This window comes from Oreochromis niloticus, linkage group LG9, assembly GCF_001858045.2.
Source record: "Oreochromis niloticus isolate F11D_XX linkage group LG9, O_niloticus_UMD_NMBU, whole genome shotgun sequence".
NCBI classification, from domain to species: Eukaryota; Metazoa; Chordata; class Actinopteri; order Cichliformes; family Cichlidae; genus Oreochromis; species Oreochromis niloticus.
Window position 1 is genome coordinate 26180251 of NC_031974.2, and position 288358 is coordinate 26468608.

The 288358-nt window shown below is 41.3% G+C and overlaps 11 protein-coding genes and 3 long non-coding RNA genes across 23 annotated transcripts; 7 read left to right on the top strand and 7 right to left on the bottom strand.

Moving 5' to 3' along the window:
• Nucleotides 1-23355: 23355 nt before the first annotated feature.
• vav3 (vav guanine nucleotide exchange factor 3) lies at nt 23356-116024 on the bottom strand. Of its 2 annotated transcripts, XM_019362926.2 has the most exons (28): nt 115551-116024; nt 97169-97285; nt 75438-75496; nt 75207-75272; nt 72409-72517; nt 71252-71353; nt 70028-70096; nt 69183-69286; nt 68781-68880; nt 68414-68509; nt 66100-66168; nt 64425-64511; nt 64253-64338; nt 62582-62714; nt 56846-56955; nt 50700-50801; nt 48169-48260; nt 46220-46242; nt 45451-45469; nt 42112-42242; nt 40131-40196; nt 39489-39523; nt 39245-39361; nt 36923-37010; nt 36406-36535; nt 30535-30615; nt 29094-29245; nt 23356-27329 (listed from the first exon to the last, which is right to left on the bottom strand). In XM_019362926.2, exons 1-28 carry the CDS (start codon nt 115755-115757, stop codon nt 27285-27287), a joined length of 2595 nt encoding a protein of 864 aa, XP_019218471.1. In that variant the 5' UTR covers nt 115758-116024; the 3' UTR covers nt 23356-27284. The 2 variants fall into 2 exon arrangements, with proteins under 2 accessions (XP_019218471.1, XP_005461441.1); XM_005461384.4 differs by lacking the exon at nt 30535-30615 and having other exon boundaries at nt 115551-116023.
• On the top strand, nt 78881-89711 carry LOC112847742 (uncharacterized). Its single transcript, XR_003221498.1, has 3 exons — nt 78881-83997; nt 84100-84322; nt 87654-89711. It is a non-coding gene; the product is annotated as an uncharacterized LOC112847742 (long non-coding RNA).
• Nucleotides 116025-117550: 1526 nt separating the features above from the next.
• Nucleotides 117551-123082, bottom strand: LOC112847743 (uncharacterized). Its single transcript, XR_003221499.1, has 3 exons — nt 122902-123082; nt 119098-119118; nt 117551-118484 (listed from the first exon to the last, which is right to left on the bottom strand). It is a non-coding gene; the product is annotated as an uncharacterized LOC112847743 (long non-coding RNA).
• On the top strand, nt 121992-128878 carry LOC100709205 (crystallin J1C). 3 transcript variants are annotated; one of them, XM_005461382.3, is made up of 10 exons: nt 121992-122137; nt 122662-122728; nt 123089-123268; nt 123947-124045; nt 124583-124675; nt 124755-124911; nt 124989-125104; nt 126769-126846; nt 127801-127940; nt 128531-128878. In XM_005461382.3, exons 2-10 carry the CDS (start codon nt 122662-122664, stop codon nt 128627-128629), a joined length of 1029 nt encoding a protein of 342 aa, XP_005461439.2. In that variant the 5' UTR covers nt 121992-122137; the 3' UTR covers nt 128630-128878. The 3 variants fall into 3 exon arrangements, with proteins under 3 accessions (XP_005461439.2, XP_013120455.1, XP_013120456.1); XM_013265001.3 differs by having other exon boundaries at nt 122056-122137; nt 122659-122728; XM_013265002.2 differs by having other exon boundaries at nt 122078-122137; nt 122639-122728.
• A 1841-nt stretch (nt 128879-130719) lies between these two features.
• sh3glb1a (SH3-domain GRB2-like endophilin B1a) lies at nt 130720-140576 on the top strand. The gene is made up of 9 exons (XM_005461381.4): nt 130720-130913; nt 131335-131476; nt 132102-132230; nt 133667-133800; nt 134181-134273; nt 137100-137189; nt 138190-138290; nt 138811-139045; nt 139399-140576. Exons 1-9 carry the CDS (start codon nt 130851-130853, stop codon nt 139504-139506), a joined length of 1095 nt encoding a protein of 364 aa, XP_005461438.1. The 5' UTR covers nt 130720-130850; the 3' UTR covers nt 139507-140576.
• A 4694-nt stretch (nt 140577-145270) lies between these two features.
• Nucleotides 145271-150156, bottom strand: nrros (negative regulator of reactive oxygen species). The gene is made up of 3 exons (XM_003456637.5): nt 149950-150156; nt 148482-148596; nt 145271-147313 (listed from the first exon to the last, which is right to left on the bottom strand). The coding sequence occupies exons 2-3, from the start codon at nt 148581-148583 to the stop codon at nt 145358-145360; spliced, it is 2058 nt and encodes a 685-aa protein (XP_003456685.1). The 5' UTR covers nt 148584-148596; nt 149950-150156; the 3' UTR covers nt 145271-145357.
• A 6267-nt stretch (nt 150157-156423) lies between these two features.
• On the bottom strand, nt 156424-159487 carry fbxo45 (F-box protein 45). Its single transcript, XM_003456636.4, has 3 exons — nt 158560-159487; nt 157556-157912; nt 156424-157454 (listed from the first exon to the last, which is right to left on the bottom strand). Exons 1-3 carry the CDS (start codon nt 158884-158886, stop codon nt 157269-157271), a joined length of 870 nt encoding a protein of 289 aa, XP_003456684.1. The 5' UTR covers nt 158887-159487; the 3' UTR covers nt 156424-157268.
• Nucleotides 159488-159620: 133 nt separating this feature from the next.
• Nucleotides 159621-164572, top strand: fam168b (family with sequence similarity 168 member B). The gene is made up of 7 exons (XM_019362964.2): nt 159621-159767; nt 161791-161882; nt 161987-162070; nt 162378-162520; nt 162606-162801; nt 162885-163009; nt 163093-164572. The coding sequence occupies exons 2-6, from the start codon at nt 161813-161815 to the stop codon at nt 162995-162997; spliced, it is 606 nt and encodes a 201-aa protein (XP_019218509.1). The 5' UTR covers nt 159621-159767; nt 161791-161812; the 3' UTR covers nt 162998-163009; nt 163093-164572.
• Nucleotides 164573-165055: 483 nt separating this feature from the next.
• On the top strand, nt 165056-171508 carry rbbp8 (retinoblastoma binding protein 8). Of its 5 annotated transcripts, none has more exons than XM_025910545.1 (19): nt 165056-165197; nt 165661-165787; nt 165899-165941; nt 166038-166133; nt 166454-166545; nt 166763-166835; nt 168064-168245; nt 168330-168425; nt 168515-168591; nt 168712-168779; nt 168887-169172; nt 169288-169453; nt 169569-169657; nt 169834-169933; nt 170031-170174; nt 170292-170334; nt 170444-170531; nt 170614-170755; nt 170909-171508. In XM_025910545.1, exons 1-19 carry the CDS (start codon nt 165195-165197, stop codon nt 171004-171006), a joined length of 2013 nt encoding a protein of 670 aa, XP_025766330.1. In that variant the 5' UTR covers nt 165056-165194; the 3' UTR covers nt 171007-171508. The 5 variants fall into 5 exon arrangements, 4 of the variants coding, with proteins under 4 accessions (XP_025766330.1, XP_019218980.1, XP_013120447.2 ...); XM_019363435.2 differs by having other exon boundaries at nt 165057-165197; nt 168887-169186; nt 169344-169453; nt 169834-169942; XM_013264993.3 differs by having other exon boundaries at nt 165057-165197; nt 169834-169942.
• tmem241 (transmembrane protein 241) lies at nt 171295-175447 on the bottom strand. Of its 3 annotated transcripts, none has more exons than XM_005461379.4 (15): nt 175176-175445; nt 174721-174767; nt 174456-174533; nt 174280-174361; nt 174094-174171; nt 173935-173963; nt 173795-173846; nt 173672-173720; nt 173414-173459; nt 173249-173284; nt 172903-172937; nt 172201-172270; nt 171967-172060; nt 171774-171838; nt 171295-171507 (listed from the first exon to the last, which is right to left on the bottom strand). In XM_005461379.4, the coding sequence occupies exons 1-15, from the start codon at nt 175245-175247 to the stop codon at nt 171444-171446; spliced, it is 897 nt and encodes a 298-aa protein (XP_005461436.1). In that variant the 5' UTR covers nt 175248-175445; the 3' UTR covers nt 171295-171443. The 3 variants fall into 3 exon arrangements, with proteins under 3 accessions (XP_005461436.1, XP_003456696.2, XP_005461437.1); XM_003456648.5 differs by having other exon boundaries at nt 171302-171507; nt 173935-173960; nt 175176-175447; XM_005461380.4 differs by lacking the exon at nt 171774-171838 and having other exon boundaries at nt 171302-171507; nt 175176-175446.
• Nucleotides 175448-176432: 985 nt separating this feature from the next.
• nsmaf (neutral sphingomyelinase (N-SMase) activation associated factor) lies at nt 176433-191331 on the top strand. Its single transcript, XM_005461377.4, has 31 exons — nt 176433-176619; nt 178854-178940; nt 179925-180003; nt 180291-180352; nt 180659-180695; nt 180857-180907; nt 181064-181135; nt 181257-181304; nt 181659-181711; nt 181885-182014; nt 182135-182206; nt 182346-182454; nt 183606-183782; nt 183908-183987; nt 184070-184160; nt 184628-184691; nt 186011-186062; nt 186153-186273; nt 186361-186492; nt 186578-186620; nt 186708-186874; nt 187277-187388; nt 187697-187755; nt 187940-188007; nt 188102-188169; nt 188256-188379; nt 188829-188912; nt 189167-189317; nt 189651-189753; nt 190042-190151; nt 190666-191331. Exons 1-31 carry the CDS (start codon nt 176582-176584, stop codon nt 190758-190760), a joined length of 2739 nt encoding a protein of 912 aa, XP_005461434.1. The 5' UTR covers nt 176433-176581; the 3' UTR covers nt 190761-191331.
• A 1061-nt stretch (nt 191332-192392) lies between these two features.
• On the bottom strand, nt 192393-199827 carry cngb3.1 (cyclic nucleotide gated channel subunit beta 3, tandem duplicate 1). Its single transcript, XM_025910214.1, has 16 exons — nt 199784-199827; nt 198587-198738; nt 198190-198489; nt 197899-198107; nt 197767-197817; nt 196401-196487; nt 196244-196308; nt 196047-196169; nt 194613-194754; nt 194341-194500; nt 193761-193858; nt 193469-193552; nt 193204-193322; nt 192816-192968; nt 192526-192658; nt 192393-192416 (listed from the first exon to the last, which is right to left on the bottom strand). The coding sequence occupies exons 1-16, from the start codon at nt 199825-199827 to the stop codon at nt 192393-192395; spliced, it is 1944 nt and encodes a 647-aa protein (XP_025765999.1).
• A 2979-nt stretch (nt 199828-202806) lies between these two features.
• On the bottom strand, nt 202807-215012 carry LOC102077467 (cyclic nucleotide-gated cation channel beta-3). Its single transcript, XM_005461376.4, has 17 exons — nt 214571-215012; nt 214103-214157; nt 212418-212676; nt 209743-209903; nt 209089-209600; nt 208960-209010; nt 208789-208875; nt 208622-208686; nt 208283-208405; nt 207291-207432; nt 206751-206910; nt 206493-206590; nt 206313-206396; nt 204593-204711; nt 204309-204461; nt 203306-203456; nt 202807-203199 (listed from the first exon to the last, which is right to left on the bottom strand). Exons 1-17 carry the CDS (start codon nt 214679-214681, stop codon nt 203182-203184), a joined length of 2349 nt encoding a protein of 782 aa, XP_005461433.2. The 5' UTR covers nt 214682-215012; the 3' UTR covers nt 202807-203181.
• A 21936-nt stretch (nt 215013-236948) lies between these two features.
• Nucleotides 236949-239397, top strand: LOC112847787 (uncharacterized). Its single transcript, XR_003221577.1, has 3 exons — nt 236949-237065; nt 238837-239051; nt 239132-239397. It is a non-coding gene; the product is annotated as an uncharacterized LOC112847787 (long non-coding RNA).
• Nucleotides 239398-288358: the final 48961 nt, after the last annotated feature.

Here is a 288358-nt window from a genome sequence, read left to right on the forward strand (position 1 = left end):
TATTGTGTAGTTCTGCTTTTTCACAAAAACAGCTCTTCGATTAGAACCTATTCATGCACAAATGCCTTATAATCCAAAAAGATATCATGACAATAGATCATGCCTTTCACTTAAAGCTTTCATGTACTTTATAATGGCTGCTTTTATAATCCATGCATTCACAGTCTCACACAAATCTGCCTTTTTGTAATTTACAAATAAAGTCAAACTTAACCACTAGAAATATGTGTTTATAATGTTCATGAATGCATTCCCATCTTAATTAGAACTGCACACGCAGTATAAAGAGGCACGCAGCTTCTGTTACTTCTTAAAATTGCTGACACTTCAAATAAATTAATATGCGATACGAGAAGCGAAAGCCCCAAAGAAGCAAACCTGACAAAATGATAGCATAAAAGTCTGTATCAGCTTTTGCGATATTTCCGTGCTATTTATCTTGAATTCAATCTGGTAAAGATTTGTTTCAGTGGGCATGCATTGTCGGAGGCACCAAATTAAATATTTACAACTATCGATGTGTCCCGGAGAGCCTGTGTTCAAAGTTTATATAGTGGGTCTTGTCAGACACTCGACAGTTCATCCATAACCTAAAATATTCAAGCCATTGCTCCAGCTTTTTTTTCTGCTTTCCTTTTTTTTTTTCCAAGTTTAACTCAAAGGGAGGAAAAGAACTTAGGGCCATTGATTGTTCTGCTAATGCATCAATAACAAAAACAACAGATTCTTGCTTCCTGGCAAGTTGGCTCGTATATCCCCGATTAATTGATTCCGATTTTGCTCACAGCCACCAACTCACATACAAATCCCAAGAATAAATTCAATTCAGAACCTTTTATTCTGCGAAATGTGGTTTTATCTAGTGAAATGAAAAAGTGAAGCCTTTTATGCCTTTTTTAACTTTTAAGTTCGGGTGCTGGGATTTCTTTGTGAAAATATAATAAAAAGACACTATTTAAGCTGTGATATTTTACTTTTCCAAAGCATAAATTTTTAAAAACACTGAGCTCCTTCCAGACACAGACAAATCTAGCCCAGTTTAACACATTAGAGACAATGACGCTACCATAAGATCGCTATAGATGGCACAATATGTGACAATAAGGAAGACCATTTTAGGGAAATCTGAAAACCTGAAATCAGGCCATATGGACAATTAATACAACTTTCCTAAAACACTTTTGTGACTCCAGGGACGCCCTGATGAATTCAGTCAAAGTCACTTGTTTGTCAAGGTCTCCTACAGCGGCCCTAATTTTAACCATGTGTTCAGCCCAGGTGTCAATGCACCATGCTGCGTGGAGAATTAAAATAGAGTTGATGTCGTTTGGGGAGAGGACTTCATCCCAGATATCTCACCTCCAGCAGCTGTTGCCTGACCCAACCATGAAGCATCGCCGAAATACCTCGAAGCGAGCCATCTACCGCCACTGGATTATCTCCCCCCGTAACGTGCTTTGTGGAAACGACTGGTAAAAAGTGTTTAAAGGGGCCACGGGTGTGTTATTTTTTTTTATTTCTGCCCTGTAGCAAAAACAGCGTGGAATTTATCTGTGGGGAATCTGTGACTCAGCAAAGGCATTTCAGCTGCAACGGCAATAGATGTCTTTGAAAGTGCTGTAATTAGGTAGAATTCTCCTGTCATATAACATCCGCTGGTGTCACTCACAGGCCACCGACGCTCAGGGGGGACGAGCCTTTTTGTCACATTTTTGAAGATAAAAAGGTGAGTGTCAAATCAAAACTTCAAGGACTTTGCAAGGTGTCTCGGTGCAACAAGACAGACTCAAAGAAATCAGGAAACTGGCAGCATCACTCTTTGAGATGGACTGTATTTGGTGATGTCATGTACCTACAGACAATTAAGATTTTATGGATGGTTAATTTTCTCAGGAAACGTTTCTCAAGGCAAAGAAATCAGATATTCTTCAGTGCCTTAGTCTCTGATCTCAACCCAGTAAAGTCAAACCAAATGCAGAGAGAGCCCCACAGAAGCAGCACCTGAAGGTGGAAGTAAAGCCCAGGCCGAACATCTCAAAGATTCTAGATGTACAAAATATTTGAATGTATTAAAAAGGATTTATATATATATATATTTAAAATTACAGAAAGTGTGTCCAAGTACCTTTGAACCTGAACTCTGACTTCTGGCCTTGCAGTCAATGTCGCAGAGTTTTAAACTCATCTGAGATTTTTAGTAGATGCACCTATGGTATCAACTTGAAAATTCTAGGTGACTTCGTCCTCAAGTTATTGCATTCACAAGATTTTCAGAAAACTTGACTTCTGACCTCTGACCTTTACCTTGAGGTGTAAATCACAAAGCTTCAAACTCATCCGAGAGTTTTAGTAAACACCACACCGTTGCATTAATTACATCATAATATACATCAGTTTGAAAATCCGATGTTGTCTTTTCTTTAAAACCTCTGAAAATTGTCCAAATAATTATGCATTTAACTGTATTTCCTGTACAACCATACTACTACTTTTAAAACAATACAGCAAACATTATAAATTTACTGGTTATTATACGGCACTTTTCTACACTACTAGAGCACTCAATGCACTTTATAAAACATGTCTGATTCACCCATGCACTTTTTTATCTAACATTCACACATGTTCGCCCTGCATTGGATGCATCGGAGAGCAACTTGGGGGTTCCTTTGGCATGCAGTTGGAGTAATGAGGAATCAGACTGCCAGCCTCCAAATTAGCAGATAACCCGTGCGACCTCCCGAGCTGCAGCAAGCCATAGCTTGTAGCTTTGAACCTCGATTCATAAAGTAGCATGTGGCCAGAAAAAAATGCTAAGTTTTACTTTGGCTTTTGGCCCACTTCCTCAGGAAAATGCATTAAATGCTAAATGCTTTGCAATGCTTTAAAGCTCGTTGTTAACTTCTCTGCTGTTTTGGAGTTAGCAGTATAAGCAGTACAGCCTACAGTCAGTTTTTAGAGATGTAAAGCTGCAAACTGCAGAGCAGTACGACTGAACAAAACCAAAGCTGAAGGCCGAACCAAGATAATGAGCAAAAAGTGCTCCTCAGGTCTGAGAGAAACATTTGGGTGAGGCGATAAACCTTGTATTCATTCATATTTAGATAATAATCATAGAGACTACTGCACTGTGGATATTTCTCTAGCTAACAGGCTTCTAACAGTGAAAGAAAAAACATTGCATCGTGACATTGTTTAAGATAAAAGAATACTACCTGCAGGCATCAACAGAAACATCACACATGTCAAACTGTTTTCTTTTCAGTGTATTTTAGCATCAGTGTCTGTACTTCAAATGTTCATTGACTGATGCTCGGAGGGCGGGTGAACACAAGCCTAAGTACACTTACATTAGGTCGGGTTGAAAAGAATTTACTTTGCCCCAGCACTATTATTCCCGCTATGGTTGTGATGTGTTTGTTTGCGCGCTGATCAATGCTCTTATCGAACCGCACGCAGCACTTATTGATCAGTGTTTCTTTTTTCTACAGTGTGGGTGCTGAGTGGCCGCTGCTTTTTTTCCATTGCCCGGTTTTCTCCACAGTGAAACCATTAATGGATACTAAGCTGCTTCTCAGCTGGAGGCCTTTGCAGAACGAGACCGAAAATCTTCCATACCCATATTTTCCTATAGAAATAATTCTTTTGAGCAGCTGAAAACTTTTTTTTTCTTTGTCCCACATCTTTTTTTTTATTATTTCTGAATCACACTGGCATTAGCAGGGTAATCTCACTGCTTGGCTGACTAATGAATACTTTCAAGGCTCCATTTTTCAAAGCTACAGATGCCTTTGGAGGCCAGGGCACCTGAGAGTTTCCACGGTGATGTTACCACAGTAATATGTCTCCCTTCTGGTGATTAAGTGTTACACATCTAGGATTTTTAATAGCTGCAGTGTATTAGTGTTGTGTCCATTTTTTTCTTCGGGGAAATGTTTTACTGTCATAATTCCGTTCAATTCAATTCAATTTTATTGATATATCACCAAATCATAACGACAGTTGCCTCGACGTGCTTTATATTGCAAGCTGAAGACCCGGATACAAACAGGCAAAACCCCAACAGTCAACTTACCCCTTTGAGCAAGCGCCTTGGTGACAGTGGGAAGGAAAAACTCCCTTTTAACAGGAAGAAACCTCTGACCAAACCAGGCTTAGGAAGTGGAAGACATCTGCCGCAACCAGTTGGGGGAAGACAGGACAAAGACACACAGTGGAAGAGTGCCAGAGATTGAGAAATGACACATTCAGTGATATTTTTGAACCAGTGCAACCAGCAGTACCAAAAGCTTGGTTTTGAATTAGTGTAGTCTTAGTATCTGTGGTATTGTGCTTTACTGATGATTTTTTATTGCTACAATAGGAAGACAACTAAATCACTTTGCACTTCTAAAAAAAGTGTTATTCACTTCATTGTCTTGTGAATCATATGCAGTCAGTCCACTCAGTTAATTTAGTTTGGGCCCTTCATTGTGAAAGGGACACAGCACATGTTACACAAAGTCACTGAGAAGTGAGATTGCGACTTGCAGTGAGAATGGAGAAAAGCCACCGGGGTTGGAACTTTATCCTATTTTTTCATACTTTTTCCCAGAACTTTAAAATTCTTGACACCCCTGATGTGTTTTCGTGGGGAAGTGTTTGAAATGTAAAGAGTGAATTCCCATTGTGGCTCAACACAGTTGATGGATGTCAAATACGGCTCTAATGGCAGGGAGAGTCAGGAGTGAAGGGGAAGTGACACAAACCACCATCACATGGTTAGAGCAGGTTTGATGCTGCAGTGACAGGCTTCTTCTGCACTGTGAATGGTTGCACCTGGAACTGGAAACCACAGCCAGATATAGCTGGGGATTCCATGAATGGAATTACAATACACCTAAGGAATAATCATCTGTATGCACCCGGATCTGCCGGAAATGCCTCGCTAATGTTATGGCTGCATATACAAATATCAGAGGGCAACACAGAATGCCTGGGGCTAATTTTAAATAAATATTAATGAAGACTGGAGTATTATGGTAAATGCAGTTCAATTTCTGGAAACCAATAATTCTAAAGTACACATACACATTATGTTGAGAGGAGACACAAAAATCCAAATCACAGTAATGTGACATTTTTTCTGCATCTGAATATTTTTCTCCATATAGTGTATCTGTGAGACAGCTGTAATAAGACCATCCTTTATCAAAGGAGAAGAGAAAAGACGTATGATATCCAAGCGTCATTGAAAACAATCAACAAAGGGCATGTGAATATTCATTAATGAGCGTCTCATTTGATGACACAACCTGCTGATATGCTTTGAATCTTCAACAACAGGCTTTGTTAGAGTAAATCCTCAGCTGAGCAGTGAAGATTAGGCTGCTGTGATAAAATCTGCTTTTTGTTAAGGTGTTGGGTTTTGTAAAAACTTAAAAAAAAAAAGATTTAATGATCAAAGTTTAGCATGATTCAGCTTGCAATCATTATGTCTGTCATGGTAGTTTTAGTATTTATTGGTATCATTTCTGCATCCAGGTGTGTGGAGTATTTTTGGCTTTCGTTATTCTGATGCATGGAGTAAAGTAAGTTTCAATACAGCAAATATCCACAGTCACAGTTCACCTTATAAAATCTCTTTCACAACTTTCCTTAAATTAAATACATTTTCCATTCATGTCAAGTTAAAGGAAACTTAGGAAACAGCGGCTTTTCAACTGGACCCACAGCCTTGTTTTTGTTTTGGACACAGGAAGTGCCAGACAGTGCAGGCCATTTTGGACTCCTTTTATAGCTCAGTTCCTGGGGGGATGTACCAAGTGTGGTATGAAGGAGGGGGACTTTTTTACTGATGTTTGGAGAGTGTGCTGATTTTAAACAGTTTGAGATCAAGTTCACCGTCTTTTCTGCTGTTATCGTTGTCTTTGGAGTAAAATATTATGGATTGCTGTAGATCACTTTAGTGCATAATTGTTTTTTCCTGTAGTGTAAGGAGCAACTGACCCTGGGCAGGAGCTGCAGCTCTTTTGAAGCTTCACTGTTTTTCGGGCAACACAATGAAACGCAGGCTATGCTGGCTGTATTGTAGTGTATAGCCCAGTGCAGCGATGTTTCCGCAGATATGAAGGTTAGTTTGATATTCCCAGTTATTTTTCTTATTTTTCACTTTTACCTAGATTATTAGCTTGACTCTTTCTTCAGTTGTGACCACTGTGAATACTGTCCCAACACACTGCAATAAAAGAAAAAAATAAAATAAAACAGATGCTTGGACTGTGAATGTTTTTTTGAAAAAAAAGCCCTTTCATTTCTGCCTTCACCGCTTCAGCCACACTCAGAGAACCAAGCGTCATTATCGCTGTATGTTTTTAGGAGTCGTACAACTCCCCTACAAATACTTACATAAGGCCTTTTTTTTGAGCGCAAAGTCTCACATCCCACTGCACTAAGCTCATTCCTCGTGTCAAAGTCAAAAATAAAGCACATGACTGAATACAGAAGTGCAGAGATTCGACGTAACAGATTGTGTTTGTTTTCTGTGTCATGCTCTTCCCTGCAGTGTGTATAGTATCAACCTGAGTACACACTGGCTGTTTTCCACAGATGTAGTGTGTGCCGTGGACAAACAGCACGCGCGACCACTGCATCAACACTATATACGTATACTGATAGACTGAACAAATGCAGGGTCAAACAGAAAGTCACAAAGCCCACATGCCTGTTTGTATTTTTTTTTATCTTTGTCTCGATAAGTATGAAGAAGAATCGTTGGGTGTAATAGCTAACTAAGTAAATGAATCAGAGCTGTACGTGAAAAGCCATTTGTCATATTACTGTCACTCAGTGTGGGTTTGTTTTGACAGTAATTTGTCAGTGCAACCGGCATTATTCACATGTCTTCTCTTAAAGCCAGTTATGTCAGAGTTCTGTGTTGTCTGTGTCACACTAATAAGACCAGAGACATCTGTCTCGTCAGAAATAGAACTGATTTGGCGCCATGCTCATGGCAAGACACCTGATGTGCAGACACTTTGAGACATGTGAGACTCACAGCTTTGGCTTTAACATCCCACAGTGGGAAAGAGAAAACTGGCTGGGAAAAAGAAAGGAGTGTCGGAACCGGCTATTCGTTTTTGTGGGGGGGGGTTTGTTTGTTTCTTAGTTTGTTTCAATTTGTGAATGAAATTGTCAGTCATGGCTTGATGTTTTCATGCCTTATGTAAGTTCATGCTTGCTCAGTTATCTCCTCTCTGGCACCTGAGAAAAATGAGGCCATGCTTGACAGATCCTGATATTTCTATCTGAAGTTTCTTTCACTTTAAAGAGAAGAGACGGGGGTAGGAGAATTAACATGACTGTAGCATTGTCTGTGAAGGTTCTCACTGTAGCATTGTTCACCTTCAAAGAGGCGGGCTAATTCCAGCTATCTTTGATGTTCCTGCAGGTACACCATGTAGTGGAAGATGGGAGTAAAAAGGTAACGATCTGAGGGAGAGTTTGTTGCCTCATGGAGCTTGATAACCATAAATAAGGGCCAAGATGGTCATCTGTGCCATCATTAGGCAACATTTCTGTATCCTCTTTTTACTGGGAGAGCAAAATAGCATCTCTGAGGCTGTGAATACAGTTTGCTTCACCATCGGCATCCCTGCAGCTTTAATAAGGATGGCATAATCATCTGTATTGTGGTCCAGCATTACAGATGGGAGTATCCATGCAAAGGTTCTGGCAATGAAACAAACAAAATCAGGTTATTGGATGGTAAACACACAAACATAGCTAAAGGTCCCTTGGCCTGGCAACTGGACTGCTGGGCAACCTCCAGGGTTTGGATAGCACAGTGTGTTATTTGGCAGCTCAGCTGCTACAACCAGGGAAAGTAAATGAAAACATCCCTCTCTGCTTCACATCCACAGGAATTAAAGTGCCCTTGAGCAACCTACTAACCTTAGTGGGTCTGCTCTGTGTTCACATGACGGACTAGGCTGTGCAGCTCAAAACAAAGTCAGGACACTTCTGCAAAAATATGAGTTAAATGTTTCCATGAATGCAGGTTGTAGGTGGTGAAAACTGAAAAGTTTAGGCGAGTGACAGAGAAGCACGAATAAGAGGCACACTGTGATCTTTAAAATTCATTTAAAGTTCATTGTAAAAACATCTTACTTGCTTGCTTTTTCTTGCAGTTACCTAAAAGTTGTGTCCAGCCAGCTGAGAATCTTTCCTTTGTCAAGTTTCACTGATGAGCAAATGCACTCAGTAACTGAGATTGTTGCCTAGGAAGAGTTTCATTAGCAAGCAACAGAACATGCCTTTTTCCTGCTTTTTATCCCCAAGGACACAAACATATGAGTGAAATAATGGCACACATGGCAAGTTTGCACTCAAGTCTTCCCTGTTTGGTATGACATCAGTGCCCTGATGAAAAACAAAACAAAACAAATATATATATATATATATGGGTATATATATATATATATATATATGTGTATATGTATATGTATATATACACATACATATATATAGTCAAACTATACCTTATTACGATATAATCAACTAACCCCAACTACTCACCAATCAGGTACCAATGTCATGTTGTCATATGGCACAAGACGGGCTACGCCCTGGATGGGTTGCCAGACCTTTAAACTGCTAACATACTAGCTGTGTTTATCATATTCAGTGCTGGGGTCGTTACCAGAGATGGGCAGTAACACGTCACGTATTACTGCCCATCTCTGGTAACGAGTAAAGTAAGGGATTACTATTGCATAAAAAGTAATTAGATTACTGTTCCTTTCCTGTTAGTACGCTGCGTAGCAGCGTTACGTGATTATGTGATTTTGTTTGTGAGAGTGTCTCATGACAATGACGTACAAGCATGCAATGTCCGTGGTAGCAACAGACGTGTCGATCAACAATGGATAATATGGAGTGAGGGGGAGAGTGCGACCGTGCAGCGTTTAAAGCAGGGGTGGGCAATTCCAGGCCTCAAGGGCCGGTGTCCTGCAGCTTTTAGATGTGTCCTTGATCCAACACAGCTGATTTAAATGGCTAAATTACCTCCTCAACATGTCTTGACGTTCTCCAGAGGCCTGGCAATGAACTAAGCATTTGATTCAGGTGTGTTGAACCAGGGTGATATCTAAAACCTACAGGACACCGGCCCTTGAGGCCTGGAGTTCCCCACCCCTGGTTTAGAGCTTGGAAGTACTGACATTACTTTGAGTTTGAGTCCCTAAAAAGTGACAAAAACATTAGCATCCGCTGTACACTCTGCGTGGGACGAAAACTTGTTTCTATAGTCAAAATTTAAACTTCAAATCTGAGCAAGCACCTATCATGCTTCCATGGGAATATGAAATTCACAGAGAAATTACTTTTCCTAAAAGTAATTCACTATGTTATCATGCTGCCTGTGCAGATGCTTGCAAAGACTTGAAGTCGTGTTAGCAGAGAAATGCAGCTGTTTCTGTCGTGATTGTGCTCTTGTTCTTTTGTGCAGTAAAAATTTAAAAAATAAATAAATAAATAAAAGTAATGTCCATATCTCCCTCCTCTAAAGCTGTATCGCTCCACCATTGTCCTCCTCCCAAACTGGAACTGAAATCAGCTGATTATCAGTGTGTGAAGTGTGGGGAAAAAACATGTTTGTTGGACATTTTTTTCCTTTCTATCCACCCAGCGCACAGTTAACTGAAAAACTTTTGTAACGTCATAATTGCAACTGTAATGTAATTACTGAATTCACTACAGTAATGTGTTACATTACCACATCACTGGAAAATGTAATGTGATTACAGTAATGTGTTACTTTGTTTCTGATAATGCACTTTTCTGGAGTTTCCAGAACTTTAAACTATGCATCTATTTTATTCTGTTTATCCAGTGCAGAGGGCTGCAGCCTATCCCAGCTGTCACAGGGCGAGAGGCGGGCTGGACGGGCTGCCAGGCTGTCGCAGGCATTTAAATTAATTTTACATACTTGCCCACTGTCTTTGTATTTTGGCAATACCAGACATTGATGCCTCCTTACTGACACAGTGGAATAACTTTCTTGATTGCCTTTATATTGTCAAGAAAGTTCTGGTACTGATATTGTTAACAAGCTAATTGATGCCTGTAGCAACTCTAGTCCATACAGGCTTCAGCAAAACTCATACAGAAACTCTGGAGGATTTCAAGCAGCCAGGAGGAGCTACAAGTGCACTGCACATGCACGGAGGGAAAAGGGGAAGGCTCGATTGTTACTGAAAACATGAACTAAAGAAATGTTAGATAATGATCGCCGAGAAAAAGAGCTGACTCTCAAGCAACCATTCAAGTACACGACAATGTAATAATAGAGTATTGACAGCAGCGCTGAGCAGGGATGGGTAATGTTATCCTCCCCACCAGTTGTTACTGTAAACATCAGTTGTGTTGAGATTATGATTCAGTGAGGACATTTTGAACAGAGAGATTGTGTGTCCTTGCATGCTGGGAAGGTCTCAGAGAAGAGATGTGTAACACTTTACTCCGATAAGGCTCTCGGTGCGCTCTAATGATGTAAAACTGTCCCACTCCAAACATAATATTACCTGCAGGACCAACAACAACCTTGAACATAAATACACGCATCCACTCTGGGAAATACAGAGAAAAGAAATGACCGCTTAACGCCGTGGATTAAAAAGAAAGAAAAAAAAGATACAGATGACTCACATTACCACTTGAAAACATTTTAAGACGTGAGAAATAATAAGAGCATTTGCATATGACCTTGCCGAATGTTTTGCTTTGAGAATGAATGGCGCTTCTCCGCGCAGGCATCGAATCAGACAGCTTGATTAAACCCGCGCAGACCCCCCGTTGCACGAGGGCGTTGCGTCTCGCGTGTGCGAGCGTACACTCATTTAAAAATCACTTATCATAGCAAATGAGTGTCAGTCAAGGTCTGAGATCCACTACAAAGTCATCTGTCACAGTGTCTTTACATTAATCCTTCCACAAAAAGACACATTTGCACCAGAAGCTGTTTTTCACAGGATCTCACATGGTGTTATTTTCACTGGTACATTTCTCTGTGTTTTTGTATAGAAAAAAGTCAACTGCTCAGACCCGCACGGTTGAATGGGTCTATAAATATAAAGAGTCGGCTAATGGTGTGAAAGTGTTTCACTGTGCCACTAATGCTATGCTTTGGATGAGCCCACAGTGTACACAGTATCTGCTAATTAACCTCCCTTTCTGGCCTCACTTGAGCTCCCACTCCCTGTCACTCTCTTTTTCCCCACAAACTCTCGCTGGATCCGCCGCTCTTCCTCAGTCCCACCTCTTTTTCTGCTCTCTGTCTTACCGTTTTCCATCTTTGGTAATTTGGCCCAAGTTCTTTCTTGTCACCTAACGGATTTCTCTGCAAAGTGAAAAATGACATTTTGGGTCGGGGACTTCAAGGATGGTCAAGTTAATGAATGGCCACCAGATGGCCCTTATTAGGCTAATGTGTTCCCCCTCTCTGCAGCCCCAGTTCTCGCCTGGGGACCTAACTCGCTGGCAGCCTGCATGCGCGTGTGTGTGTGTGTGTCTGTGTGAGTGTGTGCGCGTCGTTCAGTTAAATCAGGTTAACATGAGAAGATGGAAGGACGAAGCATCTCAGCTGATGGGGTCAACCGTCCACTGCTGTCCCGGTCACTCCAGCGCCCGGCTGACCCCTCGCCCCACCTTGGCCCTCCCCCATCTGACAGCCTGACACCAGGCGCCGCTGCACTCTAGGCTGAAGTTTACATGCAAAAAAAATGAAGGATTCAGAGAATGAGCAGCGAGGCCCTTTCCCCTCAGATCTGACAGCACGTTAATTGCCTCATTTATAATCCCTGCTCATCAAAATGAACAATTGTTATAATGTATACATCTACCACAAAGACCTTTGTTAAACTCCAGAGTTATGCTAAATACGGTAATTAATTGAGTTTAATTTATTAGATTGTCGACAGTGTGTGCTGCCGCTGGGCCTTTGTGTTTCTGTAGGTGAACGCTGTAGCTGCGAGGGATGAGAGCAGAGCTGTCAACCTTTTAAATGAGGGCCGCCGTTAGCTGCTCAACAAGTTACTGGAGGCCTCAACATCTTGTCTCTGTAGCCACCGTGATCCATTATTCAAAGATCCTCATGTCTAGCTGTTTGTGTGCAGAATCTAATCAGTTAAGGAAAATGTCTTCTACTGTGTGAATTTTTAACATATGTGGTTATTTTTTAGGGTGGTGCACCGATTAGCGCTGCTGCCTCATGGCAAAAAGTACCTGGGTTCAAATCTAGCGTGTGCAGCATTTGCATGTGCTTGCATGCATTTTAATTATTTGTTATTATTAATCTCTTGCTCTTCTGGTGACTTCTGGAAGAGTAGTCTTGGTCATGTCTTTGGTCTTACTTCCCTCCCCTCACCCCCAACCCGTCACAGAAGATGGACACCTCTCTGTGATGCTGGAGGGTTCTTCCTGTTAAAAGAAAGTTTTTCCTCCTCCATGTCGCCAAGTGCTTGCTCATAGGGTGCTGTCTGATTGCTGGTGTTTTCTCTGTATTGCTGTAGAGTATTTACCATATTTAAAGTATTGATGCAACTGTTGCTGTGATTTAGCACAATATAGAGGCAATAAAATGTAACTGAATTCTCTCCAGGAACTCTGGGTTCCTCCTTTAATCATAATGAGTTCGGCATGATTGTCTGTATTTCCATCTTAGCCTGCAACAGATTGGTGACCTGTCCAGGTTATACCGTACCATATGACAGGCTCCAGCCCACCTGTGACCCTGACCTGGATAAATAGAAAAGATGGATGGAGGATTGTTGTTTATTAAATGCTAATTTGGGGCGTTCATTGTGATGGACCAAGAGAATTATCATTCAAATCTGCAGCCAAACTTGTGAGCTTCGGCTCTTTAATAGGCTGTTTATGTACAGTTCAACTAAATGTGGCAGCTTGGGCTCGAAACGCTCTGAATCAGGGTTGGGCGTTATGAATGATGGCACGCTCGCCCACTGTTGTGCTTAAGAGGATTTAGTGTAGTGAGGCAAATGCTTGGCAAAAAATAGGGGGTGAAAAAAAAGAAAGAAAATGGTGAGCAAACGACGTATACCATGTGTGGCTACAACAGGCCAAAATTACTTCATAGCCTTGCTCTGTTCCTCTGTGCTTGCTCAGGCTCTGTGGGCACTAGTTATAGGTCATCCTCCTACCTCATGCAGTTGGCAGGTGAATCTGGGATCACGCAGCCTATCACAGACCATCTGAGAGCGTACAAAAGCTGTCGAGCTACAATTACAGACTGCTTTTCCATTTTCTGCTCCCTGCTTACAACAACAATATCTAAATATTAAGATATTTTTAATATTACTGACCAAGCTACTACTTGGGCAGAATTAATCCACAGCTCTTTAGTTTGCCGCATGAGGCTCCGTGTTGGTACACAAAGCAGTGCCTGCTGTCAGATCTTTTAACTGGTGTTTTCTTTAAGTTCTTTGCTTATTATATATTTGTAATTAGGAAGATCGTTTTTCTAATTTAACCTAGAGCCACTTTGTTTTCTTTGTTCTGGTCTGGACTCATTTTTTGCTGCAGTTGTTGTTTTTATTTTTTCTTAACTGGCTTTTCCTCCTATTCTTGCTCCCCTGTTACAATCAGAGCTTGTACAATAAACACATACAATATCAAAGCACATTATATGCTACAATGTGTCTACCCCTAACCTAATCAACATTCTTATTCCTGTAGTAACAAATGAATGCATGTCTCAGTTCAAAAATAAAGAAAGATACTGAATGGGCAGGAATCAATTTAGCTGCCTCACTAAAACAGCTTGTTATTAATTACACCTGTACTATTTTTAACTGAGAAGTCTTCTGCTAAAAACTCTGTAGTGCACAAAACATCTTAAATTATGCACGGACGGTAGCCCTGACGTTTGCATACACCCAGCAGAACCACGTCATTGGTATAAAGCAGAGTTCGGGTCTGCTTTTAAATGCACCGCTGTAGCTAACACATCTGCGAGCAGTGAGCCAGCGCATAAATGAAATGCGACTGAATGAGCAATTCACGCGTGAGCTTGGTTACCACAGCAGACTAAATAGGGCAACAACATCATCATTATCCATCACTCTGAAGATATAAAACTGTAATAAGGGAGTAGGGTGACCTTAGGCGGGGGCTGAAATTTTCCCGTTCTGTTGGTGTGGTACCGTCAGTTGAGGTTGGGGCATAACTGCTGACGCCACCACATTCCCAGGAATGACAAATGGGAGCTGAATACAACTGGAGGTGCTTCAGGGGACACTGGGGAATGGGTGCGCTGCGAATGGCACAATTGCCAGTTGAGGTTTGGAGGGAAAGAGAGAGGCAGAGCGAAGCGTGAGCTAGACTCAAAGACCCCAAAATAGAAGCGCTGCCTCCCACATCTCGTAGGTAGGGGTCTGCATACATATATACTTACCAGATGTAAGTGCATCATATCAACAACTTTGAACCACAGCTTCGTGTCAGACAAGACACATCCTCACCACTTGCATTTAAAAGTTACTTAATCTACATTAAGGATCCTCATACCTTCATGTTTCTTTATGCTACAGTTCAATTTTACATTCCCCTTTGAGCAAGCACTTGGTGACAATGGAAAGGAAAAACTCCCTTTTGACAGGAAAAGGGAGTTTTTCTTTTTCCTGTTCCGGGGTGGCCATCTGTCACAACCAGCTGGGGGTGAAGGGAGGGAGACAGGACAAAATACACTGTGGGAGAGAGAGCCAGAGATTAATAATAACTAATGATTAAATGCAGAGTGGTGTATAAACACCATCCATCCATCTTCTTCCACTTATCCAGGGCCGGGTAGCGGGGGCAGCAGCGATCCGGCCTCCCGGTTATTGCAGCATAACTGAGGGAGGATTCAGAGTCACCTGATCCATGATAGGCTTTATCAAAAAGCTAAGTTTTAGAGCTAATCTTAAAAGTAGAAAAGTAGTCTGTCTCCTGAATCTAAACTGGGAGCTGGTTTCTCAGAAAAGGGGCCTAAAAGCTGAAGACTCAGCCTCCAATTCTACTTTTAAACCCTAGGAACTATGACTATGAGGTGTTTAAGAAAAAAGGTGGTCTGATTACTCAAGCCCTTGTATGTGAGTAGAAGAATTTTAAATTCAATTCTGGATTTAACAGTGAGCCAATAAAAAGAGAAGTCACTATCTGCTGTGTCATATAAGCCAAAATACATTTAGACAAAACTAAGATGTGTATTTAAAGGTTTTTTTTTTCTGTTTTACCAAATTAAAAACTTTATATAAGGGCTTATATGTCTTTTTAATATTTTATTAGCATTGTTGACGCTGCATTCATGAACGTCTAGCAAAGCAAAGAGCTGGGTGTGCAAGCCCAGCAGCCAAATCAAACCAATCCCTTCGTCTCAACAGCAATTCCTGTTTAAACTGACACTAGAAGTAGGCTTTGATTGGCATGATGTCATAAGATGACCTGATGGATTGATGTAAAGCAGCTCTCTAATGTTAGCTGATTAGCTACGTTTGTTTTCAATAAATCATTTTTCTCCTTCTTCCCTGACTTTTGAGTCCTTTCATTATTTGCAGCAGCACAGATGTGAAGCGTTGCTAAAGTAAAGCCCTAACAGGGACTTCTTGTTATCAGAGATTGAACTGGGTGCACCGGCTGCAGTATGAGGATCTCAAGTACGGAAAACTTCTTTTTTGCTCCCATATCACTTTTTTTTCCCATGGTCTTATTTTTAAGTGTTGATTTAAATATCTGTGACTTGAAACAGATGGTTTTATGCTGTGTTTGTGTGTCAAGTGTTAACCAGCATGTTTTTAACAGTGTTTAGCCCTCCAGGGCTCTGTGCTTTTCATATTAAAAAAAACCCCTATAAATAGCTGAATTCATCCTCTTTCTTCTTCCCTGTAATTGAAGAAGTACATTACAGAATTAAGGCATTAGCTAAGTGTAGCAGTAAATTGTGTCTCTGCAGCATCTAAATCATAGGGAGGGAAAAAACCTGAACATTTATTCATGATACTGCCACAACGTCCCCACATTAAAACAGCACACTTGCTCAGAACCAAACATCTCAGTGGAGTAAATGCAATCAAGTGGTTAACATGTCAAATTAGAAATGTGATAGTCATGTAGATAATTGATGTCAGGCAAATGGCATGTCATACTGCCCGTCTGCAGCGTTCATTACAGCGGTGAGGATCCTGTAACTCAAGTTATACGCTGCCGGAAAATCCTTCCAGTCCCACTTCAATATTACAAGGCGTGATGGGCTAATGCAGTTGGAAGACAGGGGCAAATGAAATGTAACCGAGACAGTAGCTTACCACGCAGAGTGAGACCTTCCCTCATCTCCTCTGCCAAATTGGAGTGGATCATTGTGAGCTCCAGCCTCCCGGTACAAATCACAGGGGACGAAAGAATTCCAGGATCTCCCGGAGACCTCTGCTGTGATGAACTTGCACTTGTGCATGAGTCAAAACACTGATTTAAAATTTAAATCGGCTGGAGTGAAAATAAAAGGCTACTTGGAGTTCATTTACACACTTTAAAATTAATGTTCCCAATATTTCTCTTAAATTCGCCCTGAGGTTGCTTCAACCCTTTCTAGCCTGTTAACTAACATCACATATATATTCTGTATCTGCGTGTCCCAGCGGTGCCTTGAAGCAATAGCACATTTATAGTGAGGTAAATATTCCAATCTAAGACACCCGTGTTTTTTTTATGTCAGTGCCACTGCATGAGGCACTGAATTATATTTGCCCTTTAATACACATTTTTATTTGATATTTTTGAAAACTTTTGAAAGCCTAATAAAAGTTTAAATAAAGTTCTGAGGGCTCTTACTCATCTAAATTATATGAAAGTTTTCAGTTTTAGGGGATCTTATATTGTTGTAAGTGAAAGTGCAAAGGTCAAACGATGATCGCATCAGAAAACTCTAAAGTCACGTACAAATAAAAATGAGTCAGTCACTGTAAATATATAATTATAGTAAAGTTTAGTGAATAAAATCCACCCAAACTACAATTATTTCTCAGTTTTTCTGCATACAGGTGTTAGGTTGGACTATATGATTGAAAGAAATGATGTCAGGTTGCAAAGGGCTTCCAAAAACTGCAGGGACACAAATGGCCACTTGAGACTTCCTCCAAAATGAGTCAACCCTTAACCTCCTAGGACCTGGTGTCCACATATGTGGACATCACATTTTGGGATATCTAGACCAAAGTACCAAATTTTTCTCTACAAGGGCCTGATATCCACTTACGAGGACATAATACTGCCACTGCTCTATCAAAATTTAAAACGAATGTCCTCATATGTTGATCTCATTTTTCTCAGAAACAAAAATTAGGTAAAAAAAAAAAAAAAGAAACATCTGGTAATTCTTTGTTATTACATTCATCAGGTCCCAATCAACCCAAATAGCAAAGAAAAATTAAAAATGCATGCCATGAAAGAGTTCAGGTCTCAGGAGGTTAAAGATGCTAAAATACCCAATTCTGATGGTTAAATTCACACGTTTACACCATGGCACAAAAGCATTTCATTTCTCTATAGCTAATTTCTTCTTAAGACACCAAACTGTACTTATTGACTTCCTCTGTGTTACAGCTCATCCAGGAACTTTGTGCTTCCCTTTTTGTGAGAAAAATTTAATCCACTGCTCAAAAAACCCATTAAAACATGACTTGATCATCACAGTTTAGCACAATCAGTGAAACTTCAGGGATATCAGTCAGTCCAGGTGGAAGCATAAACCATTGTGAAATCATATTATCTGCTTCAGTGCTAAATAAAGTGACAGCAGGCCACATAAAGCCTCATAACTGAATGGTTTTGCAGGTGGTGGCCACAGACCATCCTCTCTTCTTGCCCTCAGCCCCAGCCAGTTGCGACAGATTGCTGCCCCTCCCTGAGCCTGATTCTGCTGGACGTTTCTTCCTGTTAAAAAGAAGTTTTTTCTTCTCTTTATTGCCAAGTGCTTCCTCACAGCAGGTCATTTGATTGTCAGGGTTTTCTCTGTATTATTGTGGGGTCTTTACTGTACAGTGGCAAGTGCCTTGAGGCAACTGTTGTTGTGATTTGGTGCTATATAAATACAATTGAATTGAATTGCTCCCTACTTATCCCACCAGACCGATTTTTCTGGAGTTTTGCTTTTTTTTTGCTAGTGTCCTTATTACTACTAATAGCACTAATAACAGTAGGGAAGTAGATGGAGGAATCTCCTCACAGATCTAGATCAGATCATTAGTGAGCTGCTGGACAGACTGTGGTGCTATTAGGGGATGTCAAATGCAGTTATATACAGTGTCCCAGAGGTTCTCAATTGGATTCAGGTCTGAGAACATAAGGGCCGGACATTGGCATCAATGTCTTCTTCTTGCAGGAAGTGTCTACACACTCTGACCACTGACAATAGTCAGCGTACTGTTAGCTAACACATGGGGATGTGATTGTCAAAGGATATGCAGTCAACAGAGCGTCTCCAAACTTTTTCATGACTGTATCTGAATCTGCTCTGATCTGTGGCGAGATCAGTCTGTGGTTGTATTCTGCAAGATTGTGCACTACGAGTACACGTTACACAAATGCATAGTGCATGCATGTATTATTTATTTTTCATTTGTATATTTTTTAAAGCATTGTGCTTTTCTGTGGTAATTTGCTGTCATGTAGCCATGGTAACACACTGGAATGACTTAGTATAACTTTAACTGTAATAATACAGAAGGCCAATATTCAACTGAGTTCAGGTTTGTTTATCAGCATAGGACCAACAATGACAACAGTCACCTCGCGGCGACTATATATAATCATATATAATCTTCTGCCTCAGTATTACAGCACAGACAGTATGAATAGGTCACAGGTGTGATGCATGTGCACATGCAGACACAAACACACAATCGTCCCAGGCTTTTCTTGTTTTCATCTTGTTTTTCTTGCAATGAAAAAGAAATGTTGATGAGACGAACTACAGGGCGTCATCACACTCAAGTATTTACAGTGTGATGACGCATGTATCAGAATATAACGGCATGCATGAGCTTGCCACGCGACCCCTCTTAAGATTCTTATTATCAGGTTCGTATTTGTGTTTCAGTACAGTTACATCCACACTCCCAGCTACGCGGGAAGCTTTCAGGTTGACCTTGAACGTGCATCTGGAAGGACAAACACCTCTACGACTCTAAGGAGGCTCGGGGAAGAAAAGAGCTGAACCTGTTAAATACTGCAAATGTAATGTGGCCAATACATTTTGTAGGGAGCCTCTCAGCTGATGAAAGGATACATTTTTAACCGTTTTGTAACGGCGGTTATTATTGAAGGCAGTATTTCGCTACCATCTGTCACCGCCGTGTGTGTTGGGGGACACGCGTTATAGATTGTTTGTGATTGCGCTTGCATGTGTGAATAACAGCGAAGACTGAGAAGTGAGGCTCTGAAAAGTGCGCTACAGTATGCATGAGTGTATTTCGTGCAGGTGTCAGATGGAATAAATGCAATCGCTTTTGTTTCTGAGCAATGCCGAGCCATGTTAACATGCACACGGGGCTACAGCAGACATATGTTTTCTTGAAAAACGCTGCATACATAACATTTGTAAGAAAATAAGCTACAGGCTACAATAATGTCCTGGCTCCAACCAGTAAGGAAAGCAAGAGTGCGTGTGTTTGTGTGTCTCTGTTTTTTTCTGAATGGACAGGTGTATGTGTGGTTTTATGGTGATGAGCTGTCTGAGTGTGTTCTGTAGACAGCACCTCAATGTTTATGCAGTGCTGATAGTCTCCAGGAAAACATTGGGGAAAGAGTGCTGCTTGATATTTATACACAGCAGCCATACCGTCTGGCAATGATGATGGCTCCCTCATGGCCCCAAAAGACAGCAATAAACCCAGAGAAAGCACGAGCGAGGCAGAGTGAGAAATAGAGCGGGATATATGGAGTGCAGTCGAAGAAGTCAAAACACGGCAGCTCTTATGAAGGATTTGAAAAAAGAAAAGAAAAGAAAACAGGGTAGAAGAGGAGAAAAATGGCTGCAGTGCTAAAGTGAAACCAGTTCAGGTAGTTGAGCAAAGTTTTGAATCGCTGGTCCTCATTGTGTTAACCTAACACAGCAAAAATGATTAATATTATCCATGAGAAGTAGCATTTCTCTATAAAGAATAGGATGGACTTCCACCAAGCAGGCATCTTTGGGTCTTATCTTTGACAGAAATGAGTGCACTCTGTGTTCAGGGGGCCTTTTTCCTGCAGCACATAAAACAAACATTTGCTCATCTTTAAAATCTCATATCAAGCACGACTGCAGCAGTGCAAGAGTTGGGTCTAACATTCTTTCAGAGTGGCGAAGAAGGCTGATGTCACGCAGCCATCTGTCACACTGGTGGTCCAAACCTCAGCTGGAAGTGGACCGGCGTGATCCAGACTGGCACGGCCAAGGCGAAGCCCACCTGGTGGGCATTTAGTACAGCTTCACTCTCCACCCCTGCAGTGCCAAGGGCACTGGCTGCTACAGCCCGCTACTATTGATCCTTTTGGAGACCGAGCCTCGGTCTCGCTTCAGCAGTGGCAGGTAACCAGGCACCAGATGGCCAATGAGACCACCGCCCACACACGGGCACCCACATACGCACGACCAAATAAACAAGACCTGATTCAGATCACTTTTACATAGAAGCCACAGCAAGCATATGGTCTGTGGCTTGTACGCACAACTTTTGTACACATTTTTTTTTGTTTTTGACACCAATACAACTATTCACTGCATGTTTTTGCACAGTCACAGTACTGGTAGTGTTTACCTTTTTTGTATTCATTTATTACTATTTTTAGAAGTGGGGGGTTTAGAAGTCGGTTCATAATTATCAGCATGATCACAGCAACAAGACCCACTGTTTATCCCCACATTCATTCACACTTATTAGCCAATACGCTGGTGAGAAACAGCACCCCACTGGCTGCAGGTTATTTAAGTCCTGTGGAGGAAACGGCAACAAAACGCGTCAGTGACAGCATGGGAGCTGCATTATTTAAGCTCCTAATTTCAGCAAGAAAGTCACTTCCAGGCCGACTGAGCTAACAAAGATGAAACTGACCATAGTGAAGTTCACAGGATGTTTCATGTCCTCATTTATTCATTATTTTGCAAGATTAAAAGAGTTAAACGTGTCAGCTAATGAGCACAGTGTGACCCAGCACGTAGTTAAGCAGTTTTCCACTAATAAAGCCAATATTCACAATTGTAACGTGCACCTTATCCTTGAAGATTTTTTTTCTGGGTCCACTTTATCTGAAAATTCACCAACTCCAAATTATTCATCCAAGTCTTCATTAAAAGTTATATCTATAATTGTGCTTCTTAGGTATGATAAAAATATATTCAAACAACATGATTCACTTTTTTCATTTAATAAATATAACTCATGCAGGTTTTATGTTTGCTCAGCCTTCTTTGGTTTTATTTGCTTGTATGTGGCCATGAGGTTGCCTGTTAATGTACAAATATCACAGTGCAAAAATACAAGAAAGTCTGCCAAAAAAGTCTTCATCAATAGAAGTGGTAATGTACTACTGTTTAGTACAGAAAGTTCTATTTGTATATATTATTTTCGATGAAAATACTTCAGTAAAAATACTTCCATTCCAGTGCAACAGTATGGTTGAGAATCATGTAGGAACTTACAACATTAAACACTTTTTCAACAGGGCTGTGACTTATGTTGCTAAATTAGGCAGACTGCTAAGCAGACTGTGTACAAAGGATGGGCAAAGCTAGTGTGATGTCACCCGTCGCTCTGTGAACTCCTGTGTTGAAGACTTAAGTTTTGCCAGCGTCATGTTGTTTCTTTGGAGCCAAAAAACAGGTGGAGTGCTAAGTTACCAGCTAGTGCTAGCAAGCATAGATATGTGCATCCAGACTGTATGAGTGCATCACACAGATAGTAATAGCTCCTAAATACTATGAATGTACATTCAAGTATACAACACAAAATTCCCCTAAAAGTGGAATTTTAAGCAGGGGTTAAAGTGAGATTTGGCAGGTGGGGTAACCCTCATATCTGGTATTGTAGTGCATGCGTTTTATCGGGAGCACCAAGAAATCTTTCTTTGTTTAAAGGATGTGATTAAACGATCTCTGCTGCTGCTGCTCTGTTACATGAGCTTTCATGGCTGCTTCCAACCATCAGTGAGTGCGAGGCTGCAGTAATATGATGGCTAACGGGGGGAAAAAAAGATATTTTTTCTAATTATACCTAAGTTTACCGCTACTCATGAACACATGAACACCACAGGCTGCTCTACTCCTATCTAACATCACCTGTTACTGTAGGCAGTACTGCCTTCACTAAACTATCCAGTCTTCTAATACTACTTAAATACAAATGACCATAATTTCTTTTTCAAGATTTCTCAAAATGCATTAGCAGATGATTTTAGCAATGCTTCAAGTACAGACCCACTGTGTGATTACAAAAATTCCAACGTGGATTAGTATGTTACATGTAGCTTTAGATTTCCATTTTATCAAATGCCACCTGCTATTTGGTCCTTACCTTTAAAAATAACCTTTAATAACAATAATAACTTCTCCTGTCTCCATTTTTCATGTCTTTCATCTCTGAACTTGTCACATATGAACTTTTTCCCCACTCTAAAAAAGACATACTACAAGTCATCTGTAGCTAGCAGACAGACTGCAATCAAAGCTGCACAGAAACACCTAATGTTTGTAATGTTTGGTTGCACTTGTTAGACTGCATTTTAAATGAGCTACCACTTCAAAACAGGTTATAATGTTCATACCCGCTCCCTGTCTGTAGAGCTAACTAGATCCTGAAGTACTGTAAACACAAATTTATTGACATCCATATACATAAGCTTAGCGAAGCTAGGCTAAGCTAAGCTAAGCTAAGATAGCATTTATCAGTCATACAGTTGGGAAAATGCACAAAATAAAAAGCATGATCAAGAGGTAGCAGCATAGACATCCACCTGTCATGCAAAGAAACCACACCTCACATAATGCATTCTTTAAGGCTTAATTCAAATTAAATATATAGTGACATATATAACAATTCAACCCCTATAAAGCTGTCATGGTGTAAATATGCAATAGATATAAAAATATATATTTTTAATCAGACTTTAAACATCTTTATTTGTGCTGTAAAAATGTGCATTTTAACAGTGGGGATCAATTGGATTTGACTCACTTTTGGAGTCAGCCTCATGTGGACATTTGAGGAACTGCCATTTTTGGCATTTGTGTTGTCAAAATAAAAAAATTAAAAAATTAAAAAACACATGAAATACAAGTGCATCAGAAGAAGCTGTGTACTGTATATCTTTATTATGTGCTATGTACATCATTTACAATATAATACAGCAACAATACAGGGTTATGCTACACACTCAGGATTGCACAGTTTTAGAGTTAGGCCACAGCGGTTGGGTACCGTGGTTATGAGACATAACAGTAAGTACAGCATACATCTTTGGCTTCATTGAAATAACAAAAGCATGAACACCGACAATGCAAACTTTAGTCCACAGGAAGTACTGACCAAAAAAAAAAGAAGGAAAGAAAAAAAATTCATGTTTTCTTCATATTTGAATTATGTTTCAGGTTAATACAACAACACAGCCCTGAATTCAGTCAAAATGCTTTTCCCCACGTGGGATGTGCCTGTGCATACGGACATAATCTGTGTATACACCAAGGGGATCACAATAGCGAGAGCAAATTCTAATTCATTCTCTAACTGGCATCATTTCTCCCAGCCTATTAATTTGCGGTAAAATTAAACTAGTCCTCATTTTGCTGGGCTTGTTTTCCGATTGAGGCCGCCTCTCTGCCTCCTCGCCCAGTAATACAGAATCTCCGATTCTCCTCCCACCAACACACAGCGGCGGTCACAGCCTACAGAGTGTCGGGGTGAGGGACGGAATACAGAGAGAAACAGAGGAGACGGAGATTGGATGAAAGATAGATGGGGAAAGAGAGCAGTAAAGAGCGAGTGGGAGAGAGAGGAGGGGAGTGACACGGTGAGATAGAGCGAGAGAGAGGGGAGCCGACAGAGAGATGGATGCAGCAGGGTCGCTGAGGTGAGGAGATGGTGTAATGATTAGATCACAGATACCCTTGAGCCTTCCTCCCGTCCCTCCTGCCCACAAAAAAAAAAGAAAAGAAAAAATCTGGAGGCACACTTGGAGGAGAGGAAAGCCTGCAGCTGTAAATGGCCCCGCTGTCAGAGTTCATCTGGGTGGAGGAGGGAGAGCGGGAGTGGATTACCAGAGTCTGCGATTAGAGGAGCCCACTCCAGCTCTCCAGTTCTCCCCAGACGGGAGAGAGGTGTGCTCCTTCTGCAGCACACCCCTCTCTCACTCTCCGATTTCTTAAAGATGTTACAAATCTCATGTTTGACTGTTCGGAGACAGCAGTCGCGCTGGAAAGCAGGAGGGGAGAAGTAGTGCGATCCTGAAGGCTCTTACTTGACGAGAAGTTTCTCGAACATCAGAAATGATCAATACACGTCAAAAAAATAAAAAATAAAAGTCATGGTGGTATCAGCCCAAGGAGCAGTTTAAACAACCCTCCTTTTGCACTTTGATACTTTGGGCTTGTCTTTCAGAGCTTCCTCTGTTTCTCACGCTCGCAGCAGCACGTCTGAGCCTGCTGCCAGCTGTTTCCTTTAATATCGTTCACCTCCTAATCAGATGATGTCATGCCCAAACTTTTGCAGAGTGAGAAGTGGCTGCTAGGCTGTGTTTAAAATGCTTCCATCTAGTGGTCACTTAATGACACTGTTGATGAGCAGAGGAAAGTGTGTTGGGTAGACAGGGAGACGGCACAAACATATGATAACGCGATCCTTCGGTCTAGTGCTTTAAGAAAACGTCTGCGTATAAAACACATTTCTCCTACATATTACAAAAGGCATGGAGAGACGACACTGACAGGGAGTTATTAATGACTTTCAACTATAATGGCTCCATTAAGCGTATATAAATGCCTTGCTTCACAATAAATCGTTACTTAAATTCAGAAAATGTGATACTCAGTGGCATCACCGTAGTGCAGACGTGACAGTGGAAGGGCTAGCTCTGACTGGAAGGATCGCCCTGCGGGCTGATTCTCCAGGCAAGACCCACGAGTTAGCTGAAGAGCGATGGTTACTTTGATCTCGTCAAATCAATACAAACTCTGAAAACTCAACGTCTACAAGAGAATTTCACCATAGTTTCCACTTAAGCTGCTTCTTAAGCTTCCCTGCAGTGTGCTCCAATGACAAATGTGATCATATTTTAGCTGAACTGCATGTTTAAAAAAAAAAGAAGGAAAAATGAAGAAATGCAGACAAACAACAACTTACTAGACATTAAAGGACTAGTTCAAAGTAGTGTTTTGACCATCCTTACATAATACATGCGATGTGGACTGCTCCGTGACAGGGTGATTGTGAGGAAAGACATCACCAACCATCGATTAAATAAAAGTTTCAGTATGTACACATTGAAAAATAGAATAAAGACATGATCTGAGGTTACAGCCAACAAATATTTCATTGCTAAACAAAGCTACACAAAGCCAGCTCCTGAGGAGTCCTCCATGTCCAGCCTCCGTGCATGATCACTATGTTGGATCTGTGTCCTCTGGCACCTTGATGTTAACATTAAAAGCGTGCACAGCTTGTGTCCCTTTAAAGGTTTTTATTCCTTCAAATGTGGGAAAATCCGCTTTTACTTTGACTAAGGAGGCATTGTGCACAACCGGGGTGAGGGCGGTGAGGGAAGGCAGATATAAGCGTGACAGAAAGGTTTCTAAAAGATGACGTTAGTCCTTCTGGATCGAAGTCATGATACTTAAAATATGTATTTTTTAAATGCATTTTTCTTTCCAAAGCAAATTTCCAAGCCTTCGAGTGCATTTCTTTCTACAAGACAGGTGTCTGTGTTAGTATAGCCTCTCCTGGTCGACCAGCGCAGCCTCTGGAACGTAATCAGCCGTGTTTATCAAACCTGCACACGATGAAACTGGAACAACAGCTCAAAACATGCTAAGAAACGATGAGACGATAAACTGGGGAAGAACAAAGCAGGGGCTGTGTTTGTGTTTCGTGTGCTTTCACTCTGCCGTTCAGTGCTAAGGTAGCAGGTGGCTTCCAGGTAGCGCGGTTTGCCCCCCCTCTTCCACCGCCACCACCACCCCCGACGAGCCGCTAATGCCTCCAATAAGATAAACCCTTGGCGGATGGGCTCTTGTTGACAGAGCTGCCACCGATAAGAGCGTGGGGATCGCTAACGGCCAAGACAACTAAAAAACATGAGAGGCTGGTCTGGAGATAAAGAATGTAGGAGGTGGAAGGAAAATAGGAACAACAGCGATCAATTGCTGGCACTGTGCAGCGATGCTATCCGACACCATCCCTCTCTTACATCTCCTGGAAGAGTGCGTGTGCAAGTGTGCGGCGATAATAATCTGAAGGGAGAGGAGAGGTGGGTGGCGCGCGCACGTGCGTGTGTGTGTGTATGAATTTGGGTCATCAAGTCATCAATATCCACCTGCATTAGTGGGAAAAAACACAGGCAGGCAAGGTCAAAACTGACTGAAATCCCTTCAGACATGAGGATGAAAGGGGAAAAAAAAGAAAAAACTAAAGTGTCTCCCAACTCTCCGATGACTCTATTCCCACACGGAGCGATAAGGGGGGGGTGTAGATGGATGAATGGATGAGCGGATGAATGGAAGAGCGGCGTTTGAGTATCTGCTTCTGACAGTTCAGGCAACGGCCGACTTGGCAAGCGGAAACAGGTGGGAGTTGTGGCGCTGCGGCTGGCTAGGGCAGGGAGGAAGGAAGTGGAGGATGAATTATGGATGGACGGATGAAGTGAGGGGGAGAGGAGGAGGGCGAGGGGGTGGGGGTTTGGGGGGGTGTCTGGCGAAGACCTGTGCCCCGCTGACAGGCAAGCTGCTAGTCGGTGGAGTCGCTTAGCCACACAGAGTCAAGCAGAAATGACTGTGCATCTCTGCATCTGCAGCCTACTATAGCCCTTTCCTCTCCCAAAGGCTTCTGGGATGGTTTTAGGCAACAGGGCACCGTGGAGGTGAGCGAAGCCGTCTGCTTCACTCTGAAAAGTAACGCGGGAGCAGGCGGGGGTGCAAAAGCTCACTCAGTCACTGTCATGAGATCGGTTTGCTTACTCCACTGCTGCCCTTCTTCTTTTATCGTCCTCTTTTTTCCCTCACGCGGGCCCTTTCACTCCTCGCACTCTTCAACGTATGTGGATGGAAACCAGCCCACCTGAGGGGGGAAAAGAGACTTAGATTAGTAACCAGACAGGGGTTGAATGTCGCCATCAGTCATCATTTTCTCAGTCTGCTTTAGCTGTTGCTACTTTAGACACTTTGCGGATGCAACCAGGACCCAGAAAAGAGCTGCTGCTGCTGCTTTGATGCATTTCTACTGCCCTGTCCAGCTCTCCTCATTTAAAGCCCACCTCCTGGTATCTCCTCCATGCTTTTGAGTGTGTGCTGGAAAGCACAGCAAACATTTTTAACGAAAGCACATATGGATGCGCCATCTTGGAGGAGCTGGACTACCTGTACAACCTGAATGGTTTGCAAGTACCATCAAACGCCGTCAGCAGTTACGAATCTAACAAAAAGCAAAACTAGGGAAAAACAGTCAGAAGGGATAAGGACAAAGCGGCGGTTTGTCGTCACCACTTCCAAAACCGTTCCCTTTTTTGGCCGTTTCCTCTCCAGTGCAGCTGTGCTCACTTGGCTTTGTGTTATACTGAGCGGATCAAGTGTTTCTGTCACGGTCATCCTCGTCTTTAAATGCCACAGGTCTGGGTCTGTGTTTACATCCTCCTGTTTTAGTGCTATTGTGATGGTTTCCTTCATTTTTTGAGAAGTGTAGTTAAACTACGAGTCAACACCCATGACATGCCATAAAACCACACGTGATCATTTTACTGATCATTTTACATATCTGTCTACAGCAGGTCAGTGGCAAAGGGAAAAATAATGGGGTAACTGACTTTAATGAAGCTTTATAGCATATTTATCTGCATTATGCTCTGAAAAATTGTTTAAATCAGCACATACCAGACGAGATACATACCAACACTGATTGGCCAATAACAATGCTGGATTGGATTGCACTATCAACTTGGTAAAATGAACAAAAACAGTTGTATTGCTTTAATGATGTGATATTACTGTACTGATATATTAGAATTTTAAATAGAAAGAGCCAACAAAAGTAATACCAACTGTTTTTACTGGCTGTTTGCCCTAAAGAGAGACTAGCAGCACTTCTCAGACTCTTCTCCCCCTCCGTAGTTTTTCATAAGGGTGGCATCAGTGCACACATCAGGCTTAGTAAAAGTGAAAAGCTCCATTTACTGCAGCTGTTCACTTCACACTCGCAGCACAAACACATTATTTACACACAAGCACGCACTCGGTCCGACGCTCGCCGCCGAGCTAAACTCCAGCGCCCGCGAGTGGGAGTCAAAGCACAGAATTCCTGCCTTTGGAACGCGGATTCTCTCAGAATCGTACGCCTGATTAAAGAGCGCTCCTGGCACTGGGAAAACGTATGCATTTAAGTGATGTAAGAGCAGCAAATGAATCCTTCCAACAGAGGATATGTGGAAACATAAATACTGCACATAACTGACTAATGAAAACATAGACTGAGTCTGAACAGCTCCTTCCAGGTACCCGCAGACAAAAATATCTGCCAAATCTTTCTTCTGCAAAACGCCCGCTTTTACTGCTACCCAAAATTGGATTTAAGAATTTAGCAGCTAGAATCATTTCAGAGTGAAGACTGCTAATACAAACTTCTGTGCCTTGATTAAACACAGTTGAATGTAAGCGCGAATACAATATAAAGACACGTACTTTATATCAAGGTTGATTGTTTTTAAAGGAGAATAATGGCATGCTGCCCACCAACATGGGGATTTTTAGAGAAAGATGATATCCTGGAAGGCAAAACCAAGCACCCCCCCTCCCACAATTTTCCATTGAGCACCTTAAGGTTTCCACTCACCCTGCCGTTGACCTCGCCCCTCCACCAGCCATTAGCTCCCGACTTGGTGTAGATCTTAACCACGTCTCCCTCCTGCAGAGAGAGCTCCCGGGTGTCACGCGAGCTGAAGTCGTACCGCGCTATTGCCACACCGATCACTTTGGGGGTAAACACTGCAGGAAGAGAAAAGAAAATGACGGGGATGCAAAACAGGACAAAAAAGAGAGAATGTGCTCATCCACGGTTTATGCTGACGACGAGTTCAAACACATCGGTTGCAACATGAAGACGCTCATACGGACAGAGAGGTGGAGAAGCCTGGAGTTACACACGTCTAACTTTGACACCTACAGGTTTCTTTTTTAGAGAAACTTTGGTCACCAATTTTATTTTTCTTCCTTTCACACAAAGATAGAAAGGACCTTCACCGCCCCTCCCCCACAGCGTCAATAAAATTCCAGCATCTCTGATCCTTTCATCTGAAGTATTCAAGAAAATAAAGCCACAGAGCAAATATAGTGAAGGAAAAGTTTTAATTACGCAGCCAAATTCAGTCAGCCGTTTTTCATAAAACTAGCTAGAATCTAGTATGAACAAAAGGAACTATTTTATGTACAAAACTGCCAATTTTTGTACATAAAGCTGGAATTTAAGCCAGGTAATCTGACCTCTGGTGACTTTGTACAAACTCACTACTCTGAGTGTAAGAGCTGTGCGTAGTTTTAGAGCCATAGCTTTAGCTTTAGCAGGGTTCTGACAGCAGTCTGTGTTAGACTACATGTCTCCTGTGTAGCAGACAGCGGTGTGAGAGACAGATGTGGAGCAGGCTAGCTAGTTACCGCCGCTCCATCCCACCCTGCCGGCTCTCTTCCCTTTCAGACGCTGACTGGTGGGTCCGACTGGGCAGAGCTGACATGTGGAAATGGAATGTCAGACCTCTACAACCTGGCCGTAGGGATAGAATATCTAATATAGAGGAGCTCTGTGTATTTGGACACTTCCACCTTTACTTTGACAGACAGACCTGGACAAGCACACACAAAACCCAGCCACATACCAACTGTGGAAAACATCTCACACACTCTACTCTTTTTCTTAAAGGTGCATCTCTTACACACACACACACACACACACACACACACACACACACACACACACACACACACACACAAGCAGGCACATGCAAAAATGTGGACACACATTGCACAAACATGCAATTTGGACAATAAGCCCTGTTCTCCGTACAGAATGGCATGTATGTGCGCAAAACTACACAAGAGGTGAGACGGTTCGATGAGAAGCTACATGAAAGATGTAAAAGGCCCAGATTTTCATGCAGTGACACAAACGGACAGCCAGCATTCCCGAGCAGCCATCAACAGGCGAGGTGAAAAGAGAAAGAGACCCAGTGTTAAAGTGACAGGCAAAGACAGGGAGAGAGAGAGAGAAGCAATACCTGTACCTGACCAGAAGGGAGCAGAGGAAGGAGGTACAAAGCTGTAGCCGGCAGGAGTTAGAAGAGAGAAGCCGCAGAGCAATGGGGCTATGGCAGGGCGGAGGCAGTGCAGGCCAGGCAGGGGGGTGGAGAGATGCAAGACGGGGAAGAGGAGGGCAGGAATGGGTAGGGATGGAAGGAGAGAGAAGCATAGGAGAAGGAAAAAAGCATGTTTCGTAAAAGTTTTTTTTGATCTTTCATTTTCAGAGGTATTTAAAAAAAACACAGTCGCAGTTTGATGAAAAATAAATGATGACAGGCACAGGGGGAGAGCCAGTGAGACTTATCTACACAGCCACTGGAAGCAGCTCTTTCACTGATGTTCGGTGGTTAATTAATTTGTGCCCCTGAAAGTATTTACTCTGATTTTGGAACTATAATTATAATTCTAATCGGTTTTTTCCCCAAACTCAAATATGAGATCAAACCATAACATTTATCAAAACTTGCAGCAATTTGTCGATGACTAAAGGTGAGAAAAAAGCCTCTCACGTCAAACATCTTCTACAGTCACTTGACATGGAATAGAAAACACAGTAACAAGTTATCAAACGGCCGTTATGAATGTGCAAAAGCAAGATGAGGGTCTTTATCTAATTGCCATCGCTGAACTAAAGGAAACACTGAAGGTCCTAAAAATGTGCACTGCTCCTAAAATCTTGTTGAGACACTAAGCGATGACATATCTTCCTCCACTTTGCTAAAAGGACGTCCGCCTCGGTAATGGGGGATGACATCTTCGCTTTATTGCATTTAATTGAGAAGAACATGCAGTCTACTCACAATTACAGCACGAAGGGGGATTTTTGCACAGTTGGAGACGTAGCTGTAATATTCCCCCCGACTCGCAGATGCTCAAAAAACACGGTAACTTACCCCCTTTCTTTATTTCACATTCCACTATTACAGGATTTTTCGAGGGTGCTCTAATTGCTTTTGTGCGGGCTGTTTCTGAACCTGAAAATGTCGCAGATTCTTCTTCTTTACAAAGACTAACTGTGCCTTTATCTCGGCGTACAGCTTGAAAAACAACCCACCAGAGAACCACTGCATTTGTATTTCCGTCTGTCTTCCAGTCTGTCTCCTATTGGCAGAGGAGGCAGCTACAGAAACTGATCCTGTTCCAGTAACGTCTGAGAGTTGGCAGTGTCACTGCCTTGCTGTGGGAAATAGAACCTCTAACCCTGACAGTATTAGCACCTTGGTGTTCGTGGGTTATTTTGGAACGTAACTAAAGAAGCAGAGAAAGTTTGGCATGAGAACAGTCAGGGTAAAATGCTAACACTGAAAAGGGTTCTTTTTTTGCTCAGTTGTGTTGCTAAAGTACAGAAACAGACCGCAGAGAATAAATGTAGTCGACTTAAACAGATGCCAGCGATTATTTTAGTCCAGAAAAGTTAAACTGTGGTGAACAAAACAACCAAAAAAGAAAGGATCATACAAAAAGTATTACACATACATATAGTATGCAGAGTGCAGTGTTGCAATTCAACAACATCCAGAACAACCTAAATGATCATACATGAATCCTGAAATGACACAAACCTCGCCTAAATGGAAACGTGTCATACTCTTATGAGCGGGGTGGCTGTAGCTCAGGATTTAGAGCAGGTCTACTAATCGGAAGATTGGTGGTTCAATTCCTGGCTGCCCTTTCTGCATGCCAAATATCCTTGGGTAAGAGACCAACCACCCCAAGTTGCTCTCTGATGCATCCAGAAAGCACTTCTGCACTGAAGCTCTCTATGCACTGTTCTTGAGCTAATCTGAAGGCCTCATGAAGTTTGGAAGTCTGCAGAACGTTGGTGCACCACCGAATCCACTGACCCCACTCTGTGATGCTACATGGCCTACCACTTTCATGGCTGAGTTGTTATAATTTCACTAACAGCTGACTATGGAATATTTAGTAGTGACGAAATATTACGACTGGCCATCCTGGAATTCTCTGAGCTCCTGAGAGACCCACTCTTTCACAAATGTTTGTAGAAGCAGTCTAAATGCCCCGGTGCTTGACTTTATGCATCTGTGTCCATGGAGGTGACTGCAATACCTGAGTTCAATGATTTGGTTGGGGGAGTGAATGCTTTTGGCAATATAGTATATGTCATACAGAAAGTAATTATGACCAATGCACAGTTCATTATTTCTGAAAACAGAACGAGCACTTTGAATTCAAGTCTTCTGCTCATTTTTCAAATCCGCTGCCGTTCTTTTAAAAGCGTGCCCCCAGTCTACCCCTCATTCGGGTTTCTAAAGCCACCTCTGCACAGGAGCCTACATTTCAGCCACTGGGAATAGAAAATCTAATCCCCGCAATGACTGATAAATGCCCAAACTTTATGAAAAATGTGCCGCTCCCAACAATACTGCTGGCAAGTTAACTGGCCTGGGTTATTGATATGCTGTAAGAGGAGCAGGGCTCTAGTGGTTTTTAAAATGAATACTAATCAGCGCACTGAGAGACAGCTCAGCAACCCCTAATGGTGTCTAGGTACGAGCAATATGAAGAGGGATCGCGCTCCACTTCAAACAGCCACCGAAACACCAGCTGCATCTTACATGCTTCATTTTTGCACAATCTGATTTGTGGACCACACCGGAATGCACAATGTGAGCCGGGTGAATAATAGAGGGGAGCAAGACCGACAGCGCGCTCACACACACACATACACGCTGCGGCTTCCCACAAGATGAGGATGAGAGTTAGAAACCTGCACACCACGGATACATTTCAGTTTAACTAAACGCCAGTATTTCTTCCTTTGTAACGACGGGCAAAAAAGGAAATATCAATCAATCAGTTTCTCTAACTACGAAGCAGTCGACAAAAACAAAGCACAAACTTTAATTAGGAGATTTCCAGCAGTGCTTTGGGAAAGTAGAAATCAAAACACGAGTCGTTTAAAAGTGAAAGCGAGAAAAATGAAGTCTGCACACCGGGAGCAGGCTGCCTACAAGACAGAGGGGCACACCACAACAACCCTCCAAAACAAATTTGGATTGGAGCTGTCTCAACTTGTGTCTTGAAGCTGAGTTTGAACAACAGGCCCCGCTTTAGAACAACCAAACAGCTCTGTACAATCTGTTCACATTTCTGCCGCTTGAAACGTGACCGTCTGCAAGCCAGGGACTTCTCCAAAGCACGCAGCGGCATGCAGGCATCAAATGAAATCATCATTTTACCACTGACTGTGATCACTTGGTTGATTTTCCATTTAGCAGTCAATGGGCAGTGGTGCTTTGCCTGGCGTGCTGAGCTTAATATTTCTTTTTCTTCTTGCGTGGAGTAAACATTTATGGTTTCTAAGGCAAGGATCACTCTCTACTTCAGTTTGAAGATTGCAAACAGTTAACTGAGTGGATTTAAACCCCTGATAATGAATTTTCCCCATTTCTAGCCAAGTCAAAGATAAATGGATTTATACATTCCACCTTTTCCCACAACAAAGGTTTGTTTGTTTTTGTTTGACTTTGTCTAAAAACAACTTTCTTCACAGTTACAAACCCCACACCTGCTTGAAGTTTCTTCCTGTTAAAAGGGAGTTTTTCCTTACCACTGTTGCCAAGTGCTTGCTCGTAGGGGGCCATATGATGGGGTTTCTTTCTAATGTTGTGGGATCTTTACCTTACAATATAAATGCACAGTGAATTGGCTCTATATAAATAAAACTGAGTCGAACCGAACTGCTAAATTACAAAGGAGAAAACGTGTTATCGGATACTGCATTCTCCTTTATTCATTCATTATAAATCAAAGCAGCGGCTGCATGCATAAATAATCTTAATCATCATTGTGTTCTTGTACAGCCCCAAACCTATCAGAAGTGTTGCTGTCAACAGCTGCTTTGTCTTGAGATGTCACATGTTTTTTCATTATGACACAGGTAGAAAAAGAAATCCCGCTGCTTAAATCGTCACCCTAATAAACGATAGACGGCGCATCCACAAGTTGTCTTCGGTGAGGATGCTTAAAGGTTTCCGGCTGTCTGACATGTGAAATGATGTGAAATATCCCGCGTTCGATACAATTACTCCCATGTGAAATGCTGTCTTATTATCAGCTTTTTTAAAAATCATTTTTACTCTTAAAATAGAGAATAGATTAGGGTAAAAAATAATAAAAATAAAAGTCCTAATATTATATCGTTAGCCTAAATGTTACATGGATGTCACGCATGTTACATGTTCAAATTGTTTAAAAAAATATACAGAATCACCTACAAAAGTCCTTCGTGGACTAAAATTAGCATCTATACTGAGAACTGTTTTAACTTCTACAACATTTTGAATAATCAGGCCCCGTCATGTCTTGATGACCTCATAGCACCACTTTGCTATCAGACTACAGGCTTAACTTGTGGTTTGTAGAGTTTCCAGAGTTCTTAAAGTAAAAGTAGAGGCAGAGACTTCAGCTTCCTAGTTTGGATTCAGGAGACAGACACTCTCTACTTTTATGATTAGACTTAAAAGTTTCCTTTTTGATAAAGCTTATAGTTAAGGCTGGCTCAGGTGACCCTGAACCCTCTCTTAGTTATGATGCTCAGACTGCTGCAGGACTTCCTTTGATAAACCGAGTCTCTCCTTTCCACTCGCCTCTTTTCACTCCCCAGGTGTTTATTCACCACCGCAGCATGTGATTAAATTTTCTCCTGTAGTTTTTGTTTTGTCCTGTTTCCCTGTGCTCTCCTTTTTCTCTCATCTTTCCCCTCAGATGGCTGCCCCTCCATGAGCCTTGTTCTGCTGCGCGTTCCTTCCCGCTAAAAGGGAGTTTTTCCTTCCCCCCATTGCCAAGTGCTTTCTTATACTGAGGTTATATTTGAGTCTTTACCTTACACCTGTGATTTGGTGCTATATAATCAAAACTGAATTGTACTGAATTTAAATTGTGAAACATACATTTTTTCTTAAATAGACAATCCAAAATAACACAGATAGATTTAAAAAGCGATGACAAATAGATTCAATTTAAACTTAAGTCAGATTAATAGTGCAAACTTGTTTAGAGTTCTAACTGGTTTCCCCCCTTTTCCCCTGGCATTCAAATTGATTTGATCTTCAGCAATCGGCCAGAGACTGTTATCAAATCTAATGACATGCTTAGTAGAGTCGCCAACCACTGTTTGACAGCCGAGTCAAAAACAATTAAAGTCAGGAGACTGGGCTGTTTATAACAGTTGTTAAAGAGCCATCCAGTTCTTTCAGGGCTTAAAAGATCCTCCTGTGTGAATTGAAGCAGTGTGTAACAGAGCTGTGAAGGATGACAGATGAGAAAATAGAAGAGAAAACAAGAGCAGAGATGGCGGGAAATCGGCAGAAACAGCAATAGCAGCGTGTTGCCGGATGAAACAAAAACTTAACAATCAAAGGAATGACTGGCTTCAGTGTGAGTCCACTGATGCTGGTGAGCTGACGGCATGTACTGCCATCAGATGTCTCGGGCTTAAAAAGTCATGGCTGCACATGAAATTACTTAATTGCTAACTATTTTGGTTAACCAACTGTTAAAGTCTGCTTTGACGCAAAAACTAGGCAACCATTGCTTCTCGTTGCCATATTTGTTCTGTTTGCTGTCGTCCCTCAAATGCAAGGAAATTAAAGATCCCTAGACAATCTGCTAATGAAAACATTGGTCATGAGAGTCACTAGGTTCAGACTGACAGTGAGTCTCCACCGGACAAACAAAAGCAAATGACTATCATATTTTTACTTTAGCTCCTCTGTGACTGCGATGGCCTTTAACATGAAGGACGTATTGGGGTCCAGTCGCATTTGAAAAAATGTGGTGTTTTAGTTTATTGCATTATTTCCATTCTAAGTAATTCTCGGCATACTCACTGTTGCCACCGGATCGGTTGAAGCGGTGCATAGCAGCATTCTCCATTTCCCGGTAAGGAAACTGCAGCGTGGTGTCTAGACTCCTAAAACCTTCTCTCAGGGAGTGATGTTTGTAGTACTCAATCAGCTCCTGAACACATTCAAACACATCCAAGTATATTGACATCACATAGACACATTTATGTCTTTAAGACGAATCTTATTTTCCCCCAGTTATAGCAAATAAAAATTGACTTTAACCGTATCCTTCAAAATTTGGTTTTGCAACCAGTATCTTAATATTATATTGAAAACCTCAGTAACTGGCACATAAATGGTAAAGCTTTCCAATATGCTCTGGACTCTATAAGGCTGAAGCCCTCGGGTCAGTATAAACATGGCTCTAATCATGGCTATTTTTGTGCACATTGCTGAAATAAAATTCAGGTTTTTGACACTTCATTAAGTGAACAGGATTATTTATTTATGAACTGCAGTGGTGGAAGTTTAAAAAAAATAAAGACTGAAAAATACTCACTACTATGCTCCTGAACTTTTTGTTCTCTGCAATGTAGAAGGAGCCCTCCTTGGTCAGGATCTTTATGTGCTTCACATCGTTGTTGTACCTGTGGGCCATTGAATAAGTTATGAGTGTAATTTCCCTCTCTGATCACCGCCATCGATCGGTGGCCGGCACCTAGCCCCCGTGGAGAGCCGGGCCGTCGCAGTAATGCATAGGATCCCAAAGGTTTGTGACATGTGAATGATGGGTGGTCAGGAGCGAGTGTGCGCATGTGTGTAACTGAAAGCTGCATGTTTGTGTTTGCATTAACAGGGTGGCTGGGTCTAAGGCTGCAGGAATAAAAAAAACCTTTTCATTTTAAGAGGTGCTTTGACAATAATATCAGGGATTTTTTACTTCTACTCCATTTAACATTTTTGTGCATACATGCATGAAAGCAGATGACGGTTGTTTCAGGTTATGCGATTCTTTCAGTATTTTTAGAATTGTCTTTTTTGGTGCAAAGACAGATGAAACAGCAAAACTTGGGCGTTTCTCTTAAAGAGTGACTTTATTCTATAAACTGATGAAACTGTAGAGAGAGCAATTCCAAATCTTAATAATTAACCTGCTGTATCATCTTTTATTAAAGCTACGCTAACACCAAAGACTTGAAGTTGTGTAGTAACTATTTATGGTGGATTTACTGTATTTACCGCACTTACTGAAGTGTGACACAGCACTGCTACACATCCTATGCTAGCCTGCGCTAAGCTAGGCTAACGTGCTCCTAGCTTTAGCTACATATGTAGCGCGCAGTCGTCAACAATATCGGTCCTCTCATCAACATAACAATTCAATGTCTTTGTCAAACCATGAAAATACAATTGAAATCAAATGAAATCAAACAGTGACACACTACCGATAAACATTTATAATCGTACTAGCTGTTAGTGTTAAAAAATAACCCTGTAACAGTTTGAAAATGCGCTCAGAAATTTTAGAATCAGAAACAGAAAACTTTATTAATCACTGAGGAAATTATTTGGTTATGGATTTTAAGATTTTAGCAATATAATACCAGTTTTTTTATGATTCATATACAGAGCTAAATAAAAACCCAACCCTCTTCTCCGTGGGCAGAACTGTGTGTTATTTTTGGAGAATATAGCAAGGTACAACGCACACAGCGTTGTAACCAAGGCCTCATGGCGATTTGGACAAAATCATCAAAAACAATCCTGTGCCAGCTCTGCTATGACAAACAGGAAATGCAACAGAGGGCATTTTCATTTGAGAGTAATAATTTTCAGTGGTCATTGCCACATAGCCACACGTGTCTCTTTATACCCTGCGTCTCTCCATGGGGAGGTTTTAATGACCTTGAACAGTCTTATTCATTTTCTGTGCTACTCAGAGCTCAGTGTCTGTGTGCATACACGCAATTAAGACTTCAGCATAAAAGAAACATGAAACCCTTTCTTTGAGGGGAAAAAAACTCAAATTAAGTCCAAAGGAGTGTCCACTGCTTACTGAGAAGCATGCTTACTCCTTGTTAAGGAAAGCATTCCAGCTCAGAGGCTCCACAGGAAGACATGACGGGACTCTTTTCACAGCACGGAGATACGTTACAGAGATCAGTACGGTCACCAGCACCCTAAGGCTTTGTTAATTCCTCATTACCAAGATTAAAATGGCTGTATGCTTCTAATTATAAACCGCTGAGGCTGTTTTGTGGGTTTTAGGTCAAACCATAATGAATACTATTACATGTGCCTTAAGCTAGAAGCTGCTCCATGATAGATTTACCAAACCAGATGCCTCACACATATCACTGTGGTTAACCACAGACTCAACCTCAGAGGAAAAGCCCATCGCCCTTACAAAGGACTATAAATCGATCTGTCAACTTATGGAGTAAAGCTGGAGTTCAATTGGTCAATACTGTGGTTTGGCTTAAGGCATCATCAGAGGGCAAGAAACACTGCCATGTAAAACAGAGACAATAAAATCTGACAGGAGTTATATACTACAAAGCTCCCCTCTCAGAAATTGCATAAAAATATGAAGGAATTATTTGTTTCTTTACTTTTGTGGATACGTTTTTAGGAGCTGCTTTCATAAGCGATAACATTTAATACAAAGATGTAAAATCCAAGCAATTAATCAAGGTTTTGGCACTACAGTCATAAAATGTTTTATACCCAGCCGACTTTACATACTCTGATTACACGTAATTTGTTGCACAGAATTTTGAAAAAACTTTTGAGGGCCAAGAATCATGTCTTGACTGCCCTCTGTCACCAATCTGCGTCTGAGGTAGCAACTTTTATGAGTGGCACAAAGTAGCAGACTTACTTTATGCTGATGGCGTACTCTGTGTACTCTCTGCTGCGATGGCGCACCAGGTAGGTGCTGTTGACTCTATTGATGAGCTCCGCCTCTGCCTGCAGCCTCTCCATAGGGCCTGCAAACCTACAGCACAGCAGCCAAACAGGTCCAGTTGTAAAGGCAAAGACAAAAAAAAGACTAAACTCTGACTACATGTGGACAAAAGACGGTGAAAACAGTACAAAGTGGGAGGGCTGTTTGGTGAACCTACCAAGGTTGAGAGGAATAATCGACGGGCTTCGGGACCTGAAGAAAACAAACACCAACACGTGTTTTTGTTATTCTCATGAAGCTGACAGTTATCAGACATCAGCACAACACAGACAAACCCCTCCAATAAAATCTTGGTGGCTATAAAACACAAGCTTTTCCACTGTGCAACCTCAATAACACAGCTTAATGCACTTCTTATCTTTACAACAGTGAGATAAGGTGATAACAGTTTGTTATCTACTGAGGCCTCATGTTCCTGAGGCAGCTGGGACAGAGTCTGATTTTCATTTTATCAAACAGAACACGACAGTCCAGCAAAACAATTCATAATTCCCTGGTATCGATGAAGATGCATGGAATCTTTCCTTCCTTCCTTCCCCGGTTTAGTCTGAACAACATGAAGCATTGCTTGTTTCGTAAAAGATCATTTTGTACTTTTCTTAAATTAAGTGGTGAACTGCTCGTGTCTCATAAAACAACCCGGACTCCTCGTGCTTTAAATATAGAAGCTTGTGGGTTGTTTTTCTACTTTTGCCAGGTAAAATAAGCGTAATTCCCAATTATCTCCACACGCCTGGTGAATAAATGTAGCCAAATGTGAGTTAGAACTACAAGAGGACTGTAAGGAAATGGTACTTACGCAGGGGCAAGGCTTCACAGCATCGCTTGGAAAGAAGCCAACCTCTTTCGTTGACAGGATTTTGCCCTGAAACCACACAGAGATAATTGCGTTACATACATCTGGCTGACTGCGTCTCTATAATTCAGGAACAATTAGCCTTGCAACGCAGCGGTGCAAATTTACAGCAGCAGTTATCTATTGTTTAAATAATTCCTGGCATGAGGAATAAAACAGGATGACTTCCTTATTCCTCCCATGGCGACGACTCTTAAAGCTCGGCGCCTTGATTTACTAACAGTGGGGAGATGCAGTCCACATAAACACGAGTTTTGTGGAAGCCAGAGTGCATCTGTCTCCCTCACACAGCGCACTCGTGACGCCGTGTTTTTGTCTCGACGGCGAGTTGGTTCATTCATGAAAAATTATTATTAGTATTAGTAAGTATGTAAAATGATCGTGCGGGGATTTTTTAATGTGTCTCTTCAATAAACCCAGTGAATATGTGGTTAACTGTAGCGTGAAGGAGTCAAAGGCTTTATTTGTCACATGCTCAGTCAGTGTGTGCAGTGAAATGCAGGGTGGCATTCTCCTGAGGCAGTGCTAAAAAGGCAGGCGTGCAGAAAACAAAACAAAGTGCACACAGCGTTGTCACTTTACTGTGTGTGCGACACAGAGGCTTATAATAATTATACTACCTTGAAGCATTAGTTGATATTTTGCATATCCACCTGCCTATGTAAAGCATAAATGCATGAATTAAGCTCTCTTATGGAGAAGAACGTATTTTATTTATATATTTTCTGTAGACACTGCAGAAGAATAACCAAGCCAGCAGCTTTAGCACCACTAAGCTGTATATCAGCTGCCTCCTGACTGTCACCCCCACCAATCAGAGTTTGATGTTTTAGGGGTGTCCTAGGTGTTAATTAGGTGTCTGAGGCGGCCCACCTTGGAGGCAGACTAGCAGCGAAGCCTATTTTTTTCAATGCTCTGGTCATCGCCTGTCACACTGCTGCCACCTCAGGACGTTGTATCAGCTCTTGCATAAAGCAGTGCTTTCTGCTGCATGGCTGCTAAGAGTTTGATAATGATTAGAGCCGCTAACATTGACAGAGTAAACAGATGGTTGCTATTGAATGAAATGAAATTATAGGGATTGATTCTATTTGTCACACAAGCCCAGAACAGAAATGATTACGGTCTGTTGGCCACAAAGGTGATGGATATTGAATGCATACTGGCTGCGAGGCCGTAGCTGCCTCCAGTAAGGCTTTTTACACACAGTTAATTGAATTCTTTATCTATTTTGTCTGTTTTGTATGAACCGCAGTAAGAGTTGTTGGATTCCAAACTGATTATAATACAATAATAGTTTGCATCAATAAGATGCCCTTTTGAGCGCCTCAGGTAAAAATCTTACACCTTGTATAATTATTATGATGACTTTTATTCAGCTTCTCCCACACATGGACAGAGTAAGTGACTGCTACACGACGCTGCTGCGACTTTTCAGGAAACTGTTTATCTTCCCTCCTCTTGCGAGGCTTAAATCGCATGTGCTGCTTTCGCATAATAATAATTGCTTGCATAAAACAACTGTGTGGGAGTGTCGCTTCCTTATTAGAAGTTCTGCGTTGTGTGAATAATTGCTTGTGGGTGTTTTTGTGTTTCTTAGAGTTTCGCTTTTCCATGAAGCTTGTTAGCAAGAATTCTCCACATACAAACAGCTTGCCTGAGCAAGAAATGGAATTTGCTAAAAGGAAAAGCAAAGCGCAGGTATAACTCATGAAATGTCCACAAACATATATTTGACCGATGAGGAAGTAGATAAACAGGACATAGCTACAAAATCTGACTTATCATATATTATTCTAAAACCATAAGTGGGGATAAAGGTTAGATGGAGCGACAGTAGGGGGGGAAATTGAAGATTTAAATACAACACGTCCAGTTTTTAGTTCTGCAAAATGAGCGATTAAGAGATAGCGTGACCTCTGACCTGCCACCAGGGGCTGTGAATGTCGGCGCAGATTAATTCAATGATGTCACCCGTCTGGATGTGGAGCGCTGGACCTGAAGCAGGGCTTGGCGATCCAAAATAGTTCCTGATTACCAGCATCTTGGGCAGACCTGCAAGATGGACAGCATAAGTGCCACAACTGTCTGAAAAATGTGAACAAACGTGTCTGTCAATATATTTTAGGAATTAGAAGCAGGTCTACAGATTAGTGGTTGGAACCTCAGAGGGCGCGACGGTCATTTCTATGTCTGGTAAATTAGTCTGAAAACCTAAATATTAGCCGTCATGGAAACAAAATACTGATTATACTGACTGATCTATAATTAATCCTGTAGACAGAGGGACAACTGTTTTAAAGTGAGATAATTTTATGAAACTTTTATGTAACACAAACAAATTAATTGATCAAAAGAAATGCCGTGACCTCAAGTCTGAGAGTTTGAACGAGTATTTGTTCTACTAAACTATTCATGGCCCCATCGTAGGTGGTAATGAGAGGAGGATACATTTGTACACACACACACACACACACACAGATGCAGCTCTTGTCAGCAGTGTACTGCCCTTGCAAATCATCTGGACCCATTATTCATTATCATATTCCAGATAAGCAACAGTACACCATGGAGCATGGCAGGCTATCGAGCCCTCAGATAAAAGATAAGCAGCAATGAGCCCTGTTTACTGCTTAATGATGTTTTCTGGTACTTTTCACTGAATTCCAGTCAGACACATCTTGTCGCATTAATGAGATCTGATGAAAAGTAATTTGATGTGACTAATACAGTAACACCCCTCAAAAAAAAAAAAAAAAAAAAACCACTTCCTTTTTTTTCCGACTATATTCAATCATGTAGAGCGCATATTTTTTCCTCAATTAAGCTGCACCAGTCCAGAGAGAAATTGAGATATTTACTCCAATATACAGTAGTAAGGTTTGCTCGTGCACTAAAAAGTGGAGTACATTACAATCAAGCTGGATTTGCTGTCAGCAGGCACTATTTGATTTTAAACAATACCCTATTAATCCTATTATCCACTGAGACTGAATAATTTGTCATTATGAAGCATCCGCCCATGCCAAGCAAACAAATCCCAGGTTCGTATCATTTCCAACACAGTCAAATGAACTGTGCATATATTTCATTGCTTTATCAGGTGATAACGTTCTGGAGTATTATGATACAGCAAAATAAATTAATAATAAAGCGATAGCACGAAGAAAGAGGTAGGGCTACAGGCAAACAGCGGAGAAGTCAACAACATTGTATTGAAAGCTAATACTGTACATCTCTATCTGTTGTGCTTCTCTTTCAGGATCTGTTCCAGTGCTGTAGCACTGTGGCTGGCAGCCTGACATGTGCGATCTTGCCTGAATAGGACTTCTAAAGACACAGGGCCATGGAGAATTGAGTCTCGGGGGCATGAATTGCATTCCTATCCACACAAGGACAGCGTGTTAGTGCACCTTTGAAAATAGACAAAGAGAGGAGCATTGAAATATTATGAAACGCCGAGGGCTGGGGCAATCAAACGCCTATTGATTTTAATGCGTCTTCAGTCAGAAATGATTTTCTACAGCATAATGGATGGAGGGGTGGAAAAATGAGTGTTGAAGCCAGGTTTATAAGAGATTAGAGGCCCTTGGTGCAGTTGTTAGTCATGTTCTTCTGCAGAAAGATTGAGAGACAGAAATCAAAAAGAGGGAGACAGGCATATGTGCAATGGCTACATTTACTGTAGGTGCAGGAGTAACTTTGCTAGCTAAGTTATGCATTCTGGGTTTGGTCTTCTTCAGTTTAACAAGGCTATTTTAGTTATAGATTAAGACTCAGCTGCAATGGCAAAACCACTTAACAGCTGCCTGACGCACCTTCTTCTTTCACTAAGCAAGGTTGCCTCTACTTCAAGGAAAAACACAAGCTGACACCACGCCAGCGGCATTTCACGCAAACCTATTGCCAATCCTGATGAACCACTTAATAATTAAAAAATATTTTCTGGGTGATCTCGTTATGTAAAGTCGGGGGAGAACGCAATCACGAGGAAGCCCAGCACGGACTAAAAATAACCTCACGAGGACACGATCTGGGTTGTTTTTGTTTTTGTCTTTGTTTATATGGCAACTCGGTCGGGACGCTAAAGGAACAAGATGTGAATGACAGTCAGAAATACAATTACACTGAAAGTACAAACGATGCTGGGTTTAAACGTTGATGGAAACATTGGTGAAGATGCAAGAACATTTTCTGCCTTTACGCGTCTTAATCCAGCATGTAGCCTAATAGTTCACATTTTCAGCATGTTTTATTTGAAGCCCGACGGGTTATCTTTTATTTTTAGCGTGGTGTGATGATTGCACGGTTACAAAGTATCCTATTCATCTTGTTTTGATAGATAGCTACTTTGTAAAATCATCCCTCCTCTGATTGGTTAGAGAACATTTACGGGTCAATAACATCTCTTTTCCTGCTACGTTCTGCACAGTTACGTGGTGGACTGGGATGAATATGTTACTTCTGGTGCTCAGATGACTCTGTGTTACCTTATTGAGAAAACAAGTTGTTGTGTCTGGACTCACAGGAACTGAAGTGGCATGGTCATTTTACTCTTACTTGATCTTAGTAAAAGCTGATAACTTGCGTGGTGCTAAAAATAATATTGGGAAAATGCTATTATACTGTGTTATCTGGATATTCTGTGGAATAGCATTATTTTATTTTAATTTTAACTGATCCTGTTTATGTTGTCTGTTCTCCTTTTATCCTCTCTTCAATCTGGTGTCTTTTCACCAAAAAAGTATCTGACGTTGGTTTTGTCACTTCCACACGTACCTTCAAATACATGAAAATGCAACACATTTGTTTTTGTTCTTGGTTTTGTTTTCACAATGCAAAAGTTTGTCTTTCAGGCATTTTTTGTTTTTCCTTGGTTTTGTTCTCTCTTGTACTTTTTCGCCTAATCCATTAATAGGTTTGCTGGAAAAATATCTTCACATCAGTACAAAAGTTTAAAAGATTGTTTTGTGCAGTCCTAAAAGCGCGTAGGACTAGTGTTTTTAAGTTCATCATAGTGTTGACATAGTTTGACAACGATAGCTTGACTGTTGTGACACCCATCAAGTGAAACATTAGTAAACAACAGCATTCTATGCAAACGCTACTCTTGTACAGCCTATACAGCCTACAGTATACAGCAGCCTGACAGACAGTATTAGTGCATCTCAATAGCTGTCTAAGATGAATAATTCCCCTCCTGAGTAAGGACAGATGGCATATGCGAGGTAGTGGGATGTTGGGAGATGTGAAAATTTCTTACCTGGATCTCGATCTTTGCCCTGTAAACATACAGAAACATAGTTAGACTTACAGGGACGGACTAACAACATTTTTTTTTGTGTTCATTAAATGCATTTTGGGTCAAAATTCATCAATTTCTCCATCTCAAGCACCTAAACAAGCAACCTGCATCATTTTGTACACGCTTCAAAAATGAATCAGTTATGAGACTTACTACTTTACACATTAAGTGTAAAGTTTCAATTGAATCTGGCCTGCTAACCCCCACATACAGACCTTATATGGTTAGACTGGCATAGGCTCATGTGTCATGACCCCAGGAGCAAGTTTTAAAGTTGCAGAAATAATTAAGCCTGTGCTTAAGAGCATTTCTGAATCATTTCCAGCAAGTACACTGACGCCAGAAATAAACAATAAACTTCAAAAGTGCACAAAACTCTTACCCACAAAGTACAGTTTCAGCCACAGCCACAGTTGCTGTCATACTACTAAAGTAAAGTGCTGCAAGCACAGTTTAATTTCCTGCTTGGGGTTACTTGTAAGCATTGTAGCAGTAAAGTGCAAAACAGTTTCAGAAGCAGCACACACAACTCGAAAAAAAAAATCTCCCCAAACATTCTAGTTTCTGGCATCAGGCAGGGCTGCAACAACTAAAGTCAATTGGAGTCTCCTTGGCAAATAGCTGCAGGAGAGAGCAGTGTTCAAAGTGCAGTAAAGCTTTGGAGAGGAGACAAACAGCAGACACAGACAGACGCACACACGTATACACACACATAGCAGAAGCTCACCTGAGTTCTGACGGAGCCGGAATCTGAAAGAAGTTTGAGAACAGGCATAGTGAATGACGGGTTAGCGGGTGCACGCAAACACTTGCACACACTCATCGGTACAAGGCAACACTCCCTCATTAGTGGAGAAGGCGGACGCTCATGTCTGACCGCGGTTCACTTTGTTTTGCTGCGCTGCCACTACCTGACAGCCAGGATAAAGGAGGTAACGAAGCAGGGGGTGGGGAGGGAGGGAGCTAGCAAGGAGGTGGGGTGTGGTGGGTGGGGGGTAGACCTGTGGGTTTTGCTCCACCAGTTTCTTTCATTGGCTCCCTCTGGGATAGGTTACACCCCTCTGTGCATGCACACAACCGCATGCCTGTGCACACACACAAACACACTCTGGTACCTGTGCAAACAGAACAATTGCATACCTCCACAGGCACGCGGGCTAACAGGCAGAGAGCCACAAATATACGCTCTGTACCTAAAGCACCTGTGCACATGCAAGCAGGGTTTACACATACGCACGCCTCCCTCGGCAGGCCAATTGTTCCTAAAGTGAACTATAACCTGTTATGCAAAATCACAGCGAGTGAGCTGATAACAGAGACAAATGCGGGTAAACAATGGCTTATCTCTCTCCCTCTTGCACGCACAGACACATACACTCAGGCAGCACAAAAACACACGTTCGTTCACTGTGATTGCATGTTTGCACACGTAGCAAAACCTCTGGTGTATTGATATAAATAAATAAATAGATTAAAGAGCTCGAGCCAAAAGGGTATAAGAAGAAGTGGACCACTTCTTCTTATAGTTATCCTCTGCAAGGAAAGTTCCACATCTCTTGCAATATTATTATTTAAGTGTGCTATGAAATGCTGGTCCACAGCCCTGCATATATTCCCTGCACCGGCAGAGGTTGAATACTGTGTGGAGTAATGAGAGGGCGAATTCAAGCCAACATCCCAGGCACCGGTGTCGCCCCAATCTACTCAGGTACACAGTGTGCCCAGGTGGGCCTGGCAGTGGCGTTATTGCCTCTGCGACCTGATAGCACCGTGACAGATGCCAGGTCCAACAGGAGCTGGCAGCTTGCCACGGGGAATACAAACACACCCTCATGCAATTGCAACAGGCTGTATCAGCGGTACAGTGTGTGCAGGCTGTAAAAGTTCCTTGTAAAAATATTGTGCAGAGTTTTTGTCGTGCGCTCTCCAAACCTGAAAAAGAAAACTTACACAAAGTGATTTTAGTTTTTCGCCCCTTCGCGCTCACTTTGAGACAAACACACACGCATAGACACGCACGCACTCACTCACGCACGCAAAGGACAACATGTTGGGTTTCTGAAGGCCTTTGTTTGATTCCACATGTCTGAAGTTTTCCCTCCATGTCTCTCAGAGCTGTCAGCGCTTCTGCACAGGGAGCTGAGTGACAGATACACAACAGGGGCATAATAACAAAGTCAGGAGTTTCTTAAACTCCTCAGTAAAACTACTATTAGGCTTGGGGAATATGTGCAATGACACACAGTGACATTGCCTTTAAGGTGCTCTGAAGTGTCAAAACCACCCAGGGAAGCGAGGCAGCATCAGAATGAGCGTCTGCAGTAGCGATCGAATACGTGGATGACCTTGGTGCAGAGGCGCAAGGACACGTGTAAAGTAACAAACCCCCCGTCCTGTTTAGAATGCCACAGTGCAGTGCTGTCTTTTTTTTTCAAATCGCACCGCAACAAATCCCGCCCATGCCCATAAGTTGTCACAAGACACTCGTACATCAGGTTTTATGCGCCACTTTGCGTCATCTGTCATCGTGTTAATGCGTCCATAAAGGTGCAGTTCTATTCGTGCAATTAGATTTACTGTCTCCTCTTAAAAACATTTCACTCGGTGACGTGCAGCTGTGAGTCGTGTGGTGCAGAAGTTTTGCAGACTCGATCTGAGGTCGTGCAATAAACTTACCTGTTTTTCCGCAGGAGCCGAAACGGCCCAGGCATTCTTTATGTGCACCTAGACCACACTTGGAGCACAAGTAGCCCTGGTAAAAGACGCCCCTGCAGACACAGGAAAGTTCATCATAAGAATACATGGCAGTCACAAACAGGGGCAGTAATGCCTGTGGAGGAACAAAATAATCGGAGCTGCGTGTTTACAGGCGCTCAAAGGATTCAGTGTCATGTGGAAAAGTTTGCTGCCTTTTTTTCTGTCAGTTTGCAAAGCAACCTGTGCAAATAATTTATACTGACTGACGCTGCAGCGCTGCCTTTCCATTTCATTTAGGGGTGCTGTGAAGTTTGACATTTATGGCAGCTTGATAGTGTAACCCTGAGGACTGTGGCGATCACCTTACTTCCATTTGCACCGACATGACTGTGACATTTGGGGTGTTGAGTGAAATGCCTCATAAACAATTGGGGGGGGGAGTTGCCAGTTTAGTTGAAGGGCAGATTGTTTCAAATTTGTTACAATTACTAACTCCTTCCTCACCTATTTTAAGCGTCTATGGATTGAGGATGCCAATTGCTCAGCAGATGGCTAAGCCACCAGAGGGACATCGAGATATACAGATAAAACAGTCGCTAATACTTCCATGAATCTTTGTGTGGTCACATGGTTGATCTGACATGAAGCATTAACAGTAGACAAGGCCTTGAACGTAAATGTTGCTACAAAGAAGCTACTAAGCTCTATGATACTGTCACCAATTCAGCATTCAACCAACCATGATCACGGTCTCCTCGTGACCATTTTAGACGTAAAATATCATTTTATCTTTTTACAAGTTCCTAAAACATGGTGTAGAATTTTCATGACCACCCTGACCTTTGACCTTTAATCATTAAAATCAAGTGTGTTTATCCTTGAGCTTGAGTCCAAGCTAACGTTTTTCACTGTGTTTCTGCTGCACACTGTTAATGGGAATGGGACGCAAGGACAACTCTAAAAAACATAACGAGATGAAAGCAAAGACTTATTTTCTTATTTGGAGAACGAAGCAGGAAAGCAAATGTAACCTCTTAAGCCCTCCTTCTACCTGAAGAAACATCAGCGACAAGTCTAAGACTAAAATAAACAACCTTGAGCTCTGCGAGTGACAAACATTTAAATTAAATTCTGAAATACAATAAGCCTTCTTATCCTCATCAGTGGACCAAAGAGAAATTTAAAAGCAACTTTGTATTTGGAGAGCAAATAAGAGCAACTCAGCAAACACCAACATTATTTCAACTCTTTTAACACCAAACCCACTTGAATCAAACTAGTGTTTGATGGCCTTTTCACTAAAGGTGACAGCCTTTGACAAATGGTGGCGGGCTACAATAATAACAGGTACACCATGGTCCCAGTACAGGGACATCTGAGCTGTAAAGCATTAAAACACGAGGAGAACACGCTTTGTCTGTCACAGAAAGAAGCCAGAGTGTTACAATAGCTCCCCTGCTCTCACATTAACCTACAGATAAAATTGATGCAAGGTTAAATTCACAGTCATCGAAACTTTAGGCAGCAGAAGAGAAATACTGTCGATCCAAAAATGGACTTTCTTACATCAAAATTTTGTTTCGGCCCTGAGAATTTCTGCCAAATAATCTCTGTATCTCTTCCACAGGCAGAGACAGAATGCAAATGAGCATGTGCAGAGTAAGTGTAATCACTCTGGCTTGTTTCTGCTTTGAGGAATTTGGTGTGTTACAATTACCCACACTCTCCCCTACACAAGGTAAAGTAGATCCAAGTCTTTTTTAAGAAATACTTTAAAGTTTTAGAAAATAATCTTACAGTCACAGGATAAAAGTGACTTCTCAGTGACTCCATTCAAATGCACACATACAGCTACGGATAAATGAAGAGCTCTGGAACAATAGCCGTAACACAATAGTCTAAAGGAAGAATAACTATTAAAGGAAAAATTTGAGGTATGATAAAGGATGCAGTCCAGCGTCCTAAGAAAGAAAAGATACACTTCAGACATTTTTATTATTCTGTTGGTGAATCTGCTGCGAGGTTCTGTATATTCACACTGCAATAATCTTGTCCCCGTTCCCCATCCATTGCCTTGAAGAAGTGCTGAAGTGTGACAGACATTTTTCTTCACCGTCTGTGGAAGGTGAGACCACTCAGTCGTTCCACTGTGAGAGAGACCATGAGCCACAGTCCTTTGGGTGCCGATACCATTCAGTGAATTCAAAAGGAACTTTGTGTAGCCAAGGCACATGTGCAGAGAAGAAGAGGGGCAAAGGCAAAGTGACGAATAGATTGTTAGGGTACACTGGAGAGGAACAGGAAGAGCTGAGGTCTTTCAAAGGAGTCCTGACAGTTGTCTGAAGGGAAAGGGTCCACAGCGCCTCAGTCTTTATGTCTGCCAATAGCCTCAAAGCAGATTTTGTTCTGCTTGTACAGTGTGTGTGTGTGTGTGTGTGTGTGTGTGTGTGTGTGTGTGTGTGTGTGTGTGTGTGTGTGTACGTGTGTTTGTGGGATAAGCAGTTTCTTACCTAAGCAGCATGTGGCAAGAATTGCAGGAGGTGATTCTTTCAAAGGTGTGCATACGAAATTCATGGTGGTTGTTGGTCGCATTCTCTGGCCGAATGTTGGATCTAAAAAAGATACAATGCAGGATAAACTGACCATTCTTACTAACAAATTACAGAAATGAGATGGCATCACTGGTTTTCATCATACATTGAACTGAAACTTACTTCAGAATTCATATTAACAACCTCATCTGCACCCCCTCATACGTGGAGTCCCCCAAGGCTCAATCCTTAAACCCATTCTGTTTTCTTCATAAATGTTACCCTGGGTCAGGACTAACATGTATAAAGGCTGATAGTGTTCAATTATGTGTTTTTTTTTTCTATCTTGGTATGTTTTTACTGTATTGGCAGTGTGTTTGGGATCATTGCTATGCTGGGAGACCTGTAGAGGGTCTACAGATGGTATTGTATTTTATTGGTGGATCAAAATCTGACACTACTGCGTTCATAATTCCATCAATTTTGAAAGACCTCCAACGCCACTGCCTGAAATGCAGCCTCAACCCATGTCAGAGCATCCACCGGATTGCTGTAGACACTCACTATTGTACCTCACTACTGACCTCCTCGATATATTCAATAATTTTAACCAAAGTTTCAAATTAAGACCTTTTGCAAAAATTTTCAGTCATGTTCTTATCAAATTTGGCCTGGTGCAGCATACTTCAGTTTTTTCCACATTTCTAAACATTATTTATATGTTTCTTTAGATACTGTTTGCTACTGAAGTGGAAGACCTAAAAAACTCTGTAGTTTGTTAGGTCTATCTCTACTTTTTTGTTCTCCACTTGTCTAATTTCCTCAACGTTTTTGAGGATACACTGCACACCATGCAGAGATGCCAAGTCTTTGGCTAACAGCTCTTTGGGAATTAGCTTGTTGTTACAAAATTACCGTTTTATGCCTGTCAAACTGTGTAATCTTGGGTATTTTGCATAGATTCAACAAAAAAATGGGAACAAGTTACGTGTAGGATGCTAGTTACAAAGTGCTAAAGATACCATTTAAAATTATTCTTTGCTGAGGTGTCTGTTATGTGTAGACACAACACTGGTTCAGTGTTAAGTGGCTTAACAACCAAAAAACATTCCTCTGAAAATGGTACAAGGTACAAGGACTGGAATGACAATTTAAAAAAAAAAAAATAAGGAAGTGCGACTCCATGGAATTAAAAAAAGAGGGGTAGCTCAAGACTTTTGCACAGTACTGTACGACAGACTTTTGTTTTAAGCCTACAAGTTTTGGATGTAGCTGATTAGCAAAGATCAAACTATAATATACAATGACCACTCTTCAGTCAATTACTGAATGAAAATTAATTCTTGCTTGCTCCCCTATTTGTTACACTTTCCAATCAGCTGCGCTCTTTGATGAAAATGTCAATTTCAAAGAACAAAAAAGTACATTTTTTCCCCCACTTATAATTGCAGCCAACAAACTCCTCCATGACTACAGCAACATTTCCCTGACACGCTTCTTTGAAGTGGGAAGGAGAAAATTGCAAGCACACAGCGAAGGTCTACTAGGAGTGAACACAAGAGGTGTTCTCGGCCCCTTGGGACATGGTTGCATGGGTGGGAATATGGAGGAAAGCAAAAAGGAAACAAGAAAAGAAAGACATGTCTCAGCTTTGTCCGTATATTTATGTTCCAGAGGTCATTTCTTTGTTTTCGGTATTAGTGTTTACATAAGAATTTAGGTTGTTATGTTCAAGTGCTTCATCTCAGACTGAGGTAATGGGCTACGACATGCTCAGTGGAAAACAAGACAAGCAGGGCTGAGACAGAATAAAAGAGCAGAAAGGAGAATTTCAGTGCTGTCTTCTCATCTGTACCCGGATCAACCAAGACATCAGCTTTGAGGTCAACACTGTCACTGGCTAGAAATTGTGTACCACAAGAAGGGGGTCTGCTTGAAAAATACAAAATTTAAAATATATGAAATTTGTAACTGTGTCATTGTAAAAACATTTGCACAGCTTCATTGTGTCTTCGATTTGAAGCTTGTAAAGCTATCCAGTGGAACATTGTGCAGCGTAAACCTGCCTTGAAAGGGAGCCTCGATTTTAAAGACTTATAAACTCACAGTATGACTTCATTTGAATTTATCTTCAAGGACAGAGCCCTTACTGTGTGCTGTTCAAGCAAAGGCTTATGTTGAATTTTCATTTCCTTGCTTTCGGTACGTACACGGTCTGACCACCTCTACCCCTCGTGGCTGCTAAATCTTAGTCAGGCAGTAAATTCTGGGTGGTTTGGAAATAAAGGAAGCGAGTGAGAAAACAACTGTTCACAGATCATCTATTAAGTATCGCCGTGGGAGCGCGTCGCTGTTTGGCAACGCCTCTCAAGTCTCATAGCTCGTTAGCTGAGCCCCAAAAATTAATCAACCAAAGCTCCAGTTTTCTCAGTTTCACATCACACAACACTTCATGTTTTTGATCCTCACTTCCTGATGCCTTCTTGAAGATGTTATTTCACAGATTTTGTCCTATTGTTCTCTTTTTTTTCATTTTTATGTTTTAATTGAGGCAGAGCCTGCATGAGAAGCAGAGTGTTGTCAACTCACTGCTGCTACAGAGAAGTGTAACAACAAACTAATACAATAACAGCTGCCCTATCCCATCGCTCTATAGGAAAATGTAATAATCCACACATTTAATGACACTAATGTTTATTTACTGATAATAAAACTGATACTGCTTCTGTACGAAGGGCCAAGAGTGCCAAAATGAATTAAATTAAAAAAAAAAAAAATCAAAAATCTGTCAATAATTAATTAGAGATAAATAAATATATAATTAATTATTTAGATGTTTTGATGCATGCTCAGTCATCCAGGTAAGCAATTCCCAAAAGGTGATTTACACCTACAGACCAGTGGACACTCTTTCAGTGATAAGGATGTACACATCCTGGACAGGGAGGAACGCTGGTTTGAGCGTGGAGTCAACGAGGCCATTTACATGAAAAGGGAAAGACCATCTCTGAATCGAGGAGGGGGCCTCAGGGTACATCTTTCACCATCTTCTTACAATGCTGTGATTGCAACCATTCCCCAACTCTCTGTGAATGGTACTCGTGGCCATTGATGAGTGGTCATGACGTGTTTGACGGGAGTTATTATTTCACGTCACTACGAGCATTCGGTAACACATGAAAGGAAATCCTGTTCGTGTATTAATCACCAGAGCATGTCGCTTAAAAAGAGATAAAAGAGGCAAAACCATGTGCCATAGTCAGGAGTTAACGTGGGCAGGATTTTTTCTGTTTGTTTGTTTTATTGGCACAACATTGGAACGACTGAAGTGTCCATAAGTTGTTGGCATCTGCCCTACAGAGGAGAAAGTCTGTACTTTTGTCATCTCTGCTACTATTAATTACTATATTAATGAATGAATGACATATTTAATTAATAATTTAATTATATATTTAGTTAATTAATTGTGGCACTTGTGGCCCTCCATACTTCTGAGGGGGTGTTTGACTTTTACACTTTAAAGCCACTTTCAGCTGCTCACTTATTCACAAGGGGTCACCACAGCAGGTAGCGCCGCATGTCTGATTTGGCAGATAAACAATCACATAAAGTCAGCACCACCAACACTGATCAAATACTTCGTATATTTATGTAATATATTTACACATCCGTCAGTTTACTCAGCTGGAGGAAAACCAGTGAAAACAGCTGTATAATCTCCTCTGTGGCTCTGCAGATGTCATATTCATTTCATCAGTGTTGGTGCCCAAAACTTCACTAAATATAACCCTGTACTGCACTGTAATACACTTCCCTGTCTAAGCCTCTGCCGTCAGTGTTTTTCTTTCTCCGTTTTGAAAGAGGGATTCCGGTGCACCTCTTGACGAATAAAATTACTATAATCCTGATTAACAGAATCACAGCTTTATTTCATGTTTGAGTCCCGTGCTGTCACACTGTGCATTATCATTGTGCAGGACCTGCAGGTTTTACATTGTAAGGCACTGGGTAGGCCCTTTTAGCATCATTTTTTAGCGTGCAGGGACTCCAACAGAGTTCATCTGGAGTCCCAAAGGCAACAAAAAAAGGAAAAGTCAGATACAACAGTAAAGGTCAAGTGATACCAAGAAGGTTTCTGCAGGATTTTTCTATTCTATTCTTTCACACAATGAAAATCGGCCCTAAAAAGGCACATCACTGTGCAGGGGTCCTGCTTGTGTTTAAGTATGCTGAGACAGGGTTCTTGGCCAAGAGTCAGTTTGTGAAGTTGTCACTGTAGATTGTCATCATACTTAGGTGACAGACATGCCACAATATATAACAATAACTACCTGTCTTCACCAGCTCCTCTCCTATATGCAGTCCCCCATCTACCTAACAGCAGTGGCACCGCTGATGATCAAAACAATCACAACAACCTCAGTGATTTAAAAAAAATTATGACAGATTGGAATAATAATTGGAATAATTACAGATTTGAACTTTTACTCCATCTCAGCAGAGGTGGGAAGTAACAAAGTACAAATACTTCATTACTGTACTTCAGGAGAATTGTCAGGTGTCTGTACTTTTACTTTCACTCCCTACATTTTGAAACAAATATCTGTACTTCTACTCCTTACATTTTCAAAACGGGCTCGTTACTTTTGGTGTGACACTGGGGGGAGTTATTATTAAACGGATTTGAGCCTAAACTGTTTGTGTATGAATCACTAGATTTACTCATTTTCCTCTTTAGAGATAAAGACATGCTCTACAAAGTACACAACAGAAAATAGAGCTATTTTTGACTCTCTTTCCTTTTCTCTGCTCATTTTCTACTTAACTGATTCAAGCCGAGTACATTTATTAGAATTGAAATTTATCTACTAATATTATTTATTATTACATCAATATACCACAAGGTTCAGTTAGCTTTGCACAAAAACATCAGGTATAAATGTCCTCCAAAGAGCTACTTTTTACTTTCTTACTTTGAGTACAGAGAAAATACTCAAAGTTTTCACTTTTACTTGAGTAAACAAGTTGAATCAGTACTTCAAATTTTAGTGGAGTATTTTCCAATAGTAGCATCTGTACTTCTACTTAAGTACAGAATATCTGTACTTTCGGCACCTCTGCATCTGATATTCTTGTGTCGGGACCGAATCACATCTTCTACTAACAATCTTGGTATTATCGTTTAACAGCATTTGAATTTTAAACAACATCTCTGAATTCATCCAGTCCTGTATCTTACATCTGAGAAACTTTGCAAAAAATCTGAATCAGCCAACTGGAGATTTTATTACACCCACTTTAAAGTCTGAATCACGAAATACTGTAAATGTCATAAAATTCTTTGTTTTTTAAATCTCAACTGTTTATTTAACCTTCTGACAAATGTAAAAGAAAGAAAAATTAAATATTAATTTGCACATGTGGGTTTTAATTGTAAGTTTTAATAATTTTTGCTACATCTGACACTTTGTGCAATTTATTATTTTAAATGTATTGTTCAATTTTTACACTAATGATGCAGAGGTCTACATACAGATTACTGTAACTCTTGTTTCACATGAGCTTCACAGTCCTCCCTAACCATCTTCACTTAGACTGAAGTATGCAGCAGCTAGTGTGCTGGTGTGGCTGTAGTTCAATGATTATAATGAAATATGAAAGTAACCGTGTGTACTGTGTGATGGGATAAGACTCCATATAAAAATAAAGTCTGCTTCTTCATGTAATAAAACACTGCCCTTCCTAGTATATTATCTAATTGTGAGTCAGAGAATACAGCTGGTTGCGTCTTCTTTCTTGGCTCTAAAGTGAAGCACTAGTTTGACTTTCTTGGAACCAGTTTGTCACTTTGGGTAAATATGAATGCATTTCAGGGTGAAGGGTGGTTGATGCGGTTGACACCTGATGTTTTAATGAAACGTATCCAAGTTAAGCTTTCTGAGTATAAAGTTTCGTGTTAGCGCACACTATCGTCTGTTCATCTTTGTGTCACGGTGTCAAGTTCCTCATAAATGGAGATGGAGACAAAGTTCCTCATAAATCAAGTTGCCTAACTTGAATAACAGGACTAGAAGCGCTCGGCATTTTGATGTCGTGACACTCTTGTGACGCAGTTGCTCACTTACATGGCCATGCCGAACTGTTCCAACCACTTCTTTTTCAGGTCTTTGGTCTTGAAAAAGAATTCAAAGCCGCTCTGGCCCTGGTTATGAGTGAGGTAGAATCCGTAGGACCACTGCAACAGAGAAGAAGAAAAACACTTGACTCACAAGGTGCAACAATGCCAAATAAAAAAAGGAGGGTTTCGGAGAAAGACAAACAGAGCGGGAGGGAGCCGAACGAGACAGGATGCAGGGAGACAGATGGAGACAAAGAGATGCAAAATGAAAGAGGGATGCCTCAGGGAGAGCAAACACAAAGGCTGAAGGGTTGGAGGGCGGAAGAAATGACAGAAAGAGACAAAACATCGAGGCAGAGCGTGAAGGAGAAAATGAGTGTGAGGTGGCTGTGCCATATAACTGCTAGGCATCAGACTGCATGCACAGACCCAAGTAGTGAGTGGGCCTGTAATCTGTTACCATTATCCACTTCAAAGGCTAAATATTAGTCCATTAGCCTCTGTGTCAACACAGGCATCTGGTTTTTTTAGACAACATTACAAGACAGATGCTCGAGAGATGCACTTTTTATGACTCGCAGTTGTGGTTTTGAACTTGTAGCACTCAGCTCTGAAGGCTAAAAACAAGCCAAACTCACAGCGCTGTCAGTGTAGCACAGCAGCTCATCTTCTCTATTGAATGAAAAGAGAAAAGGAAAGCAGCGCTCTACAGAAGCATTCCCAGTGGACACCAAAACTTGCACTCAGCAAAGATATCATCTAGCTACCAATTTGTAAAGAGAAGCAGGAGGTGCTTGTCTGTCTTTCTGTCAGTTCCTATGCTTTTGCTTGGCATTCAAAAGGATTACACACCAAGGCTGATAATGTCAAGTATTTCTTTGTGAATCTTCCCAAAATATCAATTATTTTGACCCATGCTTATATCTTTGTCATGTGAATCAATGTTGAGAGTGAACTGTGGTATTTCAGTAAGATTATAAAATGCTAGAGACCAACTGGTGGTAGAGTTCTGACCCATGAGTACTCAGAAGTCATTGCTACATTAATACATGAGTAGATCTACTCGATACTCATGAAACATATTCAAAATTAACTTTTTATTTTTTCCCCCGTACTCCCTGAAACACTCCATTAAAGACAGGAACACCTACGATAGTTAGCAAAGTGCCAGCTACAACACACTGACTTATAATTAAACATGTAATAGGCAATTTTTTTGTAACACAACACCAATATACTGTAGTATTTGACAGTATTTTGGGCATTTTTATGTGACAAAAAGGTGTAACACTGTGATATTAATGATATAGCGACTCACATGTTTATATTGCCTAATTGGCACAATGAGACAAGCCCAAACATGTCTGAGAGTGAGAGCTGCATGTCAGCCTCCCAACAATTTAGCATCTAGAAAGGGAGAAACTACAACAACCTTCTGTATTATCAAAAATGGCATAATTGCAAATTTCATTAAAAAACATCATGATACAATTTTGAGGGAATATTGTCCAACAGTAATGTTGACAGTAAAGCGGTAATCCTTCCTTACAACTAGTTGTTTACACTCAGAAGATGCTAAGCGTCATTAGCGTCATTAGCATTAATTTGGATTTACCTTTTTGAGACATAATCCAGCCTAATTTGAACTCTGTACTAGTTGTCGCTAAGAACTAAAGGAAATTTTTAGCTGCTACCTTTATAGGGTCGCCATTTGGGACAGTTATAATATGGATTTTTTTTTTAACATTTTTCATTTGAAACACATGGCATTTGGGGCCAAATTTACCCTCAAACAATGACCTAAAAGACTAGTCTGGTATTAATGTAGCACTTTTGATTTAAGCTGAGCACTCAAGAAATTGTGGATACAAATCCAATCACAGAGCCTTTTTATGTGCTCTAAGATTCACATGTGTTGAATCTACTGGGAGCAATGCAGTTAGCCGTAGCCAGGGATCAAACAACTGACCCTTTAGTTAAGAGGCAACCCGTGCTGCCTCCTGAACCCCAGCTCCCCTTACTGATCGTGTTTTGTCCTGTCCCCCTTCCCACCCCCAACAGGTCGCTGCAGATGGCCGCCCTCCCTGAGCCTGGTTTTGCTGGAGGTTTCTTCCTGTTAAAAGGGAGTTTTTCCTTCCCACTGTCGCCCACCGCTTGCTCACAGGGGGTGGTCAAATTGTTGGGGTTTTCTCTGTATTATCGATGGTCTGTACCTTACAATATAAAGCACCTTGAGGCGACAGTTGTTGTGAATGTTTGTCGGGAAGTGACGCCTTGCATGTAATTATTTGAGCTTTGATTATTTGCTACAAAACCGTAGGCTACAGCATGAGAAAGTTGGCTTCCACACAATGATGGTAATTTGGCAAAAGTTTTCTTATTGTTGTTTGCATTTGGCTTATGAGTTAAAGGAGTTTAAGACTCTTTTACCTCCAGATGACTTGCACATAAATGCCGCTGATTTGATGGAGGTTCTTATTGCCACTTCCCTCAGACACCACTGTCATCTCCATCATCTCGAACATAAATATGTAATCAAACAAACTGCTTTATATCCATCAAGTCAGAGGTGAATGACGCAGAGTTGGCTGTAAGTTTCATAAAATATAACCATATAAACCCATATGGGTCTAAGCTTCCTAATGTCTGCTATTTACAGCATCATTATTACCCGAATCACTGTTTCTTGGAACGCCTTAGATATCATTCCTCATTATGATTGGCAATATTTCCCCCACTTGGCATTTAGTATTCACCGTGTGTATGTGTGTAGTCAGGCCCAAAGCGAGGTTTAATGATAACACCATCTGGGAGGAGGCAGACTGTTGTAGTCCGACACTGTGTCAGTGTGATCCTTGCAAATGAACAAGACAATGTAAAACATGTGCTGGAATGAGCGTGCACCAAATTATTTAAGAAAGATTCTTTGCAGCTGATTATTTCGTTGTTTATGTCGCGAGCTGGAAAGACTTTTTGCACAGAACCTATTTAAGCAGCACATTCAGGGACTCGCGGCAGAGACGGCAGCACCGGGGCGGAGAGGTTGCTGTTACAGGTGGTTATAAAATAGCTGTGAAGAAGCAAGTTGAGTCAATTTTGTGAACCCGCATTTAACTGATAAATTGTTATGGCGCCTCATTATGCAGAACTAGCGCTGTTAATTGGTTTGTCAGGAGTCCAACGCGGTTTCGGAGCTTTGCTGACTCAGTCGTAAAGAGGCGATAATGGGCTCAACAGTGCAAGACTTGCCTCCATTATAGCTGACTGGTTGTTATATCAGATTGTTGTTTTGTTCTGTTTTGTTTTACAGCACAATAATAAGCAAGTTTTGTTATTATTTTATTACTTTTTCACGTCGTCTGTTACAGCAGCAGAAAAGGCACAATGCAGAATGAAGTCGTGCTAGGACAGACTCGATGGCACGGAGCCCTGGGTGAAATTAAATGTCATCTAAAGCTCTTTTTAGCTGTTATAAAATCACTGTAACTCACAGCTTAAAGTGGGTTATTGCTTTCTGAAAGATGATAACACGCCATAAAATTAAAAGCTAAATGTTCAGGGCATATTTTCTTATTCAGTTAATGAAGCGGATCAGTGCAGCTTCAACGGGACTTAGTCACAATCATACTTTTCTGTCAGCTGTGATGTGTCAGGTCAAAGAAGTTATTTGACTGACATTTTCTTCCACAAGTCAGTCTTCAGCCTAATCAACCGGTTTTTTAAAGCGCTTAACACGCTTGTTTTTGTGCAGCTGTGAGGAATAAACCGTATGCGGCTGGTAGAGACATAAAATGCCAGCGTTGGTTCGTTTTTTGACAGCTCGATTGAATTGTGGCTAATGTTTCCGCGTGTCTGTGGTACAACATCACCACTGTGGCCTTGCCAAAAGTGGAATAGACTTACTTCTTTTGGAACCAAAGAAAGATAAAACAAAAAGAAAAAAGTCTGAAAGGACTGAGAAATGCCAATGTCTTTCCTGAAAGTAGAAAAGCATGTACTTTGGCAGGTACATGCTAGCTGAATTCACTTGAGAGACTTATTCATGAGCAGTGTGTGTGTGTGTGGGGGGGGCGGCTGGCCATGTTGTACAACATTATAAATTTCCTCATGTCTTTACATAATAAAATCTGAACACATCTTCTCAATATTGATCCACCATTGTGTTTACTGTGTTGCTGTATTCACTGTATTACTCCTGAGTGATTGGTATATGTGATGTGATGCACATGCACAGTTCTTCTACGTATTTGTTCACTTTCCCAGTTCCCTGACCTGATATTAAACTGCTTCTCAAATACCATTAAACACTGCTGGTGGTCATTCAACAGCCAGCTCTTTCTTACACTCAAAGCCTGTCAAACATAAGTAGACCTAACATCTAATAGTATTAATTAACATTATGTAGTATAGACTCCTGCGTACAAAGATTCTCAGTTACGCTGTAAAGGTTACTACCTGTGTTTTATTGAGACATGACAAATCCGAATGTCTGCAACAAAACGGCCCGGTGTTATTTTGGCTCGACAAAAACCTCATTTAAAATCACGTTTACCTCTTGTCCCTATTTATAACCACATTATAGTTCAAAGATTTAAGAAAAGAATGGCCGATGCCAAAGAAGGGCCTGGGTTTGAATCCACAGGCTGGAGCCTTTCTGTGTGAAGTTTGCACGTTCGCTCTGTGCCTTCATCCAACCCTGTTAATTCAATTTAATTCAACAGTTGCCTCAAGACACTTTATATTGCAAGGTAAAGAACCTACAATAATCAGATGACCCCCTGTGAGCAGGTACTTGGTGACAGTGGGAAGGAAAAACACCCTTTTAACAGGAAACAGTGCAAAGTTGTGCATGTGAGCATGCGGCTGCCTCGCTCTCTGCGTTAGCCCTGTGACAGAGTGGTGACCTGCCTAGTGTGCACCCTGTCTATTGCCCCGTGACAGCTAGATTAGGATCCAACATCAGCTCTTTATGGGCCCTTCAGTTTTCCACTCTGTGAAAGCTTTTCTTATTCAGATTTCTTGAAATCATTAGATCCACACTGCTTTACGAGCTGTAATGTCTGCACTTTGTGACTGTTTTGTGCCTGCAGCAGATGCCCATATAGATCCAGGTTCAGCTCATTGCTAGTGATTTGCCAATTCAATATTTGGATCAGATACTGGTTCAGTCCAGACTCACAAAGCTTGATACAGTCTCTGACACAAGGGGGCCGATCTATTCTTCAGTTCTATATTCTGTGTTTGCTAAGCAGCAACGCACCATTTGTTAGTGGGAGAGCTCACATAGCGAGGTAACATTAAAGGGTTCGTGGTTTGGAGGCATTTTCACACCTACGATACCAATGGTTCTCCTTCATATGTTTGCAGTAGTTTTTCATTTAAGCGCACGCTGTGGTCAAGCAAGTCGACAAGACTTGAGAGCTTTAATGATTTCCCTATTGGCCTCTCCCTCTCTCTCTCTCTCTTGTTTTGTTTGGTGTAACACATGGGAAGCTTTTATTACACCTGCAGTAACATAACGTTTGTCATCAACTCGATTAATATCGATTCACTACACCTGTCTGCTGTCAGCTCCACTCCACACGTGACATGCCAGTGTGTGTGTGAACAGGTTCACTCACACTGACAGTAAAGCTAAAGTAAGAAGCTAAAGTATGATTGTTAACTATTTAATAATGATACAAATTCAGTAAATGCATCTTAGACATATTTATTGACTGTTCGTGTCTGTGTGTGCACAGACCTTTCGGTTCTCTTTGTCCGACGTGGGATTGTTGGTGACTTTGAAGAGGTGCAAATCGATCACTTCTTTCATCTCGTAGTTGTCTCCTCGCCGCTTACAAACAATGACCGCAGCGTCAAACAGGAAGATGTGCCTACAATCCAAAAATGTTTAAGTAAATTAAAGCACATCTCACTTAATAGTGATTGTTATTCACACTGAGCAGTTATGTCAAATACAGTATTTAAGGAAAAAACTGATTTTTACGATTCTAACAAGCTTGAAGGTCAATATTTGGTATGACCACCTTTATTCTTCAACACAGACTGAACTCTCTTTTTTTAAAGTCTTCAGGAATCGTTCTCCAGGCTTCTTGGAGCTCTTCATTAGACGCGGGCTGCCTTTTGTTTTCTTCTCTCTCATCATGATCATACTCTGTTTCAATAATGTCGAGCTCTGTGCTTGTGGGAGTCCAATCCATGATTGATTGTTTGACAAGATGCCCAACACAACTGACTGCAATGCAGTCCCAAACCATGACAGAGAGTGCACCATGTTTTATTCTTCTTCACACATATTGACAATGGTACGATTCAAATATGTTACATTTGGATCAATCACTGTATACGACCTTTTGCTACTGATTTTTAGTATAGTTCTTGTACATTCTGGGATATCTCAGCCTCTTCTCCCTGTTTCTCCTCCTTAAGAATGGTTTCTTGACAGCCACCCTTCCACTGAGACCATTTCTGATGAGACAAAGGACCGGATATATCCTTCAGGTCTGGTGTCACGCCTTTACCTTCTAGATTTTTGCAAGATTTTCAGATACCGTTCATGTGCTGTAGGTAGTAGTTTGTGCAGGTACCACTCTATTTTTAAAGCCATGCTACCCATCATGCTGAGATATGCCAACTTTTTAGCTAACAACTCTTTGAGAGTCAGTTTGTTGCCACTGAAATACTATTTCATGTCTGTCAGACCGACTCAACTGATTCATAGTTTCAACTAAAGAAATAGGAACAAATTTCCATGTTTTTAAAACTGGTTCTTTGCTAAGGTGTCTTCTATGTGTCGACACAACATCTCTTGGGTGAAGTGGCCTTTTTATGCTTGAATTGTTCGCAGGTCAGTGTTAAGTGTATAACAAACAAACAAACAAACAAAAACATTCCTGTGAAAATGTTCAGGTACAAGGACTGCACTGAGTGACAGAGCCTGGAGAACTGTTACTCAAGACCAAAGAAAGTCTGGCTCCTTGGAAGCAAAATACAAAGAAATGAGGGTGACACAAGACTTTTGTAAAGTAGTGCATTCAGAAGCAGTCGGCTTCTGCAGTTCCCGTAACGGCTTTGCAGAGACTCTCAGGCTGGCTGTTATTTTAACAGGCAAATTTAAGTTTCAGCGGCGTAGCTAACAATACAAAATCTCTCTTAATGGAAAAAGACGCCCAGCCCAGTTTCATCTATATGACTGGTTGAATGTTATTCTTAAGCTCCTAAAGAACAACAGCATAAGCTGAATGCTCATGACATGTGCTTTGTATTAACTGAGTAATAATACTTCACTGGCTTCAGTTTGCACAAATCTCACAGGTTAAGTCTGAAACAACACTTTGGTTTTGGCAGGTTTCCAACCGTAACACATGATTCCATTTCGACTGCAGTCATGCAGCCATTCGCGGCATCTCACCTGTCCTGCTTAGCTCGTTTGTCCACCGAGGCCACCCGTACTTCCCCGTCAACTTTGGGTCTCCCGTAGTTACTCAGACGCTGATTCTACAGACGAGAAAAATGAAGGTTATGTTGAGGAAAGACATTCTGAAAAGCTGTCAGTCATTATTTCAAAGAAAGCTGTACCTTACCAGATTTTCAATGGATTTCTGGTACTGATCTATTTCTCGCAATGTCTCGTTGTCCCTCTTGACTTCGTTAACATACTGGGCCAAATCCTACACACACGCACACACCAAGGAAAACAAAGAAGCATCTTTTAATTTACTTACATACGGTACAGAGTATCCAGCTGTGCTGAGGAGTTTGTTTCTTTTCTCTCTGTTCAAAACGATCTTGTGCAATAAAATAAACTTGACTTTAATTAAGCTGAGCGTTCAGCTTTACTGAACAGATTTTCAGGGTTACAAAATTAGGACTAAACACTGCATTCACTGAAGGCTTCTTTATTTATCTGCAGTTACAAAAAGTTGAGCAAGTGAAATGAAGTGGAACTTTTTATGGTAACTTTTTTAGATATTATATGGTGACCCCTGAGGTACAAAACACACAAAACAAAGCAGCGTTTTTTGTTTACAATGGAACCAGAGTCCCCAAAACACATGAACAAACTAGGCAATTATATTCTGAAATCTTGTGTTTTTCCTCGTGTTTCTAACGACCACCTTCAGCTCTCAAAACACAATTATCATGTCAGGTACCCTAAACAAACATAAACGCACTGTGTTTCTTACTAGAATGAATTTTGAGTACAATGTGAAGTGAAATCAAAATAACATTTTCTGACATGCGCTGTTTTTTGTACATTTTATTACTTTTTGATTGGTTGTTCTGTGAAACTAGCGTTGGGGGTGTGTATTTCTTCATCTGCATTCAGTACTGGGCAGAAGTCTTGAGCCAATCGGCTTCCGATTGTCATTTACTTTGAAAGTGGAAACATCAGATGAACGGTTTCTAAAAGGCTTGTCCTTAAGAAACAGGAAAATTAAGTTAAGGAAATAAGACAAAATCCAGCAAAGACCTTACACAGCAGATATATCTGGTCCTTCAGTTCATCCGCCTCATCATTTCTGATGAGGCTTCAGTGGCTGTCAGGAAGCTCAGGCTGGGGTACGCCAGATCACACAAGACCTGGACTGTAAGATCATAGAGTCTGGTAGGTCTGATAAAGTGATGAATTCAAGCTTGAAATTTCTTTCTCAAATATTGTTAATATGTATAAAGGAGGTCAAGAGATTGGAGAGTGTCTACATCCATCTGTAAAACATGGCGGAGGCTCTGTCATGGTTTGGGGTTGGATTTCAGCCAGTGGTTTGGAGATCTCGTCAAAATTGATGGAATTATGAACAGAATCAGATTTTGATCCATCATGCAGTACCATCTGGGGAGCGTTGTTCAATTGTCAGCAAGACAATGATCCCAGACCTCGACATTATGGGAGCAGTGTGGGATCATTTTGATAGAGAACAGAACGAAACGCAGCCAAAAAAGATTTAAATGTCTTTAAAGAAGGATGGAGAATGATTTAAAAGAGAGTTCAGGTGGTGAATGCAAATATTGACTTTCCAGCTCTTCTATTTCTACATATGTCTGCGCGTTTAAATAACTGCACCTATTTTCTATTTTTCTAGCAAAAGAAAACAAAATGAGGCTCAAAACAGCCCACGTAGCTTTGTCTGCACTTACCTTTTTAAAACTCTTATTTCTCTTTCATTTTAGGGTTAGTTTTTGTACTTTTTGGGTTAATGGCCCTGTTCTGGACCTTCAGTGCACCCAATGATAGGAGCATATGAAAAGACAACGTACCTTCATTGCATCTAAGGCGGTCCGTAAATTCGTCTTCTCAGTGCCATCATGGGTGTGTTTCACAAGCTCCTGTGGACAAAAAAAACAAACCACAAACACAAAGTAAATAAAATGTGAAAAGGAGGGAAAGGCTGTGAATCATAAAACAAGGGTTACATGAGATATACACATGCCACACGCCACACGTGGACTGGAGGCTTTAGCTTTCCAGATACGACAGGAAAACGGCCGCTGTGGAAGTGAATCAGATACTGCGTATGTGTGCACTCATCTATTGCAGGAGTGTGTGCGCAAGTAAGTATCTGAAATTGCTTGGCGGTGCCTCGCCGCAGCGTAAACAAGACATCTAGACCTCAGCGGCGGAGGATAAGGAAGGATGCCATGCATGTCCTTCACACGGGCGCACACCCACTGTGTCCACACACACTGAGCCGCTAAGGGAGATATATGTGTCCGCTCGGCACTGCTCAAATCCCCGGTGTCAGTCAAGCTCAACCTGGGCATTATTATCACTAGCAAGACGACAGAGGCCTATTTATCAAGGCTTGCTCCCACCTCCATGCAGCCCCCGAGATACACAGTAAGGGTGTGGTCACACTGATAGCGGGGGCCCGTGCACGATGGACTCATTCAGGGAATCGTGTCGCTGCAGGTACAGCGGGAGGGGGGCCGTGATGAGCGGAGGCAGTGAAGAAGAAAGAGCAAGAGATTGATGAGAAAAAAAGAGAGAAAGAAACCGGCTAAGAGAGGTACTCGGGGAGCGAGAGGAAGTGACAAGACATTAGTTGTACAGATTCTGGCTGTCACCGTGTGGGAAAGTAACTCAGCGGATGCTTTATTCGCTGCAGCTAGCTATTATCCGGCTGTTCCGAGGGGATCTCAGCCCATGTTGACACAAACAGAATCACTTTGTTCCTACAGATATATATATTTTTTTATTTTTGGCGCTACTTTCTTGCTGCTTTTTATGGAACCCTGTTGGAATCGGCACATTTCTGCCTGAAGAAAAGGAGTAAATGAGCGCTTTGAAGTGAAAGAAGCAGCGCACGCGTCGACTCTGCTGTCATCCAGCTGCAGACGCACAGATGACTATGTTATTAATTGCTTTTCTATATAAACCCTCCTCATAGGTTCATCACGTGCACACACACAGTTACCATGAAGAGAGGAGAAAGCATGATGGAGACACTGTTAACTGTCACACATTTATGGATACTCTTCCCTGCAACACAAGTGGTTTGTCTCTGAAATTGTGTAAAATGTGTCAAATATGTCAAAATGAAACTATTGGAAAAACTCAACAGGCCATCATATGTGGTCAAAATGTATTATAAAAGACCAGGATGGCGAGGTTTTGGATGATTAAAAAGGCCCAAATGGGGAATGTTTTCACTTCTCGCTGACTCTGGCCGAGCTTCCAGCGGTTCAAAATAATACTTCCCTTTTCTGTTTGTTCGTCTCGCTGCTTATTTATCTTGTTCTGTCTGCCGCTCTCCCATTCAGTCCCCACTTCACTTTATCTATTTTCTCTCACCGCCTCCTTGATTGTCTCCATCAGATGACAATTACGTGCGGGTCGTTTGAGACTCGCAGTCATCAAGGAGCTACAGAAACAGAGAAGAGCCTCGGAGCCTGAGCAGTGAAGGCAAAGAGGAGGGGAACAAAAGAGAAAATGTGGTCAACGCTGCCTCCGGTGGTTGCAGGGAGTACTGTCAGGGAGTGCACTTGCTTATAAACTCTGATTTTGTAATTGAGGAGGAAACAAACTTCTCTCTCTCTCGGTCACAGGGATGCATCTGTAAACTCGGTGAGCTCCCTGTCACTTACAAAGTCATCCACGAGAACAGTAACTGTGCAGCTGTGCAGCAGGAGCTTAGGTGGAAATAAGAGGAGGCTCAATTAGACAATCCGCATCGTTTGTGTGTTACAGCATCTTTTCATGTCTCTTTTATCCCATCCATTATACCACAAACTGCATCCTTGCCTTATCATTTTGCCTGTTTAACAAAGTATAAAGTTTCAGGGATACAAAGTAGGGATGACAGGAATAGAAAAGCATCTTAATCTTCAGGGATAAATATTTAAAATGTATTTAAAGGCCAGTCCAGGTTTAAAAACACAAAAACCGGGGAGTTAACTCTGATAGTCTACAGACAACGAGATGCTGTGTGATGGCCCGATGTCATCTACGTGATACAAAAATAAAACATATTTCAAACACTATAAATGTTTACTCCAGAGGGTTCAAAGGTTTGTTCAAGAAAACTTGGGCTGAGATTTACAAGCGAGGATGCACTAGGATGGAGTACAGTACCTGCAGGAGGAGGTGGTACTTCAAGACTCGCTGCATAGGAACCACTAGCAGATCTCTCAGTGTGAACTTGCCATAGTTGGCTCTTTTTGAGCATTCCTGCACAAAGACAAGGATCAATAAAACACTAATTCCACTTGGAATAAATGGTTTTATTTCACTTCCTGGAAGCAAATGCAAGCAAACTCGAGCATCAAAGCTTTTTAGAGTAATTTCTGCCTCCAGCTGCAGTGCCATCCCCGGCAATGTCTCAGGTAGACACTTGAGGGCGTCGTCTGACCATCCTGAGAAGCTGTGGAAGCGAACAGCTGCCACTGCAGTGCACAATAACCACTCACTTATCCTTTAAGAAGAGCATTAAACTATTTACCTCTAGCTTCATGCGTACATCTTCTCTGTTTTTGCTGATGTCATCCAGGGTGGCGATGGCTGTCTCCACATGGCTGCAGTATTTCCCATAGATCAACAACCTGGGGTAGATTAGACAAGTGAAGAAACCACAGCAGGACTGGAGAGAAGTCTAAACACAACATGCAGGACTTTAAATGTTTTCTCAGTCTTCACAGTGATGATCTTAAGTGCGATACGTGGGTTCACACCTACGCACTGTTTACACACAACACACAGAAACATAACACGACATATACATAAAAGTTTGCAGGTTCCTGTATGTACAGACAATTATAAGAGCTTTACAGAACTGTTAAAGGGTTACATAAAACACTAAATATAATAAGCTACAATGTTTTTAGGTAAAGTTCCCCGTGTGTACCTCTCTTTGAAAGTGATGAAGATCTGGTAAAGGTTCTGGGCACTTCTGTGGTGGACTGAATCTTGGATTTCCAGCAGTAAACACTTGTGGACTTTAACCAGGTCCTGAACAACAACATCAACAACAAGAGGAAATCTTCAGTGCTGATCATTAAAGTCCTGCACCGAAGGATTGTTTCCCCTAATCTATAGATCATGCCAATAACTCCATTAATGATCTATGACTAAGAAAATCATTAAAAATGCTCATCACAGCTCACTAAATCTTGAGGTACCGCCCTCAAATATGTCAACACACTCAATAAGAATCTTTGACCAAAATTCTGACTTTAACTAATTTCATTTAATTTTCATGCTTCATGTGTATTGAGGTTCAAAAACCCCTTTGTCTGATTGTATATGCCTGCAGCAAAACTGATATCATGTTCCCTTTGCAAACCTACCTAAAAACTAAAGACACTGCTATTATCTTGAGGTTTTCTTGCTACTTTCTGGTCACTGTTAGCATTTCACAGTCAAACAGTGAACGTAAATCAATCAGACAGCATATTTGATGTCAGTATGTTAGCATGCAACACAAAGCAGTGACCTGTTTTTGGACAGTTAAGGCTCTTAAATAGTAGTCGTAGTCTCTTTGTCATGTTAATTTAATGCACATTTAAAAAAGGTTTAAAATCTTTTTTTTAATTGAATTTTGCCATGTAGGTGTGAAGCTAAGCCATCATTCCTTCCATTATTTACACTTCTACGTTCCTCCTATTGTGACAGCCGGTGGGGAAAAAGACCATTTAGAGGAGAATTTTGCAACCCCCTCAACGATGACCGCTTCCAAAGGCGTTGACTTACCGGAATATTCACAAACACATTCTCCATCTCAGCTGGGGATAAGAACGTGTTGAGGGGAATCATAAAGTGCTGCAGGAGAGAAACACAGGGAGAGAGAGAGAGAGAATGAATGAAGAGAAAGAGCCTCGTTCCTCTAGAGTAAGAGTGGGAAAGTCATTTTGCGTGAGACGCTATTATATTATAGGGCTAAGTTGCAAAGAGCTGCAGTCAGCGAAAACAAGCAGGACCGTCTGGGTCACGACAATAATCTCATTTTCAGAGTTTGCAATTTAATGATTTCCTCTCAGAAAACTCCCACAGTGTAGTCACCTCTACATTTCAAAGGAGCGGGCGAGCACAAACTAAATTCCACCATCCACTTCATATCGAAAGTCATCTACTGAGGCGCTCCTCTGGGAAATCAGGCGAGGTCTTTTAGCAGACGTGAACATACACAAGAGGTAGAAGACAAGTAGTCCAAGACAGTCCTGTAAAAAGTGCCGGTTAAGGTGGAACACATCCACAGGCGAGAGGCTGTTCGCAGAGCTCTCTGTTGGAAGGAGTGCTGGGATTACTTTTTACTCACTGCTAATTCCAAAAATATAAATATATCCTTTACTTTTTTCTCTGGGTGTGCGGAGTGTTACACCGCTTTTTTTTGTTTCCATTACACCCGAAAAGAGGTCATTACAGTTTCACAGTTTCTCATATTGAAGGTGATAAAGAGGCCAAATCGATTTCCAGTCATCCTTCGTAAAGTGAAACAGAGCGATAATATTTCCATCTAACGAAATAAAGTTAGTTAGACTGTCACCAATTTATGAAACAGTGCTGGCAACCTGTATATTAGTGAAAGACGTCCAAAAGCGCTTCATCCTAATTTCTTTCACAACAGCTTTGTGGGTAAGCACTCGTCACTCAAGCTAACTGAGACACACTCGCTCAGCAGATTTAATAGAGAACTCTGGAGGGCCCGCAGCTTCAAACTAATTCAGTCATGTCACATTAAACCTGTGATTGGGGGCCGCTTTTTTACTTCTGAGATGTAACCAAATCAAATCTACCCACAACAACTGGCGGTTATAATTCTGATCACTTTAACGAGACGATGTTTCCAAATATCGCCAGCGTACAAACTCAGCATGGGATGCAGATGAGATTACCTGCTTAGAATTTCAGTCAGCACAGAGTAATGTGAGGAAGCCTCGGCTGCACAATGACAGCCACCAGTCAGCCAGTGTGTACCTTCTCTATAGACTCCAGGGTCTCAGTGTATTTCTCCTCTGTCTGCTTGATCTCTGTCAAGCAGCAACTCCTGATGTCAGTCTCTGCTTGTTTCTGGAACGCCTACACACACACACACACACACACACACACACACACACACACATATGACCTGTTACTGCCTGTCAGTAAATTAAATTAATCTTGAAATCAATACACTAAATATGGGGGGAAAGGAGGTAAATTATACACTGGAATAGATACATTGATAAATAATCACTTAAATTTAAAAAATGTATATTTGAGATTTAAACAGCATTTTAAAGGCATTCAGAATCTGCTTTGGCACCAAGGTTAATCCGACTTTCTTTCAGTGCTTTTGTTCAAGTTTGCCAAGTTTCAGAAGAACTCTTTCGAAGGATATTTCAGATGGAAAGATAAAAGAAGGCCAATTTCTATTTTTTAAATTGTCAATTCCAAGTTTCATGGGAACCACAAAGCAAAGAAGAGCAACTCCACATAATCAAACGTCCATTCAGAATTCAAGAAAGTTCAAGTTCTCAAACTATATTTTCTCAAACAGATATCACATTCTGAGAATTTCATTTTTAGTACAATGACTAATGTTTTAAATGGTTTCCAAACAAGAACCTGCAAAAAAAATGTGCCATCAGTGCAGGATGTGGTGTTATTTTTCCATACTGTCCCCAATGCTTTTACAAATCACACATTGCATTACAATTTGCCTGAAACTGCCCATAAAAGATTCCTTGAGCTTAAAATAAGATCACAAGTGGTCAGCTAAACACTTGGAGACACAAGTAGGGATGTGCCATCCATGTCTGATCCCATCACCTAAGACAGGGGTGGGGAACTCCAGGCCTCCTGCGGGTTTTATATGTGTCCTTGATCCAACACAGCTGATTTAAATGGCTACATTACGTCCTCAACATGTCTTGAAGTTCTCCAGAGGCCTGGTAATGAACTAATCATTTGATTAGGGTGTGTTGACCCAGGGTGAGATCTAAAACCTGCAGGATACCGGCCCTCGAGCCCTGGAGTTCCCCTCCCCCCGGCCTAAGACGTCAGATATGATGGTAGCAACACTTCTTTCATCCAGTCTTTGACAACAAGAACAAAAAACACATTTTCAAGTGAAGTTACAGAGGTGGACAAACCGGAGGAGGGACGGCTTCTGTCTTCATCAGGTCCTCGTAGATCTCGCCGCCTTCTTCGTCATCGTACACACAGTCATAAAGGTCCTCCTCATCCTCCACTCCATTCTCACTGCAGGACAAATGAAAGAATATGGCAGTGACACTACATTACATCACGCTGCTGTTTGATCCTGAGTGAGTGGGATGAAATGGTTTTCACTTCTCTTGACAAGCACACACGGTTCTGGTTTTACAGATGTGGATTTTAATACCACACTACAAATCTTGTTAGAAGGGGACAAAACTTAATCCCATGCTGTGAAAGTGGCTCAGGAACACGCAGACAAGAAAAGACTTTTATGTGTGACGCCACCAGCCTGTTCTGACTGCTCACATCGGAGCCAATTACTGCAGCTAACATGATGTGACTCAGTGTTCGTGTGCGCCTTCTTTTACTTTTCATACATTTATTTTAGAACCAAAATGTTCCCAAGTTCAAAGAAACCTAAGGGGATAACTGGACACAAACAATTAGAATGTTTTTATTGGGGTAAGGAGCAGGAGGTGAGGTCAAGGACAAGAGATCGGCAGGTGGTGGACCATAACGTAAAAAAAACCTTTCTCTTTGGGGTTTGCTGCTCTGCTTCACCTAATGTGTCATAGTCATGTCTTATAGTAAAGGGCAATAACTCAAACAGAGAAAATGTGTCAAAATTCATTTAGGACATGAGGGTAAAGTGGGCCTCTGTATGCTAACGAAGGAGCTATAGAACGTAAGGTTACATTGTAACCTTGGTGCTCTGAGTGAGAGAGAACGACAGCTTAGCTTAACGTTATCGTAAAAAGAAGACATAGGTAGAAATAACCTAAACTGGACCTGTCTTAAATATGTCACTTAATAAAATTCCATCTACTTTAATTAATCTTTAGCATAAACAAAATGTGTAAATGCCAAACTGCACTTTCTGTTTTTAAAACAGCATTTGTTTGAGGGATTTTGTTACTTTTGTTAACAAAATAACAAAACCTAATTTTTTATGCTAGGTTTGGTTAACAGTCTAGTACAAAGCCTGTTAGCTAACAGCCTAGCATAAAGCTTCAGAGCTAATAGCCAAGCTAGTCTATTTCAATAATACTGCTTACGATTGTTTTTGTAGGCATTACTAGATATCTAGATTACATAGAAATAATGCCCTTAACTATTACTATTAAGTAATACTATCCATTCAAAAATTAGTGCGGTGAATTTGAACACCCACTGTTTGTGGGTAATTGTCGGTGTATGTGTTTGTGAGCCCACAAACTCATTAGAAACTCCACCCTGAGTGAATAACATTAATATCCCAAATTACAGCAAAATACTTCAGATTTACATTTCTTTCCAAGGGCTTTTAAGTCCCAACACATAAAGTTCCAATGTGCCTGCCTTAGTATTATTATTATAATGTATTGAGATGCCAAGAAAAAGATATTTCAGTGTGTCGTGTGTAGAATTTGCTCTTAATCCTAAATGCTTTGCACATATAAAGATTGGCAAAGCATTTAGATGGGCAACAAGATTGTATGCTTGGTTAAAAAAAAACCCAAATGTGGCTGCTAAACATTGAGCAGATGGGAGAATGTGGCTCAGTTCAGTGAGATCCAGGCTGACACATCAAACCTCCCGTCCTCTGCTGGCTGCTATCAAGCCACTGTTTTGCTGTCACTACTCTTAGTGTGCCGCTTCCTTCTGTAGGAGCTGTCAGCATTAAACACGGGCCAAACCACTGTGTCACTGTAAAGGTTTCCAACAGCATTTCTGCTGTAGGATTATGTCTCTCCGCTGACTTCAATTACCAAGCAAGTGCCAGTATTTCTGATCAGAAACAGACAGGAAACTACAATGTTATGCGCTATGAACTGGAAAAACAGAGAGGGGGCAAAAAATCTGTCCATCAATTGGCATCTGACGCATTCAGTCTAAAGAAAAATGCATTCTAAAATCCATATCAGATAGACCAGAGTCAATAGTCCCACAGCTGCATTTAGATGAAGGCCTATGAATGGGACTGTGCCAGACATTCTGTCTGCAACGCAGGAGGATTATGTAATGTTATTATTTTGTCCCTGCTTTATTTCCGAAGGTGAAAAAAAAGGTTGGTTTCAGTTGGCATCGAACACCGACCGACCGACATTGGTTGCACGCAGTATAGCTAACACCCTCTCTATGAACTTTAAAGGGTATTTTTAGACAGAAAAATCTGTCATTTAAATCTGCTAAGCTAATAGGTGTCTGCAGAGCAGGGCTTGAACAAGAAATGATTAATTCACAGTCCCACACACCCCACTTGTGGCTAACTAAGGAAAAGAGCGGGGCGAGTTGATGCTGAAAGTGGCTGCCTTCCAGACAACACCCAGGGAACAAATGGCAGCTTTATCCTCACAGGCGTGGAGAGTTTTAAGAGTCGAGGAAGCCAAACACTAAAGCAGAGAGACCGCAGTGCAATGGGATCACAGCAGTGAGCTGTCAGACCCCAGACTGCATCTTGACCCTGGCCACACATGTGAAAGGTTTAATGACTGCGTCTTGTGCAGCTATGCTGACAAAAGCTGTCTGCACACATCCTGAAAGACGTATAAACATCTGCAAAAGAGCTCAGAAACCCCTTTTTGTTGGAGTATGCTCATTTTACATTTACTGATTGTGCCATAATGACACACACACGTGCACATAAAGACTCACAAGGTTGCTGACCTTTTAAAATGTAACATGTGTATTAGAAATCCATCTTAAAATGTTCTTAAGGATATGAATGGAAACAAAAGGGTGGAGAACATACTCTATGAGGTCCTCCAGGTGGTTGTAGATGTCCTCATCTTCAACACTCTCCTCTGTTGGAAAGGGCCTGAGAGGAGAAAGCAGTCCATGTTTTAGGATTAAAGTACCTCATAAGCTTCCAATGGCGGCATAATGCATCCATTACATTACAGTTTATTGTTCACTACTAAGATCACAAGATGGTATGAAAGAAATGCATTGTTTTGTATTAAAACACTTCACTTCCACATACCTGATTCCAGTCTGTTGTACAATCACTGTGTGGGAGAGTTTAGAAAGTGTGTCCATAACCTGAAACATAAAACACGTTTCAGGAGATCACAAAGGTGCATTTCTGATAACAGACACACGAGGGCAGCATTTTCAAACACTTCTGTGTTGCCCGTGCTCAACAAACAAACTGGGGCGTATTTTACAGGAACACGTTCATATGTTGTTTTTACATCTTCATGTGGAATTATTTTTGTACTGCGTTGCCTCCTAAAATACTCACTTTATATTTAAATCAAATAGAAAAGGAACAAGGAACAGAGAGAGAGAGAAGAGTAATACACACACAAAAAATATTGCTTTGGCTCGCAGTCAACAGCTGCAGCAGTACACCAACAACAAAGCAGTGTCACATGACCTATTGTCAGTGGGTGTGATGTTAACTATGTCATTTAAAGCTGCTTCCAGTGTGTTTAAACATCTCTACGTGTGTGTGTGTGTGTGTGTGTGTGTGTGTGTGTGTGTGTGTGTGTGTCTGTAAGACCGGATTGACTAATTACCACTGAACTCAGCTGATTGAATGCAGATATGTTATGTGAGTCAAAACTCAACAGGGGAACTCTGTTTATTCTCCGGCCCACAAACCTCCTTTTTGAGGCCAAGCCTGCGCTCACGCTAACACATCACAGATGTAATACAGATAAATTTGCCCCGCGGCTTTCCGAGATCAATACTGATCGCCCGGCTCCCTTCCCCCCGCCTGAAAACACAGAGGCTGCGCGATACTGCAGATTTTGGTATCAGTCCGATACCAAGTAAACATAGGGCCAGTACTGCCGATACCAATAAGGGTACTTTTACTCTATCAAAGAAGCTAATGTAGGGTAGAGCAGTGTGGTATGACTTATGTGATGAATCATCATGGATTTTCAAATTCTGAACTCATTTTGATGGACGCTGAATCACTGGGATTTTTACATTCCACAATTACTTAACACAAAAAAAACACATCTTACAGCTTTTCGTGTCTGGGCTTTTGGAGACCTGGAATATAAATGTGGGCGTCTCTACGGCACTTTGGTTCAACTTCTGTCGTTTAAATGTGTTATAGGCTATAATTAAAATAAATGTGACAGTCAACACATTTTTCATAGTGCATGTTTGAGGTATATTTTTTGATTTCCCAAAAAAGTAATTTGTTTAACATAAATCATCGGGCTACAGAGTGAAACAAAGAATCCATCTCATCACGCTAGTATCGATCCGACACCAATACCAGCGTCAGTATCGATACTATCGATATCTGGATTGATCTGCCCACCTCTAAGAGACACACAGAGAGGACAGACAGATTGTGACATATGTGCAGAACTGTGGGTTGTTTTTAATACCAGTATCAGCTGGAAAGGATGTCTGAGAGATGAGTCGTCTGCTGCTTATCATTTTCACGTGATGATAGAAATCTTGTGAAATCCTGATGCGTCACGAGCAGCAACACATGGAGAATGTGCAAAATAGAGTGGGAGGATGCAAAGAAGGCATTTTAAATCAAACCAGCAGTACTGAAGTAGCTGCCCACTGAAGGACCTGGGCTTGAACCTCATGGCTGACTGGGGTCTTTATGTGTGTGTGTCAGGGGGGATTAAATGGCTTGTTGGGCTACTTGGTGCTTCTAAATCCCTCACACACCAAACATGCGTGTAGAATGTGCTATTTCAGCGCTCAGTATTGTTTGCAAGTACACCTGCAAGCCACCTCAACCTTCACAAATAAGCTATGACAGCTTGACAGACAAAATCCAGGCAAAAAACAACAAGAAAAAAAGAGTATGTCAAGCACTGAACTCCTATTTAAGATCACTGCTCTGAGGGCACTGACACATGTTTTTGTCAGACGCTCTTTTATTTGGTTTGGACAGGTAGAACACTAATAAAACTATTTTAGTGGCAAAATCCAAACACACACACACACACACACACACACACACACTGGTACACTTGATGTAGAGTTGTCACACAGAAGACGTAAGTCCTGAAGCAGGTACGTGAAGGTTAGACAATAATTAGCCCTTTATCAAGCAAAGAAGGATTCAGACTTTAGACAGCGCTAATGCTTTAATGCAGTCTAGGCAGTGCTCTTGCTTTTGTTATGAATACAGAAATGGGCATGCATGTTGGTATTGCAATCTAAACAGAGCCGTGAATGAGATAATAAAGAGCTGGAGACATCTGTACAGTTATTAGACAAAGCTAATGTAGCGCTCTCTCTTTCTCTCTAATAATGAATGAAGGGCTTGACATCCGGAGAGCGTGTTGGCAGGTACAACATGTCCAAATGCTGCGACTCGGCCGCGTGTTGAACAGAGCTTCTGGAGGCCCTCCAGCTGTAGCTGGCAGGCGATTTTAGGGGACGAGTTTTTGCGAAACGCTGTGCTTTTTTGGCTCCGCTGACTACATGAGTCACACGCAACTAAACTGACCATCTGCACAAGACTTTTGGAAGGCTCGCCAGCATTACATCCATCTGCAGTCGCGCCGCTAATAATAGAAATGTCAGGAAAATGTCCATAAAGGAAATGGGACTTTTTATAAGACGGCATGATTTTGGTGCAAAACTTAATCGGTCAGCAAAGTAAAGATGTTATGTAAGACTGTAAAATACATCAAATCCTGAGTGAAAGCAGCATCTACTGTAAGAACTCAAAGTAAAAAAAAAACAAAACACACACACACAAAAAGGATCAAGCGTTAGTTTTGGTGTCCAGAGGTCACGGGCTCAGCGGCAGACACGTACTGTACTGCAGCAGCAGATGATGAAGGCTCACAGGTCCTTTGATGGAGGCTAATAAGCCTGCCCTGTCTGACTGTGGCTGCACCCCTGGATCAAGTGATTCACACCAGGCCAATTAAAGCAGGATGAGGGATGTGTCTGCCCACAAGAGTGGAAGACAAGCACACAGAGCCTGCGTGGGTGGCTGACACAGAAATCACACATACATACATATATATATATGACTTGTGCATTAATATTTAATCTAAAATTGGTTCACTATCATACAGCGACGCCACTGGTTGGATTGTAATGACACGAGTGCCATGTTTGCTCTATTTAGAGGAAGATCAATAGTAACCCATATATCTGTCCTGGAGCTCAATCGGAGCCTATTTCTGATCTCCATCGACGGCCTCTTCTTTGTTTATCTTCGCTCATCCTTCCCTTCCTCTCGTGCCGGAGAGCAGATCAAGAAAATGGTTGATGCATTGTGAACGTATAACATGTCAACAGCTTTATTGGTTTCACACACAGCCCAGCACGCTGTCCCAGTTTCCTGCTCTCTGCTTTTGCTCCTCCTTTCTGTTTCTCCTTTTCTTTATTTCTAAATCACTGATTGCCAGCTAAAAATAGGCATCACTGTGGAACACATGAAGCTCATCATGTTACATGTTTTGCATATAGACTTCCATCTACACGATCAGCTGTCTGGCAAACTCCACATTTAAGAGTTTTCTGGCCACGCTTGTGTAAAACAAACCAGAGGTGTAACACTTGAGGGGCCAGTTTAAACCACACCAAACAAACAGGTGTGAAAGCATCTTGCATGGCGTTGGCGTTGGCTGCATTCCTCTCTCGCTGCTGTAGCAGTTATTTCAGCGATTGCGACACTCGCTGTCTTGAAGCCGCCTGTATTTGGAACAGCTTCGGTTTGCTCTCGCACAAAGACTGTCTAAGAGGATGAGTTTGAGGGTGTTAAAGTGAAGGACGCTCTGTGTGTGTGAGTCGCTGCAGCAGTGGAGAAACTTAAAGCTCCAATTTATCTTTTGGCCCAAACAAAAAAACTAACTAGCTCTGCTAAAACATGCAAAAAAATACTATAAAGTTCTGTTAGTCTCATCCACAAATGTCTTTTTTTTCATATCAATCGGTCATTTTGTTTGCTTTTTCTCCACTGCCTCTGTTGGAGGCCACGCTTGATGAAACTTTAATGAAAGCAAGAAGCTTTCAGTACATCCCCCAAAAAAATCGTGTTTGTATTTTCAGCAAGAAAAACCAAAAAGCTTTTCCAGTTCAACTGTTTTTCTCATCAAACATTTACTGTTAAAGTGGAACAATGTAGAAGAAAAAGCCATCAAACTGCACCACAGAGAGAGTGAACACGATGCACTCTGGTTTATATCGGGTGTAGGTGTATGTGAGAGATGGGGGGTGGAGTACGCGTGTTACTTAGACTAATTGATCTCAGTTTGCTTCTTGTGTTTTGTGTCTGTGCTGCTGGGCGTGAGATTTATTATTGTTATTTGTGTCTACACACACACACACACACACACACACGTGGATGTGGGTGTATGTTTGTTTCGGAGTACATCCAGTTGACGGATGCAGCTGGTGCATAAAATCTAATCCAGATATAAAGGGGAGAATAAAAACCTGACTGGCACAGAAAGAGAGAGCGAGAGCGTGTTTGACAATCAGTGCCACGGCTCATTAAGGCCCATAATACATAATTAGTGTGTTTGGATATACAGATGTATAGCTGATTGGAATGCGGCACACGTCGGCCATTTCCCTGTGTTTTGCTGCCTGCGTCATTTAGACAGCCATTCTCTGCATCAAGCTAACACTGCTTTCCATTATTTCTATGGCAAAAACAACTTCTTTTAAACAACAACAAGAGGCAGTCTCAGAAACCTCAGAGACAGCAGAGTTCCTCCTCTTCAGCTCTTTGAGACCGCTTCTGAGTCAAACCACATGGACTTTCAGGTTTAATCAAGTGGCAGACTCTAGGACTTAAAAATGAACCAGGGAACCAGTTTAGCTGAAAAATTCAAAAAATCAGATCTCTTAAAAAACTGCAGCTTTGACAGGGGTCACTAGAGACTGGCTCCAAAAGCGAGTCAGTCCCCGCACACTCCTGACTTCATAACATTAAAAACATGGACATAGCTACCGTGATGTCACTAACAGGTTTCTAAGGTGCTATTTTGATGAGCAGTGGGTGTGGCCAGAAGGGGGCGGGCGTGAAACAGCGAGCTCACTATTAAAAGGCTTGTGGTTGACAAGTTGTTAGCTGCTGAGCACGTTTTATGATAATCTTCCAATTTGAAACACAGCATGGACATTACTCAGTATGACCCGACATGACTGACTGAGCCCATAAACTCATCAGGTCGAGACAGGAAGCGGTTTTCTCACTGACGTCCACAGGACTGGGAGTCTTTTTGCAAACACAGCTATCGCCACCTGGTGGCCTTCAGATGCTACATCCACATTTTATACCATCGATGATCACAAAGCACATTTACAGCCTGGTATAAAGTAACTTTTTAAAAAATCTTTTTATCTTTACTAAACCTCTCCAGGTGTTTTATTGTGCCAAACACGTCTGTTTTTCCAAGAGGAGCACTATAGACTAGGCTCTATGGATTTATAACAACTTTATCACTCAACAGAGCTTTTTTTAAAAACCTCATCCACCTTCATATTGGACTCAAGGACATGGTCACTTTGACTGACAGAGGTCGATCAAGTTACTTAGCACTTAGCGTGTGCGTGTGTGTGTGTGTGTGTGTTTGTGTGTGTGTACCTATGTGGTAGCTTTTAAACCAGCTTGCTTGCATTTCTCTCTCGTTTCTCCCTATGCTCACATATTAGCTTTTTCCACCTATCCTGAAAAAGTCCCACAGCCTAGCAAAGTAAAAACAGCTTTGGTTTCTATTCCAATTAATAACAGATGTACTGATAACTGGAAACAAGCAGGGATTTTCCTTACCAAAACAAGATGCAGATTTTGAAAGTGCTGTTAATAACTAATTAACTAATTATCTGTAAGTTTGAGGGCTGTTTGGCGCATAAGAACTTGTATTCCAGCATGAAATTAGTCTGATAGCTGACAGCTAATCTAACATCACAGCTTCACTCCGAGCTCCTCAGTCTCTGTGTAATTCTAGAACAAATATTCACAACAAACAGTACAAGCTTCTGAGTTTTGCCTTCATTTCTTTCTCTCAGCAGAGTAAGGTTAGAAGTAAGGTCATCCTCACTGTCCAGGTAAATCACATCAACCTCCACGGACCGCAGCCCCTCAGGACACACACACGCACACAGTCGCTCACACATGTAGTCCCAGCCTCACAAGCACATCCTTCACTCACACACATGCTTGTCTTCAGCCTCTCTGAATGGTTGACATTCACATCAGTGGGGGAGCGTTTTACACATGTGATCACACATTTGCATGGTTTTCACACGACGTGAAAAAACACGAAACAAGAAAAGTGATGTTCCCGAATACACACATCTGATCTGCCAAATCCTCACTTTTCTGGCAGATTATTTAACTCCAGCTGAGCTTCACAGTGCCTGAATCAGCAGGCTGCTCACAACTGGCCAGCAGTAAGCAGTTGTGCCAGCACATACATGCACATAGAGAGTGCCGTGAACTCCAGGAAGACCTCATAAATGAACGTGATGTGGTGGAAGACTGAAACACTTTGGGTTTCTTCTTTAGGGAATACCAATTTTTTAAAAATAAAGCCATGCAGTGAAAACTCTGTGCACATCTAAAACCTGGGCTCTGTGATAAATTTGATGTTTTTGTACATAAATACAACTAATAAAGGTTTTTGCTCATTTTGAATCAATATTGCCAAAAAACGGCTCATGTCTTTCTTCTTGTTAAGGATTCACATGTCTGGATTTGAATGCTAGTTTAATGTAGTTTTTTTGTAAAGTCTTTAGCATTTTACCCAGTCTGATGTCGTGAAAGCAAGCACCAGTTTTTTCAGGCTTCTAGTAGAGCAAGCAGAAATCTTTGCATCTGTCATTGTTTATTCATGCAAATTATTTTAAAAGCTAACAAAAAGCGAAATGTTTGTCAGAGATGCTCACATCCCGTTTCCCTTTAGCTCTAAAGACACTTTACCTGCATGCATCCAAAGCCTGTTCAAAGGTGACCACACACAAACTGACCACAAAAAACTGAAAACTTTCGTACATATTTCAGGATGTCAGCGGGGCAGCTTGAGTTCTTGCTGGCAGAGCTGGGACCACATCTGCAGGGGCAGAGGAATCATTTCAGAGATCTGATTGACCAGGAGCGGCGTCTAGCTGTACGCCTGAGGTAAAATAGTATTATTTTACTATTTCCACATCATTAGATATTCAGTACTGATCTGTGTTTTGAGCCACAGCAAACTTATTGCCAAATGCAGCATCTGACTGGTTGGATGTTCGGATCCAAAAAGTCAGAAAAAATAAATAAATCTGTCCAGCAAAATTATGTGTGAACAGCTGCATTAAAAAGAGGTAAGCCTGTGCGCCAGCTTAGCTCAATGCGTCGAGCAGGCGATCACATGCCAAAGGGCTGAGAGCGGCCGGCCCGGGTTCGAGTCCGACCTGCGTCCTTTGCAGCATGTCTTCTGTCTCTGCCCCTGCTTTCCTGTCCTCTCTTCATTGTGTCTATTGAAAAAGGCCAATAAAAAGAATAGGCGAGTCTAAAAAAAGCTTTTAACATACAGATCATTCGTGCAGATTTTACAGGTCTACTGTGTCGAGGCCTTAAGGCTGTCCTTGCTGCCCTCGAGGCGAAACTGTGGTACATTTTTATATTTTATGGCTACATTTTCACTCATATTTTTCTATTTTTTTAATCCACTTTTATGCTCAACAAAAGTGTTTACACAAAAGATTCTCAGCAGTCCTTTCAGGCTACGATCCTACATACAGAGATGAATTCTTCATGGAGGACCCCCCACTCGAAGCTAGTGCGACACGACCCAGAGCTTCTTGCTATTGTGCTCGCTGCTGGTATTATCATTGACTTCATTGCAGCAGCCGTGCTAAAGACATAACCTCATCTCTTCCACCCACTCCTGAGCCAATCTGCAGCACAATCTCCATTGTTTCATCACGTTGACATGACAATATCAGTCCCTCGCTGCCGAAACACAATCTCGCAGTTAACTGGGGATGAAATGAAGCAAACGAGGGGAAAACAATCTCCCCAAAGCCTCTTTGAGGGGAAAATATAAACTCTGGTTTTAGTAGTGTTTTTTTTAAGTGAAGCTACCAGGACAGTGTTTAAAGGCTGCACATTTCAGCTCCTAGTGGGGATCATTTGGCGAGCAGAGACTTGAAAGACTGCCAGAAACCTTAACAAAGTGTAAGAGCAAGCTCGAGTGGGATGTCTGTGCTGAAAACGACGTCCTAAGGCGGTCAGTGAAAATCCATATGGACATTCCTCGGCAATTTTTTTTTTTTCCGAGAGCCTTTGATCCTGCAGCGTCCGTCAAAGAGCTTCAGCATGCGCCTCAGTTTTAGTCCGCCCCGTCTCACCCCACAGGATATTACGAACCCAAAGAGGGATGTGAGTGTGTGCTGTGAAAATGGAATCACAGGCAAATTAATTCGAAAACAAGTTTGAGATCTGTTTGGGTCAGGACTGGGACACAAACACGTCCTGTCTGCTGTTTTATGTAGGCTGACAAACTGCCGAAGCACGCTACGAGAACATGACAGGAATGACAACAGCAACGGTCGTTACTCGCTAAAGATTCTCCACAGCTGGCAGACTAACAAAGAAACATGTAAATTGCTTTATTAAAAATAGTTTTTTAGTTTGTTTTTTAACAGCGTTGGCCAAACTGACTTGAATTTAAAACTCAAACTTTTATTCGCTTTTACTTCAGTCGTTTAATTGGGGGCTGAATCCACCGGGGACACCAGGAGAATGTAATTAAGCGCTGGAAGGTCAGAAAAGTCGACAGATCTGTGGCGCTCCAGAGAGCCGAGTCTTAGGAGGCACTCAGAAGAGGAAACTGTCGCCCAGTTCAGAGAAGAAACATAGTGCCGGGAGCTTCAGAAGACACATCCTTCGCTCTGCTTTTTTCTTGATTTACAGCCACTCTGAATGTAGGTAAACAAAGACTGAATCAGGGTTATCAATCTTGTTGCACTTCGCGGAGCTATTCATCGTGCTAGTTTACATGTCAGGTATTTTACGACCTCTTTTCGTCATCGCCGGATTATACTGTCGACTGTCGAGCGGCATGAGCTAAACCCTCAATGAGATGTTACCATAAATCCAAATCTCGATGGTATAAAGTAATAACACCTTTCATATTGGCTCCAGACAATAAAAGCAAAGTAAATGAAGACTTTCCTTATATCAGGCCAGAAGCCTATATTAATATACCACCTTTTATTGGTCATCTTATTATCAAGGGGAGTGTATACAAGATTCAACAAGCTGGATTAAAGCTAATCATCTCATCCAGGATTGTCAAACTGTGCAATGAAGGAGGCAGGTAAAGTGAAACTTCCCTTTCTGCCAGTGTAAAGACGTTTTACTACACATTTAATGCGTGCTCTAGTTTTTCCACATTATAAAGAAATGCTGCTTTGGACTTAAATTGTAAGAAATACATGTGTAAAATTACAGCTCATTGCGCTGTAAACCCAGTGTAAAAATCACAAGTCACAAGAGTAGATAGTTCTGTTATTTAATTGTTGATCCATTACTTTTTTATTTAGGTGTGGTATGAATGGCCGTTTATTTCCTCCTTCACATTCTTCAAAACCTTCCAAGGGGCCAGATTGGAGCCTTTGGCGGGCCGATGCTGCCTCCTCGGCCAACCCAGGCCTCAAGGGCCAGTGTCCTGTAGGTTTTAGATCTCACCCTGAGTCTACACACCTGAATCAAATGATTAGTTCATTACCAGGCCTCTGGAGAACTTCAAGACATGTTCAGGAGGTAATTTAGCCGTTTAAATCAGCTGTGTTGGATCAAGGACACATCTACAACTTGCAGGACACCGGCCTTTGAGGCCTGGGTTTGGACACCACTGTCCTAGGCCATATGTTTTGAAAATTGTTGTGAAAATATGATTGGTAACTTGTTCGTATGCAAAGAAGGGAAGTTATGCAATCGCATTATTGTTTCAGCCTACATGTGTTATCAAAACTATATGTGGTCCATGGACTAAAATGAGTTTGACAGACCTGGTGCAGATGAAAAAGTAGAGCTGCAAAAGCAGCCCGAGTTAAATTCTGATGTAAGTTATGGTAATGTGGAAGCTCTTCTTGATGTACATAACATGACACATCAAACCAGCTGATGAAATCCCAAACTGACTCTGAAACTGCAGCCAAAAAAAAAGGCCAGACTGAATAACCAAATACATTCATATCCTCTATAATGCAACAAACGTGTCGGCACTTCTGGATCTGTGTTGCTAACGCGCTGGCCACAAATAGCCAGCTTGTCAGATCTATATGGCGTAAGTGGGTTAGCATCATTTAGCATACCCCGAGGAGTTACCATTATAATCACGAGTGCTTAAATAGGCACTGTTTCAATCAGCCTGTGCAGATTCTGCACATTAGTCATGCAGCTGTGTGCAATCTTTTTATGGTGTTTTACTTTTGCTTGAATAATTAAACGCCATAAAGGAAAATATCACTCATCTGTCCATTACGAAGGCTTAGAGGAACTCAGCTATAGAAAAGCAGCTTTCTGATGAGTACATCAACTCTTCTAAACTTGTTTGTAGAGGGTTATTTTTAGGGTCTCATCATATATTTGCAGTTAACATTCACATCTGTACATTGTTTTGAGTGGAAAAAAGCAAAAGGAAAATGAGAAATAAAGAAAGCAATACAAAAAAGAGCAAGAACAAAAACCAGACTGAGAATTTAAATGGAAAGTAAATGATAATAATAATCTGTTTATGCCGAATTCTGACTCTACCCTCCAAATGTCAGACCAGGCAACCTTTTGAGAACTCATTAGCAATCTCACAGCCTCATTTTCCTGTTCTTAGCTGACAGGAGTTACACTCGCTGTGGTCTTCTGCTGCTGTGGCCCGTCTGCCTCAAGTTTGACGTGTTGTGCGTTTAGAGATGGTCGTCTGCATATCTTGGGTTAAAGTTACTGTTCCCTTCCTATCAGCTCCAGTCTGTCCTTTCTCCTCTAACCTCTGGCAACAACATTTCACCCAGAGAACTGCTGCTCACTGGATATTTTCCCTTTTTTTGGACCATTCTTCATTCAAAGTCTCTTAAATCATCTCTCTCCCCGATTCTGACACTCGCTTTAAACTTCAGCAGGTCATCTTGACCATGTCTACTACACACGAGCTGCTTCTGTGTTACAAGCAGCAGCCAAACAGTCAAACCTAAGAAAGTGAGTGGATATAAAAACAGCTGCAGTTTGAGAAATTGCACACATCAGACTCCATTAGAAGACACACATTGATTAACACCTCCCTGAAGACACGATCTGCAGTGCATGACGCACGCCATCTTCCATCATGCTTCTTTTTATAATGCTGATGACATGTCCCAAGAAACTAATGAAAAACTGTCCATTTGGAGGCTGTTGTTGAATTTACTGAATCCTATTAGGATTTTAATTGAAGTAAATACACGTTTCCTAATTAAATGAGGGCGCTTCATTGTGTTTAAGCAAAAGGAATACTCCTCTGTTGCATGTCTGCCGCTAAAGTGAAGCCAAAATCATCGTTTCTTAAACTGTCTTATGTCCAACAAAAGCAATTTTAGCTGCTTCTCTTGTTTCATGGATTTTTTTTGATGGATTTATGGATTAAATCTCATTAAATAACCACACAGTGATTAATATTATATTACTATAATCCCCATCAGAATCTTGACCACGTTCACCCAGAAAACCAAACTGCAGCTTTTCATGTAAGATGAATCACACGGCTGCCTTCATGCATTATTTCATTTACTGCGCAAACTTCTCCCCATGTGAGTTCATCAAAACTGCCTCTTTTTTGGATATTATATAACTCGGAGCAGTTGCTACGATGGGATAAAATTCAAAGAGCGTGGAGGATGGAGATTAGCTATTTAGAATCGCCCCCACTTTTGAATGACAGCGCATCCGCCCACTCCACCTCCACCTCTCCGAAGCAACACAAAGAGGAAAAGACCCCAACCCCCCCTTCCTTCTCCACAGTTGCATCTGGAAAAAGCATCGTTGACACGCACACAGTCCTCTGCAACGATTCTGCACAATCTTTACATTACAGAAAAGCATCTCAGCGAAATCAGGAGAACATAAACGTCCCTGTGATTCAGTGCCGTTAGCTCCGACGCAGAGATGACAGATGCTGCCTCCGGCACCTCTTGACAGGTTTTTGGTGAAAGTTTTTAAAGATGTGTCAGCGAGGGATTGCCCTTGTTGAAAACAAAATCTCCCTCATTCATCTCCTCTCAGATGAAGCTAGCGGGCGCCCAGGGGAAACTGGCTGCACAGTGGGGAGAAAGTGGATTGAAGAGAGCGAAATAAACATGCAGAATCTAAACATTCTCGGTGAATTGCTGCTCATCTGGAAGAGAACACTGACCACAGGCAACTCACGTTCTGAATAAATTCACCTCCAACGCTCATCTGTAAGCAGGATCGCCATTTTTTTTAAAGCTCGACTCTGACGTCTGAACAGCACAGTGGAGTTTGGATGTTTCGTCTATGAATGGTATGTGTAAATAAGACTAGTATGGAAAAATCTGATTTTATTGTGTCAGAAAACTTGAAAAAAAAGTGGAGTTTCGTGTCAAGTAACACATGAAACTCACAGTATAGCACCAGGTCAGTTAAACTGCGAGGATATCTACCCAGTCAGGAACTATAAGCCTTTGTGAATCAATTTCAGCTCCTTTGATGCACATTTAACTGACAACAGGTGCACCGGAGAGGCAAAAACAAGACAAGCTCCAAAAAGGGAACAGATTTGCATATGGTGGCCACAGACTACTGCTCTCTCTTTCTCCCTCCTGACTGATACCTCCTAGTACTTTTTTGTATTGTTACTAATGTCCTTGATACTGCTGATAGCTTTAGATGACACCTGCAGGCCATTCATGTGGCACAGACAGTCCACCTTCACATACGTGGAGATACCCAGATACCCACTACATGAGGAGAGCTGGACAGAAGCGTTAACCTAGCAGTGAGACTGGTATATCTGGTATTTGGAATGGGAGAAGGCCGCCAGGAAACCTACAAAATTACCTTCAGGGCCACTCATATGCTTGTTCTCACCAAACTGTAAGAACTGGACTACAAGAGGGTGAAACGAGATCCTGAGATCCTTTAGTGCGATCGGTGCTTACAGTCCAGCATTGCATGGCTCAACTGGCATTTTTCGGGGAACACCAGAACTGGGAGATCCATCACTGGCACCTTGTTGCTTTCACTGATGGCAGCAAATTCACACTGAGGAAATGTGACAGGCGTGAAAGAGTCTGGAGACGTCTGCCTGAAGCATCATTCACGATGACTGGTTTGGCAGTGGGTCGGTCTTGGAGGGTCTCACGGACCTCAGTGTGGTGGCCGACATCACCCTGACTGCTGAATGAAATCCTGAGACCCACTATCAGACCCTACTGTACAGTACAGTAAGGTCTGATATGGTGGATTGCTTTAAATTTATCAGTGCTCACTGCAGTTTGCACAAATGTAACTGTATCTATGGAAAAATCTGAGCATCTTTGATTATATGTAGCTTGCCATCACCAGTGTGTGAATGTGTGTGTGAATGGGTGGATGACTAGATGTGTAAAGCGCTTTGGGGTCCTTACCATTTATACACAATTTGTATGAACTTTTACGTAACAGAGAAAGATCAAGTTTTTTGTTGCCTTAACAGCCGGATGAAAAGACTCCTCATTATCCAGTTTGTACATGCAACAATCGTCCCACTGCAAATTTTAAGAGCAGATCTCCATCTATAATTTCCAGGTCCCAACAGATATTCACGCAAAACAAGAGATATGCATTTGATTCTAAATGCAAGTTGCTTGTAAGGAAAAGCCACTAAAATAATGTCAAAAACCGAAGCAACCCCCACCGATGAAATGTAGTCCATCACTGCTCAAAATAACAGTGAAACCAAACTTTTACTTTATTGTCTAAAGAATGGAAGAAAGAAAATAACAAAATGCCCTCAAATGCATCTGTACCATTTAGCCACACTGCGATGTAGGTCAGTAGTTCCAGGTAGCAAAACACTCCATATTGAAGCAGGAGTAAAAAGAAAATCTGTCAGAATGTAGGGCAGAGAGGGGAGGAGGGGAGGTTTTCAGTCCTTCGCTTCAGTCTCTGTCGTCTTTCCTGACCGCGGTGGCTTAGCTTCACATGCTCTCTGGCTGGCCCGGTGTCGGCAGTGGCCTATAAATACCTGCCATGTTTAAACACCCAGGTAACCTCAATACCGAACAGCAGCCTAACACACAAAGCCTTTACCATAACACCGCTGCAAGCACAACCGCTGTTGGCCTCTTACTGTTTCCTGATGTCGATTGGCAACAGAAGAAGGCCACAACTCTCATTTGAGATGCAAAAGCAAAGAATTAGAAAAATTAATTTTTAAAAAAACCTCACTGAAGGATCGGTTTAGTTTTTTTAAACTAGTGAGATCCTTTTAAATCTTTTTACAGTAGGACTACCTGAAGGGTTAATGTGTTTCACACTCAACGGGAGGCTCCCCTTTGAACTGGTATGGGGCAGGGACATACAACACAATGTCTTTACACAAAGATACACAGACACACACACACACACCACTGACCAAAAGTGGCAAGAATATAAATATAAATTCCCCTTCCACCCAGTTTTCCAGTCAGAGCACACTCTTTTTCCTCTCTGTGTCATAAACTCTCCCACATTCACACACACGCTTCCACTTCCAGGGGCCGGAGCCCGGTCACAGGAAGAGTGCGGGCTTGATAGAGCCTGTGGCAGAACAAGACTGAGGAGGTGGAGAGTGGTGGTGGGGGTGGTGGGGTGGAGTTCAATTGTCTAGGCCTGGCTCACCAGAGCACACTTACACAAAATATACTGTAGGCCTCGACGGGCTGGCTGGCACCATGGGGCCTCGGTGGGAAATACTGCTCACCGGGGTGGGTGGTTTGGATTTTACAGGTATGAGTCAAAATGCAGCACATGCAGACAGACAGCAGTGCACATGTACCCTTACACCTGAAGGCAAATTTGAATATAGAAACAACCCCAGAGGGGTTCTGTGGTGACCGTTTCCTCTTCCTGTTTCCTGCTGCTTACTGAGACTTGAGATGAATCAGTCCTCGGAGGAGTCACTGTAGCATGCACACAAATATAGAGACACTCTCACACACTCGTATGCAAACACTACCACCGACACTATCAGACATCTTTTTCCCTCATTCAACTTTAAAAAGACCCGTGTGGCTTTTCAAATGTCACAGAATTATTGTTTGAGGGCCTGTTTTAGCCTTTGTTTGAGGACGTTGTTAGCAGTGGTGATGAGTCTTAGCTTCTGCTTCACTCGGGCCATATTAGTGCCGGTCCTTCCCCGGTTTCATCTAATTGTCCACAAAAGCTATTACAGTGAGCCTCGTCACAATGAACGCTGCCCAATGCTTCTTCTCTTAATCAGCTTAATCGCAGACATTCAGTTACCTCCCAGATAGATTTAAACGAAAGTCAAATATGATCATAGTGGAGTATAACCAAAACCAAAGAAAGATTAATTCTACTGTTTAAAATAATAATAATAATAATGATAATGATAATGATAATAGCTCAGGAAACAACTGCTCTGTGTTCTGAGTGAAGCCTCAATGAAATATTGGGCTCCAGGTTGTTGGAGAAATCTGTGTATGTTTTGTCACCTGTGAGCTGACTAAATGAAAAATGTAATCCAAGGAAAAATGTGCAATGCATAAATTGGATAGAGCAACAAATAAGGCGTATGTTGTCTGCAGCTCACAAATCCATAACCAAAAGATCCCGAGTTCCCATGACAGCCTACTCTTCAGCTCCGTTTGTGTTTGCACAGAGTAAGGTGATGGTTGCCACAAGCTAAGACTTCAACTCAGCTCACATGGAGAGCTCCAACAGATGTCCACAATCATCAAAGAAGTTTTTTTCTTTGACACCCTGAAACAATCAAAGAGACAATCCATTCCTGCAGCCGGGGGGGGGGCCTTGGAGGGTCTGGCCAAGTAATCTTCAGAAAGACACGACTGAGCTCGGGCGGTTGGTGTGTGTGTGTGTGTGTGCATGATGGGTTTTCTGTTTTTTGCACAAGTGCACGCGCTCATGCTTGAAGAAACCAGTTGTTATGAGAAGTGTGTTTCCAGTGAAATCAGCTGCCGTGCAGTCAGTCACCGGGAGTCCATGAATTATCCACAGAGCTTTCAGCAGGTTCTGTCAAATTGTTTTGGGGTTGACTTTAAACCCAAGTGCAGAGCAAGTGAACCAAGGAAGCTTTTTCACACATGCTGGAACTCAAGGTAAACAAAAACCACTGAATGGCCAACATTTCTCTGGTAACAAGACTGTGGAGAATTCTCTGGAACATCCACTGAAGTCAAAGGGATGTAGGGTGATAGCAAACAGCATTTACAACAAGAACACTTTATACTCAGTGGTTAAAATGTTTGAGTCCTTGAGCCATTCACCTGTGTGAAGTTTCAGATATTTGTGGATGACACCCTTGCATCCCTGAGCTAATTACAGCGAGCCACGTACACAGATCTGCACACCAAGAGCCGAAGGCGTATAAATTTTGCGGCTCCATTAAAAGTAGATGTGCCAGTCAGCCAGCATGCACAATGCAACTGGAATGCAGTGATTTATAAAGTTAAGGCTTGCACATGCATTCTGTAAGTTGAAATGTCCACCACAGAAAGCTGTGGTCTCGAGCCGCCTGCCAATAAAATCAGATTAATTGCTTTTGCAGAGGTTTGGACCGGCTTCTCTTTCTGAAGGCCTCGTTTAGCATTAAAAAAACACACAAAACAGCCATAAACCGAGCTCCTTTCTGTGTTACTGACATCTTTGTAACCTTTTGTTGTGTTGTCACAAAGCAGAAAAAGCCATTACACCATGATGGGAGAGAAGGCTACACTTTCAAAGCCAGACTAATTAGTCTGTTGTAGGTGGGTTCACTGCTCCACAAGGCTGAGAGTTTAATTGCAGGTTTAATCGACTGACACCTACGACACCACCAACCTCCAACGCCATGCTGGAAAGATGTTAGCAACAACCTGCGAGGAATCTCTACCATATCTGGGGTGGAGGACAAAATAATGACCAGCAATTACTCTGATCATAACCTAATTGTAGCCTTTAAAATGTGTCTCCGAAGCAGTTGCGACTCACTGTTCCTGCAGCTCAGCCCTGTGGTGCAAAGATACAGCCCGAGTATCCATTAGACATATGATATCTGACCACAGTGATCAGCAGTACAGCTGAAGGACAAAGGAAATAGACAGAGAGGGAGAAATGATGGGGGGGCTGGTCAGGAGATGCATCAGGCTTTAGTGGATTTCCACAGTTAAATTTATCACAGTCAACTGAGGAGGAAGACAGCAATCAATAACCCCTATCTCCCTGCTTTCCTCCGAGAAGGACAGTTGCTTTCAAGGGTCCAGACTCCTTTTAGACACCCCATCCAAAAACAAAAAGAACAAAAAAACTAAATAACCCAAATAATCCACATCATATTCTATTTGAAAAAGAAAGAAAAGCTAGAAAGCCACTGCTAGAGCAGCGGTCCCAAACCTTTTTTGCGCCACGGACCGGTTTATGTCCAACAATATTATCACAGCCTTTAAGGTGTCACAGATAAATACAACAAAATAAAACCAGTACCAGTAACAAAAAAAGAAGATTTATTCATAACACACGGGAAAAGACCCAGGAAAACCGAGTTAGCGATAAAGACGATAAAAACCGATAAAAACCCCGAAAACCATGAATTTCACACCCGAACCTCAACTCTCGCGGCCCGGTACCGAACGGGTCCGTGGCCCGGGGGTTGGGGACCGCTGTGTTAGAGGCTGATCCCTGACTGGATACCTGCTCCGTTTTAACCTCTTGCTGATATACTCAAACTTAGCATCTACGAAATCAAAACAGATAACTGTAGGACTGTGGAAACCTGGAAACCCTTGCCTGATTAATGAAACTAGAATGCGCTATGAATACGCAGGGATCTGGAAGCAGATGAATGAGTCAGGCGCAGCTGCAAAAACAACAGCATGCAAGAGTAGTCACTCATCACCAGATGATTTACATGACACACAGCTAACAATATGCAGGTGTGGCATCTTCTGGCACATGCAAAGCTGTAGAAAATGGAATACAGTACATAATGGAGGGTTACTACACAGGGGTGGAGGCCTGAGCATCCACCAGTCATCCAGATGACCACACCACCAAAAAAGCTTGGTCAGCGCAATACTCTTTAAAGACTGGAAACAAAAATCAACTAGCCAGCACTTCTTAAGCTACTGGTTTTTGCATGATCTTGTTTCCTGTGTGTAAAAACTGAAGCTGAGAAAAAAAAGCGAGTCATTGTTTCCAAGTTGTGATAAACTGCCCACCATGTGACTCTGTGAGCATGGAAAGATCCCGTCAGCACTTTGATTCTATTTAAAAAAAAAACAAGTTGGAATTAGCAATAAAATAGAAGTGAGACAATTAGTCAGGCACTGACAGAGATGATGATGGCAGTATGTGTTTTCATTCATCCAAAACTTTCCTAACATGTAAAACTTGCACACTAAGCACACGATGGCACATTTTTCCTATGATATGTAAGGAAAAGGTCTTTTTAAAAGCCCATACATTTTGTGCACATCTTAGCACACAAGAGAGCTTGGAGACAAAATAATATTGTTTCAGTATGTGTGTTCAGATGTGCTGTAACATAATCAGGCTAGTGATGTCATCTGGGGCACATAAGCTTCAGGATGAAGATATTACACTGATTACACCCATGTAATAGCTACGCATTGTATTGTTTTACATTCAGTGGACATACAGTATGGTAAAATGACTGTAACCCCTACAGTGAAACACACGTTGTGGATTCTTCGCCCACGCTGCCAAACACTTCCACAGATAAATCAGTAAGAGGATATATTGTGGCTCTATTGCCCTAAATATCGCACACAGATCAACTCTGGAGCCCTCTCGCTCTTCCTCTCTGTCAGCCAGGTGTGTGTCAGTGTGTGCACGGCCTGCACATCCAAGTTTCTGTTCTCCCTGCAGAACCCACAAGCCCTCGTGTGTCTACAAGACAGATGTTCAAACCAGATGTTCTTGCACCGAACAGAAAGGTCTGCAGACAGACCTGCTGCTTTTGTCTCTGTGACTTGCTGATATCACGGCGCTGTGGCGAGGCGAGTTCAAATTTCAAAAGCAGTTAGACAGATGTAGTTTTATAAATTAAACGCACCCTTGATTTTCCTAGTCTGGTCATGTTTTCTAAGGATTTCTCCCTTTAATGCTCCTTCCCAGCTTCTAAGGTAGCAGAGTCAAGGACTTTAATACCTTTAAGATTACACAGTGCGACTGCTGAAGCAGACAGAGATATTCCCAGCACAGACTCTATATCTAAGTCTATAAGCCAGACCGGCTGATGTTTTATTCAGAAGCAAGCCGGCAGCTATTTTTAAAACAACAAAAAAATAAAATAAAATTTAAAAAAACAGAAAAAGTCTTTTTGAACTGCACGTAAATGGCAGCTTCGCTCATCCCCTGCCCGCCTCGCTCCATTAGCCTCTGCGGAGCCAGCCGAGCGAGGATTACCAACCAGCTTCCAGTCTAATTTCAGAGACGGTAGAGTCACTCAGGGCAATGTGGGATTCACTCAAGAATCATCAAAGTTCTCCCTCCAACAACTGAAATCAGTGGAGAAAAATCAGACACCAGAATGATTCTCCAGCAGCAACACCCTGAACTTATTGTTTTCTATGTGACTCTATCAGTCTCTCACTGACAAGTTCACATGGAAATGTCTGTAAGCCATTGAAACTGTAACCATGCACCAAAAACAAAAGCTCTACCTCATGTACTACTTCCAAATAAATAGTAGCAGGTGGTAAATGTGGCCAATATCAAAAAAGTAAATTCTATGTAAATTCTTCTATGTGAGAACATGTTAATTTCCTGTTTGAAAGCTTCTACCCAAATATAGTCATGTGAAATATAGTCACAGGACTCTATACAGTATTGTAAAAAACAACATCCCATGATTCAATAGCTGGTAGAACCACCTTTAGTAGCAAGAAGTTTTCTACATGAGTTTGTACATCATCCTGGGGGGAACACGACCCACTCGTTACAGCATTGCTTCAGCTCATTGGGGTTTGAGGCCATTCATTTACCAAATGTGGTGCTTATACATCATCATGGCCAAATATCCCCACTTCAGTCTCATTTGAATAAAGGATGTTGTTACAGAAGTCGTGAGGTTTGTTCAGATTTTGATTTGCAAACCTAAGCTGCACTGCCACGTTCTTTATAGAGAGAAGAGGCTTTTTCTTGGTCATCTTCCAAAGCAAGCCATCCCTGTTGGGTCTTTTTCTAACTGTACTGTCATGAACACGAGGCTCTGACTTTATGGCGAGTCCGCGACTCTACTGGGACGTCCATTCCTGCAAAGATTGTGACATTGTGTTAACACACACAATGACGGGTGATGACCAACAAACTGCCAAGACTGCTTTATAGATGTGCTCACACTCGTTGATGATCAGTTAATCGAGTACATTAGCAGCCCCTGACTACTACTTAACCTCTTAATTCCTTTGGAGTTAGTAAGGGTACACAGGACTTTATACAATCCTGTGAAAACATTCTCTTTCACATTGCTGTAGCTAGCTAACACAGGATAAAGAATAGAAACAAAACAGCTAGCATGGATCTGCCACCAAATCTTATCTGGTTAACACAGAACTGGAACCAGAAAATAAAGAAAGGAACATGCCTCAGTCCAAATGTCTTTTAATTATAACTGACTAAATGAATGGATGGCTTAATTTTCTCAGCTACTTAATTCAGTTTAGTACACCAGTTTAAAAAAAAGCTAGAGAGAAGATGGGGAAGATCTTCATTATGTTCCAATAAATCAAAGAGAGCTGTGAAAGTGTAGCTGAAACAGAGTGTTGTTGCTCTGCTCTTCTGAAGTACCCCATTTCAACTTTTATCTCTCAAGTGTTGCCACCTGACCAGTGAGCTTGCAGTGCTCCAGTAGTTATTGTTTCAGAGTAATTTTTCATTCCTATCGATGTTCTTCAATCTTTCGCTCTCACACACACACATTTTAAGCTCTGGATTTATGACCCTGTCATCTTGTAAACACATCATGTGCACCAAAATGCAGCAGCACCCTCTTTCTGCTCAAGCCTGGTATTTCTAAATCAACCTCCCGGGGACTTCCAGAGGGCTGCCGGAGAGCCGCAGACGCTTCCACAGCCCAGCGAGTGAAGACTGAGAGCCCTATCAAAGTAATGAACCGGAGGCCAGATGTTTAACCCCTCGTAATGTCTGCACGCTGACTTTTTTCTTTAATGAGAGGAAGCGATTAAAGTGCTGGGTCATGTTGCTGACTTCAGCTTTAGCTCGTGATTTGGGAGTGTGAAGCAAGCCAAACTGTGGCCTCAGACTGCATTTATTAGCACCTGTGACGGGAAAACCGGTGTCTTCTAATTACACTTCAGATGCTCTCACGACGACCAAGTCTGCCTTTTAAGAAAGAAATCGTTGAAAGACTAATAAAAATGTAGCTCCAAGTTCCGTGACTTAAAGACAAAAGCAAAAGTGGGTGTAACAGCACATTTGACTAATTCAGAACAGTCTTTGGGGACAGCTGGCGCACACAGCGAGGGTGGATGCAGGCTGTGGATGCCAAAGCCTCCGTCTCGTTCTTTATCGGGCCTGTAGCAGCCGTGCCTTACCTTTCCAAAGTCCCTGACGTCAAAGAGGTCAAAGGCCTCGAAGAGCTCACTTTTCTTCATGCCAAAGACGTCGCTGCACGCTGCCAGGAACGTCCTGATGTTCTTCAGGCACAGGAACTGTGTCAGGGAGACAGAAAAGGTTCATGTATCAGTGGCAGGACAATACATTTACAGGCAGTATTGTGATGTTTCACTTTTCTTTCCAAATGGCTGCGTGTCTGTGCGCATGTCTTTGCTGACATCACTGTACAGTTTCTGCTTTTTGGATAGTACTTGACAGCTTTCACTCTCGCTGTCAAATCAGGCCACACAGCTTAGGACAATGGAGGGCCACAGCTCTGAAAGAGGGAGGAAGCTGTGCTTAAAGGCATCGTGTTTCACTAATATGATGTATCTGCTGTTGAAATAAGGCAGTGGGGGGCTGCATAATAAAGGAAAAGATAATTCAACACAGCAGGGAGAGAAAGATCTTGGTTACTCCTCCCCATACAGTACATCGTCTCTGCTATGTTTCATGTAAATGAAGCAGAAATTTTAAGGAACATCCTTATTATTGACTTGTCAGTTGAATAGCTGGCTAACTGCACGTGCTACATGTATACACTAATTATGTCATTGCATTATCTGGATCTCACAATCTAAACTGAGTCAAAACTCATTCAATTAATCTTTCGACTGCTGCATCCTGGTGTCCTCTCCGGCTGACTTCATGGAGATACACATACACAAATCAGAAAGCGATGTCTCCCCACAGTCCGAGCCCACACTCAAAACCTTGTTTTTTTTTCTATCCTCATCTCTTTCATGTCTTCATGCCTTCAGATCTCCATAAAGTTATGATTGTGATGTTTATCTTCAGCAAATTGCTGCACAAGAGCATCAAGTTGAAATGAGGCCATGAAGCCAAGAGAAACTGGCTAAATCACATACAATTTAAAGAGCAACGCTTCAAACACAGCTCATTAACAATCACCAAACATACAAGCTGGCTGGTTATAGTTGCTGCATTTCCAAATTCAAAAGCACATTACTAACATTAATACATAGCTATATAACTCTTGTACATTTGACAATATTGGGCGCACAGGCAAGTCCATCTGTATATACTGTTGTGGTGTGTTTATGTTCAGCCTCCATTTCAGCTTTATACAATGTGCTGCGTTAAATCAGTTTCTCAAAGATAGTTTGAGAAAGAGCTGAAAGACGTTACACTAGCTAAGTTATTTTTAAACTGAAGGTTTATCGTTTCCCTGGTATAAAGTTGGAAGTAAATAAGTACAAAAACTGAAGGAAACAGAAACATATATTGGTATTGGCACTAGCTATTGGAGCCAGACGATATTTATTGGTGGGTAAATATTATCAGCTAATATTCGCTATTTGCCAATCTATCAGTATCGGCATTTATATTGGTAAATAGATTTATCTATATAAATTTATCTCTATATATATTAGTCAGCGTTAACCCAGACTGATCTGCCTTAACGCATTAAAATAGGCTAATCCGCATTAACAAGTTAACGCAGATCAATCCGTGTAAGGGGTTACTCGGCGTTAACACGTTAATGTGGCTAAAACGCGTTAACAGCATCATCACGGCTAACGCGATTAACAATTAACCCATCTGGAGCGCAGACTGACTCAAAATCCCTGAAATGTCTCTGTCAACACATTTCGGGTAGTTTGTCCAAAGTTTGTCCATTCTGCGCTCCAGATGGGTTGAGTGCGTTAAAGATTTTAATCGCATTAATCGTGATGGTGGAGTTAATGCATTTAAGCCGCATTTAAGCCGAATTTTAGCTGCATTAACACCATGTTAACGCCGCATTAGCACTGACAGCCCTAACACAGCCCTAACGCTCTTTTATTCACAAGGTGTACCCATAGCATGTTTGATTTGGCTCTTCCTGATGCAGCCTAACAGAGATTTGTCTCTTCACACACACACACACACACATATATATGTATTAGGGGTGCAAGAATACATGTATTGGTATTGAACCGTTCAATACAATGCTTTTGGTTCGGTACGCATATGTATCGAGCAATACAAAATTCTTAATTCATTTCATCAACTTTTCTTCTGACGATGCTGTCTGTGTTGAGAGCTCAGTGGATCTGCGTTCGACTACTCCGCCTAGGCTGCACTGTCAAGCGCAGATCCACTGAGCGCAGCGCAAGCTAGCGAGACAGAAGTTAAGCTCGTTGCAACATGGCCACTGCCTCAACGCTACCCGAAATTGAACCTCCCCCACCCTCTTTCAGATCTGGCGTTTGGAACTATTTTGGTTTTCATGTGAAGCATGACCCTGATGGTAAGCGCGTCATGGACAAAAGTAAAACAGTATGTCGGATGTGCCACGCAATGCTCAGTTACATTGGTGGGAACTAGTGCGTTAGCTCAGTTAGCTCGTTAACGTGTTGACGCTGTCCAGCCCCACGCACGGGGCGATCCGCCGTAACTTGTTAACGGAGATTTACCACATTATGGCGTTAACGTCATTTTAACGAGATTAACGGTGACAGCACTAGTGGGAAAAACGAATATGACTGCACATTTATGCCGACATCATCCTAGTGCAAAGGCAAGTGGAAGCAGACAAAAACAACAAGCACGCATGCTACAAACTTTACCTGAGTCATTTAGACAGCTGTTAGCACATGAGTCTCCTTATGGGGACCTGATATGTTTAATATGCTGCTGAGAATATACCCCAGAAGAAGCGTATAGTATAGCTTTTATTTTGGAAAGAGCCATTTCTCTGTAATAAACTCTCTTTTCCAAAGATGAGTGATTTCTCGTTTAGATAGATTTTTTCTTTTATTATTTTGTTGTTTTAGCAACATTAAATTTAAAAACTGTACTTTTGAGTTAAATTATATATTTATAATTTTAATAAATGACAAATTAAAAAGGCATGAACATTTTTTTGTATCGAAAAAATATTGAACCGTGACACCAAAGTATCGAACCAAACCAAACCATGAATTTTGTGTATCGTTGCACCCCTATATATATATATATATATATATACATATATACATATATATATATATATATGTATATATGTGTATATATATATGTATACATATACCTATACATCTATATAAAAAAGTAAAGAAAACATGGGAGATGGGTTGATGTTGCATATGTCCACTAGAGGGCAATTTCCCAGTTGGCAACATGTGTGGAACGCCACAAATACAACAACCAGCTGATTCAAACAGAGTATGAACAAGTAAATAACCGTACATAGTAAATGTTAGGGAAATCCGTTTATGTATCATGTGTATGGGAAAGTATTATTGGCTCATATATCGAAATATCACATTGCAAAATCACCAAATATCGGTATTGTTCTTAAAAATTCTATATCTGTTGGGCTCTACTGGATATCAACAAAGTGTAACAGACATCTGAAACATCTGAAACCATTGTTTCATGGTTGTGTTGCCAACAGGGAGACTGTAGAGTGCCCTCTTGTGGACAAACTATGCAAAATCAACACTAGTTAGATCGATGAAGGGTGTTTCTCCCATCTCTTTTTTACCCTTTTGTTTATTGAATACTCTAAAGCTACTTTCAGCTGCTCATTTATTTACAAGGTGTACCCATAGCATGTTTGATTTGGCTCTGCCTGATGCAGCCTAATGGAGATTTGTCTCTTCCGAGGACCTAACTGAGGATCTGAGGATTTCCCTTTAAAATCTGCCACTATATTAATTTTTCTGGTGAGCACAGACTGTCTATTTTCCATACTAGGCAACAAGGTTATTAGCACAATGCAAATACACTAATGAAGATGAAAAGAAACTCTTTCTCAGCCTTATACCATTAGAGCTTAATTACAGCTGAGTGTGCACGTTGACACATGAAAATTGAATCAAATGATCAATAAGTAACTCTACTAATAAACAAGGTCATTTACTGAGCATGCAAGTGTGTTTTGCTTCATCTGCAGCTTAAAACTTTTGCTAATGATCTTAATGGAGTTCAGTCCAGAAACTGTTTATCCATATTATGTGGAACCACTGAAAAGGTCTAAAGTATTAAGTAAAAGACGTTTAACACTGTTTTCGTAGAACTGCTGGCACTAAGTGAGTGAAGGGGGGTGATGTCAACACACAGGGCTTAACCAGCATGCAGCATCCGCGATTTAGCCTTCCTGTAGTTAATACAGGATGGAAGACAAAAAAAGGATGCTGATGTAAGAGATGTTTCCGAAAGTTCTGATTTTGTACTGGTTTTGGCCACACCACTATGCACCAAATTGCTGGGAACATTTTTTGTTTGTTTGTTTGCTTTACATCCGAGCGTTATTAGACGTGCTGCGTGACAAAATGACACTTACATGATGGAACTATCAGTAAATCAATACTTACACGTCAGTTACAAAGACAACACAATATCACAGCCAACACAGAGTCACAACAGGAACGGCTGTGTGGTTTCGGCTTGGGCATTTGAGCAATGAGGACTTATGGTCAAACCAGGACAACGGGATCAGAGTATACAATGAATATAGACAACTCAAAGCACTGCACTGCTGTGTATATATCAGCAGCTAAAGAAGTAAGATAGACTAACTTCATTGCCCCTCAGCACTGTCAGCTTTGTAAAATGTCTGAAAAAACTCAGGAGTATCTGAATTAGGGGCAGAAACGCTCGGTTACTTTAGGTGACAGCCATGTTTAATTGCGTGGAAGCATTTTAGTAGAAATACAGTCTTTTTTTTTAAAGGCCGCGATCTTTCCATAGGTCCTTTTTTTAGATTTGAGTATCTTAAAGGAGACTGTCTTCTTCTTTTTCTTCTTGGGTAACAGGTTCGCAGGAAACAGATTTCATTCGCTGTTTCCTGTTTGCTAAACAGGCCGCATATATGAGTCCATACCTTTAGGCCTGACTGCAATCATGTATGGCAACTTTTGAGAAACTAATTGAGTCAGCGTTACTCTGTTATGCGTGACACACCTTCCCTCTCATGGTACGACGCAGAATCAGATTTGTCTGTGCGGAGCATGTCCATGCATCAAATATAAAATGCCTCTCTGCCGCAATTGAATTACACTTTACAGATGGCTTCACAAGAGAGAGAAAAGCCCCCAGCCAGCGAGCTCCAGATAAGAGTAGAGCAGCAAGCAAGCACTGAGTGAATAATATTGAATGTTTACACTTGTACACATCACTTTCTTTTATCAGACAAGCACATCTTGTCTGCCTGGAGTCTCTGGAGAGTCCCAAAGGACCTCACTATATTATCTAAGGGAAGCAGCTTCACAGAGGACATGCTATATGAAAGACAGCTTCTCTACTGCACTGAGCCGAAGACAGCAAAGAGGGAATTGTATTAACAAGAGTGGAGCGGGATGAGGCAACCGCTAACTGTTCCACTGGCAGCTTTTGTTCTGCATTAGTGACTCTCTGGGGCGCAAGAATCGAAGGCCTTATGTGTCAGTGTGTGCATGCGTGTGTGCGTGTGTGTGCGTACATATGAATCCAGACTCCAAGTCCAGGCCAATGAGAGACTGAGTTCTAAAAGAAAATTTCAAAAAATCAGAATTTGCCATTAAGAGATGATATTCACCCGTCAGCCATAACATTAAGACCACTGACAGGTGGGGTGAATAACATCAGTCATGTTTCAGCGCGATCTTCCGCTGGGAAACCTTTAGTTACAGCATTCATGCGGATGTTAACATGACGAGTCGAACCACTTAAACCTTACAGACCAAGAACATCAACCAGTGGAAGCTACATTTCCCAGTGGCAGCAGCCTCATCCAGGAAGCACAAGGAGAGATTGTGCCTTGCCATAACGTCGAAACAGCTCATAAAACAGACTTGAGAGCTGGAGATACTGGCATGGCCAAAATCCCTAATGTGAGAAAAGATTCACAAATCAGCAGCTCAACCCATGAAGTCCAAAAAAACTTAGAGCTTCAGAATATCCCAGTTTAAAGTGGTTTTAGCATCTGTAGCTAACCCACACGCAAGCTAACATTAGCTTGCAGGTGGAAGCTAAATGTGTAGAGAAGATGAACTAAAAAGATGTTTTAGAAGGATCCAAGAATTAAATAGTTTAAGTAAACAGAGTCCCCTGAGATTACGGACTTCCTTTACTACTACACTCACTGGGGATCGATCCTTTGGCTGTAAAGCTACATTGTTGCTACATCTAGACCGTAAAACTCTCTGAAAACCTTTACCGCAACCTACAGCGTAAACTATGTGCAATGTAACTACACATCGGGTCAATACAGTCCGCAACTATCGTCAATGGCCTGTTCGCTCGTGACTTAACAATTGTCACTAGTCTGTCTTGTATCAATTGAGGTAATGTACAGAGTGAAAAACCTTGAGGGAGAAATATGTTAGCCTCTAAAAACTCTGACTACAACAAAGGCTTTTTAAAAATATCAGTGTGTTAATTGTTTCTATTGCCTGGTACTGCATATAAAACACCAGGACAGGAGTACAAGGTAATTAACCCATAATGCACCACCAAAAGATTAAAGCAACGATGTCGACCACTTACGTAGGTTATGTTCTAGGCTCTACAAAGATTTCCTGCTGAAGTCTAAATAAGGCCTCGTTCGAAGTTTGTACTTTGTCTTATTTATTTGATGCTTTCCTTTTATGTCTTTCCATTTCCCACAGACCCCAACTGTAAGCCTGGTTAAACGGAAAAAGTCTTTAAAATGCTGTTAAAACAGTGTTAACATTTGCAGTATCTTTGGGGTTTTATGTCTCTCACATCCAGCCCCCAAAACAGATTTTACCGTGTTTTGCAAGTAAAACTTATGCCGTGACATTGTGACACGGTGTCCCCTGCAGCGACCCTTATCAAACACGCTTGTTTTTGTCATGTATTTACGAAATAGGGCAAGCAGTAGCTTTATTTAAAACCCTTCAATTCAAATATGTTCCCACTGAAACTGCACCGCATCCAAGGCAGATGCATCCAACAATGTTCACGCACCTATTTCTGTACTTCAGTGAAAACAGCAAACAGCTTCATTGTGGAGAACAAGGAATTAAAGACAGATTAGGCTGTGAAGTCTCAGCAGGAAGCTCCAAACACGCGCCAGTTAGGTTTGGATAAAATGCATAGTTTACACAGTACAAGACTGATGTATGGAGGGCTTAAAAATCTTACATGTGAATTTCATTTCTGAGACCAACCATGTGGAATATAAGTCAAAGATAAAAAATCCTGTATATCAATGTAGTGTTTTTGATATGTCCCTGTATCCACAGTAAGGATCCAGTTTCTGCTCATGTATTCCTTGATACAAGCCTAAGCTCCATAGCAACAAGCCGGAGCCTTTTATGGGCCCCGTGTGGATTGTGTTGCTTAATGAAATCCTGGTCTCATTCTCTCATAGATATACACAATGAAATACAGCCAGACGTTTGGCCATCGCCCCACATAAACCTTGTTTATGATCAATTAATTACAAAGCATCTTTTGCAGAGGGACCCAAAGCCTTTGTGCAAAGAATCCAAATTCTCAGGTAAGAGCTCCCCAAATGTCATCTGCTTGCTGACAGCAAAATGGGATAGCATAGAGGAAACCATGAAATGTAGAGGAGATATATACATTAGGTGTATCGTGTTTGACTGTCTTGCCACTTTCCATCACTCAGATATTGTATCCGGTGTGAATTACATCATGTGCGCAGGCCTGATCTGTGGAGCTCTTTTGCCAAGACTCTTAAGTCATAACCGGTGGGTGAGATATCACTATCCAAGCGCTCGGGTCACATCCATGTCATGTAGGAGCTTTTGTCAGCTGTGTAACCAGGAAACGGGAGGTGGGAGGCAGGCAGAGGTCTGCTGACACTGTCAAAAACACTCCTTTCTCTCTCTGCCTGGGCTTGGGATCATCACAACAGGCAGCCTAGCCAGCCAGACGCTCATCATGTTACTCATCCTAGCAGAATATTATCAGCGAGTATTCAGCTGCTTTTCTTTCTGATGTAAAGCAGTAACCCCGTTTTTTAAAGTGCGCTAAAACTGCACTGCTTTTGTTTTACAATAAAATTCAACGCAGTGTTTCAGTCCCCATTATTTTCCCATTCACTCGTGACTCTGAATATTCCCTGCTAGTTAATGACAACTTCTTTATCACCTCTTTATCGACAGCTTTTTTTTGTAATGTTACTAGGCTCATTGGTTCCCACTCCCTTTGGATGTGGTGAGGTTTAAAAGTCATCTGTGTGTCCAGGAGCTCTATGTGGTGCTCCGGCTAATCCTTCCATTCAGTATGCGGAGTAATTGTCAGGGACAAGCATTATGGTATCAACGAGAGTGAGAGAAAATGAGAATGTGCAGGTTTTTCCCAGCTGAATGACTCAAGCTAAATGCTCATTTTGAATTAAGAATGGAAAAGTGTGTAATTTAAAAAGGGTAATTTATGATGGCAGAAACATGAAAAGTCATCACCTTTGTCATTATTCATCACTCTGTCGATGATGGTTGGTCACGAGCAGATGGTCCATGTTCCTGTCGCCTAGGTAACCCGCTAATGTTTTTACCACCCTGTCATATCTAATCAACTATATCCTTCGCTCTCATTGGTAGTCACTTCACTCCCTTCCCTCAAAGTTGAAAAAAGTTTATCTGGTAAAATAAATTGTTAAAAGTTCGTGAATGTCATTGGTTTTCTGTGATCGCTTTATTGACACCCCCGTCACTCTACAGGTTCTTTCAGCTGATTGTTTAGGATCATTGATCTGATCAGCCTGAATCACAGATGCAGCAGCCACTTATTTTCAATGTAGATGTTCCGCACTATATGCAACCTTCCCAGCAGCAAAAACAAACAGAAAAATTAGGCACATGTCTCGTAAATGGCCAAAGAGCCAGATATTTCCTTCAGTGGTTGGTGGAGAACAAAGTATAGCAAAAAGGAACGTGAATGCCACTTTTTAACTTGTCGGATAATCAGAAACACAAATTAGTTACTGAGTATCTCACTCCATGTCTGCTGAATGTGTAAACAATAATAATTTTGATTAAAAAAAGTTGCCATGTTAACTTTCTAAACCAAATACACATTAATGCTTCATTTTAAATACACAGAATAATAACCATCACCGAATCAAACCTCAGTCACACTAGTGTAAAAATAGGTCCACAACCACCCAGGAAACTACAAAAGAAATTGGTGGTTGGCTGATGATTTACTTTTCTTCACATTTCAGCACCTGATTACAAGTAGTTGCAGCAAACAGAGGTGGAGCGTGCAACACACTTGTCTGGATGACCGGTTTCAATTGCAAGGTGATTGCACAGGTCGCTTTGCGGGAGGTATTCTATTTCCAAACAATCACGGTCCAATTTTGACATACTGTAAAGACTCTCAGAGGGACTGACAAAGGTTTGCAAGCAACTGCAAACCATCGAATTTATAAATACAGGCTTTAATTTTTGGATTATGCATTATGCAATTGTCAACCCATTCAATAACAAACCCATATCAGACTCCATCTTATTGCCCCTTTACCACCAAAGTCGTTCTGAAGACTGCAAGTGGTCTCCAAGTGGTCGCAGACCTCGATCCTGTCGTTGAAGCAACTGTTTCAAAGACAGTGAGATCGAAAATTCATTGTATTTGATTGCAATAACCGAGTTTGTGCCACAGACGGTCTCTAACTCCACTGTTTGGTGTAGCGTTATTGTAGCATTAAAGAACTGCAAGACTTTTTGAGTTGGTACTAAACAGTCAACCAAGATTATGAAACAAATGGTTGATGCCCTCTTTGGATTTTGTGCAACTAAACAACAAATGATTCAAGCTTAAGTCCACAAGTCTTTAATTTTTATAAGAGGTGCTCCAAACCACACAATTGCATTTAATGTCTCCTAAAAAAAAGGCCAGAACGATCAGTAATTCAAATATCGTCATGTTGCCCAAGCAGAGTTTTGAAATTCATGTATGTAAATGTCATCAGCGTCACCTGATGACATTTACATACATGAAGGTGAATGGCGCCCTAAACTGCACGCTCAGCTCCCCCGATACTTAAAGTGAGAATTCACAGGAAGAAGTGAAGCTGACAGGAAGCCTTTCTCGTGACATTTCTGACATTTTGAAGAGCTTTGATTTCCCCATCCACACAAAAGAGCCAGGCGCAGGCTTACAGTACAGCTCCCCGAGCCTCTCTGTGGCAACAAAGAGGCAAGAGGGGAAAAACCCTGTTACCTCCCCCACAACACCAGTACGTGACTCGGTAGCCATTTTCCATTAAATCCTGGTTTTAACCCAGATGACCCCCACATGTACACAAAGCTTACCCCTGCCCCCACGCCTGACGATAAGGCGAGTGAATTAGTGTTACTGTGTGAGATATGAACCCTCGTGGCTGCGGCAACGCAGGTCAAGCAGTTTCAACTCAACTGTGACCGGCTCAGCAGGATTAAAAGGAGTCAGGGTTGTGGAGAGTGGAGAGTTGAATGTCATATAAACTGTGTCAAGCACTAAATAAAACGTACACACTGAATGAGCAAACACTGAAGCGTGAATGGTGAGCAGACAGCATCTCTCCTCCGTCTCCTCCTCTTTCCTCCTCTCCCTTATTTTCTGCCTCTTGGAAGATTGTGTTAAAAAATGTGAACAACTCTGCCGTGTTACTTGACAGAGCCAGGTCAATGGCTGTCTGACCCGTGCGTGTGCATGTGTGTGTGCCGCTGCCCATTCAGGCGAGTGGGGTTTGACTGATATGGGTTTGTGCAGGGCCTATTTTTGGAACCACGCTGTGAAAAGATGCACATTTAGAAGGATAAACTGAACATTTGTCCGTTTCCACCTTCCACAAAGGTTTATTTCTGGCAAATTAGAGCCTTTAATTCGACCTTTCAGGCCTTTAACTGACCTTGTCCCTTGTCCTCATCACCTGCATGTGCTGTGTTATACATGTATTGAGTCACAACAGCTCCTAATCTATTTCAGGGACTCTCCCCCTCTCTGTCTCCATTACACAAATGCGGACATTCCCATTTCCGACAGACAACGGCCATCCATCACCTCCGCACTGTCAGCACAGGGCACCTTACACATTACTGTCCCTGCAGGAAAAGACAATAATCTCATGAACTGCAGATGGCTTTTCTATTCCGGGTCCATACGCTTGTACGAAAATGTATCTCCCTCATGTGCACAAAAGATATATGCAGCTTCATTCATTTCCACCCATCTCTCCCAGCTCCAGGCTTTCTACAACAGTAAACCTGTCAGTAAAAGGTTATGAGCATGGCTGGTGGTTGTACGCTGGTATCATCAATGTGTACATCTGCAGCTCCCGACTGTCTTCCAGATAGTATCCTGACATTTCCGAGCTCGGAAAAAAGGTAAAACTGCAGTTGTTGTTTGCTAATGCGCCTCTTTAAATGTTCATAATCATACTGTACGCCAAGGGTCTCCTTGAAAACTAAATGTCACTCGTGATGATGATTGTTTGCCAGTAAAGACAACAGACAGTATTGACTTTCTTAAAGCTCTCAGAGCACTCAACAGTGATTAACTGAATCCAAAGAACCACAACTGAGTAACATAATAAATATTGATTGCAAGTACATTCTCCACCAGCGAATAGCTCCTAATAAAATCAGCATATACATTACCTATAGTTTTAACGTGCACTGGAGCGTAGCCTTTACCGGTTGGCTGTGGTTCGGCTTGTTACCTTGGTGACAGGAAGAAAGGTCAGTTTGCTCTGTGCACAAGTGCGATGCAACGCAATGGCGTCTTTGCAAATGTCTACATCCATGTCACTGTACATAAAGCCGCACATGTACGTGAACGTCATCGGGGTGACACGCTGGAACAAACTAGCGCAACTGCACCGGAATTGTAAATGGAAGGCCGTGGAGCCTTGCAACAACGTGGCGTGCATGAGTGCAGTAATGTGGTGTTTACACTCTGACAGGTGCAATCTTTCCTTCAAAATGAACCAACGAGGGCAGCCGAGCTCCAACAGCTCAGATGGAGTCATCATGGGACTCATGAGCTGTCTCTGAACCCTTGCATACTGCATACTAATAGCATGCGCTTGGTCGCGTGTGCAAAATTAGCATGCAACGCGGACTCACAGGTGTGAGTGCGCATACAATAAGGATGAGAATATTAAGTATTAAGGATGGTCACTGGTGCTGTTTTCCTGCATAACAACAGACAACAGAAAGAAGCAGAAAAGCTGAAAAAGTACGCTCCAGTGCAAAATCTTTACAATGTAATGAGATATGATACCAGAGAGGCAAAGTGACGCCACTGGAAACTAGCTGAGAAGGTTAAATCCATTCAGATATCAAACTCACACTTTCTGATTCTATGTATCAAACTCCACAGACCTCATTGTGCTTGAAAAGCAAGAAGACTCAACTTCAGTTTCTTACTTCCACAAAAACATTAGAAGTTCTTTTCAGACTTGTTTTAACAAGAAAAGCACACTTTGTAGTGTCCATCGAATCCACAGAGCAGGTCTTTGTGAGATGCGAGTCTGTGACGTACAAATTTACATTGAATCTAACGCCTTTTCTTTTCAACATTTTGTGCTGAGTATCGCAACAGCACATTTTGTAATTTCTAACCTTTTCTTTACTGGAAATTATGTCCTCAGAGTTCAGTTTTGTCAATATCTGTCCGATATCCAATATCGGTGTCAAAAAAGCTAAAATTGTCAAGCACACATACACAACACTGTCACTAAAACCTGCCATAAATGTTGTCATAAGGCAAAGTTAGTCTGCTATCGATCTCATATCAATAATCTATTGGTCTGATATCAGTCTGATGTCACACTATTGTCAATGAGTTTTTTTGTTCTATTTTCACTCGTGTGACTGAGCCATTAGTTTGCTCTGAATTAGGACAAAGCTTTGTCGGGGTAAGCGGTCCAGCCTTGGTGTTTTAGTTTAGACGATTTAATTTAAGTTTGCTCGGCTAACGTTATCTCAGGATTGCGGTGCATAAGATTAGCCCTTTTCTTCATAGTATTTTCACAGTAAAATATCAATATTTAGTGTCTCGATATAAGATCACTATGTGAAATATCACTATACTGTGCTGTTTCCATTTTCCCCCCATCCCTAATATCTATTCCCTTGCTTTTTTATAAAAAACTACATTCGATTTTTCATTCACTAAGCTTTATTCCTCTATAAATACATTGTAATTGGACTCTGATACTTCACACCAAACCCTGAACTTTGCTACTCGAAACATTCGTGCAAATGCAAATTTAGAAGCTGACATCGGAGGCGCCTTCTTACACGTCTTTAAACAGGATCGCAATCTGTTATGTAGATGCAGGTCCCCTTTGCTCAGCTTATATGACTTGCCTCATTGCACAGGCACTGAAAAGAAAATGAAGACATCCTCTCTCTGTCTTTCTCATTCTCCCACTCAAATCTCTGTATCTGACTTTTGTCTCTGCAACTGAAGTGCGAGCCTCTGAGTCTTTGAAGCCTGCTGTACACAGAGCTCACTGTGGGAAAGTGGCTTCTTTGCTTTGCATCACAGAACTTTGGTCTGAGTCCAATAAAATATACATATGTGCCATGTATAATGTATAATACCATTCTCTCAGCGTACCGTGTGTACAAGACCTTTAAAGAGTCATATCCAGGTCAGGTGAAACCACACACCTGTCAATATGTATTATGGAAAACGATCAAAAATAAATACATTTGCTGTTTATTAGTTGTTTTAAAGAGTATAATGGATAGATTACATCACACTAGTCTGCATCGCATTAATAGAATTCATAAATGTGTTAATCGGGTCTTCACTGCACAAAAATTAAGAAAGCATCCTCTGTTGCTTTTTTTTGACAGTTAATCAGCTTCAGTGCTCTCTGAAAACCTCTCTGCTGTTCAAGGCGTGTTAAAATTAGACCAGACTGTCATTCACACGCCGTCATTCTCTCACTTTCGCTTTCCAAAAATGAAGAATCGGCCTTGACATCTTTGAAGACAATTCTATAAAGAACAATTCTTTTTTTTCTTCTTCTTTTTTCATGCACTGTGAAGAGAGAAGTGGCTTTTCTCTTAATTGCGTTCTTTGGTCTGAGCTTGATCGAGGGCATGTTTAGTTTCACTTCCTTCCTCTATTCCATTTCCTGATTTCCTGTGCACGTTGAGGCTCACGGCCGGTCTGACTGACAGACTTTTAGCAGCTGGTTGGTTTTGCGGCAGCGTTCTCACTCTGAAGCTGCAGTTTAAAATCCTGTGTCATGGAACGCAACAGCAGGCTAGACAAGTTTGGGGCGCAAGGGCAGATTTCAACTTCAATCAAATGATATAATTATATGCTTTTAAACCCAACGCAGTAACAATTTCATGGCGTTCTTTGCAAATTCACAGCCAGTCATTGGTTGTCCTTTACCCTATCCTTTCACTATTGGGTTTTTAGTACATTCTGTGACAGACACTCAGACAAATGCAACCAGCTCACACAGGGAGGGTTTGCTGGTTGCACCATGACAAGCACGGTTCCTCTTAAAGCTAAAGCCTGAATTCCACTGAGTCAAAAACAACTACTGATTATGTGGTCTTTGTTGGGTAGAAAACCAGAATGCTGCTTTGGCTGTGGTTGAGCTGTGTCTAGACTACAATTATGGTCGTCCCTGCAATGTAAAAGCGCTGATCAAAATGGGTCAAATTCTTGCTTTACATTGATACTAGGTCCTGATACTGATATACTGATGCTAGGTAAAAGCAAATGACGTGCCGTTTACACAATTCCAGACACATAAACAGACGAATGTCTACTTAACCAATCTTTGTTCATTGCACTGACATCTTTCTTTTTCCTTTCACCAAAGGGCAACCTCTTAGTTTGAAAAAAGATGCCTACACACCAGTGCCAAAACATAAACTGCAGTTTTCTAGAAGGCTTAAAAACAAGTCAGCCCCCACAGACTCTTCCATTGCCCAACATCACTTAAGAAATAAACATGTTCACTCTCTTTTTGGACAACTTCCCCTTTAATGACAACAGCAGCAGAGGTGCATTTTTACATACCTCATTTATTTACATTGTATTGAAGCCTAAACAGGTGAGACATCGGCCGCTAAGTCAACTGCGAGTTGTCTTCAAAGCTTCCCCTTAGCTTAGTTGGCACCGTCTCTGGAATTTTTACGCAATTACCTGACAAAAAACTGTTCTTTGCTGCCCAGTTGGTAGTAATAGACCAACTAAGAGGTTTTATAACATGTATATACGACTGTGTTCCCTATAACTGATGGATGCACTTCGCTAACCAAGTAAACATTAGCGTTAACTTAGCCCTCCAACTTCTTAGCCAAATATGGCCACTTGGCTTCAAAAACCAAGAGACCAACAGAGAAAAGGCTAAACTCAAGGCTTTAAAAAAGTAGCCTTCACCAGAAAAAAAGCTACAGTACACATCAACTCATTTCATTAGTATGAGTTGAGAATCCCCAATAGACTGCTGCCCCTCCCTAAGTCTGCCAGAAATTTCTTCCTATTAAAAGGACGTTTTTTCCTTCCCACTGTCGCCAAATGCTTGATCATAGTTGTCTGATTGCTGGTGTTTTCTCTGCACTATTGTAAGATCTTGGTCAACTATTGTTGTTATTTGGCACTATATAAATAAAAAATACACAGACATCAGGTACTTTATTGATCATTTCACAGCTTTTTCATCCAACATCCGAGTGACCTACTGGGTCTCTGATGGCCTGATATGCTCCATTTCCTAACAGAAATGAAACACAATATAGACCTTACAAATAACCTAAACACAATTAATGGTGCAGAAAGAGAAGCAGCCCTTTCTGATTTCAACATCACGCACATGAGCTCTCCAGAGATTCTCAAGCATCATACATTAATTAAAGCAGCCAACCTCAATGCAGCAGGCTAGCCCTGCAGGTCCCATTATGTCCTCTGAGATGCCTCTGTGGAGACTAGACAGGCCCTTTGTAGCCCTGTCCTACCACTGCCTTTGTCTTTCCCTCTCGTAGGTCCCATGGGTAAGGCCACAGTGGCGTCCCATGTGTTATTATTGGCCAATGATAAAGTAGCTGCCACGATCCTCATGAATTATGCAGGGTGAAAAAGGGAAGCAGCTCCACCCTCAGTTTCATAAATTTAACTTAGAGGAGACAGAGGGAGGAAAGTTGTAGGGGGGCTTCTGTCACCCTTTTTTTTTTTACGATTATGTGCATGTAGGAGGAGTTGGGGGTGTTCATATCCAGCCTCATGTGGTGTGAATGTGCTTGAAAGGAAAAGCTATGAGTTATGGTTTTACTGACATGCCAGCCTGAGAACAAATACTTGCTACTCATAGTAATACTCTGTAAGCAGAACCAAAGCTAAGAGTACCTGAACATATAAAGAGGTCATAAAGGTGTATAACTGCTGCTATGATTTCTGTTCAGCCAATAGGAAGTAATGCACTTCACACCCTAGTGTATGCTGCAAAAAGCAAAAGATGAACTACAATATGTGTGTTGCGTTAGCAATTGCAACAAAATAACACCCACCTAGAAACCTCGGACTTAACACAGAAAGCTATTTCACACTGTTTAACTTGAATTTGGGAAATACAAAAACACGGTGGCAACATCACCAAATGGACTTTGTAAACGTATGGGATTGTGCTCAAGCCTACTACTAATGCTAATTTGCCTTTGAGTGTGGCTTCATCACTGACTCGATGTGTGTAAGCCATCCAACCATGCATAAAACACAGTCTGTCTATAAATAACCTAGTCTAGGCCGGGACAGGCCGGGCACTGAGCGTAAATGCAGTTCATAACCTTTCCACACACAGCATCTCATTATGTCACGGCTGACAGACAACACTCAACTATTGATAACTCTCAGTTAGAGCAGTGACATTGATTCAAACGTAACATCTGCCAGTAAATGGACTAATAGGCTTCTCTCACAGCCCCGATCAGGTTTTGACTGAACTGACTGTGTAAGCAGATCCTTGAAAAGGATTATTTCCACTGCCCCTGATAACATTAAAATCTTCTAGGCTTTCTTAAAACGTCCACTTGACCCGGACGCAGAGCTCAAACAGCGGATTCCCAATTCAATTGTGAACGAGCGGTAACTGCATATCATATCGACTGCGCTTTTTTTCCAGGAAACAAGCCTAATCCCCTCCTCTCCATCAGACGTGCAGTACATCACAGTACTGATATCATACCTTAATCACCTGTTTGGAGTGGATGAGAGCATTAGAGCATCGATTACAGGTAACACACGGTAGTGTGTGTGCACGACTGTGTGTGTTATTCAGGCAGTCTAATACTCCTACAACAGGCCTGCAGACTCAGTAGGTGAGTGGCTATGTCGCTGTGTGTGCTGTCACCACGCCAGACGCCCAGATTCACTGTTATGAAGATGAATATTAATCTGGTCCTGGTTCAAGCTGTCCTGTCATTGAAGCAGATGGTATCAAAATAAAAGTGGAGCCACATGGCCACATTTATCTGTCTATATATCTATCTGTCCCATAAAATAAAGACAAAGGAGATTATATGGTTGCCTTTGTTAACTCTTAGGCAAGCCAAACAAGCCATTTTTGCTTGGTTTCTCTTTTTTTTAAAGCACTGCACTTCTATCTATCATCGTGAATCATCTTTTTTTTAAACAAAAAAAACCCCAATTTCTCTAATTAGCATCGTTTACGACAAAACTTAACGGCTTAACCTTTATGCCCTGTGTACAAACATCATGCGCAAAGGGCCTGCTGAAGAGCCCATGTTTATTTTTTGACCTGTGTAGTGTACAGCGACCACTAACCAGCAGCTACTAAGTGAAGTGACAGAATTTGAGAAAGTCAGCTTGTGGTCGTTTTCGCTCACGCTACAACTTTCATGCAGCGCAAAGTTGGCTACCAAACTCCGTTCATTTTTTCCTACATTTTAGCGATTTCCCCTCCGTCTGTCAAACCCGTTCACTCCGTAAAACAGCAAATATGAGCTCCTCGAAATGGAAAGGAGCACGTTTTTTTCTTCGACATACGTTTCGCACACGGACAAGGCCCTCAAGTTGACGACACGGCAACAAACGTGAGTTGACACCGTCGCTTTTGTGCCGCTTTCCGCCGCTGAACCACACAGTTTGGGGATCGGCGGCAACCAAAATCTTTGGAAAAGTTCGACATTTGTTGAAACCGTGCCTTTATTTGTGTACCACGTTGTGCCGAATTACAAATGAAGGCTCTGCAGTCGAGTTAAGATTTGGTGGTGTTGTAGCAGGAGTCCAATTTTTGCCGAAAAGCAATGAAACTTTAAAGCCGCTCAGTTCTAACGGAGTCTGGCCCTCTCCACCGGGGCCAAGTTTCGGCGACGAAAGGAAGGAACGGACAATAGGGGGTGTCTGCGGTCCGCTTCTTACCTGTGACATTTGCGGCCGGAGGTTGATCTCCTTCAGGTTGATGGTCTGGGGTCTCAGGTTGTTGAGCAGATGGCACAGGAGGACTCCATCCCGGAGGGTTTGAGCCAAGTCAAATACCTGAGCAGAGTCCCACGTAACCCGGTGGTTAGCTGGGAGCACCTTGCAGTTTATCAGCCACAGCGCGCATTGCCTCCAGTACTCCATCATTATTGTGACTTCGGCCGGGTGAGCTTCAGGAGGTTTCTTTAAATGAAACTAATGACTGTTAGGTGGTGTTTTACGCGTTAGCCTAAATCGTATCCATGCTACATGCTACAACTCTAAAAACCCGATGAAAGCTGAGGAGGACCGCTGCACAGGGTGGCGGAGATTCAGGCGACTGCTCCAGGGATGACAGTCCGACACAGTGAGAGAGGCTGTGGATGGAGCGCACCCTGCACCCTTCCTATCTCTCTCTCTCTCCCTCTCTCGCTCCCTCTCTCACTCACTCACGCTCTCTCTCTCTCTCTCCATCTCTCTATGACTCTCTTCCCTCCCCCTCACCCAGCTCTTCACCTCTTCCGCTTGCCACCCATAGGCTCGTGGAGATGCGTCTATTGCAATGCAAGACATAACCACATAAAGCATACAGTCACATTACACTAAATACACACACATACACACAGGCGCTAAAGCATTTTAAACTCCTGTTCACCGCCAAGTATCAGAACTACATCAAGTCCAAGGTCTGCAAATATTCCAGCTGCACAGACAGAGTAATGGGAGGTGCTGCTTAAATGCTTTAATGATTACACACACTAAACGAATATCTGTGTGAGATACGGAACCCACTTTCATTCCACTTAGCACACGTGCATTTTTTCTTCCCATAAAATGTGACATTATTTAAATACTTTTTTTGTTTAATATCTCTTTGTACCCTCTTTTGAGATAAGTCACACTGGAGTGTTTTACAGCAGTTATATCTGTTGCATTAAGTATGTGGTGTACTACTATGTGGTGCGCCCCTCCTGATCCTTTCCCATCACCTTCCACGTCAGGACAGTATTGAACTGAAGCATTTTGCCTGCATGTGCCTGCTTTGTATTTTCTGCAGTCAAGGGTGGCCACACGCTCCTGTTCAGTGATGCAGTGAGGGCGTTTGAAGAAGAAATCCTGCATGAGTGAATGCACGAGAAGGCAGATGTGCCTTATCTGCTGATGTTCAATATGCTGGAGACACGCTGCGCACTCAACGACTTTTAACCAGACAGACTTCAACGGCGCTGCCGCTGATTTGTCAAATGTTGGAAAAGAGAACTCACGCTTTTTGTCCGACTTTGTCATTCTGCAAAGTATTTTCTTATTTCTTTGTTATTTATTCCTTATCAGATAAAACCATTCCAGGAACATGAATTATTATGGAACCTGCATTACCTGATTATGGCACAAATACTTCTGTTTTTTTTATCTACTTCCATCCTAATAAAGCTTCAAACAGTCACTAAATAAACACTATAAACAACTGGACAACCCAGTGATCTTTACCATAAAACAGTACAGATTGGCTTGCTTTTAGAGTATTTGTTTAATGATCATTTTGATACAATTGCGGAAAAGGCGACTTTATGCTACAGTCTGCTATTTCTTCCAAAAGAGTGGCATGACTGAGCCAATATATGGTCTATTTGAAGATGGATTTATCTTTTATTTGTTCTGTGCGGGGAAAGAAAGAAAAATTGACTAGATTTAGACTAGAATGCTAGTCAGAGTATGCTAAGCTGACTCTTCAGACTTACATGCATCAGATCAAGTGTACTGAACTGCTTGGTAATGGAAATGGAAAGGATGTGGGGTAGTACAGCACGTGTGAGCTGCCTTTTCATCTTTTACCACATGTGAGATTATTGGGTAGCCTTACACAGTTGTTTGGCCCAACACACACCTAGACTCCATCCCATGCGGCTGGCATGATGTTGTTGAGCAATGCAATTAAGCTCCAGGCATGAAGGTGGAGCAGGAGAGTGCACCTGTGAGAGAAATTAGACTACTTTTATTGATTCCTGTTGGTGTGCTAGCACAATAAAAAGCAATACACGACAGAAAGTCTGCAGAGGAGACAAAAAAAAGCCAGAAAAGTTAATAGCAGAACGATATACTGCTACAGAAAGATTTAAAAAGCGGAGCAATCTACCTGCCCGTTGCAAAAACTGTATGAATTACATAACAGCGACTGGAATGTGAGAGTCCAGCATGTGAAAGCTAATACAATCCCCTAAGAAGAAAGTGCTGGTAATCTCATTAACAGAGCTACATGAGGCTGCTCTCAGAGTGGGCCCAGAAATTAGAGAAGATGAGAAGAGATGAGACGCACATCTTCCACTTTAATTTCATTTTCAGTAAGATTCTCAGTGCACTAAAGCAGATAACCACTCGTAAATATATATGTATATATATAAATGCAATGCAAAGAATGCGTGCAGATGAATACTGCCGAGTCTATTTCCATGAAATGACTGAACACATGGGGTCCGTGCAAACAATGCCGTGAAGATTAGTCTCCAGCATTTTGTGGTTGTAAACACTTCTGTGATCCCCGCCCCGCATCTCAGCTCCTCATCTCCACTTCTTCTCCTCTTATTTGTGCAGATTTGGACTTGGATGAATGTCAGGGTTGGAACAGGAATGCCTGCGCGTCTGTTTATCCACATTGCATTTAGATTTAGTGTGATTAAATATGGAGGGAGGTTGTGCGGTTTGGTTGTAAGCATCCAGCTTTGTCTTCCGCAGGCTTCACTCTGGATGCCATGGCTGGCATAGCACAGATGACCGGAGAGATGGCTAGCAGCCGGATGCTGGCGGACCTCTCTGCACCCTTCTCCTGTTTCAGCTTCCTCTCCCAGAGTGGACAGCCATGACAATTATCAGCATACCTCTGATTAGTGTCCATGGGGACTGTGGGTAAACACACAAGAGTTTAAAGTTTAATGGAGGATTTTCTGCCATGCATTTTCAGCCTTTTTCATAAAAATGTATATATTCAGCTCAAGTTGCAGCTACACAGAGATGCAAAAACCCAGTGATCTGAAGTAAATGCACCAAACCGTGGTATTACTGCCTTCGATTTTCCCTTAATGCACAAACAACTGATCTGAGTGTTTCTGGGTTATTTTGCTGCTTAGAACTGAAAGGTAATGACTAACCATTTGAGCGTCCAAGAAACAGCATGATAATGTCTGGGCACATATGGCAGATGTGATCTCAGTGCCAGGATTTTTTTTTATTTTCTTGTCTCGTCACAGCACATAATTAAAGTCAACAATCAAGTCGACGAGCTGTAAGGTTCACTGAGCTACTGAGGAGAAGCAAAACCAAAAATATGGCAGAAAAAGAAGATGAAAGACTGAGCTGAATATATCTCAGGAACAAAAAGGATATTATAAGAAGACTCGTCTTCACCAGAGATCAACTTGGTTTTTCCTCCTGCTTCATTGGGTGTTTAAAATGTTTTACTAGCTGTGCTTTTTCTACAAATAACCATGATGATTTGGATTAACTTACTACTTACAGCTATTTAGATGCAGTCAACCTGAGAAAAATGACAAGAAAAATATGTTTATATTGGTTATATTGAAATTGGGTCATCCAACAGGACAAAGAGCTGAAGCGCAGCATCAAATCTAGAACAAGAAAAGAAGAGGTTGCAATGGTCCTGTCAATGTCCAGACTTCAATCCGACTGTAGCAGGACCTCAGGAGAGCTGTGCATGAATGAATGCCTACAAACCTCAAAGACCTGAAGCACTGTTAAAAAGAAGACTGGGCCGCACTGACACAACAGACTGCTAAAGACAAACAGAAACCAGTTATTGAGGCTAAAGGTACTGGTAGTTTTTCATAGCACTGCACAGAATCCTGTAAAAACTTTCTTTTTCACATGACTGTATTCAGTCACGAACTCTCATACAAGAATCTAATGTTTCACACAGCATGGTTTACATAATATTTCTCCTTTTGACCTGTGGATATGGAAGTGGCCCTGTCACCACATTAACCACCTGTACCTGTTTAACTTGAAGTGGTGCCTGAGGTACATTTGTATTCAGTCTTATGCTACTTTCTGACACAGAAAAGAGACCCTAAATTAACTATTCCTGTTTTAGCCATCCTGTATGTGCTACTCCACGCTGTCAGCATTCACACCCCTTACACATTGACACTTAGCTAGTATTGACATCTGCTAACTGAGTGGCATCTCCTCCACTCCCCACTGTCTTGCCAGCTGATCAGAGCACCCAAGCTTTAGCAGTCCCCCGAGCATGCGGGCGTTGCAGTGTTGTCCACACTCCATCAATACCATCTTGTCCGCCTGTAAATTACGGCGGTTCAGCCCTCTCACTGTATCACTTGATCTAGTGACAGCATGTGATCTGTTATGTGCGGCTCTTTCACCCCCTCTGTGAAAGGCGTGTTAGCTCCCTGACAGAGAAAGCGAATGCTCTCCATTTGCCTTCTGAAGATTGATCTATTAGCCGTACCTGTCACTCAATATATTTACATGAATTCAAACAGGCTGCATGTGTTCATTAAACCACGCTTGTTTGAAGTCTCTTATTTTACTATATGCAATTCATCACTTCATTCACTGTGTAAAAGGTACATTTCAAACAGAATTCAGTGATTTGCAAATCTTATAAGCTCCCAATATTACATAGATGTTGTGTTGTAATGGTGAAAATGAGATATTTAACAATTTCATGAGAATATTTGATGATTTTTAATTTGATGGCAGCAACAAAAGTTGGGATGGGACAACAATGGGGTGGAAAAGTAAGTGGTACTAAAAAGAAACAGCTGGAGGAACATTTTACAATTATTTAAGTTAAGTGGCAACAGATCAGGAAAAAAATGTATCTACAAATTGTATTCCAGAATAATGTTCATTACCACTTTGAATATCTTATCATCTACAGAACAAACAAGCATCCAGATTCTCCTCAAGAGACAAGGCTGAAAATAAGTATTAAATGCATGTGATGGGCTCAGCAACACTTCCAGAGTTCGCCGTGCAGTCCACAAATCCAGGTTGCAGAAGTAGCTGCCCTTACCTGAGCCTTTTTTCCTGCTCATAGGGAGCTGTCTGATTGTTGGGGTTTCTCTGTATTATTGTAGGGTCTTTACCTTACAATATAAAGTGCCTTGAGGTGATTGTTGTTGTGGTTTGGCGCTATATAAATAAAATTGAATTGAATTGAAAACCTTTGTAGTAGAAGAGCCCCATTGCTGAACTGGCCTGTCTGCAGTCCGGGGCTTTCACCAACTGAAAACATCTGGCACATCATGAAATGAAAAACTATAACAAAGAAGACCCAGGACTACGGAGCAGCAAGAACAAGAACATTAATATCCAAAATATCCAGCAGCTGGTCTCCTCAGTTCCCAGATGCTCATGGCAACAGATCTTAAAAGAAGAGGGGACGCTACACAGTGGTAAACATGGCCCCATCCCAAGTTCTCTGAGACATTTCATATGGTTTCTGTGTTCTATTGTGGTCACACTTTACACAGCATCCCAGCTCTTTTGGAATTGGGGTTGTATAACCCAGAGGTAACACTGAAGGCGACCGTAACACCGACGGCAACTGTAACTGGTATTGATTGTCTGACCTTACCCTTAGCACTCTATTTTGCTGTTTTAGGAGGCCAGAAGAGAAATCAATGCCCTGGGATACCCATGAGAGGCCTGGGATAAATGGAGACCGGCCAGGCTTTGCTGCAGCAGTGCAGCGGTGAGGATCAGCTGGGAACGTGTCAGAATGGAGGCAATGGAGTGGAAGATACATAGAAAAAGAGCATACCAAATCAAAGTGACAAAGGGAGTCTATGAGGGCTATTTTCTGCAGGGAGTAATTTGCCAGGCGGTATTGGAGTAGAGCTTATTAAGCGCAAGTAAACCAAAACGAAAAAAAAGAGGTTATTCAAACGGTTTTGAGTTTAAACACATGCGGTCAAATGAGGAAAGTCTATGTGTGATAAAAGAGGCAGGCTGAGACGATGAAGGGTGTGACCCCCAGCGTTAGGTCTGCAGAATGGCACAATGTGAAATGTGTGTTTCCTTCCTCTGAAAGTGTACTCTCACTTCTCCTTAAATATAAAATGACCATGAAATGCATGGACTGATGAGATGAACCCAAATTATTCAAGGTTGTCTAGTTTTTAATTGTGTGAAGTAACTGGATGGCTTGCTGGAGATATTTGTAGTTTAGTGATCCTCACTATATGTTCCATGAGGTCCACCATAAACCCGACATTTGTGTGGTTCTGTGAGAAATCAGTCTGTCTGTCCATAATGAATCGATGTTTTACAGCAATCTTATTAAATGACTATCTTAGACTCTCATCTCATTTGATAATGTCATTAGAACTGATGACATTATCATCAGCCTCCCCGTGTATTCTGTTTATACTTTTCTTTGCATTTCGACGTCCAGTTGGCCTTCATTTTTCTTGAGCTGCCGTGTGCTTATCATTGCCCTCCCCTTATCCTTAACTGTCAGTGACACAAGAGCACTTAAAGCGGTATGGCAAAGGCAGAAGACTGGACGTAAGGTAGGAACTAATAAAACATTTTCTTGTTATTAACAGAAGTTATACTTTATGATGCACCATATACAGTAAATGCATGCTCTCCCTATAGATATAAAGTCTGGAATAGACATGAATACCTCTAATCTATTCACCAGACGTTACATAATCACATATAGCCAATGCTGTGTTGTGTAAGTTTACATGGTAACGTCTTTTTCTTGTCAAAATAAGTGGTATTTAAGTCCATGAAGGCAAGTTTGATCCCATTATAAAAGATCTACTTGTGCATCTGGATTTTCTATATGCAGCATTAACCAGCGAAAGCAGTGAATTAAAACTAAACATGTCAAAGCATTTTAGTTGCTGGCAACATAGAAGCATTTCCAACGTCACGGAGAAACATTCCTGTTTCTTTAATGAAAATTACAGACATTTCAGACAAGAGTCGCCTTTATGGCTTATGCTTTATTATAATAAGAATACCCATTTTATATAAGAATGCAGCATTTCCCGTTTATACAACTGTTTGTCTGTAATGAAAGCAGATGTCCTCGAGTGTTGCAGACAGAGCCACTGGGGCCATCATCGGGGCAGCAGTGGCAGATGCAGCAGGTAAGATAAACCGAGTGCAGATACTGGGAGTGAGTTAATTAGCAACAGAGTTTTACATATTGCAAATCTTTCTCTTTTAGTCCCCCGTATCCTAATAATTCATAGGCCTGATGCTTTCACAGGGTTCATGTTGAATTCATGTTTATTTCTTAGAGTAAAACTGTGAAGCTTACCTTTATACGTCACATTTTCTCCCTTCTTTGGTGTTATGACATTTCATATCAGTACAATTAAGCAACATCTGTGTGGACTGATAAAGCACAGGGGTGGTGCCTGGATGTCATCTTCACCCATCATGTTATGAAACCAGAGTTTCTGCATAGCAGCCAAACACCAAATAATATATCCATTATTATACAGCCCAGCCCATGCACTGGATCTACGACCTGGACAAACTGAAAGCAGTGCTCCGTGATCTGGAGCCCTGTCCAGAGTTTCGGCCTCAGTCAGCGAATCCGTTCTACCGCAGGACGACGGGCGAGCAGACCTGCTATGGAGACCAGGCATACGTCCTGCTGGAGTCGCTGAGTCGGTGTGGAGGTAGTGAAAGTCACTCAGACAGGCGGCAACTGTGCGTCATACACCTGCCAGTGTGTTTAATTTAGAATTTAGAGTAAGACGGTAACAAATCACGTTTTTACTGTAAGTAAATTTAGGTAGTGTGCAAATACTTTAAGTGATCATAAGTAATTTTACACAGTGCATGGGTAATTTTAAGTTCTGCATAACTTGAGAGTCTCCTTTCCTGTAAAATACCTGCAATTTAGACGAGGTAAACCATAATACGAATATTTAGCACACTTATGATGTCATATGGGGAAATATTGTTTTTCTGCAAAATTACGAGGAAATTATGCAGCATTTCAGATTACTTAAATAATATATTTCTGCCCCCTTTCTTGTAAAAACACAAAAGTCATGCACTACTGCTTAAACATTACTTAAAATGACTTACATACTGGTTAGATTTTACTCACAGTATTTGTTACTTTCTTCGTCTAGTGTGCCTACCTTTAAGTATTTATAGTTAATATAATTGCAAATACATTTAAATTCCATTTAATTATTGGGGAATTGTGCCTTAAGTCGTCAGCTGTGTTATAAAGTGTTACCCAACATTTATATTATTAGTTTATAACATTGTTAAACCATGACCTTTTAACGTGAAGCCTGTGAGAAATACTTGCACTGACGCAGAGTGTTGCCATGTTTCGACAGGCGTTAATGTGGAAGACTTGACCAAGCGCTTTCATGAGTTCTTTGGACCAGGAACGGTCTACGATCTGCCCCTGAACGATCCATACAGAAAGAAAGGAGGTACTGTGCTTATGTGGCTGCCGTCTATCAATTTTGCAATTTCCATGAGTTAATCACCAGCTTAACAGGTGGTGATTAACTTTGTGAGAGCCTGTGTTTCTGCATGATAACTCTGTGCATGCTGTTTTTCATCCTGCTGATGGGGGCATTCCCTTTCCATGAAAATGTTCCACAGTCAGACTTCCTCTTTTTTTTCTTTAGTTGGTTTTTGTCCAGCACTTTGAATATTGGCTGTTTTTTCTGCTGTCAGGGTGTTATATAAATATTGTTGTGCAGTAAATTACCATAGCACCACGGGGCACTTTGGGTACAATGAACTGCAGATGGTTTTATGTCTTCTTGGACTAATATAAGAGGAGCTGTGTCATCATGGCCAGCGATAGCCATCATGACTGAACAGAGAACAGAGCTCCACCTGCAGAAACTTAAACAGCTCCATCAGGACATCCAAGGGAATGTTTCTTTTCCTCTTCTTCCTGCTGTATATCTACCAATTCTTCCCTCCCTCATAAAGCAGCTGTTTGTTGCATTTGATAGGCCCCAAAGCAATTCTCCCCATCAATGGCCCATGGAGGAATGCAAGCCTGAAGGTTTTCATCAGAAATGTCGATGCTGGCAAAGAAGAAACTGGTAAATATCACAACTGCGCAAAGACTTTTCCATGCCCTGATTTGTCAAGGTTATAATCTTCATGTGTTTCGTCTTTGAGGCTGTGACGTGGACTGTCAGATAGACGGTGTCACTAAAATCGCTCCTGTGGTGGCTATGTACGCCGGGCGACCTGAGATGCTGGAGAAAGTGGAAAAAGCCATTCGCGTGACCCAGAATAATGACATGTGTGTGGCTGTGACACTGGCTGCAGCGAGGTAAGTGGACACGTTATGGCAGGCTAGGGAATTGCAAGCCTCTATCCATCTGTCTGACTTTGTTTGTGCAACATTAGGTTTTTGGAGCATTTCATTGTGAATGGTCCAGATCCCAATGCTGTGGATGCAGTTCTGGCTCAGCTGAATGACCCCGATAGACAGAATCCTCAGGAGCTGGACAAGGCTGTCATTGGTAAGGGTTTAAAGACTCATTCAATATGGAATTTAAATTGAATTTAGCATGTTCTCCCTGTACCTGTGTGAGTTTTCTGGTTGACTTGTGATTCTAAATGGCCTTAGCTCTGAATGACTGTTCTTGTTAACCATGTGATAGGCTCTTCCCCAGTGACAGCTGTGATAGGCTGCAGATTACACTTGAACAGGAGAAGCAGCCGTGAAAACAGATGGATATAAATATGAAGCTAGAACCAAAGTTTGATTAGCCTACTTTGGTTTGGCATATGAGGGAAATGGCGAACTCAACTCTCACTAAGTCTTATAAATAGCCCAAGAGTGAGCAGTTTAAACAAACAACTAATGAGCTATAGAGCTGCTGATTAGCCGATGTTTTTAACCCTTGGACAGAGACAGTATAAAAGAGCTACAGCAAAGTCAGCCATTAGTTTCCAAGTCCTGTTTTGAAGCTTCGAGATAAGTGTTTCATCTTTGTTGCACAAAAGGGAAAAAAAATGAACGTAACAGTGAGACGAGGATGTGACTGTAAATTTGGATGTAAACATTGGCTAATGACTAAATTCTTAGCCAACTAGTGTGTAGTTTCATACCACATTTCAAATAAAGTATAACTTAGATTTGTTCAATTTTTACTCAGCATTGCTTAAACTGAGTGACTGAGGGAAATCATCAGAAAAGTGTTCACAGAGAGCGAGACATAAATCAATTTTCCCATAGTTTTCTATAGGACTTTTTTTGCCACCAAAGCATATCGCCATCTGGTGGTCTTTGCATAGAATGCATTGGCTTCATTTTTCTGACTAGAAAGCTAAGTCCATCTTTGATACTGTCTAAAGTTTCCCTTTAAGCCTTTATGTTAAACCAAGGTTAGCAATTTCTAGCTTCATAGCTTTAAATTCAATCAACAAATGTTGATTGAATTTATCATAAACTCATAAACTCATAAAAAATCACAAAATGTCAAGCTAGCTTTCACTCAGAAGCTAGAAAAAGGATAAAAACATTAAGCTTTTTGTCCAGATGTACCAGTTAGCTTAGGCTTACTGGTGCATCTGTTAGCTTATGCTAACTGGTGCATCTGTCTTAACTACTAATATTAACACACAGGATGGACTGTCTTTTAATCCTTTACTGTAGCAAAAGTGCTTATGTCTCACTTTAATCATACTTTACAGTAATTGCATTCACAAACTTAACAGGAAAAAGTAAAAAACATTATTAGCATGTGAATTAAAAGTATGCTGCATTCATGGTTTTGTTGTATTTGACTGATTTGTTTATGTTTACAGATGTGATTTGTAGCCATGAACAAATCCAAGGTCACAGCTGACTGTAGCCTGTACATTGCATACCTGTACATACAGTCCATGCAAGGCACTATCGTGGGTTTTGTTACAAAAAAGCTGCATATTGGTGGTTCTCTTTGCATTACTTCTCCATTATGTCCTTTAAATAAGCATGCTGACAGAAAGCAACTTTTCCTTTAAGACTTGAAGATATTGCACACCAGGACACGGTTACATTTAAAGTTTTCAGTTTGTATTTCAGAATCAAAAGTAATTTGTTGCAAGAAAGGGCTTAAAAACTATGCGTTGTGAGAGGGCTTTGGTGCTTGAGTAAAAAACAGTGAATCTTATCTCTGTTCTCATGTCTCCACTCAAGCTCATATCAGCCAGGTGAAGGACAACCTCACCAAGACATCCCAACAGCTCATACCTGCCGTGTTCACAAACACATGAGGTAAGCTAGCAGGCAGCAGCAGGACCCTTCCTGTCAGTGTAGCTCTCCAGTCTTTGATCTCCTGACTAATGGTCTCCCTCCTCCTGGCTTTTCATTCTCCCCTTCCCGCTGAGTTGAGTGTCTCAGGTTTTACAGGGCTCAAAGGGTTCAGATACTTAATGTACACGTGGAAAGTTCCCGCCATTAATATAATGTACATTTTAAGTATACTGTAAAGCCATTAAAGACCTCATAGTATCTTAATATGCTAACAGGGCACTTCACTCTCAGACTGCAGGCTAACTTGTGGTTCCTAGTTAGCCTGCAGTCTGAGATACCTAGTATTTAAAAGTAGACTGGGAGGGAGAACCTTCAGCTTTCAGAGCCTTTCTCTTTGGAGCCAGCTCCCAGTTTAGAGTCAGGAAACAGACTCTGTCTCTACTTTTGTGATAGAGCTTATAGTTAAACCCTCCCTTCGTTACGCTGCTGGAGGCTTCCCATGATGCACTGAGCTTTTCTTCTTCACTTCCTGTGTGCTTTTATACCACTGCTGTACTTAACTATTATCAAACTCTGTCTCTTTCTTCCATAGTGTGCTTTTTGTCCTGTCTCTCTCTCTGCTCTCTTCTCTTTCCCTTGCTTTTAACCGGTTGGTTGCCCCTCCCTTCTGGTTCTCCCAGAGGTTTCATCCTGTTAAAACATAGTTTTTCCTTCCCACTGTCGCCAAGTGCTTGCGCACAGGGGGTCGTCCAATGGGGTTCTGTCTAATATTGCATTGTCATATTGTCTTTACTTTACAATATAAAGCATCTTGTGTTGACTGACTGATGGGAATTATCACTATATAAATGAAACTAATTTGAATTGAACTGAATTACAGCATAGTGTGGCATCATAAGGAAGAGTAAAAACATTAAAGAGCCCAGTAACGTGGATGTTACAACCATGTGCCATTCATACTGGATTTGTTTCCAGCTTTGCCCGGTGCGTTCCAGGGAGCGCTTCATGGAGTCCTGACACTCAACCAGCTGGACGAAGCAGTCAGAGACACCATGCGCTGCGGGGGATGCACCGCCAGTCGAGCCTCCTTCATTGGAGCCTGTTTTGGGGCACAGGTACTGTAGGAACATGGTTGATGGACACATAAAAAGAGCCATGAGTGACTTATCCAAATTAGTGTATGACTAGAAAAAAGTGTTTACATTCAACACTGACACTTTTTACATATTGTTCATTGAAAAGATAAGGCAACATGGAGTAAGTGGATACTGTTGCTACTTTGGTACAAACAAAATCAGCAAAGTCAGAATCAGGAAAAGACATTAACGGCACCTCATACAGCTGTGACACCACCAGAATGTGAAGACATTCAACTGTGAGCTCGTCAGCCAGATGACATTGCACCAATACCAATATTTGCACAGCTGTAGGTGGGATATCACCAGCGTCAGAATAGCCACAAGCTTCCAGTACAGATGTGAGATATACAGCACTAATGGGAGAAAATATTCTACGTGTTTATTGGCATCAAGCACAAACCAGTCCAAATGTATCTACTCTGCAAGAGACACCAAAATCCATCCTTTTTTGCATGTTGTTCTGTGCACCCCTGGAGCTCCTTTGATGAGTTTGACAGTGAGCTCAGATATGCCGAGAGCTTTGTGCTTGCTTGATGCTTTCAGCTGTCATCTCGATGTGCTTTCAGATCGGCCTCCAGGGAATCCCAGAGTCTTGGAGGAAGAGGACGCTCAGATACCCTCTGCTGTTGGAGCTAGCTGAAAAAGTGGTCAAAAAGATTCAGTAATCATAGTTCAATTTGAATTTCTTCCCCCCACAAATTCATCATCTATGTAGAATTTGTGGATAATTGCATTTTAAGAGACTTTCTCAAGTTGCAGATGTACTTTGGCACAGTTATCCATGACAGTTGCATTCTAAAGTCTTGTGCTGAATGAAACTCGAATCTATTTGCTCGGTCAAAGCTGCATCATGTAAAAAAACCCAGTAAAAGCTTGTGTAACCTATTCTCAAATAAAAACTTGTGTTACTGAGACATTTGTATTTGTCTGCTGTTTGCTTTCCTGTGGAGTGGAAAGTAGGGATTTCCTAATCTTAGGAAGCATGTCTGATGAGAGAGAGTAGTTTTGCTGAACCGTCAGAGTTAAGTGGGTTTCTGTCTTCTTACTCCTTTGAGAACTTTCTGTTATTGTGAAGTGAAAGAGCAGATACACACAGATTTACTACTGGAACACGCAGAGACTGCCACTTATTTCTCTCTCACAGGAGCTGTTCTGCCTTCCTGAAAGTGCTGACATTAATATTCACATGTTTAATGCACCCGCCCCAACACTTCTGAAAGTTAGCCAAACATAAGGCAGTGCCAAATCCTTGATATCTTTGACATGGGGTGGGTTTGAAGAAAAAAATCTGAGTGTAGGCTCCCATTGGAGCCTCTGGGTTGCTTTTCCAGTAAAAGTTTTACATTCAGAGATTGACTGGTTAACGCTGTCAGTCAGTGTATTTAAACTGGTACTGTTTGTTATCTTAGCAAAGAAAAAAAGGGAGCTATGTGTGATTTTAAGCTATGTTTCCTAAACACTGACTGCACTAATGTTTGGATGAAGAAATCTCAGAGCCAAGGTTTTGGTGAGTGGAAAGGTTGAGGCTGACTGTGCGTTGGTAGCCTGCAAGGGGAAGTCATTTGATGTCTCCCTCTGCCTGACTTCCTCCCACACAGCAGGTAACCGGCTCACTTTGGCATAATCACATCCAGACCTGAAGAGTGTTTTTGTTATTCCAAATTCTGCTTTTGTTAAGATGTTTTTGAAGAAAGGGCTGATGTTTGCAAAAGATATTGTGTTACTGATGGGGTACAGCACACGTGTCAGCAGTTTTTATGGAAAAAGTGTACTTAACAGTTCTGTGTGTGCTCTAATGTGCACTTTACTTTCAGTGGAATTGCAAATTAGTTTATAGGAGGCAGATGAGCCTCCACAAACCCAACCAACACCACCTCCTCCTGTTGATGTCAAACATAGAAATAATGTATCCTTAAATTATTATTATTATTATTATTAACAACAATCTTTTTATTTGTATTAATGGTATAATAACGAAAGATTCACAGAATAGTTTCACACAGTTACCAAAGGCACATGAATAAGTGAATGGCAAAGGTCTTAAAAAAGAAACTTAACGTGACTTAAAAAAGAAAAAAGTATTTATTTTTTTTACTGTTAGCACCCTGATAAAAACTTGCCCTCGTTAAAACTGGATTTTTTCCATGTCTAGCTTATATTGAAATGTTTACAGAATGAGTGAGAAGTATAAAATGAAAAAGTTGTTATAGTTTAGAAGATAAAAAAAGAGTTTATTTTTCCCAAAGGCTGAGACATTCCTGTGTTGCAGGAGAAAATTAGAATAAGTAAATAAAATAAAAGGAAACCGGGCTCAGTTAAATTAAAAAGTAGAATTTTAGAAAAAAAAAAAAAAGACAAAAAATTAAAAATTCGCTTTTTTTAAGAAGTACAAAATCAAAATAAATACAATGGCGGCTAATGTTTCCGTGTGACGTGAATGCATCCAAAGATTACTTGTAATGCAAGAGAGAAATCTCCTACTCGCTACTGTGTTCCTTTGGTCATACGGCGACACCATTGAATATTCAGGGTACTGTTTGGTTGTTAGAACAAAATTCACTTGCTTCAGCACTTGCATATTATTTCACTCAACTACTGTCCCTCGCATCGTACCACGATAACACTTTCGTTTCTTTTCTTCATACATTTAAACTGCATTTTCAACGTCCCCACCCATCGTCGTATATTATTTGCGCATTCGCAATATCCACTGACACGTTAGGGAAGGGAACAATCTTGTCACTATACTATCTTTGCCTGGCTCAACAGCTGGGTGGAACTTGGACAAAAAAAAAGTTGCTTCAATGACATTTTGTATAGTGATGGCTCTTTGAGGGCGAGACTAGCCAGTTGTTAACATTAAGTGTTTATTTTCGCCGCTGTGCCATGGATTTTAATGTAAAACGGCTAGCCGCAGACGCCGGTACTTTTTTGAGCCGAGCGGTACAAGTAAGTCTAACAATTTAGTTCATGGGAATTGTTGCTAGTCAGCGTTAGCCACTGTGAGGTTGCGTTAGCGTCCTTGCTAAAGAGCTAACGTTACCGTGATTGTTACTTTGTAGCTAAGCAGTTACACCTAATTGTAAGTTAATTTCTATAATTTGCATTGTAGAATGTATTTAAAAAGTGAGTGCGTCACCCAGGTCGTGTTAACACTAAGCTATTTGTTCAACTTAACCATCAATGAAGGCCTCAACACCGTCACATGAAGCTATCAACAGCAGCTGGCAGATAGCGCTAACCTTTATTTTCCGAGCTTAATAACGTTGCTTAGCTTTTTACCCTCAGTCATCTTGTGTGTATCTGTGAATACATCCGTGAAAGCTACAACTGGCATGCGCAATGTAAACGTATATTTTTAATTTTTCAGTTTACAGAAGAGAAGCTTGGTCAGGCTGAAAAGACAGAGTTGGATGCCCATTTGGAGAAACTTTTGGTCAGAGCTGAGAGCACCAAGCAATGGACAGAAAAGATTATGAAGCAGACAGAAGTCTTACTACAGCCCAACCCCAGTAAGATCACACTTTTTGACTTTCAAAGGACTGACACTGACATTTCTAAGCAGCACAGGGCACCCACCCACACAATGTTCTTATAGACCTGCAACCTGATATTCAGGAATCAGGAATTCCCTGAAGAGCAGCTCAATAAAGATGAAAGATTTGTTGCTGCCAGTAAGGCTCACATTAAAAGCTTTACTTCTCAGAGAGGGTGTTTGACTTCCACGGGTTTGTAGGGTGCCTGTGAAGTCTGTAAACTCAGCTGTGCATCCTCCTCACTTCACACCATGATGTCGCATCTCTGCAGCCGAACACCAGCATAGGCACAACAAACACAGACCGTCCATCTGGCGGTTGCAGTCTTGTGCAATAGTCGTAGACATGGTAAACTGGATGTTATTGTGTTCACGTTAAACACAGCACAGATAATCTTTCACATGATGTAGTAACATGAAACAAATTACAGCGGTTTCAGAGAGACGCTGGCTTGTAGTTTGTCATAGCTGTCACAATGAAAGCTTTCAGTGTGGGTCTTTAAGTCGGGCTGTCTGAAGCATACTAAAGTCACTCCCTGCATTTGGCTCGCTCACTGTAGTCCTGTGACTTTGTAATTGAGTTTTCTTCTTGCGCTCTGCAGATGTCCGGCTAGAAGAATTTGTTTATGAGAAACTGGAGAAGAAGGTCCGCACACGTATGAACAATCATGAGCTGCTGGGACAGTCCATGATTGAATCAGGGAATGAATTTGGTCCTGGAACTGCCTATGGTGAGTGCCACGGTGAAACACTGACAGGTACTGGGGCTGTAGTCGATCAAAGACTGTCTTTGCTCAGGGAAAGAAAGTCTGTACATTACCTCCAGATTAAATAAATCAGCTACAGAGCGGCTAGCCCAGTTAGACTGCATAAATTATAAATACACAGGGATTATTATTATCATGATCATTATTATTATTATTATTATTATTGTTATTATTATTATACACATAAAAAACCTAATATTTGCACCATATTTGATTATTTTCACTTTGTTTTGTGTATTAAAATGGGAAAAGACTTTGAGCCAGGTAGTCTGCACTTGCACATAGTCTCATGATGTCTGAGTAATGCTAATAATTATGCTAATAGGCCTCTCTCAGCTGTGGCGGGATGCATCTGCCGTTAGAAAGCCAATAGACCAAAGCTACTCTGGCTTTGATTTGTTCACTCACAAAGCCTCATACATTAAACAGCAAATCTGGCAGAAAAACCTAAAACATGCCCCAGTTTTCCCAGGTAGTCTGTTCCTTTTCCAGAAATAATTAGCTACTATTGATGGAGATTTTTTTTTGTCCTTCTTAAAGTAATGTTGTTGTGAGTTTAATGAGAATTTGCACAGTCGGAGCAATCAACCTGAGATGACCCCAGTCCTACTGGGAACACCAGCTGAGCTGAAACTTTGTGGTCTTTATTTTGTTGATTTGAATCTTTAACAAAAAATAATAGAAATTCTACAAAGGCAACTAAAAGAGGCCTACAGCAACTCAAGTCAGAGTAGTTTGATCATTAGCAAGCCTCCTGACATTACACAGTGGACAAAAGGCTAAAAGAAATGACGGTCGCTCTAGTTGTTCAGTTGTTAATAGAATATAAATGCACGGTTGACAGTGAGAAGGAAAAACGCCCTTTTAACAGGAGGAAACATACCACAGAACCAGGCTCAGGGAGGGGCAGTTACTTGGTTAGCAGGGAGGGAGACGGGGCAAAAGACACACTGTGGAAGAGAGCCAGAGATTAATAATAACTACTGGTTACATGCTGGGTGGTGTGTAAACAGAGAGTGAAAAAAGAGGAAATGCAGTGCATCATGGGTAGCTCCCAGTAGCCTAGGTCTGTTGCAGCATCACTAAGGATCCAGTTACCCGATCCAGCCCTAACTATAAGCTTTATCCAAAGGAAAGATTTTTAAGCCTAATCTTAAAAATCTCTAAATATTTCTCAAAACATCATCAGCTTGTTTGTCTGTCTCATGAAGACTTGTAAAAATGAGTTAAACTCTGGTTTGTTTGTTTTAAAGAACATTTTGATGATTTTCTGAACCATCTTCTGCTATTTTCAGTCCCAGCCAGGCCACTTATCAGTGTCAAGCTGAAACAATATCACCATTCTCCCTCCCAAGTGTTCTGCTGGCACTAAACTTTCCTTTTGCTGCTGACCATTGTAGGAAACGCTCTGATAAAATGTGGAGAGACGGAGAAGCAGATTGGTGGGGCGGAGCGGGAGTTCATCCAGAGTGCCGCCATCAACTTCCTGACACCGTTCAGAAACTTTTTAGAGGGCGACTTCAAAACTATTCTGGTGAGTTGGAACCGCAGGCTACCTGTCCTGAATCACTTTCACTTTTACCCGGACTTTGACCTTTAAATCTGGATCTCATTCACAACAGTGACGGCTGCAGAGGGTCCACGAGTACAGCTTTAATGATTGTAGCCATTATTTTACAAAGTACTGAAAGATCCTGTTGAAGTCTGTACATTATGCTCACTTCAGTTTAGAGTTTAGTGTTCAGACTATGTCAGGTGTGTGCAAACTCACATTGTGATTATAGAAAACAAGCCCTTTTAATCGTGTTATAATCTAAAGTAAACACTGATGAATGAAGTAGAAGCCTTGTTTACACTGTGCTGTGTCCATGTGTCGTTTATCTGTGAGACTTTTATGTTGTGATTTGTGTCCAGAAAGAGAGGAAGCTGCTGCAGGTCAAACGCCTGGATCTGGATGCAGCCAAAACCAGACTAAAGAAAGCCAGGATGGCTGATGCAAGAGCTGCGGTAAGGACACACACACACACACACACACACACACACACACACACACACGCTGATAGAACAGCTTAAGTGAATTCTGCTTTTGGTACATTCACTAGCTAACTTCTTCACTGGGGAAGAAAATCTATCGGGCGTGTCCCAGTGTCACTCTGTCTGAAGTCACACAAGTACTGCCTGACACACTACGTTACACAACACAAGGCTGACCATTTTATCTCTTGTGACATGCAAAGAGTCACATGAGCCACCATGGGAAGTTTTAGAGTTCCCTTTTCTTAATTTAATCTCATGCTTTGTGTTCGTGTTCTTCAGACAGACTGTTGAAACTCTTGATTAAACCGAGTGTGGCAACAAAGCATGTCCTTATTCGTGAGGCGTGAGGTGCCCAGGTGTGTGTGTGTGTGTGTGAGGAGCATGTATTTGTCCTTGTACCACATGGTGTGCCACAGTTTGTGCTAAAAGCCTTGTTTAATAAGTCAGCTCACTGGCCAATTGATTAGGTACACGTGGTTAGTATTAGGTTGGACCATCTTCTGCCATCATAACCTCCTTCATTCTTCCTGGCAAGGATAAAACAAGGAGCTGGAAACAATCCTCCGAGATTTTGGTCTATATTGCTGCAGATTTATTTTCTGCATGCCTATAATGCAAATCCACAACATCCCAAGGGTGCTAGGTTGGATTGGCATCTGGTAACTGTGTGTGAGATATGGTGCGTTATCCTAAGCCATGTTAAAAAAGGTCACTGAATAGTTGTTCCTTTTTTTGAACCATTCTCTATAAACCCTCAAGATGTTTGTGTGGTAAAATCCCAGTTTCTGAAATACTCAGACCGGCACATGTCATTCAGAGTCGATTTAATCACCTTTCTTCCTCATTCTAATGCTCTGTTTGAACTTCAGCAAGGCTATAAGCCATCAGCCATGTGATTGGCTGATTTAGGTTTGTGTTAATGAGTGGTTGAAGCTAATAAACTGTCCAATGAATGATATATGAGTGGTGACATGTTTAAAAATATTTTTTTGCATATTCACTCTTAGTAGAAACTCTTGTGTTCTTCTCCACTGTTGTCACATAACTGCCAATTAACAATATAACATTAAACCATATATGAGGAGTGCATATTTGGCTGCCATCTTCTTGTAATGTGTGTATTACCACCACTTCAAAGCTGCCCCTAGCTGGTCTGTTTTTCTCTGCTCTCCCACTCAAACTGAGCTCAGAAAGTTGTTTAAACATTTAGGTTATTAAGTGCTAAATATAATAGTATGTATTAGTTTTTAATCTACATGCATATTGTGTAGTGCTCAATTGTTTCTGTCTACAAGCAAAAAGAGTTTTCTTTAATGTTAATGGGCATTTATGTGCTTTGATTGATTTTAAGGGGATATGACTCTCACAGCTAAGACTGTCTAAAGATGGACTCACTAATGACCTCAGTTTTTTATTAACTAAAGCTTGACTTATAAATTATTTTCAGAAAATGCCCACTTGCATCTAAAGCATTCAGGTTGTCAGTAAGGAAATAGGTTAGACATGTCTGAGCCGGTGTTGGTGTACAAATACTGAACAAAAGCACTGCAGTACCATGTAAGAGCCGTAGATGACAGGAACCCAGCAGAGCCACGCAGTCCCAGTCTTCAGTGTTTCCAGAAAACATTCGTATCTTTTGCTCGCAGTTTGCCTTGGGAAGAAACAATCTCACTGAAGCAGAGTGAGCATAACTTCCTCCTCCTTATGATTGCCCGTTCTACTATCTCTTTTAGGATATTTAAAGTGTTTTAATTTAGCATTTTCAAACAGCACAGTTGTCTATTGAGTACTATTGGTTTAATAGTGTGTTTAATCTCTAAAAACAGCTTTTTGTATCCATATCATCTGAGTAAGCATGTTCACTCATGAGTGAGAACACTGTAAACTAAACATGTGAGACGTAAATAGTAGTTTCTCTAATCTTCAGGTGAATCATGGTGTGACATAAGCAGGGTAGCACACAGATCAGTGGGAGTCTGAGGAGAAACAGTTGATGTGCTACATTATCACGGTGCTGCTACCACGTACAGATTGTGGTTTTGTCAGAGCATGCCACTGTTGCACTTTCACACAAACGCAGTGTGTATGCTTGTTTTGTGTTGGCTGTGGCTGCGCAGCAGCTGGAGCTCTAACTACTGTGTCACTGTTTTTAAAACGCAAAGCAGCAGATGTGAGCAGAGGAAGTGACAGAGGTGAGTGGAATGTTGGAGCCATCTTTGAATTGAACACACACACACAGACCAAGCCTCCTGGTAGTAGTGTCAACAGCTGCTGTCGATTTCTCCATCTCCTCCATCGCACATGCTGTCGTACCTCATGGAAATGAAATCCTTGCAGACAAACCTGACAGGGACCAAACACTGCAGAAGCTTCCATCCTCCACAGCTCTCCCTCAGCCTGTGATGTAGGCTGTGGAGCGCGCAGGACAGCGAGGCCATTGTTCACATGTTTATCGAACCTCTTAGCCATCCCAGCAGACTTCGTATTGAATTGGCTTGCTCAGTATACGGAAAAGGAAACGTCATGTTCAGTTGTGTCTTTGTCCCCGTTTTTCCATACTGCAAATCTTGTTATGTTTCTTTTTTTTTAAAGACGTCTGACTTATTCCATTAAAGTCATATATTGTGAAAAGCACAGATGCCAACTAAACCCATCTTTTTTTTCTCCTTTAAATCATATTTCCTTTAGCCCCGCCTGCGCTTTTCCTTATCTGTGTCATCTTTGTCATCCCCAGCCTTGAAAGTTTTGAAATGAGGTTTTTCTGTAAATTATATATTTTCCTTTCTTCGTTCACAGGCAGAGCAGGAACTCAAGATGACCCAGAGCGAGTTCGACCGGCAGGCAGAAATCACCAGACTGCTGTTAGAAGGCGTCAGCAGCACCCATGTATGTAGTAAGGATGTTCCTGGTGACTGATTTCTTAGTTTTTAATTAAACTGACTGACTAGTTATTCTACGATACTTTCAGATATCAAGTTAGGTTTGAGGATCCTTTCATGTACAATGTCTGTCTAAACAAATCCATTTGAAACCGTTAACCACATTCTTCAGTAATGAATCATAGTTTCAATGCTGCTACACTGTGTGGCACCTCACACCATGCATAAGGAACGTTGCACATTATGAACATTTCAAACAAAAGATGAAGAAGGAAAAAAAAAACCCTTGGAAAAAAAAGCTGATGTTAAACATGATATGAAGCCCAGACCTCGCTCTCTACAGCCATCTCCTCCAGCTTATCTGGGGGGAACACAGAGGCGTTCCCAGGCCAGCTGAAAGATGTATTTTCTGCAGCGTGTCCTGGTTCTACCCCAGGAGGAAACCACCTCAACTGGCTCCTTTCAATGTAGAGGAGCAGCGACTCTGCTCTGAGCCCCTCCCAAATGACTGAGCTCCTCAGCTTATCACTAAGGCAGAGGCCAGCCACCTTTCGGAGGAAGCTCGTTTCCACCGCTTGTATCATGATCTCATTCATTTGTGTTCAAAATAACTAATAATAATAGGCTTAACAAAAATTTATGGTGTTTTTTTTTTTCTACAACATGTGGAGGCTGCAGCTCCATCTTGTGGAAGATGGAGCAATAACTTTTAGGACACAGCAATTTACCAGCATTGGGCTTCAGTTAAAATGTTAACAATTAGATTACACGACTAGTACATGTGTTACATACTAGTGACAATAGCAACGATTAGACGGCGAGTGGCGTACGGCCCTAATACGTAGCCCAGCTAACACTGTTACTGTGTTATAGTGCTGTTTTCTGTGCTGCTGCCTGTCTGAAAAATGAAACCAAGTAAATACCACATTCTTTAACACTGGGAGGACTCCACTCGTTTTCCTCTTATTGATGTTTCACTAATGCCGTCTCTCCTCGTGCTTTTCTAGGCACACCACCTACGCTGCTTGAATGACTTTGTGGAGGCCCAGACTACTTACTATGCACAGTGTTACCATTACATGGTGGATCTCCAAAAGCAGCTTGGCAGGTGAAATTCTACTGCTACGTTTCATTCCTTATGTCAAGAATATATCTTACTCTGCTGTTAGAAAACATGAGGTTTTTTAGATCAGCGATGATACATAGCTGTTCTGAACCACACGACTAGAGCATCTGTGAAAAGTGCACGAGCAATTCTCATCAGTATTTTTCAAACTGAACCTGTGTTTTGTTATTACTCATAATAGTTTTAATGTACTCTTGACTGTAAGGAAGATGAGTCATTCTACTCCTTATCATTTTTATGTTATTCACTTTTAGAGCCTGACTCATCAAACAAAAGTGTTTTAACGATGTTCTTGTCATTTGTGTTTGTTAATGTCTAAGTTAGCAAGTCTGAGGAGGGTTGCAAAAAATTTCCACCTTTTGAACTGTAAAAAAATGAAAAAGACTAATGCTGACAAATTTAATTGAGAGAGAGATAACACTGAACTTGAACTCAAACTCTCATTGTGGTTCTGGGGTTCCCCAGCAGTCCACAGTTGCTTATAGTCTCCTCCTCCCTCCAGTTTCCCCACATCATTCTCGAACAACAACCAATCGTCAGTGTCGGGCGGGGCCAGCATCTCGGTGCCCACCATACCGATGTCCGCCTCCCTGCCCAGTGTGTCTGCAGGCCGCAGCAGCTCCTCGGCTTCAGGTGGATTCAGTGAATTGCGCAGCTCCAACGGCAGCCGGAAAGCCCGGGTCCTTTATGACTACGATGCTGGCAACAGCAGTGAGCTTTCGCTGCTGGCTGATGAGGTGAGGATGAAATATTCACTGTTCCTTCTCAGTTTAACTTCATGCAAGAATCCAGAAGATTGAGAAGCCTATTTTATAGTCATTTTCTTCACGTGTCTTTAACCGCATGGTCCTGTAGCAGTTCCTCTATCATAACCTCTATTCAGCAGAACATAGGCCACTCCTCTTCCTTGCGGTTGATTAACCATGAAGCAGGATTACTTTATTTTACATTCAGAAAAAACCCCAGTCTGACGCTGCAGCCTGAGGCGCCTGAAAATAACACGATCTATAACAAATGTGCATCTCAGAGAGTGCCTGTAACAGAAAAAAAGATGTGATCATTTAATGCAGTTTTGCATTTGTGCTTCCAGGTGATCGTAGTCAGCAGCGTCCCAGGCATGGATTCAGACTGGCTCATGGGCGAGCGAGGCAGCCAGAAAGGCAAAGTGCCAATCACCTACCTGGAGCTGCTTAACTGAGACCCACAGTCCCTTCTCTCTCTCTCTCTCTCTCTGTCCCTCTATCTGCTCAGCCCTCAGTAACCAGCTGTGATCTCATATTTATATGCAGGGGCAGGCATCACTTTCTCCTTCATTCAGCCGTTTTAGAATGAGTTTCATTTGCAGGAAGGAGGCGTGCCACTTGTTGCAGGCATGAATTGGGATGAATAAAATGGAGAGAAGGGAAAGCAAACTGACCCATCCTCTCATGTGTATGCCATACATTTGTAAACCTGCTTCCATGCCTTTTTTTCTGTTTGATACCATACGACCTGAAACATGTGCCAGAACATCTCCCAAACTGTAACTTTGAAAAAAAAAAGTTTGTTTACAGCATATATATATCTCAGATGGTGACCGTCATGTTTTTCCCTTGCATTTTTTTTCTTGTAAGTAGTGATACAGAGAAGACTTTTAATTTGAAAAAAAGCACTTCAACTTGAAGTGATGCTGATTTTCTTAAAGTCTTATTTTATAAATGATCTTGTGATGCAGTAGCAGCTGTTGTGGTTTAGCATGAATATGAATCATTTTGAACAGTGTTGTCATTCAGCTTTATTCACACGGAGCCTCCAGACAACATGTGCCCTCTCACAGTCACTGCCTTTTTGCAGCTAAACCAGCAGTATTGAGGCTGTCAGATAAGCCTCCTCTACAAGCTTCAATCCTGATATTTGTACTCGTCTCATTCACAATTTAAGTCAAATATTTATCATCCACAAACAGCGACTGCGTTTGACACATTGGTGGTTTTGGTCAGCTTGGTGTTTGATTTCTTTTTTTTTTTTTTTAAAGGCCTGAAAGTAAACATGTAATTTAACATTTAATCTACCTTTTATTTTTCTAACATCCCTCATCAGTTTCCCATAAACATGCATTTCAAACTATTATGTAGACAATTTCTCCAAAACATTTTGTTACATTCTGGGAGATTTCAGTATGCTATCCCTCAGCTGCTTTTTTGTTTTGTGTGTGTAACTGATAAGATGACACAGTTGTGAAAAAAAAAATACAACAAGATGCATAAAATAAAGTGTTTAGAGACTGGATACGTGTACATTTGCTCCCCTCACTCTCGAGTGTTCATGTTCAGTGATGGAACCACCAGAGGGCAGGCCAGGCAGGGAACACGCACTGTCTCGAATCAGCTGGATGCTACATTTGTAGCAACGACTGCAGCTTTAACTGCTTCCTTGTTTTTATGTGCAGATGAACATGCCAAACAGATTTTTGTTGAAGTAAAAATTCAGACATCGGAAGACCTATTTCAAAAGTGCTCTTTGGTTTGAACACGTGCTGCTGCTACAGTAGTTACAAGGCAGTTACTGGGCCACAACTGGGAGGAGAGGTCAAACCCGAGGACTAAAATAAATTCATAATGTCCACTATACTTCAGAGCCAGCTGCTTCGATCACTGCAGAGATTTTGTTCATGTAAAACTGACCCCACTGATTATATTTTCAAATTAAAGTAGCCTATCTTTACCCCGGTGTTTGGGCTCTCTCCTGACCTATTCTCCGGTGACTTCCACATCTCCCAGAAGAGCCTCATGCTGCAGCGCTAGCAGCTGTGGACCACAAACCTACAAATCCCCAGATAATAACTGACCCAGCTGGACATAATGTCTTTATCTGAAGATGATTTAAGGGGTTAGCTATATCCTCTTGGTCTGTGTACATTAATCTGTGTGGTAGTTTTTGTCCTTTTTTGACCTTAACATGTCACAGTTATTACATTTAATGAGCCTGTAAAGTTGTCTCTAGCTTCTGTTAGCCAGATAATCAAGAAAGCTCTTTTCTGGCTCAACAGTAAGTCCAGCGCAAAGGGGCCTCATCCTGGCCTTTCAGAGGAGCAGGAAGGGTTAAGAGGAAGTGGAATTTTGCAAACTGCCTGTTGACTAAGAAGTTGCCTCAACATTAATATACACAGGACAATATTTTCATTTTCCAGCATGCACTCATCAGCGAAACTTCAGACATTAACTGCTTCCCTTTGGCCTCAGTAGCCTTCAGTAGCACTTACCGAAAGGGTTTTTTGAGTGCATTGTTAACACGAATTGCTTAAACAGTGAAAGAGAAAATCTTCTGACTGTAAGAATAAGATCCGTTGAAACATGTGAACTCTGAACTAAAGCAGCAGCCTGACAGTGACTCACTGGCCCCAGTAAAACCACAGCAGTGACATGAACTCGTCGGTTGTGCAGCGTTCAGTGCTCCCAAACTCTGCATTTATGTTTTTCCAGATCTTTCACAATTCATATTGTTGCCTTTCTAAAAATAACCCACACACTTCATGCAGATGATCAGATGAGTGATAGCCTGCCAGAGAAGAGGCATTTCCTCTTTCATCCGTCCTTATTGACTGTCAGATGCTGCACTGAAAGCACTTGTTAACATCTGCCATTTCAGCAATGGATCTCAGCTTGACATCAGACGGTTTCATAGTTTTTGACAGATGCCTCGACAATATCCTGTATAGGGGCAACAATGTTTTTCAAGGTGCAAAAAGTCACATATTTGTCAGTTTTTATCGGCAAAGGGTGGAGCAGGAAAAGTCAGGGTGAAAATGTGAAGTGTGGCAATAACCTGAAATGTACCAATGCTTATCTGGTACATCTGCTGAATAAGCCAGTTCAGATACGGTAATGTCCACATGTTTTTGCCACACGGCAGCTAAATCATACAGATTAGAAGGGTAAGTCAAGTGCATGAACCTTCATGAGTACGCGAGAACATTTGCTTAATCGATGCAGAGACGTCTACTGAGATCTCTCCTGGATGTGTCAGAGCAAAAATATGTACAAAGGTTATATCTTATCTACTTTTCCCTGCTGACGTTTATGACTTTGAGTGACAATAGCTGCAGATATTGAATAGATTACAGTCAAATGTGACGCAAATTTTTGTTTTCTGGATAAAATGGAAATGTCTGTGGTGATTCTTAAAGGTTTCCTTTGGTGCCACACCAGGTCAAATGCTCATTGTTTTAATTAACCAAAGACCTGAAAACAACCTTACTGTCAGTTGCCAAGGAAGTCTTGCCACTCAGGAGGCATCCTGGTAATTTCTCTGGGCATTGCCTTTGAAACCTGTATATAAATGAAATGGGATAGAGACATCACTGTAATTAGTCACAAGTAAATAAAATGGTATACAAATGGTAAACTAGCTAAAAGAAAGCTTCTAACACACAGGTAAGCATAGATCATCATCTTGCCTGGTATCACTTTTTCAGGAATGTTTCCTGCACTTTGTTGAATCTGTGCAATAAAGTCTTAAGGCAAAAGGAGGTGCAACCCCGTACTGCCAAGGTGTACCTAATAAAGAGGCAGATGATTTTCTATTTGAATGTTGATTGCTGGTTCAGCCTTTGGAGACAGGGACGGACAAAACCGATTCCTATTGAGGATGCAATTATGGGACGTTTTACATTACCTTTGCCCAACACCAGTCCGATAAGTATTAAAAGTATTAAGGATTAGAGTTTTGTATCAAGTATTGTATCAAGCTGTATCAAGTTCAGATTAAGAGTGCAAAAAGTGGTAAAAAGCAATTAAAGCAGCAGTTATAGGAAAGGAAATTTTGATGGGGCACATTGAATTATTCATCTGGGAAGATTGATCTGTATGACGTTGGCTTAAGTTCTGTTTGTACTGTTTACTGACTCAACTTATCTGTGACATTTGAATTGTTTCATGATTTGTGTGGCGGTTAACAATTGGAAAGAACTTGGTTTTTACTTTTTTTGCAGTGTTATTTCTGCAACAACTCAACAACAACAACGAATATCAAAGGATTTTTTGATATTCCCTCTCTTATAATAGTTTCTCTGCTTCTGTTGGCCTGCTAAATCTAACAAAACAAAACCCCAAATCTATATGCATACTATATGTTTAGCACGCTTGCTATAAGCACACCAAACATGCTAAAGCCAGCTTGCTATTTGTTTATCATGCTAAAATACTAAACATGTGAAACCTTTAACTCAAAATGCTATACCTATATGTGACAGTGTGCACGCCTGCTTTCAGATTCTGAGTCAGTTGCATTGCATTTGACCAATCCAGTCACGTGTCACTTCTCTATTCACATTTCCATTGATTAATCTACAAGAAACTATGAGGACAAATTGAAAAAAAATAAATAAACACACGGCACTTTCACTAAGTCACACTTGCTTGCCCATGTGACGTACATTTGGCAACTTACCTCGACTATGGACCTCGTAACCACAGCTGAGCTGTTTTGCAAAGAAAACGCAGCTGCATGAATGTGTGTTTGGCAGCTTTGTAGTATGGTGCATGCCTGTGGCTAACCTGATTTCATATACTGTATATGTGGTCTGAACGTGTCTTATAAAACTGAGTCTAGCTGCGTTTGTGAATGCCCCCTTTAACCCCCTTTTTTCTGTCCTTTAACTTTTAAGCTGTTATAGCTGAGTAATCAAATAAAGTTCCTCTTGGTCAGCAATCTGCAACCAGTGGCAAAGTGCCTTCCTCAAATGTATTTTTCAGTATAATCCAGCCCTTAAGCCATTTTGTCAGCCCAGTTTAACCACTTCATCATTCCAGGTCTACTTCCTGCTTCCATGGAGACGATACATCACCGCTATACGGGAAATATATAGGTTTAATTGGCATCCCTAAATTGTCTGTCAGTTTTGCTTCACGGTTCCAGATACCTGTCGAAATTAGTTTGGAAATCCAAGAGAAGTCGTTGTTCCCACCCATTATCTGTGACTTAATGACATTCAAATGAAAAGCCTTCGAGTAATGAATCTGTCATCAGCGACTTCAGTTCTTAAAACTTTGCATATTTTAAACCATTTTTCATCAATTCAAATGAACAACAAAGGAAATAAAAACTTCATTCAGTTTCTCTGCAACTGATTTACTGGCAACTTCATATCGTAAAAGATATGTCAATATTAATAACATTTCGAGGCTTTGACAAGGCTTTACTCTGGTTTCTCTTCTTACGTTCCAACCACCATGACCCTGAGCATCACCACAGCGGTATTTTGGTTACTTTCTGGTTAGGCCTCCAGCACGCTGTACAGCTACACAGTAATCTACCAGCCTTCCCACTCCTACGCCCCTGAGTACTTACATAAAACTCAAAGAAAATGCGTTAAATGCATTGCACGTATATATATATATATATATATATATGTATATGTGTGAGTGTGCGTGTGTCTGTGAAGGCGTATGCATGTTTGTGTGTTTGTGCGCACGCATGTGTACATGTGTGTACATGTGTGTGTTTGTTCGTGTGTGTACGTGCATCCAGCACAGTAAACTGAATCAGTCGTGTGAATCAATCATATGTTGGGGGTCCGAACCATTTCCTTGTGTGTGCTGACTTACTGGAATTTCACACTGATGATGCATCTTGGTCTCACTGATAGGAAGGAAACCTCAAACCCCTCCTCTTTGAGATACAAAACTGGGCAGTTGCTGCACATCTTAGCAAAACAGGAAATTTCATGTTTCCTCTGCTGCTTATAGCAACAGCTTGCATCACAGTACTTCTGCATATCTTCACATACAAACACACATACACATATACGCCCACACACGCTCACACACTCACCAAGTCAAGTCCCAGAGCACAGCCACATTTTTTACATTGGGTTATCAGGATGAGGGCCTTGTTTTAAACCACACTTCACTGAACCGAGCAATCTAAAAAAAAAACAATTGACCTTTTTTCTTTTTTAGATACTTCATTATCATACACTCACACACGTTTTCTGTAAATGTATTTATTTCAGATATGTATTCGCTTACATTTCTAAATAATATACTGGACAAAATACAGTTATGATGACATCAGTAAGACGTTGGCTTCCTACACTTCTTTTTGATGGATTTTTGTAGCAGTGTGGGCTTAATTGTGAGGAGAACGATGATAGAGACTCCTGTGAAGAAAAGGAAGACGGGGACAAACAGCAGAATGTACCAAAAGATCGACTCCCTGTCCTCAAAGCACAAAAACGACTGTGGATTCTCCACTCTGTGTGTCCTTAGGAAGAGATCCTTGCATGTGATAGCTGACTGTTCGACCATGTGGATGGTTTTTGTTGCTTCAAATGTCCTGAACCATTCGGTCTGGCAACAGTTGAACTGATTTCCTGTGAGGAAAATAGTCTGCAGCTTCGGGGCTAATGCATCAGCCTGACCAGAGGGGATGGTAGAAAGCCTGTTGTCCCTCAGATCAAGCACTTTCAGGTTGAGGTTTTGAAGTGAATGGGGAAGATGTAGCAGAAAGTTCTTTGAAATGTTTAAAGACTTCAGACTCTGGAAATGGGAGAGGTCGATGTCTTTTATGTGAGTGTTCCCTAAACCTAGATGCTGTAATGTTTTGCTAAGACTTTGTATTGATTGATGGATGGTTACTCCGGGGTTATCGGATAGCTCCAAGTGTGTTAGCGACAACCCCGCAAATGCAGTGTTTGGAATTACTTTAAGGTTGCATCCCTTAAGGTAAAGCTGTCTCAGGGACATAACATTCTTCCAATTCATGCAAGTTGAATTAGTGTGCATACTGATCTCAGCTTCCTCAGAAAGGCAAATGTCAATGTTGTTGTAGCTGAGATCCACCGACCGGATGCTTTGCAGTGAGGAAAATAATCCCATGGGTACCCACTTAAGACCATTCAGGCTCAGGTTAAAGTATGTCAAATTGGCAAGAGTGGTCAGAGTAGCTTTATCCGCTGAGATCTGGTTTAGTTCGTTGTTGCTAACATCCAGCTCATACAAGCTACCAGAGAACTGCTCAGATGTTAGATTTAAGGTTCTCAGGCAGTTTGTGCGCATTTGAAGTCTAGACAAGGTGGGCATTTTCTGGATGAATCCTTTAGGGAAATACTCCAAAGAGTTCCCTATCAGATCTAAAGTCTCTAGAGAGGATATATCACCGTGAAGGTTTTCGTCCCACAACTGAGCGGTCACATTATTAATGTCCTTGTTAAAGTTGTAGAATTCCACAGTTTTCGTTGAGTTTGGGAACGTATCGTTGTCTGCCAAGTGTTCGTAGAATTTAATGGCGTTGTGAGACAAGTAAAGGTACCTTAAATGACTCTGGCTGGGCAGGAAAGGAAAGAAAAGGAGTTTGTTGTCTGATAAATCGAGAGTCTCTAGCTGGAAAGTGTCATTGAGGTCTTGCCTTGAGATGAACCACTCAATAAAGTTGTGGCTGGCATTGAGGACCTCCAGCTGAATCATGTGGAAGTCAGTGAGACAGGGCAGATAGTTAAAGGCCAAGTTGAGTCGCTGTAGCTTTGGACTGCTGTCAAAAGCGTTATCAATCTCAAAAATCAAATTCCTTTGTAGGTCAAGTTCTTTAAGCTGGTGCAGATCCCTGAAAGAGGCCTCATCCACTCTCAGCAAAAGATTCCCAGAAAGATTGAGGTACTCTAGTGACGTGAGATTTTGAAGAAGCAAGGCAGCCATTTCATCTGTAAGCTTATTCTCAGAAAGATCTAGCGCTATAAGACCAGATAGCTTTCTTAATGCAAGGCTAGTTTCTTCGTAGCTGTTATAAAGACTGTTATTTGCTAGATTAAGGCTTTTTAAAAGTTTTGAGTCTTGAAAAGAGTTCGATTCTATTTTACTCAAATTGTTGCAAGCTAAGCTCAGGGCGGTTAGTGAAGGGTAACGGAGAAGAGAGGCGTTCTGTAGTGTTTCAAAGAGGTTGTAGTTGAGCTGAAGCTCTTCGATGTTTTCTGGAAGTCCTTCGGGCACAGATGTGAGCTGACCATTATTGCAGCAAGCCGTTTGTTGTATCTGCAGAGGAGGTAAAAAAGCACATGCTTTAACACTTGCATACTGGTTGTGTTTTGGCTTTTTAAAATTCTGGCAGAAACTGCATTTCTTTCTTGCACAGCAGATAAATTTTAAGATCGTCATGAATAATATCCATGTGCACTTAAAATATCTTATTGTGGGAAGATTTCCCTCTTAAATTACTTCTCGTGTGGTTATTTGTAAACTATGCTAGCATGCTAAACTAAGATAATGAGCATTGCCTGCAGTACATTAGCGTCTTACTGTTAGTGCAACCATTTTAGTCTTCCTGTGTTTCGGGATTTAACTGAAAGTACTGTTACCCACTGTACTGGCTCACAGAAAAACATGGTGGGCTGTAGTTTCTTAGTCTAGTAGGTCATACCACAGCTTACCAAAACTTTATTATTTCCTTGACAGATCACTTTTCCATTAGCATTCTGAGTCACTGGACCACTCTAAAAATACTTTCTGGCGAGATGCATTTTTTTTTTAAAAACGCTCCAAATTGAAGTTTTCAGTTTAAATAACTAATCATTTTTTCCCCTCTCGGAGTTTTATTGGTTTTATTGCTTTAGATGTTTCATTTCTAGAATGATTCATATTTATATTTATTTATATGACTGATAAACACTCAACAAGAGAGATTTCATTTCTTTCTCAGAATTGACATCCGCTTCCAAAACCCTGCATCAGATATTAATATTCACAAATTTAGACTTTTTTGTGGCCTATTGGAACGTCATTAAATAATTAATACAGTGTAGGAATGTGCCAATGGATTTAATCTGAATGGATTTTGATCTAACTAAAGGTATAAACCACATATACAGCGTGCTTTTAGAAGGTGGATCCTATTAGGGACTGGATCTTTGTTAATAATACAGAACTTTCCATATTTCAATATCATTACTTGATGCTTTTTTCCAAACAAATTTCATGTTTACACATTTATGTTTCAGTGCCTTAGGAATAACTTTTTTTATTAGAAATTTTACCTTTGAAGTTGTCTTACCAAAGTCACTTTTTAGTTTTAACTAAGCCAAACATGAAATCGTTTGGCCTTTTCCATGTGATATATTGTAAAATTTCCCCGATATTCCTAAAACATGCTACAACCAATTTTCATTGTGCTCGGGAAAAGCTAAAGGAACGAAGAGCGTCTTACCAACTGACATCGATGGTGCTGCGGATGACTCGAGACTGGCGTCAGCGTTCTCCACATGTGCAACAAGCAGAGAAGGATGGGTGTGAGCCTGTGGACTGGCATTTTCTCATCCTTACTGTTGAGAACACAGAAGAAGAAGAAATGCGTGAGCGTGTTTGTGTCACATACTTTTAGATTTTTTCCCCTTTGCTGAAGTGAGCAGGAGCTGGTTGTTCAATATAGGCCTGACAGTGGGCTTATTCTTCTGTTTTAAACCATAGTTATTACTATTTGTATATAGTGAAAAACCTTGTATGAAAAAATTGTGTAATTATAAACTTTGTCTTAAAATGTATATGTGTCTGAAAAGGAAATTCTATCCTAGCAATGGACGAAAGCAGCTTGCTATTAAAATGCTGAAGCAGCCAGAAGGTCAGAGAGTGGACAGGCAGTTTAAAAATTCAACTTTTATAGCCGAGGTTCATTTTCACAATTATTTGAAAAGCTTTGATAGTGTAAAAGTCTACAAGACTATATTTAAGTGTCTCAGGTGAGAGTGGAGCTCATCACTTTTTTCAATCTGCTCATATCTAAATGAAAATTGTTGTAAATAGTAAGTACAGTTGATAAAACTCTAAAATGTGAAGGTGTAATATAATCTTTACACCGTTTATGCCAACGTCATGTACTCGGTTTCATTTTTATTATATGTGAATAACTCTGATTTTCAATCTTTGACTTACGGCCTGTCTCGGGATGTCGGAAATGATGGCATATTTTATCCTGAAAACATCTGCTGTACGTTTTGCAAAAATTTCCCAGATTTCAAATCAGACCACTGTGTGACTCACTGTATGTGGAGGCCGTGCGTTCCTTTTTGGCTTGCATGTATTGTTGGCTTATCCATTATAACGCATGCATGGTTTCTAAAGAACACGAAGGTTTTCTTGAACATTTTTTTATGTTTCTTCATTTGTCTAACCGATTTATTACCATTTTTATTTTGCATCTGCGTAGCTCACATTGAGTAACTGTGCCACCGCTTTCAATATAATTTCTAAACTATGTTCCTGGAGAGAAGTTAACCTCATGGAAGAACATATATTTGCAGAATCTTCCTTTCTCTATCTGATGCAGCCTATTTCTTTTATTAATAAGACCGTGCACTGTGTTAAAAAGACACGCACACTTACTTTGCGTTTGCATTTATGCGCACTATATGTTTACATTCATCAGGCAACATCTAAATGACTCAAACATGGTCTGAAAACTGTTATGCTGCGCTCACATTCGTTTGTCAAAGCGGTGCGCGGGTGTATGCATACATAACACTCAGAAAATAGAGCGTATTCAGAAACAGATGATCGTTAAAGTATCTTGCTTGAATGCACCGACTGCAAAATGGGCTTAAATTAGGAATTCCTCATTTAGGCGATGCGCTTTGCTTCACGCAGGAGAACACCGTGCAGTACAGAGTTCATTTACTTACACTGGTGGTTAGGTGTGGATTTGCCAAGCCACTGACGGTTGCTCCCCTGACCATATCGCTGGTTGATTCGCTGTTGCAGAGCGCGTTCACATGTGTGTCAAGTTCAGCTGCTCTCCTCTGCACTGACTGAAGCACAGATGCCCCTTCTTTACTATTCACGGAAGTAGGCAGGCAACGGAAACCGAGTCACATGGACAAGCTGCAATCAGGCAGGTTCTCAAGCTCGGGGCCACAGGAAGGCGAGTGCAGGCTCAACAGCTCTTAACCACCACTGCGCAAGTGTTTTCTTTCTCTTCTTTTTTTTTTTCCTTTTCTCCTTCACAGCTTCACAGCAGAATAGCGTTATTATTCAGACAACTGATACTGGTAGCACAACTGCTACCACAAAAACCCAATGAGAACACACCCTTCACACCCTCTGCTCGTTCTGATCAGCCAAGCTACTCAAGAGGAAACCACTCAACGCACACACCCTTCCTGCCTTATTTTCGGCCTGTCACTGCAACAGACAAAACACACACACACACATATATATATGTATATATAAATATATGTATATATATCTACACACACACATAAACTGACTTTTAGCACTCTTTATAAAAACATACCTTCGAGGGTTATAGGGATTCTGAGTCAGATAAGGCACAAGGGCTCAGAGCATAACTGCAGAAACTAAGCAATGTACTCTGTTTGGCTTTACTGATTTTATTTTCATTCTCCAGCTAATAAATGTACTAAAGTCACTTTCAACATTTGTGAAACTCCAGCTGTTAGCTTGTATCTTATTTGTAATGAAGAGTTGGTGCAAGAATGGGGAATTAGGAATCAGGAAGTGATGGTGCCTTCTGTGGAGAGTTGATTGGTCAGGCATTCCTTCCTGTTTTCACACAGGACGTCTCACTTCTGACTCTGTTGCAAGGTTGGGTGGCAACAAGATTTTCTGATCCATATGAGTATGTGTGGGTGCTGACTTTGTTGTTTGTTTGACACTCGTAAAATCAAATAAGGTGGCTGCTTATGAACTACAAGAAGCCCCCACAGGGCACCTTTAAACGTTACATGTGATGCATAAAGAAATAGATTTAAGACTTGTTGTTCTTACTACAGAAATGCCTCTGCAGTTGAGATGAAATCTATTATACATTCACTGGCCATTTCATTAGGTACGGCTTGCTAGTGCTGCGTTGTCGCCTTCAGTGCAGCGTTAATTCTTCATGGCGCAGATTAATTATGGAGCTGGAGACAATCCCTTGAGGTTTTAGTCATGAGAGCATCACACTGTTGCTGCAGGTTTGCTGTCTGCACATCCATGATGTGAATCTGCTGTTCCACCACATCCCAAAGGTGCTTGGTTGAACTGAGATCTGGTGACTGTGGAGGTCATTTGAGTACACTGTACTCACTGTTGTGTTCAAGAAAGCAGTTTGAGATGATTTGAGCTTTGTGACGTGGTCACAGAGGTATGGACATGGTCAGCAGCAATATTCAAAAAGGCTGTGACAGTTAAACCATGCTCAACTGACAGAAAGGGGCCCAAAGTTGTCTGATTTTGGGGAACCCGTGTGAATTGTAGCCTCAATTTTCTGTTCTTAGCTGAGAGGAGTGACACCCAATGTGATCTTCTGCTGCTGTAACCCATCTGCTTCAAGGTTAAAGGTGCTGTGGATTCAGAGATGCTCTTCTGCATACCTTGGTTGTAACAACTGGTTGTCGCCTTCCTATCAGCTTGAAGCAGTGTGGCCATTCTCCTCTGACCTCCAATATCAAGAAGGCATTTTCAGTCCGAGAACTGCTGCTCACTGATTATTGTCTCTTTTTCATCTCTGCAAACTCTATAAACCCTAGAGATTGTTGTGTGGGAAAATCCCAGTTGATAATCAGCCACCACCAACCATACCTGCTTCAAAGTCACTAAAACAACCTTTGTTCTCCATGGCGATGCTCGGTCTGAACTTCGGCGGCTCGTCTTGACCGTGTCCGGATACCTGCGTGCACCGAGTTGCTGCTGCAATTGACTAATAAGATATTTGCATCGATGGGCAACTGCACAGGTGTATCTAATGAAATGGCGTGTGTGTGCACCTGTTAGTGTTCCACCAGCGATGTGACCTACAGTGGCTTTAGGTGCAGCTTTACATGTGGCCTTGCTCATGTTCAGTTGTAGCAGCGTGCAGTGTGAGGCAGTGTGTGTCAGCTAAGCGCACTGGGTGAGAGCAGCTCCTGCACTACACTTGCTCAGTGTTGTGAACACGTGCAGTGCAGTGTGTGACTACATAGCACTATTTTTTTTTTTTGTCTGTTTCAGCAGCTGAAGCCATTTTAAGACATGGCACACTACTGACATTTGCATTCTATTTTTGAGAGCTGCGAAAGGGTTCTAGCGGTGGTGTAAAAAGTCCCACGAGTGTGTGTGTGTGTGTGTGTGTGTGTGTGTGAGGGGTGGGGGTGGAGGGGGATGTGGGTAGTTGCTATTTGACGAAACAAAAGGGATGGAGACTTAAATGTAAACACTAGAACACTTTCTTAGTGTCTTAAATTTAACGGTTTCTTTTCTTTCTTTGCTTAATTTCTTTAGATATTAAAAACAGCTTCTATAAATATTCACAAAATTCCTGTCTTCCTGTTAACGCCTTCAGAGCATACGGAGCATACATCAGCACACCTCAGTCGTCTGTTTAAGGCTGTAGGTTGTGAGAACAGATACAAGCAGCAACAACAGTTGACGTTACACTAATGTGGGAAACCTCTATCCTCTCGAGAGCCTTTGCTGCATATCATCAGGCTTTCTCTGTGGTGGGAAGATATTTGCATTGCATGCACAAAACCGTCACTGCCCTCTTGTGGAAACTTCTCGAGGATCAGCGGCATTTTCGTGGGCCCTTAAATCTCGGCTCTGTCGAAGTCTCCCGCCAGTCAAACATTGCATCAGAGGGATTTAGAAAACCTTTGAGAAGGTGTAGATGTTCCTCATATTGCTAAGTTATACCTGTAAATGCAACTTTCCTTAAACCAAGGGAAACATAGATTTATATCAAAGTGAGGCACTGGCATCCACCAGGATTTTATTTCTATTATTGAACTGATTTTAAAGGGAACTTTTTCATTCTCACAAAATCGTTACCACTTTAATTTAGTTCAAAAGTCCAGCTTTTATTTTTACATTTAAGTTAATTCAAATGTTTATGTTTTTTCACATCTAGTTTGAGTTTCTAGTTTAGTTTTAGTTAACTATGATAACCTTGGCTGTTATGTTTTGGAGATGTTTGACAAATGGAAAGGCTTGCAGTGCAGTACAGATGCTCCTATAAGTCTATGCATTAATTTTAGTGACTGAAATTCCAGTATTTCATTATTATGTTAATGGTTGTACAGTCAACAGGCAGCAACTAAATAAAGCTTCAAAAATTAATTTAAAATAAATTATATATAGTCTCCATCCTTTTTCAGATTCCATATTAGATTGATATGTGTGGACAAAACCAGTTAAGCAGTTATACAGCAGGTTTGATGGTGAACGGGAGGATAGCAGCCCTGGATACAGACAGTGAGACGGGCAAAGTAAAAGTATCAAGGATGGAGAAAGTGACTTTGATAGACAGTCCGGCAAACAGACATTCAAGGACAGAACAGAAAGCGGGGAGTATTAGCAGGTACTCTAACAGGCAAGCTGTAAACAGGAGCCACAAATTGGCAGACGCGAAGCAGCCAATCTCTTTGCCTTGGCATTACATAGACAGTCAATCATTCAATGAATTCTCTCCTTCACTGCTGAGATGCTGTCCAGCACTGAGACGCTTTTTCCCTGAGTCACGCTGAGCTGATTTTAGTGCATTGCAAAACAATTTCTGTTGGCACTTTTTGAGATGTAAAATGTATCTTTTATTGCAGAGTTGCCTTTAAATAAATACTGATAGAGAGCAGGAAGACAGAACTCGACATCGCAGTCATGTCAGTTATGTTAGCGATGTGAAGACACCATTTCACACCTCTACATTTACAAAAGAAAGCAAAAGTCAAGCTTGAAATGTTTCATTTTGGATGAAACTCTCAGAGGAGGTCAGCTGAGGTTATGAGCAGTGCATTGTGGTCTTTAAAGATATATCCCAACTTTCACTTGGATATGTTGCTGTTTGTCTGAGGCCTTTTGCTCTGTTGAGATGTGCATGTTGTTCACTCACTAGCTAGACAGACAAGACCAAAGTGGTGCCTCAAAGTAAATCAGCATGTTTAAGACATTACTCACACACTGAAATGCCATCAACTCCCAGCTTTATGTATGTTGCTGAATGGAAAGCTTGTTTTGGTGTACTGCCACTCTTTTGCTCCCCTCTTCTTTACAGCGTTGCTTCAGTTCATTGAGGCTTTTTGGCCATTTGTTTATGCACACTTCTCTTGAGATCCTACCACAGCATTTCAATCAAGTTGAGGTCTGGACTTTTTATTCTTTTGCTGCCATTCTGGTGTAGATTTGCTGCTGTGCTTCAAGACATTGTGTTTTTATCTCATCTTGTTTCATAATTGACTCTAGAACTGTTTGACATTTTGAGGTGTTCATGGTTGACACAATGACAGCAAAGTGCTCAGGTCCTGTGGGTGCAAAATAAACCCAAATCTTCACCCCTCCACCGCCGTGCTTGACAGTTGGTGTGAGGTGTTTGTGCTGATATGCTGCATTTGGTTTTCTCCAAATGTGCTGCTGTGCATTAGAGGCAAACCATCTCCACTTTGGTCTTCTCTGTCCAAAGGACACTGTTCCACGGGTCTTGTGGTTTGTTCAGATGCAACGTTGGAAGCCATGCTGCTATGTTCTTTTCAGAGAAGAGGATATTTCCTGGCAACCCTTCCAAAAAGCATGTTCAGTCTTTTTCTAATTGTACTGTCATGAACTTTAACAGTTAACATGCGAGCTGAGTCCTGTACAGTCTGAGATGTAGCTCTTATGTTTTTTTGCAATTTCACTGAGCATTGCACGGTCTGCTCTTTAGGTGAACTGGCTGACAGGTCAACTCCTGGGAAGATTGTGTTAACACACCTAAATAGTCCAGACATGCAAACCACTAAAACTTCTGCTTTTATAGAGCTGCTCACACGTACTGATCACTGATGATCAGCTAAAAGAGTGCATTTGGTTAGCATCACCTGGCTAATACTTACCTCCCTGATTCCTGTAGAAGCAGTTAGGATAGTCTTAGTTCTCCACAGGAATGGATATAGCCATGTGAATTTTTGTGTCCCCACATGGTTGTATGTTTTGTTTTTCTTATTTTGCTAATAATTTATAGCATAACTAAGTCATTAATCCTGGTAAAATGTTTTGTATTTATAATGGTTGATCTTGTATACTGGATATTGTCTTTGCAGTTTGTATCACATACAGATCAATAATACAGTTGTTATGGTAATTACCTGGCTCTTGTTAAAAAAGAAGAAGAGCCAAATTTTTAGATTTGCAACAACACTTTGTGAAATAGTCCAATGGTAATAAAGCAAACTTAATAATTTAAATGTATTGTTGTTTATTGTTAGCAGTTGAGTCTTTCATATAAAAATCCAAGAAATCTGATAAAAGGATTTCCGGTGCGAACCAGCAGATTTTATTTAAACAGTTACTTTAGCACATTTAATGAAGCCTTGGAAATTTTTACTTTCATCAAAGTATATAGCCCAACATCAGTATCACAGTATATGATCATTTCAGTAGCAAACTGCTCAGGTTTAATGTCTGTGATGCAAAGTAACTGGAACAAGGCACGTTCCTAGTTAGTGTGGATGATTGATCTATTTTGTTTTTTTGACGAGTCGCTAGATAGAAACTCAAGTTTGGGTTCATATCCCCATGTGTGGTTGGTTAAAAACAACTTAATAATATATGAAAGGTTTCCCTTTTCCCATGTTTTGATGCCAGGCTCATCTTCTAAACCATGAATAAAAATGTACCCGAAATCCACTTTTTCTTCAAGCGATTGGAAAACGGATAAAATGCCAGCACTAGTGTTTGATTCTGTTATTCTACATCATAGACAGTAAATTGAGGGAGTTTCACTATTGAACTATGACTAACACATGAGCTGCTTACAGAAAAAAAACTCAGCAGAACAAAAACAAGACTTTGACTTTAGAGTTGGTGTCAAATTGATTTAGCTGCAGTTTTTCAGCCCTGAAATTTTCACATGGCTGCCATGGCTCTACCTGTAACTCTGAAATATTAGCATAATTTCTTTAAATATATAAGTTGTTGTACTAAAAACCCAGCTGATTCTGAGATAAATGCATTTTTTTTTAAATGGAATAGCCCAGATATGCTAGTCTGTGCATCTTAATCATACAGTTCATGGCTAACTGAGCTTGGTAGCACGAGCAAGATCCTCTTGTCCAAGTTCTCTTAAAAAAAAAAGAAGGCCAACAATTGCTGACAGTGTGGTGATGGTCGACCACCTGCACTCTGTTCACTCATGCAAACAAACATCAAGCCGTCTTTATTGTAGGAGTGGCACCTTGTAGACTTTATTTTCAGGCTTTAAAATCAGACAGTATCTATAGTACCATAGATAAAACCAGGAAATAAATAAATTGTAATACTACAGTAGCACATTAAAAAGACACATTTCATGTTACAGGTTTAGTTTCCACCGTTACTGAGTAAGTACTTGAAAGGGGGAGATGTTTCAGTGCATACGCAGCACAACAGTGCGCATGCATGGACTGCCACACACGTGCCATGGACGTGGCCCATGTGTCCTTGAGGTTTACCTATGCCAGAATGTTACAATACATCTCACAGGTTTCATTTCATTGTAATGAAGTCATTCCACAATGTGTTTGTCCATTAACTCACAAGATAACGACTGTTTCACATGTTAAAAATGTTGCGTTAAAGTATTCGCCACTTGGTTTAGAGTAGCTCAGGCCTCCTTCAAGCAGACAAAATCTCAAGTAAATCTTCAGCGCGAGTCCGAAACAAGTGACATTAAATTACGTTTCCCCTGTGAGGTGAATAAAAGAGTTCAGCAGCTAAACTGTAAAAGTGGACTTCTCCACGTAGATACACAAACAGTCCCTGCACATTCCTTTCCCCCTGTTGTTTGTCCAGTTTGAAAAAACAAAAAAAACAAAAAAACCTTCTGTTTTCTCGGTGAGTCGAAGTAGATTGCAGACAGTTCTCTGTGTGCTTATGGAAATAAGGTTACTGTGTTTGGAAGAAATGTGACCACTTACCCTCCAAAACCTTAAAACGTTACAATAGGGGGGGAATCAGCAGTCTGTCTGCACTTGACAGGAGCTTGTATGATTTCACGGTGGCACAGGCTGATCTGCATCTAGCCGTCCAGAGGTTTTCCCAGGTACACCATGGTGACTTCAGTGTTGCCGTATACTGCAGACACAGCAGGGAACAGGCAGGTTTTGGGCAGTCCACGGAAAGCCACTCCGAGAAACTCAAAACCTCTCTCAAAGGCTAACGTCTTGTCATCCATGTCTAGAATCACTCGTATTCTCTCCCCGATCTGTGGACAGGCACAGTCACATCAGGACTTATAATCATGTTTTCACTTGTACTCTTTACACAATTTCCTTTTAAAATGTCATTTCAAATCTCGACTCCTACCTGATATTTAGGTGCATTGTTACACTGGGGGAAATTACCGTTGACCTCTCCGTTGTGAAGCAGGTTATTGTCAACCAGGTTCCAGCCCCAGCTCTGGTCATCGCTGCCCAAGAGGGCTACGTAGCCCTGGCACTGCATCTGCGCCCGCTTCGTAGCGATACCTATCACTGCCACGGTGCCCAGGGGGCCCTCCCACCAGATTTCCCAGGCATGTCGCCCCTCCGAAAAGCCGATTTTGCCCCGTGCGCCGTCTGTGCTCTGGGCAATAGGGTTGCGGTGCAGAGTGAAGCCGTTCTTCTTCACATAAACGTTGCGGGAGCAGTCGTGGGAGCTCAAAGCATGCTGAAAGGCCTTGAGCTGCACAGGAAGACAGTTACAGTTAACAAAATCACAGACACTTGCTGGGAAATCTAAATATTAGTAAGGGGAAAAAAAGTTCTGTGAAGCATATATACAGAAGAAGAACATGCTTCTCTACTTTCTATCTTGCAGGACGCTCACTGCACCATTCAGAGGTGTAGAGCTCAAATGTTTTTCATAAGAATGCAGATAGTGTTTAGTGTTTCTAAAAACACTTTGGAACAAATGAATGAGCGTCCTTAGACTGACATTGGACACAGACAAGTTGTTCTCATTCAAACCTTACTTTCATGCCATCAACACTCCTATAAACAGTCTCCATACACAGACTGCTTAAAACAGGTTTTGTTCTATTATGCAACAATAGGCTGGAGAGTCAACTCAATATGGACTCCAGTGATAAGCCCAATGGCAACAAAACATCTACTCTACACCTGCTCAGTGTGATCACCAACTGAAAGACAATACTACAACAAGCAGGATTCAGTTTTATGCCCATTTATGTCTTATATTTCACTGAATACGTTAAAAAGCACTGGATTACGCTGACATTCAGTAATGTTTATGGCTACACTGTCACTTTGTGTAAAGGCATCACCAAACAGGTAACCCCAGGACAGAGGGACGTGTACTGGTAAACCTACTTTGCCCTTGTAGGTGGGCAGGTTACAAAGGATGTCAGACCGCAGAGCCTCGTCGCTCAGAGTCCGGCTGCAGAGGCTGCGCCACACCTCGCTGTTTTCATCCGCCAGGATATTGTTCCAGTGCCAGCAGACCAGCGAACACCGCATCAGGTCAGTCAGCTCCAGGTAGGAGAAAACATGCTCCAAGACCCTCGCTGGTAGCCTCCCCGCCACCCCTGCGCCTCCTCCGGCTGCAGCCGCATATGGAGAGCCGGTGGAGCTGCAACTGGCTGCCGCTGCTGCGCCCAAGCAGGAGGAGCCTCCTCCCCCACCCGCCGCTCCAGACATTATGCCCCTGCTCTTCACCGACGACGCCAGCTGAGCGAGTAGTTTCACCGTACACCGCAGGACGGTTCCTAATATGAGCTCGGCAGCAACATTTTTTCAACCTGTAAAAACCCACACGTAGGTCGCGCTAAAACCACAACAGTATACGGACCCGACTCTTCCCACTTCAATGGCTGAATGGAAACGATGCGTCAAGGTCCTCAAAGGGCACGAAGCACTAATTGTCCTGTTGTCACAGAAACGCAAAAATTATTTCGGAAGAAACAGTGGTCAGTTTAAGACGTGAGCAAAGTCTCCCGAGTCCGGAGACGACGAGCTGTTTGATGAGGCGACGCTCGAGCTCGAGTCAAATAAATTTTACCGCCTGCAAGGACCGCAGAGCCGACATAATGAGTTCAAGGAGGGTTGCTACACAGTACTGTTGCAGTGTTGCGATACTGGACGTTCCACCGCTGCAACGTCAAAAGTGTTGTGATTGTGTCGCAAAAAAATACGAACCGTATTAAAAGACGATGCAGTTGTTTACCAATAAAAGGCGTTATCTGACCTGTTACGTCATGTTGGTTGGATTTGATAATTATTTTCAGATCGTGTTTGACGGAAAACTAATAATAATAATTTAAAAAGAACTACTGGTGTTTTAATTGTTTAACATGAGATTTACACGTTGTTGAAGAAAACAAAACCGGCGTCTTACATAAAGTATAGTATATTATATATATATATTTTTTAATTTGTATACCACGTGACACCACGGAAGTGACGCGGGGTGCTCAAAAGAGTTAAGCAAAGCATCTGGGAGCAAAACAGCAGTTAGCTTTATTTCATTTTAACCCACAAGACCGGAGGAGGTGACTAACTGACGGTCAGAGCAGCTAACAGTAAGTTGTTGTGGGTTTTTGTTATCGGGACAGAAAGATGTGCGTGTTATCTGGTAACGGGACAGGCTGCACCGCAGGACACAGCTGTCTGGCTGCCTGCCTCCTGTGCTATGCGGCCTGCTTGACGAGCTGTCCCCCATCTGTCTGCTGTCCGGGGACACTCCGGCGGCTTTGCGCGGTCAGACAGGTGATTAGCGGATCAGCGTGTAAAGCAGCGCTCACCTACGGCGACAAACAGGCTAGGCTAACTGCAGGTGGTGGAGATCGTGAAGCTTGTGAGCTAAGCTAGCTGGTGGTAACAAAGCCCCGCTGCGTTCACCTTTCCAAATTCTTCTACTTCAGGTTGCCATCTTAATTTTTGCAGGCGACGTATCGAACGTCATGTTTTGAGAGGGCACATGTAACTGCCGAGCCGTCTGTGCTTGGACGGTGAAATCAGCCCTTAAGACTTACCGATGAGCAGCACGTATTTAGATTTTAGTCTAAGAAAACCTCCAGGAAAAAAAAACAAAACAACAAAAAAATCCAAACAGAAACGCATAGCTTCACACCTCTCTCGCCCCTGTCGTCCACTGTGTTTGGGTGAAAGAGTATATTTAAAGTAACACAAATAAAGCCGAATTGCTAAATTATGTTGTTCCTCTCTCTCTCTTTGAAAATGAGAAGTTTTGATTAATTTCAGTTTCCTATAAAGAGTCAGCCTATCAAATAAACTGGAGTTAAATGTGGATTCACTTGTAGCGTGACTGTGCTTATTAGCAACCCGTGTAAGTGTAATTGTGAATTTATATTTACCAGAGTCCATTCATGAGCACGTTGTAACGAGGTGGAAGGGTTTTATGTGTTTTTGTTTTTCATGCTCACGTTTTTTAGCTACCGCTAGGTGGAAGCACAGATGCATTAAACTCAACCCAGCCACCGTCATGGGAAGCAAAAGTCAAGGTTTCTTCGGGAAATTCGCTAAGAAAGCTGTAAAATGTAATAACAATAATGATGCATTTTGTTTCAGACGCCTTTCAAAACACTCAAGGTCACCTTACACACGGTTTAAAGAGATGTTCTGATGCGAGAGAGAGTTAGGGATATGGATATTTGCTGGGAGGGAATTCTAGAGGCCAAGAGCACAGCCAACTCATGATCTAGACCCCATGGTAGGAGGAAGAGGAGGAGATAGCATCATGTTAATGTGGAGTAACATCTCTGAGGAATGTTTATAGCACCTTGTTAAATTTAAGGTTTGCCCCGAACAACAGAATGGCATCAAAAATGCAAAATCAAAGGTCTAGCTGAGTGTATTAATTTTCCAAAAATGTCTTTCACAAACTGCTCACGAACATTGTGTAGAGACTATTTGCGCTCGTCTCTCTTTCTGCTTTAGACAGTGCTGAGAGCATTGGGAACCATGTTGACACCATTTTTAAAAATAGTGCAAGCACCTTCTCTGTGTTATGTTTAATATCAAACAGAATATATAGTAATGCCAATACAACTGTAATAGGTGCATGTCAGCACACAGTATCAGAAAATGCTTATTAGTCTGGTCTTCGCTTTGTTGTTACCGTGACCTTGCAAGGTCATCTCATGCAGACCGCTGTCAGTCTTCACTGAGGGAGAACGGTTATTATTTGTGGTCCCTTTTAGCTGTGTCGTTAGGTAACAGTGGTAGTTTGGCACATGTGATGAAATATAAATGTAATGAAATGTGACGAAGCTACAGTAACAGCAGTCTAATAAATGGACAGTATGTCAAAGTCTAAGCTCCAAAGAACACACACCAAACCAGTTTACATGCTTAAGATTTCTGAAAGCCAAACTGAAGGTTTTGTTTAAACCTTCTGAGGAATCTTTTCACAATCACTGTGCTGTTTCTGGAACAACAGGGTCACAATCGACAACAACAGAAAACTTCATATTAGCATGTCCATCCTTTCCACAAGAGCTCTGCTGGCTCACAGATCAGCAGTTGATTTCCACGCATGATGTTTGCATCGTTCCAACCTGTTTGTGCTTCTCTTATTTACAGCATCTGCAATTAGACAGCCACAATGAACCCAGTATACAGCCCTGCACCAACAGGGGTCCCCTTTACCAACACTAAGGGTATAGGTTATCCAGGTAACCTGAAGCATAGTGGTTTAAGAAACAAGCATAATTACAAGAAAATATCTCCCAGCATTGAGAATACTGTTATATTCTTGTTTTGTTTCTGGTTTTGGCAGCTGGATTTCCTCTAGGATACGCAGCAGCTGCTCCAGTGTACACTCCCAACGTCTACGCAGGAGCAAACCCAGGCTTCCCTAATGGTGAGAAGAAAGTAACGCTGAAATCTGCTGGAGTTTATCTGATAGGTCTTGAAACACATCTTCCTGATGCACTTCAAAAGAGTCAAACGGTTACAGCGGACTTCTTTTATTTGAATTAATTATAAATATAACGTAATAAAGAATAAAAGTTCCAAAGAGACTCTTAATAGCCCCAAAAAGTGTGTGTGCTTCTTTTCTATGAGGGTCCTGTTTTACTGAGCTGCACAGCCAGTGTTTCTACGCAGACTTCAGCTATTTTGTCCCAAAGCAAACGGCACTAATGTGAGCCGTCTTCCTCCCTCTCCAGGCTATGCTCCAAGCGCTCCTTTCAAAGTGTCCTGCTCTCCCAGCACAGGGACCGTCCCACCATACTCCTCCTCCCCAAACCCCTACCCAACTGCTGTGTACCCTGTCAGGAGCACCTACCCCCAACAGAACCCTTATGCACAGGTCAGTCCTCGCTTTTAATAACACGCCGTCTCTCTTCATCCTGGTTCAATGCTTGAGCTGTAACGTGTGGTTGTTTGTCCACCAGGCACTAATACCTTCACAACAACAAGGCCCTTACTACACACAGGCTCTGTATGCTCCACCGCCTCATGTCATCCATCACACGACAGTGGTCCAGCCCAATGGGATGCCTGCAGCAATGTATGCTCCGCCTATCCCTCCTCGCAACAATGGTGTTGCCATGGGCATGGTAGCCGGCACCACTATGGCCATGTCAGCTGGTGAGCTGCAGCGGTTTATTGATTCTTATCCAGGATACAAATGTGTTCGATTTGTAGTTATACCTGTGGCTTTCACTTCTCAGGAACTTTGTTGACAACTCCATCGCCAGCGCCCGTCGCTCCCCACCCAGTCACGATGCCCACATATCGGCCTCCTGGCACACCCAGCTACAGCTACGTGCCCCCGCAGTGGTGAAGAGAGAGAAGCGTGAGTATGTTTTAAAAGGATCACAAGTTTGGTCAAAGGTGCAGATTAAAGGTTTATGTTTACACCCGGTGTTCTCTCTGCAGGTCCGGAAGATGGTAGATATGCATTCACACTCCAGTGTTTTTCTCTCGTGGTGACGACCTGCCCCGCCCTGGCAGCGTCCGCTACCAATTCTTCTTCTTCCAGCATAATGTGAATCTAAAACCCAACTACATAGAGTCCCATTTGGATAAGCAGGGGGTGACAAATAGGCCCATCCCCACAACCCCTATTAATGGAATAAGGCTGCATTCCATACCCCCACGCCCCCACCCCCTCAGCGCCAGCACCTCTACAAACCTGCTGCATATCTCACGTCAAACTGCAAAGCCTCCATGCAAACTCTATGTGGACTCTCATGCAGGTTTTTATAGCTTAAATTCTTATGTAGTGAAAAGGGAGTTTGGAATAGTTTTTTTTTTCCTTTAATTTGGGGGATTAAATATGATGTTGAATGCATGTGTATATATAGATTTACAAAGTAATGCTAGCTCAATTCTCCCTGCTGTGACAGATGCAAATTCAATAAAAGGCACAAATCCAAAGGAACTTAGAAAAAAAGAGTAATAATCTGCAATGCTGAATCACCAGTGACTATGTCTTAAATGTGAAAGAAAAAAAAGACAAGAAACGTTTATTCATGCAAAAACATACCTGCGCCGTCCATCGCGGGCCAAACTGTACTATTTTTCACCGCTTTGTGTTTAGGTAAGTGGTTTTTATCGTTTTCTTTCAGTGATGCAGTGTTTGCATAATGTCTTACCATTTTTGTATTGTAGGAACAAAAGATGGGACTTTGAGTTTGTGCCTCTGTGACTGGTGGCCAATCCAACACTTTTACTTTTTCTGGCCTGTTAAACTTACTTTTTTTTTCATTTAAACAAATGGTGTTTCAGTTTCTTTCTCCCCCCCCCCCCAAAAGTCTGAAGCTGCTCCTGCTTGGGTGATATATGATGTATTCACTTATTTTAGCCAGAAGTGTTCTTGGTGGGGAACAAGTATAGGAAGTTATTAGAAGTCAATTGCACCCATTTAATAAGAGTGGATGAGCAGGAAGTGTGTGTGTGTGTCTGTGTGCGCGTGTGTGTGTGAAAACGGGACTCGAACGGAAACCATTCTGAATGGTGCCATACAGTGCAACATGCTTAGAATTTTAGACTTACATGTCACTCTAATGAATTTACTCTTAGGCAGATTTGAAGCACTACATCATTAAATCACCGCTAAATGTGGACATGTTAGGGCACCGTAATGATATTAAACTCCATTTGTGAATAGCACTACTGAATGAAGGCACTAATTCCAAACGGTTTGTAAAAGATATTTGACCTTTTCCGACATCGCTCGCTGTCTTACCTCAAGTCTCCAGGCTAAAAATCCACCAATGTCACTGTTTCAGACATGCTTTTCTATGTTGCCTCGGTCACCTCAGTTAAACATGTTTTGTAAATGTTATTTTTGTGACTTTGGTTGCTGTTTTGTATTCTAAAGAAAGACCAAAAATAAAAACAAATATAAGAATAACCTGTGTTGTGCATGTCTTCTCGCTGGGTGTGTTGGGGCAGCCAGAAATGATGACAAAACAAAGAAGAACATGAAACAAAATATATAATATGTTGGACGATTCAAACCGGTTTGAAAGGCAATATTTGGCATGACCATTGTTTTTTTACGCCCACATGGCATGCCAAATTTTCAGGTAATGGCTCTTTGGGAATCACCTTGTCGGTGGAAAAAATTTCTATTTCAAACCTGGAACTCAAAATATAAAGAAACACTCAGGACTTTTACACAGTACTGATTATGATATTGTACTCTAGTCCCCATGGCTCTGCTCTATATAGTATTATAGATTTTAGACATTTTATTCTTAAAGTTACTCATTGGTAATTGAGGTCAAGTCAAACAACTTTCTGTAACTTAATTTCATAAAACAAAATTTTAACTATTATCATTATTATTGTTGTTGTTAATTGTTTAGGGTTAGAGAAGTAGCAGTATAAACCACTGGCTGCTGTTTAACAGAGGATGGCGTCAAAGCTTTCCTACCTAAATTGGAAAACGAAGAAGAAGATTTCCCAGGTTGCAGTTCGGCGCGCGAATTTGGATTTTGTTATGGTCAAGCCGTAGACTGTATCGCTCAAACATGGTACTGTACTGTTAAACTATTTTCTCTTTGACAGAATATCCTAGTTTTTATTCTTTAGACGTGTCGGTGTAAGTCTGAGTCTGTTCGCGGCTGTCTTCTCATGAGGTCGTGTCATTAAGTCTAAACTTTGCATTTATTTCTTAATTGTAGTCTAAGTGGTTACTGGGAGAACAAGCCAAAAGACAGAGCTGAAGTTTTATTAATGCTTGTTCTAAAAGCCAATAAATAATAAGTAGTAAATATGTGAGTGTTGAGGGGGTGAAAGTAATTTTCTTTTTAGCTAATTAGCACTGAGTTTATGCGCGCCGCCATGTAGCAAAGCTAAAGTAGTCAAACATTTAACTTCCCGTGCTCACATTGACAAATGCGAATTAACATTAAGAAACACTAAAGTGAGCTGAAAGAAGGAATTTATTATTGTGAGGCAAACATGAAAACAAAGACTGCTGATTTGCGTTGGCAGGAAGAGAGCAGAGAGGCGCTTACAGAGAGTTTTGGAAACGACAGGAGCAGCGGGACAGCCAAATCAGCTGATCGCTTTCAAGACTTGTGGAGGCAGCTTGGAGAGTGTCACCAAAATGCACTTCAGGGTAACTGACAGTTTGATCTCACCACGTTCATGCTGGCTTTCATGTCTATAATCCGAAGTTCAGAAGCTAAATGACAACACATGTCATCATTGCACTTGTTGCTGTTTCTAGAATTGGAAGCAAAAGTAAGCAAGCTGAAAAAGGAACGTTGCCTGTGAGTATGTTGTGTCACTTTGTGTTTAAGGAGAAGGACACTGGAGTCTTAGTAAATTATTTATGAAGGGTAAAGTGATGTGTTTGTCCTCTACAGAGATGCGCAGAGGCTTGAAGTGTTTTACAATCGCAACCAGCAGCTCAAGGAGCAAAATAAAAACCTGCAGGATGACATGGCTCTCCTGGAGGAAAGGTAAATTACCCAAAGATGAATGCACTCCACTGTTATTCCCTTTGTAGCAAATGTTTTCGTTTGTTTGTTTGGAATAGATGTGTCTTGTTGAACCTCTGTTACATTTTAACTATAACTTAGGATGGGAGAGCTGCAGTTGGGCACCGATGTGGGATTTCTAATTAACTGGAGCAACATGATACCAAAGACAAGAATAGCCTTTTCTGATTCATTGCATGGATGCTTCAGATTCCCCGCAGACTGAAAGTTCACAGCATTTAGTGTCTTGCATTAAAACAATATGAAATATAAAGATTGCCAGCTGTGCTTTCCCTTTCCAGGCTTCGAGCAGCAGAGTGTGATCGATGCTCCATCTTAGAGGAGAACCTGAAAAACAGTCAGCAGCAGAATCTGCATCTTATCGAGAAACTTAGTGAGTGTTTTCATTTCAGTGTCCAACCATTAATAGCCCTCCCTGATGTGCATACACATATGCAGATGCAATCTTTCACAACAATAGTATGTTATATAATATGACGACTAATATACTAGAATGACTGTGGGGAAAAAACAAAACAACATTTCTTTAAGATTCTCAGTTTGTTTAAGAACAGAGAAAAACATTTTCTTTGCAAACCTTTTTTCCTCAGAAAATGAAAGAAACCTGCTGGAGGATGAAAACGATAAGCTGCGAGCTGAGCTGCAAAAACTGAAGAGTTCTCGGTAAGCTGTGTTGCATTCATGTTTTTGTTCACAAGAAAAATATGAGAAATGTTTTAAAAGGTTAAAGCAATAACTTGAAGTACTTTCAAGTTTATCAGTATCTCGCATCATGGAGGAAGTTTGACTACTCTTTACAGACTTGCATTGAGGTCTGGATTTTGACCGGGCCATTGCACAACACCCTGACTCTTCTGTTTTTCAGCCACTCTGTTGAATGTAGATTTGCTGGTTTGATTCAGATCATTGTCTTGTTGCATGAGCCAGTTATTGTCAAGCTTTAGCTGTCAGATGGATGACTTATACTTTGGTATACAGAGGAGCTCTAGGATGACTTGGTCTCATCTGTTCCAGAGGTCTTGTGGTTTGTTTATGAGCGTAAGCTAGCTATACTGTCATGTTCTTTTTAGAGAGAAGCAGCTTTCTCCTGAAAATGAGTCATCCCTGTTCATCTTTTTCTGACTGTACTGTCATGAACTTTAACATTCACACACTGAGACCTGTGGAGTCTGAGATGTAACCCCTGCTTTCTTATTTTATTGGGGGGTTTTTTGGGTTTTTTTTACAGTTTCTGAGCATTGTGCAGTCTACTCATGAAGGTGTCTCCTGACATTGATACGTCTGTCTCACAGGGACTGTTCTTGATTTGGTTAGATATTGTGAACAGGTTTTTCTTAGCCAATCATCCACTGCGCTCATGTACTTAAGATGTCTTCAGTAGTCTTTCATGTGTTTTGGTGTTGCCGAGCCTGGTTTGTGCATTTATTCTTTTTACAAATGCAAGTTTATTCTACTGCTCCGATAGGTTTTTGTTTTTATGGCTTCTTCCATTTGCGCCCAGATTTTAATTAATTAATTAATTTTTTTAACCTCATATTAAAAGTTTCACTGAAAAGTTACTAAATAGATTTTAAATATTTAAAATGGGGGGCTGTGTTATGATTCCTGCAAATAGCTGTAAACAGTACAATACTTTTGTTAAACCTCTTGAATTAAAACTTCTATAAAAATGTGTGTCACCTACATTGGTCAGACATTTCAGGAGTGAACAATACATTTTCCCAAGCTGCCACTCAGTATTATTATTTTTACGTGTTTATAAGCTTTTTGGTGCTAACAGCCCCAGTTTCTTCTGTGGCCCCTTGGGAAAATAAATTTCCCTCCTACAGGTTCGGTAAGTTTTAAAGTTTCAGTTTCCAGTGAAGCACTACACGTGTGCTTTTCTTTTCAGGTCTGAATCCAAGGAAGCCTCACCCCCAGAACAGGAAGAGGGTGTTATTCCAGACTCCCCAATCTTGCCCAGTTCACTGCCTGTGGTAAACAGATTGAAGAAACAGAAAAATAACGACCAAATGAAGCGTGTGCGCTATGCAGAGGTGCCTCTACCACAGTCTAACAGTTCGCTCTTCAGTGGTCAGTCCTCTTTAAAGTAGCTTCCTCTTTCATCACCTGTCTGAAGACACAAACCAGTTTTCTAATCTAAATTCTTTTTTTAAGAGCTAAACAAAGATCCTGACGGCGCCACACAGAATCCTGGAAGAGCAGAAGTGCTCGTCCCTAACACCTGTGAAATGGATGCGTCGCAGATCTCAAGTATGACTTCATCCATTATTGGTCTTCCGTAGATGTGATCATGAGCGCTGTAAAGGTGTTGCTGTTAACATGTCTGTTTCCCTTTTCAGATGATGTGACTGAAGATGAAGAAGAGGCAGCAATTGCAGAAACTTGTGGCCTTGAACTTATTGAAAAGCAGCAGATGGTGTGTATAAGTAGGATTTGACACAAATGATGATCTAATAAAAATGTAATATGATCACGCTTTAATAAAAACGAATCTTAGGTGTGATCAAACAGATTAGCTCTCTCTTTCTCAACTTAGAATCTCAGGAAAGCCCCAAGCCAGCAAAGAAGCTTCAGCACTCTCTGGAAGCAGGACGTTTGTTTAAAGTAAGCATTGAGACATCATCTTCTGCTGTGGCAGACACCTCCATGTGGAAAAGAGGAAAAAAATAACAGTTCGGTGCTACAGTTATACTTGTTTCCCCCTCTTCAAGGTCTTGCTTCTCCTCCTCTTCATCCACACTGATGCACAGTCCAGACTCAACATCTAAAGAGTCCCCATCTCTTCTCCCACGCATCAAACGGTTTGCAGAAGGCGGCAGTGTTTGCAGGGCAAAACGGGTGAAGGAGGGAAGTCCAGAGGTACAGAAACGCAGTCGACGAGGACTTCAAGAAGACCCGGACAACCAGGAGGAAGGCAAACACCTACAGCGTGAACAGATCAACCAGACTGCCATATCTGTGAGCAATCCAAGCATCAAGGAGCTACTAGATCGCAAGGCAAGAGAAGGCAGTTAACATCACTTTCAAATTTTAACCAAGTTTACTGTCCAGGCTGTTTAATTAAATGTAAGACAGAAGTATAGAGTTTCAAAGTGCTTTTTATATTACACAGGTACAGCCAGGACATAATATGAGCACCAGCCAAAAGCCAAGCGCTTCTTGTAGCAGTCCTGTTTTCAAGAAGCCAAAAATGAAGGTTAAACTGGATGCAGATGGGAAGAAAAGAACCCCTCTGCAGGATCTGAATGCTTCACAAGGCCAGCGTGAAGCTAAAGACGGTGATTTCTCTTCAACAAAGTCATTTGAAGGACATGCGGATATTTCTGATTGTTGTACAATTTGAAATGTTTCTCAACAACATTCAGTTAACTTGAATGTGGCTGTGTGTTCCAGCTGAAAGGAAGCACACAGTGGAGCCTACATGGAGCGTCGATCCCGCGCTCGCTCTGTCCATGTACGACAGCGAGTGGAAAGGAGACGAGGTATAGTCACGTGATCTGTTCTGCTGAACAACCTTCACCCTCCCTTTAAACACACTCATTATTTCAAACTGTGTCTCTATTTAATGTGAGCGTTCATCATTTTAAATAAAATTAAATCTATTCATCTGGACACATCGTTGTAAGTCTCTCTAACACAGGTTTTGTGTGTGTTCCAGGAAATGGATGAGCGGCAGCATCATGTGGAGATGGCAGATACAGACTGCACCTGGGTCAGTCACAGCTTACTTCAGCGTCAAGGAGAGAAGGACCGAGACAGTGTGTTCGGTGAATATAAACTGCAGCACTTTTTTTCGAAAATATTTAAAATATGCTGATTAAAACTGTTAGTAATCTCAAATGTCCCTACTTCAAGGACTCGGTGAAAAAGCAAATGATAGCTTGGATATGATGTTCGACACAACGGCTTACGGGGAGTACAAATCTTGCAACATTTCACATCTAGGCCAGAGCCAGCCCTGTGACAGTGCTGATGATGATGAAGAAGAGGAGGCCATTGGTGAGCTTTTAGATTAAAAGAAAATGTGTGCAATCTTGTCTAGATTAGTATTTTCAGATATCTATTCGTAAGGTAAACCCTGTTTTTTGTTTGTTTGTTTTTAATTCTCCAAATAAGGAGAAGATCCTCCTGAAGACAGTGCATGCCAGTCTAAAGCACGGTAAGAAACTGATCAACCTTTTCAGGTGTTTACCTGAAGATGAGCTGCAATCATGTTTGCTGGTCAGACATTGTCAGTTTGCCATAACTTAGATCTGTCTCTGGATTAGACACCCAGCGTTTGCACATGTAGCAGTCGTTCGCAAAAAGGATGAGAGAAGAAAACTGCAGGGCACTACCTGCAAGGAATGTGAAATTGTAAGTATTCTGAGGACCGAGTTTAATAAAACTGACACACTGCTGACACTGATCCTATTTTTAAATAATTGTTTACCTGCAGTATTACGCTCATCTGCCAGAGGAGGAAAAACAGAAGAAGCTGTCTGCTTGCTCAAGGCATCGTTTCCTGTACGTTCCTCCATGCACACCTGAAAACTTCTGGGAAGTTGGATTCCCATCAACACAAACGTGCATTGAGAGAGGTAATTTAACAGTTATCCACTGTAGATTAAAGCAGTAAGGGAAAAACATTTGAACCCATTTCTCAGCAGGACCATTCTTCATCCTGTTGTGGTTTTCAGTGCACAAGAGAGGATTGTACCGTCTTTAACACTAAGACGTGTCCCCTGTCCTAGGTTACATCAAAGAAGAGAAAAATCCTGAGGCGCGCTTACGGAGGAGGCAGCCATTAAATGCTTTATTTTCACCGAAGCGAAACAAAGAGGAGAAATAAAAATGTCCATCTGTAAAAGAACTGATGCTGTGAAGAAGGTTGACGTTGTTTCCTTTCTCCCCTTCAGTCTTTTTGAGTTGTGTTTAGTTTTTTAAATGTTTTTTGTGCGGATAGTTTGGATGAATAAATAACTGTGTAGCTATGGAGTGTTGGGATTGTCACAGTTCTTCTACAAACGACAAATAAGTGAGTTTTGGAGACTGATGCTGGTTTTGGTGGAATATAAAGACATTTGAATGAAACGGCAAAGAAAAAATAATATGCAAACCTTTAAATTCTGACCCAGTGCAGTAAGGACAGTGTACCAAACTTTTATTTGGTCAGGAGATCAGATAGTAGACAAAATTATAAAATGAATGTAGAAAAATAGAATCTGCATTCCCAGTTAATAAAGAAAAAGTCCTTTGAGGTGAACTCGTCTAAACTGCCGAAATTCGTCACACTTGAGAATCCCTCTCAGAATAGATCAGCAGAGCCTCTCCGACGTGACTGACGACCACACTGCAATCAAAAACAGATCAGGGCTTTCGTCACGAGCTTAACGTGTATTAGACTGGAAAACAAAAAGCATTAAAAGTTGGACATAAACCTGCAGCTTTTTAAAACCACAACTGACAAGAATTCACGTACAAATGTTCACAAACAACATGTTAGAACAAATAAGACAGAAGCAGAAGTCTGAAGCATGGAAAATGACCATTTGTTTTTGCTTCTGTGCTGAAATGAGCTGAAAACAAACTCTGGGAACAGAAAAGTTCGGTACCTACCACAAAAGAGACGAAGCATTAGAGTTCACAGAGAAAATAAATGGAGACAGGAGCATGGCAGTAACCTGACAGGACATAATCCAACAAGTAAATCGCATCAGTTTGACTTTTACGATCAACACGTGTGTGTGATGATCTGTGTGTTACATGAGTTTAATAAATCTGAAGATGATTTTAAAAAGAGTTAAGTCACCTTAGATAAAAAGATCCAGACCCCAAAGTGCTCAAAGGACAGTCCGCTTTTTAATTTGACTGTAGCCAACCGCAGCAAAAAGCCCAGCAGAGCGCTGTGAAGTGAGACACACAACCAGTAAGAAGGACACAAACCTTCCTTTGTCCAATTTAACCTTATAAAGAACTGGAACAGGAGTCCTTGTACATAAACACAGTGAATATGCCGTTATTTCACAGAAACTGATGGTTTCACCTGGCACAGCAGCCGCAGTGAAATGTGTGCGACTGCAGGGAGGGGAACTCCAAGGCACCCGTGAGGTCACCTGCACAGGGACAAGAGGCATAAATTTACATGTCATTCCTGTTGCTTTCTATGACTTCAATTCTGTTGCACAATTGGACGGTCAAAGTTTCAAATAATGAGGTCAGCATATCAGTGATCCCTGTGCATGTAAATCAGAGGGTTCAGACTGCTCTCAATGCTTCAGAAGTTGTGCCTAGAGGACGTGAGGATTTTATCCACTAACTCATGCAAATCTATAGTAGTAGAGTCCTATGATAAAAAACATAAATATATACACATATATATATATATATGAAAATGAGCTGGAGACAGTGGTAGTAACAGAAAGACAGGAGGCAGAGCTGGAAGTGGAGGTTGAAGAAGTTAAACTAGCACAGCAGAGTGACGGCTCAGGTTGAGCGGTTTGGAGAGAAGAGACAGTGGACAAATTGGACAAAGGAGTTTTTAAGGTGGAGATCCCAGGCAGGAGGAAAAGAAGAAGACCTCAGAGGAGATCCATGGATGTAGTGAAAGAGGACATGCAGAGGGGTGGTGTGACAGAGGTGGAGGGTCTGCTGTGCTGGCTCCTAAAGAAGTAGAAGAGGAGCTGGAAATGAGCAATAACAGGTTTTCATGAGAATATTTGCAGAATCGGTGCGAGGTCAGTCGTACCTGTCGGGTGAGCAGCAACAGCCAGCAGCAGCACACTGTTGTTCAAAGGGGGGAAGCTATAATTAGGCACTGATAATATCTAAATCTGCTTAATGTGAAAGGTTAAAGGTTTGAAATGAATCCGACTGAATAACTTAGACATCACTATCTCGTATATTGACCCTTAATTTTAAGACTTATGAATTTCAGTTAAATAAGGAAACTAATAAACTTTTTTGGATCATGTCTAATGCATCAACACTTGGGTTTATCACAATTCTTTACACATAGTTTAAGTAAAAAATACTCTCACGTTAGAAGATTGAAGGTTCAGGCTCAGATCAAACAATTTAAACTTGAATCTTACCTGAACAGGTAGTTAATGCACTGCTGCTCAAGATCACTGCAATCAAATCACAAAAGCAGTGTCTTCAGCCTCTGATGTGCAGCAGAGCAAGCTGAAGCTGAGAAACTGCACCGCATGCTAGATTAGGAACGCGCTCATGTGCGCCCATCAAAGGCTTTCACTCACCTCAGGCTGACGGACTTGCGGTGAACTTGAAAGACCCTGTATGCACCTGCAAAACAGTGCTGTTGTTTCAATTCCTGCTGTTGTTGCAGTCATTTACTGCCATTAAAAGATTTAGGCCTTAGGGCAAAAACGACTCTTAGCTCACACACAACATCGCCTCAAACTCTCGGCCTTATCACTCAAGGCTCAGACATCTTCATCATTCTTCTCACAGTTAAGTGTTTGCTTTTGTTTATCGTCTTTTGATATTAGACTTACCAACACAGGCGAGATGGCAAACGGCCCACAGGTAACTGCTGTGGTCAACCTGCAAGGCAAGGACACATGCTAACTAACTTGATCTACGGCACCCGCAAAAAGGGAGCCAGGACTGTTAATTACCTGAGGGTCATAAAAGGGAAGGTTGATGGCTGAAAGCAGCATGAGGCATAGGCTGGAAGAGAAGGAGGGACATTTACAGTCAGGCCGTTGAGTGAAATGTGTGAATCTCTTTTTAAAAAAATAATAAAAAACATCTATACCTGATAAATTTTAGCCACTGTGTCTTCTGCTAAAAAACAAAAAACAGAGAGAGCACATGCTGATTTTCTGCCATTTGCTTCCAATGAACATGATTAGGAGCAGGACTGTGAAGCACATGACTGAACATATCAGTTTACACAGGTGGTGAGCGCACTTACCTCTCTGCGGATGACCTTGAAGATCATGTAACTAACGGCATGAGAGCAGTTCTGAAGAGTGAAGAAGAAGGGAATGTCCTGCGTGGAGGAGACACACTTATAACAAGATTGTCACAGTAGCAAGAAAAATCAGCACATGAATGCAAAGTGAATGCTGCAGCGATATTAAGTGAACTGCACACTTACTAAACGTGATAATGCCCGGGAACCAGCGTAAATGTTCCCCACAAATAGGAGGGAGCCTGGAAACCAGGACAGAGCCGCAGATCTGTAATGCAATATTAGAGCACATGGATTGTGTGGAAATCTCCCACGCGGCAGTATAATATCAAACCCTGCAGAGAGCAGTGCGGTGACAGTACCTGGTGATGCGGTTTATTTCCACCCATCCCAGCTTTCCAGACACTATAAGCAGGATAGCTCCAATAAATGTCTGCCATCTGGAAATATGTAGTTTGGTCGTGTTAGTGAGAACAAACATGAGGTTATTCAGGTATCACACAACAGGGTGCATAATTAAACTAATGAATAATTCCTTTTACTTTTTTAGATTTATTGAAATGTATTCTCCTCAAAGAAGAGTCACTTCACTAGATACACATTCAATATTTATTTTCAGTTACTCACCCTTGAAATAAGGTTGGATAAGTGAAGTTTAACACTGACAGGACAAACTACAAAAAAAGAGAAGATAGTGAACTCATTTCATATGCAGGCAGTGTGGTATTAATCATTTCCCTAGAGATGCTTCATTACTCCCGCCAAACCCCATTTAAAAGTCTGTCAATTAGGTTTGTACAGCGGTCTCTATAAATCTGTATGAGATACAACACGACTCTAACTATGTGATATAATCGAGTTTTCAATTCGGCATAACTGTGGATCCTATTCACACTTTGCTTTTGTACACTTCCTGCACTTATTTCTACTCCCTGATACCAAGCGCTAATATTACCCTTTACACAGCCGATTTGTCTGGATGGATTCACCTGGGATTACTCAAAGCATCTCCGAGGAATCTCTAAATCAGTAACCTCCTTTTCAAACTAATATTTTTGACTTGTATCCTCGCTAGTACCCACCTTGTTCGTGAAATATGACACAACGAAAACAAGGCTAAAAGCGAGGCCGGTGACGTGTCTCCTCCACTGCATGATGGTCTGCAGACACGCTGCAGCTGGGACATGATGAGAAGTACCAACAAAAATAATAACGCTTTTAATACACCGGCTCCTTTTTCAAACTGAAGACCTCTCAGGATCGGAAACTTCCCTCACTGTCCCCACACATGACGCGTCAAGACGCAGGCACACCGAGATCGTCTATGCATGGACAGATCGTTCACTGCGCTGTCTGTGTGCCTCACACACAGCAAGTGTACCACCACATGTACACTGATAAGATACTATTGTTTATTTATTCTGTCCTTTTTTAATCATTGTAAATTTGTTGCATTTGGATTTGGGATAAATTCTATTTTGTGTGTATCTTACTTCTTTTGCAATCGGTCTGATTGTGGCAGGAAAGACGATGCATGCTGTATGTTGATTGTTTTGGTTTGAGAATAGAATGCCTTTATTGTCACTATACAGTTGTACAATGAGATACAGAGCATCTCCTACTCAGTGCAAACACGCTGGGGGGGGCACAGTTGTGTGACCTGGATGATTACAGTCTCTGGTGATGTGCTGTGCTCTTTTTTAGCGGTTTTGTGTGTGTATATAATACGTCAGTTGGTGGAAGAAGAAACTGCTCTCCATTAAGGTTTTTTTTTAAGCTTTTGAAACCATGTCCCAAACCTAATCTGGGCCTAATAACGTACCTAACCTAGTTGCATTGTAGAGTATTTTGGGCTCCTTTGCCATAGTAAAAATCCAGCTGCTGCACTGACGCTGTCTCCTACAGTCTTCAGCTTTCAGGGCCGTGGGAAAAAGGAAGAGGGGCTGTGGTGGCACTGGCCTCTCCCTGAAATATTATTATATTGTCCTCATTTCCTCAACATTAAATCTGGGGCTTCGGAGGAGCTGCTGTATTCCTATTTCTCAAAATGCTTGCGAGGTCTGCGCACATTAAAAATAACTGTAACTCACTAATTGAACTTTTAACCAATTTTCAAGTGCATTTGTTTGTTTGTTTTTCTGATTCAAATAAAAAAATCATGAAAAATCCCACTCGCAATATTATTATAGCAGTGAAAGTTAAATTACTCTGTTTGTGGTTAAAATTACAAAATATTTGCACCGACAAAACAAACATTCAATTTTATTTGTACGGCACTAATGCAGACGCAGTGTTGGTCCTAATGCAGACGCAGTGTTGGTCCTTAAACGTGCCAGCAGAGTGACGTCTCTCTCCGCTGCTCTGTGCAGACCGCTCACCGTCTGGCTTGGAGTGGGTCACGTGGTTTCCACCAAGTTTCCGTGTTTACAGAGCTCGGGCTGTTGTGGCTTGTTGGTATTCAGTTTCTGAACAGGGATGCTGTGCGGTCATGGCGTTTTTTCGGGCGCAGGAACGAACTAAAGAAAGGTTGGTGTTCTTCCACCTTCTGTTAGCAGGTGCTTACGTCCCTGCGAGGTTTTGTTGGGAGCTGAGCGGCAGCAGCGGGCTGTTTTTCCCGACTGTGGCCGCGTGTCATTGCAGCGTGAGGCAGGGCTGCTTAGCTAATGAGGCAGAGCTCCACTGTCAGCTGGGGGATGCGGTCTTATTATTGAAGTGGGCTCTGGTCTGCGGTGCAGACCGGTTACTTTTACCCAGAAGGTCCCGTGTCTAGAGGACAGAAAAACACACTGACGCTTAAGTGAGAGTGCGGAGGATATAAAAGACTGTGACAGACCTTTAAACTAAAGCAGCTGCTTTTTCCAGCAGCCCTCCAATTCTCAGCAGCCTAATGGAAGCGGCAGACCTTAGCACATGATCTATGCTTCAAACTGACCACCAGAGTGAGCTCTTAAAAGCTTTGAAACGATCTCCTGCGTGGTCCCAGTCTAGAGCAGGGCATTGAATTTCCACAGTGCACTTTGATACACGGCATGCTGGGCAGGAAAACGATGAGGTCACCTCTGAACAGTACAGGATGAACAGTTTCTTCAGCGAGTGTGAGGAAGTGCTTTGTACGTACTGGTGACTCTACTCATTAGAGCCTGTCTGATACTGGAGTTTTGGAACTCAAGCTACCACAGGCCTCTGCTTCTAATGTGTTATGGTCGTTCAGGGAAATGAATACAATCAATCACACCAGTCAGGATCCAACTTTCTTTTGACAGTCTGGTTAACATAGAAAGCATTCTTCTTCTGTACTTAACAAAAGTCAGGTAGGATGTGGCAATTTAAACCATGCTCAGTGGCACTAAGGAGACCAAAGTGTGCCAAGGAAATATCCCCCCAAACCATTGCACCACCAGCAGCAGACTAAACTATTCATACAAGCATTCATCCATGCTTTGGAGATCTTGCAGCGCTTGTGTAAATTGTAGCCTCAGTTTCCTGTTCTTAGTTGACAGGAGTGGCACCCAGTGTGGTCTTCTGCTTCAAGGTGTGGCGTTCTGTGTGTTCAGAGATGCTCTTCTGCCCACCTTGGTTGTAATGAGCAGTCATTTGCATTATTGTTGCCTTCACATCAGCTCAGAGCAGTCTGACCATTCTCCCCTGACCTCTGGCATCAACAAGGCATTTTCAGCCAGAGAACTGCTGCTCACTCGATAGTTTGTCATTTTCAGACCATTATCTGTAAACCCCGCAGATGTTTCTAGATTGGGGGAGATGCCAGGAGAGTAGATGAGGTCATTTGGCACCAACAATCATGCAATGCTCAAAGTCGCTTAAATCACCTTTTTCTCCCATTGCAATGCGCAGTTTGAACTTTAGCAGATAGTCGTGACCATGTCCTCGTCTTACTCATTACTGAAATGGGATTTGTTAATTAGATATTTGTGTTAACGAGCAGTTAACAGGTGCACCTAACAAAGTGGCCAGTGAATTTAAGCAAATCACTTCCTTTTTTAGTGACACATCCTTCTGCCTAATCTGATAACTTTGATTTCAACAAGCAGCAGTTCCACATAAAACCTTTCAATACCCTTTGTTGGGTTTGTTAAAGCTGCGTATGTGAACTGCACCGGACTGACTGTTTCTAGTTCCTGTAGGTCCGATTACCAAGCTGATGTTTTTGAAATGTCTTTATTGGTTTTGTTGTGAAATATCAGTTGGAATATATATATATGTATATAAGCTAAAACATTGCTCTGGCATGAAATAGCTTCTTAAATATGTCAGCAATTAACTCCTTTTAATGCAAGTTGAGTAAAGGAAGTGCATGCCACGGTTTCTAAATCCACATTACTGCTCACAGCGGTTTCACGTATTGATGGTCAGTGCAGCAGTAAGCAGAAATATTACACACGTAAGCTGCAACATTGCTCACAGCTGAATAATCAACTACGAGGCGCTCTCTCTCTTTTAGTGGTCACAATTCTAGCCTAAAAAGTGACTTTATTTACATTTTTTTAGGTTATTTAACGTGTGTAATCCTGACAGAACACAACTATAAGGAAAGCTGTGCACATGATGCATCAGCACTGACCAGAATCTGCAGAAACTTGCTGATTCTAAATGTTTAAAAAGTACACCAAAGACAGTTTTTTAACAGGGTGCATCATTGCCTGGAGTCACACTTTTGTGTTAAAGAGCCAAATTCTCCAATTTACAGTCTAACTCCACCTTTGCGCTGATGTTTTCTCAAGCAGCTGTTTGCTCCTTTCCAGGTTTTCTCTCTTGCTGCTGGATTTGGAGGAATATTATTTTGAACAGCACACCGCGTACCATGTGACAAGCACTTTAAAAAAGCAGAGGTAAGTTGGATAATTAACGGCAACGCTTCATCAGCATCTAACACCTTAAATCGCTGCACCATGGAAATACTTTATAAGCTTGAGTACAAACTGTGCCATCACTTTCCTCTAAAATTACAAAAAGCAAAAGAAGTCTTACACTTTGAAATGCTTCTGTCTGTTTTTATTGGTGCTATCATGTACTCATGTTTGTTTAAAGCTTTTAGGGTTGATGGTAGTTGCTCTGCCTTCTGAGGAACAACTGTTCAAACACCATTTAGTTCTGTAATGAAGGCTTGTGTAAACTTTTTTTTTTTTTTTAACAAACATTGTGAACTTCTCAGTGATAATCATGTCCTGTTACCTACCTACCGAAAAAGGAGAGAACAGTAAATACAAAAAACACCACCTTTGCTTTCTTTGTCTCGTTTTGAAGATTTCTGTCCTACAGGCCATTTGGACAACATTTGTGCCATGCAGCTATTTGCATTTGGTTAATATTTGGCAAATATGTGATCTAGAAGTATGGTGTGGGCTGGATGTGAGCCAAGTTTTATTGTTTAGGCTAAACGTTTATTGCCATGTGGGACGACTTTACACTGTAGCTCTGCTCTGTGACCTTGAGACCGATCAGTTCAAAGAAAAAGTAATCTGTTGTTTGGACTCATTTCCGGTTCTGTTTTTTTCCCCCTGATTGAAACACAGTGGATGGGGAAATCCGTTGTGGAAATCCGGGAAGGAAAATTGATAGAGGTTGCTAGCCTGTGATTAGCATTTTATTCTCCTAACGTTTCAAGATTAATTAATTTATTTTTTATAAATGTCTATTGACTTTTTTGTGCAAAATATTTACTGTTGTTTGTTTTACTGTGTGTGTGTGTGTGTGTGTGTGTGTGTGTGTGTGTGTGTGTGTTTTTTGTTTTGGTTTTTTTGTTTGTTTGTTTGTTTGTTTTGGGGGGGGCTAGCTATTAGTTAACAAGCTAACATCAGCTGTTTTCTTTCCAGAAAAATCCGAGGTTCGTTCAAGATTTGTTCCAAATCGATCATATTTGATCCAGAGGAGCTTGGAGAACCGATTATAAAGGTTTGTTTTTATAACATTCTTAAAAAAAAAACAAAAATAAAACTACAACTAATAAACATTGTGGGAATGCTGCTAGCTAAATTTTAAATTGTGAATTTTAACATTAAAAAATATACGTTGGTGTCATGAGGCCTGTCTTTGCTGGGAGATACAGTTACCATTATGTAGGCAGGCTGGATATAATGGAGAAGTACTAACAGACTTTTGTATCGTACAGTGTTTGTGTGCTTTTCATGGATTTTGTAGTAACGCCACCACGTCTTTAATCATAATTGCTCTGCCTTCAGATTCCTCTGCGAGATTGCAAGAAGATTGAGTTTGTGGAGGAAGAGAAGAACCCTTTTAACGAGTGAGCACAGTAATATCTTAGGCGTTGCATGTGCAAATCACATGCTTGTCTTTACTCAGTTTGACAAACCGGTTTGGTTACTTGGTGTGCAAATGTAGCCCAGCTGTACATGAAAAGCAATGTTGTAAGTAGCATCTGCAAATGATTGGGCTTCATGTGATTTTGAAAACAAAAACGTGTGCACTACTGCTTTGGATGTGGCACATGCTAATGCTGATTATTCTGTATTATTAATCTTAAAAGTAATTATAGTTTTGATGTCATGATTCTTATTATTTACTATCTGATTTGTGCATGTGCTCACAGACCCAGACCATCAACCATATCTATTCTCTGCAAGCAGGTGAGTTATGGGGTTATTTTTGTAAACATATTGTTCTTCAGAGAGGCACCAGTCCTCGCGGCTTTTTCTCAGTAATATACGGTGTTTTATTTTTCTGGTTGATCCTCTTTACTTTCATTGTCTTTTGTTTTGTCTACGTAAATCCACTCTTTCATTTTCAGGTGATATACATCAAAGAAAGCAACGTTATCGCGCCTTACAGAAATGAAAGGGTGAGTCCGCTATGCTATATAATAGCCAGTGTAAAATTCTGTAATGATTGTCTAAAAACACTGAAGTACATTTTTAGGACAAGGTTCTGAAACCAATGTGTCCTTTTATTCAAAAGAAACTCTGTTCTGTTTTTGAATAAACTTGTCCGATCACAGGAAGAAAAGACACTGACCTTTCAGTTAGAAGTCTGGAGTAAAACAGAGGATGTTGTCCAGACGTTACTTCAGGTATGTCGCTGGTACAGAACAAAATACTGTGGGGTGGGGGTCGGTGGGGTGGGGGGAGTTTTGTGTCACGTGTGCGTTGTGTGCTGCTTTCATTCCCTTCAAAATCTGTTAAATTTTGCAGCTCCACAGGGCCTCCTGTCTGGAAAAACTTGGAGACCAGACTGCAATGGTAAGTCGATCATTACACTCAGTCCACAGTAAGCCTCGAAAGCAATGCCCCACTTCACACACTGACAAAAATCCACATCATAAATAATTAAAAAATAGATTAAATCTAAATAAAGGTCCAGTTTGTAGTGACTTCAAGCCCCAACAGTGTGGTCCATCTCACATTTGTAGACCATTCCTCGAAACCCTGAAGATGAGGAAACGATGAAAAACAAATGCAATGAAACAGTGAAAGTCTGTTGCACTTCCTGTATTTGTCCCCACTTACTCCTTCCTCTTTACAACCATTAATTAGTTTAAAATTTGAAGTAAATTGCATAACCAAAGACCAAATCCACATTTCCTTTTTTTCTAGATTGCTGCCAATCTACAATCCCGAATGGCGAGGTCTTCATTTGACAAAAACTGGTATGTAGATGTCAATCAGATGAGTGTTTATATGCTTTTTCCTAACTTTATTTTTAGGCCTCATTGGATTTGTGTTATGCATGACTTAAATTCAATATAGTGATTATTATATAAGGCTTAGATGTATTAGAGCGTGCAGCTAGACAGGACTGTGATGTTAATGTGCTGTGAAGCTTTCAGAGTGTTGCTGAAAACCCTCACATGGAGTGTGCAGTGGAGATGGTCATGCCTCTGGTGTGCAATCCAGGCCATGTCTGCGTAACAGATAAAAACCTCTACTTCCAGCCTCTCAATGGATATCCGGTGAGATGACCAAGCAGGCAGTAGGAATGGTGTTGGTGTGGCTGTTTGTTCAGATGCTGAACACCAGTAATGTTTCACAAACACATGAATTGTAATTGTGTGCACGTCCTCTCCCTTCAGGAAAATGTGATTCAGATAGAGCTGCACAATGTCAGGAGAATCTACAAAAGACGGCATGGTCTTAGACCCCTGGTGAGTCGCAAGTGCTACTAAAGGTAGCTTCAGTATCTTTCTGAAAGTTCACTTTTAGTCATTTGCCTTGTAATATTTAAAGTCACTGCAGTTTATTTGGATGAGCACATGGGTTCATGTGTTCGGTCTCCCTGCTCAGGGTCTGGAGGTATTCTGTTCTGAGAATGACTTCTGTTCAGACATATACCTGAAGTTTGACAACACAGCCGACAGAGATGAAATCTACTATTACATCGCAACTTTCCTGGGTGAGACGATACAAACCTATTAATAAATGTCTGATTTATTTTTTCACTTCTTTAAAATATATTTTGCTCTAGAAGCCTGAATTGGTGGCCTCCGCTGGTGCTGTTTCCACACATGTGCTGCACTCCTGAGCTGTTTCTGCCAAGAATACACAACAAATTGCTTTAAAATCTCTTTAGGATCTTTTTCTTCTTTTGCTTCGTGTTGTCGACTTTGTGTTCATACCTAAATCCTAAGAAAGATCGAATGTGTCCCTAGGATATGGATTTGTGTTGGTGTGTTGGACTCCTACATGCACAAAAATTTGACCACACAACATGCAATTTGCACAAATGTCTTTGATATGCTGCGTGGAGATGGGGGTGACTCTCAAAGCAGAGCCAATGAGAATGGATAAGCAATCAGAATTGCTAAACTTGTATCAATTCTCGTCCCTATTGTGAACCCAGTAAATCTAAACCAAGTGGAGTTTTCCAGAAGTAACAACGTGTCTGTCTTGGACAATCTTCAATACATCAGTGTACCATGCTGCTTCCATTTGTGATACGCCGATGATGCACTGGAACTAAATACCTAAATTTTCATTCAGTCATGCAGCAGTTCTGTCAGTAAATTATCAGAATCGTGACTCACTTGTTTTGTTGAGATTTATTGAACAAATTGAATGAATGAAAGTTAACCGACCAGCAGTAAAGATGCAGACCCGTACACATAGACACAGTCTGTGCTGCGTGTTGAAAAGAGCATCTGCAGAAAATGTTTTCCTCAACACTGTGAAAATGATTAACAAGTGAATCCCTGTTTGTGGTTCACTGATCAATGATTACACATGAAGGTGTGCAGCAGTGCACTCGCAGACATGTGTTTAAACAATACTGGATATAAGTGAGATCTAAATGTTCAAGGATTTAGGAGCAAACACTTTTTTTGTTTTTTTTTAAGTGTGCTACTGTTAACCCTCAGCTACATCCATCAAGTGATCACTAAATAGTCCAAAGCTGCAAATAAACCTGATTAAATGGTCTCTATGCGACTACGCAGAAGCAACATATGTAAAAACTGCTGTTGTCTTTATAAAGCAGTGCCGCTGAAGCTTCATTCTTGGTGATTAACTGAACCACGTGACTGTGCTGTTTTCGTCTTTCTTGCTCAGAAAACCACATGACAGAGCACACAGCAGAGAGCTACATGTTGCAGTGGCAGCGTGGTCATCTCAGCAGCTACCAGTATCTCCTCCACCTCAACAACCTGGCTGACCGCAGCTGCAACGACCTCTCGCAGTACCCCGTCTTCCCCTGGGTCATCGCTGACTATACCAGCCCGCGGTTAGGTGGGTCCGCAGACCTTTGCCGCTTTCTCCTGTCAGTCAGAGTGATGGTGGCTGAGATTTTGGGTCTCGCATCTTTGTAAAGATGCTGTAGTTTCTCACTGTCAGGACTTCACTTTGTTTCTCAGACATGACAAATGCTGCCACATTCAGAGACTTGAGCAAACCTGTGGGAGCCCTGAACAAAGAGCGACTGGACAGGCTCCTGGTGAGACTACTTCCTGATTGTACTGTGTTTGTTTTTGGTAACAAGTTCCTTATTAACCACAGAGCTCTCCTCTTGTCCACAGGCTCGCTACAGAGGCATGCCCGAACCTAGCTTCATGTACGGCAGCCATTACTCATCTCCAGGCTACGTCCTTTTTTACCTGGTCAGAGTTGGTATGTCTCACAGTTAACATTACTTATCATCTACAAGACGTGTGGAACCAGCAGATGTTATTTTTGTATGTTTTGTAACACTGAGGTTTAGCCTGCTGGTGACACAACAGTCAAATATAACACTACAGTTAAAAGCGCAGCACAGCATTTTCACTCTTCATCTTGATAGTTTGTGATGATGCTTGTGCAAGTCAAGCAGAAGTTTAAAGATCAGTCAAATGCACGATTGTCACAGTAACTGTGACTCACATTGTGACTCACGGCCTTCAGAAACTACACACTGACATTTTGACGACACATAATTCTGCTTTTTGAAGTAACAGTAACATTTAACACTACAGCAATGTTGACTTAATTTCTCTCACATTCAGTTTAAAATCTGTTGATATTTAGCTGTAGTCACTTTTATTGATTTCTGATCTTTCAGATTCTGTCTTTTAAATTCATTTGCTGTCCTCTAACTGCAGCTCCAGAGCACATGCTGTGTCTCCAGAATGGCCGCTATGACCACGCTGACCGAATGTTCAATAGGTACATCTTTTTTTTCCTTTTAAACGTTATAATGGTAACCTACAGTGGCGTGAAAAGGTATTTGCCCACTGGCTGATTTCTTAGTTGTTTGCATATTTGTCAAACTTAAATGTTTTAGATCAGCGTGGGTAACTCCAGGTCTCAAGGGCCGGTGTCCTGCAGGTTTTAGATCTCACCCTGGGTCAACACACCTGAGTCAAATGATTATTTCATTACCAGGCCTCTGGAGAACTTCAAGACATGTTGAGGAGGTCATTTAGCCATTTAAATCAGCTGTGATGGATCAACGTCACAGGTTTAGAGGGGTTTATTCTTGTTTCTTTGTTTGGTTTTTGAAAAATTACATTGATTATCTCCAAGACTTTACTCCAAGACAAAAGCTTAACTTTTTGAAAGGTTTGAGTCTCATTACATCCGATCTAAAACTTGCACAGTATTTCATAAAGACAACACCATAGCAACAGTCAGATGGTGGTAGTGTGATGATCTGGATCATTTGCTGTAACCATGACTTCAGCTCTCCACCAGAAACTGTGAAGGAGAATGTCCAGTCATCAGTTTGTGCCCTGAAGCTCAAGAGCACTTGGGTTATGCAGCAGGATTGTGATCTGAAACACACCAACAAGTCCCCCTCTCAAACATTGTTTGAGATGCTTCAGCGTGACCTTCGTGCTCAAAAACAATGTGGCTGAATTAAAACAATTCTGCAAAGAAGAGCAAACCGAAGTTCCTCCACAGTGAAAGACTCGTTGCCAGTTGTCACAAAAGCTTGATTGCTGTTCTTGTTGCCAAACGTGCTAACCAGTTATTAGATTTATGGGGCAATTACGTTTTCCTGATTAATAATTATTTATGCATTTCTAAAGGACGATGTACAAAACATTTATTTCATGTGAGAACAACACTGAGAATTACCAGCTGACATTGGCGCAGGTTTACATACAAGCTACTTTTAACTAGCTTTACCCCAGGCAGGTAAATGTAAACAGAGTTGAGAAGTTAAGCTCATCCTAACTCTGACTAAAATAGTGCTAATCAAAGAAGTTTGACACACAGATGTACATTTAGGTGTGTACACTGATCCAGTTTAATCTTGTGGGAGGAATGGATCCTGGACAGGTGTCCAGCCGATCACAGGGCAAACAGATGCTGACATTTACATGCACTGTTGTACAGGAACAACATGCAAACAGAGTTTGCATGTTGTGAATACTGTGGAAACAAGTTTGAACACGTACACAGTGTTTTCTGGTGAAGATGTGAATGTTGTATTTCACGCTTTGAAGTCGTGTTTGGTGATGTGTTGTGGTTTCTTACAGCATAGGTGAGACGTGGAAAAACTGCTTGGAGGGAGCTACTGACTTCAAGGAGGTGAAGCTGTTCGTCTGTTATCTGGTGTTGATGCTGTTTCTGTAGAGGAATGTCTTTCTTGACATGTTGCTTTTCCTCGTATGTTTGCAGTTGATCCCAGAGTTTTTTGGGACAGACCCCAGCTTCCTGGAAAACAGAATGAGTCTGGATTTGGGCAGACGGCAGAATGGAAGTTTAGTTGGTGATGTCGTTCTTCCGCCATGGGCCACAGGTGAACTTCCTGTCGACCGGCTGTGTGTGTGTCTCTGTAATATTAGGAGTCACGTGCAGAAGTAAGGTTAGCTGTTTCTTCCTCCAGATTCCAGTGATTTTCTTCAGAAGCACAAAGACGCCCTGGAGAGTCAGTATGTGTCAGAACACCTTCATGAGTGGATTGACTTGGTGTTTGGCTTCAAGCAGAGGGGCAGTGAAGCTGTGGCGGCTCACAACGGTAATTAACCAACAGCTACTCTCAGTACAAGAGGCATGAAAACGTGCCAACAATTAATATTCATCTCATCGGTTTCCTTTCTAAGTGTTTCACCCACTGACCTACGAGGGCGGGATCGACTGTGACAGGTACAGAGAAGAAAATCCAACGAGAATATTTCCAAATGTTCGTCCCGCCTCATTGGCCTAACGTTTCCCTTCTGTCTGTGTGGCAAGAATTGTGGACACCGATCAGAGAATCGCCATGCTGACACAGATCCTGGAGTTTGGCCAGACGCCCACACAGCTGTTCACCAGCCCTCACCCTCAGAGGATCACCCCGAGGTTTCAGAACATTACCCGAAGCTCGAGCATCAACTCACCCGACGCTGAACTATCTCCAGGTAACATCGCACAGCACGCAGGTGGGAAGTGTGTGAGAGCCTTGCAGCTGCAGAGGTTTCTCTTTCATTGTTCAGGCTTAAGTAGCTAATAACACGATGCAACGGCAGCTGTGAGAGTTGAGCAGCGTTTCTAAAGCCCACACAGTTATGTGCTTCACTACTCTTCTCTGGAAGGATGGTGCATGTTTCAGTGAGTGAAGCCAATCAACACAAACACAAGATTAAAAAGTGTCACAATAAGATGAATTATTATTTTACTACTCTTTTTTTCAAGAAAATAAAGAGTTTCATTTATGCACTTTTGGCTGTATTAACTGTATTTTAATGTGTTTTAATATATAAAATGTTTTTCATAACCATAATAAGTTAACATGCAGGCCGGATCCCTGCGTTGTTTTGCAGCCTCTCAGGGCGAGGACTCGTCTTTCGAAGATCTCACCGAGGAGAGCAGGAAGTTGGCCTGGGCAAACATGGAAAGTCTGAAGCCCGTTTCCAGGCACAAGATCCATAAAGAGTGAGTCAGGAGCTGCTCGGTGGGCTGCAGTTAGAACAGTTAGTACAAATGTAACCACATACAGCAAAAGTGAAAGCCCTGCCTCAAAAATGAGGAAGTGAATTCAAAGAAAGCAGGTTGCAGGCAGCTGCAGGAGCTCCACACCCCTTCAGAAACTTAATACTACTTTCAGGACTACTTCCTTCAATAACAGACTGCTGTGTTATTCTAAATAAATTCTTCATTTCATGTGTTTGTTTGTTTTTATATATATATATACATGTATATTTATGTGTTTTTAAGTAACTTTCTTTCTGCTGTATGTGCAGAGCTGTGACGGGCATTGCTGTGTCTCGAGATGGATCCGCTGTTTTCTCCACATCTCAAGGTTTGGAAAATGTCTAGACTGAGAAGAAATGAGACTACTCAGATCTAATTGAAAACTCATTTTGTTTTCTCTTTAATTAAAAAGCCGTTGAGTTAAAAGGATTAAGAGAATGATGGATTACGGTTTGCTCTGTTCTGTCAGTGGAGTTTTGTTTCAGACTCACTCGTCTCGCTCTTTATTCCAGACTCGACACTTAAAATGTTTTCCAAAGAGCTGAAGGAGTTCCAGAGAAGCATGTCGTTCTGTAACATGGTACGCTCGCCCGTTCAGCATCTCCTTCCTTGGATCTCTTCTCCTAATCTGTTCCATTTCTCTGTAAACAGTAAACTGCTCGACTGTTTTTCAGCCCTTGTCGTCGTGTTTGGTACTGGCGGACAGTAAAACCGTGGTGTGCTCTTCGTGGGACAACAATGTGTACGGACTGTTTATTCATTATATTTAACGTGGTTTTCAGAGAGTTTTGACGGCTTCTCGCTGACCTGCACGCTCCTCTCTCCTAGTTATTTCTACTCCATCCCGTATGGCAGGCGGCAGGATACGCTGATGGGTCACGATGACGCTGTCAGTAAAATGTGCTGGTTTGAAAACACACTCTACACAGCGTCCTGGGATTCCACTGTTAAGGTAAAGTTTTGTCTCTATAACCTTTTTCAGACATGGGACATGTTACAGTGATGGATTAATGAATTTACTGAAGGGAGAGAGCTATGCAGTATTTGTCATATGGACCAGATTGGACAGTACATCACATGATGTATAACACACGAGGTCCCTTTACTAATAAATAAGGAGGAAACATCGTAGACACATCAGACTTACATAAACGGTAAAATGATATCCTGAAAGCTTTCCCTGGACAGGAATGAGAATACTGTTATTGCATCTTCATGTAGCTCGCACTCGTGCTGTGATGTCCGGCCTGGTCAGGCTGCATGACGACTTTTACGAAAAGCTAAACCTGGGTGCTCGTTCTGAAAAGAAGCCGACTTGTTTCAGTGCCAGCAGATGTATGCAAAGGACTCCATGACAGAGAGAGGATGAACCTTGCGTTGTTTTCTGTGTGACCTTCACAGGTGTGGGAGTGCACTTCTGACAGCTCTTCCGCTCACAAGAGATCCCAGTTTAATTTGCTGGGTGAGTTGGAACATGATGCTGGGGTGAGTGACAAAACCGGAGCCACAGGTTTCATCAGTGTCTTAAAACTGCATGTGGATTTAAATGTATCATAATCAGTGTTTACGCCACTCTGACTAATCACTCTGTTTTTAAACAAGTAAGGCTGTGTGCATGTGTTATTGTTGGAAAAACTCTTAAAAATAAAATGTTCATATTTGTCAAACACTGAGACGTTTTAGCAGCGTTAAAAACATATTTAATAAAAACATGTTTGCTCTCTAACATTCAAATTCAGGTGAACACGGTCGGTCTGAACCCAGCTGGGACTTTGCTGGTGTCTGGATCTAAAGATGGGACCGTCACCATCTGGGACACCAGCAACTACAGGACTCTGCAGCAGATCCACTGCCACAGTGGGACCATCCACCACATGGCCTTCAGTCCTGGTTTGTGTGAACGTGGAACTTTGAATTTTGTTGAACATTTTAGGTGATAGACTCAGATCTGCTTGTGAAAGCTATGAGTAAATAATTCCCTTAAGCTTAATATTTGGCTCAGTACAGTTAAAGTGCATGTGGAGAGCACTTCTTAAGTTTTCTTTGAAGCGTCTGCTGGCTGCTTGATTCTTCTGTATCCATCAAACAAACCTTTATTGCTGAGCAGGAAGAATTTCTGTTGAGAAATTACAACTCCCAGACTCATATGTATTATTCAAAGACCTGTAACTGTATATGTGTGTGAGCTTAGAAATCCTGATTATAGCGATTTTGCGTTCTCAGATAGCCGACACGTTCTCAGTGTTGGAGCCGACTCCTGCATGAAGGTTATCGACGTCCAGACGGGAATGGTGATCTCCTCTGTGAAAGCTGAGGAGGAGCAGAGGTGAGAGACTAAAAGCTGGATATAACTAAAAGTCTTAATTTGTTCTGTGCTTACACAGGATTCATGCATTCATTTCATTCATTTCTTATGAATTCTTTTTTCCTTTTGGTGTATTTAGAAATCTGACAGCTAACATTAAATGTAGATACTGACATGCTTCACCTGAGTTAGACTTCTGCTAACAGTTGTGCTAATAATTTCCCATTTTCCTAGCAATCCAGAACTTTGTATTTCACTTGTTTCTTTGTGCTATGCTCAAAGCTTTTAGCAGCATGTTTGTGTGTGCAGGTGTTTCTGCTGGGATGGAAACTGGGTGCTGTGTGGGGGCCAGTCTGGTGACCTCCTCCTGTGGGACCTTCTTACCAACACAGTTACCAAGAGGATCCCTGCACACTCAGGTGGAGCTCATCTTCAGTAATCATTGGGTGGGGTTTTTACCCCCATTTTCAAACTTCTGCTGCTGCTAATTTGTTTATTGGCTGTAAAACCAGCAACTACAAAGAAAGAAAGAAAATCTGCTACATTTGTGATTTATTTACTGCCAGTTGAACGAATTAGCAGGAATGAATTGACACATTACCAGGAACTTCTGCTAATTCATTGTCCTGAATGACCTTTAATCATAACATAAAGTTGTTAGTAAATAACAGAAAATGGTGGGCCAGATTGGAGTCTTCGCTGGTCGATTCTGGCCCCCGGGCCTTATGTTTTACACCCTTGTCCCCAAAGCTCACTGATTTCCACTAAATCTGTAATATTTGATTCAGAAGATGTCGGCGGATGCTAATTTAGCTAATATGTTTGTGCCACTAATGTAGTAAAATCTTAAAATGTACATGCAGTAGAATAAAATGTATCAATTAATAACAATATAGGCTAAAGAATATTATACATGGATCCGTGTACACACAGGTGCTGTCACAGCCATGTGGATGAGTGAGCTGTGCACCACACTGATCACAGGTGGAGAGGACCGACAGATAATCTTCTGGAAGCTCCAGAGTTAAAGTTCCATCTCTGTTGGGGAGATAAAGACTCCCAGTGCAATATCCCGGACAACACAGGCCAAGTATCCTGCTGACTGCCTTTGAAAGAGACTCACAAAGGACTTGAGACATGCTGACAACATACTCTGAATGTGCAGCATCTCAGAGGAGTTGGCTCTGAACTGTTTTTAATCCAAAACCAAGCAACAGGCCAAACGTGGTCGTCTTAGTTTTCATTAATGTCTGCATCTTGGGAGAAAATGTCTACTTACAGTTTCGTGCATGAGAGACGGAAGCAGAAGTGTACGTGTTTGATTTTTCACTTCAGTTTTTAGCCTGTTATACATACACGTGGACTTAATTTTGTGCCTAAATTTATTAACTGTTAAACATCACGTAGCTAATCTCTTCCTAACCTCCCTCCACAGCTCTGTAAAGGATAAAGCAGGTGTAGTTGGTGGATGGATTGTATCTTGTTTTTAAATATGTTTCAGTAGCTTTATGTGAATTTTAATTTTGCAGTGGATTTACAGTGTCTGTCAGAGCTTTATGGTGCTCAGGTATTATTAATAAATCATGGTTGCCTCTAAAATGTCTCCTTTCTTTTGTTTTTTTTTTGTTTTTGTTTTTTGTTTTTAGGGGTCTCTGAGGATTTGATGAATGAGCTCGACTTATTCTGATTAAACAAACAGCACAGTGTACTTTTATTACACGGATCATCCTGTATTTTGCGATATTATTTTTCCTCAACAAAAAAGAGTAAAAGTTTAGTAAATGTTCATGCTTTTGGATTTTGTGTCAAGAGGAAAGACAACTTTAATCAATATATCAGATATTTTGGTTATTTACAGTGTCGGTGATGTTTGTGGACATCCAACAAACACTGGGGCTAAAACCAGACTACCCAGTAACAAACAGAACCATTTCTATATTGATATTTGATACTCTTGGTTACACCTCTTGGTCAAAATTCAAATAGACTACAAGTTCCAGCAGCTCAGTTTACTGTTTAAACCCTGAGGTCACTCAGCCAGTAGGTGGTGCTCTTTGCACAGAGAGTCTAAGGCAGGGGTGTCAAACCAGGATACTGGTCCTCGAGGGCCAGTATCCTGCTTGTTTTGAGATATCCCTGAACTACCTGCTGCTGATTACCTGGATCAGGTGTGCTTTGCCAATAAGAAGCTATAAGGGCAGGTTAGTTGGAAAACAAGCAGGGCAGCGGCCCTCGAGGCCTGGAGTTTGACACCTGTGATCTAAGGGATGGAAGAGCTTCACACCACCCAGAATACCTAATAATGAGACTGAACAATTTTTGCCTTTTTTTTTTTTTTTAATATGAAAAGTCGATCATTTGCATGACACAAATTTTAAGCAGTTGTTCTCTTCTGTTGTCACAGACCGTTCTGTGTCTATTGATGAATCCGCAAAGAGTTTAGGAGAGATTATTATTGCTTTCCGATCATAGCACTTTGCTGTTTCCAAATTGCTGTGATCAATTGGACTGAAGAGTATCAGGACACATAAACCTTTGAATCACAACAGCTCTTCTGGTCGCTGCAGACTGGTCCCATTATGGGTCTTTTGGTAGCAAGAGAAAAGTAGAAGATACCAACTTTAAAATTGTGACTCTCAATAACACTCCACATCCACTTCCTATTTCGTCTCCTCTTCCATTTTCTGTGGACAAGAAGACAAAGTGAAGACAGGACCCAACATCACAAATACTTTAGCCATCAATGCTTTTAAACAGCCTACAGCAGAACACACTTCCCCACATCACGTTTACCTTGAGTTTTTTCAAATTGGCAAAGGCTCTGAGTAGCTTGGGTGTTGGTGGCTTTGGTCCAAACAGAGCCAGTCCTTTCTGCTTCTCCTCATTACCTTTAGCAGGTACAGCTCCTTTGGCTTTGATTAGTTTCCTTCACAGTAACAAAACACACACACAGTTCTTAAAAGGATGCATATTTAAATTTCATTTAACTTAATGATTTGGATGGAGGTTTGCAGGGTATATGATACTTTTACTTTTAAATTTGAATGAAAAAACGGTTCCTGAAGCACTAATAAGCGGCTCACCTGCCCTTCCTGGCCAGCACCTTCTCAGACTCCGGGTAGTGGACGAGGATATCAAACAGGTCTTTCTTCTCCAGCACAAAAAGGTTTGCGAAGCCGTGAGCTTTTACATTGGCGGTGCGCCTGTTTCCTCCATCTTTAGCCGACTGTAGTAAACTGTGGTTGGGTACGCAGACAAAATATAATATGGCCTACTATGGCAGTCCATACCAAAATAATGCAACACAACTACCGAGCAACGTACACAACTTCACAAAAGCAGCATTAAAGACGTGATGAAGACTGCTGGATCTTTTTCCCTCCTTAGATTATGTTCACCCAAAGTTAATTTGTCATCATTGTAACAAAGGTTTCACAGCACCAGCTGTCCTTCCTGATGCTGCAGACTTACCTGATTTCCCCAAACACAGAGCCGGCCTTCAGCGTCACAAACACGATGCTGTTGTTGGGTCCTCCCACCACCTGCACCGCCCCGCTTTTGATGATGTACATCTCTTTACCGATGTCACCCTGCAGAGGACAGAACAGCGCAGTGACACTCAGCTCAGGTCACCTTGTTGCTTCATGATGATCAGCACAGTTCAAAAATATGTTGCTTGCTACTTTGTAGCCATGTCGTTACCTATAGACATGTATACACATATGTATGCACCAACCTTCTTCACAACAAAGTCTCCGGGTAGATAAATGATTGACTTGAGCCGCAGTAACATGTCCACTAACATCTGCTGGTCACAGCCCTGAAGGACAGAGTGTAGTGAGTACTGACTTTCACTGAATCACAGCAGCTCTGCTTTACTCATCTCTGAAAGATGACAGCAGCCAGCACAACTTTGATTTCAGAGGTTTTGGTCCAAAAATGCTACAGTTCATCATCTGTCCACTCACACGCCCTTTCTCTAATACACTTTCTATAGCACTAGAGCGCTAAAGCTTAAGCAGCCTCACCTGGAACAATGCAATCTTCTGGAATGTGGCAAGGTTGACATCCACAGCAATGGCAATTCTCATCACCAGAGGCATCTTGTCCAGGAGCTCGGACTCATCTGAGAAGGACAGACGGTGTGATTCCATGTAAGCGCATTCAGATTTTTAGTCTGTGGATTTTTACAGCTCATTATTAGTCAAGCTTGAATCCTTAAGGAATGGCTGAGTCTTTTTCATTACCTCAGCTGTAACTTTAATTCATTTCAGTTGCATTTTGATATATAGCACCAAATCACAACAGCAGTTGTGTCAAGACACTTTATATTGTAAGGTAAAGACCTCACAATAATACAGAGAAAACGCTTAACAATCAAACGACGCCCCATGAGCAAGCCCTTGGTGACAGTGGGAAGTAAAATCTTCCTTTTAACAGGAAGAAACCTCCAGCAGAACCAGGCCCAGTGGCCACGACTCGTTTTCTTTTGTTTGTTTGTTTGTTTTTTTATGTAGAAATGTATTTGTGTGGATGAATATTCCCTGTTCCTTATTTAAACTCATCAACTTCTTCTGGCGAGGACACTGACAGGTATAAATTTCTCACCCAGCATTCCCTGAGCTGCCCAGGTGTAGTTGTACCAGGTGCGGACTCTGTTCTGGACTAGCTTGGGGATCGTATAGGTGTTCATATAGGCAACACATCCGTCCATTGACGCCCGGAAGTATGTCTGAGCTGCTGTAGCTGCTCCTATGACATCTCTCATCTGAAAGAAAGAAAGGCAGAAATGTAAAGTGTCACAGAGAAGTAATAGATATTAACAGGTGGAATATTAAAAAATAGATGAATGGTGATCACATTGAAGAATATCCTCCTACCTGTCCGATCAAACTCGAGAACACAAAGACACCAATAAAGAAGTTAGCCATCTGAAAGGAAATCTCGAAGGTGGTTACAGGTTCCGGTAAACCCCCGATGTTGATGAGACTGCGAACTGCAAAGTAGTAGCAACGCAGGTACCTGCGCAGGGACAGGAGGGGAAAGACAGGAGTTATCCACAGCTACAGACGGCATGTCGTAAATCTTTTAGTTTACTGGGATCAACAGGAGCATGGTACGCCTTTATACTGTGCAAAGCTCTAACATGGTCCTAAGAGACAGTCCACCAAGAACTTTAACCCTTTCATGCATGAATTATAACAACTTCAATCAGGATTTTTTTCATTAGTATTTTTTATTCATCTTTAGGTATGAAAAAAAGATGTTTGAACTTCATTTTTTTAAACATGTAGTTTTTTACATGTCCACTGAGGTGGACAACTGGCTGACCAGTGGGTGGCAGAGTACGTAGTGACACATCAGTGTCCAATGTTTATGTGCAAGTATACCATCAACACTGACACAACTACAAGAAAACAGCCTTTGAATAGCTGTCCACTGTAGCGACCACTATGCATGAAAGGGTTAAAGAGAGGCGTTACCACAGATGAAGATGAAATATAAACATTTTTCAATACAGGAGTATGAAAACAGAACAATACGAGTTCTTTAAACTGAATTCAAAAGTGAGCGATGTCAGTCAGGACTTCTCTGTGTAAGTCAGCCGACGTCACTCATCGAACAAAAAGTTATCAAGAGCAAGTCCCTCTGTCAGCATCAGTATGGTTAAACTTCCTCAGGAGCACCGCATTTGATTTGCTAAAGCTGAAAATAATTATTAATATCAGAGAGTTGAATCAATCTGCAGTTAATTAATGGACATCATTTAGATTTGTATCTCCAAGCTAAGATGAATGCCAGAGCACGCCACACAATTCTCAAATAATATTAAAAAAAAAGGATAAAGCAGAGCTGGTCTTTGTTCAGGAGTCACTCTTACAAAAATCATGGAGCATGCTGTGCACGTTAGGTTACAACAGAGGGCGCTGCTGATTTCCCCAAGCACACGCAGCACGGTAAATAATCATCTTCATCTGCATACTGCATACCAGCAAGCAAAATAACATTGGCATATGTGTCATTAAATAATGAAATAGATTTGGTTTTGGAAACACCAAGTCACAACACCGTGCAATAATATTCACAACATCGCTACATAGATACAGCGTGACTTGGCCTTGTTAAGCTTTTTTAAATACCCCTGCTTTTTGCTTTTTGTTGTTTTTTGTTCTTTACACAGATCTCTCTCTGAGTTTTAAATTGTTTCATTATAAGGAAAAGTGATATATTTGATTATGAAATGACATGTTTCAGTTCCATGGTGAACTCCAGAGTACAGTACAGAACTTTAGGTCACAAACTGGTGTACATACGCTGTGCCATTCCCATCATACACCCATGTAGTTGTGGCAAGACCCTGGTGCACTGAGGCAACGTAGTAAGCACAGGCGTTGAGGTGAAGCATGTAGAGCAGGTAGCCTGTGGTGCGGGCAACTCTGTGTCAGAAAAGACAGAAATGGTGACGCTAAAGATACAAAACAGTGACATCATGCGATTCACGAGCAGTCACCTCCAGATGTAAGCTTTGGCCATGACACTCTCAAGTCGATCACTGAACTCAAAGAAGGAATCAATCTAGAACACAAAGGGGGGAAAGTAAAGGAACTTATCAGAAAATGTAATGGAAAAAAAGTACAATAAAAAGAAGTTAGCATCGTCACGCCTACCCTGATGAAGCGGTTCAGTCGGTATAACGAGGAGAACTCAAAGTACAGGCAGAGAAGGTCGAAGGGGAGGATGCTGATTATATCAGTCTACATGGAACAGAATACAAACATTTGTTAAACTTTGGATTTTGCTGCAAAGCTCACAGATATGAAAGAAGAATAAAGAAAATATAACAATTTAAACTGCTAACTGCAAAAATGTGGATAAAAAACAAATGCAGTGTCACCATCTATCCAAATCTATATATTTAAGATTGTACCACTTTATAATACGGTCTGCAAGAAAAGGGGGTGTAATTCCCCAGTAATTAAAAGGAATTTCACTGTCTTTTACTTAAAATTGCAATATAACTATATTTACCTTCAAATACTTAGAATAAAGTGGTAACAAGTCAGGTTTGTAGAGAAAACAATGGAATGACTAGATTGTACTTAAGTGTAAGTACTGTGTGAGTCATTTTAAGAAATGCTTAAATCAGTAATTGTAAGTTTTGTATGACTTCAGGTATTTTACAGGAAAGGAGACATAAAATATTCTGTAAGTTATATTTATGTATTATGTAATTTCTTAGTAATATTGCACAAACACAAACAACATTTCCCATTCTTACATTGCAAGTGCACTTTACAGTCTTTATCACACGTATATTAGTAAGATAAAAGGACACTTGAAAAACAGAACATCGATCGTGCACAACAACATAATGAATATCAAATAAAGATGTAAAAAGGTAAGATTAATCCACTCTATAATACGACCCACGCCCCAAAAAGTACAGCGTTTGTATGATGTAGAAAAACTGTTTTTCTGCAAAATTACCATGAAATTGGACACTACTTAAAACTGCTGATGCAGTACTTACATTTACTTACACTATAATTATTTCTTTATTTCCTGCAAACACTTTAGTTTTAACTTTCTTGTTCTAGTGTGTCTACCTGTCAATATTTGTAGGTACATTTAATTACAACGTAATACCAAATAAAATACATTAAAATTCCATTTAATTACAGTGGAATTACATCTTTAGTCGCCTTTAGTGTTATAAAGTGTTTAATTTAATTCAAACCATTTAATAAATAGGATTTTATTTATTTATTTATAATATATGCTAATTTCATGCCAGTGCCAGTGCTTGTTGTTTTGGACATTAAGGCAGGCCAGCTCAGCGCCTCCACTCATTTATGGAGTCTTGGATTTGGAATATGTGTAGTTTGGCTTTATCTTGCTGAAATAAGCAAGTACCACAATTCCTGAAATTATGTTAATTGTGTTATTTTTCAGTTGTTGAACAAAACTGTACTTAACTGGAGTACTTAAGTAAATGTATTTAGTTACTTTCCACCACTGGACACATGTTCTCACCTTAAATCGTTGTGATTTTCGATAATGCACCTTAGTCAAAGCTCTGTCTTTCTGGAAGCAACAGAGGTGTGAAGGTCAATTACACTTTTAAAATGTTATCAGGTACATGTGATTGAGTGGTTTGTGACTTACAATGATGTCTCCAGCTTTGACAAACTGAAGGCGAGGCTGCCAAACAACGATGTCTATTACATTTACAATGTCGCTAAGAATGTCGAGGAATATCCAGTAGCGGTTGGCAGTTTCACCGTGGTAAGGGAAAGCCAGCCTGGCTGAGCAAAACCAGACGTTGTAATTGTACGCCAATGCCACGAAGCTCAACCAGGAAATGTACCGACGATCTGGAGAGAGAATGACAGAAATGTCTGTCAAGTATTTAAAGGTAAATCCAAGAAATTCATTGAGCTTAGCTGTGATGCCTACCTGTGAAAGGATCAATGGTGGTCCCCAAGAAGACATCCATTTTTTCCTCCACTGGATGGAAGAGGACGTCAAAGCAGGAGCAGCTGATTTCTGGGAGGATCCTTTCTTTCCTCTTGGCCTCCTCTGCCAGTCGCTCCTCCTCGGCTTTCTTCTCGGCCTCCAACCTTTTCTCCTCATCTTTTTTCTTCTTCTCTTCTGCCTTTTTGGCCGCTTCTTCCGCCTTCTTCTTTTCCGCTTCTTCCTTGGCTACGCGCTCCTCTTCTTTCAGTCGGATGTAGTCATCCTTTCTCAGAATAGGTGCTAAAAGGCAAAAGAAGCATACAATGATTTAAGACATTAGTTTGCATGTTGTTGTTTTTCTCTCTAAGCATGCCGGCTTGTTTTTGACCACACTTACTGACAGGTGGTGTGACTTCTGGAGATGTGGCGTAAGGGTCTATGGCCTTCTCTTTGAGTATCTCTGTGCGTTCTTTTAACCTCTTGGCTAAATATCGGATGGTGTCGTCTGTGTAGCGGGAGTAGACAACAGGTGGAGGAGGAGCTTCTTCACTAAAAACAGAATAAATTAGAATAAAACACACAACTCATAGCTTTAGGAACACACCGGGAGAGACGACAGCAGCGCTGCTTTTCCACTTGTTAAATAGGCATTTGTTACATTTCCATGACATGAATATATTCCCTCAACATTCCCTTTAAATTCTATTGAAGTGACTCCAGCTTGCATGAGAACACAGCCAGATCAATCTCAGTCACAAATACCACTATAAGCTCCTAATCTCCTTTCCTGCTTTTAGGTGCCACATGCTCCAAGCCACAGTGTTATCACATCTTCTACAGCAATAGTAGAAGGTCTCCTGAGACCTATCTCATTGTATGCACAACTGAGAGAGTGGGAGGGGGGTGACTGTGGAGTCATCAGTTCTTACTGTTAGATACCTGTTAGATATACCTGTAACTATTCCTGTCCTCAAGCAGCTCAGAGTTCATGAAAAAAGCAGAGCTAAAGGAGGGCCAAGTTATTCTTAGTACAGTTAATGTGTCCTGGTGCAGTGCCCATAAAGGGAGAATGTAACCCAGGTTGTTCTACAGATGCCCCCTAAATGCCTCACATGTAGGCATTGCTGTGAAAACTAACAGACATGCCCATGACGTTAGAGGTTTCAACAGGGAACAGCTACAGTTATGTCCATTAGTATTTGGAGAATGAAACCAGCTTTAAAACACTCAATATGTGATTGATTTACTTTCAACTTTAATTCACGGGGTTTAGCATTAACTCTTTAGGAGTTATAGCAAATTTTTTATGTAGTCCCCTATTTTCAGATGCGTAGAAGTAAGCAGTTAAACATAATTTTAAAATAGTTTTGCTTCTCAGGCTTGGATCAAAATCATTTAAAGCCAGTGACTGGTCTGGATGTCGTCAAATACCTTGTTTTCTCCCTCGAGTTGCTCTGCCAGGCTTTTAAGGCAGCTGATGCTTGTTTGTGGCTCTCTCTGTATTCAGGTTTGTACTTAAGAACTGAAAAGCATGCTCTGCTGGGGTGAAATCAGGGGACTCGCTTGGGAGTTGAAGAATAGCTCATTTCTTTACCTTGAGAAACTCTTGGGTGTCTTTTGCAGTGTGCTGTGGGCCATTATCCATTTGCACTGTGAAGTGGAATCAGTGCAGAGAGTATAGCTCTGAACACTTCATCCTGCTACTTCTATCAGCAGCCTCATCACAAATAAACATTAGCAGCCCAGTTCCACTGGTAGCTGTACACGAGTTGCTTGTTTCATTCGCCACACTTTTCTCTTCCTATCATTTTGCTTCACATCAGGTTTTATCTGTCCATTTTTTCAGAACTGTGCAGATTCTTTTCAGATGTTTTCTGGCAAAGTCTACTGTAACCTTCTTGTCCTTGTATGTAACCAGTGGTTGCCCCTTTTTGTAAACCCTCTGATACTCCAACCTCCCCCAGAGTGTTCCTGACTTTGATAGAAACCTTCTATGAAGGGGTTTTCTTAACCATGGAAACAATTCTGCGATCCACTTTAATAGACTTCTCTAGTAGTCTTTGATACTGTTAAGCTGGCCGGCGCATACCTGATTGCTAAAAATGAACCAGATTGTTGAACTGACTGCTCCTAAGTTGTACTTTCTCTCTCTGACCGCTTCATTTAGGTTTTTCAGCATAATGCCACCTTCACTTGCATCATCATCTCTCTGGACCTTGAGAGTTGCGAGTCCCAGTGAACAGTTACCAAAGCTCAACACTTGGAATTAACTCCAGATATTTGATCTGCTCAATTTGTCACAAAATAATGGAGCTGGCCTCATGTGGCCATGAAACTGCTTGCCAGTCAATTGTTCAGTTACATTTGTGCTTCTAACTTTGGAGGGTTATGTATAAAAATGGCTGTAATTCTAAAACTAATAACGTAATAATTGTTAATGCCCTTAAATTAGCCAAAAAAGGAGTACAAGCATGATGAATTCTAACCCTTCAACGTCCTCTGGATTGGCAGCAGCAGGAGCAGCAGCAGGAGCAGCAGCAGGAGCAGCAGCGGGAGCAGCAGTGGGAGCGGGAGGAGCAGGTGCCTGCGCAGGTGCTGGAGCTGGAAGAAAAATATAACAGCATTCTTTAGTTTTTCATTTCTATGACTGTTACAGAACCCCCACTGAAAACCTACAGATTATATTCTGTAGAAATATATTTAAAAAACAATTCAAGTGCAAAGTTCAACAACCAGAGCAGCACCGTGTACCGCATGCTTATTTGACATTCAGCGCTCTATTCTTACACATCCCGAGGGATGCTGTTCGTGTTTTAAACCACTGGTACACGAGGCAACGATCACCACAGCATGAAGAAAGGCTGTTTCTTATTGCATACTTTAGTACAGCAGTGGGAACCTAAACCTTCCCAAGAAAGTGCTCACTGTTTGTGATACAGGATCAGCCAGATGACACCAATCCCTTTGTCTGTGATTCACAGAGAAACAGGGAGCAGATGGACAGTCTAACAATCCACTAAAAGACACATTTAGTGAATCTACAGCAAGGTGAGAGAGTGTGGCAGAGCGAAACAACAGCTCTCACATCTGTGGACGATGGTACATACTGACCAAAAAACATTCACTTCAAAACACTTGACCATCAACCTAATAACAATGTAACTGAATGTGGAACTCAGCTCAGATAAACATGCATCTCACCTGTTTTTGGCGCTTCTTCTTTCTTTTCCTCCTCTTTCTTTTCCTCCTCTTTCTTTTCCTCCTCTTTCTTTTCCTCCTCTTTCTTTTCTTCTTCTTTCTTTTCTTCTTCTTTCTTTTCCTCTTCTTTCTTTTCTTCTTGTTTCTTCTCCTCCTCTTTCTTTTCCTCCTCTTTCTTTTCCTTCTCTTTCTTTTCCTCCTCTTTCGTGGGCTGATCTTCTTTTTCTTCTTTCTTTTCTGGCGGTTTTTCCTGCTTTAAATTAAAAACACAGGCAGAGGGAAGAGAACAAATAGCAGTGATTAGCCTGCCAGTATAGTATCCACCTGTGCAGCACCAGCCTACCTTTTGAAGAAGAACCAGTGACAGCTCCTGTCCATATTAGTGTCAAGCTGCCTCAGAGGTTTTCACCTCCTGTTGTGTATTTTAATACAACTCAGTCTGACAAGCTTGCAGAAGCCAATGAACCTGATTAATGTTTAATTTGAATGGTGTGTTCACTGGATGAACACAGTGTTTGTCAAATTAAAATAAAGGGAGATTTAAGGTCTTACCGTAGCCGGTGGAGCCGGGGCAGAAGCCGGAGTGGCGGCGGCTTGAGCAGGATGAGGCTCAGGAGCCCCGATCAGCTTCTTTAACCTGCTGAACATGGCCAGACAGAAAACAGTCTGACCTTTCCACTGCTTCTCCTGCAAACTTCTTTTTTTTTTTAGACGTTAGGGCTTTGAAAGAGTGCCTGAACTCCTTGTTGTGGAGTCTTTACCTCAAACCTGAACAGCAGACTGAAGCAAATAAAATTCTAGGAATCAGTAAGTCCCTCTAGGCACTCCCCTTTCTCCAGGAGCCAACAGCAGCTCAACGAGCTGAGCCGACAATCACTGCCAGCAGAAATAATGGTTCTCCTGGAGCTGTGAGCACAGCCCAGAAAAAAGACTTTTGCCAAAGAGCACCAGTGCTATTTTTTTAATGTGTTAGCAAATTTATATAAAAAAATATACCTGATCAACGTAAGCTGAAGGACAGGGCAGGTGGGTATAATACCCTGTCTATTGACCGTCTATGACAGCAGGGACAGGCTTCACCTTACAACCCAGAACTGGGTGAAAAAAATGTATGGAGGGAATTTGTTTTAAATGAAAAAAAGACATAGTCTCACCTTTATGCTAAAAACAGTATAATCAGTTTCTGAATATCCTGTATCATGGGATGACATTAAATTCACTGCAGTAACCATCAGCCCTACGTGATGAAAGTAGCTGGTGTAATGCCTGGTTTATTTTCGTCTGTGGAGCTCACAAAAACAGAGGCAGCTGAGTTAATCGGCCCTCGTATTGTCACTGTCTGGCAGGTGAGGATTAGCCTGGATCTGAACTCCTGCTCTCACAAACACAAAGCTAACAGAGAAATACACTGACTGCAGTTCAAACATATTTATTTATTAAAACTCAGTCAAATAATATAAACTGTCAACATTATTGTCACCATGCTTCTCACTGACTGATAATCTCAGGGAGGCTTCCACTCGTACTGTACAGTAGGGAAAAAAAAACAATTATACTGTATAAAAACCATATGAACGAAGTATATACATAGCAGTGTCCACTAGGGGCAGTAGTTGAGGTACACAGATGGTCTTGGCTTGCTCTTATTATTAAATAGACAGAATGACCTTATCGCACAGAGCAGTAAAACTAATATCTGAAAGGTGCTTTCAACAGAAACGAGTTCATTTCCATGAGAGATACATTTTCTTCACTCCAAAAGAGGAGTTATTAAAAACAAACTTTCCATGCTCCTTAGTCAGTACTGGAAGTCTGGGGAAACAATAGAAGGAGACAAATACAAACTGAGAATCCGCACAATGACTTTCATGCAATAATCACTTGGGGTGCATTTATTAGGACAGAACGCTGTAGTTACCTTCACTTTGTCGATAAACTTTCTGTTAATGGTCCCGCCGAAAGCGCGCAGCAGTTTGGGTGTGGGGGGTTTGGGTCCGAACAGCGCCAGTCCTTTTTTCTTCTCTTCTTCAGCTTTAGCTGCTGCTGGACCTTTGGCCTTCATTAGTTTCCTACAGAGGTACAGAGGTTTGTTTACAACAGCAGCATTTATTATTATCATGTGGAAACTTCATATCTCGGGGATTACATGTGTACTTAAACGTCACACTGACAGGATGGAGGATCTCACTGTTCTAAGGTATCCCAGCTGGATGAACATCGCCAACAACCCTTTTTCTGACGTCCACATAACACTTTTCTTTTCCCTTTCTTTTGAATGTCCTCAAACGTGTTGTTTTAAAGATCAGGCCTTAAAAAAAAAATAGGTCCACCCACTAACATGTGAATGTTTTCCTTGTGTGTAAAACTACCTGACTGGAATTTTATCTTAAAAATTGCTGCTACTTGTAGACGTTCACATACTCCCCCCCCTCACAGATCATTGTATCACTGGTTTCCAGTAAATAAACCACCAAGTTCAGAATTTTAAGAATTTTCCTGTCGTGTTTGGGTCAAATCTGACTGATTTATAGATTTAAAAAACTCACCCCCCCCCCCCTTTGGCCTCTGACCCCCTGAATGGCCCACTGAATGACAAAATGAAACACTCACTTTTACGACTGAACAACCCACTGAATGTCCCACAAAATGACCACTGAACGACCCACTGAACGACTCACTGAACGACCCACTGAACGACCCACTGAACGACCCATTGAACGACCCATTGAACGACCCACTGAACTGAATTTGGTGGTGAAAAATGTTTCTTATGTTAATTTAAGAGCTGTGAAAACTAACTGGTCAATTGTGACCGGAACACTAAGGTAAGGGGGGTGGGGGTGCACACAATAGGAGGGTTAATTTGTGAAATCAGCAGCAAACATTTTTAAAGGACTTTTGAGTCAAATCCTTTGACTCACCTGCCCTTCCTGGCCAACACTTTCTGTGACTCCGGGTAATGAACCAGAATATCAAACAGGTCTTTCTTCTCCAGGACAAAGAGGTTAGCGAAGCCGTATGCTTTGACATTAGCTGTGCGCCTGTTCCCTCCGTCTTTGGAGGACTGCAAGAGACTAAGAAACAGAAAGAGAAAACATTTTCTCTTTGAATATTTCTAAATGTAAGTTCACTGACTGTGATGATTAATCGCCTCTGATGTTGATTAATTATTAGTATGTATTTGTGCACATGTATCTGAACTCACCTGATTTCCCCAAAAACACAACCAGCTTTTAGTGTGACAAACACGATGCTGTTGTCGGGTCCTCCCACCACCTGCACCGCTCCACCTTTGATGATGTACATCTCTTTACCGATGTCACCCTGCAAATAATTTACACAAATAAATTACTGCAGGGATGTTTTTGAGTATGTGTTTATAAAGGGCATTTTAGCTTTAAAAGAAGCCTGTGGTGGCCTTTTATTTACACAGAAATTCTGAGATTAAAGTCATAAATTCAGACCTACAAGAACACGGACATTCTTTGATATTAAAGTTGTAAATTTTGGGGAAAAAAATGTATTAACCTAGTAAAAAAAATCACTGTCATGGGCTGTTTCCTTTGACCCAGCATTTTGAGTTTCATTCCTTTTTGTTTTATGATGTTCTTGTTTGTGCAGTTTAGGCTTCAGTCAGTTCTGTTGACATTGAGTTCTGTTTGCCTATTTAGCTCTCGTCTGTCTGGGTTCCTCCCATGTCTGTGTCGTTCCACTATGTTGGTCAGTGTGCGTCAAGTCCCCCCTGTTTAAGTCTCCCTCGCCCTTTGTGTGTTTCAGCGATATCTTTGTCTCCTGTTGCCTCCCCTGTGTAATCTCCTTGTCCATTTAGGTTCCCCTTGTGTCTCTGTCCTCTGTGTCCCTCCCTCTGTGTTTGTGTTCATGTGCACGTGTCCCTTTTCCGTTCCCTTGTTCCCCCTCCTTGTGCTCTTTCCATGTCTCCTCTGTCTGCCATGTTTATCCATGTTCCCTTGCTCCCTCTCACGTCTGCTTCTTAACTATCACCATGTCAAGTCAGTGTGTCTTAGTCTGTGTGCTTCCTGTTTTATTTTGACAGTCTCATGTTCCATGTTCAATGTGTTTGGTTTTGCTTCCCCTGTGGCGTCATGTTCATTTGTATCAGCTGTTTCCCCGTGTGTTTCCACTTCCCCTGATCACCTCCTGTCTGTGAGCTTTCGTTTATTCTTTGTCAGGTAGTCTGTCATGCATCCATGTTTCCATGTTTTTCAAGGTTTTATTCTTTGTCTCTTTTGTTTAGCATACAGTTTCTCCCAGTTTAGTTCTAGTTAGTTTTGCCTTAGTGTTCATCTGCCTTTTGTTTTATACCTTTACCCAGCCACAAATAAACGGCTCGCCCTTTGTTAAATTATAGTTTTGCTCCAAGTGTCTGCATTTGGGTCCTCCTACTCTCACCACACGGTCTGCCAGCGCAGACCCTGACAATGAACTAGTTTATAAGATTATAAAGTCATTTTTCCAAATTTAAAAGTTAAATATGCAACACTGTCTGAGGTTTTAAAGTATCATAATTATGAATTTTAGAGAAACAAAGCTTGGATATTTTTGACATTAAAGTGGCAAAAAAATAAGTTAGCTAAAAATGTACTCGACACAGGAGGATGTGCAGTTGTAACAGATGCAAAAATCTGTCATCACAATGAAATAAGTGTGTTTTCCTCTGCCTCTTCACAGTCCGTATGCTCGTCATCATCAGGGCATCAGGAATCAGGGCTAAAATGAGTATTTCCTTGTTGCTAAGTTTGATTACACAACATTAGTTTATCTTCTGCAGCACATTTTTTACTTTTTTGTATTTAATGTCCGTCAATTGTTGCCTTAACATGATGATAAACTTTTAAAAAAATGAAATAATTTTTGTGTTTCATTCACATTTGAAGTTGACGGTGATTGTGTAAGAATTAACACACCTTCTTCACGACAAAGTCTCCGGGCAGATAAATGATTGACTTGAGCCTCAGCAACATGTCCACTAACATCTGCTGGTCACAGCCCTGTGGAAACATATGAAGATATTTAACTGACCAACCATCTCCCAGTCTCCCAGTTACTGTCTGGGGTATATATTTATTTTTTTAATGAGTGTGCACCTTGAAAAGATCAATCTTCTGGAAGGTCGCCAGGTTGATGTCCACAGCAATGGCTGTTCTCATCACTAGAGGCATCTTATCTAGCAGCTCGGACTCATCTGAAAACATGGAGGTGAAAAATTAGGTCTTAATTCAGTGTCAAATCATTCTACAGCTGGCACAATAGTAGGACTGACGTCTGAGTGGTGTCCTATAATTTAAGCTTTTCTCACACACTCGTAAAGACTGAAATGAAGATTTTATCCAGTGTCTACTGACCCAGCATGCCCTGAGCGTCCCAGGTGTAGGTGTACCAGGTGCGGACTCGGTTCTGTACCAAAGACGGGATGTTATTGGTCACCATGTACTCCACAGTGTTGTCCATGGAAGAACGGAAGTAAGTCTGTGCTGCTGTCGCTGCACCAATGACATCTCTCATCTGACACATTATGATGATAAGAAGAAATCCTTTGTTTAAACTGAATAAACGCTCCTCTCACTTAGACAGTAGAATGAATGTGCTTTTGTTGTTTTTGACAGTCAAGACTTCACAGGGAACCAGTGAAATACTACAGACAGAGTAATGGATACTGGAGTATTTGCTTGGTATTATGACTACTATGTCCAGGAGAGGACAGGTTTATTCATCTATCTACATAAACAGGACAAGTGGGGGAGAAAAAGAGACGATCATTTACTTCTACTACTACTACTACTTGTAGTTAACGATGCTAAAAGGATGCTAATCAGGACTCCAGATGAAGTGAGGATGCTGGGGGCTGTGACTCATGCTATGGGGCAGAATGGCCTTTGTGTTACCTGTCCAATCAAACTGGAGAACACAAAGACGCCCGTGAAAAAGTTAGTCATCTGAAAGGTAATCTCAAAGACGGTTTCGGGTTCACTAAGACCCCCGATGTTGATCAGACTGCGGACAGCAAAGTAGTAACAACGCAGGTACCTGTGGAGAGGGTTGGGGGGGTGTCAGAGAAGGGTGTCATAAACCTTATTAGATGTTTTGGGGTCGTGTGGGGGGAAAATGGTGTTTTTTTCTTTGTTTTGGATAAAATGGCAGTGGTGAGTTCTGGGCACGTCTGAGCGATTCCCTTGATGTCTTGCTGCAATTGCTTTAGCTTCCCAAGGGGAAAAAATATTAAAAGAAAAGAGAAAGTAAAATAACAAAAATGCTACGAGAAAGAAGCTACCTGGCCAAGAATGGTGGACATAAAGAATGCCCCGAAAAGGTAGTTGGTCATCTGAAAGATCAGCCCGAATGCGGAGTCAGGAGTTGGTAACTCGGCGATCAGTAGCAGGGACTTCTCGGCATAGAAGAAGCAGCTGAGGTAACTGCAGCCGCAGCATCAGCAGCAAACATGGGACATATGAAAGAATTTGACTGGATGCTTTGTGAGCTGGAACTCATAACTCTGTGCAATAAACCAGAGACTTTTGTTTTAGGTAATTGTGTTTCTTTGCTATAACTTTTTGTTATGCATTTCTAACATTATCCTCTTGTGTGCTCATTTTCCACCTTTCTGTATCATGTCTGAACATGTTTAATATGGTCATTTGTGAGTACAGATGTTCTCCTAGCCCCTGTTTTCAAACCATTAGCCAATCATTAGAAAGTTGCTTAGAGGGAGGGAAGAAAAAACAGTTTGTTGTAACTGTGACTTGTGCAAAAGCTACTCTAGCAGAGTCTGAGAATACAGTATGAGCATGCTAGGTCCACATCAAGAGATGGCAGAAAAAAAGATGAGAAAATCCCTCCAACTCAAACACAAGTGGCTGTATAGAAGTGCTGTACTTACGCGCTGCCTAGGCCGGAGTAGACCCATTTGGTTTTACCAATGCCCTGATATTCTGAGGCCACGTAGTAGAAGCAGGCATTAAGGTGGAGCATGAAGAGCAGATAGCCAATGGTGCGAATCACTCTAAGAGTGGGGTATAAATAGAGTTATTAATATGGCCACATTTGGACATTTTTGCTATCTCAGGTAATTTCGTTGTATACTGGATGGATGGATGGATGGATGGAGGATGGATGGAGGATGGATGGATTAGATGGATGGATGGATCAGATGGATGGATGGATGGATGGATGGATGGATGGATGGATGGAGGATGGATGGATGGATGGATGGTCTTACCTCCAGATGTAAGCCTTGGCCATGATGCTCTCTAGACGATCACTGAACTCAAAAAACGTGTCCATCTTGAAAATAGGTGAGGAAATGTGAGCCAGATGAGAGCCATAGACATTTAATAGGCGTTGTTTATTGTCTCATTCATCTAAACATTATTTAAGTAGATTTACCTTCAGTAGACGATTGAGTCTGAAGGCAGATTTGAATCCAAATTGGATGTACAACAAGTCAAATGGCAAGGCTGACACCACGTCCGCCTGTGAAAGAGACAGACAGCTGTAAGCCTGCTGACTCTAGTTAAATACTTAACTTCAAAGCTCAAGGGATTCAAGTGATCATACCAGGAATCTCTCTGAATCTCTGTAGTGCTTCTTTGTCATCACTCTGTCTTTCTGCAAGGGAATAAAAGTGACTTTGTCATTCAGGCCAGTGTTATCCTCTGTCAGCAGTCAGGATCATTTCCCACTTACAATGATGTCTCCTCCTTTGACGAACTGTTTGCGGGGCTGGAAGATGACAGAGTCTGCCAGGTAGATGATGTCAGCCAACACATCCAGGGTGAACCAGTATGGGATGGAGATCTCAGTGTGGTAGGGGAAGCACAGGCGGGCCGTGATGAACCACGTGTTGTAGTTAAAGGCCACAGTCACCAAGCTTAGCCATGCAATGTAGCGACGGTCCGTGAAAGGGTCTATGGTTTGCCCAAACACAGAGTCCATCCGGTCCTCGAGTGGCTTCAGCACGGTGTCCACCACTGACCACATTGCCTCGGATATCCTGGTTGTTATACTCTTCTTCTCCTCCTGCTTTTCGGCCTCTGCCGCCTTTTGTTCTGCTTTCTTTTGCTCATCCTCCTTTTTCTTCTTCTCCTGCTCCTCTTTTTTCTTCTTGTCCGCCTCCTCCTTCTTTATCTGCGCCTCCTCTGCCTGTTGTTTCCTTTCCTCTATGACTCTGTTATAGTCGTCTTTGCGTAGCAGTGGCGCTGAAAGGATAAAGGGGCTGAGTGAGCGGCAGTTAAATATTAAGAATTAGTTTCCTTACTGCCCCATGAGAACAATAACATCCACAGATATTAGAAATATTAGAAAATCTGCAGCACTGAATGGTTTTGTGTTGACACTCACTGACAGGAGGGGTTATCTCAGGGGATGAAGCATACTGATCAATCACTTTCTCCTTGAAGAGCTGCTTTCTTTCTCTCATCTTTGTGATTATGGCTCTGAGGTGCTCATCTGAGTACTTGTTGATGACTATGGGGGGAGGTGGAGGGGGGACCCCCTCCTCTCTGAGGAAGCAAAATAAGAAAGTCGTGCTGGTTATTGGCAGTGAGTGAGTTTCTGATGGAACGAGGATAGAAAAATCATAAAAACTCCTAAAAATTCCTGATGTGAATGAGGAATTTTAACCAATTAAAAAAAGGAACAAATCAGGAAAAGTTGTGTAATAATCAGAGACTCCACTCGGCATTAATGATTCAACACCTGTTCTACTCCAGCATTTAAAGCTGCCTAGAAGTAAGACTTTACTCTGCAAAATCTGGAACTTTACTTTATCATGCATTAAGAGGTTTTCTGGTCCTATATCCGCAATCCAAGTTTAGCCCAAACTAGCCACGCTCACATACTTTTAGTTCAGTTTTATTTGTGTAACAACAGATCAGAACAACAGTTGTGTTAAGGTACTTTATATTTTAGCAACCCTACAATAATATAGAGAAAACCCCAACAATCAACCCCTATGAGCAAGCACTTGGCGACAGTGGGAAGGAAAAACGTGTTCACAATGTAAGGAACACGGGACAAAACTCACATAACTTTTGGGATTTCATCCTTCTTGTGTGGGTCCTACATTTTCCACTCCCATGGTGTTCTCATGAATGGCTACTCTAGTTTTCTTACTTGAAATTCACTCCCAATTTATGGATTTTTAAGGTGCCATGACTGCCTTACAATGTTACTGTTCTGACTCATTGTTGGTCTGAAAAAAAGAGATCTTTTTATCATTGATGTCCTTCTGCCTCAATATTTTCTACAAGCAAGCAACCCTTCCTGTTTACACTCGCAAATCAGTGCCCGATGACTCATTGGAGTGCTGTCGATGAAGGTTCTTTTAAATTGTCTCATCTGGACAGATATAAACTATAATACACATTTAAGGTAATATAAATTTAGAAATATTTGATTCAGTGCATTGCGACAACCCTCAGTGTTTACTTCAGTTTACAATCATTCCCTTTTCACTCAGGACCCAGCGCAGTACCTGTGATTTGAAACGCTAAAAAGAGTGAATCACGGAGAGAAATAACTTGTGACATAAGAAGGATCACATTACACGGATAAATGCAACCAGCCAAGTGGTGCTCACTGCAGAGCCAAATGGACGGAGTCCAGCTTCACCTGTTTGTGGTTAAGGTTAGGGCACTTTGGGCCAGAGTCAGGGTCAGGATGGATCTAGAGGTCAGGCCAGGCTAGGCCAATAGCAGCCTTCCACTTCAGCCTGAGCTGTGTGGATGATGGATGCTCTCCCTCTAGTGGATAAAATTCTGTAGTGCCTTTGACAGAACAATACACCATGTTTAAACTGACACATCCAACATGCTGAGATCAGGCCCTGCAGTCAAATTAAAGTCAGTACATTTTCACAATTAATTGTCAGGTTGTTTCTCCATCGTTTCTTTCATTGTTTTCAGTGTGTAAATGGTGCACTGTGCTGGGCTGGAGTGCTGCCCCTGTCAGGACTGTCAGGACTTTTTCCTTTACACACTGGTTTGTGGAAACTAAATGAGATAAAGTTAAAGAAAGTGAGCCAACCCCATGGTGACACCGGTTCTGGTAGGAAGCCTTTGCAGACTTAATCAACCCTAAAGGCGACGCAGCATTTCATCGCCCTAATATGCCTCATAAAAGTAGAAGGACACATACTAGACTTGGGCAGCTTGTATGAGAAGCACACAGAGTAAACTTCAGGTTTTGTGTAGCACTGGCAGTAAAACAAGTAGTTTTCAAATATCACAGAAATCTGCACACATTGTGAAAGATGCCAGGAGGTGAGTTATAGACGGTGTTGTGAAAACAGCACTCGGGGTCATCCCAGTCTACCTCACAGTACCTCAGGATCCCCTCTGAGCTCTGACACTATTTATTCCACACATTACTTAAGCTGCTGGCTGACACTGACCCCACCACCACCACCACCACCACACACACACACACACACACACACACACACACACACACACTACCCGTCCTCCACCTGGAGCCTCTAGCTCTTGCCACCATTGTTGTATCATATATATCATATTCTCATTGAAATCCAACCTGTGTTTAGAACTGTGAGGATCAGCCGTTGCTGCCTCTACGTGTCGCCTTCATAGTGTTTATTGAGGGACCAGAAGCAGCTCTGGTGAGCTCCTTAAAACCTAAAGAACCGAAAATCTTTTAATCCACTTTCAGGCCATCCCTCTTTTAATATGCATGTTGCTCCAGCGGGTAAAGATCTCACATGCTGCGCTTATCTCCGAGGGCGCCCTCCCTCCCTCCCTCTCCGCCCTCTTGCCAGGGAATCCGATTAATTAGCGTCCATTGGGTGATTACTTTGATACAGGTTTGTGGTGTCACTTGGCAGGTGTGTGTTTGCAGTGAGCTAAAGTGGAGTTTGGAGGCTGGGCTGATATTCTGAGGATAAACACACTGTAACTACTCTCTGTAAACACTTTTGACTGTCGGTGCACCCGCTTTCAAATGAAATGTGCCTGGAAAAAATTAGGTAGAAGAAACAACACTGCAAGCGCAGGTCTTACCCCTCAGCTCCAGCTTGATCAGGGTTTGGTGGAGGAGCCGGAGCTGGAGCCGAGGCTGGGGCTGGAGCTGGGGCTGGAGCTGGGGCCGTAGCTGGGGCTGGAGCTGGGGCCGTAGCTGGGGCTGGAGCTGGGACCATAGCTGGGGCTGGGGCTGGAGCTGGGGCCGTAGCTGGGGCTGGAGCTGGGGCCGTAGCTGGTGTCGGGGCCGCTGATGGTGCTGGTTCAGGGGCTGGGGGTGGTGCCGGTGATGGAGCTGATTCTAAGAAACGGGGAAAAAAATCTTAAATTTATTTTGGCTTTTCAAGATTGTTATAAATGGTCCTCGCCTCCTGGAAGAAGAATAAAAAATGTTTGACCTTACCTAATTATTTATTTTGCATTGTTTGTTTTTCCATTTCTTTTAGACATCTTTATAAAAATATTACACATTTAGAAATATAACCATAACAATACATTAGATTAAATTTTATATTTATAATCGTTTGTGTTTTCCCATTTATTTCTTTTAATTGCTAATTTCTTCATCATTTTATTAAGTCTTGTCCTTATAGTCCCTTTAGTCTTATAACTGCTTTTCATCCATCTGTGAAGCAACTACGAACTGTAAATTTGTTCATCCTTTTTTTGCCATCTTTGCTGCACTGGTTATGTGAAACCATTTTTATTTAGTTCATCATCTATTAAAAATACCTGTAACATCTGTAAAAGAGAGAGACAAGACGCTGAATATGACATTTGAGGGATTGATTATTAGCTGGCCGTGTTTCTGTCCGGCTTTCAGACACATTAGGCAACTGTAGCATCAGCAGAATGAGGTAACAGAACCTGGATGGATGATGGAGACAAACCTGATGTTATTTGCTCCGGCTCCAAAATGCCATTCAAACTTTCAGCAACACAATCAACAAATCAGTGAAATTCAATTTCTTGTCGAACTCAGCAGTCGGGGAAACTCAACTAAAATGGAGACGGTCAGCAGGCACAAGAAAAGTCGTCCAAGGCTGAACGTTTCATATTGGACGTTTGTCCAAAGGCTTTCTCTTATTTTGGTCACTTTTTTTCACTCGTTTGACAGTTTGTGCTTTATAACTATGATGTATCTGAATCCTCATAATGCTCTACAGCTTTATACAAATAACAAGAATAAACATATCAATACTCCCAGGCTGACTGAAGTGTGGAGGTGTTTCAGTAACACTGTGTTTCACTGCAGTATCTAAATAGCAAATACATTTGTGAAGCAGCTTATTACACAGTAAAACGTTACATTAGTTACCAATGATATTTATTTCCCTTGTAATGGAATAAACAAGTGTTGTATTTACGTGTGAATGTAATGGATATTGGTGGATTTAGATGTAGGCCTATTACATTGACTTCTCAGTTGCATTTGCATTAGTAGATTTTTCTTTTTTAAATGATGATGTGTGTGTTTCTTTCTGTTTGCTCGATGACCTGTGCAGGGACTGTGGATGGACATTAGCTAACAGCTAAATCTGGTACAACGAACCCTTTGTCATGTTAGATAAATAGTTTTTGTACACAGTCCCTGACAAATAAAGAGGAAAATCAAAATGAAGCAAAATGTAAAATAATCCATATGTTCTCATGTCTTGTTTTAATTTCCCAGGATGGGACAAAAAAAAAGGAACACAGTAAACTTTTCAGCCGTTACAATGACTCACCCCGTGGTTTGTCCACTTTCGTGTCTTCATTCTCCTTCTCAGCTGGCTTCTCCTCCTACACGACAAATCAACATTTTTTTTTCTTCACAAAATCTGACGCCTGGCTCCATTAGTCAAACAGTGGCCATTAAGAATGACGTTTTAATTTCAGTGGCAGTTTTAAAGAATGGTGAATTCAGCATTTGACAAATGACCGCCTCCTCTGATGGACACTTTTAAAAACAGGCTGCGTTCATGATGAAACAAATTTCAAAGCGCCCGTTTGGGTAATGAGTGATTTCAATGAGGTAGTGAAACAATTTTATTTGATTTTTTTTCTGTTTTGCTGCCAGGGTACAGAGCAGCTGGTTGAATGATAGAGGCAGACAAGAGGCCACTGCTCATGTCTGTAACCAGTCAAAAATCTGGTTGACAATAACAATTTATTATAGTTAGTCTAATAACTGAATATACAGGCTGAACACCTACCTTGGCTGGAGGCGGAGGTGGAGTTGGAGCTGGGTCAGCGGCTTTGCTAGTAGTCCCAGAGCCCTCTGGCACCTGCGGGCCGCTAAAGAGACCCTTTAGCTTTGCAAACATGTCTAAAAACCTAAAAGTGCATCAGCTGTACTGCCTGCTGCTTGTATGAGGGGAGTGTGGTGGGAGGCAAGGATCAAAACGATCCCTCAACTAGCCTGATCCCCTCTTCACTCCGCCTACCTTTTCTCCTCCACCTGTTTTAATTCAGCGTGTCCTCATAACCAAATTGGCCCTAATTGCATTACTGTATTTAGCAGGACTAATACTCTTGCACCGAGCATAGCCCCCACCATCAGCGGTGACATGTCAGCCCATCCCTCAATTGGCTTAGGGGTGACCAGTAAAGCAGGGAGGGCTGCTTAAACAGCATGCATGAGTGTGAATGTCTGGGGAGCACACTGCCATTCTTCTTGTTGTAAGTGACACACTCTCAAGTCATGATACACTTTAAAAAACTGCCATACCCGTTGAATGTATCACTGTGAGAGGATGGAAGACAGTGATCGAACAAAGGGTTTGAATGACCCAACTAGGTATATACCAGCTCACTGAGAGGTCAGAGTCATACTGTGTCCTTTCAGTTAAAATGTGGTCTTGAGTGCGTCATGCCCGCTGCTCTCATTTACTCACTGTAGTACTTTGCTGTCTGAAGCAGGGCAGGAGGGAATCAAACAGGCTGATCTGCTTCTCATACAACCAACTCCAGTCTCGCCGCGGTCTCAGTGCAGGTAATCAGCTCATGTCCATAGCCAGTTTGGAGATGGCTTACGTGTGGACCTGGGAAACATTTTTAGAGCTAAAAACAAAACTAAAAGTTGTTGAGAGCTTCTTTGGGCTAAGTGTGTGTGCCTAATTTAGCCTGGGAGTTGTTGTTTAGTGTGAAGTCAGGAGTGCAAGGCACAGCTCTCGCATCATCAGCACTTTTACTAATCTCTCTAAACAGATACCTGCAGATGGCCAATGGCAGCAGCACTGCAGCTTGCATGTTGGCTGCAGGGTCAAACTATTCATAGCATTCAGCAAAACAAAGCAGTGATCGTGATGCTGTTGTCTTCACTCGGGCTATGAGGAATTCTTTCATATTCTTTCACAGTATGTTAGCTAAGTTAGCTAAGCTTTCAACATGATGAGAGGTCCACTGTTTAACAGCTTACGTCAGTCACAGCAAGACTGAAAAGACACTTCAAAGCAAAAACTGGAAATGATTGTAATTGTATGGTGGCGCTGGTTTGTAACTGTGCCACTCTCAAGTCTTTTTCTTTCACATTTAGAGCCAAATGTTACAGATAACCATAATTATAATGGTTCATACTTCAGAACTACAGTGCTGTGAAGAAGTATTTTTCTTTTCCCTTCCTGATTTCTTAGGTGTTTTTGCATATTTTTCACACATGTTACAGATCAAACTTTAATATTAGACAAAGAGGGAAAAGCCACCCAAACCTACCTGTCATTGTGTGAAAAACTTCCTCTCTTTTTAAATTAAACATTAACTGTGATTATTCACATTTTTTTGAAAGCTGAGTTTTGTTTCAATAGAATCAACAAATCACTTAAACAGAACCTGTCAGACAAAGCAAAGTAGGAGAAACGATCTCTAAATGGAGCGCACCATGCCACGATCTAAAGAAACAGCTGAGAAACAAAGTCACCGATATCTATCAGTCTGAACAGGGTTACAGAGCCAATAATAAGGCTCCTGAATCACAGTGAGAGCCATTATCCACTGAATGAGAAAACTTGGAACAGTGACTGACCTGCCAAAATTACTCCAAGAGGACACTGACGATTCGTCTAGGAGGTCACAAATAACCCAGAACAATATCTAAAGAACTGCAGGCTTCACTTGCCTAAGTTAAAGACAGTCCATGATTCAACAATAGGAAAGACTTCCAAGGAGAAAACCACTGCTGACCAAACTGAACACATCATCTAACATTTGCTAAAAAACATCTTGATCACCCTCAAAATATTCTGATAAGACAACTTTTTGGAAGGTTTGAGTCCCGTCACATCAGGGTAAAACTAACACAGCAACAGTCAAACATGGTGGTGGTAGTGTGATGATCTGGGGCTGGACCTGGATGACTCTGCTCTCTAACAGCAGCAGGAATATAATTTCAAACATGGATGAATGGCTGAAAAAAACAAAACAAAAAAAGCTAAAGGTATTGGAGGGATTTAGTCAAAGTCTGGACCCAAGTATCGATTGAGATGCTTTGGTAAGACCTTAAGCAGGTCATTCATGTTCAAAATTCCTCCAGTGTGTTTCAGTTAAAACAATTGAAACAACAATCCACAGAGATGTGAAAAGTCTCACTGCCTAAGATCACAAATGTTTGATCGCAGTTCTTCCTGCCAAAGCTGGCAGAACCAGTCATTAGGTTACTCAGAAATCACTCTTTCCACATGGGTTTGAATAATTGTGTGTGTATTTAGATGGTTCAGGTAGTGTTCCTGACCTACTAATTAATTACTTCAGCAAAGCACAATACTTTGAAATACTTCAAACCTACACTCAGTAATAACAAGTGTAATTTAATCATTTTTCGGTGTGCTGAGCTGTGGCTCAGTTACAGTCTGTTTCTTCTCTCTGATTCACTGCGTTCTGACTCAGTACAGACTCACTTGAGCTTACTTTCTTTTCTTGCCACAGTGCAGAACTCTTAGGACAGTGAAACTAGTCACTGAGCATTTATCACTGCTGGAAGAAACTAATGCTGGAAGGACAAAACTTCTTCTGTCATTTCTTCCTCCTCTCACCCCAACGCGGCAGAGGGTATTCTGCCAGAGTTTTCTTCCTGTTAAAAGGGAGTTTTTCCTTCCCACTGTTGCCAAAGTGCTTGCTCATAGGAGGTCATATGATTGTTTTGTTTTTCTCTGTATCTATTATTGTGGAGTCTACCTTACATTATAAAGCACCTTGAGGTGACTGTTGTTGTGATTTGGCGAAAAATTGAATTAAAGCTGAAATAGATGTGCTTCCTCACCTGGCCTATAGATGGCAGTACTATGAAACCTAAAACACATTAAATCCACTGCAAATGTCTTGTACAGTCATACTAACTGAGTCGTTCCATTATATTTTTGTTGCAGTAATAAGAATCTGCCTCAGCTATAACCAGAAGTCCTCTGATTCAGCAGCCACCAACCTGGTTTAAGAGAGCGAACCTATCTTTAACTTTAACCCAAACATAAAGTCTCTGTTATTCGAGGCCATGCTAAAGACAGATGTGTTTAGGCTTCTTGTAACTTCCTGTTGGGATGCAAGAAGGATAAACTCAGAGGAGTGAACTTCTTCACATTTCTATTTCCACATACTCAATTTAAAAAAAAGATTTCCTCCACATTTTTTTACAGTGTGTGAAGACATCATGTAAAATGTCCAATTTAGTTTTATCTCACAAAAATACTCAGTCCAGATCTGAATCAATATTTTTTCCAAAGTTAATCACATCGAAGTTGGGCCAAGGCCGACCTCTGGTAAATTTTCATGCAAATCAGTCCATAACTTTTTGAGTAATCCGCCAAACCAATTACCTTCCTAATAGGGACCTGCTCATCGGAACACTGGGGCCATCCTAAATGCATTAAGCTGATTTCATAGTCACTGTGGCACCTTTTTGGAACCTGCAAAAATATGGTTATTTTCACCCATAGATCTCACTTTATTGTCATTGTCATTTTCTTTCATGCTTTCCTGTTTTCATTTAGCCCTTATCACAATGAAACATACACACTCTCAGTTGTCATTAAGAGTAGAATTGCACCACTATCACCCACCCACTCAGCTCATATTATGCTTTTCTATGCCTGTTGTCACGCTGAGGAATGACCCACAAAATGCCAGCGTGATGCAGATGGTGGCTTGACTCAGTCACGGGCTTTGTGCAATGTATCTCTGAGCGGTCTGAAGGACCATCGACTTCGTTTGAGGTACACGAGAGGATTTGGAGTTCAGGAAGCAGTAGATGACTTTTTCATGCCCTCTGCTGTCCATTTATAAAGGGAGATTGGTTCCTGCTCCTTTTCCATTAAACCAAGAGGGTTGGGCCCTTAACATTGTATTTTTTTCAATTCAAGGGCATTATCCTTAAAACATAGTAAAATACAACAAAAAGAGGATGTTTAATAACGTTTAATAGCACAATAAAATGCCAGGCTGAAACATCCAACACACGAACACAAACACACATTTACTCCTGTCAGTCAGCAGCACAGTGACAGCATACCTTGTCAGTGAAACAGCTAGAAATAAATTTATAGCACAGAGTGGAAGCGACTGAGTTGCTCAGTGTCCAGTGACATATGACTCACTGTGCTAATTGGTGTAATACAGAACAGGTCTCAAAAGGGGGTCTGGAAATTATAAGAAGGCCTAACTGAGGGAGGCCAGTTCAGAGAATAATCACTGTGAGAAATGTCATCATGATTACTCCTTTAACAATGCCATAAAAATCAAGCACTGTTTGGCTACTACGTGAGGGGCCTCCATTCAAAGAAGTAGGAGACAATAAGGCAACAATTTGTTCCGGCGAACGAGGCTGTTTAAAAGACTGCTTCAAGTTACTGAAAAAGAACTTATTCCACTGTCTGAAGTAGCAGAGATGTTGTGTTACTGATTTGTCTGATGACATGGAAAATTAATAGAAATATACAATTCTTCAGAGAGAGGGTGCAGACAGAGTACATACAGCAGAGGCAACCACGTACATATATTTTTGAGAGCCAGTCACTTAAATATTTCAAATGTGTTTGCCTTAAGAATTAAATGCATTGTGATATAAGCAATCAATGCCTCAAATCATCAAAAAAGTCATTAGGTACAGCAGTGCTGGGGAGGAGAAATATTCTTGAACATATATAAATTTAGTTTGCCCACATACGAGAAAGAACAGACGATCATGCAGTGCACGTTCCACTGTAAATTCAAGCAAAGGAAGTAAAAGAACAGTCATTATGGTATTCAGTGTTAACGTTAACACAACAGGACTCAGATCAGCTTTGCTTATATTGAAGGGAATGTCCTTTAAAAAACTGCTAGACTTCAAGCGCACCTACAGACTGAACATAAAAACAGAAATGCCAAATGTGAAAAAAACGGTTCTATGAGTGAGATTTCTGATGTTAGCACAGCAGCAAAAGCACTTTGCTGTATAAAGATATAGTTAACATTGACTAGCTGGGACCACACCCTTATTTTAGGTTTGACAGCATTTCTAGAAGGGGCGTGTCATACATAGATAGAACCGGAAGGGATGTGTATGGAGGTGTGGTCCCGCTCCCTGCATTCAGCAACTACCTTGTTTTAGTTGTGGTAGCAACCTGGGTTATTTGCCACTTCAGTACTATTGCTGTGTGATGTATTACTATTAATGAAGGCTGCATTACAACCTGCTAGCTGCAAATAATCATGTGCAGTTCTGAAAGCAGGCAGAATAAAAACATATTACTGATAAAGTAATAGTTTTCTATACCAGATCACTGCAAAAGGTGCAGCCTTACCTAATGTCCAGCCTACTGTTACTCATTTTATATTAAGATTTAAAAATCTAGTTGGTATTGCTTTCAGAACTGCACATGATTATTTGCAGCTAGCAGGTTGTTAATGCTATCCATCAAGTCTAACAGTCTGCAGTCTATGAATTAATCTCAGCTAACACTGTTAGCTCAGTGGCGAGTAGCCTTCAGTAATAATAATAATAATAATAATAGTAAATCACACAGCAAAAGTACATTAATGTAGTTGTAAAAAGCGTGACAATATATCAAGTAATCCAAAGTATTCAGAATACCTTACTCACATTGAGTAACTTAACGGAATATGTTACACACTAGATTTTGGGCCATGTATTCTGTAATCTGTAGTGGAATACATTTTAAAAGTAACCTTCCCAACACTGGTAATACAAAAAATGTACATACATTTACATATGGTCTTTCTTTACACATTTTTTGGCAGCAGTGTACCAGACACTGATGAGGAGGTGTGGACATAATGGAGGAGTGGAACTTCACCATCACTGACTTTGGTAGCTTGAACTTCTGTGGCTGCCGCAGGAAGTAGGTCCCTGGGTCATATTTTTCAGGAAGTGGAAGGACTTCACGGTGTCCACTGGAGAGTTATGCAGGAAGACGAGGTCCTGTGAGGTTTGCTTCATCCTGTTCACAATCAGCTCCGAGCTGTGCTTGATTGGAGATGGGACAGCACAAAGCTTTCAAGCTTTCAGTTATTTCCATAACTACAGAGGTCAAAGAGATGCGTCTGTAGCCATTAAGGCTTGTGAGCCTGGTTTTTTTTGGAAACAGGAATATTATTAGAGGCCTTGAAGCAGGCTGTCAAATGACATGTCTCCAGTCAGGTGTTGCACATGTCAGTGAATTGTGGAGACAGCTGATCAGCACAGCTGCTTTAAGGTGGATGGAAACACCAAATCTGGTCCAGGTGCTTTGACAGGGTTTATCTCAATCTCAAGTATGGAGAGAGGTGTGGGGTGGGGGGGATAACAGGTCTGTTCCACTGCTTGTCGAAGCAATAGTAGAAGCTGTTCAGGCTGTTGGCTAGGTGTGAAATGTAGGTGAAGTGAGGGGCTTTAGGCTTGTACTTGGTTAAGTGAGTATCAGTAGTCAGCATGACCTGCTAATGGAGCCACTCGACTAACATAATATGCTAATGTTCGCTAATGTGCGCCTTTCTCTTGGTTTTGTATATATTTCTCTTGTTTGCCTCTGATTCCTGCTGTCTGCTATTTATATTTTATTCCGGCACCATGTCATTGTACATGTACAATGACGGTAAAGGCCTATTCTATTCGATTCTGCATCTTTGTTTTCCAAAATGCCCACATGTCAACTATAGGTGTATTTGGACACTCAGGATCTAACGCATGATTAAACTCCCCCCAAACCCAGTTTTGGTAGTGAATGCTGCAGGAGTCACTGCTAGGTAAACTGTCTGTGTTTAGCTAGCATTCACTAATGCCAAATACTACCATTGCTAGGATTTCAACAGCCCAGAAGTCTCTTATTTTGAAAGGCTCAGCCAGTTTGATGCCAAAGTAAAAATAAATATTGAGAAATAAATGCAGTTATTAAAAGCGCATTATTAAAATGATAAATAGAAATATCTAGCATCTGTATACTCATCCAAACTTCCCAGTCAGTGCAGACCAGACACGCCTCCAGATTCTCCATAGCCTCATTAGTCCACCACCTAATGTATCGGTACAGGTTGAGAAAGTTTTAATTTCTGCCTGTATGCAGGGTTCAAATTTCGGTGCATATACTCACGGGTAGTTTTGCTGTTTTGCTTTGACAAAGTTTGACTTTCTTTGTCTCTTTATTCACTGCACAGCGCTTTTGGAAAATGAATGCTGCATCAGCAGATATTAGTTGCAATGCAGTGTTTAGGTCTTCACAGTTCACATATACCTTTGCACAGTATGACACACCGTCTCTGTAGTGAGTGCACACTCTGTATAATATATTGTTGAATTTACAAGCAGGAAAGTGGTTTTAATTCCACTGTAATAAGTGCTTTTGGAGCATTCCTCTGCCGCCTGTACTATGCAATCTGCCTGGGAGCGGAGGGTTTAATCGCCTACATCTAAATTATATGTCAGTGTTTAGCGTACCTTGGGAGTAGTACAAAATTTATCTTTAAGTATCTAGTTACTGAGTGTTGGTGCTTTATAAGCTCGCAGTCCTGGATATGCTCTCCTGCCTTTCTGTCTGCTACCAAATGGGGGCAGAGCAACACTTTGTATCTCCTCTTGCCTCCTCTCTCCAACAGAGGATGAAACAATTTTCATTAGAATTAGCCAGATGCTGTTGAGAATTACTCCAAGCTCCAAGAAAAAAAAAAGATAGACACCAGCATGACTTATGAGCATTTTAAAGACAGCAACATCTGGTGCCACTACAGAACTTGCCCCAAGAAAATAAAGAGTCACTAATTTACTGTCAAATCCTAAATCCCAGGGAAATAATAATTAACATCTGATTCTCATAGATGAGGTATTTTGGGGGGCGATGAGTAACTTTAACTTTGGAATGAATGTATACACTTCACAGGAAAAATGTATTATTCTTCATTAACATCAAGAAACCTTTTATTTTTTTAATATGTTGTCGTTCTTTGAGTACAGTTTTTCTTCTTCTTTGTTACCAAAGCTTAGAAGTGGCATCTGATTTTTGCCCCAGTGACAAATTTATTTAAATTACTCTGAAGAGTAAGTGGAAAACATAACACATAAGACCTATAAAACAGGCACAGTGATGCCATCATTGGATTTTATTCAGTTATTTATTTATTATAAAGAATTGGAGTTGAAATAAACCTTTCTTGGGCTTTTCTCGGTGACGTGAGTGTTTGTGTTCTGAGTGCACATCCTTCTGAGTGACCATGACAAGCCTCCGTGCAGGATATTGGTATGTGTTTCCAGGTGTACAGCAGTGAGCCGCAGAGCACTGAAGTGTGTCATTGAGAGGGCCTGTGGGGCTTAATGCCCAGCCGGTCGGTGTGCACATTAATCTGAATGAAGGCACAAAGTGACAGGCCTGAGATTTTAGACTGCCCATTAAAGCTTACAGTCACATGTTTCTCACTGTCACAACCATGGGGCTGGACCAGCAGCTCAGGTGCATTCAGCGGTTGTCCAGTGAACACAGGAAGCTGTGTGGACGGGTGCTTAATAAACAGCGATGTGCTAACACCATTTCACATCAGTCTCTAACATCTCGTGCATCGATATCTATTTGCATTGTTGTATTTGGATTCTCCCAACACTCACATGCTCTGGAGTTAATCAAGAGTGGCATCTTCAGTCAAAGACTGATTACACAGAAATGTCTGAGCTCCTCAGGTCTTTTATCAATATCCAGCAATGACAACGTGATAATTGATATTTATGGATCCAGAGCTTCAATAAAAGTATTTGTTTTATGTGTGTGTATCTGGCTGATTACACACTCAAAGTGCTTTGAGAGGTCAGGTAGAGTAGAAACCAGTCCATTTACCATTTACCATTAAAGATTATGGTGCTTGAATTGGTTGTAAGCTGGACAGTTTAAAAGTAAGAAAAAGATGGAAAGGATAAGAGAATAAGAGGAGGGTTGGAAAGGGAGGAAGTAAACAAGGGGAAGTAAAGGAAAGAACAGAAAGGGAGGAGGAAGGATTGGCAGAACGGAGAGAATGAAGGGAAGGAAGGAAGAAAACAAGATAGATTCACATCAGAAAGATGGATGGAAGAAAGATGGTGAGTGGAACCGAACAGAGCGGTCTGAGAAATGACAAGTGGATGCTCTCCCTTTGACACCGTGATCATTTCTCATGAATGTTAACAGCCCCATATCTTTTTTTTCCTCTTTTTTTACATCACTGTCTCACACACCCCTTGGCACCAATCAAATCTTACATGACAAGGCTGTCAGTCGGCGTTAAGCTACAGGTCTCCTCATCATAACACTTTGAGCCTGACAAAGGTCAACTGTTGCTGAAAAGTATTACTCCCTGGGTCAACACTTTCTGAATTAGTTACAGTGACAGTGACACATACGTTCAGATGAAACTCTGATGTTTCTTGTCAGTGTGGACTTTACAGCAGCAAACAACTGGTGGATTAGTTGAACTACATCGTAAACGTCCGCACTACCGAATCCAATTACGGTGAATCGATAAATGAGTGAATTAAAGGACAGCAAAAAAGAAGAAAAGTTGACTTTTCAGATGCCAGTTAGAGTTTTACCATTCTTATATTTAATAACTGTAACATGCTGAAGGCCACAGCTTCCTGGAGTTTTCTTGTCACCATGAGGTTGCCAAGACGCCAGCAGAGACTCCAGGAAGCCACTGGCCCCTGTTTGCCAAGAAATAGTTCCAGTCCATATATCTTCCAGTAAAAAGCAATTATGTGTGTTTTCCTCTCTGTGTTATCCCACTATGTTAAAGTTTTCTTCTTTGTCTTAGGACTCAGTGACACCATAAATGGTGCAAAGGTAAACTCATGCACAAGTATATAATATTAAATCTTGACTTGACTTAGGGTCAAAAATACAGCTCCCACTTTAAAATTGTACAGACGAGGTGATGTGTCATATACAGCTGAGTTTCCTGATCTGCATTTTGAAGTTTATCATTGGTATTTTGGGTGCAGGTCACTTTTTGGAGCCTGTTTGCATGACAACACTAAGTAAGATCTCAGTCATACAAGCTTAGAGACTCGTCTGTGACTATTCAGCAACGACCAGTCGCTGTGGAAAAATATGTCTACCCTGACCGGTTGCTGGTAGTTGTTGTGAAATTGATTGCTAAAGCTCCATTCACGTAGACTGGTCAGTGACTGTCCTGTAAACCAGTTGAAAAGTGGAAAAGTTGTTGCTGGAGGTTGCCAGGAGTTGCTAGTGAAACTGATCACAGCTGTGTAGCTGTTTATTAAAAAATCTGCTTGGAAATGCTTTGATTGCTTTGGAAAGTTGGTGTGGAAAAAACACCTGCTCACTAAACAGTACTGAAACTGTGAAATGTGCAACACAAACTGGTTGGCACTGCACAAGTTCCCCTACCACGCGGTGAGTACATGTCGAATGTTTACAGACATATTCCCTACAAACTACCAGTGACCAATCAGGCAGTCACATGGAGTTTTTTGTTGCAGTACGGCTTTGTCAGTGATTTCACCCAATGACAGTCAGTACCTGGTGACTGCGGGTTGCCAAGGGATCTCAAAGCTGTCCCTAGGTCTGTGTGACTGAGGCCTAGCAGAATAAAAAATAGAGACACATACTTCTTTGATGGTCTGTGCCACATGTCAAACATTGTTTGGATAATTCCATCAAAAATGCCCCAAAAGAAACCAACAGTGCCCACACAGTCAAGAGATGCAGTCAGTGAATTGGATTAGTGGAGATGAAGCATACAGCGCCCCTGTGTCAGCACCAGTAATGTGTACACACATGTATGAGTAGTTCATTACTACCCAACATTGGGTGGCACGCATGTCAATCAAAGCCACCTCCACTCTCTTTTTAAGCCTTAACAGATGAGTCTTAACAAATGATGGTTGGATGAGTTATTAAAAAGGGTCCCGATGAAGAGAGAAAATAATAACAAACTATCAAAGCTGGTTTTTGGACCAGGTTGTAAACAAGGAAGTGACATTTTAACACAGGAATACACTTTTCAGCCTTGGACGTTGTGGCTTGGTTTCCATCCATTTTATTCTCTGTAAGTTTAACAGCACCACTCTGACCGTGTTTTATCTGGCATCTAATCACACAAACGCAAACACGGGCATGCACATGTGAGAACAAGCAGAGGAAGGTGAAGGTTAATGAAAGGCGTGTCTCCCGTCTTGTCTTATGCCACCCTCCACAGATGGAGACACTGATTATATCCTCCCTTTCCTCTCTGAGCACCAGGCTGCATTTTGGCCTCCAGCTGCCTCCCTGCAGAGCACCACTTCCTCTGGATAAGAGCTATAGAACCGACTATCTTCATATCTAGGCTACAAATATCAGTTGTAATCTGTGCACGTGTGTGTATGCAAGTGTGTGCTATTTGTGAGCAATGTAGGACAGTCTGCATGGGCCTGGAATACTGGAAATGATAAGTAATGTAACAGTAATATGTTAAAATAGCAAATACAAGCTGACCTCAGCTGAGTATGTCTTATGTTTCCAGCAAAAGACAAACAAACCTTGTATTTAAAAGTGACAAAAAGGCTTTACTTTTGGAACCTTGTGCATGTCACACAGACACGTATGTCAGCAAAACTGTTTTTATTTCATTTCATTATATTTTATTTATTTATTTTTGTCAGGAAAACTATATTAAATGAACAGGATATGAAACTGGAAGTGAAATCAAGCTGTGTAGATTTGTGTACATACCTTACATGTAATTTCATATATTTCTTCAAGGATTCTTAAAGTTTTCTTTAAGCCCCTCCCACCCCGGACTTACTGTATGGTAGCTGGGATAAGCTCCAGCTTCCCCACAACCCTGATAAAGAAAAGCGGAAGAGGATGGATGGATGAAATTTGATTGGCTCCCCTCAAGTGGCCGTTTAAGGAACTGCAGTGTTTGACACTCGCATTGGAGGCTGGAGGTGGGCAAACGGCAGACGGCAACAGCAAAATGATAAAGGAGAGAAAGACTGAAACGTTAGTGTTGTCCTTTAAACTTAGTAATCTGTCTGTTTCATTTCTCAGGCTGATCTCATTGTGCTTGCTTGTAATGCTCCTCTCAAACGAAACCTTAGTCGAACGATTAAATCAACGCCTTTTGGGAATTTCTGAAGATGTAGTTTGGGGTAGTGTAGGTGGTTTTATTGTTGCTGTTTACTGTCTCATGATAACTGCCAGATGTATTTTTTGTCTGTTTATTTCAAATGAAACAAAAGCTGTAAACACATCCCTTCCTGTGAGCGATGGTCTGTCATAAAAAATAACTATGGTTAGTGACAAATGCGAAACCTTACATGGGTGTTGCAGAGCAGCAGAGAGCAGCACATGTCTACCCATTTCTGGGAAGACTGGGGCATTGTGTTAGCACAAACCTGAACACAAGCTTGAGACCAGCAAAATGCCAAAACCTCTGCTTATAAAGCTGGGAAAGGTAAAGGGTTTCCCTGCAACACCCTTAGTCAAAGCTTCCTCTTCCCCTCACTCTTGGGACAAATGAGATCTTCTTCCACTGCACGTCCTCCACCCTACGCCCACACTTTGGCTCCTACTTAGCCCACAGCACCACAGAGGATCATTTCAAACTCTGTTTTCTGAGCAAAGATGAGACAAAGAGTGTCTGTCTTTGAGGAATGCTTACCGACAGAATTTAATGAAAATAGATAAATAAATAAATAAAAGACTGAAACATAGACGACTAATTTCTAAGGATTTTAGGACACTTAACCTCGACGTGTGTGCATACTGTGTATTATGAACACTACGCACGAGCACATTTTGTGTACCCACTTTTCCTGGAGCCCAGAAATCCTGCAGCTGGGCTACCACATATCACATTTATATACACCCACAGGCAGTTTAAAGTCTCCATCTGACCTTACCCCCATGCCTGTGGAGTGCAGAATAATACTGGAGGAAAACCAGACAGGCATAGAAACGTATGCTGACCAAAAATCTGAATATAATTTTAATGGATTTTATGATTTCAAATAAGCAAGTCTGCAGAATTTTTGGATCAATGTGTTTCATGCAAGGCAGAGAGGGAATTTGGAGATAATGTGGCCCAAATTGATCACTTGACTTTTACAGCAGACCTGCTGAAAGGCATTTAAGATGTGTGTATATGCGTGTGTGTCTGTGAGTGTGTGTGCACATACAGTACTGCTGACCTTATATCACTTCCAAGTACAATGCAGTTTTTTTTCCACCTATGCCTGCTGCCTCACCAGATTTTTACTTTCAGAGAGGCAGGGAGTCCAAATAGTGGCATGTGCACACACACACACACACACACACACACACACACACACACACACACACACACACACTCTCTCTCTCTCTCTTTTTCCTGTTCCCGTGAGAGCCTGACTGTGTGCCAGACAGGAATTGCATACATTGTCCCTCCCCACCGTCCTCCTGCTGGGACGCAGCACCTGCCCCTCCACCTCAGCCATGTCGGGCGATGCGTCTTTTCTGGGACAGGATGGGACGGGTGTCCAGCCGCAGTGCTTATGGGTAAATGCCAGGGGACAAAAGCCCTTGGTGTGTGAGCTCAGCAGAACTCACGGCTTGTTTTCTGAAGGAAGACAGGACTCCATCTGCTTTGTCTGCGCTTTCACACAGTTTTCCTTCTGATTCTGTCTATTTATGTTTCTTTATGAATCAGCTCTCTCTTTCTTCCCACACTCTCTTTCTTCCCTGTTTCATTTCCTCTTTCAGTCTAATATCAGGGTAGTAGATGGACAGGCTACTTGGAGAAATGTCATTGTTTCTTCCTCTGCTCTCTTTTCTCTGGTTACTACCATGGCCAAGCTCAATGTGTCTGAGTAACCTTCAAAAGCTATAAATCAGTTTTACCACTATTTTCACTCATGAGCTCACAAATACCAACTCCTTCAAATGCACAAGGACAGTCCATCCACTGTGTTCAAGGTCTTGTTAAGGAACATAAATAAAAAGAAATCTCAGAAAATGCTCGACAAATTAATCTTCACTTATAAGTGTAGCAGTGCAAGAACTAGATGGATATCCGTGGGGCGAGGGTTTGTGGGCGAGATGGAGCCTATCCCAGCTGACTTTGGGATCCATTCTGGATAACAGAGCCACTCACATTCAGATATATGGCCAGTGTAGAGTCATAAATTAACCTAACATGCACAACACTGGAGTGTTTGAAAAGTTAAGTCATTTGCTGGGCATGTTTCTCCATTTGTCTCTTGGTAGCCATGGTGGTGAAAACAAGTGAGCACCAGCCGTTGTAAATATCAAGACAGATTATCGTGACTACAGGCTCTGGACACAAACTTGCCACTGCAACATTCACAAAGCTTAGAAACTGTGGCCCATGATGCTATAGACGTGTTACAGAAAGGTTTACATATTCATCAAACTCAGAAAGTCTAATGTTGATCTCAGTAAGTGGAAAGAGATGCCTCCTTCCCGTTACAGATATTAGCAAATATAGTTTTTAAAAGTGATGCAATGTTCAGCAGGAAAGCAGAAAAAATCCCGACTCTTTACTGTAGCTTTTTGGGCTGTGTTAAATATTGATATGAAGTGTCACAGCTGGTGAAATGATGCTTAGTGGACGGAGATTTTTATTGTGGCCAGCTGGTCATGGACATAGGTGGGAGGTAACAAAGTACAAATACTATTTCATTATTTATCTATCACTTAATTACTTTGCAGTATGACCCACTACACCAAATCTACATCAGATCTTCCAAAGCCATCCAGTGGGCCGGACTGGAGTCTTAGGTGGGTTGATTCTGGCCCTGGGGGCTTATCTTTGACACAGTGACCTAATATATTGACGTTGCTCTGGTGAGCTTTAGAAAAGTCTTTAATCAAGTAAAACTCCTAAACTCCTTGTTTTGATTCAGTGCCATAAGTGACAGACTGATCATGTGTCTGAAAATCCAGAATCTGTGGAAAATGTTTAATCGAATTCACGATCAAGCACCTTTTCCTCCACCTGACAGGTCAGGTGCTGGTGCAGCCAACTCCCTCCATAGCCTGGCGCAGTAATGCTACCACTGCAGTTCTCCTGTCAACCGGTCCTCAAGGCGTTACCATGCAGGACTGCATCACCAACATAGCAACTGAGAGCTCAGTCTTTGCCCCAACCATCAGTATACCTTTCTCAGACACATAACATTTAACATATGTGACATATGATGTAACTGCCTAATTTTAAAAAAAGCAACATACTTTGAAACATGTATAAAAAACAATAATAAAAAATAACAGTAATTCAATCCATCCTAATGGCACAGTAATGCCCTGTGATGCATTAACATTTATCTGTGTCTTGGTTTATTGCAGCAAGATGCATTTGCTGGATAGCTTAAGATCACAAATAAATGTCAGAAAATGTCACAGCATCCCATCAAATACCCGAAATATTTATTTTGCTGCTACAGCTAACTAGAGAAAAATGTCTGCTTCCCATTTCCGTCAGAATAGGAATATTATGCTCTCTGTTACTCTGGTCTGATCATCACGACTGATGTGACCTCACTGATGCTGCTGCCTCATCAAAGGGACCGTGGAGAGGCTAACGGAGAGGACAGAGAAGTGAGCAGCTCAGCCTCGACTCTGTTGCCTGGATGCTGCTGTTGAGTGTCACAACAATCTGAATGAGTGAAGACCTGTTGCATGGTTACGAGAGGAAACGAAGGAAATGTCTGTGTGTTGAACACTGTAAATACTGACAGGGAAAATAAGCATGGTCACATATGTGCTCATGCACACACCCACACCCACACACACACTTACCAAAACTATTCATTTCCTGATTTTTCTCCCTACCAAGCCAACAGCTCTGCTCTTCTTAAAGTCGTCTATTATCATTATCCATCTATTGACCTCAACACCATTATCTGAAGATCTTAACTCCTCCTATATGTTCCATCATTACTAGAAAGTAATGGCAAGTGGTCTGACCAAGAGCAAATGGGGGATTTACGCAGCGCTGGGGATCCATACTGGAGAGATGCAAGCTCAGGGAAAACTGCAGGAGCTGAAGCAACAAGGTATTTATTAGCAGCCATAGAGACGAGCGCAATCAATAGGCACCATCATGTTAGAGTGGAAATGGAAATTTGATAGCAAGCCTGCTCTGGCTTTGTGTCTGTGTTTGTCTACTAAACTAGGAGCTGTGATCAATATGCAGCAAGTCCTGAAGCATCAGACAGTGACTCATGTCCTAACAGCTCATTGACTGCGCCAGCGTAACCCGATGGCTGCAGCGCCGTCCTGTAAACAGGCAGGAGCTGTGTCCGAGCCTCAGATTTGAAATATCGGAACAGATAGTTTTATATTATTATGGCTCGGGATATTAGTTTTGTAACACCAGTCATCCAAAACAAAAAAACAAAAAAGAAAGAAAAAAAATTCCCTCTCTCATATGGCGTATTGATGATGGTGTCGGAACGTGCCGTCTAACAATTTGCTCCGAATTCTCCAGTCGGTGTTTAACTGGGTCGGGATGTGGTGACCGTGAAGGCCATAGCGATGTTGTTTACATCATTTTCACACTTATCAGACCATTCAGTGACTCCCATGAGGACAGAAATATTTCATCGGGGGATAAAGGCAATGATTCAACACAATTTTGTATTGATTTGCAGTGACCCTGCCCTATAACAGGATTAGCGGACATAAACTATACTAGCAGCAAAATGACCCCAGAGCAGATGCATCTGCTCACAGTGGAGGTTCAGATCTGGAGCAATCTCTCAGTGTATGCCACACATGTGCTTGTCCACTTGTCAGGAACATAGGGATCTAGGGAAGGACGACTCAAGTGAGCATATAACTTTAATTCCACATCACCGCAGACCAGCGCGACTGAACTCTCAAATGTGCACTTGTCTCCCAGCCTGTTCTTGCCGACACTGTTGGTTTACAACATTTTCAGTCACCTGAAGAAATGTTGGTTTTTAGCTTTTTTTCTAGACTTCACACTCATGCACAGATACGTTTCAGTCATTAAATATGGGCTGTCGTCCAAAATATCCAACACTATGATGACACTTTGGTCACTGTTCTTCATGAAGCTGCTGAAGGGGGCGGGGGTTCATCCAACAGTGAACCCACCTTTCAGAGATGTGTGTTGTTTTTTCTTCTTGTAATCTTCGTATAAAATCAGAATCACGTAGAGTCTGCTCAGGACTGTACATACCACTGAGTATGACTGGATGTTAATTGCTGAACTGTACCACCTTGTGTACATTTGTGCAAGCACTCGTGCAGTACGAGTGCTTGCACAAATGCACGATGAACACCCAAACAGTGCGTAGCTGAAAAGTCTGGCAACCCCTCGAAAACCCTCTTATTGTGGCTGACCTCCTGCTGACCGGCAACTTTATTCTGGCTGCATTGAATCCATAGAAAAGACCTGTCATTGGTCATTCCTCCAAAATCTCTGCACATGTGAGTACTGCGTTCATAGATGGTGGGAAAAAGCACACTTTCCAGAGGACCACACAGGCAGAACTGATTGCACGAGGTTTGACTGATGCACTGGACTAAAGGGGTCTGAATGAAAACAATCAAGTATGCATCACCACTGACAGCAGGGCGAGTACAGTGAAAGCCACTTCACTTAACAGCTGACCTTATAGCTGAGTGCAAGCGGTGGCCAAAACACTGTAGCGACTGGTGAGTAGCTTTGGCTTTCAGTAGCTTTAAAGTCATCCACTGACAGATACTTGGGCTGGATTAGTTACAATAATAATACAATTTTCACACACAGTTACACAATGAAGACAAACAGAACGTGACACATTTGCGAGCTCTTGGAGTGTAAATTTCAGCAATAAAATATACAAACTGGTAAAAAGTGAAATAGATTAAAAAACGAAGTGTTAAAAAACACATTAAATTATTTTTAAGTGTCATTTTTAATGGACTGTAGAAAATGAAATAAAAGGATTTTGTAAAGCTTGTGTGTCTTAACTGCGACGATTGAACATACCATCTTCCTTTATTGGCTTATTTCTTTTTATTTTTCTAGCGCGGCACTGAAGGGTGGAAGCATCGGTCTGCTGGCATCTGTGGGAGTGATGGCAGCTTTTTTTAACACTGGTTGAAAAAAAAAGAGAGAGACCCGATGGCACCTCAGGAACAACCGTATCTCCCCAAATGCCAGCTTGTTACAGAGTGACCAGCAACATCGGGCTCATCCCAAAAGAAGTGGCAAGAGTGCTGGAACAACAACAGACTATTTGTCAAGACATGGCTTTGGACAGAATCACCTACATGTGGTGCCAGCGTTGAAGCACACCGATGTCCCAGAGTCTAAGCGTGAATAATAAGGCCGTAGTTTGTAGATTCTGGTATACCTTGATGAAAAATATGCAGACAAAGTCATTGATGACATGAGTGACATTGTTACCAGAGTCAAATCAAGAATGACGGCTCAGCACATCAAGCCAGACAAGGTAAAAGCTATTAAAAGAAGGGCATTGTCTGAAGTGATAGATGACTTCCAAGGCCAGGCGAGAGCTTCAGGTACAACTACCATCAGTATGAGAAAGAAAAGGAAATATTTGTGTAGTGAGAGATTTCGCCTTTCGGAAAGGAGGCATCTCTGCTTAAACTCCTGCCCCTCACAACCTGAACTTGGATAAGTATCATCAGCCTACAGGTCAAGTCAATACTATATTGTTCCATTTTTTTTGTTTAGCATTAGGTTGTAGTAGGGATTGATATCCTCTCATCTGACCAAATTCGTATTGGTCAAACAATCACAGTTTTTTACTGTTAAAAGGTGAAAAGATCGAGCTATTGTATTTTGCATTGGTTTATATGAACAAGACTACCTGTAAAAAGAAAAAAAAAACAAGTAGCCCCATGTATTTGTAACTGTGGACTCACACATATATAACTGTTAGCTTTAGTAAGAGCAAATGTACTGAACAGTTACTTCGCGTCAACTCCAGACTAGTTGACATCATGCCGAAGAAGTTTAATTCAGTTCAATTTAGTTTTACTTATGAAATCACAACAAAGGTCACATCAAGGTGCTTTATGTTGCAAGATTAAGACCCTAAAATAATATTGAGAAATCCCTACAATCAGAAGGCCACCTGTGAGTAAGCACTGGGTGAAAGTAGGAAGGATAAACTCCTTTTTAACAGGAAGAAACCTCCAGCAGCAGCAGCCTTGGGGAGGAGCGGCCATCTGTTAGAGGTGGGAGGAAGGAGACACCGGCTCTTACTTCATTTTATTTCATCCCTTGCCATTATAGCTGATTTTTTTTTAAATGGACAAATAAAGAGTCGAGAGTAAACTTTGCAGAGGTTTGTGTATCAGCATAGTAACTAAAAAAACACAGTAAGCTAACTTGTCTGTAATACGATGTTCTCACAAGCTTCATGTTTAATGCTTTAGTATTTGAGTGAGATCAGAGAATGAGAATTTGTAATTGTTTAATGTCTGTTGTCTGACTCCAGTTTAAAATCACAAGGATAAAATGACTGAGTATGCTGCAAAGCTTGCAATTTATCTATTAGCTAAGGCCAGCAGCTGCTCACCGTGACAGATGCGTACCTGACAAAACAACATGCATCTGTCCCACCCCCTAACACTACCACCAACAACGATCAATCTAGTGGTTTGAAAAGAAAATTTCAATTTCTAGCCAGAATTTCCTACAGCCAGATTTTACTGTGCACAGCAAAATCAGCCGTATGGTCCTCTCTGCTCATTTCATGCTATGTGATTTCTTTTCACCAGTATCATTGCATTTCCAGATCTCGTCTTTCCTTTGCCTCTTTGCGCCGATCACTTTTTTATTTTCGTTATTTTTTCTCCCGAAACCAGGCACCTACATGACAAAGGAGTATGTTGAAGTATTTTATAGAGATTGTAAACACCCAAAGATGTGAGGCCAGAACTCTGGGTGGGACTGATGTCCTGTCTCATGAGCAAATGATTTAACCATCCTTCTCTCTGCTGAACCGCAGCCTTGCAAAGAAAGGATGTTACATGAATCAAACCAAGGAAATGAAGTGTTTTCATAATTCAGCATATATCAAGACACTGTTGAACAGATGATGTTTTCGCACCCGGCATGATAGTCACAAACACAGCTGTCTGCTAGGCTCAGATGTAGTAGAAAGGTGGTTTAAATGTAGCAGTATATGCATTGGAGAGGATGTGTTTAGGTGCCGTGCCAGCTCAGGAGATGGAACAGATAGCTGTAAAAGTCTCTGCCAGCACTTTGCTTGCCACAGGAATGATGGAGTGTAAAACACTGGGAGGCAGAGCGTCACTCTCCAATATGAGACAGGTGCTTGGAAGCAGCGTTGTAGCACCGAGGCACATCCAACGATAAAATAATCCTGCAGCCGTACAGTGCTGGAAATACAATTTCCCTCCAGATTACTTTCCCCCCATTATTTTTACCCTCTTGCTTCATTTTATACCCGTCCCTTTTTTTAATTTAAATGTGTCTGACACACTGCTGGGAGAAGGAAAAGAAGCAGGACATAAATATAACCCAGGCGCTCATCGTGCTGTGGAAACGTCAACACTGAGGAAAGAGTGGACAGACATGAGCTGCTGAAGGAAGAAAGGAGGGAAGTTCCCCTCTCATCTGGTTCTGGCAGAGGAGGAGTGAGTCATCCTGAGGAGCGCCGCAACACTAAATGACTTTTCCTTTCCATCCCACTCTGAGGGTCAGCTGAGGTAGAGCGTCTTTCAGGACTAGTCAGGTGCATGGAAATCCTACACAGTATATATACTGCCAGGCAAGAAATGCTGTTTTATTTCACTTTTCTGGGCTAGGCAGTCATTACTGTACTGAGTAAAAAAGCCAAAGGATCATTCATTACCAGTGCATGAACTCCTCACCCTTACAATTGCCCATGGAGTGCATCCAGTTTGGTGGTGAAACATGACAGACTGAAAGTTCCCCAGGGCACGGAAAATTACAGATCAACTCAGTCACCTAACAAAAGAGAGAAATAGGGCAAGGAAAATTTTTAGGACAAGTAAAATAAGATTCAGCACAGTCACCATCACCTGGAGTCACAACCCAAAGCGAGTGCTGCACATTTTTTCTTATTTTAATATGTGGCACATACAGACTATGTGTGTTCAGTAGGAGTACATAGGCTTTGGCTGGGAGGACAATCGGGAAGTCCTATAATCCCGTTCACAGCCATGGCTAGTAAAGTCCATCTTTCCTATGTAATAATAAATCATACGAATGTAGAAACATCCCCATGTACAAGATAATGCTGCTGTTTTAAAGCAAGATGACTGGTATCCAGACACTCAAACAAGTAATGGAAATGAAAGTCACAGGCAGATGTTAACTGTAGAAATGGTACCAAAATGAAAGAGATGAAGTCATTTTGGGTGACTACTAGATAGGAACACCAGGCAGTTAATGTCTCTGGTGCCCTTACGAAGGGGAAAACATGCAGCGTAATTTTCAGCATGTGCTTTAAATATTTCAGTGCATGTTCAGTGGAATGACCTGAATCAGAGCCACGTTATTTCAAACAGCAGTCCAGGTGGACTGTCGAGTAGAGTTATGGGAAAAAAGAATCAAACGCTCCCCAAAGCAATTTTCTATAATTTGCTGTTTGACAATGCAACTGTCCAAACAAATTACCAACTACGCAGCCGATGTGACCTCAGTGTTTGAATTTTCCCGACATGCACTGACGGTAGCTAGCCAGAGTAGATATGATTATTTAGTTTTTCAAAATTTTTATTTAGTTACATATAATCAGTGACACTTTGTGACTATAGTCATTACATTGCTTTTGTTCATCAACCCACTGCATCAAATGACACTTTTCTCTACTTGCATGTCACATTTTTTGTATTTAATATGTGTAGTAACAAAAAAAGTTTTAAAAACTGTTGTTTTAAAAGCACCTGATTTCAGCCTTTTTACTCAAAGCTGATCTACTCCTGTCGGAGTCCATACTAGCCTAGTAAGACAACACATTTGGAGTTTTTAGTAGATACATCCTGTCTGGAGTAGGCAACTGCTGTCGCTAACCTCCAGCCACTAAGCTAGCACATCGCAAATTAACATCTGTGCCCCCCCCAAAAAGTAGTAACAGAAAATTAATGCTATAATGCAATTAATACATTTTACGCTATACTACTAGTTTCTGAAATTTGCAGTTCTGAATGGCCATTTTGTGCTGAACCCTAAAGTAAATCAGTTTTCATAGGCTCTATATGTTTATGGCCTGGAAGATAAAACAGTTTTAGCCCTTAGCTAGCTAAGGTGGGTAGCTAATTCCCTTCTCATGTGTAGAGTTGATTTGTTTATTTTCTTTTTTTGTTTGTTTAAATTGTATTAAAACTTTAAGTCACACATTTAAAATATGCATTAAGGTCTGGTAGCTTTTTGTGGGTATCAAGACAGGCATCTTTATAAGCTAGCGCTCTGCTAGGCTTCAGCTAGCAACACAATACAAACAATACTGTGTCTGTATTGTTTGTACTTTCTGGAGCACTTTTAATGCTAAATCTGATAAATGATGTGGATTGCTGTGAAGTTCATTTTATTTTTACAGACCATGTAAGAAGTTTGTGCTCAAGATTTTCTGATAAGTGAAATTCAAGCACTGTTATATTTATATGGCAGCAGCAATTAGCAGTCCGCCTGCTCTTCCAAATATAATCCTTTCTGGTGCCAAAAAAAGGTGAAAGCCAAAAACTTGAGGCTTCAACAAGGTAAATTATAAACTAATGGTGGCATCATGGCTGCTACCTGAATATTTATTATGCAATCTATGCTTACTGCCCAGGCAACACAAAAACAGAAACTGCACAACACAAGCAGCTATGAAGGCATTGGTTTTTGTGTCGACTGTTCAGAGGTGAGAGGGATTGTTCAGATATAATGATTAATGGTAATATTTAGGTGTGGAGAGCATATCAGCACCAATAAAATAAAATAATAAAAACTGATGGCAAAACATTTTTAACAATGCAAATCCTCTTCTATGATCTGCTGCTTGTTGCTTGATTGAAAAAGAAAAACTGAAAAGTATATTTTATTAAATTTGAAAAGGCAGCTGAACCTGGTATTTTTCTTGGCTGGAAATTTCATCTGGCTATTTCCACTATCAAAATCAGATCTTCCAGTTTGGAGATTGATGTTGACGATGTTCCCTCTGAAAGTTGGAGAAAGGCTTATTCCACTTTTGAACACTTACCAGGGCCAAGTTGGACACAGATGTTTAACACAGGCCAACCTTTACACCTCTTCCAAAACTTTAGCCTAGGTTTAAAGCCTTTAATATTTATCATAAGTACCAATCCTAAAGAAATGTTTTCCATATTTCTTTTATACCTAATATGCTATGATGATCACTAGCATATAAATAATTAAATAAAAATGCATATTTAGTATTTTGTATTGGCTCCTAGCTGTTCTATGTTAAGATTTTAAGCAGTTTGGTTTTGGATTTTATTTAGATTTCTAGGCATGGACACAAGTACCAATTTCTCTGTTATATTATTTTATATTATCTATTTTTTCCTATGGTATCTCCCTTTGCAAACACAAAAGAGACACCTACCTGAGAGACACTTTTATTAAAGAGGGCTTAGATTTTTTTCTGCTTTTATCATATTATATAGGGGAAGATGTTATTGCCAATAATAAAATAAAATATACTCTGACTGTTAGGTAATATAATAAACTTGATCGAGCTCATATTGGACTCATAAAAAAAAAACACCCCCATCATGTGCTTCTTTCTCCCTTTCTCTCTGATCTCTCGCTGGCACTCAGATTGGCTGCAGAGCCCCATTTCAGCTGAAATATTATCACTCTAATCTCTGTGGTGGATATTTTTTCTGTCGAGACAATTCTTTCTGGCAGAGATGGGACGTAACCTCTCATCCCACTGCCAGGTCTCTCTTTCAGTTTAAAGACAGCTGCTGCTGCTGCTGCTGCTGGGAAATCCCCATGAGAAAACAATTCTTCTAAGCACCCATTCTTTGCTCATTTACTTCTTTTTTGTTCTGGTTGTTTTCATCCCCAGATTTTCCATTTCACTCAGACGCTAACAGTCGGAGTAGTGAGGGCATTAATCAAATCCAGTGTTCCAGTGGCTGGGTGTTGGGACCTGTTCCAGCCTGGGTGATGATGGTGGACACTGAGCCTTCTGGCTCTCAGTGATTGGGCCTTGCTGGTGCTGCTGGTGTTTGGCTGAGTCCTCAAGAAAAACACGACTGCTCAAGTGTGGGAAGGTTTGAGGTATCTGTTAAAGTTCTTTTTTTTGCCCCTTTTTTATGGACTGTTTTCCAATTTGTCTCTGTCTTGGCTTCACCATCCAGGTCCCGCCTACAGTAAAAGACTACATCAGGCTGAAATAAGACTCATCCTTTAAGGACAGTGGAGGACATTCACCCTCCTCTTGAGACATTTTCCCCTCTCTCCTCCTCACTATGCATTATCTAGTGACAGAGGCATCCCAGGCCCTGCTCCCTTCGCTGTGATGGATGGTCCTCAGTGCTCCACAGTGGCCACAGTGATTGGCTAGTCCTGATACAACTCTAAATGGCTTCAGTAGGAATCTCATTGCCCCACAGTTCCCTAAAGACACGACCATTCTGCGGCTGCCTCTGCAATCCCCTTCTGCTTGCTGAAAATTGAAATTTAACCAGCGTGCCTTCTTCCTTAGGACTGACCTTTCACCCTTTCAAGCTCTTTTTTTCTGGAAGAAAAAGTGCAGCAAAGGAAGGACAAAGATGCAACAAAAACATGTAATCAGTCAGCACTGAGGATGTTATCACTGAGAGAAGGTGATGTGTTAACTTAGAATTAAGTCCACTACCTTACTGGTTTTTTTAGCCATAATCCCCATCCTTCCACTGTCTCATCAGTGGAGCTGTTTGGTCCCTAACTTTCAGATAGAACGGTCTTATCAATGGTGCTTCGTCCCAGTGATTTATGTCACTGGCCAACTTTGCTATAGCTGCAATTTTCTGCTGCCACATCCACTAGAGAAAGAGAAAAAAGAAGGGTATTTGGTGGCCAGCTATATAGAGTCAGAGTCCAGACTGAGGCTGTGTGATAACAGCAGCTACAGTTTTCTGAGAGCCAAAGGCGAGTGGCTCTTTCGGATCACTGACAGCAGGTATCTTTTCAAACTAACTAATCTGATCCATGCCAAAGACCCAGATTATTGGTTGTGAAAACGCGTGATGAGAGGATGCTGTAGCAGCAGACTGTGCAGAGGTGGAAACAACATCACTGCGATTATTAATGATGACAGAGTGATGACGAAGGACTGTAATCTTTACAAACAGTGAGGCCACCAACACACAGCCAGAACTCCAGAGAATTTGATTATCCCCAATTATACGGCAAGCTTTTTATCCGTGGAGCCTTAGAAAGACGTGTCCCTACAGCTCGAGCTCTTTCATGAGAATTATGTAGCTTTGCTTTGAGTTGCTTCTCTGACTTTGATGACAACAAGGGAGCTATTCAGTTTCCTTTCTCTTTGCATTTGTCTTTTATTCAAATGCGTCTCATCGCTTTTCAAGGGAAATGGTTTTGATTTGTACACCACACATGCATTTATCAGAGATGGTTCAAAAGCTGCACTGATAATCATTGTGATGCAGGGTTTTTCATTGACTCTGACTGCAGATCCACAGAGGTATTATCTTCTTAAGTCACAAGGCAGTGACTTAAAGGGTATACCAGGGTCTTATATGGCTATTGCTACTTCAATTCTCTCATGCTGTACACATATATAAGCTAAAGATGTTGTTTAGAGGTCAGTTTAGGCGAAAACTCTAATATAAATTCTTATGTGGAGGACTAGTGGAGAAAGAATTCAAAAAAGGGATTGCTGATTAATCTCCTGGTTGTCAAGTCAAGGCAATAGCCCAGTATCTACAGTTAAATACCAACTTAGCATTAGCTAAGGAGGGACTGAAAGAAAGAGTTGGCCTCAAGGTTTTACCCCAAAAACAAATCAGGCATGGTCAACAAACCCAAATTAAAAGTTCAGAATAATAGTTTTAATAAGAAAACAAGCACAGTTACTTGACTAACTGGTACATACCCAGAGCTAACTAGCTACATAGTGTCAGGGTGTGGATATAGTGCTAATGGAGGTGTCCAAATTCATAGGCTGCATCTTCCTGAGTTCGCATTTGTAGACCAATTACGTTACAGCGACCCGACGAAGGCTGTCCAAATTCGTAGAGTTCTCCAAATGCAGCCGACAAATGCGTCCTACTTTTCGCCCCATTTGAAGAATGGGTCGGGTGTATCCTTCGTGGCCCACCATATCTCAGAATTCATAGGGCGGCCTAGCCAATTCCAGTTTCCAACAATGGCGGCAGCTACTTAGTTTCAATTTATTACTTTTTCTGGGTCACAAAATAAACTTTTAAGATATTTTCAGGCAAGAATGTAGCTGTGTAAACTTCAAATATCTGCTCGGTTTATCAAGACATCACATATTTACAAAAGTGCTCCGACGTTTTCTGAGACGTCTATTACCCACCAGCTCGATAGCTAACTGGGGCGATAACAGCGAACTCCCGGCACATCGTTTTCAAACCCCCCGCGGTCTTTCGCTACTCAGGTTAAACATGATATATAAGTCACTTAGATAACTTTAAAATGTTTTTGTTTGGCTTTTTTCAGTGTTTTATTTGTTCATGAGTAAATCGGTTTGGCTGAGATTAAAGTTATAGTTTTCACACAGCTGAATAAACGTCAAACAGAAAACTGATTAAACAGAAGTGTGAGATGGTGGAGAGTTTACTCCAGTGTCCTGTTATATTTTAGATAGCAAGGAGCAGACGGCTGAGTTTATTAAACTGCACCGAGACAGCTGGTGACGCAAATCAGAAGGCTAGACCGTCCAATTTCACAGCCGCTCACTTCCGGCCTACCCGACCTTCTGAGGACCCGGCCCACGTAGACCGCGAAGGCCGGGTCCTCAGGAGGATGCAGCCCATGAATTTGGACACCCCTAGAATGTGTGTCTGTTTTAGTATATTTTCTGTTTAGTTAAAAGGGGCGGTGCATGTTAAGCCACATCAGTATAAAAATATACTCGCTGGAGATTTTGTTGGGTAAGTTAATACAAACATCTAATTAATAAATCACATTTCAGCAGTTTAGACATGTAGACAAGACTGTCTGCTGAAGTTTAAACCAAGCATCACAGTGGAAGGAGAAAGGTGATTTAAGTGACTTTGAAGTTGGCATGGTTATTAGTGCCAGACAGAGTGAGGTCTGAGGATTTCAGAAACTGCTGATCTACTGGGATTTGCCCCCATGGCCATCTCTAGGGTTTACAGAGAATAGTCTGAAATAGAGGGAAAAAATCCAGTGAGCAGCAGCTCTCTAGGTGAAAATTACTTGTTGATGCCAGAGGTCAAAAGAGAATGGCCAGACTGCTTTGAGCTGATAGAAAAGCAGCAGTAACTCGGATAACCACTTGTTACAATCAGTGTATGCAGAAGCGCATTTCTTTGTTGAACCTTAAAGCAGATGGACCACAGGAGCAGGGGACCACACCGACTGAGCCTCTTTTAAGCTAAGAACAAAAAACTCAAGCTACAGTTCACACGGTGCTTGCCAAAATGAGACAACAGAAGATTGAAAAAGCATTAGGTTGTCTGATGAGTCTTGAATTCTGCGGCAACATTTGGATGGTAGGGTCAGAATTTGCCATAAACAGTATGAGAGCATGGTGGTGTAATGGTGTGGGGGATATCTCTAAAATTAGAAGTATCCTGTCTCAGAGTGACCCTGAAAAACTTGTTCATGCATTTATTACTTCTAGGCTGGACTACTGTAATTCATTATTATCAGGATGTCTTAAAAACTCCCTGAAAAGCCTTCAGTTGATCCAAAATGCTGCAGCAAGAGTCCTGACGGGGACTAGAAAGAGAGAACATATTTCTTCTATATTGGCTTCCCTTCATTGGCTCCCTGTTAAATCCAGAATTGTATTCAAAATCCTGCTCCTCACATACAAGGTCTTAAATAATCAGGCCCCATCTCATCTCAATGACCTAGTAGTATTGTACCCCTGCACCCCATTAGAGCTCTTCACTCTCACACTGCAGGCTTACTTGTTGTTCCTAGAGTATTTAAAAGTAGAATGGGAGGCAGAGCCTTCAGCTTTCAGGCCCCTCTTATATGGAACCATAGAACCTGCAATAGGTGCAGGCTGCTGGGGGATTCCCATGATGCATTGAGTATTTCTTCTTCAGTCACTTTTCTCACTCACTATGTGTTAACAAACCTCTCTGCACTGAATCATACTTGTCATTAATCTCTGTCTCTCTTCCACAGCATGTCTTTTATCCTGTTTTCCTTCTCTCACCCCAACCGGTCGCAGCAGATGGCCCCGCCCCTCCCTGAGCCTGGTTCTGCTGGAGGTTTCTTCCTGTTAAAAGGGAGTTTTTCTTTCCCACTGTTGCCAAAGTGCTTGCTCATAGGGGGTCATATGATTGTTGGGTTTTCCTCTGTATGTGTTACTGTAGGGTCTACCTACAGTAATACCTTCTTAAATCTACCTAATTTAAGAAGTGATCACTGATCTTATTTGCATTAAGTTCTTGTTTCAGATGGGGGATATTATTATACTTGAAGTTTTTCCAGCACCGATAACGTTACATATCTACATGAATATTTTATGTAAAAACAACCGTTTTGCCTATGCTGTAATAAACTATATGTTTGATCTTATTCAGTTATCAAGGCAAGCTGTCAGGAGCCATTTCACTATATTTTAGCTCTAACAGAAGTATTTCAGAAACAGAATTAGTGAATGTTGTGATAATACACTTAACATAAAAACCCCCCAGATGCCTTTATATCCCTTGTAACCGTAGCTCCATGTACACACAGCAGACTTGTACTTGTGAACCCTAAATGTGACTAGAAAAGACAGAGATGGAAATTGCAACACTGTGTCACTGCACATCACTTATTTTTGGTTGTGTTCTTGTTCTGTCATTTCTATTTATGCAGTCATGTCCCATTACATCAGCCAAGCACTGGTTTATCAGCTTTGTTGAAAGCTCCTGGCCTGTAGGCAGTGGACGGACTTATGTGTCCATTTTCCCATCAACTAAAACAGACTGTCAAAGAAAGGGAGCGCAAGATGAAGAGAAATGACAGCAAGAAAGCTGACAGACGAGTCCATCCACTGTGTCAGCATTTGCTAGTGTATCGATCATCCGCTCTATATTGTTTCTTTATAGCCGTGTTTCTCTTGAGTGGAAAAGCCTGGAGTACAGCATCAACAGAAGCTCTACAGCACCGAGCTGCTGCTGCACATAGCCGACTCCTCCATTGGCACAGGGCACTGTCAGTCTGTTTGTCTGTTGTTCTATCACTCTCTTTCCAACCCCTGACACACACACACAACACCATCCACTCCACAAATTAATCTGCCACCCTGCCTACACAACTGTCCCTTTTCTGACTGTTCAGCTCTGTGTGTCTGTGCATGTGTTTGTGTGAGTGTGTGTCTCTGCGTGCATGTGCGTGTCACGGAGCTACAAATTCTTGACACTGCAGAAAATGTTTCTTTTTTCTGTTCCCTAAGAATAATTCAAGTCGTCCCTGTACTCATGAAGATAAACTTTCCCCCAGTTAATTACAAATGTATGGAAGGATTAGCGGGAGCAGTTACTATTATCATTTATGATTAGTGTCACCATGTGTTGCATGAAAATAGCAGTTCAAGCCTGAATTAATTAAAGATGTTTGTTTACTGTGAAAGCAGGATAAAGACCCAGCACTCCTCACGGCCTAACCTTGGGGTTTTAAGAAATACATAGCTTTGCTATTTTAGGGCTTTATTTCTTCGCTAAGCTGTGGAGCACTTACTTGAAGTGTTTTCAAAAACACATATAGAGAAGGTCACTAGCGTTGTTTTGCTACAGAAAGCCAACCTTGCTTTCAAGTATGAGTAAAAAAAAACCCTAAAACCGACTCTTTGGGCTTAAATTGTAAGAAGTAAATGTTTAAAAGACAGAAATCTGGAGGTTAATTACTTTAGTGTAGTATGAATGGCAATCAGTAGGAAAACTGCAAAAACTTGTATTATATCCAGGCTGTGTGGATATTGGATGTGACCAGGCGGCTCAGCACCATCTCTGTATTCAGAACCGCTTGATGTACAAACTAAACAATATCTATGTAAACTCAAACTTCTGCAATATTTACTGGTGCTTTGTCTAACGCCATAAAGCAAAAGAACTTATACAGGGAGAGTTGCAGCCTGCAAGCAAGCAGCTGAGAGTGGAAGCGGGCTTTAATTTGCATGTTCACAGTTCCATGCATACTAAATAAGCCAGTGTAGTTTGGCTTATTGAGCTCTGATCATACTCTTATTTAATAAGAGGTTTGTTTGAATGGGACACTACATTATTAATGCTGAAAGTTAATCTAAAATTTTACTGTTAGGTCCATAGGTTTTTGGATAATTGCAACCAAGGTGTGTTTAACTGCAGACTTTCAGTTAATTTAAGGTATCCCATATTCCATATTCCAAGTATCGCATTACGTGTTTAGCATTTTTATACATGGGCCTCACCAAATGCTGTTTCCTCCCTCAAGAAGTTCTGCTAGAACTTTACCGCAGCTTGTTTGTGGGTCTCTCTGCCTTCAGTTTGCTCTATTGGACTGAGATTAAGTGACCGACTTGGCTGTTGAAGAATATTCTACTTTTTTGCTGTGAGAAACTCTTGGGTAGCTTTTGCACTTTGCTTTGGGTCATTATCCATTTTCACTGAAGCTCTGTGTGATCACTTTTGCAGCGTTGGGCTGAATCCGAGCAGAGAGCATAGCCTGGTACACTTCACAATTCATCCTGCCGCTTCTATCAGCAGTCTCATCATCAATAAACACTAGAGACCACGATGGCTGCACTAACAGCAATAGGTGCCTATGTCATAATACTGTATTCACTCTGACAGATGATCATGAGCTGTTTCTGTACTTCTCTATACTTCGCCTTTCCAGTCAATCTGGTCTTCCTATTCTTCAGTGGAAGCAGAGATTTACACTGTTGTAACCCCTCTGTATTTCCATTCAGGAAGACAAGTCTTGATTGTAGACTTTGATAATGATGCTCCTATCTCCTTGAGACTGTTCTTGACTTGATTAGATGTTGTAAGGTTGTTTTTGTTAACCAAGGAAAGGATTTTGTGATCTTCATTTCTCTTCTCTGGTCTTTCTCTAGTGTTGCTGAGCTGGCCAGTCCATTCATTCTTTTTAGGAATGTACTGGATTGTTGATTTGGCCACTCCTCATTTGCTTATTTATTTTTTGCATATTGGTGGCCTCCTTCACTGAACCAACATATAATAATAGTTTATTTATTTAGTTATTACTTCAACACTTGGAATCGACTCCAAATCTTTGATCTGTTTAACTTTTCATGTGATTAGCAGCCTTGCCTGGCAACATAGCTGTTTGTCTACCTCTGTAAATAGCTTTAATTGCTAAATAGTTGCAGCAATATTTTGATATAACTCGATGTCTGCATGTAAACACAAAATAGATAATAGATTTGAGGTGGTGGTGTTAGAGCAGAGGGATAATTGCTTCCAATAACAAATTAAAATAATCACCTATTGATGAAGCTAGCTTAAAATAATAATTTTAATATGTTGTTGTGAGTCTGTTGACTCTTGAGCACTGCTGTATATCCTCCCTGAAGTTGCAAACAAGACTCTTGACTCTAAGGCTTATTAAAAAAATCTTTAGATTGAAGGTTATTAAAAATAATGCTGTCCACAGTCAGGGTGTCATGACAGCTCTCAGTCTCCAGATGCACGTAGGAGGTCTACTTTATAGGTCAAGTCTGAAATACTGAGCCAAGCCCTCTTTCTAACACATTACTAGTAAAGTATCATGAAGCTTGTGATGCCTGTAACAGCCTAAGAGGAAGCACATTTAATTATCTGCAGGTCGAGGGTGAAGACCAAAGACAACAGCAGTAAAAGGTTTGGAAGGAAACAAGGACAGTAAATGAAGACTGAGGATCCCAGATCTAATTAGTGAGGAGTCTTTATACAGTTCTTGGAGCGTGACGTGCATTTATGTTGTGTATTTTGTTGATTTCACATATTCTTTTTTAATTTTTACAGTAATGTGCAAAAGTCTTGAGCCACACTTCATTTTTGTGTATTTTATTTCCAAGCAGCCAGACTTTCTTCTATTTTTAAAATAATCTTGAGTAATAGTCATCCAGGCTTTCTGAAGGTCTATCAGTGTTTTTCTTTGTACATTAGCTGCTTTTTCAATCATTTACAGTCCAGCCCATGTACCTGACCAGTTTATTTTCTTTAGCCAAGTGGGAAATCTGAAAAGCCCTAAAAAGTATCTGAAAGTCATGTCCATAAAAAAACAGGAAAAAATCCTTCAAGGACCTCACGTAGGACCCAATAGATACATCTGGCCCTTTAGTTTCTCTTTCACTGTAGCCTCATCTTAGTGGAAGAGTTTCAGGAAGGCATTCTTAAGGAAGTGAAAAAGGGATTAAAGGCTTCACTTCAAATCATCATCATCATACATGGAGGAGGCCAAGAGAAAACAACACTGAGTGTTTGCAGGACAAGTAAAACATGGTGGAGTTGCAGTCATGGTTTGAGGCCACATTTCACTCATTGTTGTTGGAATTATCAATGCAAAAACGTAAAAATTGGCCTTGGATTTTTCATGAAAATGATACCAAACACACTGCAAATCCAGTAAAAAAGTAAGTGGAAAACAAAGTGGGACAATTTTAAGGACTATCAGTCATGGATTGGCCTCCCCAGAGGATGAACCTTAACACTACCGAAGCAGAGGGGGATCATCTTGACAGAGAACAGAACAAAACGCAGCCATAATCCAGAGAAGAGCTTTAAATGTTCTTTAAGAAGCCTGGAGAACTATTCCTGAAGACTACTTAAAGAAATTACAATAAAGCTGCCTAAGAGTTCAGACTGTGATGAAGAATAAACGTGGTCAAATGCTGACTTTTAAACTTGTTAGAATTGTAGAAACTCTGTGTCTGGCTTATATACTATACAGTTCACCATATTGGTAGGGTTACAGTAGCCCTGTGTTTCCAGGTACACACTTCAGGTTAAGTTATGCTTAATCAACTTTGTTCAGATCAGTATAAAAGCAAGAATAAGTATCCATGGCATACATTACATTTCCACCATGTGGTCACAAAACAACTCATGTGTGAGGCTTCAGAAGAAAGGAAAATCTTTCCAATAAATATGGTTTAAATAGATTCAAACAGCACTGCTCAGCATAATGCCATTTACATTGGCTGCAATATGACAAACTGACAGGCTGAGCTCATCCTATTCATATGAGGTGCAATAACCATAAACTAATTATTACCTTATGCTTACAAAAGCAATAGCGCCATGAGAGGAAATCAAATGCAGATAACACAGGCTGCTGATTCCCTGTTGGCATCACTGGGACTAGATGTGTAAGCACTGATTTAGCATAGACGCTCTTTGAGCTCATATAGCCCTGAACCTTTGAAACAAGCTGGAAGCTATGAGACAGAGCTCAGCAAAAATCATGCATGACTTGGTAAGAGAGGACAGAGGTCCTCAGTGTTGGAGGATTCATTATCGGAGGACCATGCATGCTTGCCTTTAAATCCTGCTTTAACATATTGAATATAAACTGCCATATTAAATCTGTGTTCAAACAGATAACGAGGCTGAATAAAGCGTCCCTGTTCTTCCACCACTCCAATGATGCTAAGGGCTTCATTAAAGGAAAAAAAAAGTCAAGCTCGTGGCATATAATTTGAGCAAAGTCAACGACTGATGTAATTGATTGTAATCTGGCAATGTACCAGGCAAGCTGAGGGCATACTCTTGCTGGATGACACCCTTCATGTTAATCCCTTCAACCTGCCCCATCTGACATAAGGTGAGAGGCAGGGAGACAACCATTCACACCTATTGCTCGAATACCCAGAGAAATTCCACGCAGACATGGGGAGAAGAAGCAAACTCCCCAGACTGCATTTGAACCCAGGACCTTTTTAATATGAGGTGATTGCACTAACCACGTCTCCACTGATCATCGCAGTCTATCAAAGGGATAAGAGATAAGAAATATACTTGGGAACAATGTTCCCTCTAAGCTGCGCGCGTGCACAATCGCGCACTGCTGGACAGACGGAACAACTGACAGAAAAAGTGTGGACTTTATACCAGTTTTTAAATTGTGTTGATAGGCCACGTAAAACCTGAGTTATGATAAAAAATATATGCAGTGTTTGTTTTTTCCTGAATACTATCGCTGTTTATATTTACTGCGGGAAGAAACGGTAAAAACGGCATTTTATAAGGAAAACGCTCGAAAGCACTTTCCGCCTGTGAGAAAGACAAAACAACCCCCCCCCCCCACCCTTTCCTATTGGTCGAAAAAAGTACCGTGTCGACCAATCAAAAATGATATGGCAATATGGCATTTAGTTGTTTAGGAAGGGGGAAGTTTTAGGAGTTACAGCTGTGTTTTGAGATGTGAGAGATTTGCGACGTTTAGCGTGTTTGGAGTCTAAAGTTAGTGTGTTGTCTTGTGTAGTTAGTGTGTAGTTAGTGTGTAGTGTAGTCAATAGTTTTGTTGGTGTGTCAGAACAATGAGGCGACTGCTGAATGTTACAGGTGTTACAGCAGTGTTGTCAGGCCTGCAGGTATCAGGCTGTTGTTCTCCTTTATCTCATAGTGGACAGAAATTATTTTTCGGAGTGGCACAAATAATTTGTGTGGCATCAGATTTGATGCAGAACAGCTGATTGTTCTGTAAATAGTTTGAAATGTTTATTTAAAAAACTGCCGTGGCTGCATTTTTAGGTAAATAGCTGCAAAAAAATTTGTTGTTTCCAAAACTCAGTTACTTTTTTGAAGAAGTAACTATATAATTAATAATTGCTCATTATATACTGTATTTTGCAGACAGAGTTACAGGACTCTCTCCCAGACCACAGACTCATAATACAAGTCAGAGCTTTATAAAAAAAAGTTGTGTTTTCCAAATTGGAGTTCAAGTTATTTTTACTTCCAATAGTGTTAACATACTACACAGGTCATGAACAAGATTTTTTTAAATTTTCATTGTAAGTGGGCTAAAGCACTTAATTAAAAGTAGTCTAATATAAATGTAAATGCTGTAATTTGATTATTTTAACAAACCGTGTAACTTGGATGGATTCAATGCTGGCGTGACCACAGTGCACACGTCTAATGTTGCTCACAGGGGTCCAGGAGACCGCTCAGGGAGTTTGTGTGTTCGCTCAGACACATGAAAAATTAGAGGGAACATTGCTTGGGAAGTGACTGTAGTGCAGCAGCCAATAACATAGAAAATTTAAAAAAGTGAAGACTTCCATGAATCAACATCTAATATGATATAAGGAGGTTAAATGTAAAACGAATGCGGTAAGAGGTGGGGAAGATTTTCTGTGGCTGTCCTTGTGGCAGTGGAACTTGAATATGTTGGAGAAAGTATTCAGCTGCATGGCCAGTAAGAGGTTCAGAGGCTGGATCGATTAACAATCCACATCATAGACAAATTCCCTTGGTAAGTAATAAGCATGCATTCCAACAGCTAACAGGTCAAACCGCAATTCAACCCATAGAAATGCTCCTTTTTCAAGAACATGCCGGAGATACACCAGTTTTCAGTCAAAACTACTGAAATTCGTCCACATTTCTTCTTACTGCTCAGATTAACATCTCTGCCCACCCAAAAAGTCCTGAACTTAAATATAACCATGCTGTGGTCCAGCTGGCTCGGGAATGCCTCACACACTCACTCAGTGATTCTGATCAGACTTCGAGGTGTAGAGTGGCTTATATTCACCGAGGTCTTCAAGGTCAACTTCATGATTTATTGGTTGAAAACTGACAAAAAGCCTCATAACTTAGAAACTACGATTCTTACAAGTGTGCTGTGTATTGTCAACAAATAGAAAGTGCTGCGTAAAGATTTTAAATATCATGTGACATCTGACCTCTGACCTGTACTTTATGGACAGTAGATTGATCTGAAGGTCAAAGTGATAATGATGCTATATTAGAGCTATTTAAGACTATGATTCTTACTGCCATTGTTTGTATTGTAGTTGAATTGGACTGTTACAAGCACACTGCACTACAAACCTCTTAAAGGAAGATAAAGTAAAGAAAATATATACAAAATACAAAATTATTCCCTTAAAGTAAATACTGCTGTAAATACAGTGAGTGAGCTGCCTTGGTTTGTGCCCCATGATGCTTCTTGTTGTTTATTTTCCTCTGACTGTCCAGTGTCGAGTTTTAACATATGATGCTACAGTTCTGGTTCAGCTATCTGCATGTGTGATGCTGCTCTTTGGTGCATCGTGAATACGTTTTTCAACTGGACAAACACAAATTTCTGTAATTAGACAGCGAGCCCCACCCAGTATGAGTGAATGCAAAAGGCGTACACAAAAACATCTGCGCCTGTCGCTCCGAGACGTGCGCACATAAACACACAGCGCCAACGGTCTCCCGGCAGGCCTGCATTGTGAACGTTTCTATGATTGATGTCTCTGACCTATTCTGCAAGCAGGCAGCCACATCAGCAACCTGATTACCCTATCATCATCACTGCTGTATCTTGTGACACAACCCAAACACAAACACGCACACAGAAAAAAGAAAATATCAGCAGGTTCTGGTGACTTTTCCCAGTAAAGTTCAAACTTGCAGGTTGCAATATGATCAAACTGAATTCAATCATGTGACCTCAGAAAACGTCCTGCAGCACAGGATGTGTTGCTGAGAGCATTTTGGTGTAGTGGAGGGAAAGCAGGTTCTTGGCAGAGTGTGGGGCGTGTCGCCCATTTTCTGTTTGATTACTACATATGTCTTTATTGTCTGCACAGAAACCATAAATACTGCTTTTCTCTTTGTGTCTTTGTCCTTATGATGTCAGCATACTTCACAGCTGGCTGATCTTGGGGTTACCTCTGCTGTGCTGCTAGATACAATGAAAAGTATAGAAGTTGTGCATCATCTTCAACTAAAAGTTTAATTTTATACCATTTGAGCCAATAACGACTCCTATGCATACAGTCATTGGCCATCATTCACAAATATATGCATAGCAATGTTCTCACCCTGCACGTACAAACAGTGCACACACAAAGTTACCATCTGAACTCATCTGAGAAGTCAAATTATTCAAGCATGACATCCAACCAATAAAACTAATTTTTCTGTTTACAAAAATTGGCATCTTAATTAAAAAATATGTGCTATTTAATTAAATACAATTTTCCTGCTTTTAAAAAAAAAAAAGAATAGTAAAAATTTGAAAATATTTTATCATTAAAAATTAAACAGCTTGTGCACACCGGTGGATTAACTATTACAGAAACATAAATAAATCATTTTGATAATACATAATTTAAACCAGTTGTGGCATGAACCTTATAATGGGTGGTGGTCTAACTTTGTCATGCACTGCAAATTCACCTCTTCCTCATCACCTCTCGTCCTCTTTAAAATAACTATTTTTTGTGTGTTTTTTGTAGTAGATATTGATATTAATCCTTAAAAACAAAGACCACCATTGTGGAGAAGACCACAGTCCCAAACCTGAGGGTTCAAAGTGTCTTTTGTCCCGTCTCCCTCCCCTCACCCTGGTTCTGTCAGACGTTTCTGTGTGCACTGTCAAACATTGTTATAGTATGGCAACTCCTTTTATAAATCCTTTTCTTTAACTTTTATAAAAAACAATTTCTAACCTCAGGATATTAATTTAATTTTATATCTATTATTTAAGCATGTTGTTGCCTTAAATTTGCCATAAAGAGACAGTTACAGAGCTGTTCAGCCTTTCATTAATACAGGTAACAGTGAGACAGGCTGGCATGTTGACAGCTACAAGTCTTTTACCATTTTTCTTTTCTTTTTTTCATAACTACTGTCCAGTCAAAATGAGCTTTGATGTTATTGCTTTAGACAGCCCCATTTCCTGTCACCAATCCCTATCATACTGAAGACACCCCCCCCCATACAATCACCATCTATTATTCATTCAATTCACCAAAGCCATTTGAATACATCAAGCGAGCAGGCAGTTTTGTCTGTGTCTATCAGATTTAGCTGCAGGAACGCAGGAGGAAAACAAACGGGCTTCCTCTTAGGCTGTTACAAACCTGCCTATTCACGCCTGGACAATAATTAGACATGGATGTTTGAGTGCACACAGTAATGCATATGCATGGAAATTCACTCAAGCATTTACGTATGGCAGGTTATACCAACCTGAATCCCTGAATCACACTTACTATAAAATGAACTGAACTTGAGAGCTGTCAGATTGCTCAAAAGCACTCCCGTCTGCCTTAGCTTCTTTTAATTATTCAGTCTCTATCCATCCACCCATTTACAATTCACTCGCTGCACTCCACAACTCCTCTGCTCCTTAGCTGAAGAGCTCGTTCCCCATGTAGACTCTGGCAAATTAAACCCCCTGGAACGTGATGAAAGCGCGAGGAAAGACGATGTGGACAGAAAACGAGAAGAAGATACAGGAGGGGAAAGACAGGGAGAGGAAAGGGGGGAGGAAAGGGAGAAATTGAGAGGATGGGTGGGCAGGAAGTAGGAGAGGAATGACAAGACATGAGAGAGGCCACCACAGGGAATTCTGCTACTTGAAAAAACTGTCAGCCACTTAGCCTCTGAAACAACTTGTCACTGCTGAAGCAACATCAACTAGCTTCTTATAAGACTGGAAAAGCAGTCGTTCCTCTTGCCCTTTTTGATAAAATCCATTGGAAACTGTCTGTGTGATTTCTTCTGATTTGATTTTGTAGTGCTTGCTTTACTTTCTACTTACAGTAAAATAAAACAGAGCCAGCAGCAGATCGTGTAACTTTAGATCCAAGCTTGTTGAGTACTGGTAGTGGGGACCAGACAAAACCTGATGGACCCTCTATTTTTTATGCCCAAGCTGGGCTGCGTGAAGACCCTTGAACTAGAAATGGCAAAGGTCTCGTCTTGTCTCTCTTCTTTTTCCCCTCAACCCCCAAATGGCTGCAACAGGTAGCAGCTTCACTTGAACCTGGTTCTGCCAGAGGTCTCTCACTCTTAAAAGGGAGTTCTTCCTCCCCACCATTACCAAGTGTTTGCTTACAGGGGATAATTTTGTTATTAGGGTTCTCCTTCTGATACTGTATGGTCTTTACCTTATAATATAAAGAGCCTTGAGATTGGTGTAAAAAATTAAACTGGACAAATGCATAGCCTATAATCTGTTCTTTAGATCTGGCATCGTCAAAGCCACACCGTTCAATATATTAAAATGAGATGTGATAGGAATGGGGTGGGATTTGGGGTTCTTAATAACAGTAATTTACAATGGAAACTGAAGCTTTCCCTAAAGAGGACTGTTTTGTGTTCACACTGGTATAAATGAAATGACTGAATGCGTAGCAATGATCAGGCTGGGAAGGTTACTCTTCCGTCGGGGAGTCTTTGTTCTAACCTACAATTAGCGTTGTTGATTAAATTATAGGCTATATGGAAACCACTGCGCTAAATCAGCAACACATAGCCTGTAATTAATAAGAGTGACATGATCCATTGGTCAGATTTAGCAGCTCCTATTCAGTTTTTTGAAACAAATATATCATTGTAGACAAATATCCATCCGTCTTCTTCTGCTTGTCCAATTTAGAGCTGCAGCCTATCCCGGCTGTCATAGGGTGACAGCTGGGATACACCCTTGACAGTTCCACAATCTATTACAGGGCTAATGCAGAGAGACAGATGAGCATTCACACTTAAATGTATTACTATTGTCAATTTAGTATCACCAATTAACCATGTGGATGTGTTTGCACTGTGGGAGGAAGCTGGAGTACCTATGCAGACATGAAGAGAACATACAAAGTCCACAGTAACCAGTGAGCGATGTCATTACTTATAACTACTTTGGTATTAAGTAGTCAGCAGCACACATAAATTTGATCATTTTGAACCAGTGCAGGGTCTTGGTGAACAATCTGGAGTTACAATCTAGCTTAATCCACACAGTGTGAACTCAATTCCACACAAAGTTGTTTGACCACCCCAGTCTTCACATTCTGGTTATAGGTCCACATCTTAATTCATGACATGACAGCTTTCTTCCAGAGATAAAAATCATTATCGTTCTTCCTTTTTAGACGAATAGCTTCCACATGGGGGTGAAAATAAAGTGTCCTGCTGAGACATGCTGAAAGTCAGCTGAAAATGAAAATACTTCTATTAGATTGACCGCTGAAGACATTGTTGGAAACCAGGTTTGATTTATGAATCAATTTGTCATCATCACAGAGTGTCAAAGCAGAGCCGACAACGCTCACTGGATTTTCATTTGTCATCTCGGGACTGTCTCTGCTTTGATATGAGCCATTCTCTCTTTCTCACATTCCCAAAATTGCTTTCTCTTTGTCAGAGCTGATAATCACTCGTATATTGTAGTCGCTTAATGATTAGAAACATGTTTTACGTAAGAACCAATCTGAGGGGAAAAAACAAACTGTGTCTAAAGGTTAAAATGTCAATAGGTTGTAAACAGAGAATAATGGTTGAATAAGTTAGGATACAATACCAGTACTGGTTATATTATGCAGAGAGGACAGGACAAATGTTTAAAAGCCAGGACAAACAAAGCAAGATGTGCAATACCAGAATTTCTTTCCTGTTTTTATATTTTCAGGCAGAGACTCTGGCGTAATTATTCTTCTCTGAGATAAGCCTCTTGCACGGCTTTTATCTCGGTGAAAGCAGGTGCATTAATTGTCCAGAGGAGGATAACAAAAGCCGAATAGAAACTGCACTGAAATCATACTTGAAATGATTGATGACGTTTCAGTGATGGGTATACCATAAAAAACCCCTGAGTGCTGATATTCAGCTAGAACATTATGACTCACTCTCCGCTTGTCTTCCTCGTTCTTGACAGTATTTGCCGCACTTTGGATTTCATGATTTGGATTTTCTGCCTTAAAAAAAAAGTTAGGTGAAAGAAATAAACTGGATTGAGCCGAAGTCCGCCATCTCACACTGTCCAAACCAACAAGTCGTTATCTGCTTGCTGACAGTGTTTAAATCATTGCCATTGCATGACTTTATCAGTCTCTCACATATTTAAGGAAGAACTTTGGCTTCTTTACAACGTTACTTCATTTCATTGAGGTTTGCAGATTTGTTTATGCTACAGCATTTTAATCCGGTTGAGGAACTGATTTGCTATTCTTTATTTTTTTGCCGAACAAGGTGTTGTGCCAAACTTATCTGCCCAGATATGTTCCAAAAATCTGGTCTGTTCACCTAACCTGTGCTAAGACATTCTTTGCAAAGAGAAGATGCTTTCTTCTGGCAGTCCTTCCCAACTAGCCACATACTTCATCAGTGCTTCCCTTATTTCAGATTTACACATATGTTACATTACATTCATTTTCACCTCAGAATTCTACACACATTAACCCAAAATGGCAAAGTGAAAATAGTTTGCTTTAAATTCATGCAAATGCATTAAAAATAAAAAGCAAATATATGACGTGCACATAAGTATTCACAGCCGTTGTCATGACACTAAACTTGGGTGCATCCTCTTTTCACTGTGAGATGTTTCTACAACTTGGCGTGTGTCTGCCAATGGGCCACCATCTCCATCTCCTCTTTCACCTGAGTGTGCCACAGTATTGAGCATTGTTTTTTTCTTTTTACATTTTTAATAAATTTGCAAGAATTTAAAGCACATTTTTCACTTTGTCTCTATGGGGCTATTATATGTAGAATTTTGAGGTAAGAAATTAATTTAAACTGTTTTGGAATAAGCCTGTAACATGAAAAATGTAGACGTGAATACTTTCCAGATGCTCTGTACTTGTTCGGCCTTTTTTCTAACTATACTGCTGCGAACTTTAACATGCTAACCGAGGCTTGGGGTGTCTGTTTGTAGCTCTTTGTTATTTGACATTTCTCTGAGTATTGCACGGTCTGACCTTTGGGTGAATTTTCTGGGAAGTCCTCTTCTGGGAAGATTGTGTTCATTGTGTTAACGCACACTTGAATGCTCCAAACCAGCAAAACGCTAAAAGCTCTGCTTTTGCAGAGGAGCTCACACTTGCTGACGATCAGTTAATCAAGTGTATTTGATTTGCAGCACCTGGCTGCTTCTCTCACTGTTACTTACCGCTATGGAAACGGTAACGCTGTACTTAGTTTTTCACAGCTGCACAGAGTTTTCACATGAGCGTATTTTCCTGCTTTGTGTTGATTTTTTTATGTATCAAATTCCATTGAAAATCTGAATATAAAGGACAAAAACAAAAATCAGCAGTTAACAGCTTGACTTGACTGAAAGATTACGCAGTGAGTGTGTCACATTGTTACAGCCCACGTAATATAACATGCTTTGTTATGTTACTCTTCCCACTCCTAAGAGGAGAACAGCAGCAGACAACAATTCAAGATATTGAGCAGCAGTTTATTTGCGTCAGAGATGAGTCATGCCCAAAACAACAAACAAAAGCTTCCAATGAACCCTATTCTCCCCCAACAAGGCAAACAAATGACAATATGTGTTTGTCTCTAACCTAGATGTTCAAAAACAGATAAGAGCTTCTCATTCCTAATAATCTGAAATAAAATGCCCAGCATAATCAATATATCTCATCTACCATTTACAAATAACTTTTTTAAGTAGCTCACAGCAAACTGCACAGGTAGCACAATCTCAACTCTCAAACTCGTAGTTATTTCCAGTCATGCTACTTACATAAAACTCTTGCTGGATGCAGAAGCGGTGAGGAGACGGTGAATGTCAGCTGGAAGTTTTTAAGTGGCTGCTGATCCAAAGACAGCAACTTCATTAAACTCACCAGTGACTGGAATCAGCCTGTCTCATTTCATCAAACAAACACGCACATGCACTCAGTTGAGGAGAAGGAAACATAAACCGATAGCATATATATCAAGATCATGATAACGCCCCTCCACCCCAATAATCAAGCATTTTGCACATTTAGAAATGTTTGATTCAAGAACATAAAGCCACGATGTTCTCCAAGTCTTCGTTTAAAGGATTTCGGTTTTAAAATGTTGAAGCAACAAAGACCTGCACAGAGAACACGATGGTTGAGATACTTCTGGACCCATGATGCACTTCCAAGTGCTGTAATGCATTAGTTTGTCTTTGTTGGGCCTTCCAGGGTCTGGTTGCCTGGTAGCCTTTTAATGTGTTTACCACCCTGCCATATGCAAATCAACTGCATTGTGTACTCACAGTGAAACTTAAGGAAAGTTTGACTCGGGACCCTCCCAGGTCGCTGTCACCAGTGGTTATTTCTCCTTTTCTAACTTTCTATGGTCTCTGGTCGCCACATCACAGGAAACACTTCCTGTGTGAATGGTAGAGGTGGGGATATCAATCAAAATTTCAATAGCATGGATAACAATGGTATTGGTATGGACTCAATACTAGCGTGATAGGATGGATACTTTGTTTCTGTCCTCTAAGTTCAGTATGTAGCCCACTGAATTATGTTTTTGGAGATGAAAAATACAGCTCAAACATGCTCTATGAAAAAATGTTTGAACCTTTTTATTATTTATATGCAGCCTGTAGCACATTTAAACAACAGAAGTTGACCCAAAGTGCTGTAGAGACCGGCACATTTACATTCCAGTCTCCAGAAAACTCTGTTTTAAAATACATGAAAAGCTGAAGGATGTGTTTTGTTGTGTTAACTAATTACTGTGGAAAGTAAAAATCAAAGTGATTTAGTGTTCATTAAAATGTGTTCAGAATTTGAAAATTGATGATGATTCATCTCATAAATCATGCAACACTACTCTCCCCTACTTAAGCTGCCTTTATAGGTCAAAACTATTGGTATCAGTATCAAAATACTGTCTGTGTGTGTGTTTACTTCATATCAGCTGGATACCAAAATCTGCATTATCGCACAGCACCATGGACACCTAAGACCTGTTTCTGAATGATGCTGTAATGTCACTGATGTGTTCCTAACTCTTGAAAAGTAACAGAGTGGATGATCTATGCCGTGCTCGTCCTGCTTCACCAACCAGCCCCCAGAACACCTCTAATTTGGCTACACGAGTGCTCATGACTGAGATCACAGCAATGTGTGTGTATGTGTGTTTTTGTAAGGTGATGATTACATTTACCACAAAAAAATCCATATTGATATGCAAGTCTTTCCATACAGATCAATAAGAGGTTTGTCAGCTTTCATATTTTCCCTGAATACTGACACCTGCTAGATCTCTTGATTGGACTCTACAACTCTCTCTCTCTCTCTCTCACACACACACACACACACACACACACACACACACACACACACACACACTAAATTAAGCTATCTCTGTCTTAATCATTTCCTCTCATTTGTATGCAACAATCCATGCTCTTGATTCTGGGAGGAAGAGATAACAGTGTGAGTGAAGTGTGTGTGTGTGTTATGTCATTTCTCACCTCTTGGACTGCTAGGGTTTCCCCTCAGGCACAAAATAAACCCTGACTTGTGCTTCAGATTTTACAAGCACACTGATCTGGATGTTCTTTTGTTATATCTGTGTATTAATCCGTATGAATGTGTGCATCTGTGTGTGAGACACACACTCATTGTAACTCAAAAAAAAAAAAAAGAATAATCATAGTTTAGTGTTTTTATGAGGCTTGCAGAAGCAGTCATCTATCTACGGTCAAAATAAGGAGTAATAAAGTGAATTCAAACCTTTTCTTGAAGTCAGCTTTGATTTTTCACGTTTAAAAAGAACGCTATAAAGGAATGAGTTTAATGATGATGATCAGGCTGAGAGGTCAAGCAGCAGCAAATAGAAAAAAGCTCCAAAGTCACACAAAACACAATTGAAATGCTTTATGGAGACATTAATGTGACTTTCATTTATTCAGTTATATTGCTATGAGTATCTACATACCTTAGGCTTACCAACAAAGCTGTGAAAAGACATAAATTTCTGCTTTTCTATACTTATACTCTAGAAAAAAATAATAAATAACCTTTAGAAGTGGTGACAAATAACTGCCACTGGCATTCAGCAGAAATCCCCAGCTGAGTTGGACACACTCCAGCTCCACTGTTTTTGGACTGCAGCTGGTGCCGGTAGCCTTTGCTCTGCTCTCCAGGAGCTCCTCTCAGGGTTGGACGCCCAATCCATCCAGTCTACAGGAGGTGGGATACTAGTTCACGTGTTGCAGAGCAGAACGAGGAAGACCCAATGATTGATTAGACTGCTGGCGATCGTTGCCAGCAGCAGTCGAAGACACTGAAGTTGGAGATCATCTGCAGAGCAAGAGACCTACTGAAGAAACACTAAAAAAGAAAAAGGAAAAGGAAAAAAGAAAGCTGTCTAAAGAGAGAGAGTAAAAAAAAGGTCGATCATGGTCAAGTTGAAGCTGCAAAACCATATCCAGGCAGCAGCTTGATGTACTTACTGTACGGCCACAGCTTTTATTTGGTAGCTCAAAATCCATAGCTCTGGTCAATGGATGTAGCTGCAAAAGGGCAAAATTGACCCTGTAGTGGACAGAAAAATCAAAATGACTGGAGAAGAACCATGAGCTGACCTCCAAGTCGATTCCTAGTCAACACTATAACTCACTTTCAGGATTAAAGTATGCTCAAAGAAAAACCAGGAAAACCTCACACAATCTACTGAATACTGACAGAATGTAATACTTTGGGGATTGTGAAATCTGAAGATTTCCAAGCCAGTCTCAGTGTTAGAAAGCATTGTGTCAGTCACCAGCTCTTCCAAATGGATAATGAGCCCCAAACTGCATCCAAAAGCACAAAAAACACAGTCGAGAAGAAAACACTGGACTGTTCTGACTCATTTGAGTGTTGAAATTAATACAACTGAACATCTGTGAGAAGAGCTTAAATTCCAGCTGGGTGGAAAGGCTCCCATCAAATCTGCGGCTAATAGAGCTGAAGAAGAGACAAGCCACCCACTGAAAGCGGGGGTACAGAAAAATGACATGTACATCTACGCAATAGTAATAAATTTGCCATCTTTACATCATTTCAAATAAGTTACACTGAAAATCAAAAGCAGCGTTCTGTTGAATATATAACAGATGATCGCTGGTGCCAGTTATACTTTGGTGGTTTTGACTTAACTTTGAGAGAAAATTGTCTATTTTGTGTATGTGTGTGTGTGTGTGTGTGTGTGTGTGTGTGTGTGTGTAAAGCAGTGTAAAACTAATTTAGGCCACGTTTGCACGGTATTTCTCATTTACAACTGCAGCAAAGCCGAATCAGCTGGAACTCATTTCCTGTTATACCAGCCATTAGCAATCAAGCAGCGGCACAGGATTGTCTTAATGAAGTATTGATGTTTTATGAGAGGTTTCACACAGGAATCAGAGAGCTTTTGTTACTGAGAGGCTTCAGTCAGCGGGCTCTTTACAAGTCCACGGTGACAGCAGGTAGAAAGCTACAGTATGAGCTCATCTACAGAGCTTTATAATGAGCACACGCACACACACACACACATACACACGCACACATACAGTAGTTTGGAACACAGCTCTTGTTTTTATAACTCTGGATGACATCACTGGATATCCAGGCTTGACTGTATGTGATGCTACAGCTGCAAAAGACACACACACACACACACACACACACACACACACACAGACACACACACACACAGACACACACACACAGAAACAAGCCTCGCAGGCCCTTTGACTCGTCTGGCCTGATTCAGACAAAGGCTTTGCTTTCCCACGCTTCCAAACTGGAGCAGACGGTCCTGGAATAAAATGCAGTGGGATATTTTGACACTGGACACTCTATTGGAATATTTTGTCTCATATCTAGATCAGTCACGTTAGTCCATCAGTTTCTTTTTTGTTTCTTTTTGGTTTTTATTCACCAAACCCGCACACACCTGTATACACAGCACACACCTGGAGCGCCACATGCTTTGTTTGATTTGGATTCGTTGGATTTCTCCACCTCAAACGGAGGCTCAAACCAGGTCCTCTGTACGCACGGATATTTTTAATCTGTCCGCCCTGACGGCTTACACGTAAAGAGCGGTGATCCAGTCAGAGATCTAATTGTGTTGCCAGGCCTCCTGCCTTAATCCTCTGAGCGCTGAGTCCAGGCTCGAGCTCGCCGTCCCGTTGCAGCGTTTTTAAATTGAACGGGACAGCTCAGCATTATGGCATCAATCTGATGCCTTGAAGGACTGCAGGTGGTGAAGCCTAAATTCCCCGACATTTTATGGGCCGTTCTGTATCCGTCCCACTGAGCTATCAGTGGTTTACAGCAGTGTGTGCTGATGTTACGTGATACATCCTCTGGGAATGAATTAACTTCCTCTTAAAGCCTATGCGTTATTGGCATCTGGCATCAGCCTGAGCCTCAGCTGTCTTTTTCCTCCCTCCATCTTTTTCCACTGTTGCTCCATGTGCCAGGGCTCCACACTGCCTTATGGACTGATTACAGCTCTAGCCTCAGTACTGTCAATGAAAGACTCAAACAGGGTAATAACTGCCTATTACTGGGCTATTAGAGAAGGTAGTTTCCCCTTTATTAGCCCTCCTCTTCCTCATAACTAGACAATCAATGAGTTGGACTAAAGTTTATTTTTTTTGCCATTGATCTTAAAAAAATATCTGTACATTTACACACAAGGCTGACACAGTGTCACAGAGACAGCCAGCAGAGAATTGTACACATGTAGCACACTTAGACAGTAATCGCCTCAGCTGCCACTACAAACCAGCGAAAACATTGGTGTTAGCTTCACCCCATCAGCCTGGTGTCAATCACAGATGCCAGTTTCAGGGCTCCAGAGCACATGCAAGCTTGCAATTTGCACTACACTGTCATGATATTTTGTCTGGACTGGTGAGACATGGAATCTGCATGGTCTGCGTCTGCACTTTGAAGAGTCTGCACTTTATAACATACAGTATTTCTTAATTATACCAAAGAAGGACTTAACCCTCACCCTTGTCACTGAGTCTAAAGAGCCCTTGTTGGGCCTTTCCTACTGGGGCTTCTCCTTGCCTTGTTGGAGTGGAGATGCGAGATAGAGAAGACAAAAAGCATTTGGAACATGGAGACAAAGCTTTGTGCACAAATTCAGTAACATTTTTTTCAGGAAAATGCACCACTCTAACGTTGTCCCTGTTATTATAGTTTCATTCAGACCACCACTCAGTTTTTAGCAGACAGAGTCCTGGGTACAGTGCATGAAAATGAGGCCAAGAAGTCCCACGAACGATGCAGACATATTTCAAATAGAAATATTACCATTAGAACAGAAGAGACATACATAAGAAAAAGGCAGGTGTGTTAAACTCTCGCTCTCACACATGGTTTAACACTGGCAGGTTGCCTCCCACCTGCAGCCTGAAGGTAGCAGATGTCTCGAGGACACGGTTTACAAACTCGATTCTCGCTGCTATAATACCATCAGGTAACCAAGTGTTCATTTCCTGAGCAATGTGTTTCCCCATATTGTCTTTCATATTCGAGTCGACCACAACGTTCAAACTTTTCGCAGCATTGCTTAAAGCTCTTTTATGTAATTCCGCAGGACTAGAAATAACTCGAGTTTCACAAGCCGCAGTGGAAGGATTGGTTGGACCTATGCGCTCGGACACATGGAAGAGATTTGCTTAATGTTGCGAGAAGATCATTTCAAACTTAAGCTCACTGTGAATGAACGATAATAGTTACATATATTAGCATATTACAGAATTAACAAGAGCTGGATCTGTGCTGCTTTGCATTATTTCTTCCAATTAAAGAGAGACACATATGAAGATGAGAAAAGAGGCTAATGAACAAAGCTTTCGCTCAGAGATGTTTGCTCTCGTTACTGGAACATTTACTATTATAGAGAGGACCATCCTCAGTGATGGTGGATGTCAGTTGGCACTCTTGCCACGGGATGAAGAAAGGAGACCCCATCTAACAGAGACAACCATCGTCTTTCACCTGTTTTTTCTGAATATTAATTTGAAATTCACATATTACATCCCTATATTAAAGTTTATCCTTTGCATAGGAGCTCAAAGAACCACGATCACCTTTGATTGTCGATAAGGTGGAAATGGCAGAATTTAATGTAGAATCAACACTAAAGTCTGTGTTTTAGCTCTGTTGATTTGTTTGAGCTGAGTTTGAGCAGAATAGCCTTTGACTGACCTTAGTCTGTCTTAGTCCTGTGCAGGGCAGAGCCTTTCTTTGTGCTTTACTCACACTGCTGTCCAGGTAAAGGTGCTTTGGGTTTGCCCCGGTCTCCACTTGCTGGCAGCGTCTCCTGTTACCATCTTCAGCCAACACATGTAAAATATTCATCTGTATTTAAGGACCGGTGTTGGGTGTAATCGCATCTTTCAGTAACACAGTAATGTAACTTGTCACCATACTAAATACAGTAATTACATTACAGTTACGGTTATGTCGTTGCTTGCATTACAGAGGCTCTTCAATAAAAAAAAACTATCAAACACGCTTTTATTCTTCCTGTGTACTTGGCTACAATCAGCTGATTTCAGCTTGTGTGCATGAGGAGGAAAATGGTAGAGCAGGCTACAGCTTTTCAGGAGTGGAGATACGGACTTTATTTTTATTACACAAAAGGATGAGAGCACGACGGTAAAGTGGAAACTGCATTCAGGACAGAAACAACTGTGTTATGCTGTTAACACAACTTTAGCTCTTTGCAACCATTTCCATCATAAGCATGCTAATGCTAAGCTAGGCAAGACTGCACTGCAGATTAATGTTTAAACTGAGTGAATGCCAATCCCAGCACAGCAGCCAAAGCCTGAACTTCAACAGGCAACTTCCCCTTTTCGTTCTCTCTGGATTTACGAGTAAGAAGCTAATTCACCAGTTACCTGCTCTTAACTCTGCCTGGACTCATCTGAATCCATCATGTCATGTGGATGTTAGACTTACTAAAGCTTCCCTCTGCTCACAGCACAGCTTTCACACAAGCCACACTCACAGGAGCACATTCACCCTGCAGGTCAGACTCCCTGTTTGTGACACCCCGGGCCACAAAGAGGTAAGTTAAGAAAAACACCCATCCAAGAGTTGCTAGAGGCTTCAGTGTAAATGAACACAACTTCTTCCCCTTCTCAGAGTCTCTACTTTCTTGCCTTCTTTTAGCTTTTGTGTCACTGAGATTTATCCAAGTGATCTATGTTGTTGAGATGCTTTCTGTTGTGGGAGATTACATAAAGTACAAATAAAGATTTAAACCGCTGTACACTCTTTTGTTATGTTACTGTCCCTCTAAAGAACAAAAAGAAACAAAACACAAAGATTAAATTACAAAAAAATACTACTTTTCCTGAAAGTCACTCCCTGGTTTGTTAACACTGCACTGAGTCATCCCATCACCACTAGAATTCCTCCATTATGTCAGTAGACATATCAGCTGCACCACAAAGACATCAGGCCCTGATGAAATTGACTTCTGTTTGTTCCACAACTGACATCAAACTGATAAATGTGCACAGCGGATGCCCTGTTTTTGCCTACAGTGGCTAACATTTTTTCTTCTTCTCGTGCTCTGGTGGCAGATCGCAACAGACGATGGAATCTGCATCTCAGGCTCATTAGTTCGTACAGGATGTGGACTGCAAACACAGAAACAGGACAGAGCAGATGGGTGACTGCAATGGAAAAGGGATTCAGCTGAAGGGACGCCAGTGCCAAACACTATTATAAGGACAGGTGCAGAATGTGTGTTAAGTCATGCAAGAAAAAATTGTAGTGGTTATAGCTGCATTATAGAAAACTGTATTGTAAGGTGATGCATGTGTCATCTTAAACAAAAAGGGGAAAGCTGCAAGAGTAGCACTGGTCCCAAATTACTGCTGTGTGATAGAGTCATCCTGTTGGCATCTGAAGTTGGATATGAACACTGGTGAGAAGTACGTTCCAGTGGAGAGGAAGCAGATAATGGAAAGTTTAGCATGAAATACACACTATTACCAACAGTGAGCAGCGACCGTGGACTAAAGGCGTCTTTCATTTCAGTTCATCTGTCAGCACTGCGTGTTAGATGTTTTGCATGGTGCCCGCAATAAAAATTAAACTCCAGTCATGGGAATTGTTTCATACTGCATGAAATCATAGAGTAACCGCGCATTACTCAATGCTGCCTTTGCTTTAACAGGGAGCCACACGGCTCCAGCAGATTCCTCCATTTCTTACAGCGGTGTTGGGATGTGACACAGAAATATATTACACTGTGAGTGATTCAAATGGATGCAAATGTAAGAGGAAAAAGAACAAACAGGGGATTAGGAGGAGCAGGCAGCGCTAAACAAGTGACTATTTAGCCTAAACATAAACACTGAGGCAGTGTTTGTGTCACTGATGCTCTGTGTATCTGAGACTGACTGACTTCTTTAAATTTACATTTTTGGGTGGTTAGCTGATGATTCTGTGCAGAGTGGCTAATGTAATAAACAGCAAAACGATTCAGATGTATAATTAAAAGGGGTTTTCCACCACATAGATTTCAGTTAATAGTTTTCCCAGGACCTCATGTTCAGAATGTCTAGACAGAGGATTTCATCGGTGATGAAATAAACTACAGTGATTTATAGACAACAGCAGAGAGCTAATTGGGTAGTATGGTGACACAGTGGTTAGCTCTGTTGCCTCACAGTAAGAGGTTCAAATCCACCAGGACCTTTCTGTGAGAGGTTTGCATGTTTTCTCCGTGCAGCTTCCTCCCAAGCAGACATGTAGTTAGTGAGGTTAGGTTAATTGGTGTTTATTAATTGCTGATAGGTGAATGGTTGTCTGTCTTTCTGTGTTATCCCTATGACATACTGGTACCCCGCCCCTCACCCTATGGCAGCTGGGATAGGCTCACACCCCTGATCCTCATGGATGGATGGAGTAAGGAGCTACTTTCGATTGCTCCCTTGTCACAAGGGGTCACCACAGCAGGTAGCTCTGCATGTTTGATTTGACACAGCTTTATGCCAGTTGCCCCAAAGGCGACTTGTCCCATCAGCTTGAATTTAACCAGCAGCCTCTGGCTTTGCTAAGCAAATGTTCTAAATACTAGACAGAAATATCAGGTAATATAATTAATTACCTAGCTGTGAGATGAAGGGTACGTCCTCCTGGACAGGTCGCTAATCTGTCTCAGGGCTGACCCTGGATAGAGTCTAGCTCCTAATGCTGAATTGGATAAACAGAAAAGGAGGGATAATTAATTACATGAATATAATCTGGAACCAGCTAAGCAACTATTTTTTTACATTATTTTATTACTACTGAGTGAAAGGTATACATTAAAGGTGATTTAAATTAAGTTCAAAGCTAAAAAAAAGTATCAAAAATAAAAAAATCTTAAAGGGGCATCATGCTTGCCAAAGAGTTTCCTGTCAGGTGACCTGAACCTTAACCTGTGTCCACAGGCATGTGTACTAAAGCTCACTGTAGAGTACTTCCTAATCAAAACTCCATGCTGTGCATTTTTAACAGATTTAGGCCAGAAGTATTCACTAAATCTGTGGAAGTGGAAAAGGAGTGTGATATTAAAAAAGCACAACTGACCCTGGTTGAAAATAACACTCACTATGATATTTAGCATTTAAGGATCTCTGCGAGTTAAACATGCAAATCTGAGGTTGTTTATATATTATTGATCCCACATTTTGTTTCACTTCCTTTGATGTGCTATGTAGATAGTTTGCTGAAAATTGCACAACATACTTTGCTAGAGCTTGTGGATTAACTTCTATCCATCAGAACCGATGGCACTAATGACATATGTGTCCAATTACAGTTTAAAGTCAAGCTAATTGCACCAACAGTGCAACAGGCTAGCATGTATCAGGACTGAAATGTGTGGCAGAGAATATCAACAAAGACATAAAAAAATTAGTGCTGTCAGCGTTAACCTCGTTAAAATGGTGTTAACGCTATAACCGCATTAACGCCGCAAATCTCGGTTAGCGAGTTAGCGCGGATCGCCCTGTGCATGGGGCTGCATGGCATCAATGCGTTAGCACCGTTAGCTCGTTAACGCGTTAGCACCGTCCACCCCCACGCATGGGGCGATCCGCGCATTTTAACGAGATTAACGCTGACAGCACTAAAAAAAATGCAAACATTTTCCATCCATCAATCCATTCTCTTGCACTTATCCTTGTCAGGGTCGCGGGAGGGCTGGAGCCTATCCCAGCTGTCTTAGGGTGAGAGGCAGGGTACACCCTGGACAGGTCGCCAGTCTGGCGCAGGGCTGACACATAGAGACAGACAATAATTCACACTAACTGCATGTCTTTGGACTGTAGGAGGAAGTGGGGAGAACCCACGTAAACACGAGGAGCACGTGCCTGATGGTGGAATTGAACTCAAGACCTTCTTGCTGTGAGGCAATGCTGCACCACACAGCATTTTAAACAGGCAAATCAAATATCCGAAATTAGAAAGCTGTAATGCATTACAGTTACCTGAACATTTGTGACTTTACATATATTCCAGGTTATAGCCCTAAAAAGCAAGCAGTCATTTTCTGCTGTTCACCACAGGTCCACCACTCTAGAGCTTATAAATGGACTTTAACAAACCAGAGTCATTCCAAGACAGTGACTAAAATAGAAATTCTTACAGTAATTAGAAAATTGTTTTTTACTTGTTAATAATTGGGATGTTACACTAGAGAAAGACACATGTATTAGAAATGAGCCTCTTCACAGACAAATATCTTAACATCCAACATCTGTGGAATCTGAATATTTTCCCCTCTAAACACAAATCTTAAACATTTGAAAAAAAAAAGCGCATTATTGTTATTAAAATGATGCACATATTCAGCAGTAACACAACAAGCCCCGGGCAACGAGCGAATCGAGAAATACTTCACTTAATCTGTTTGCTGGAGTCACAATTCCCTCGACATAACACCGCTAAACAAAAGTAAAAGGGGCTATATTATTTGGCTACATTAATTCTAATTATGCGTTTTAGTCTTACAGCAGAATTTAAATGTGATCCCACTGCTGCCTAATGTGAGCAAATAATTTATCCACTTATTACATAAAGTACATTGAATGCAAATATCTTTGTGATTATGTATAAATACCCTCATGGAAACATAAAGCATCGCTTTTGTTTCTGAGGTGATCATTTTATTTTTTTACCGCCTTCGCTGTGCTGTTACATCTGCCATCATTTTAAAATAGTTCACACTTTTATTCTTCTTCAGGTTTCACTTGTAGTTTCCACGATGGGGATGATCGTTGTGGAGCTGCCAAAACTTCCCGTTGTTGTATTTTTCTTTCTTGAGCTTTGACAGTTGCACATGAGTGACATGCAGGTGTTTATCGGCATCATAAAGGAAAACACTGCTGTCAGGATTAGATAACATGTCATACGAGATGCCTGGACTCAGCGGGAGCAGGATGTCTGCCTTGACACCGTTGCTTCGGCCATAGGGGAGCTACGGGCATTGTGTGCATTGCTAGGATTTGTCACAATTTACATGACAATGAAGAACATTTCCATAGCTGCTGCTGAGAAAAAATAGCACATATAAGAAGTCTGCAGGAAGACTGAGCATCGAGGATGAACAAGTGCAGTAAAAATATAATCAGTTTCAAATTTTAAAAGAGCGACAAGTCAGAGATTCATTTTTTTTTCTACAGTAATGCGATGATCACAAAGAACATCAGTAACCTGTGATCTGGCTACTTCCCACGTTCAGCTCTATTTTCCTCATAACAAAGAAGGAATAACAGCTATTCACCGTATATCCCTCCTCTCAGGTCACAGGGGACGAATGCACCTCTGGCAGCAAATTACGTGTTCGGTGAACTGAAATTTCTGCAATTTATTTGTTGGCGAGATTAATTAAAGCCGAATATGGGTTTTGTGAACAATAGGTAATCAGTAGTTGTCAGTGTTAATTATGCTGAATGGTGCTGAAAATAAATAGGGGAGTTCAGAGAGCGTGTTTATGGGAGTCATCACGAGCTCACTAAAACCAGATGCCATCAACAAATCCCATTAAAAGCCCAAAACCAACAGTGAACAGATCCTACAGTGTTGTTTATGAAGCCAGACCCCGCTACAGTTTATTCTTGTGTGCCATAGAGCTCCTTTATCATCCAAAAACTATTAAAAACACATCAGTGAACTACACTGTTGTACTCTGTGTCATATGGCTCTATTATCTTCATCAGTTTATTTTGAATGAATGCCACAAACACCTTCCTGCTTCTGGAAATACTTAACAGTAAATGTTTATTAATCCAAGACTAAAAATAGCCCCCAGCATATACACTGTTTAGTGTCTGACTTATGTTTGCTGAGAGAAAGGTTCCCATCTGTTTTAAAGAATGGACCTCGTTTACAAACAGACACAGATACAGTTTTTGCAGGACTGCTGTAAAAAATTAAGTACACCCCATGATTTGTTTCTAGAACCACGTTCAGCAGCAATAAGTTGAAGTAAGCATTTTTTATTTGACTTTATGAGACTCTCACATTGCAGTGGAGGAATTTTGACCCACTCTTCTTTACAACTGTGCTTCAGTTCATTGGGGTTCGCACAGTCCTGTCACAGCATTTTAACCTCACTGAGGTTTGGACTTTGACTGGGATTTGGGACCAATGCTTATTGCATTAACCTGTTTCAGCCAAGGCTTCATATATATGTGTTTAGAGGAGTCCATAGAGGAGTCATTGAGTTTCGACTGAAAGGTGCCCTGGACCTGTGGCTGCAAAATAAGCCCAAATCATAACCCTTCCACCACCGTGCTTGGCACTTGATAGGAGCTGATTTTTCTGATATAATGTGTTTGGTTTTTAAAAAATATACTGCTATTGTCACAAACCAGGCCGCACGGCCATGACAAAGACCCAGAGATGCATAGGGATGTCTTCCAAACTGTTTTATTTTAACCCTTTCATGCATAGTGGTCGCTACAGTGGACAGCTATTCAAAGGCTGTTTTCTTGTATTTGTGTCAGTGTTGATGGTATACTTGCACATAAACCACTGCCATCCACTGGTCTATATTACTATAGATGTATGATGTGTTTCATTGTAACCATTGTTACTTAACCCTTTCATGCATGAATTATGACAACCTCAATCAGGATTTATTTTTCTTAAATATTTTTATTCATCTTTTTATGCCTAAAGATGAATAAAATACTTCTAATAATCCTGATTGAGGTTGTCATAATTCATGCATTAAACGGTTAAGTAAATAAAACAGAAAAAAGAAACCTATTGTCAAAAGCACAAACTATGGTATGTGTGCAGTCAGTAAATGTAAGAACCAAACCAAAAGCAACCAGAGTCCAACAGGGTGTCTTGGGGGAATGAGTCAGCGCACAACTAGGCTCTAAAGGCTTTTTATGGAGCCCTGGCACACTGGTCCCAGGTGTTGCTAGTGTCACTATTTGTGAACATGAACTCCGTCTCGCCAATGCCTGCAAACAAGATACAAGTACCCCAAAAGGAAGGCAGGGTGCAGCGGGTCGTCACACTATACATTAGACCAAAATTCCTCTTTGGTCTTGTTTGTCTAAAGGACATTGCTTCAGAAATCAGTTTGTTCAAGTGCAACTTTGCAAACCTTATCCATGCTGCTGTGTTGTTTTTAGAGAGAAAAGGCTTTCTGCTGGCAACTCTTCTAGTCTTTTTCTAATCGCACTGTCACAAACTTATGAATTTACCAAAGTAACTGAGCCTGTGTAGCGCCTGAGATGTAGCTCTCGGGTCTTTTGCATTTCTCTGAGGATTAGACAGTCTGATCTTGGGGTCAGTTTTTTTTATACATACATGAATGCTCCAGACCAGCAAACTGATAAAACATTTTATAGAGGTGCTCACACGTGCTGGTTATCAATAAGTCAAGTGCCTTTGATTAGCTGCACCTGGCTGCTACTTAGTCTTTTAATTCTTATGAAATCAGTATGTAGAGCATACTCTGCTTCTCACAAGAAGGACTGTATGCGCAAAACCCTATGCAAACATTTTATGCAGAAATTTCTGAGCCCTACAGCAATGTTTGGAGCTCATCTTAGGAGATTCAGACTAACTGTATATGAAAGATAGCTCTAGGCACCATGATGTTGCTTGTAGACTACGATTTTGAATCCTGGGACTTGGCCCATTGGCCACTGCCACCTTGTGCCAACTTGTTGTTTGGAAAATGAATTAGAACAGAAGAGTGAAGCAATGGTAGTTGTTAGCTATAATAACTCTAGTGGCAACATTAAAAAAAATTACTAGGATTTTAAATGAATCACACAGTGTTACTGAATCTGAAACACAGATCCAGTCCTGGAGTTATATTTCTAAAACTGAAACATGAATAGCATCCAAAAACCAAGTTCACTGCTATTTAATCTGTAACCTGATCGATGGGCTGTGACTCACTGATAATAAAAATCATGTATTTTCCTCAAAACATAATTTGTTAATGAAGGTCAGGACAATGAATATTTACTGAAGTACAAAAAAATCTGATCAGCAGTGAAGTCTTTTCTTCAGCCATTAGAAGTGTGCACATTTCAAAGACTTTTGTACTGGCTTCAGTTTTAAAAGCTGGAGGCTACGTCCATCTATTATATTGTCTATGCATCCTCAAGGGGTAATGCTAATATACACATGTTTCCAGGATAATGATGCTGATGGGAATTTAGGAATGACATGAGCTCCCCTGAAAACATCTACGCTCCATCACTTGTCATTAATAGTGGTTTGAAAAGGAAAGGTTCAGTTTAACACTACAGCTTTTTGCACTCTAGTTCATGCTTGTTGACATACCCTGCTTTCCTCTGACTCTGCTTCATCTATCAAAATAGGCCACAGAAAAGCATCTGGAACAAGCCTATTTTTTATTTCAGGTGGCCAAAAAAAAAAAATTAAGTAAACAGCCAGAGAGTGCCATCCAGCACCGCCTTTAACATTTTTGACTGATCATTATCAGGATGGTGCTCAAGTGCTGGTGCTCAGTCTCAAGTAGGGTCACGAGGAAAGGTCCAATTAGATGGGCTTCTGAAAGCTGAATAGCCATTATAAATAATGACAGCGTTAAAGTCCTTCCAGTATTCTCTTGTTAAATACAGCATTGTGTTGAGTTTGATGTTATCCACGGAAAGCCTGCAGAAAGCTAGCTTTCATTAGACGTAATTTTCTTGGGTCAGCGTGTCAACATGATTACATAATGTGCTGATGTTTGTGTTCACAGATTCAGTCTAAACTTGTATTTGATACATGAGTTCGTGTGAAATTATGACTTTCGTGATTTCCTTTCCTGAAAAAACGAAATAAATTGCAATAAATTTTTGAGCAATAAATTGTTATAATGCACACAAAAACCCAACAATCAGATGACTCCCTTTAAGCAAGCACAACAACAGTGGGAAGGAAAAACTCCCAGTTAAAAGGATGAACCATGCTCAGGGAGGGGCAGTTATCTGGTACGACTGGTTGTGAGAGCAAGAAAACAGATAAGAATCAGGTTAAAATCAATCAATCACAGATGCTCCTGATGTCAACTCATAGCAGCACACCTGTCCAAAGAAGCAGTTTCTTCCACCATTGTTAAGACCAAAGCACTCTCAAAAGATGTACATGTACAGGCCCCATTCATTTGTTTGGAAGTCACAAATTCAGCAGGGCATCAAATAACTCTATATAGTTATCTGTATATAGTTATCTGCATATAGTTATCCAGCAGCAACTGGGAGCGGCAGTGAGAATATAGAACAGATACTCTTTTAACAGATACTGTTTGGTAACAGCTTCCGCTGTCGGGATTCATTGACTTTTGATTACTTTTGACAGGAAAAATCCTGAGAGGTTCTAATGTGTCTGAGTTAAACTTGCCTCACCTTTGTACGCCACATACCTGGTTTGTGAATGTGTGTGAAGCCTGGATCACAATGTGTGGTCTAAAGCGTAGACAAATGGCGACTTGTTTGGATTGTCAGCAGAGCTTACTCATTCCCTTCCAGCAGGTCCTGTTCTCTTCTACTAAACCACGTTTGTTCCTGCTCCTTTTCAGCTCTCCCTCTGTTTCCTGTTTGTGGTTGTGTCATTTTAGATGTGTGTTGGGACTTTGCCAATTTCCCAAGATGATTACACCAATGTGCGCCATGCTTCATCACAGCCATGGCTCAAATCCTGACTTAGGGAAGAAAATTCATTATGGATGCTAATCGGTCCAGTGCAATCCCTTTAGAGTCCCATGATTGCACGGCATTGTGTTTGTACAGCTGTTTGTGATCATGACAGGCTAACAGACAGACGGACAGATTGGCAAACTGGTAGGACAGGATGATGGACAAGACGCCAAGATGGAGAATTGGCAGGTGAGCCGATGTAAAAAACAAATAGAGTAATTTCATGAAGGATACAGACTTTATTAAGCAGTCTCTAAAACACAAATCGTAGTAGCTGCAATGAATTCCAAAAATTAATTGGACAGAACCGTAAAAGAAAGAAAAAAATTATATCAAGCTTTTAAGTCAGGAGCTTTTTCTGGTGATCCATCTCTGTGTGCAAAAGTAGACTGAAGGTTAATTCAGTTGTGCTTGCCAGAGAAGTCAGAGCCCAGCTGCTGGACTTCCTCACAGTCTGGTGTTTGTGCTCTCCACCTATCCATGACTGTAGTTCTGTCAGAGGTTGATGGAAAAGAGTAACTAAATCTTTTGAGCGCTCCTTAATCACTGCGATCATCTAGGTTTTCATGTCACATGTCTCAGGAAGGAGGCAACAGTCCAAGAAAGTTACGCCATCTTGTGAGGGCTGACTCTGCAGGAATGAGTGTTTAGGCTTGAAGTGTTTTTCCTGCACAGCATAAGACTCGATTTCAAAGCCGTAGCTATGCCAGAGCTTTTATAAAGCCATTTCAGGCTAATTATATACCACTTCTATTCATTTTTAATTATTTTGTAATTTAATTTATTGCAAATATCTCATCAGCCAATCAACTGGCATCAACTCAAAATGAACTCAAGCATTAAGGTCACTGAAATGGCTTTGAACATGGTGTGGTTGTTGCCACCAGATAGGCTGCTCTGAATATTTCAGAAACTGCTGATCTGGGATTTTCCCACACAGCTTCATGTAGGGTTTACAGAGAATAGTCCAAAAAGTGAAAATATCCAGTGAGCGGCAGTTTTCTTTGAGAAAATGTCTTGTTGATGTCAGATGTCAGAGGAGAATAGCCAGACCGCATCGAGCTGATAGGAAGGCAACATCGACTCAAATAACCACTCGTTACAACCAAGCTGTGTCGAAGAGCATGTCTAAAACCACAGCACATCAAACCTTGAGGCAGATGGGCTACAGCAGCAGAAGACCAGCAAGTTACTCCTGTAACTCCTGTCCTGAACAGAAAACCAAGGCAGTTCCCTCAGCCTCACCAAAATTGGACATTAGAAGAGCAGAAAAACTGGTCTGAAAAGTCTCGATTTCTGCTGAAATTAGGAATTAGGAATAAAGAACATGAAAGCATTGTCCAACCTACCTTGTATCAATGTTTTAGGTTGCTGCTGGTGGTTTAACGGTGTGGGGGATGTTTTCTTGGCACATTTTGGGCCCTTTAGTAACAGCTGAGCGTCATTTAAATGCAACAGCCTACCTGAGTATTGTTGAACCCAGTTGCTAGGCCTGTCTTTGCATTCTGAAGTTTGCACTTGTCATTCTGGGAGCATCTTCTCTCGTCACTGCCCGTTTCTAAAACCGATCTGAGCTCATCTTCACATTTATGCAAGTTGCAAAAAAAACAAAACAAAAAACAGTTGTCAAATAGGTTTTATGTTTAGCCACCAATTAAGAGCCTTTTTAAAAAAAACCCAACACATTCAGATTCTCTTGAACAAGAACATTGCAGGTTGCAGGTTTAGCACTTATACTCGTTACATTTGTATTCTGGGAAAATCTACTAGCTGAACCAATGGTTTTATTCCATCATAGCCAAACGCTGTGAATGCAACAGCACTATTTTAAGTAAATCCCAGGACTGTTCTCTGGCAACCCTAAAAATAAACTTAATATAGGATTTGAGGAGAGAAAAAGTGGGTGAATCCATCCTGTGAATTACAGTTCGTCTGTGGTGCTTAGTAATCTCTGCTGCAATTTTGGGACATCAGCACTTGCACCATCAACAGCCTAAACTTGGACTCCTTGGGGCTTTTTGGTGTGTGCATGTTTGTGGATGGTCTAGTCCAACGGAAAAGCATCCAGCATCCAGAGATGTGGGAAAGGGTAGAGCTGGACTGCAGACACAGCACAGAAGCAACCTCAACTTCCTTATAATATACACACAAAAAGAAAAGAAAAAGAAAGTTTTTATATAAATTCCAGTGGCACAGCTTCATTTTGTAATCTTTGCACTGGTAGATTGTTACATTTTGTCTCTCTTTTACTTTTAGACAAGGTTTCCTTACTTTTAAAATGGTCCAGTAAAATAAAGTGTGACACCAAAACATTTACTTAAAAACATCTTGTAGTTAAAAACCTTTTAATTAATTTATGAATATTTATTTTTGGAACCCCTGCCATGAGGTGCAATCTAATGAACCCAATAAAAGGCTCGTGCTTGAACTCCCTCTCTATTTTTCCAGTGTGCCATACACTAGTAGTGCATCTGTCATTCTCCTGATTTGTGGGTGTTTGTGTGTGCGTGCAGGTGTCACTTCATTTGTGCTTGCGAATATGTCTTGCAACGTAGATAATGAGTGCACAGCATGCATTCTCTAACTTTAATCCAAAGCTGTCTGACTGGCCCGCCAGCGTGTGCTGGTTTATATTCATACAAACAAAATGCACATCGATCACTTGATTTGTTTCCATAGCCAAATCATTCGGGGTGTCTGCTTGTCTCTAATAAACTCCAAGATGGGTTATTTGTTTCCTATAATTTTAATCCAAGTTACGTGCTTGGGAGACATTTGAAGTTATAGCACTGCATTGATGTATATACACCGTCTTGCTGTACACAATGAGTCTGCCTTTTACTATGTTGTTTTTGTTCCCTCCTGTATATATATATATATGTGTATATATATATATATATATATATATATATATATGTATACATATATATATATATATATATGTATACATATATATATATATATATATATATGTATATATATATATATATATATACATATATATATATATATATATATATATATATAAAAAAACACCCAGCACGCCCCTGCGGGCGGTTTATCCGTCAAGCTCGGGTCCTCTACCAGAGGCCTGGGAGCTTGAGGGTCCTGCGCAGTATCTTAGCTGTTCCCAGGACTGCGCTCTTCTGGACAGAGATCTCCGATGTTGTTCCCGGGATCTGCTGGAGCCACTCGCCTAGCTTGGGAGTCACCGCACCTAGTGCTCCGATTACCACGGGGACCACCGTTACCTTCACCCTCCACATCCTCTCGAGCTCTTCTCTGAGCCCTTGGTATTTCTCCAGCTTCTCGTGTTCCTTCTTCCTGATATTGCTGTCATTCGGAACCGCTACATCGATCACTACAGCCGTCTTCTTCTGTTTGTCTACCACCACTATGTCCGGTTGGTTAGCCACCACCATTTTGTCCGTCTGCATCTGGAAGTCCCACAGGATCTTAGCTCGGTCATTCTCCATCACCCTTGGGGGCATCTCCCATTTTGACCTTGGGACTTCCAGGTTATACTCGGCACAGATGTTCCTGTACACTATGCCGGCCACTTGGTTATGGCGTTCCATGTATGCCTTGCCTGCTAGCATCTTGCACCCTGCTGTTATGTGCTGGATTGTCTCTGGGGCATCTTTACACAGCCTGCACCTGGGGTCTTGCCTGGTGTGATAGACCCCAGCCTCTATGGATCTTGTACTCAGAGCTTGTTCTTGTGCTGCCATGATTAGTGCCTCTGTGCTGTCTTTCAGTCCAGCTTTGTCCAGCCACTGGTAGGATTTCTGTATATCAGCCACCTCCTCTATCTGCCGGTGGTACATACCGTGCAGGGGCCTGTCCTTCCATGATGGTTCCTCGCCTTCCTCCTCTTTCTTGGGTTTCTGCTGCCTGAGGTATTCACTGAGCACACTGTCAGTTGGGGCCATCTTCGTGATGTATTCTTGGATGTTTCTTGTCTCATCCTGGACTGTGGTGCTGACACTCACCAGTCCTCGGCCCCCTTCCTTCCGCTTAGCGTACAGCCTCAGGGTGCTAGACTTGGGGTGAAACCCTCCATGCATGGTAAGGAGCTTTCTTGTCTTGATGTCAGTGGCTTCTATCTCCTCCTTTGGCCAGCCTATTACCCCAGCAGGGTACCTGATCACGGGCAGGGCGTAGGTGTTGATGGCCCGGATCTTGTTCTTACCATTCAGCTGACTCCTCAGGACTTGCCTGACCCTCTGCAGGTACTTGGTGGTTGCAGCTTTCCTAGCGGCCTCTTCATGGTTCCCATTCGCCTGTGGGATCCCCAGGTACTTGTAACTGTCCTCTATGTCTGCAATGTTGCCTTCTGGTAGTTCAATCCCTTCATTTCTGACTACCTTCCCTCTCTTTGTTACCATCCGACTACACTTCTCCAGCCCGAATGACATTCCAATGTCATTGCTGTATAGCCTGGTAGTGTGTATCAGTGAATCGATGTCTCGTTCACTCTTGGCATACAGCTTGATGTCATCCATGTACAGGAGGTGGCTGACAACCGCTCCGTTCCGTAGTCGGTATCCATAGCCAGTCTTGTTAATGATCTCACTGAGGGGGTTCAGGCCTATGCAGAACAGCAGTGGGGACAGAGCATCTCCTTGGTAGATCCCGCACTTGATGGTGACTTGTGCTATGGGCTTGGAGTTGGCCTCTAGTGTTGTGTGCCACATCCCCATTGAGTTCCTGATGAAGGCTCTTAGGGTCCTGTTGATCTTGTACAATTCTAGGCATTCCAGTATCCAGCTGTGGGGCATTGAGTCATATATATATATGTATATATATATATATATATATATATATATACATATATATATATATGTATATATATATATATATATATATATATATATATATATATATATATATATATATACATATATATATATATATGTATGTCATGACTAAGATATGAAAAGAAGTATGTGTGTGTGTGTACATAAAGTCACACTTTAGCTTCTTTAAGATTAAACAATGGTCTTAAAAGCCTGCTTATGTTGCTCCTCTATTAGTCCTATTAATTTAAGCAGACATTATATGGCTTCATTATTCTTGTTTTGCTGTATCAAAATAACATAAACATGACATTTAGTAGGTTTCTTGCTGCCCGATAAAATAGCTGATATTACTCCGACGTATGAACATAAACTGCACAGCAGGTCTGAAGCAGTTTGATTATTTTTGGTCATTTCACAGGTCAAATCCAATAATTACTAACCCCGGCTGGTATTGTTTCCACACCATGTGAGTCTACGTATGCATGTGCGGTCCAAGGGGCACCAGCATGAAGTAACACAAAGGCAGTGTGAAGTAGTTTGGCGGTCTGTGGGCAGATTTTATCAGTGTAAACAATGCTGAATGTGAACCGCAGTAAATGGCTGCTAACTCGCCCTAGATAACAAGGGTACTCCTTTGAGTTTGCAAACCAAGAAGTAAAAATGCACTTGGCTATGTGCAGCTTTAATACAATGAGTAATGATGCAGTTGATAAAAAGGCTAATGTTACTTGGATGTCAGTGGTGGAATCGCCCACCCCCCGTCCTACATTACCTACGCTGGCACTGAACTTAGGCAGTGAATGTTTAGTGTGAGGTCCATAATCGCCTGGCAGGCGTGTAATTGCTCCGAGTGATGGTCTGCTTAAAGTTAATATCAAACGGCAGTCGATTTCTGTCAGAAATGCAGCCCAATTCTAAATAACCTGGGCATGAGCCATTTTTGGTTAAAACTAGAGTCATGTGAGTGAAGAAACATCACAAATCTTTGTGCGTGGATGCTGGTGGTAACGCTTTAAATGACCGTTGTTTAAGCTGGAAGTGAGCTGCTGATCACTGAAAAGCATGTTTAGGAACTTACAGATAAATGTTGTACTTAACAGTGACGTTTGGTGATTGCAGAAAATGCGAAGAAGAAGAAGAAGAAGAGGAGAACACACCTGAAGCATCATTTTGTTTTACGTCAGTTGGCTACACTGGTTTTTAATGCTTAACAAAAAAACAAGCAGCACAACAGTCTTTAACACTTTGTGCTTGTTTGTGTGTCGGCCCAGTGAGGGGTGGTGGTTGACGGTGGTGCTTTTACACAACACAAAGCAAAAATCATCAAAAAGGTAATTATTGTAAAAGAAAGCAAAAATAGATTGCAGTGTAATTACACATGTGTACTCCTCATTTTGTCGAATGGATTTAGTAACATAGTCCCACTTCAAAGTGGTGTGCAGTTTTACTTTCTGGTAAAGAGTTCCCCAAATTCTTAAACCAGTTGAAAAAAAAATCAAAGTAAGAAGAGGAAGAATGTTCACCTCATGTCAGGGGCTGGCTCTGTGACCCAGCATTTTTCAGTTATTTTGTATTTTGATTGCTTTTTATATATTGTCATAATGTTAAGTTCTAGTATTATTATTAGTTTGTCTTAGTTGGGTTTTAGTCTAGTTTATGTTTCTTCTGTCTCCTTATTTATGAGTCTTTTCCTGTCCTCTGTGTTCTGCTTCTAGTTCGGTGCTTTCTTCTTCCTTATCTGTTTCCATGTGTCTCTCCTTGTGTTCCGTGTATCCCAGGCCCGTCATGTGTTTCATGTCTGTGTCCACTTTGTCAAGCTTGTGTTGTCATGTTTATGTTCCATTATTTTTTTCAGTTTTATTTTGAAGGGTCTGATGTTTCCATGTTTGGTGTGTTTAGTTTCACTTCCCCTGTGGTGTCTGGTTCATTTGTGTGAGCTCATCTCATCATGCCATGCTACTTGAAATCTCAGGATTGTTTTCATGCTCCTGTTCAGGTTGATGTTCATGTTCCATGTCATCGTTTTTATGTTTAGTTTTAGTTTACCCCACTTTAGGTTTTACTTTCGTTTTCCCCCAGCTCGCCTTGGCTGGTTTTCTGTTTTTGATACCAGCCTTAATAAACGGCTTGCTTTTTATTATACTCCTTTTGGGTCTGCACCTCAAACACCGCACTGCTAGACGCTGGCAAAAGTTTCTATTTTCTATTTCCGTCCTAATGCCTCACCATGAACTAAGCCTTTTACAACCTGGTAGAGTAAATTTGAACTCTTACGGCTAGATTTACTAAACAGGGCAAAAATGCTTGTGAATTAATAAAAAAACCCAAACTTTATTGTTTCATTTTGAGAATAAAGTCAAAATCTTGATATTAAACTAAAAATACTATTTTGAGAATAAAATTTTGAGAAAACGTTGCAATGTGGAGTCAAACAACTGCCATGGCTGCTGTATCTTAAACAAACAAGTTGGTGAAATCTTACTTCAGAATTGGTTTTAGTAACAAGAAAATTATTTCTGATTTCTCAGTCATTCCTCTCTATTTACACCAAAACTCACTTTGCACCAGACCAACACGTTAGTACATTTGCCCTTCAGGGAGGGCGTTTTTGGTACAGAAGAGTATTAATTCAAACACTTTCTTGATGATCTTTCATAATGGTCTCGGGTAAAACACTAACCGAGAACAACGTATAATATACCGTACACTATGTCCCACTTCTTTGTGGTAATTTGTCTCGATTGTTAACCTATTGGACATTTGTGTGAAATACTGTTATAATTAGAATAATGAATTCACGATTAATGAAAAAAACATTTTTGTTACTGTGACCTTGATGTTTGATGAGTTCATCCTTGAGCCCAAGTGGAGGATTGTGCCAAATATGAATGCATTTCCTCGGGGAGATATTTCCATCATTACAATGGGATGGATGGATCGCCATAGTTACAATATGAAAACATCATGTCTGTATGGCTGTTGCAGACAATGAGGTATAAAAATGATTACTGGATATGGTTTATTTAAGCTAACGTGTGTGTTTTTTTTAATATGTATCGATATCTTATGAATATAGGAGAAGCCACCTCCTTCCCCACTGCACTGTCTTTTGGGGTCTAAATATCCCATTGGTTCTGCATTTCTGCACTTCAAGTAAATCACCACATTATTGTTATGACATAAAGCAAAATACAAAGCTGATTTTAAGCCATGGACCTCTTGCAGGGCACACAGATGTCAGCACATACGCACACATGCTGCTTTTAATTCAAGAAGAAGCCAGATGTTGCAGCGTTTGTAGAAACACTGGACCTTTCCCCGCCAAATCCTAATTTACTGTTTATTGGATGACGTCATTCTAGCAGATCCCACTTCTGACAACAACCCCTCAACATACATTATCCAGACAGAAACCATTCATCACTCCTGTGAGACGCTTGGGCATCAGAGAAACTAAACTTCTGCGCTCAGCTTTTTTAGACCGAGCACAGACCACCAGCGAGTCATTAGTCACATCTCAGCTTGTTTGTGTCTTTCAACACCAGCTCATCTAAAGAATTATTAACTGTAATTCCTCCTGCCTTCTGTTGCCGTTTCATTTCATTTGTTTTCCGACTTGACGGGGCAGCCATTAAGGTCACTCTGTCAGCGCATGCTACTTTTTCAAAGTGACAGACAAGACAAAAGGAGAAAATGAAATGTCATTTGATATCATTTGCGTTCCTTTTTCAAATGGCCAGATAAGAATGTCACTAAAGGACAACTCTATATTTCAAGCATCAGCGGAGACAAACAGAGACCTTCAAGAACACTAATATTGCTGAGGATCTGTAGACCTCGAGTGACCCGCCTCAACAATCTGGCATCTTCTCACAGTCCCGGTTGAAAAACAACAGTTCTGGTCATCCTGAACTGAAACGACCTCTCGGTCTGGGTTTAGTGATTCTAAAACAAGACCAGTCAATGAGAATATCACACTAAATGACCTGCGTTGTTTTCCCTTTGATCGTATCTGAACGCTCCCCCTTTTTCATCTCGTCCAAGCGAAACAAAAACATCATGGCGGTATTGGTGAACATGCACCATGCGGGATGCAATGAAAACAGCTCTGGATTCAGATTGCATCAGGTAATTACTGCTCCAGTCATTACTTTTATGTTTAAGTCTACCCGCCGAGGTGGTGAAATATTCCTGTCAGCAAAGATGGTAGATGAAAGGCCGACATTAGCGGGGGAGCTGTGGCGTTGCTGCCGCAACTTGTGCTTTTTGAGATACGCGTCCCCGCTGTAGCTGCCGTTTCTCTGACTTGTCAAATAAAAGCAATTAATCTCAGTGAGAATCTCTTCTATGGATGATAATTGTGAAAGAATATGTCCTGGTGACATTGGTGTAGAAAATCAGCAGCTGAGTCTGTTTTTGCTGGTGCATTTTTCTTTATTGTAAACTAAACTAATGTGACCTTTATTCTGATAGATATTTCTTTTAAAAACCCATTTCCTCCTCTACGTGTAAAAATAGCTTACTCTTCCAGACATTCAGACTTATTCATCCAGACAGTGATTCATGTTTATATACAGAGCACAATTACAGAGCATTCACTTTGATTACTGTTCATCTTATGGCAGAACATGAGATTTTAAAGACTTTGTGCAGAAAAAGCCTGTTGTGCCAGACATACTGGACTCACTGTCAAGCGTCCTTTCAGTGCAGCATGCACGATTTATGGAGCCGCCGTAAAAGCAAGAAGAGACCAGATACCATGACGTTGAAAGAGTTCAAGAGGCAAAATGTCTGTGAAGGTTCTCAGTCATCCAGGTCATCGTAGTCTAAGGAGCTTGGATAGTAAAGCGCTTGGACTTCTTTAAGTTTCTTGAAGACGTTTCACTTCTCATCTGAGGAGCTTCTTCAGTTCTAAGAGCAACTTGTGGAAAGTCTCAGATTTTAAGCCCTATAGGAATGTCCCCCCAAGCGGGTCATGGACTCCCTATGGCTCCTCTACCTAATCACACAAGTCAAGGTGTGAAAAAGTGTGTGGGTCACAAAAATGTTAACCACAGGCCAAGTGATGGACCAATAATAAGACTCCAGAGACCTATAGACCAGTCTGTGATCATCTGGCAACCACTGGTCACTAGGGAAAATTTGTATTCAAAAACCTGTGATTGCTTTGGTCACTAGCAGATTGCCATATTCATAGTTTGCATGAAACATAACAACTGAAACGGTGAAAAGTGAGACACAAACCTGAAATGGAGACCGTCACCTTCAAAGTAAAAGCTGCGACTTTGAAAGTTGTTCGCTGTAGTCTTCAGGCATGACTTGAAAACTTTGTTTCAAGTTTGCGTCCAACTTCTTCTAGTTTTTTGATAAATGTATCGTGGTTAGCACCAACCTTTATGCAGCCACCCTGTTGTAAATAGCACTGCAGGAAGTAATTATGAAATATGAAATCTAACTTGTTTGTTCACAGTTGCCTAGTTAAACATCCAGTAGTCATGCTGTAACATTACCCTGCATTTGTCGAGTTCCCAAATGCAAGTCACATATTCACTTTCATGCTGTTGTTGATCTGTTTTGATAACATCAATAACCTGATAGTATCCGTTTCTATTTTCTGGCTGGCTTACAAGACCTTTGACACAGAACTTAGAAAAGTTTACTGGGGCTGTAAGATCAAAACAGTTTGCTAAGTGAAGCTGTAAACACTCTGAGGAGGACACCAGAGCTGAATGATAATTCTCTAAGGCCTCATCACTACAGGCGAAACCACAGACAAAAAGTTATCAGTCATTATAAAATGTACAAATGTAATTACAAGAGTTTCTTTCAGTTAATAAGAGCAGGATAGTTGCTGTGTGAATCTCAAACAGCAGAAGAGTCTCTATAGATTCTCTGGAGTGCAGCCAGGAACATGGAAATGTGCAAGAAACTAATATAACTAAAGCCTTTTTAGGTAGTTTTATGTATTTTCACAGGTCTTTACACTGTCTGTCTGTGTGTTCACAGATTTTGTGAACATTACAGCTGTACAAATGTTGCAGCTTATATACTTCACATCTAAAACGAGGGAAGGTTTGAGAACTCCTATTACAAGATCTGCTGATAGCTCTTGGCAGGAAGTGCAAAACTTTTCGAGACATTCACAAAGTCACCTCACTTTCACAGAGACCATTATTCTAACATGGGGGAATTCACATTTTCTGTCGTGAGTGTTTGAAAGATTTGCTGAGTCTGTGCAGCCTCCTGTTTGCCCTCGCAAGGTACAGGGGAAGAGGGTCTCAGCCAAGTCATTTCCGCTATTTGGACTAAACCCTGTGAAAACGTCCCAGGAGGCCAGAGGACTCATTAGGTGCGGTGACACCATTGCCGCAGGAGGTGTCACCAGGAAAGCAGCTGACAGGTCCTTAAATATAACACACACTTCCTGTGACCTCCCATTCGGACAAGCTGCTGGGGCGTGATCGCTGCTCTGCCTCCAAGGCCAATATGTCTTCGGTCATCATTTGAATTGAGAGCTGCACACAAACACAGCATGCACACGCACACACAGACAAGAGTGCGTGAGTACCTAGAGTAAAAACATGCATCTGTATAGACGTGTAGCCATTCATAAATGACTTTGTTCATGCAGAAAAGTAACAAGTTCAAACCTGAACAACATTTTCAACATTTGGCAACTCTGAACGTCAGCGAGAGGTCACTGAAAACATCAGCCATCAATCCCAGAACACCCTGTAACACAGAGTGTTTACTGAGACTCGGTGGTAATCATCCACCAACCACAGTGGCCTGAGATGCTTTTCGCCAGTTGACATTAAAGGGACAAGAGACACCGTGTTGGCTGTGCTTCCCAACATTTCATTTCACTGCCCCCTCCTCCTCCTTCTTTGTGTGGAGAAAACCAAACAATGGAGCAAATGTTTCATTTTTCAGTTCACTGTCAGGGGAACAAGCACTTCCACTTTGCATGCCATTGTTGTTCTCTCAATGATACTGTGCTCCACAGCAACACTGGCTCGGAAAAAACCTGTTTCACTATACGCATAATTTGTGTTGTGGCTGCTACGGGGGGAACAGAAGTATAATGTGCTGCCAAACCACCTAGCAAGCAAGCAAAGCCCAAGGAGACAAGGCTCTGTTACACTTCTCACAGAAAGGGAAGTTTACTTTCTTTTGCCCACATGAATCCACCCAGTTATATTGAGATATTTCAGCTAGAAAGATCATTGGTAGGTCATTGGACCTCATTTCCAGGGAAGATGGTAGATTTTAAATTTTAAACAACAGGCCCTGTCACACAAACCTTTGAGCCTCTGTATTTTCCTGCTAGACAGTTTGTTTACCTTCTGACCTTTGTTAAGTTTTATGTGTTTAGATTTGAATGTGCTCATATTTAAATCCAGAAAATTACAGAACCTAAACCTAACTAACCACATCCCGCCTGCATGTCAAGGCACCTACACCACTTAAAAAGTCATGGATTTATAGTGCGCCCCATATTTGAATTCACTAAGCGTGACAGTTCAAGTAGTTCAAGTAGGATCCATCTATTTCCCTGGTGTTAAATGCAAGTGTGAGCGAGCCTTCATTCTGATCCATCACAGCACCCTCAAAGAAACTAGAGGATGCTAGAGGAGCAAGGACACATATAGTCATTTATAATCAGTCTACATGCTAAATGCAGGCGCCCTTGTGCCTTCCAAACAATCTGGGATACGTACTGTATGATAAGGGAATGAGCAAGACTTTATATTTGTGCTGGTCCCATGCCAACTTGTGGCACAGAGCTGCATAAGCAGCAGCTATATTTGCTCCATGCACAGCAATAATAATCACCATAATCCCCGATGCATCTGATTAGTCAAACACTGCCGGTGCTAGCTCCCTGTATCTGTAACACTGCCCGAGGCAGGTCTGCTGACAGATGACTCCACACAGCGTGTAATAATAAACACGGGACACAGGAGGAAACACGAGACCCAGCTTGACTTCCAGTCCTTATAGGTAATCCATCATCACCGTGCTGACCATCTAACTTTCACGGACCCGTGTGGGTGACATACAATACAGTGACGAGCTTCTGGATGTGTTATGCACCCCTGTGACTGACACTGAGCATTGTTTCCCACTGTCTCCGCTGGGCTCGTCTGAGACCGGGAAGGATAAACAGTCCACTGAGCTTGGCACAAAATTTGTCCTCCTCCCTAATGAAGTGCAACCTCCCGAGCTCAAACATCATTCATCATACTCCAGCCGCTGTGTTGGTTTGTGAGCTAGTTTGCGTCTGTGCTGAACGTCTGCTGCATATCTGCATCTCTGCGCTCGTGTTTTCATTTTTCTGTCCTACGGACTGCAGGCGCACTAGCAGAGCTCAAATGACTCTAAGATGACCAAACAAACGGGCCTGTTTGGCCCATTTGTTTTCTTTCTTTCTTTCTTTTTTTCCTCGCAGCTTTTGCTTAGTTTGGAACCAAACTCATACATCTAATTTCCCATCTATTTGATGGCTATCAGAATTTCGAGCTGTATTAGATTTTCATATAGACTTACGCTATGCAGGGGAAGCAGAATGATTGTCCAGTGTTGATTTATGCACCGCTGTGCCACAACTTCCCAGTTCCTCATAAAGGAATTAGCCTTGCTCCAGCTGTGCCATAATATTTACATGATAAATCGTTAGGCTGTGTTTAGTCTGTGCTCTGATGTATATCTTAATGCAGTGTTTTTCCCCCATCATAGTTTGGCAAGTGCAAGTTATGACTGTCTACAGCAAGTCATATATGGGCATGTGTCCTTGTGATCGGGGTCGAGGCTGAGGGTTTATTTCATGCTTCGAAACTGGTCGACGATCCAGGAAAAATTTTAATATATCATTCTGAAATAATTAGAAGATGGTTCTGTGATCAAAGTCATTACAGGATGTAATATGAGGGGAGAGATTAACCGGAAATTATGCTGGGACATAATTCAGAGAAACTTAAAATCTGGCTTTGGATGTGTGATGTGTTCCATATGGTACTGTGATGTTATACAGCTCTAGCATTACAAAAGAAGCTGAGCATATCCAGACGTGGATGTGTTTAGTATATTATATGAGGGCCAGTATGACGGCTCTTTCTTATGTTTGCTGGTGGAGAACACGGCAAAGGCTGAATCTCTCCCTGTGTTTTGGTAGGCTGACAAATCCATTTATAATTTTTCTCAGATTATTAATATAGCAAATGATATCAGTGGCCAGGTCTCACACACACACACATACACACACACACACACACACACACACACAAAAGCAAGAACTCAAGTTTGTGAAATATGTGGCAAATGTTCAAAAAAAGTAAAAAGAATGGGTTGTACTGGGTGATGGATGCATTTCTCTTAAATTTCCACATTATAACATCAATCTAATTCGTTCCATACTCTCACTTTTAATGTTTTTATGATTTTACTTCAAGCTTCAGTTGTATTTTAATTGTTTCTTTTCAGGTGAGCACGAATGTCTACCACAGCAGT

Bases quoted from the DNA above. Each gene is read 5' to 3' on its own strand.
- vav3 (XM_019362926.2), bottom strand. From the start codon at position 115,757: ATGATGGAGTACTGGAGGCAATGCGCGCTGTGGCTGATAAACTGCAAG. The intron at 68,881-69,182 runs GTACACACGGGG...AATCTACCCCAG, and splicing joins TTCATCACTTTCAAAGAGAG to GTTGTTGATCTATGGGAAAT. The intron at 62,715-64,252 runs GTGAGATGCCGC...TTTGGATTGTAG, and splicing joins AAACGAGCTAAGCAGGACAG to GCACATCTTCCTGTTTGACG.
- sh3glb1a (XM_005461381.4), top strand. From the start codon at position 130,851: ATGGATTTTAATGTAAAACGGCTAGCCGCAGACGCCGGTACTTTTTTG. The intron at 132,231-133,666 runs GTGAGTGCCACG...TGACCATTGTAG, and splicing joins TGGTCCTGGAACTGCCTATG to GAAACGCTCTGATAAAATGT. The intron at 139,046-139,398 runs GTGAGGATGAAA...TTGTGCTTCCAG, and splicing joins TTTCGCTGCTGGCTGATGAG to GTGATCGTAGTCAGCAGCGT.
- nrros (XM_003456637.5), bottom strand. From the start codon at position 148,583: ATGCCAGTCCACAGGCTCACACCCATCCTTCTCTGCTTGTTGCACATG. The intron at 147,314-148,481 runs GTAAGACGCTCT...CCTCCTCTGCAG, and splicing joins AGCACCATCGATGTCAGTTG to ATACAACAAACGGCTTGCTG.
- fbxo45 (XM_003456636.4), bottom strand. From the start codon at position 158,886: ATGTCTGGAGCGGCGGGTGGGGGAGGAGGCTCCTCCTGCTTGGGCGCA. The intron at 157,913-158,559 runs GTAGGTTTACCA...CTTCCTGTGCAG, and splicing joins TGCCCACCTACAAGGGCAAA to CTCAAGGCCTTTCAGCATGC. The intron at 157,455-157,555 runs GTAGGAGTCGAG...GCCTGTCCACAG, and splicing joins ACAATGCACCTAAATATCAG to ATCGGGGAGAGAATACGAGT.
- fam168b (XM_019362964.2), top strand. From the start codon at position 161,813: ATGAACCCAGTATACAGCCCTGCACCAACAGGGGTCCCCTTTACCAAC. The intron at 161,883-161,986 runs GTAACCTGAAGC...TGGTTTTGGCAG, and splicing joins TAAGGGTATAGGTTATCCAG to CTGGATTTCCTCTAGGATAC. The intron at 162,071-162,377 runs GTGAGAAGAAAG...CTCCCTCTCCAG, and splicing joins AAACCCAGGCTTCCCTAATG to GCTATGCTCCAAGCGCTCCT.
- rbbp8 (XM_013264993.3), top strand. The intron at 168,592-168,711 runs GTGTGTATAAGT...TTCTCAACTTAG, and splicing joins TTATTGAAAAGCAGCAGATG to AATCTCAGGAAAGCCCCAAG. The intron at 169,173-169,287 runs GCAAGAGAAGGC...TATATTACACAG, and splicing joins AGGAGCTACTAGATCGCAAG to GTACAGCCAGGACATAATAT.
- tmem241 (XM_005461379.4), bottom strand. From the start codon at position 175,247: ATGCAGTGGAGGAGACACGTCACCGGCCTCGCTTTTAGCCTTGTTTTC. The intron at 173,285-173,413 runs GTGAGTGAAAGC...ATTTGATTGCAG, and splicing joins CGCAAGTCCGTCAGCCTGAG to TGATCTTGAGCAGCAGTGCA. The intron at 171,508-171,773 runs GTAGGTACCGAA...TTTTGATTGCAG, and splicing joins AATGCTTCGTCTCTTTTGTG to TGTGGTCGTCAGTCACGTCG.
- nsmaf (XM_005461377.4), top strand. From the start codon at position 176,582: ATGGCGTTTTTTCGGGCGCAGGAACGAACTAAAGAAAG. The intron at 186,493-186,577 runs GTAATTAACCAA...TTCCTTTCTAAG, and splicing joins AGCTGTGGCGGCTCACAACG to TGTTTCACCCACTGACCTAC. The intron at 188,913-189,166 runs GTGAGTGACAAA...ATTCAAATTCAG, and splicing joins AGTTGGAACATGATGCTGGG to GTGAACACGGTCGGTCTGAA.
- cngb3.1 (XM_025910214.1), bottom strand. From the start codon at position 199,827: ATGGCCCACAGCACACTGCAAAAGACACCCAAGAGTTTCTCAAG. The intron at 198,739-199,783 runs GTAAAGAAATGA...TTCTGTTTTTAG, and splicing joins ACACCCAAGAGTTTCTCAAG to TGAAGAAGCTCCTCCTCCAC. The intron at 196,170-196,243 runs GTGACTGCTCGT...TTTCTGACACAG, and splicing joins GCCAAAGCTTACATCTGGAG to AGTTGCCCGCACCACAGGCT.
- LOC102077467 (XM_005461376.4), bottom strand. From the start codon at position 214,681: ATGTTTGCAAAGCTAAAGGGTCTCTTTAGCGGCCCGCAGGTGCCAGAG. The intron at 209,011-209,088 runs GTAAGTGGGAAA...ATTCCCTTGCAG, and splicing joins TCAAAGGAGGAGACATCATT to AAAGACAGAGTGATGACAAA. The intron at 203,457-204,308 runs GTGAGTCAAAGG...GTACCTCTGTAG, and splicing joins GTGTTGGCCAGGAAGGGCAG to GAAACTAATGAAGGCCAAAG.